Raw genomic sequence first — 288,358 nt, forward strand, 5'->3', positions numbered from 1 at the left:
TCAAGGGCATGTACCTTGGTTGCGGGCACATCCCCAGTAGGAGGTGTGCAGGAGGCAGCTGATTGATGTTTCTCTTTCATCAGTGTTTCTAACTCTCTATCCCTCTCCCTTCCTCTCTGTAAAAAAATCAATAAAATCTATTTAAAAAAAAAAAAAAAAAAAGAAATGCTAATCAAACCATAATGAATACCACTTCACACCCACTAGGACGGCCATAATAAAAGTAAATGGAGATAAGAAACATTGGCAAAGACATGGATAAATTCAAACTCTCTTACGTTGCTGATGGACAGTTTGGCAGCTGCGGTGGAACAGTTTGGCAGTTCCTCAAAATGATAAACACAGAGTTATCATATGCCCCAGAAATTCTACTTCTATGTATATATACAAAAAAATGTATATATACAAAAAAATGAAAACATATGTTCACACAAAAATCCATATACAAATATTCATAGCAGCATTATTTATAATGGCTCAAAAGCAGAAACAACTCAACTGTCCCTCCGTTGTGGTATATCCATACAATCGATTACTCTTTGGCTATGAAGAGAAATGAAGTACTGATACATGCTAAAACATAAATGAACCTTGAAAACATTACGCTAAGAAGCCAGTCACAAAGGCCATATGTTGTATTGTTTCATTTAGATGAAACACCCAGAATAGACACATTTGTAGAGATAGGACATAGCTCAATGGCTGCCAGGGAAGGGGACGAGGAGGGGAATGGAGAAGGACTAGCAATGGGTGTGGGCTTCTTTTTGGGGTGGTGAAAGGTTTCTGAAATTAGACAGTGCTGATGATTACATAACTTTTTGGAATCACTAAAAACCATTGAATTGTATACTTTAAAAGGGTGAATTTTATGTATACTATGTCAAATATATTTCAATAAATCTGTTACTTTTTTTAAAAAAAAAATGGCTGCTGGTTTTGGTCTATGGGTCATGATTTACCAACCTTCTGTTGTAGACCAATATTTATGGTCTCAGAAAAAAAAAGGCCCTAAATATTGTTAATTTTTAAAAGGCTACAAAAAGAAAGAAAAAATGGGGAAAATGACACCAAGCAATTTGCTTGTCCTCGCCATATCTATAGCCTCGTAGTTAAGGTGATGAATTATGGAACCACCTGACCAGGTTTGAGTCCCAGATCTGCCACTCGTTAGCTGTGTGCTCTTGGGCATAACAGGAGTACCCACCTTCCGGGGCTGCTGGAAGGAGGAACTGAGTTAATACCCATCAGGCCCTCAGAGCAGGGCCAGCACATAATTAGCCCTCGCTCTTTGATTATTCACTTCAATTCGAAGAGCAGCCTGAGTAGGTTTGTAAGGCGATTTTTATTTGGTGTTCAAAAGCTCTGGCCACAACCAATACTTTAATAAGGCTGACCTCTGTTTGCACTATCAGATCACGAGGCCGACAGTAAAGGATATGAGGGTGGATCACCAACATATATATTAGAAAATACGTTCTCATCTCTAGGAAATATTGTTAGCACCCTGAAACGTTTTTCCTTCTCAGTATCTGAAATATGTTGCAGGAAGTTAATGAGTTCTCTCCATCTGATTTCTAGTGTCAGTGGTGACCTCACAAAGCAAGCTTCCAGATGGTACCTTCTAGTCCTTTATCGGCTTTGATAGCACTGATGCCAAACACGAAGGGCCCAGCCGCCTAATCAAAATTGTCATGCTAATGGGCAGACCCTTGCAAAGGAAGCTAGGCAGAAAATCAATCTGTCATCAGGTAGCGTTCCTCTGACCACAGTTTTATAGATTTTAAGTAATAGTAAAATAGTAAGTGGTACACCTCGGGCCTGAAGAGAAATGTATAATAAAAACAGGACATGGATTTAGAAATAGAGAAAGCATTTCTGGAAAAAAAGAAATCCAAAAGGGAATTATAAACCCAAATTAGCTTTCTAAATTTTTTTTTTTTTGGTAAAAATTGAGATTTCAGGAAAAGTTACTATGTTAAAGCAAATTTCATTTTCACTTAAAGAGCAATACAGGATTTCAATGATTCTAGTCTTTTGTCCTCTGTGGAAGGCCCACTGGGGAGTATCCAATGTTCCACTAAGCTATTTGCTCCACACCCTTTTTGTTCATTCTGCGGCCCTTTGCCATCTGTCACCTGTAGGTTAAACCATATGGCCATAAAGCCTGCCACTGTATTAGAGTTAAGGTCTTGTTGTGTTGTGTGTGTGTATCTTTTTTTAAACGAAAACGTAACACTCTTACTTCTTTAAAAGGTTCACCCTAATCCTGTAACCAAACTTGAGGCTGCTAATAAATCAGCTCTGAGTGTGTGTCTACTTCAGGTACCTGAGTGATAGATGCTTTGAAGTGGCCAACTTTTCTCATCAATTTTGCTTAAATCTACCTTCAATGGCTTTGGAGCCATTAGTTGTCAGTTTTTTCCTTCTTTGCCTCCAAAGCTTTTTTTCTTCAATTATCCTCAAACACCCACTTCTTCTATCATTCTTTCTTTCCTAGGTGTCGGAGGTACCTTGGGCTCTTGCTGACCTCGAAGCTTGGAGTACGCACAGTTCAGTGCTCTGCTCTCCCTCCGTGTGTTCCCACTGAGTCATCTATAAGTGCATATGACCACAGCCCTAGCATCTTCCTCAAACTTCCTTTGGCTTTGTTGCCCTAAAAACGGTATCACTCTGAAATCATTACTTCCGCACCCCGTGTTTAGCTCACCAACGCTGGTGCTACCTACCACTCAGCAGTCTTCCACTTTATCGAGACCTTCAGTGCAGTGCCTGTACCACTTCCCACTATCCATCACCTCCCTCCTGTCTCCACGTCTCTCCTTAACCGGCTTAGAATCCAGGATCTAAAGAATGAAGTCTACTGAAAGCACCCCAGTCCCATGGCTCCCCGTGGACTCACCTGGCAAGGCTCTACTCCCTCTGCCTAGAACGTTTTCTCCTCTGATCTCTCTATTGCTGGCATCTTCTCGTCACTAAGATCTGAGCTTAAATGCCTGTGATTCTTAGGAAACCTAACTATAAGATACGTGAGTTCTTAAAGTTCTCAGACTTGCGGCGTGCCTCGTCCCCTGAATATAAACACGGATAAGTTTTGAGGGCTTGAAGGGCTGCTTCCATGGTTTTACTTTTGAAAATTATAAAACTCCCATAAAATGTAAATATGCTTCATTGAATAGACACTTAGAGGCAGAAAATGGTGCGCTAGAAACTGCCTACCTAGAGAATTATGTGATACAGTAGTGCTGTGTTTGCAGATCTTGTCTTGTGATGGTGGTCCCAGGGCCCCAGCTTTGTGAGTAGGGTTCCCCCACCCAGAGGTAGATGCAATAATCCATCGCTTAAAACATGTGTGTGCATTTGTGTGTTTAACAACACAAGAATTAAATATTTGCCTCAAATCGGTGCACTTTTCCCCTCACTCACCTTCATGCAATCTCTCCTGGAAAAATGCACAACCAGGGAGCACGTATTCAACATTGCAGAGTTCTTGTTCTTAAGTTCGTAAGAGCTCTTTTCAAGGGACGTGTACTGTAGTAGAGCCTGTTTATGTGACTCCTTGAGAGAATAATTTTAAAATATGACTGGCTTCACCAATAATACATGGATGAAGAAATGATTCAGAAACAATAGGAGGGGAAGTAGATGAGCACTAAGTTGGGGGAGCACTGGTATTGAGGGTGGCGTAGTTGTACCCTGGGCCAGATGGGGCCTTTGGGATCCCTGGCCTAGTAAATGCTAGTAGCAACCCTCCCTGGCCCATCACTGTGCCAGCCACAAATGCCCACACATTTCCAATCATCTCCTAGAAGTACCCAAAAATTAATGAATAGCAGAGCCATTATCTTTGCTGCTTTATATTTTACAGCAAATGTGCCTTCAGTGTGAAATTTGCTAAGAGACAATTCACACAGCGCTTTTGCCCACAGTATTTTTAGGTTATGTTAATAGCCCTTTAGCTTAATGCCTTTGTGCCTTGCAAGCTAATTCTGGAACACATTTCAGTGTTCAGTGAGAGAGAGATGTTCAGGGCACTATACCTACTGAGGGGAATCAGAGAGAGGGTTCCCTTGACAAACAGTTTGGAGACAAAGTGCCATGTCAAGGATCAGCACAGTCACTGCAGCAGAGGCCATTCCCCTCCTGCTTGCTTCTTGGGAGCACAGTGACATTAAGGAATCCCTACATTTTTCTTGAAAAAGGAAGTCAAGTAACTAATGTCCTTAACAATGACCGGAAGCAGTCACCCCAGCGATGGTATACTTTGGAAGGACACTGTGACAGACCCAGTGTGGTACACAGCTTCCGAAAGGCCCCCGGTGACTCCCGCCTGCTGGTCTCACACGTCGGTAATCTCCTTTCCTTGGGCATGGGTGGGCCTAGTGATTGCCTTCTAATGAACAGAACATGGGGAAAAGGGCAGAATGTCACTCTGAGATTCAGTTAAAAAGCTGTGACTGCCCTTGCTGGTTTGGACAGAGTGTCAGCCTGCAAACTGAAGGATCCCAGGTTTGATTCTGGTCAAGGGCACATGCCAGGGTTGTGGGCTTGATCCCCAGTAGGGGGCACGTAGGAGGCAGCTGATCCATGATTCTCTCTCATCATTGATGTTTCTACTTCTCTCTCCCTTCTTCCTTCCTTTCTGAAATCAATAAAAATATATGTTTTTTAAAAAAGCTGTGACTTCTGTCTTGCCTTTTCCCTCTCTGGCTCTTCTCTGCTTGCTGGCTCTCCTGAAGCCAGCTGCCATGCTGTGAGTTCCTTATGGAAAGGCCCATTCAGCAAGGAACCAGGGGCAGCCAACAGCCACTAGGACTGAAACCCTGGTCACAGTCAATGAAGAATCCTGCCAGCAACCACACGAGCGAGCTTCACAATGAATCTTTCCTTGGTCAACACCATAACCACAGCCTGTGAGAGACCCTATGCAGAAGACCCAACTCAACCAAGCCTGGACTCCTGACTCACTGAAATCGTGAGGTATTTGACATTAGTTGTTTTCAGTCACTAAGTTTTGGGGCAATTTGTTACACAGCTTTAGCTAACTAATATACCCCAGTCTGCTCTAGACTACAGAAAGTACTCACCTCTGGTAGGATTCATGCTTTATAATCTTCAAAAATGAAAAGCATGGAGGAGTCTCCTGGAGGCCATCAGGGCAGGCTGGGAATGAAAATCCCGAGGAGGATCCTGAGTGTAGCAGGAAGTGGGTTTGCTGTGTGCGTGGACGGTCCAGCAGAGTCTCTGAGCCGATGGAAAATATCCCTGAAGTCAGTGAGAAACTCTGATTTTGGTATCAGGGTTACATTGGCCTCATAGAATCAAAAGAGCATGGTATTGGCAAAGAAACAGAAACACAGATCAATGGCACAGAATAGTGAGCCCAGCTATAAAACCACTCGTAAATGGACAGATAATTTTCAACAAAGGAGCCACAAATGGACATTGGAATAAAGACAGCCTCTTCAATAAATGGTTCTGGGAAAACTAGAAAGCCACATGCAAATAAATGAAACTAGACTGCAGTTTGTCCCCATGTACAAAAATTAATTCAAAATGGACCAACGACTTAAACATAAGACCCGAAACTATAGGTCACATAGAAAAAAATATATAGGTACCAAAGTTATGGACCCGGGTGGTAGAGAACATTTTATGGACTTAACCTCAAAGGCAAGGGAGGTAAAGGCAAAAATAAAGGAATAGAACTATATCAAACTGAAGAGCTTCTGCAGAGCAAAAGAAACAGACAACAAAACAAGCAGGCAGCCAACCAGATGGGAGATGATATTTGCAAACAGTAGCTCTGATAAAGGTTTAATTTCCAAAATATATAAAGAACTCATCAAACTCAACACCAAACAAATTAACAATCCAATCAAAAAGTGCACAGAGGACCTGAAAATATACCTCTCCCAAGAAGACATACAAACAGCCAATAGATATATGAAAAGATGTTTAACCTTAATGGCAATCAGGGAAATGCAAATTAAAACTACAATGAGATACCACCTTATACTAGTTAGAGTGGCCAATCTCAACAAGCAAGCAACAAGAAGTGTTGGAGAGGTTGTGGAAATAAGAGAACCCTCATTCACTGCTGGTGGGAATGTAGACTGGTACAATCACTATGGAAAGCAGTCTGGTGAGTTCTCAAAAAATTAAAAATAGAGCTACCGTAAGACCCAATGACCCCACTCCTGGGTATATACCCGAAATCATTTATATGCAAAGATACATGCACCCCTATGTTAATTGCAGCAGCATTCACAGTGGCCAAGAGTTGGAAACAGCCAAAGTGCCCTATGATAGAGGACTGGATAAAGAAGATGTGGTATATATACACAAAGGAGTCTACACAGCCATAGAGAGGATGAAAAAGCATTATTTACAACAACATGGAGGGACCTTGAGAACATTATGCGAAGTGAAATAAGTCAAACAGAAAAAGTTAAGCTATGATTTCACTCATATCTATATATATAAAAAGCCAGCAACTGGAACGCCAGAACAACCGGAATGGCTGGTCGCTATGATGCCCACTGCGGCCAGCCAACCAGCCTAATCAGGGATGGGGCCGACTGGCCAACCTCCCGGGTCCCCTCCCCTGCACTGGCCTGGCCCCGATTGGCCCCTATCAGGGCGGGCTAGCCAGACTGCAATCGTGCATGAATTTGTGCACCGGGCCTCTAGTTTGGAATATAAAACTGAAACTTATGAACACAAACAGCAGTGTGGTGGTTGGCAGAGGGAGGGGGTGAGGGAAGAAAGGGGTCTTAATATAAGGTGACAGGAGAAGATTTGCCTTTGGGTGGTGGGCACATGGTTCTATATACAGATTTTGTAAATGAGTAATCCATACATGTAACCTATATGTTCGTGTAGACTAATGTCACCCCAATAAAAAAAAATTTTAAAAAATGGAAAGCATGTGGATTTGTATATCTGAATGAGGACAGGGCAGAGTGCAACCTTTCAGAACATTTCTAGGAAAAATAATAATAATAAAAAAACAACTAAAAAAATATTCAGTAGGATGACACAGAAGAGAGACCTATAGGCACACATGGTATCAAACCAGGTTACTGAATATTTGTATACACAAACTTGAACAAATTCTATAACCTCTCTGGGGCTCAGTATTTTCATGAAAAACAGTGGATGGGATTGGGCTAAACTATAAGAGCCGCTAACATTCTATGACACTGTGATTTGAGGAACTCAGGAAGGCCCCACCCCCACATCTTTTTCTCATCAGTTGGGAACTCTATCATCAGGAATTTGTTCGTTAGTGCTTCTAGCGACTGTTCCTGAAATTACATCAGGGGAGAAATTCTGATGAGATGAAGAGAAAATTCTCTATACTATACCTTTAAGAACAGTGAAGAGAGGCCGGGTCTCGTGTGCTATGAAGCAGTTGAAAGGTAGTGGTGGCAACAACAAAGACAAGAACGGTTGAAGTCACAGTTTTGAAGACCTCCTAAGCTTCCTCCTTTCTGATATATGCAACCAGACAATTAATCACATTTCCCCTCTTACCGTGAACACGAGGAAGCTTAGAGCAAACTCAAGTTCAGTCATGGCCACTGTGCTAAACTTTACAGTTCCCATATTTGTTTGCATTTTCCGTCTTAATTTTTCTATTTCTTTATCACATTCTTTTGTTACAAGCCAGCTGAAATCTTTTATGACAAGAATAAATATAATCAACACAAATATACATATTTGAATTTTTTCTCTAACTGTGGTGACACAAACAGAAGTATTAAATATGCATATACACTTCTCTCTGATTATTTATTTTTTAGGAATTTAATGTTAATTTGGCATGGGTAGGGGAGATAAAGATGTAAATGATCAGAATAGTTGGTAAAATTAAAGAAAACAGAAATTGCAACAATATTTGTACCGTCTTTATTTGTAAAAATAACCATCTGAATGCATGTCCATAGTATATTACAGTTAAGTACGTCATTACATTATTAGCATTCAGTAGTTGAAAAAGTATTAAACTGTGCTTGAGAAGATTCAGATTGGTTCAAAGTCATTCACTGAACTCAGTCATTTTCCTCATTTTTACAGTCATGGCATTTACCAGAGTCATTCAACCTCAATTTACATAAGAAAACATTACAGACAAAATCCCACTGATATCATCAAACAATATTTGATGCTGTTACAAATATATTAGGCAAAATAGAACACTGGCACCAGATTTGTATCATCGTGCTTCGCAAAGATATATTGCACATGCTAAAGCATAAGACACGTAGACACACTACCAACCCAAATACACTTGCATTGAGCTTTTAGAACACTGCATAAGGAACGCGGAGAATTACATTGTGTACACACACTCAGATTGTCACTATCCTGAAACGCTTTCCCCCTGTAACACTGACCTCTGGTTTACGGTTTGGGAAGAAGAAAGCATTTTAGCACTGCAAAATCAAACAGAACTCCTAGAGAACACTTCGGCTTATCCATTTCCATTTCAAAGCAGGGAAAAGGGGAACTAGGGAAAAAAAAAGACACTTTATACATTCAAGGAAAGGCTGAAATGAAAACTCACTTGTATTATATTGCTCTGATAACACTCAAGTGAAAAAAATACAAAACATTTCACAGAACATTTTCAGAATATACAGATATAAAAAGGCACTCTACCTTCATAGTACAAGACAAAAGGGGAAAAAAGGGGATGAGTTCTTCAACCAACACAACAGACAAGCAAACCGAGTTGCTCAACAGTACAAAGCATAACTAGTGCAGCGAGTCTGTGTGCTATTCTTGCTCTAATTTAATAACAAAATAATAAATCAAGCAGCTGTGTACTGCCTAAAGTACCAAAACATACTACGGTGCCCTTTTAGTAGTGATACATAGAAATCCCCTGAGCTATTTACTGTAGAATCGTAGCAGATTTTAGGCAATGTGGAGACAGTAATGTATTTACCACGGACAGGCAGACGCTGGCGAACAGGTGAAGTGCAATGAAATGTGATCCCTGTGGCTGTGGTTAAAATCGAGTCGAAAAAGAACACATGTAGGTAAAAAGCACTAACCGGCTAAGACTCAATGAAAAGCACAATGTTTTCTGTTTTTTTTCTTAGAAAGCTATGTTGCAAATCTAATGTTATCTCTAAGAGATGTACTTGAGAGATACAGAACTCAGAGTTTTTAAAGTCATTTCTCAAAGGAAAAGAATTGGCCAGGGGCAGGGGGCAGGGGGGAGGGAGCAAGAGGAGAGAGGGATTCAATGAACCGTTCAGAGTAAGCATGACTTCGTGTTGCTCCTTTGTCCGCCTTCCTTCTGTGAGGAAGGGGTGGAGGGAGTCAAAAGCAGCTCCGCGGAGATGAGGCCCAGGCCTGCATCCTGCTGCGGCGCTCCTGCCCTCTGTGAGGCTCCGCGGGGGCCCTGACACCGCTGCGCCACCACTGAAGCGGCCGTCTCTTTGCCTGCTTTCTACGCCAACGGAGCAAGATTTCCATTCACTTCTAGAAAAAGACACCGCAGTGTATCGTGCTTCTCAGCATTGGCTCTCTCTCATGCTCAGGGTTTTGGTAACGATGAGGTCATTATTACTCATGAGCAATTTACCTGCTGCAAAAGAATTCATCTTCTCTAAACAAACAAAAAGGACAGAGGGAAAAGGGGGATGCAAACACAATGCTGGAAGTCCTCTGGACAAGCTGTCCTCCGTGAAGAACCCAACGTGAGCTTCTCACTCAATCCGGGTATTAAAAGAGCGAGACTAAGTCTCTTGCAGTTAGATGAGAAACAGAATACAGAATCTGTATTTGATCCAGATACGGTAGAACTCTGTTGTAAAAATATCTCACAGACACGATGAAACTGCAATTTCCAGGGTGAAAGGGACCCAGTTATCAGATGGTTGGTACTCCCCTCACACAACACTTTCTTCCCCCAGTGGGAATAGTGCGAGCTGGTGATTGTTATTTCTTCTCTTGGCACAAGTGTCCACCCACTGATGCAGTTTCCCAGGAGTTTACTGGGACCACGTGGGATTTCAGTGCATTTGGGATCATTTCTGGACTTTTCTTTTGGCCACGTCTGCGCATATGATCCACAACGCACTTCAGGTTCATCTGGCAGAAGAGCAGAAGGACTCCAATGTCTTCTAAGCTCTAGGTTGGCCACAGACCGGGACTGAGCGATGGGTGCTGTGCCCTCTCCAATCCATGTGGGAGATGATGAGGATCCGCTGAGACCTTAGCAGTGGAAATGCTGGGCGTGGCCCAGGGCTGCTGGCTGGCCCAGGGCTGCTGGCCGGCCCAGGGAGGGCCCTGTGTGTTTTTCCGCTTTTTTGTTTTTCCAAGTAAGACACACAGCAATGAAAAGGGAGAACGAACAAAGGACGCTCCCTCGGCATTTGTTTCATTTCCAATAAATATAAACACATTTACATCAAAAGTATATGAACATTTTCTCTAGTCTGGCAAAAAAAAAAATAAGCCATGGTCAACACATCATCCGTTACAAATGGTAAGCCATCCACTGGAAATCTCTGTCATAAGAAATATAAAATACAACAAAGACTCTTACGCAAAAAGATTCCATTTTAACTCCATAGAAAAGCTACTTCAGTTCTCACTTTCACTGTGAAGAAAAACCAGTGAAGTCTTCCATTCTTGACGGAAGCATTTTGGTCCTCCTGGAGAGCTGGCTGATGAGATACAGACAGAACTATATACATGTGTGTGCACGTGTGTGTGTGAACGGTTCTGGAAGAGTCTCATTCTTCTTTTTGTGCAGCTATTCCCGGGGCGGGGCGGGGTCCGTTGGACCTAGAAGCTTTGGCAGAGGGAGCAGACACAGGGTTCACCAGGTTGATTTCATCAGCGAGCAACTACCACGGGCTTTCCTCTCCACATCCCCCACTCCTGCCACCTGCTCTGCCTCTCTCTGTCCCCTGCTGCAGCCACACTGGCCCTCACTTGGCACGACCTCAACTGAGAAGCCCCTGGAATATTTTACTATCGATGAACAAGGCTGATGGTCCTGATGTTCTTTGGAAGTTACTGTTTTGTCTAAGGATGAATCAGTAAGGGCAGTTCCATAGCAAACCTGCATAGGCCTCCGGGTGTGGGTGCCATCTGCCTTTCCCCGGCAGGGCAACAGACAGCCCTGGATGCCATCGCTCGGGTGGGCATAAGCCACAGGCTTATTATGGGGAGCAGTGGGCGCCATGTTTGTGTTAAAGGAAAAACAAGCAAGTCCTGCTTTCAATGAGTTTTTCTCCTTCATTTGGCAACTTCAACAAATAGCCTCGGGAGGAAGTCCTGGCTATTGAAGGGCTCACTCTAGGGAGGACACGGATCATCGGTCTCCCTTAGAAAGATGACTACAGGCATGATTTCCAGAGAGAAACACGTTTGCCTTTGGGTTCTAGTGAGGACGTAAACAGCAAAGGGAGAGGAGGTTGGAGGCTTTTCCTATCTGCCCCTGCCTCCCCTTCCCCCTGGGGACATGCATGATACACTTCTGACAACTCACTGCCAAGTGAGTATGTGAACAAAACAGATAAAATAAAAAAACACACACCATACTTTATAGGGGACAACAGTTCCCTCTCAGTGCATTATCCCCAAAGAAAAAGAATTAAATGCATTTTTTTTTATTCCTTCTTTAAAATGAGAGGTAGACTTTCACAGAAGTCTCTTAGAGCTAAGGAAAGCATGAGACAGATCAAAAGCAGGGCCCATCCGTGTGAGTGCTTGGTCCTCTGGCCTAGCTGCCCTCCCTCAGTCTGATGAATGAATCCCTTCTCTACCGGCTTCTGGTAGCTCGGGCCCATAATAACACTGGAACACGACCTAAACCTGGAATCCGAGCTTCTTCCCCTTCCTCCAACAGGTTCGAACAAGGGAAAACGTCTACAGTCCAAGGTCAAAAGGTTTCCGAATCAGAGTCGTTCTCATTGCACCCATCCTCCGAGCCTACGTCGTTACTGCACAGGCTAACCATGCTACCCAGGTTGGAGAGGGTCGTCCTGTTCAAATTGTCTTTTTTAAAACAAACCAAGTTGACAGCCGTCATTGTACTGGAAGGAGAAAAAGGCATCATGGTAGCCAAAATGAGGGCCAGGCAGTCAGCCACGTCTTTGTTAGGAGCACAAGCCAGGGCCGGGGTATGACCTGGGCGTAAATGCAGACAAGGCAGTGGTTAGTCCGAGCATCCACAGTACATCTCATCCGACCTCCCACGGAGATGTATGTTGAGTTAGCAATCATGCAGGCAAAGGGAGGAGTTACTTCTCACAGGGCATGCTAGGGGTGAGGTGAGAGGGGCCTGGAGGGGAGGCATTCTCGGGAGGGTTGGGGGATCCTTTTCAGCTTACGTGACAACGACAAGCACTACATTATCCAAAATTAGGCAGAATTCCAGTCTTTGTCTAGTGAATGGAAACACGAGGAGGGGTGGGGCGGGGGACACAATTCCACAAAAAAACAGCCACGGGACAGCCAGGAAGGGGCTCCCACTGGCGAGCACACACACTCACACCATGGGCCTCGGCCGGGGCCGGAGCACGCTCATTCTGAGAACAATGGCTTTCCATTGTAGGCGGTTGTGTGTCAGATCCTACCATTAACTGGCTCTAGAAAAACGGAATCATGCGAGGAGGTCAGAAACAGGCAGGCACCGGTCATGTGTCGTTGAACATGTACCATCATTTAAAAAAACAACAAAACTTAACAGAATTTTAAAAAATAGCAACATTGCCAACCGAAAGGCAGCCGAGGTGGGGAAATCGCGATGGTTGGCATAGTCGTGCCCTGCTCTACCATTTAGGCTGATGGCTGCCGTCGGAGGGGAGAGTGAGCTCAGAGCACGAAACAGGTGCGCAGGGAAATAGATACTCGTGGATGTCATTATGGCTGCCTTTGTCCGCTTTGGTTCCAGGCCATCCTGTCCTCTCTGCTGGCCGGAGTTGCCACTACTTCTCGCTCATTTACTCAAGAGGAACCGGCTCAATAAAACCGAACTTTCTGTTGTTTTGTTTATCAGCGCTTGACCTCATTTCTGCCTCCCCCTCCTCGCCCCTCTTAACAGATTATTCCTTCTCTGGTGTGAAAACAAACAAGAATGGACGGATATCTTAACGTCCTCTGCCACGAAGGTCTGTGATGAGTCAAGGAATAGGATTGTGGGGCTGTACTAACGCGCCCCAGATGTTCCGAGGTCTTTGGGATGCAGCTAAGCTCCGAGACAAGCCACAGTCCCACTGCCCAAGGTCAGTAAGGGCTGGATGAGCCTCGGGTGTAGCAGACTTATACACCAGAGAAGCGAACACTGTGTGTTCTGGTCTCTGGTCATTGTGGAGAAAAGCCATAGGCCTCTGCACGCCAGCCCCAAAGTCTACAACGGTGAGTAGAGGGTGAGGGAAGGGGAGGCAGGAAAACCAGACGGATGGAGTAACCGCGAACTTTCTGCATCTCCTAGATGAATCGGGCCAGGGGACATGCTAGGGGAAATGGGGCCGCAAAACCAAACTAACAGGAGTTATAGCTAACGGCGCCATAGGGCTGCTTGCTTCTGAGCAATGGGCATGAGCTGCTAATTCCAACACCTGTAATAAGCAGTTAATGAGTTACGTTAATGCATTTTATTATACGACGTTAATTAAATGCCACAATTCATGCCACATTTTGAAAAATTTACTTAATTAGTAAATATCCAGAAGTCCCGTGCCTGCTCCCCAAGGCTAATTAATAGGCATTGTGCTTCGAATGGCATCTAATACAATCCTGGGGTTCACAATTTCGTAGGAAGCAGAGGAGAAAGCTGCTGTTAAGAGTTAGTTCATTCAGAAAAGGGACGTTATCTAGATCAAGAGAAGTGTCAAGCCTAGACATGAATTTAAAATTCTTATTCACATTCCCCAAATAGCCATCCTGGGAATATGCGTTCTGGTCTGTTCTCAAAAAGAAAAGAAAAAGGTTTGATCTCAGAATGGACTGGAACACAGAGACCTGGTGTTGACGCGAGCCCTTGAGCATGCATGGATGATGGGGAATCCCTCACTCTTCAGTGTGTGCGGTCAGCACGGCGAATGCCAAGGTGCAAGCTCGTCCGTGTGTCTCGGGCATTTTAACCGCCACGCTGAGGAGCCAGCGACCCTCGCTGCTGACGTCACATGCAGAATGGGAGGCAGTGGTGGCTACAGGGAGACTGCACTTTAACGAAGACAGACAGGACACAGCATCCTTGCTGATTTCTCACACACGGGGGGCTCCGAAGGGAGAGGGTTCCTACTGCCTCTTCAACTAGCTCCTACATCCCTCCTGTCCTCTGGCTCCCCGGCACAGGGAAGGCACCTGCCGTGATCATGTCCTTTTCCCACTCACCGTTCTCATCGACAGCGAGGACGCAGGCCCCTTTGGCCAGCAGCTCCTCCACCACGGCCTTCAGGCCATTGCGCGCAGCGACGTGCAGGGGCCTGAGAAAGAACACAGGGCGTCAGGCGGGAGACGCGTTTGTGTGAGATGCGCCATTTGGGCAGCCTGCATTGCTAAGAGGCAGCAAGTGGGTAAGAATCCATAAATAGCCTCTGAACATTTTTACTCAGGGGGGGAGGGGGGGGAAGATTTGCTGACCAGGTCTTTTCCAGGTGCTAATGACCCAACAGTCCTTCCAAGCTGGCCCAGATTTCTCTGCAGATATCACAAATACTCTGCATCTCAAACAACCTCAATGACAGTAAATAGGAAGACAGAAGAACTTAAGCTCTGGTGCATTTTCTAGAAGGTTCTTTAACCCTTGAGCTGTACGCTTGCATTTGAATCACTGTTTCACCCAGTTCATCAATATGACTGTCTAATATCACTCATACATATAACCTCAAACCTCTTTGTTATTACTAAGCGATATTTTACTGAATTTAGAACATCTTAAAGAACAATGTCAAAGTTAGTATGTTCTGCTATCTATTCCTTAAGAATTTTAATGAAAAAATGCTAATATTCTTTGCCCTTTAAAACAAATACATAATTTCCTAAAATAGAAAATAAAACAGCACTTATGTATTTATTTATTTATTATTAATTTTAGTCCTCACCTGAGGATATGCTGATCTTTTAATTGATTTTACAAAGAAGAAGAGAGATAGAAAGAAACATCAACTGGTTGCCTTCTGTATGCACCCCAACCGGAGATCAACCCTGCAACCTAGGTATGTGCCCTGACTGGAAATCGAACCCACAATCTTTTGGTATATGGGATGATGCTCTAACCAACTGAGCCACATGGCTAAAGCTAAAGCAGCTTTTTAAGTTTTTCACACTGAGGATAACACTGAATTACATTAAAATGTAATTAAGACAAATTGCTTAGAAACTCTTCAAATATATTCTGGGAACCTAATTTATAAAACTGTCATTTTCTAGGAAGAACACATAATGCTAATACATTTACCAGTATACAAATATTTCCCAAATAGGTCAGCCCATACGTTTTCCTAATAGCCCAGTAAATTTATAATATTACCATAGAAATGTCAGCAAAGAAAAACACAGACCTCACAAATCTCTATGCCGGCATATCAAAATGCAGGTTCTAACGGAAACTGTCTAGCTGGGTCTGAGCTGCAGGTGTGTGACTAAACTTCACGAAGGAGGAGTGGTTCTGTGCTTCACTACTGTGTCCCAGCTCCAGCCTGGCACAGAGCAAGCTCTTCACATGTGTTGAATAAATGACTAGGAATCTGGGTCTGAGTCCAGCTCTAGCCATCACACTTACGTCTGCAGTGCATTGTTTTTGGCATTAATAAGGCTCTCGTCTTGTATCTTGTCAAGTATTAACAAGGCACATTTTTCATGACCCTAGGGAAGAAAAAGAAAATGATCAGAGACTCAGGATGGAGACTTAGAAAAGTTCCAGAACAATTGCTTCTTTGGGCTTTAAATGTGAAATGAATGTCCTCTGCCTGTATACATGTTATAAGGCCATCATCTGAGTAATTCCTTTTTCTTCTAAAAAGCAAATAGTCCCAGGGCCCTAGATTCTCCAAGATTCCAAATGAGGTCCCATTAGGACTTGGTTAATATAAATCTGATCTGAAATACTAACATTTCTAGGATAAGTTTTAGAACTAATGTCCAGGGAGCTGAAACCGATACGAATTCAGCTGGGTCAGCTGGTAAACAGGGAGGAGAATTAGAAGTATCCTTTAACATCACTTTTTAAATGTAAGTCAAGTCCCATCTCCTTCCTCAAGTCTTCATGATTGACCACTTCCTTGATCCATTTATCCTTGAAGTTCGCATGTCACCTATTATCTGTGTCACTCATCAGTTACTGCCTTATATTGTGAAAGGATTCTTTTTCAAGAAAGCCTATTCATTTCCTCCTCAGCAAGGGGAAATGATCTCTGCACCTTATGACAACAGTGGGTAATTTTAATGGATCCGTCAGAGGCGCTTCCACGGTTTCAGGCCTGCGCTCCGCGAAGGTGCTGGCTTCCTGTGCCCCTGTGACCCGAAGCATCAACATCAGCATCACCTGGCACTTAGCGACATGGAATCTCAGGCCCCACTCCCGCCCTCCTAAATCAGAAGCTGAATTTTAACAATATCCTCAGGTCACAATAACGTTTGAAAAGCATTGCATTTATAGTCATGAAAACTACACCTTGAAACACACTTGATGAAATGGAGCACTTTTTGTGGTTTCCCTGGGACACCCTGAACATGAAGTGAGAAAATGCAACTGATGAGAGGAACAGCTGAGACTGCCGGTGCCGCTGGATACAGATAACACCTTTAATGCTGGAACTATCCTATGTAATAAAACCCTAATAATGTAAATCGACTGAATGGCCAAACGACCGGTTGCTATGATGCGCACTGACCACCAAGGGGCAGACGCTCAACACAGGAGCTGCCCCCTGGTGGTCAGTGTGCTCCCACAGGGGGAGCACCGCTCAGCCAGAAGCTGGGCTCATGGCTGGCAAGCGCAGTAGTGGTGGCAGGAGCCTCTCCCGCCTCCGCTGCAGGCAGGCAGTAAGAAGTGATGGGAACTGCACTCTGAGAGCCCCAAACTGTGAGAGGGATGTCTGACTTCCGGCTTAGGCCTGATCCCCGGTGGTGGGGGTGGGGATGGGCCTAAGCCAGCAGGCGGACATCCTCCAAGGGTTCCTGAACTGCAGGAGGTCACAGGCCTGGCTGAGGGACACTCTCCACCCTCCAGTGCATGATTTTCGTGCACCAGACCTCTAGTACTGAAATAAACACCATCACTGGTGTCAGCTGCCATCATACCACAATGCCTTAGAAAGGAGACCCTTAAATATAACTTTAGAAATATCCACGGAGGTTTCATTCTGATATACTACTGGTGGAGTGTAAATAGTTAAGACTTCATTTTAGGGGAATTTGGACTTTAAAATGTTCATAGCCCAGGCTCAAAAATTTCACATTTAGACATTTAGTTTAAAGGAACAAGGCTTCCTAAAACATTGCACCACAGTTATTATTATGTAGAGTAGCTTGTATTTGAAAACAAGCAAATGTCTAATGGGAGGGAGTAGGCTGAATAAAGGGTGGCATATTCCTAAGGTAGAGAGTACCATGCATCTTCAAAAACATTATGAAATGTCTACACAAGAAAGCTATTCATAACATGTGACTCAGGAACAAAAGCAGGTTGTAAGCAGTATGATCCCGCTTCTGTGAAATCACATTCCTATGTGCCATTTATCTTTTGCTGAAGCAGTGAACACAATGCTATTTTTTTAAAAAAAAAAAACAACAAAACACCACACACACAAATGCGTTCTTTGCATTGGACTAGGCACCAGAAAAAAGGGAGAGGGTAGACCTGCACACGAACACACTGACTTGCCTCACAAGAGAGCATGTGGGCTGTGTTATTACAAGGCCTTCCAACGAAACAAAATGAGAACAAGTGGAGAGGCCCATATGCTAGACGCCATGTATCTGAGGCCCTAATGTGTGTTTATAACCAAAAGGTGGTACCACAGACACAGTGGCAGCATCAAGTCACACTGCAGTCAGCATGCAAGTGGCCAACGCCACGCAAAGCACATCCCGTCCACCTGTGTGGTACACCCTTGCTTTTCCTCCTCCAGCTCTGCTTAGCGGGGCCATCATCCTGGGGAAATGGACCTCTTAATTAGGGGCCATGATAAGCACTTTTGAGGTAGAATGAAGTGGTATTTATCATCATCATCATCATCATCATTATTACTATTATTATTATACTGAATAACAGTGTGTCATATTTCTTTACATACTTTACTACACGCCAAATGCAAGGGTGTGTTCAAATCCTTGTCCTTCACAGACAGGTCAGCCTGGGCGCTGTTCACCAGAATGTCTATAAAAAAAAACAAAAGAAAGCTACTCAGACTACATGCCAATTAATGCACTTTAAAGAAGTTACTACAGAAACAATAACAGATCTCAATGAGTGCAGCTCACATAATCCTATTTCATGTGTTTAAGAAAAAAAGGAAGCATTTATGGCCACGATTGTTCTAGCCAAATCCAAGGCCTGTCGGCATCCATTGTTTGACAGCTTTATCCCCAGGCACAACGGCTCTGTGTTACCTCTGGTTTCTCAACGTCAAGAGATTTCCCTGCTGAGAGGTTGGCTCACTTGGATCAGGCCCACCGAGCAGCCAGTAGCGGGACTGCGGACAATGAGCAAGTGGTGCCGGTGGCTTAGGTGAGATGTTGGCCTTTTTACGGGTAGATAGCAAGAGACTAACGGCTTTTTGCTTGCCCATGCCGTTGGTGTTGGACAGGCACGGATGGGCAGTCCCCCCTCGGGCACGTACCCACGGCGCCCGCCTGCCCGTTCTCCGCGGCCATCATCAGCGCCGTCTTGCCCGCGTCGTCGGCCGCGTTCACCTGGGCACTGTGTCTCAGCAGCAGCTGCAGGCACTCCACGTGGTCCGCAAAGGCTGCGGCGTGCAGCGGCGTCCTGGCGGCGGAACGAGCGGCGTTAGCTTCCTGGGAACCTCACCCGCGCTCCGTGCACGCCAGAGAAACATGGCAGGTCACGGAGATGATCACCAGGCCCCTCGGCAGGGTCACCAATGCAGGGAGGAGGGGGTGAGCTGGTGGCCCTGATCGTGAAATTAGCATCTTTGTTGACCGCTTTAATCTTGAGTCCCAGTGGTTTTTCTCTCCCCTTGGATAAAGATACTTTCAAAATTACACCTTAAATTTGTAGATCACTGGCTATTTTTCTAAAAAGCCCACGTCATCTAATGTGAATGATTTTTTGGGGAGGACAACCTGGCATTGCTTGTCAACTTTAAAAACTACTGGCCTTTTAACCACTTCTAGGATTTTATCTGCTAGATACACTTGGGTCATAGGACCAGGCACATGTGAACTGCACCACCCTTTGAAATAGCAAAGTACTGGAAACAACCTAAATATTCTTCCATAGCGGGCAGGCTGATTAAGTTATAATATATCCATTCAGATGAATAATATTCAGCCTTAAAAAGAATACGGTAAATCTAAGGGTTTTAGTATTTGGGAAGATCTCCAAGATGTACTACAAGCAGAGCATTGCTATGGAGTGCTCCATTTGCACAGAAGGGATATGAGCACATACATTTTACAGATGTTTGTAGCTGTGCACAGACAATATGTGAGGGACTATCCACCTTTGGAAAGGACAGTTTCTAGTGGCTTCCTCTGTGGCAGAGGCTGGGGCTGCTGGGCCGAGGAGGAAAACTTGTTTTAATTATATGTCCTTTACAATGCTTAATTTAAAAAACATGCGTACATATCACTTTTCCATTTAAAAACTAAATAAGAGATGTCTGGCCCTCTGCAACCACAGGGCAGAGGCTGGGATGCGTGGGGAGGAGAGGCATGCTGTCCTGGGTCACCCACCTGCCTTTGTCGTCCCTGCAATTGACAATGCTGGAATCGATGGCCCCCAGCAGCAGTGACGCACAATTCTCATGGTCATTTATTCTAAAACGAAAGCAGCATTAAAAATCTCACCACTTAAAAAGTTATATGTCCCCTCCTAGTCCATCTTCCCAGGCACTGTATACTTAACAATCTGACGGTGGTTGTTTTTTAAGTCTGATGCAAATATCTGTGGCCTATGTTCTGGTAAAACATTTAAAGAAGACAATTTAGGGCAGTGATGGTGAACCTTTTGAGCTCTGCGTGTCAGCATTTTGAAAAACCCTAACTTAACTCTGGTGCCGTGTCACCTATAGAAATTTTTTGATATTTGCAACCATAGTAAAACAAAGACTTATATTTTTGATATTTATTTTATATATTTAAATGCCATTTAACAAAGAAAAATCAACCCAAAAAATGAGTTCGCGTGTCACCTCTGACATGCGTGTCATAGGTTCGCCATCACTGATTTAGGTGATATAAACAAACTTTATTTAACACTTCCTGAAGCGGGCAGTCTCCACTCTGAAGATTTTGGAGAATCACCTGCTCCAAGAAGTGTTGAAGCCTGTTTATCTGACCTAAGTTGCCTCCTTTGCTTGTCTGAACAGCTGTGGCGAGGAGGGTAGGATCTGAAGCTGAAGGTCTTGGGAGGAGAAGCTCAGGAGGGCACCCTCTTGACTCCGAGTTCACTGGAGCCGTGGGTTAGTCACTCTGGGATTTGAGCTCCACTCTCTCACAGATCCAAACAAATTATATCCAAATTTTTAAAGGAAAGAGGTTTATTAAGGTTCTTGGAAAGGTCCCGGGACAGTTATACTAAGAGTCCACAGCCAGGGACAGCTGCTAACACACTAACAAGGACTCCGAGAAATCAATTAAGACAAGAAATTGTGAGCAACGGCACCTCAAAATCTAAGTGGGCACAACTTGAACCAAATAGGTCCAGAGACATAGAAGCTTAGATTGTGGAATCTCAGAAGGAAGGCGGGGAAGGGTGGGGGGTGGGAGGTGATCAACCAAAGACCTTGTCTGCATGTATGCACAACCCATGGTCACAGACAATAGGGTGGTGAAGGCCTGGGGTGGGGGGTGGGGAGTGGGCTAGCAGAGGTCAATGGTGGAAGGAGGGGGACATATGTAATACTTCAACAATAAAGACTTAAAATAATAATAGTAAAGCCTTTAGGGTGTCTGCCACTATAAACAAACAAACAAAAACAAAAAAAACCTTGTGAGAGAAATAATAGGCCTATTGTTCATGGAATCGTGGAAGCGAAAGCCGAAAAACTGGAGGGCAAGGGTGGAGCGCTTCAAAGCTGTTAGAGAGCGCTGGCCACTCACATCTCCTGTGCCAGGGCCAGCTGGTCAGGGAGCAGGCTGGATCGGCACTAGGTCACCCACCAACCTCAAGAAAGTGTCCACCTGGGTGCCCATGACCCAGCAGGCTGACATGGAAGTCTGACTTACAGTCCCTGTACTCTCTGGACAATGGTTCACACATTGAGATGGGAGCAAAAATTACACATAAAAAAACCTTACAGCACACGAAGAAAGGGAATTACAATACATGAAAAGTCTTCCTGGTAGAAAATGTCTTTCTAGTCATTCGCAGGCATATTTTTAGAATTTGGCTGCAGGTGTGAAGTATACCTGAGGAGTATGGGGTGTCAGGCGCCCCTCAGGCCACCTCTTCATGCAGTTTCTCTAAGGTGGGATGTGATTTCATAGAAATCTCCTGGAAATCATTAACATTAGGAACCACGCTTCGCTCTCAGACCTATTTGCCTTTAGCAGCAAAATGGAATACATTGGTCTAATCTGTAATGTGAAAGCTTTTTCCTTTCCAAAGGTCAATTTTCCTACGTGTCGTTGAAGGAATTAAAGCAGCGCCACTGACTTCTGGCATCGCTACTTACATTGCACAGTGCAGCGGAGTAAAGGGATTGCCGATAAATTCGCGAAAACATTTCTGCTCCAAAAGTACCTCTATACAGTTTTCATTGCCTGCAAGGAAGCAAAAGAATTTAGGAAGTTTCCAAGAGAGAAATTTTGTTCAACACAATCAATTTTTTTTTTGTTATTAAGAACTGAATTCTGGCTTATGCATTTTCCTGAATCGGCTGAATGCTCAACCTCCATGGAATGAAATTCACAAAATGCCAACATGTTACTGACTATGCTCACAGGAGTTCTGAGACATAATGAACAAATAAGACAATGAAAGCCATATGGTCTGATGGAGAGAATGAGATGGAGAAGGGACCTCATTTGCAAGCAGAATCGATTCTATGTTACGCTCAGCTCTTGCTAGGTAGACATCTAACACACCTCAGTTGGCCTATATTTACAACAGGCAATTTCCCCTTCACCCATCTGAGTAGATTCACTTATAATTATGGACCCTAGTGAAGGGGAGAAGATGTGATTGATAGAAAATAGCAGATGAAAGGGTAAAATGCTGAGTGTAAAATACTGTATAAGTGTTTAAAATGGCACCAAGACCAGCTCCTGGCAAACAATGTGTACCCAATAAGTATTTTTTAAAAAATAAGTAGAGGAATGAATGTGAGGAATTATTTTCAACAAAATGACAAGTAGTTTCCAAATCAACTGAATTTAAGTTAAGGCCTCAGCTCTGTTGGCTTCCTTGTCACGTGATCTAAAGCAACTCTCTTGGGAGCTGTGAGTCCCAATTTCTCATAGATAAGAAATCAGATGAGGAAACTTGCCCTACCGGTGTCACAGGGTGATGGGAGCTTATGGATAAAGGACCGGAATGTGGTCTGTGAAGGGATGGACAGCTATTAATGCCAAACTATTTGGCTTTGGAATACAGATTGTTGTCCTGGAACCTCCTGTTGGCTGAACTCAGCTCTCTCATGATCTACCTCAGAATGACGAAGATCAGACAATTTTTGGTATTAAAACACAACCTAAACCTTTCTTTTACCTATAAAGAGACAAGGGGACACTGCTGGAAGGAGGGTTAAAAACATATAAAGTAATGAACATAAAAATCCCCTAACTTTATGTAAGTTACACTGTTTAGCTTTCCGCCTATACCCAACCCTCACTTAAACACTTCACACCCTCTATTAGTATGAATCCCCCCCCCCCCCAAGGATCTACTTAGGGAAGCGTCTACACACACCACTCTTTGGGACTCTATGAACCCCAACCTAAGGGTCTGTGTAGATAGGACTGGGCATCCTTGAGTGACTTTCGGTGTTTCACAGTGCTCGGTGAAGGGGATTCTGGGAAGATGGGAGCTTGACCCTCAGACCCGGAGGGAGACTGCACTGGAACTGCTTAGGGCGGGACTACTCCCCTCCCCTGCTTGCACCTGGAGAGGCCTCTGAACAGAGCCCTGCCACACCCCTTCCCCTCATCTCAGGAGAGAGGATGTGGTCGGTGAGTTTGCCACCTGCCATAAGACCAACACTCTGACTGCGCCTTCCCCTTCCTGCCAGAGAGATCTCTGGGTTTGACCCAGATGGGGCTTAGGGGGCCCTCAGCCACTGGTAAGTAAAGAAACCCAATCCTCCAGTAGCAGGGAGGGACCAAGCCAACTTGAGAAAGTAGAAAATTTGGCTCTTCCTGGGCAGAGCCAATGACGAAAGAGGACTGTAATGAAAATGAAATGTTGTAAATTAGAGCACCCCATAGTTTCTGAGTGAAAATGTTTTTAAAATATATTTTTATTTATTTCAGACTGGAAGGGAGCGGGAGAGAGAGATAGAAACATCAATGATGAGAGAGAACTACTGATCAGCTGCCTCCTGCACGCCCCCTACTGGGGATCAAGCCCCCAACCTAGGCATGTGCCCTTGACCGTGGGACCCTTCAGTCTGCAGGCCAATGATCTATCCACCGAGCCAAACTGTCTAGGTGAAAATTTTAATATGAGAATTGCAAATGGAAAAATAAAATGATAGAAACAGAGTAGAAAATATATGGGAAAATATCCATATAAACTTACAGGTGGGAGACCTTACGCAGGACTGGAAACCTAGATCCCAGCAATAAAAACATGGCGGACTCAACTATACAAAAGTTCAAAATTTCTGCATGGAAAATGACATCATAAACAAAGACCAGAGACAAATGACAGACTGAGAGAAAACACTGGCAGCACATAGCACATGCAGGGAGGATTCCTATCTCTATGACAAGGCACTCCAGCAAACGCATGAGGAAAGATAAAACTCATTAAAAATAAGCAATAGATGGAAAAGGTCATTTCCAGAAGATGAAATACCAATAAATAAACACACTGTTGGTCAGGGAAACACAAACCAAAGTAATGAGATAACCTTTTCTGCCCTTCACACTCACAAAAAGGAAAAAGATGCTATCTTCCTGGGCTGGCAAAAGCTTGGAGGAAATATAGGTCTTATACATGTCTGGGGGAGTAATAAATTACACCCTTCTTGCAAAGTAACATGGTGTAATTTATTAAAGTTAAAAAACACGCATGTCCTCATCCATAGTTTCCCTTCTGGAAACTTATCGGACAGAATTAAGGTACATACTACGAATAGACACACACTGAAGCCTCATTTTAACAGGAAAAAACCTGAAAACAATCCGAATGTCCATCCCCAGGGACCCGGTTGAATAAATAATAGATTGTGATACACACACACCTACAGTGATTTATCTGCTCTGCAATATACTAAGGAGATCAATCATTATCGATACTCAATAACTTGCAGGATATCTGCAATAGAATGTGTATAGAAGTAGATGCGGACAAAACTGACTCCCCCCCTGGGTCCCGGATTTCTCTTCTGCGGTGACCTTCGATCAGCTTCACTGAGCAAGCCTATCAGAGCCTTGTAGTTGATGATTATCAGTGTTCCATAAAACCTACCATAAATGTTTTTGTTAGTAACCGCCAGAATGCCATGGCAACCAGAATAAATATTAACCTGGTGATAGGATCCATTATGAACCATCTTCCGTCGCAAGACCACCAGGAGGTATGGCCCCTGGTGCAACTGCATTCTTTTTTTAAAAAAATGTTTTTGTTGAATTTAGAGAGAGGAAGGGAGAGGGATAGAGAAAGAGAAACATCGGTGGGAGAAAAGCATTTATTGGCTGCCTCCTGCACGTCCTCCACAAGGGTGTGAGCCTGCAACCAGAGCATGTGCACTGACCAAGAATCGAACCAGTGACCTCCTGGTTCACTGAGCCACACCGGCTGGGCACTACTGCACTCATTGACTGCGTTCTTTGTCCCTTTGTCTTGTCAATCATTAGTACCTGAGTTACAGCATAAAAAGTACTGTAACAGGGGTCTCTTAGCGGAGAATCATCTGTGCAGAGTGCTGGGTTGTCTGTCCGCTCTGACCCTACCTCCCTGTAAGGAAATGATCCTGTAATCCTTTCTGTTACAGTGTATGGAGTTGTTGCCTACATCGTTTTTCGTCTGCAGACATCTTCTTGTTCAGGTGGCCATTATACCTGTGCCCCACCATGTTAAATAAACAATAACAAAAAAGAAAGTTATAGAATGATAGTTGTTCTATGATTCTAGTTTAAAAAAACAGATGCACATACATTTGTATTTATATCCTCAAGGGGAAAGTATTAAAGGTACACACCAAATTACATCAGAAAGTAAGTTTGGAAATGGAGACTTAATTCTACCTTAGACATGTCAATATTTTTGAAATTTACGATGAGCTTGCATTTCTTTTTTACTCAAATAAGTAAAATAAGAAATGTTAGATCTTCTGAATTATAAGTGTGACAAAATAAATGGGGGAAATGAGATATGAAAGAGGAAATGCCCAAAGACAAATCAATCACCTAGAAGTCTGACTGGTAGTCAACCGTAACAGGTCTTAGCTGTGTTATTTTAATTCATTGTAGGGTCCCTGGTTATATCATATAGCATCAGAAACCTTCATTAAAACTGGATATTCATTAGAAGTCCTGATTAGGAGTTTTATGTTATTAATTAGCAAAAAGGGAGAAAGTGAATTTTTATTCCATTGAGGCATCATAGTAGCCAGGAAGGGCAACATACTTAAAAAAACAACAACAGAAAAAAGGTGTCTCAGATGCAAAAAGATTGGAAATCAAGGTTGACAGCGTTGTGCTGCTTTCCCTCCCCTGAGATCCCAGTGGCGCCGGGTTCAGAGGGAACCCACTGGACTCAGTCGCACAGCAGTCCACTCACCATTGTAGCAAGCCCAGTGCAGCGGCGTGTAGCCCTGGTTGTCCTTGAAAGAGCAGTCTTCCTCCGACAGGGCCATCTGCAGCAGCTCGCTCAGCCACGTGGCGTGGCCGCGGGCCGCGGCGTAGTGCAAGGGGGTCCTCCCTCTGGCATCTTTGCAGAGAATTGATACTTCTTCCTCCAGCAGCATTTGCACACATTCCTCATGACCTGACATGATCTAATCGATTGCATTGAAAACACAAAACAAAAGTCAGAAGGGCAGCCGGCTCGGGATGTGAAACAGGCGGCTGAGTGAGGCTGGGCTCAGAGTCAGAGGACATGCGTGCCCGGGCCTCACGGGAGGACAGCCCAGCCAGATTCATAGCAGAAAAGTCCGTGTGGACATCAGCCTGTGAGAAACATCTTGACTCTCCAGACATAACCATGAAAGATACTACGATATAGTGGAACACATGACCGTTAGAAAGAGGAAGGTGTGAGCTAAATCCTGGCTTCCCCTGGTAAAGCTTGGACAAGTCAATTCACCTCTCGGGCTCATTTCATTTACCTGTACCTGGGGATAGTCATAAGGACCCCACAGGTTGTTGTGAGGACTGACGAGATAAGGTACGTAAAGACCCCAGCCTGTTGCGTGGCCCACAGGAAGTCCCCAAGAAATAAGGACGAGGATAATCACTTCAACCACTGAGAGTTTCTCTCCTGTTCACCGACCATGGCGGTTGGCACCAGCCCCAAAGAGCACTTTTATTTCTGCTTCTGTTTGATTTCGTTTCCTCGGCATGCTTTAAAAAACAACTCAGCAGATGTATACAAAGAAATGTCACAGGATACATACTTCAGGTGGGGAATGGGTCAACAGTCAGACATAGCATGGCTACTCAACACTAAGCAATCACTGGAATAAATTATGGCACCTGCATACAATGGACCATTAAAAATGATAGAGCAGGAAAATATTTACTGACATGGAAAAGGTCCTTGATATTCTAAAAGAAAAAAAGTAGGTTCCAAATAGTATCTTCAGCATTCTCTTTTTAAATTTTTTTAAAAAATAAATCTGCCCTGACCGGTTTGGCTCAGTGGATAGAGTGTCGGCCTGCAGACTCAAGGATCCCAGGTTCGATTCTAGTCAAGGGCATGTACCTTGGTTGTGGGCACATCCCCAGTAGGGAGTGTGCAGCAGGCAGCTGATCGATGTTTCTCTCTCATTGATGTTTCTAACTCCCTATCCCTCTCCCTTCCTCTCTGTAAAAAATCAATAAAATATATTTAAAAAAATAAATCTATATACAGTAAAGAAGATTTGGTATATAAACCAAAAAAAAAAAAAAATGGTTATCTCCAGGAGGTAGGATTACTAGTGATTGTAACTGTCTTCTCTGTGCTTTAAAAAAATACTTTGCAAATTTTCTATGCTGTGCAAGTATTTTGTCATCTGAAAGTAGAAGCAATTCTACCAACAGTAGGAGTTCGTGGTTCTGTTATCACAATCGACCATGAAATTGCAAGAGCAGGACCTCAGAGTACCCGCCACTATTTTACTTTTGCAAAAGAGTTTGTTATTTCTTTTAGGCCGATTGAGGTTCATTGGTTATCCTGGGAAAAAATCTTTTCACTAAAAACTCATATGGGAAGTAAAGAGGAAGCATGCTCATTACACGATGGCTTGACTGTGGCTGAGGAAGACGTACGTACCCCTCTGTGCAAAGCTGTGCACCCCATGATGTCAACAGCATCTACATTTGCTTCCTTTTCAAGTAACAATGAGACAGCATCAATGTGTCCATATGCGACTGCCAGCATCAGTGGGGTTCTAGGAGAGAGAAAGACTGGCTTTTTAGAAGAAAATTAAAACAAAATACTCATTACTTCCAGTGGGAGGAACTCCTTCTCTTTGTTACTCTGTCTGTCTCTATCTGTCTCCATCTCTCCCTCTCTGGCTATATAAACTAGTATATATGTCTCTCTCCGCCTCTGGCATCTAATGGCCACCTGGAATGGTGTCAGTGGGATGACTGATGTGGGTGGGCCGGGAAAGGCTCCTTCTCAGGATGGTCACTGTGATCCCATCATTTCCAGAAGCATTTCGAGATATCAACCGAGCAGGGAGACCCTCTCGCTCCTTTCGGAGTAGTTCGACCTTCACAGAGTTCTGCGTTGGCGTTTGCTCAATGTTTCACTTGACCAAAGCTTGCTGCCTTCCAGACAAGCCTGGCCAACACAGAGGAAAGAGCAGGGAGCTGGGGCCCAGGAGCGGCATCCTAGCTCCCACTTCGACACTGACTCACATGCCGGCGGTGAGGCACTCGTGCTGGCCCCGCCTTTCCTCTCTGTAAGAAGACTGGGGCAGGAACAGCCATCAGGTGGGAAGGACTTGGGAAAAACAAACCCAAGGAAGGAGGCAAATATGAAGGATTTTTATGACGGAGGTAACTTCTTGAGGCCATTGCCATTGTTCATGTGAACATGAAAATGTAGCAGCTTCAAAAGAGGGTAAAATGGGGAGGAAGAAGGAGCCAAGGAGGACTATTTGTCAAAGGCCAGGCTACGTGGCCCTAGGCGTACGAAGATGGCGCTTTTTCATCAACACACACTCACACACACACACACACACACACACACACACGCATACACACATACACACACACATACATACACACACATGCATACACGCATACATACACATACACACACATACACATACACACACATACACACACTCACACACAGAGAGACACACACAGACACACACAGACACACATACACACACATATATATACACACACATACACGCATACACACATACACATACACATACATACATACATACACACACACATATATACACATACACGCATACACACATACACATACACATACACACACATACACACACATATATACACACACGCATACACACATACACACATACACACACATATACACACACATACACATGCATGCACATATACACACATATACACACATACACACATACATACACACACACATACACACATATATATACACATACACATACATGCACATATATACACACATATACACACATATACACACATACACACGCACATACACACACACGCACATACACACACACACACACTGCACTTAGGTAGAATCTAAGTCCCGTGGTGACATTCTTTAGAGTTAAGAGAGCTATTGTAATCATCATAAGCTGCGTCTTTTTCCATATGAGCAACCGTAGCCCTACTTTTGCCCGTCCCTGCATATTCTCTGACACGAAGCTACCTCATTAGTCCAGGGTCCTCAGCCAGTGAATTTCACCCAAACATGTACCCCCCAACCTCACGCTCAGCAGTCAGCCCTCCCAGCGGCTAAACCAACCCACCATCACCCTCCGTGACTGACATGAGCCGCCGGCCCGGCCCGGCCCAGGGGGGACACTTACTGTCCTTTGGCATCTTTCACGTCAACCACTTCCGGGTTGTCTGCGATTTCTAGTAACAGCCGCAAACACAGGGTGTGACCATTAATCACTGGAAGAGAAAGAACGGCATTCTGTTCACAGACCACACGATCACACACAGCCCTCCAGAGCGAAGTCTGCTTGGTCTTCAGTCTGCTGTCCCCACATTCCAGGTCATACCAGCTGCCGGCTCAGTGGGCCCCGAGGCTGACTTCACTCGTCCTTCTTCTCCGCTCTCCCCAGCAGGCCTGGTCCTTACCGAACTGGTCCCTGCTTCATGCCCTGAGGGTTATTTCCCTTACACATGATGCCCTTTTTTTCAAATCTCTTTTTTTCATTTCTCCCCGCTTCCCAGTTGCTTTTGCTCTTCTGAGAGAGTCACACAATAGTACTATGTAATCCGGGGTCCTGCCTGCCGTCAGACCTTTTTAGAAAGCAGGAAGAAGGGACAGGAGAGGGGAGAGGAGGGAGAGAGGGGAGCAGGAATACGATGGAAGGAGGGGATAGGGAGGAGGTGAAGCAGAGGAGAGGCGAGAAGAGGAAGGGAGAGCGCGAACAGGTCCTGCTAATATTCCCTCCGTCACTGTACATTCTGCAGGCATCCAAGTAACCGTTCTGATTGATGCGCAGTGACTGAGAGCAAACCCTCAGGCCGGGGAGGTGTACAGAGGCTGCCCACTCACTGCTCGTTGATTGACAGCCTGGATGGGCGGCCTGCAGGGGCACCTCTGTCCCAGAGTTCCTCAAACCACAGCCTAACAGTGTCTCATGCATGCAGGGGTAAGGGCGGGGGGGTGGGGCTCTCCATCAGCCTCACACTCCTGGTCCCCTGGCCTCCTTTCCCCTCCCCTCCCTTCCCCTGCAGAGGTCTCCTCTCCACTTCCCAGGTGCTGCGGGTCCTCACCCCTAATCACCAGCGGTCACAGCGAGGGCTGGCAATGGGCAAGAGACACAGCCAGGACACTGCTGCTGGCCTGGACCAGCTCGGGCACATCACATGACACCCTATGACAGGGGCAGAAATAGAATATTGGGGGCCAGCTGTAATTGTAAGAAATATGAATCATGCCCTGTTCACCGGGATTGGTTTGTTCTGATGAAAGAGGGCACATTCTAACCTGGCTGGAGGTGCACGTGGGACCTGGGAGCTCACCTAGAAATGCAGCCCTCTCCCCATCGGGAGCGGCCTGTTGTCATGGGAAGAGGAACAGCCTTGTTGCAGAAACCAGAGCTGCCAGCCCTGTGAAGACCCCCAGCCTGTGCGTGCCATGCCGCAGGCCTTTGCAAATCTCCAGCCATTATTACCTGCAAACTGCCATTTGGCATACCCCTTTGCCTACTTCCCCATGTAAGCTTTGTCCTTTTACCCAATATAAGCAGCTGGTTTTAGGGGGGAAGGGGAAGGGCAGATTTTTGTGGGTGACCTGCTGCTCCCCATGCTGATGGCAGTATTGGAATAAATGCTCATATATGATGCAGCCCTGTCTCTGCTTCATTGGCTCAAGCAGGGACAGGCAGCCCGGAGCCCTTGCTGGTTATACTTATGCACACCAGGCGCAATGCTTCCTGTGGGTGGGTGCTTCGGGTGCTGGGAGGCAGCCTCCCAGGAGGACAGTGGGGCGGGAGCAGCTCCCCCCTGAAGCTTGTTGGATGCCACCCACAGCCTCACACAGACACGGCTTCCACTCGGGGAGTAGGCTGAGGACAAGCAATGTGTACATTTTCCACCGTGACCTTCTCTCCTCTCTGAACGGTGAGGACACCGCAGCATGCATTGCATTTGCCTCCATATGGATGCGGAGAGAGAAGGGAATAGATGTAGATGCAGCTACGTTAGGTTAATGAGGGCTCTTGGAAGAGCTGCACTTTACAGTCCTTTTATCGAATGCCAGTCGGGAGAGAATGTTAATTCAATGACACGTTTTTCAGGGACAATGCATATTAGAATGAGCTCGCTTTCATCGACACCACTCAGCTGAGACACAGGAATAACGCCCCCCACATTCTGTGGGCCGCTGCTCTCGGCTCATTCTCAGGTACATTTCTGTACCTCAGGAGGAAATCTGGGGACTGGAACACAGGCATCGTATTGTGGTTGCCGTTGGGTTGTTTTCTTTGTTTCAGTAGTGCATTCAACCTGTTACCACGGTACCGCCTGCAGGCGAGCAGTTTACTGTATGCTTAAAAGGAAAGGATGGGCAGAGGACTGGGAGCTAAATGCTAGGGCAATGGGTCCCCAACGCAGAGGGAGGGTCAGGGGAGTGTGACTGATGCCTCCTTCGTCATCAACTTGACCTCCTTTACAGGCTCCAAGGATATTTGGTTTTTGGCTAAACAGAGAAAGGGAAAAATCATCTAAGTTCCTATCACTGAGCCAGTGTGTTGCAAAGCAAACCAATACCCACAGTAGTGTGTGTTGTTGGGTTTTTTTTTTTTGGGGGGGGGGTACTGCTTTTTGGACTGAGCCAATAGCCCTCAGGTAAGTATAAGGCCCCCTTCGTGGAAAAGTGCAGCCAAAGTGGAATTCCTGTTGGCTCCCCACACTCTCCATTTCCCCAATGGCTAACATCTCCTTGGCTGTGCGGGGCCAAGTCCAGCTTTGTCTTAGGCTAGCCCCACCTCCGCTGCTCAAAGGCCGCAACTGCCATTGCAACTAGCTGTGCCCAAACCTCTGACATCCGTTCTGGCTCCTGCTCCTCACAGAATTCCCAGGATTTGAAACAACAACAACAAAAAGTTGGCCTTTCAAATGAGTTGGAAGAGATTCAGGGTAAGCAGATTCTGAAAGCACGGGCTAAAGCTTGCACGAGCAGACATGTTGTGGAGAACAGAGTCGAATGATAGCCTGTGTTGCCCAATGAATGACTTGAGGGACATCCAAAAGGAGTGAGTCGGCTTGACCACGAGGGGGCTCCATTGGACCATAACCTATGCAGTGGCAAATGAGTGACCATGGTTATTTTTCATGGTTCACTGTTTACAAGAGTGATTCTCCACAATGAAAAGAGGCCCTTTGTCGTTGTCAGGGAGTACCTGGTAACTAAGGCAGGGTGCTTGCTTTAAGAGTAGGCAACCAATATTTTAAAAGAACTAAATTTGAACTTTAGAATAATGCCAAGGATGCCTAGAATATCAAACTGTATAATGCTTTACAACAATACCAAAAAAACTGAATGTGGGTAAAAAATAAGAACTGCAATTTAACCAGCCACTGCTGACCTCATGACTGAAGTTTTTCCCCCCCAGGAATAATTGTTTCCAGGTAATTAGGCAACAGCCATGTTTTGTGTGTTTTTTCTACTCCATATTGTTTTTCTTCAGTGGTTTGGAAATTCAGGGTTGTAGGTGGAAATTCTTCTACAAAGTCTAACATTCTGATAAAATTTTCCCAACAAGATCATTAAATCTACTGGAAAACCATCTTCACTCTTTGCTTCTTCAAGACACTCATTTAATGGTATAAGACAGTTATTTCTCATCATAAGACAATATTTATGACCCTGATCAAAGGCAGATATCATTGAATCCCTGACTCCAAAGGAACATATGCCCTCACTGATCTAGAGGCTCTCCCCATCACTTTATATCTGTGTGTACCTCTAGCAGGGTCCTGATACAGTTTGATTGTATGTGTATTAGAGAAAAATCCCAGAAAAAGACAATTAGTTCCTTTTTGATATCTATATGCACATTTTAAGAGTCTCTTTTTACACCCGATGCACCAAGAATCAGAGCAAAAGCTCAGAGGCCTCATTTAGGCTGGCAGAACAGTGCGCTGATTAGTCCGCTGTCTGATGACTCCTTTTATGAAACAGCCCTGAAATGTCATGAATTTCCCACTTTAAAATGCTGTGTGATTTTGTTCTATGTGACTTATCTGAAGGTCACAGTAGGCCTTGCCCTTTTTCAGAACGTTTTGTGATGACTATTGGCCAAAGGCTCTGCACTCTCTTTTGAGTTAAGACCAGATGGAGCGCGGAGGATTATTAGAGCAGGATTTACAGTATTGTACTCTGTATGATACTGTAGTAATGCACACATATCATTCCACATTTGTCCAAATTCATGGGACGCACAACAGCAAGAGTGAGCCCTAATGGAAACTATGGACTTGGGACGGGGAGGAGGTGTCGATGTAGGCTCATCAATTGTAATATATGTACCACTCTCCTGGGACGTTGGTAATGGGAGAGACTATGCATAGGGGGGCAGGAGGTGGGTGGGAAGTCTCTGAACCTAAAACTGCTCTAAAAAAATACATCTTTAAAGGAGACGCCAGGGCCCATCTGGCCAGAGAACACCGATCACCTCCACGTGGATGGGAAGCCAAGGGTTTTGGAAGGGTGTAGGCATGCCTGATGCAGAAAGAAAATGTTTTAAAAATTGGGATGGAAGAAGATGCTGCCAACCTTTTACTCAGCTTATGAGTCGGCCGCAAAAACGCTAACCATTCTCTGGGTGAGACCCACCTGAGGCGTGAAGTGGGGTCCTTTTGGTGACATCGTCTTTCACGAAGATGGATGCGCCCTGGTTGATCAGCGCTTCCACGCATTCCGTGTGGCCCTTGAAGGCAGCCAGGTCCAGAGCGGTGCGGCCCTTCTCGTCCCGGATGTCCAGGTCCACCAGGGACTGCAGGAGCACTTCCAGGGCCTGGTGGTGCCCATTGTAGGCCTGCAAAGGGGAAGCCAGTGACACGAGTGCTCGCTTGCCTCGGACCCCACCGCTTCCCCAGTGAGGGGTGCGGCCTCCAAGGTCACAGACAGAGGCCACCCCAAGGAGCTCGTCAGACAGACACTCGGGATAAAGCAAGACACAGGAAACCAGCCTTAACCGGTTTGGCTCAGTGGACAGAGCGTCAGCCTGCGGACTGAAGGGTCCCAGGTTCGATTCTGGTCAATGGCATGTACCTTGGTTGCGGGCATATCCCCAGTAGGGGGTGTGCAGGAGGCAGCTGATGGATGTTTCTCTCTCATCAATGTTTCTAACTCTCTATCCCTCTCCTTCCTCTCTGTAAAAAAAATCAATAAAATATATTTTTTAAAAACCAAACAAACAAAAAAACAGGAAACCAAACAATTAGATTGAAAAATCAAAATGCATGAAACTCACAACTATGTATGAATTCCTTTGTGCCCTTTCTCTTTTGTCAAATAATCTGCCCCAGAGACACTGAATGTATTAATGGATTCATGTATTTGTATCTATTGATTTACTCTTCCAATGCAAACCAGCAGCTGAATGAATTAATATATTCTTATATCTGCCAGTTCAGGCTAACCATACTGACATGATCCGATTTTTTTTCTCCCCCGGGAGATTATTCTGTTAAACCTGGAGCAAAAGGTTACCAAAAACATGTGGTCTTCATAATTCAACAGAGGCGTTACAAACCTTGTTGCGGTTGAATATTTTCATTTCTAGCCACGTGACCCTGGGTGAGTTTCTTAATTTCACTTAGTTTGTTTCCCTGTCTATAAAAGGAGAGCAATAAAAAGTGCCTCACAGGGAGGATTAAAAAAAAAGAGAGAAAAAATCGCACAGGCTTTGCATCGTACTGTGTACACAGTTGATGCTTCCTCCTCTCCCCTTTACTCCCTCCACTGATTACAATGAAAACAGAGACAAAAGTGTGGAAAAACGTTCTGTGTAGCAGCGCCAAGTTCTGACCTATTATGAGGCCCTATGCTATGCTAAGAGGAAGAGCCTTCATACTAAAAAACAAAAGTCTGAAAGCTGATTTTTATTAAGTCTATGAGGTACAAAGCATCCATGTACACACAAGAGAAAGGACATTGAAATAAAGAAAAGAAAAGGTGTAGGAATCCAGAGATCAGGGACAGGGAGGAGCAGGGAGGTGAGAGAGACGGAGGGAAGGCCAGTCCTCGGAGTCCTCAGCCCAAGACCTCTCTTTTGTCTCCGGCACCTTCCATGTTTCTGCCTCGGTGATTACTTAGGTACCATTTATTTGAAAAAGGGCTCAGCACAGAAAAAGGTTAGTTTCCTTAATATAACAAGAGCTCTTACAAACCGTTTTTAAAAACTAGAAAATGTGCAAAGGACATAAAGAGGCAGCTCACAGAAAAAGAAAAGGTCAGTGAACATATGAAAAAAGATGTATATTTTATGGTACTATTTTTTAACTACCAGATTGGCAATGATTAAGTTTGGTCATGTCCTGTATTAGTTAAGAGCGGTGGAAAAAGCAATCTTATGCTCTGTTGGTGGGAATATAGATTGGTGTGACATTTGTGGAGAGCAATTTGACAAAACCTATCAAATAAAAAAAAAATACTAAGTTGCAAACACTGCATAGAGCATGACCTCATTTATACAAAAAAGCAAATATATCCAGATATATACATGTCTTTATATGTATACTTCTATAGTTATAGCAAATTTTAGAAGATTAGGAGAGAAACTGTGAACTAGAAACGAAAAGTAAAGTAATGAACATATGGACATTTTTCACCTTATCTTTTTAAAAATTATTTAAATTGTTTCCTCTGAGTATTTTTTTGAATATATTTTTATTGATTTCAGAGAGGAAGGGAGAGGGAGAGAGAAGGAAATAATCACTGATGTGAGAGAATCATCGATTGGCTGCCTCCTGCATGCCCCCCACTGGGGATCAAGCCTGCAACCCAGACATGTGACCCTGACTGGAATCTAACCCGGGACCCTTCAGTCCACAGGCGACGCTCTACCCAATGAACCAAACCGGCCAGGGTGGAATATGTTTTTTAAATAGCACTATTGAAGGCAGTGTGCTGAGCACTCCAGCTATAGCCTCTCATTTAATCACTGCAAGCATCCTTTTTATAGATGAATAAAACAAACAATGAAACCAGCAATGTTCACTGACTCAACAGCACTTAGCTAGTACATGACAGTCGGGATTTGAAACCCCAAATCTGAGCCCACGAAAACCTAGGCTTTCAGGCAACGTCTCATCATTTCCCCCCAGTAATTCCATTGAAGTGACTTTCAGACAAAATACTTTTGTCTCTGCGTGTTCCGGCGTGGAGAGCTGATTAACAGCATTGGATCAGAAACTACACTCCTTCCTGGAAGGCCTGCTGTCGGGGGAAGTGCCCCGAACGAGCGATGAAGCAAGGTTTGCGCTCGGGGACGTCCAGGCCGTCGCTCCTACACCGCACGCGGCCTTTCTCGAGACGGAGAACCGAATCCCTGTCCCACCTTGCGGATCTGGACTTGCTGTGCAAACCGTAACTGCAGAGGCTCCCGGGCCTTCAGTCTAAAATCAACTCTGAAGCGACACTTGGACTGAGCCTTTGCTCTGAGCCAGGCAGCGCCTCCTGTAACTGTCACGGCCACCCACGGTCTGAATGCTATCGTGATCCCCACTTGACCCACGAGGACACGGAAGGACAGGGACATGGGCCAAGCCGCCCGCGGTCACACGGCCTCGCATGGGGAGCTGGGACTCAGAGCACACGGACCCCGAGCCCCGGCTGGGGCCTTGGCATGAGCTGCCATGAAATGGGCGCCACAGGGCCAATGGCTTTGTTTCTTTAGCTTTTTATTACAGGACAATTCCAACTTATGCCAAGAAGATAGGCTGGTGTGATGGATTTCCATGTACCTATCACCTGGTCTCTGCCACCACTGACTCAGGCCAGAGGTGACTCTAAGCAGATGTAACAGAAGCATTGACATCAGGGTATAAATCCAACCGTCTCACCCAGGGCTGGAGTCTGTGGCTTATTTGAAAACTGAAACTTTGCATAACACTTCCTCTCACTTTCCACTGTAATGCGTGAGGGGGTAAGAGATCCACCGAAGGACTTGTATGCATGCATATGAGCAAAACCAATGGACACAGACAGGGGGCGGTAGGTGAGGGCACATGCTGGGGTGTGGGGGCGGCCAGGGAGAGGTCAATGGGGGGGGGGGAAAGGAGACTTACGTAATACTTTAAAACAATAAAGAATTTAAATTAAAATAAATAAATAGATTGTAATGGCAGGGCCCAGCCAACTGCGTGGCTCAGTGGTTGAGCGTCAACCTGTGAACTAGGAGGTTAGATTCCTGGTCAGGGCACATGCCTGGGTTGGGGCCTTGATCCCCAGTGTGGGGCATGCAGGAGGCAGCTGACCAGCGATTCTCTCTCATCATTGATGTTTCTCTCTCCCTCCCTCCCTCCCTCTTCCTCTCTGAAATCAATAAAAACATTTAAATTGTAATGGCAGCAACTGATTCTGCTCGTGTGGACATCCTGACGTCACACCCGGGGAAAGGACTCCAGTGGGTAACAGGAGGATCTAGTTGCCATTTGCAAATGGTGGACCTTCCGGGCCCATTCCTATTGCGACAAAAACAGCGAACATGTTCACGTCTGTCAGTACGACAGCCTCAGAAAATAGAACCGGCGACTTACAAAGCACATGCATATCTATGAAGCATGACAGCAAACACGTTAGATTTACTAGAGAAGACACAGAGACGGACTCAGGAAGGCAGCCGGCGTGGAAGCATCGCAGGGACACCACAGGCACACAAGCTGGGTGCTGACGTACGAACTCACCTCCTCCAAGAGGCCCTTTAAACCTCACAGCAACGACAAAAACCCATTAGCATGTGTCCAAGCTAAAGAGGCTTAATGTCAAAATAAAACGGAGGGAACCCTGCTGGCAGTTAGAGAAGCCTCAGAATCCCATCCCATACTTCCTTCGATACCAGGAGCTTGAAACGTCTCTTAAAGACAGGATGGTTGTAGTCCGGGTTTACCTATAGAATCCCGGTTTTTGCCTTTAGACTAGTTCAGCGATTTTTAACCGGTGTGCCACGGCAAGAGTGGTTAAAACATGCACTACCTGATGGCTTAGCCAGGGGCACTGACCTCTTTTCCCTTAGATTGTCAGATAAAAAATGACAACAGTAAACACAAGAGCCATCCGGTGTGAATCAATCAAACATATACCTATTTGTTGTTGTTGTTGTTAGGCCGTAACAAATACAGAGGCCAAAACTACATCTTTTGGTGTGCTGCAGAATTCTAGGAATTAGTTGTGCGTGCCATAGGTTGGAAATCGCTGGCCCTGTTTCCAGCTCCTGCATTTTAGCATACATCTGCATTACAATACAGAACTGAAGAGACACAGTGACGTACTAACGTCAAAGGCAACAGGAGGGGAATAATAAAGGTAACTCGGACTAGACCAGAACGTTCATTTATCTTCACACTTCAGAGCTTAGCCCTATGGGATTCTCTTTGATGGTTAATGCATGATTCAGTCTTGAGACAATTATATGGCTTCCGGGGTCTATTGAAAGAGCGGACAACAAAGCTTTAAGCTCTCTGAAAGGGACCTGGTAGTCAGCAGTACGCGATGAAAAGTGTCCTATTCTCCTTTCTATTCCCATCATCTTCCACCAGGCGGTCAGTAGGTAATTCCACAAATAATTTCTGAAATAACTAAAGGAGGAAGCAACTCACAAAAGAACAAACACGCTGGTTCAAAAAGCACGTAGTGTGCTGGCTTTCAACAGACAACCCAGCGTAAGCCTTTGCCGCAGGGAACAAACATTTTAAGTCTGTTTCACAAAATTCCTTAAATCTCGGTAGGTAACACATATTTTTAGAACGTGATTAATTTCTTTGAACTTTTTCGATGGGAACTGAGGACACCGAGGAGGAAGAAGTTGGGGGTCCTCACAGAATCCGCGCGGCCATGGGTCCATCTGGACCTCTGGGCAGCGGGAGCCCTCATTTGCATAGCCCTGCTTCCTGATTTAATTTTTTCAAGTGGCTGAAAATGCCCATGAACTCCCTGGCTCGTCACCCTGGAGGCTTGGATCATTCAGGCAGGAAATGGTAACCAGATGGGTCAGGTGTCCTGTGGCCAGCAGGTTGGAGGGCATCTGCTTCCACCTAAGAAGCGAATGCCTTGGGGTTTTATCCAGTGAATTGCCTCAGAGGCCCTGGACAGGCAGATGGCATCGTTGGGGAGTCCTTGAAGCAAATAATACATTTTTATTTGTTTTTATTATTTTTTAAATATTTTTCATTTTTATTGATTTCAGAGAGGAAGGGAGAGGGAGAGAGAGAGAAACATCAATGATGAGAGAGGATCATTGATCGGCTGCTTCCCGCAAGCTCCCCACCCAGGCACGCACCCTTGATCGGAATAGAACCTGGGACCCTCCAGTCCACAGGCTGACGATCTATCCATTGAGCCAAACCAGCTAGGGCAAAGCAAATAATATATTTTTAAACGGTTTGCATTTCAAGGGCACTACTAAAATGTTTTAGGATTAACCTACTGATATCACCACAGCCAAAGGCATCCTCATCCCTGCTTGCCTGGTTGTCTACCTTCTGCTTTGTCTACCTTACAGTTTCAACTCCACACACTTTTAAAACAAAAGTAATATCACTTCATCTGTCTCCTCAGACTCCTCCAAAGGGCTTCCTATTTTGCTCAAAGGAAAGGTCACAGTTCTTCCAAGAGCATGAGGCCCTCTGACCTGCGCGGCTCCCTGCCCCCCGGCAACATGTCAGGTCTTGTCCCCTCCCCACGCCACACTCTCCCTGCCACAGTGGTTTTCTGGCTCTTCCGGTAACTTGCCAAGTGTGCCCTCACCTTTGTGCTTCTGCCTAGAACACTCAGGTGTCAGCCAGCCACGTGGGCAGCCCTGGTGCCCATGCAGGAGGGAGGTTCTGCGCTATGTAACAGCGCCCCGGCCACCTCCACCCCCGTCTCGCCGATCTCTGTGGGGCACACGCAGCACCTATCACCCTCCGTCCTGCCACACAGTCACTTGCCTGGACTGGACTGGAAAGTACCAGGACAGAGCCCGGGCTTTGCTTACGGCAACAGCTCCAGCTCCTGGGACAGTGCTTACTACAGACACAGTCGGCACATGTCAATGAAAGACCGACATCATGTTAATCGTGGGGAGGATGACACTGCTGGTTGCACACAGGCGCCAGGCACTGTTCTCACTGCTTTACTTAGCTCATGTCATTCCCTCAATGGCCCTGGGATAGAGGTACTGCTGTTCTCCACATGTGGGGGGTGGAGAAACTGAGGCACAAGAGGTTAGATACTTAGCTAAGCTCATACAACAAATTAATTAACAAATTGGAAAGGGTTTGGGGATCCTTAACGAACTCATCCCTTTTCATTTACAGGAGGGAAACCAGGTCCAGGTGAGCTACTAGTGAGGAGACTGGCAGCTGGGACCCATCTCTGCATGCACTTCCTCACTCCCAAAGCCCACCCCATCTTTCCAGGACTGGAAACCCATAGAGCTTAGAAGAGCACCAGGCATGCAAAAAAACATTGAACAATCACTTTTTAAGAATGAATGAGAGATGACAGAATTTCTAGAAGCTGAGAAGTCTCTTCTCAGATCAGAAGGAGGCGTGGCGGTGTACTCAACCCCGCTTTCAAAGGGCATCAGGGTTCCATCTGAGGTACCCTTTCCAACAGGCCTCTCTGGGGGTGGCTAGTGCTGTCTGTGAACCCTCAGCGATGGGGTAGCTTCCCCAGGCACAGCCGATGGTTGGGCAGAGATTTCAGGGAGCAACCTTTAGAGCAACCGATACCAAAAGCCAACTGGTGTGAATTTTTTACATGTAAGCATCCCACTACCTACCCACATTTTCCATTCCAAATCCATCTCCAGGAACAAAGACTTATGCACATTTTAACCTGATTTCACTGGATTCAGAGTGTGTGTGCATATGTAAGTGGGTGTGTTGGTGGGTGTGACTGAGGGTGGTGAGGTGGGTGTCAATGGATGTGCCTGAGCCTTTGCCCAGGTACTGTTTTCATTGTCAGCTATTTCTGCATGCCTGCGCTCTCATTGTCAGAGCAGCCTCGTTTTAGGAACGCTTTGGTTCTTCCTGTAACAAGCGAAGTTGCCCACAGGATCTCACTTACAGCCAAGTGGAGTGGACTCTTGGTAGCACCCGGATCTGATTCTTCAAAACCACCGTTGGTTCTTTCCAAAAGCTGTGGAGAGGAAGGAAAACGACAGGACGTCAGTGCAGTCCACGAAAGGAGTCTGACTTCATGGGTACCAGGGGGAGCACAAGTGAGGAAGGAGGTGTCAGGAACTGAAGACATAGTGCAACTTATCAGCAATGTAAGGAACCTGATATAGTGCGTCCAACAAAGATGCTGAGGGTTTCAACCTCTACAACAGGGGTTCCCAACCTATTTTTGGCCACACCCCACCTAAGTGTCTCTAAAGTCCTGATGCCCCCCACCCCCCGTGCGTGACAAATAATTCTTATTTTTCAAAAAGTGAACTCCTAAGAGGCCATTAACTTGGTCTAAACAAGCTTCCAAAGAACATGGCATCCATGAAAGAGAAAAATAAAAGAATGAAAGGACAGTTGAAGTACTGAGGAAGAAATCATTAAGGAATTGTTAAAAAATAATAATAATATGAAGCGATATGAAAAAAGCAAATAAAATTTCAAAACATGTAATAGAGAACTGAAATGCATAAATATGTCACAATATATATTTATACTAGAGGCCCGGTGCACGAATTCATGCACGGGTGGGGTCTGGCCAGCCCGCCCTGATAGGGGCCGATTGGGCCAGGCTGGCCGGGGAGAGAGGCTGCAGGCAGTTGGCTGGCCGGCCCCGCCCCCTGGTCGAACTCCTGGTTAGGGGACAATTTGCATATTAGCCTTTTATTATATAGGAGGATATGCTATAAGAGGCCCCTAGGACAGTGATGGCGAACCTTTTGAGCTCGGTGTGTCAGCATTTTGAAAAACCCTAACTTAACTCTGGTGCCGTGTCACATATAGAAATTGTTTGGTATTTGCAACCATAGTAAAACAAAGACTAATATTTTTGATATTTATTTTATGTATTTAAATGCCATTTAACAAAGAAAAATCACCCAAAAAAATGAGTTTGCATGTCACCTCTGACATGTGTGTCATAGGTTCGCCATCACTGCCCTAGGACCATAAGAAATGCCAAAAATTCACTCAAATTGCCCCCCTTAAAAAAAAATTGCCACCCTGTGGGCGTGTGCCCCACATTGGGAACCACTGCTCTAGATCATCTCAGCGTTTGTATACAAGAAAGGCTTCCTGTTTTCAAAGATGCTCGGCCTCACCAACCCGGAGAAGTCATTCATGGAAAGCCCACGCTTCACCCGCCAGATGGTAATGATGAAAAAACTGCAATGCTTAGTTCATTCCGTCATCAAACACACATTCACTGGAGAAAGGGTTGCAAAAGACATGAAGCTCCTGTTCCCATGGAGCTCCCAGTACAGAGAAGGAAAGCAGACGGGCACATTCACAAATGAAAGGCATCTGGCGTTGATCAATGCTATGATGAAAATACATCAGTGTGACGACATCGAGTGACCGGGAAGCGACTTTACAGCTGATGGCCAGGCAAGGCCCCTCCAAGGAGGTCTCAGTTAAAGTGAGACCTGAATGAAAAGAATTACAGCAAGTGAAGGTGTGGCAGCAGCGTGTCTGGGAGGAGGGAGGAGTCGTGCAAATGCACCAAGTGGAGGTGCACATGGTGAGTTCACAGAGCAGGAAGGATGGTGCGGGCCAAGCAGATGCGTGTGGCTCTGGGGCCAATAGCAACGGCAGTGACTGTCAGCTGGGGTCCGGGGCCACGGGCAACCCTCCGCTGGCTGCTCTCTGCTACCCTGTCTCCTGGTCATAGGGAAGGGGCAGCTGCCCTGGCCACCGAGTGCTCCAGTTCAGACCTATTTCTGGAGGAACAGCCTAGAAAGGTCCCCTCTTCTGGACCTCCCAACAATCCCGTAAACAACACCCATCTTTAAAAAACAAATCTTTTTCTGCTTAAAATAGCTAGCATGGTTTCTGTGTCCTTCGACTGAATCCTGACTGATTCAAAGAGTAATGCAGATTGTTATACAAGCTGTGTTAATGGGGGTGCGAAGAAAGCAAAACTTCCTAAAGTTCACGCTCCCCGTTTTTCTCCCTGAAAATCTCAAAGTTGTCAAGGGGAAGAAACACATTTTAAAACCATATCTGTGGAATTATACCATCTTCAATTTTTAAAAAATTGCACTGGCATGACTATATATGCAGAGAAAAAGCCTAGACATACATACCCTACAATGAATAGCACAATAACCTGAACGCGGAATTATATAGGGTTTTTACTTTCTTTTTTATTTTTCCTGACCTCTTTTTGCAGTGACTGTGTAGTTTTCATAATCAGAAAAACACTAAAGCTCTTTCTATTTGGAAAAAAAAGTGATTAACCTTCCTTTTCATTTAACAAATGATGTCCACAGACCCCCAGATAGCCCAGAATTCTTTTCCAGTCAGTGCACGTGGGAAACAATGTTTGGATTCTTTGGTAGATCAAATAACAGTGTAAAACATTCCATCTAAAAGCACACAATTTCAATATCACAAATAATACAACACAAATAGAAATAGCGGAGGTAAGAGACATTTTATGTTTGCTTTTATTCGTGTGAGAATAGAATATGGAACTTAAACAATCTAAGGTATGTTAGAATAATGAGAATAATTCAATTTTAACTTCAAAGCAAATAACTTTAAAACCAATCTGCCTCACAGAGTGGAAATAAAAGTAGCTTTAACTGCTCACAAAGGCTAGAAAACAGCTGTTCTTTTGCTTTGTTTTGCAACATTATCACCTGCAAGACTTCCTGGAATTGACCGTGCCGCCCAACTCCAGATCCGGTCCTGGAATGAACTTGTAATCAAAGGAACACAGAATCATTTCCACCTTCTCACCCACACGAAGAGGCAAGAAGACAATACACTGTTTATAGCCTCAACTCAGGCATGTTCCCGGAAGACTGGTTATGGGGCATGACTTTCCACACACATACTTTGATCATACAAAAAGTGTGTGATGTTCTATGGCAACCAGTCGCCCAATATTTGCCGAGAATCCCTGTGCAGGACTCTGGGGTAGGCATCGGGATTCAGCTGTGCAGAGAACATACATGGCCGCTGAAGAGGCGAAGGAAGGGAAAGGTAGTGTGTGTATTCAAGAATTTCATTCGCCCTCACTCACTCACTCACTCATTCAGTAATTATTTATTGAGCACTCTGCTAGGCACTATTATCAGTTCTAAAATGGTCCCTGTCCACAAGGAATGTATAGTCCAGGGGGTGCAATGGACAACTCTAACGTACACCTCCAGCGTGGCATCACGGGCTGCTACTGGCACAATAAAAATGTGCACTCATTTCGAAGATCGACTTGGCCCTCTGCCTAAACAATCCGTTAAAATGGCTGCTTTCCTAAAGCCTTTATCTGGGCTACTTCATCTTACTCCTTGTCATCTCCCAAATCCCAGAATTGCTCCTTTTCTCAATTGAGCAATTATTTATGAAGCTTATGTGAAGAGTGTAGCACTGCCTGACCCCGCCTCTCCCTGCACACCCTCCTCCTATAACCTTGCCTTCTTGGGTGAAACACCAGAAGGGCTGGGATTAAAGCCAATTCCAGCCCCCCACTGGCAGATAATGATGGGCCCCTGACATGGCCATTGAGAGAAAGCAGCGAGGGTGTAGCAAGCAGACCTTGAAGGCCCTTATTTGTGAAACTCGAACTTTCTGGCTCAGTGGGGGAGGGGGAGGGCACTGTGGAGGGGGAGGCTAGGGTGCTCTGTAATTCTGGGGCCTGAGGAAATGATTGCATTTTAGACTTTAACAATTGATAGGACGTTTTCTGAATCTGGAGGGTGTTTCTTCAGGGCTCGTGGGCTCACACAGAGAACATCTCAAGGTCTTAGATCAGGGGTCCTCAAACTTTTTAAACAGGGGGCCAGTTCACTGTCCCTCAGACCATTGGAGGGCCGGACTATAGTTTTAAAAAAAACTATGAACAAATTCCTATGCACACTGCACATATCTTATTTTGACATAAAAAAACAAAACGGGAACAAATGCAATATTTGTATTTGCATGTGGCCCACGGGCCGTAGTTTGAGGACCCCTGTCTTAGATTTAAAAGCAGCAAAGGTACTCTAGCCGGTTTGTCTCAGTGGACAGAGCGCCAGCCTGCAGACTGAAGGGTCTCGGGTTCGGTTCCAGTCAAGGGCACGTACCTGGGGTGCAGGCTCCATCCCGGGCCTTGGTTGGGGCTCCTGTGGGAGGCAACCAATCCATGTGTCTCTCTCACATTGATGTTTCTCTCTCTCTGTCTCTCCCCTTCCCTTCTACTTTCTCTAAAAATCAATGAAAAAATATCCTTGGGTGAGGATTGACAAGTGAAAAAAAATTTTTAAAAATAAAAGGTAATAGAAGGCCAAGTTTAGGGCTTTCTCTACAAAATGAATCTGTGATAACAAAATCAAGGATAAATATAAACTCAATGGTAATCCAATGGCCGCTGGGTTAAAAAAACAACACAGTAATCTTGTCCAAAACTGTGAGGAAACATAAATATTGAACTAGGAACCCAAGCTTTCCAAATAGTAGAGATTATGACTGGCTATTTGAAAACACGGCAAGAAAAATGCAGGGATCCCAAGAGACTTAAAGCTGATTTAAACTAGTTTTTCTATGTGCTATTTAGGAAAGCAGAAAGCAAGCGTGGCTCTGACAGTAAAAACAAGCATGTAGCCAGCGCGTCTGTGAGGTAGCTTCTCTCTCGGTGGCTATGGTTAGACTCTGACACGTAAGTGAGGAGGGAGAGGAGCTAGAAAACCAACCCAACAGTACCCCCAGGACCGTGAGAAGAAGGTGCTCTGAGAAACGGTTTAAAAATGGATTTATTGCCCGGCCAGCGTGGCTCAGTGGTTGAGCATTGACCTAGGAACCAGGAGGCCACGGTTGGATTCCTGGTCAGGGCACATGCCCAGGTTGTGGGCTTGATCCCCAGTGTGGGGGTCGCAGGAGGCAGCCAATCAATGATCCTCTCTCATCATTGATGTCTCTATCTCTCTCTCTCCCTCTCCCTTCCTCTTTGAAATCAATAAAAAAAAAATTTTTTTAATGGATTTACTTCTCTTTCGGCGTGAGGACTAGGAGGATGTATGTAAGTCTTCAAGTCTGTTGAGGGTTGGGAGCAGGCCAAGGCCCCGGCAGAGCTGGCACCTCTGTAAGAAATTCTACCTCACATTCTGTGCCTGAGAAATTCAACCTTAAATGTCTGTGCTTGAGAATGAAAGGCTGTGTGGGCAACCTCAAGGCCACGCCTGAGTCACTGTGCTGAGACCTGGCTCAGCTCAGCCCAGAGGGGGTGCGGGGCGGGGCCTACAGACGGTTCAGACCACCCAGCCTGTGTCACTACGCTCCATGCAGGGCCTGGGACAGAGCTCAGGGGGTCCCACCGGCCTTTCAGCCTCAGGATTGCTAGGATGTCCCGGGCCACACTGGGCCTCAGGGGACCCCGGCCTTCTCTGGGGGCCTCGGCATTAACGGCGGTGGCTTTCTGCGGGTGCGCCTGACTCTGCTCACATCTGCTCACAGCTATTAGGAGAAGCTGTCTTGCTTGAAATTGTTATTAACAGCCATTGCCAGAAACTCCGTGGTTTCTAGAAATGTCTGAACCTAATCTAATTTCTGCCTCCCCCCACAATTCTAAAGGTAAGGAACCATGACCTCTCTACGCTTGTGCAAATCAGGGTCCATGCAACTCTAAAGGGAGATAACAGGAATTGAGGAGGGCGCTCCTGGGAGCCTGGCGAGACTGGGTTTCCGTTTCTTCCCGGGAGCTGGTTTTGATTGCTCTGCTTATCTCCGCCCTCCAGAGTGCACTCAGGTCCCAGTAATTTCCGTGCCAATTAAAAGGCAGAAGAGCCCGCGGTCTGTATGAGGACGGTGCATGAAACCTGCTTTGTAGATAAAGCCGAATGCACGCTATAAAATGCATAGTGTTTAAAAACTATCGTGCAAGAGCCTTGAGTGTTCATACACGTTAGCCCTGGCCGGTGTGGCTCAGTTGGCTGGGCCTCATCCTGTGCACCAAAAGGTTGCTGGTTCAATCCCCCATCAGGGCACATGCACAGGTTGCAGGCTCGATCCCCAGGAGGGGGTGTGCAGGAGGCAGCTGATGGATGTTTCTCCCTCTCCCTTCCTCTCTCTCTAAAATATCAATAAAAATATTTTTTAAATGTTCATATACTTTGACCTATAAACCTACTTCAGAGATTCTATCTTGAGAAACTTTCAAGCCTAAAGCATTTCATAGTAAAATAGTGTACAACAACCTAAGTAGTAGAAGAATGCCTAAATTATGGTCGATCCAATAATGGAACATTATTTAAATTAAAATATATTTACCAAGAGTTCTTAATTTCCATAATATTGTATGGGGGGGGGAAATCAATGTACAAAATTACATATTTAATATTATCTTCTATATGTGAAAAGTAAAATATGTGAAGAGATGAAGGAAATATATCAAAAGGTTAATAATGATTATTTTGGGGTGGGAGGCTTTGGTGTTTGATTTCTTGTTTCCACCTTTCTACATGTTCTAAACTTTCTACAACAAATATAGATTACTCTAGTAAAGGATCAGATACATTTATCTTTAAAGTGAAAGGGTTGAGCCAGATGATTTCCAAGGTCCATTTAGCTACCTTCTCCATGGTACCTAGCCAGAATGTAAGGGGTCAATGTTTTCACGACCAGGACTAACATACCTTTATTAAGGCAACAATACCATGCTGGCCAGTGTTGCTGTTGGCTGAGTGTGTTTCTTCATGGCCATTAAACTCCGAATTCCTTATAGGCAGGCTCTACCTATACCATGTAGTATGCACTCAATAAAAGTTTGCTGAATTTAACTTAAGTCTGATCAATGAATGAGAGCTACCGTGGGGTTAATTACAGAGTGGTAACACAATTGCTACCTGTTCTGAGAGTGCAGAACCACACAAAGCATTACCGGTAGGTTATATTTTTGGTTGGATTTTTCCCTTTACAACAATCAAAAAACCAACCAGTCAACCCACCATCAAAGCAAACACATAAACCTGACCTTCCACAGAACACAGTCCTGTAACTGAAAAATGCTCTTGGATACGTGTCTTTCTTAACCACGTCAGTTTACTGTTCTGAGTCCTGTAGCTCCCCGTGAGGGGACCCCCTGCTCCCCCGTCAGAGGTACTAAAGAAGACTAATAGCAAACTAAATTGTGATCTGGTTGATGGACCAATACTATGAAGAAGGAGAGATATTAGTAAGAGAATTCCAAACACGTTTTCTGGTTGTAATGACCTAACTCAGTCCAGAAAAAAAAGCCAGGCTATATGTTTCTGAAATAATAGAATGCTATGACCCTGTTCATCTCGCCACAGGCAGTCCAGATGAGGAGGAACAGTAAGATCAAGTCAGAAGAAATAAGTCACTCTCTTGGGGGTTAAGGCACCGTGGTTACTGGAAACACAAGGCTGGAGGAAGCCAAAACTGATCATGGAGGGGATGCAGAATTGGCTTCACTCCTGTGTGTGCGTGTTGAGCCAGAAGAGGCGTGTTCCTGTCTTGGAGACAGATAACAGAGAGAGATAGCTGACAAGGGTCCCTATGCAAACCTCGGAGGGAACACAAACAGGCTGTCGCCATCAGCACAGTCCAGATACACAGCGTACGCCTTGGTTGCTGATACCAGCAAAGTATGCCTTGGGGGCCCTGAATATATCCACCAAGGATGTGACTGGGAGTGCTGCAGGTCCTCTTGGGGCTGGCAACAGCTGCTGCAGAAGTTTCAGTACAACAGCAAAAATCTTCCACCGTTCCCTGGATATTCACAGTGAAGGAATTAGCCTTGACCACACCTATTTACTGCCTAAATTTTGCAGAGCAATTCAAGAGTTCAGTTCTCCCTCTGTATCAGCAGTGCCTTCAATATATGGGTGTATTCTATCAGGGGAACAGTCCCCTGATGCTCTCTTATTCTGTTTTTCTCTTTGGTTCCCTGCATTGTGTGTGTGTGTGTGTTGTGGTGGTAGTGATCATGGGGGGGCGGGGGGGGGGGGTTGTGGTGATCGGTGTGTGTGTGTGTGTGTGTGTGTGTGTGTGTGTGTGAGAGAGAGAGAGAGAGAGAGAGAGAGAGAGAGAGAGAGAGAGAAGGTGCAGAGGGGAAGAGTACAAAAGGAAAAGTTCTGTGCGAATGAACCATTACCATACATGGGTAAGGTAAGTTTAGGAAAAAGAGCAAAAAGGGTCAATATCTAGGGGGTAAGTATCAAACAAAAATCCACAAATACTTGATATTTATGGATTCCCTATTTTAAGGAAAATGATGTAAAACTTGTAAATGAGGCAACAAGGATGATTCTGTGTCCTTTTAAAAAATCATACTGAGGCATTGTTTTGATAACTGCACCCAAGGATTAATTTTTTAGTATAATGTTAATTCAGGACTCGGTCTCTCTGAATTCACATGCTAACTTGTAGATCTGTGCCCAGCAGAGATCTACATTATGTCTGTGGAGCAGAAAAGAGAAGTCCAGAAGTTATAGCTCCTTGCCCTTTCGGATATTAACCAGTTTTGCATCTAACCTAGCAATTTTATTTGCATATTGCTTCACTAAAGTGTTTATACATGCTCTGTTCCTCAAATGCTCCTTGAACAAGAAAGTTGAGCATATCATGAAGTCCATCATTATCTAAAACAATCTTTAACCCACGTGCCTCCTCTCTTTGCATGAGTCTTGTTTAAATTTTCTGAGAAGTATGTCCTTGGACATCACCCATCAGCTCCCATTACCGCAAAGCCCTCCAAAGTCTTACAGACCCTTTGGGAACTCCCCTCACTGCTGTTCCACAGCTGGCTCTTTGGGGGAACACTGAGAACTGGACAAGGGCCTCCTCTCCTTGCAAAGGGCCTTGTGCAGACATCGGGCCCGGAGCTGTGCTGTCCCCAGATTAGAAAACCAACCCCACTGGGTTTCCAGTGAACTCCTCTCAGGCTCTGAGACTGAGGAATCCCGGACGCCACTCCTTTCTCAAGCGCGCACTTCACGCAGGGAACCGTGGCAATGGCCAGAAACGTCGCACACGGGTCGAATATCGACTGCACTTGCTCACTCTTCTCCCAGGAACCCACAGGGGCTGCCAGATACCAGCATTGCTCCTCTGCTGGCGCCCATCCTAAGAGAGGGGGTTTGCCTGAACGTGCCGAGCTCATCCACTACCTTCGGGGTCTCCCAGTGCGTGGACCATCCTCTCTCCCTTCCTGACCTCCTCCCTGTGTGGACGCCATCAAAGAACTGAAGGGAACCTCGCTCCAGCCAGACACCTGCAGGACCCCAATCTCAGGTCCCCTACAGCCCCAGAGGCAGGCCCCTCCCCCCACCGCCATCTCACCGGCTTCAGAAATAAACCTCACTCAGAAGACAAGGACACACACCACAAAGCATAGACCATTTACCATCGAAAGCAAGAGCAGTCATTCCATTTGAGCCAAATAAGATAATTCAAAGACATGTTTCTTGCCAAGCTCATAACATTGCATTTCATTAAACCACGTTTTCATTCAGGTAAGACGACTGTCATGCCAGCTATTTTATTGACACTAGTTTAGTTATTTTTCCAGGAAATGGAAAAATTGTTTCAGATTCTGAAAAGATAAAGCAATACAAAATAATGTGATGCAACTATGATACTCCAGAGCCTGTTACGTGTGTGTGTGTGTGTGTGTGTGTGTGTGTGAATTTAAAAACTGGTTTCTCCTAAGAGTCCTCCCAGGCTTAGACCCCCCTTAGCCACGCTCTCCCCTGATGGGCATGTTGCTCCCTAACCCAAGGGCTGCTGGGAGCCCGTATGCAGGTGGCACTGTGGCAAGTCTGGCTCCCGGATTCACTGTCTATGAGGTGTTCGGCCACCCGCCCCCCCAGGCAGACTCCTGGGCCTGGTCCCTTTACTGTCACTGAACAGGAAACAGCAGCGTCCTTGAAGGGAGCACACTGTCCGCAGGACTACACCCCAGTTTCTTCCAAAGCCATCCTCCCACCACAGCCCCCACCAAAGCCCTCCCCACAGCCCTGCCCACTTTCAAAATAAACAACAATAAAACCAATAAAAACATAAACAACGGCAACACTTTCCAGCCTTCGGGGCCCGTATGTAAGTAATGTCCAGTCTCCTGGGGCAGGCAGGCACCCTGCCCCCCCTGCCCCCCCCCCCCCACACACACACAATATAATTCGCGTCCCAAGCCCAGAGAGCCCACGGGTAACTCATGGGCTTCTGTGAGTGTGAAAGGCAGGCCCTAAGCCAGTGATGGCGAACCTTTTGAGCTCGGCGTGTCAGCATTTTGAAAAACCCTAACTTAACTCTGGTGCCGTGTCACATAGAGAAATTTTTTGATCTTTGCAACCATAGTAAAACAAAGACTTAGATTTTTGATATTTATTTTCTATATTTAAATACCATTTAACAAAGAAAAATCAACCCAAAAAATGAGTTCACATGTCACCTCTGACACGCGTGTCATAGGTTCGCCATCACCGCTAAGCTACCTAACCTCCCTTTGTCTTCACAGACCCAGCACTTCTCTCCGTCAGTCGCACTCCAGGGCTGCAGGAGCAGGCAGCTTCCAGCAAAGTGTCCATCACGGAACGCATGGCGTTGGGACTCTCCCACCAGGACACACACGCAGCCTCCCCTCCCAGTGCTCACAGGCTCCTCCACCAGCTTGGGGAGGGGGGGTGTCCCTGCCTCCTTCCCCATCTGCTGTTCGCCTTTTCTTTCTGGCTGTTAATGAGCTCTTTGAACAGAAGGTGTGAGAGGCAGGCGGGGCATTTGATTTAATAAAACATTTCACGAAGGTTCTGGAGTTCTCCCGGTGACCGGCCTCCCGGCTTGCTGGTATCTCCATAAAGGGTTTAAGGAAACAGGTGAGCCTCAGCTGGTGTAGCTCAGTGGTTGAGCCTTGACCTAGGAACCAGGAGGTCACGGTTTCATTCCGTTCAGGGCACATGCCCGGGTTGTGGGCTCGATCCCCAGTGTGGGGCGTGCAGGAGGCAGCCCATCAATGATTCTCTCCCATCATTGATGCTTTTCTCTCTTACTCGCCCTCTCTGAAGTCCATAAAATTTTATTTTTAAAAAAGAAGAAGAAAAAGAAGAAGACAGGTGAAACTGCACTAAAAGTAAGTTTCGTATTACCCAGGCACTTAGCCTAGTGCCTCATTCCTGTTCAGGAAAGAAAACCTTGCACAACTCTCACTCAGAAGCACAATTAACAGAAATCTATGTTCTCGTTAAGTTTTCCTTGTGGTTCCCCATTATCTACCAGAATGACCTTGCTCTGGTTTTAACAAGGCTTTCTTCAAAAAGGGTCACGTGTAAAAATACTTTTCTTGCACTCTCTAAAAACTATGGGAAAATCTAATTTAAGTGCAGATCTGGCCCAGTCTGCATGACTTAATGGTTGAGCACTGACCTATGAACCAGGAGGTCAGGGTCGATTCCTGGTACACGCTGGGGTTGTGGGCTCAATCCCCAGTGTGGGGCATGCAGGAGGCAGCTGATCAGTGATTCCCTGTCATCACTGATGTTCCTATCTCTCTCTCCCTCTCCCTTCCTCTCTGAAATCAATAAAAAATATATTTTACATTCAGTTTTGTCTTAACTTTTTAAATGTAGGATTTCAGCTACGCAGTGTGTGAAGGCCGCTGAAAGCAGTGCAGCGCTCCATTTAGGAAACCGGTTCTGGGGCTGTCAGCGCGAAACCGATGGGGCCAGCCACCTTCACTTGCTGCACCAAAGGGCAGGGGCAGGGGCAGACTTTTTCCCTTAGAGGACGTGCGTGTATCGTTTATTCTCTAATTTATTGTATGAATTAGTTAGGGATAGATCAGAGGCTGAAAGCACTCCTTTCAAGCTGAGTGGGGCTGCTGAAAGTTAGGTAAGCACGAACTGTTCACAAACGCTAGTGCCAAAAATAAAGGTAATTGTAACAGAAGTACGATTTCTGATTTTTATTTTTTTTAAGTCAAGGGATCGGTGATCAAAAGATTAAAATCGAGAACCCATTCTGCAAAGAACAACCTCAAAACTTGCCAGATAGTTCCTTTTTTGTTGACTCGCTTTCGCCTTTGGAATTTTACTGTTAACTAAGAAAAGTGGCAATAAACACAATTGCATCAGAAAATTTGGGGGAGGCTTCTGTACATGTTATCACAGTGGAAAGGTATATTTTTGTCAGAATGTCTCCTGAATAGCAAATTAGTCTGAAATTGCCTGCGTGGCTGACCAGCTCAGTAAGTGCTGAATTCCACACCACGCCCCCAGCTTCCGGGCGCACAGCCCAGCTGTCAAGTCGGGTCCACAGTGAATGCTTTCATGGGGAGGGTGCTGGGCCCTCACTCACGAGGATCCGTTTTGAAGTAGATGCCTGAGGAGTGACATGACGCCGGTAAATGCCCAAGCATCTCAGCACACAGAGATCTCACCTGGCTTCACGGCAGTAAAGTAAGCCACCAACCTGTCACTCGTTTAGACGCCTTCCGAGCTAGGCCATAAAAAGGGCATGAAAAGAAGTTTTATGTCTAAGAAAAAATAAAGTGAAATATAGCTTCATTGCAGCATGTATTTGCTGAAACAGGTTTGAACAAAAAGTTTCCAAGTTAGTGCTCAGGGAAAGCGCTGGACTCAAAAGACTAACTCAACGTTATTAAAATTAAATATTAATGGTGGATTTAATTAAAATGCTAAAACATTTATCCAAGGTTTTGATCATTTCCCAAATAGTTGCACAGCTGAAGTTGCAACTTGGACTTTTTTCCTGCTTTCCTTTTCTCCTCTGCGTTTCCACTCGGGCACCAGGAAGTCGGTCGGGGAGCCACACCGCCGGCCCTGTCACTTTCATACCCACCTCTTTGCCCTACTGAGCGACAAGCCCTCTTCCTTTCACCCTTTCTTTAAAATAATAATAATAATAATAAATATATATGTATATATTTCAGAAAGGAAGGAAGAAGGAGAGAGAGAGAGAGAAACATCAATGATGAGAATCACTGATTGGCTGCCTCCTGCACGCCCCCGACTGGGGATCAAGCCCACAACCCGGGCATGTGCCCTGACCTGGAATTGAACCCTGACCTCCTGGTTCATACATCGACACTCCACCACTGAGCCCCCCGGCCGGGCCCTTGTACCCTTTCTACATGCTGGTGATTCTATCCTCATTACACCTTCCTTCCTGGGTTGCAGGAAAGCAGTGGGACAGCCGTGCTTTCTCTGCTACAACAATGAGGTCAGGTCCTGCCGTCTAAGTCCTCCTCTGTAATTCTGCGCTCATCGCCCCAGCATTGTGTTTCATTCCACCTCTGACCCTCGCCCTGGCCGGCAGCCTAAGAGCCCCGTCACGGAGAGGAAGGGAGAGGAGGTGGGAGTTCAGGTGCTTGTTATGTCTCCGCGGCCTAAAGACAGCTCGCTCTTCCCACACCACCGGTCACTCTGAGGGACTTAACTTTCCTTTCCAATGACCTTGACTTTTAAAATATAGCCTCTCAATAAGATGCATTCAGGAATGCATGCTTTATTTAACATACTGCCTGACTAAGACTGCATCTGGCCCAGAGAAGTTCAATAAATTTGCTTTCATCAGCAATTTTTTAAAAATATATTTTTATTGATTTCAGAGAGGAATGGAGAGGGAGAGAAACATCAATGATGAGAATCATTGATCAGCTACCTCCTGCACGCCCCCTACTGGGGACTGAGCCCACAACCCAGGCATGTGCCCTGGACCAGAATCGAACCCGGGACCCCTTAGTCCACAGGCCGACCCTCTCTATCCACTGAGCCAAACCAGCTAGGGCAAAGCAGCAATTTTTTAAAAAAGATGAAACAATTGTAAAGTACTCTTTAAAGACAAAAGGGAAGAAAATAACATGGACTCTAATCCATAATGGGGACAGCCAGAGACAACTAGTTAATATTTTAGTATGTGCCCTTCTAGGCAAATAGTGCATAGACACACATAAATCATGATGTATATGCTTTACATGTAGTGAATATTTTTGCATACACTGAATATTCTTTGCAATATCACTTTAATGACCACACAGCATTCCAATAAGTCGGTGCAATAATGTCTCAAGAATTTAACTTGCTCCCCCATCTTTGAACTTTCAGGTTATCCCCTTGTAGGTGTTATTATTATTGATATTAACAGCTATGAATGCTTGTGTGGCTGAATCTTTATGAATATTCATGTTGATATCCTGATGATAAATTGCAAAAAAAGTAGACACTATTAAGGCTTTTGATTTAAAATTGGCAACATCTTTTTGGTAATTTAAATAATGTGGGGGGGTCACTTGAGGTATGGTGCTTGAAGATACACTTTGCTGGGTCAGTTTATCATGTCAGTTTCTCACACACACACACACACACACACACACACACCCCGCTCTGATTTTATATTTGCAAGGTTCCTCAACGCAGTTACTCTCCCAGGAGCTGGTTACTGACCCTCACAGGGAGCAGAGGGCTTGTCCCTCCTTCACTAAAAGTGGCTCCCTGGCTACTTCCGGTGCGCGGGCCTCGCAAGTCTGTTCCTAGCAAGAAGCGTGTTTTCTAAAACAAACCGCGTACTGTTACAGCTTTTCGAAGCTTTATTCTGCTCATCCTTCATCCGTGAAATAAAATACAAATTGATTCAAGTTTCCACTAAAACAAACACACACCAAAAAACCTGGTCTTTTCCACTGGTTTAATAAAATCAAATTTCAACTTGCAAGAAAGAAATTAATGAAAAGTTAGCCTTTCTTTAAAAAAAAAATATTTATGGCTATCTATAAATAACTGTCTCTAGGAGACGACTAAAATGTTCTTTAAACATTTATCTCCAGTTGGTAACGACAGTGTCTAAGTGGCGATTTTAAGACGATAACCAAAATGCACTCCTCTGCAAAGGTGAGCGAACATCAAATACTATGGCATCTGTCTACTCAGATTTTAAAACTCAGCCTAACTGGTCTTGGAAAATACACACACTGGGCTCAGAGTAATCACGTGAGTCACTCCATGGCTTGTTCATTTAACACTAACCACTCCAAGTCAGAGGAGAAAGGGTTTCTCCTCTCAGAAGACCAGTGCCACATGCTTGCAGCTCAGCCTGCTGCATAGGCCTTAGCGGGGAAGGGCCTGTTCTGAAAGGGACCGTTACATTGGAGCGACGTCAGTGAATTAAAAAAATAATATTTTGTTTTTCAATTACGGTTGACATTTAAGAAGTGAATTTTGTGAATGAGTATAACATATGCCCTCTGGAACTGAAGATATCTGATTCATAGAGAGAGAAAAAAAACCCACAAAAGAACCCCACCGTCACAATTTCTTTGTTGAAATAGCTTTTGCCAGTCCTTTAAGAACGTAAATCTTAACCCTTACTTTTAGCTATTTGAATATTTTTTCTAGATTTCCTGAAAATCTTGAAATCATTTATTTATTATTTGTATGGTGCTTTTCTAAATAGGCCAATTTTCATGTATCTAATCATTAAAGATTTGTCATCTTCTAATAATTTACGTGCAAAGTATTTTTCCATACCCTTTACAAGTTCGTGGTACCTCGCTGTGGGGGGTGGCTGGGATTTCTCAATATGTGGGTGGTAGCAAGGCATTCTTGTTTTATCCCCCATAACATCCACACCACCAGACTCTCATATTCAAGTTCTATGCCGTTAAGGGAACATTAGGTCACTTATTTAACTTTCATATTCTTATATCAAATACGCCTTATCTTTTTCATGCCTTGTATATGTGTTAGGATAACCCCATGCCTTTCTGATTTCTTACCTTAAGAATTTGGCCTTAGCAGTGATTTTAATCAAAGAAAGAAAGAAGGTTCCTCTGGTACTTCTACTTTACCATGTACTGTTCTCCCTTCTGAACTAGTCCAGTGGCCTCTGAATCTTGGCCAGGGGACTCCTTGAGCACCAACGACCAAGCATTCTCCTCCTTCACTCCAAGTTTGCAATACCCTTTCTTGCAATTAAGCCTTTCTCTCAAAATAATGATAGTTACTTTGGGTCAATTAAATTTGAACCTCCTGTTGGCAGCCAGCAGGTTATTTTTGGAAGGTTCTTGCGTAGGGAAAGTTGTATAAATAAACCCTGGTGGTGCCTTGCTGTGCGTGGCTCTAAGAGAACACACCACTCTCAGTAGAATTGGGCGGGGTGGGGGGTGGGGGGTGGGGGGGGTGGGGGGTGGGGGGGGGGATGACTAACTCTGGGTGTGAAATGACTCAGGAGCCTCCTTTTCTTATCTTTAAAGTGCTGATGACTCACAAATAGTAAGACCCAACTTTTTCAGAAACTAGAAGATTCTACCAAATCCAGCTACTGGGGGGGACCAGCTTGGTTAAATCAGAACAAGCGTTCCCTCAACTGCTCTCCCTGTGCCTTCGGAATTACTTAATAGCAACTCTGTAGACGCGATGAATTAACAGCACTGGCTTGGAGTCCTAGTTCCATCCCACCAATAAATAAAGGTTCACTGTATGGATACTGTCACACTGAGATGGGAGGCCAAAACTTCTCAACAAAGGCGATTCTAATCTCCAGGGGACATCTGGCAACGTCTGGAGAGATACTTGATTGTCAACATTTGGGTGTGGGGGTGGGGGGGCGGGGGAGGTTGGTAGCTACTGGTGCCTGGTGGATAGAGACCAGCGATGCTACTAAGCATCGTACAATGCACCAACAGCCCCCACAATGAAGAATTATCTTGTTCAAAATGTCAGTAGTGCCAAGGTTGAAACGTCCTGCTTTAAGGAAACGAAATAGAAGTAGATAAAGAGGAGTGTTTCCTTTGAACCCAGGCAGTATAGAGCTCTGACTTAGCCTTTCATGAGAGTCAGACAAGCTACCAGGGAGAAGCCCTATGACAGCAATGTCCCAACATATTCTCATAAAGGAGTTTAGTCAACATGGTTCACTGGTATAGAGACCACATTCCAGAGAAGTGTGCAATCGCCAGCTCGATGGTACTCGCAGTGAGTGAGAAGCCCATCCTTCACCTTTAATTTGACTGCACAGAAAATGTGTGAGTTGAACAAAATAGAAAACAGATGTTAACGAACCCATCTAAATGACGGAAGGTATAGGCATTTTTGATCCATTTTAAATCTTTTCTGGTTTTGGGAAGGGTTGGGCTTGGGGGATGGGCCTGTGACACATGAGAAAACCTCCAGCCATTTTCAGATTTTAATCATCTTGCCCACCTCTCAGAGGCAGGCTGCTTGGCAGAGGCTCTGAGGAGACAGCCTTATCGGGCCTCAGCATCTAATTACTTATCTGAGAGGAAATTAGGCAGGATTCCAAACCTACAGAAGACGCATGTCCTGCCGGGAGTTATTAATTATACGCAGACTTAAGAAGCAGGCATTTGTTTTGGAAATCATGCCAGGGTGTGCACAGCCCTGCCAAATAGCACAGGAAGTGAAGACTGGGGAGAAGGTGAGCTGCTCGGCTCAGCTGGCGGAGGGGGGATTAAGACCAGATGGCCCCCATTTGTCTCCTTGGCCAAATTCTACATCAGATAGTCTTAGTGCTGGGGTTTCAATGAAACTGATGCCTGACTGCCCTACTCCTGAAGAAGAATCTAAATTAATTCCTTTTAAAAAATGATTTCCTATTTTGTTATTATTGCTCAGAAGACCTTGAGGTAGTTAAAAACCTACTCTGACAAAAACACACAGCCATGCATGTATCTGCAGACATTTGGGGGAAAAGACCATAAGGAAATAGATCAAAATTTAAACAGGCGTGATCTGTGGATGGTGAGGTTATCGGCAATTTCAATTTTCTTTGAGTATTTCCATGATTTTCCAAACTTTCTACAGCACATATTATTTTTACAATCAGAAAGGGCCTGAAATAGGGTCCTTATTCCCCTTCTGTCTATTTCATTCCCTAATTATAATCCAGTTCTACCTATACTGCTATCCTTTAAATATTGACATTGAGTACTTATGCTGGAAATGTGTAAATAATCACTCAGAGATACTAATCAGACCAAAATCTCACCCAGTATGACCTACTTATAGAGCTGGCTGTATAATATATCACTAATGGGTAACATGTCAGCATGTTACTCAATAACTAGTTTATCAAAAGACTCCTCAAATTCTGTTTTCCATAGTAAACGTATCCTTATATCCTGGCAATGTACAAGACGAAAAGAAATAATAACTAGCCCGGCTGGCATGGCTCAGTTATTGAGCATCGACCTATGAACCAGGAGGTCATGCTTCGATTCCTGGTCAAGGCACATGCCCTGGGTATGGGCTCGATCCCCAGTGTGGGGTGTGCAGGAGGCAGCTAATCAATTATCCTCTTTCATCACTGCTGTGTCTATCTCTCTCTCCCTCTACCTTCCTCTCAAATCAATAAAAATATATTTTAAAAAAGAAAAATTAAAAAAAGAAATAGTAAATAATTTTAATGAAATTTAAAGAAGTCTAGATTTTATGTCAATTGGCTTAATTTTTCACCTTCCAGGGCTTTATTAGTTCATTAATAAAATAGTATCTACAAAGGCTTTGATTGTAAGAGTCTTTCTATAACTCTGGGGCCTAATCACCACTATAAGCTGGCATCTAAGACAGAAAGGCAGCAGGTCTCTTAGGCTTCACATTCAAAATGTATTCCATCCCCTTCCCATTACCCACACGTCCATCAACAGAAGTCCTCCTCTGAGAGCTACTTCAGTAGAGGTTCTTGCACTACAAAACCCTCGATTGCATTAAGTGACAGGCACATTGAAATGGTGACAGGTAGTCAACCCTGTAAAATATTCAGGGTCATAGGTGTTACACTGGATCAATTCTACTTGCTGAGCATATCTTCTTTGTGTATTACCAGAAAAAAAAAAAAAAAAGACACAATACTGGTCTCATGTTTCCATGGTGACTTCTGAGAGCAATTCTTAAGTTTAACAGTTACCTCTTTTAATCAGCTATCATTTTCATCGAAATGATATTCCCAAATTACCCTGAGTTTTATTATCATCATGTTAATTTACTCTTTGCCTCAGAACAAGGAAAGTCTATCTGCCTAGGGCCAGAGATGTTTTATTTAGGTCTAGGCTGAGAGCAATTTAGAAGTCGAGGGACGTGGCAATATGATTTTTAAAATGCAGAAAAAGAGAACAAAGGAGATAATAGGTTTGAATACAAAAATAATGATGCAACAGAGGAGTATCCTGCTTCGGGAAGGCATTCTGCTTACCTGCTCTTCGTCCCCACAAAATGCATGCAAACCAACATAGGTCTCGCCAGACACCATTTTTAATGTTAAATTAGAGTATAAATTCCTGCTCTAAGTATCAATAACATGTTAGTGATTCTAGCCACACAAGAAAATATACAGCTTTAACATTTTTTTCTACCGGTTCGATTAAAGCGAGTCGTGTGGCGTTCTGAAACACGAGCTAAGTAAGCACCGTCCACTATTTCTGGCTGATGAACATTAAAAGAATCAGCACAGATTCAAGAAGTGGGTAAAGAAAGCTGTTACTAGTTTAAGCAAATTTAAAGCAGATGGGCAAGACTGACACACATGTGTTCCGACATGGGCCTGCCTCACGTTTCATCTTTGATGAATGGCTGATCCCAGATGGCGATGGGATTCGGGAGCACGGGCTGAGAGACGCATACACTTTCCTTTACCCCAATGTACTGTGTCAGTTACAGAGAAAGAGAGCGTCATGAAGACAGCTTCTCCGCTCTATCAAAAACAAGATGTTGGTCAATTTATCAAATCAAGTCCACACATCCACGTGCATGCTCCCTCATTCCATCCATCTCAGGTCCGGTCTACTGTTCCACGATGCTGGGTGATGAAAGCAGGGCTCTAAAGAGACAAACGGTAAACGCATCACGCTGACGAGTGCCAGGAAATCTCATTAACCACAGAGCCCAGAATGAGACGTTCTGTCCCCTTAGCTCTCTCAGCACACCACCTGCACCTCTCTTCTGGGGCATCCTATTTTATCTTGGATGATGAAGGGTACAAATAAGAGAAATCCAGAACCCTAACAGGGCAACTGTGGTCCTTTATTATAGTTATTTGTTTACACGCTGATTCCCATCACTGGACAGCAAGCTCCCTGATACGGGAACTTCTCCATCTTCTCAGATCTGGCATAGAGCACTGTGCCCAGGACATAAGGGATATTGGTTAAGATACATTAAATACAGTCACAACAATAGCTTCTACTTGTACCTATCCTAGGCCAGCCCCATGCTGCACACTTTCCTTACATCACCCCATTATCCCTCAGAACAAGCCAATCCCTACCTGACAGATTAGGGAAGACATGGAGGCTTACAGAAGTGAGGGACACGCTGTGAAAACCTTGCAGGTAGGTGGTGGCAGTGCTGGCATCTCAATCCAGCCTGACGATCTCGGTTCTTCAACTCCCAACCACATCACGTGGTATGGACACCAAGGATGGCCAGTGGCACTGTGGGAGGAGGTGAGCGCAGACTCCACACACTGGGCACAGCCTGGCAGCCTCTGCACTACCACTGGGGGGCAGCGATGAGGGCAGCATCTCCACTAGACACTTGTGACCTAACAGATTTGTGGTTGTTAATAACCGGAGATACCACCACAGCAAGCAAGAACAGGAGAGGAAAATAGTGAGTGCCCTCTGTAGCCAAGAGAACTGCATATAGTGCATGGGAAACACGACAGACCCCTTCAGAAGAAATTAAAGCCAAAGCTTTGGCAGAATAGGAGGGGACAGGGCCAGAGAAATAATTTGGGGATAGTTATTATACTCCTATTGTTATCCTACAGAGAACTAGAAAATATGAATGACATTTTGAGCCAATAGATGATATAGATATAGATATATAGATATATGATATAGATATGGATAGATAGCCAATATAGATAGATAGATATAGCCACACGTTGCCCTATAATTTACTCTGTGTCCAGCAAGTAGCCACCCTAGAGGTAGCTGATGTAAGAGAAGTCACATAGAAGTTGTCCCAGTAGACAACCAGCTTGGTGTCCATGGGGTCCAGGAGAAACAGTCTGTCTCAGGAAGAGAACGCCTGGGCAGGTCGCCAAGGGTATTCTGACTGCAAAGCACAAGGCCTTCGTAGGAGAGGAAACCTTAGGTCACTAGACCATGAGCTCATTGGCGTTTACTCAGTTCCTTTGATTTTAATTCTTCACTCAGGAAGCAAACTTCTGATCTTCATTCAGTTTATAAAATTGAGTCTCCTATTTGGAAGGGAATGTAGCTGTGGCAAATGACATGAATCCCTGGCCCTCCTAGTAGTTGGACTTTTCACTGTAACTTCACAAAGGATGTTCCTGCTCAGACAACTCATCTGCCTGATAAGGACTAATACAGTGTATGAGCCTGCAAGAGCTCACACGCTGACCCTGATCGCCAGCCTCACCAACTGCCAGGACCAGTGGAGCCTTTAAAACCAGTCAGTTCACAGGAAATATTAAGTATCATCTTTGTTGTAATATTCCTCTCACTTTTAAACATATATTTTGAGAGAACAACACCAAAAACATAGGCGTGTCTGAAATGATTGCTTTGGGTTATTTCTACTACAGTTTGTCTCTTCTCAGCATGAGGAATTTGAGACCCAAAGAAGGTTGCTACAAACTGAAAACTCTTTATGTAATTAAAAAAGTAAGTGTATGTGTGTGTGAAATAAAACACGTGTTTGGGAAACTATCAATTCTTCCTAGGGGAAAAATGCTATGAAGTTGTCACCCTACATTAAATTGCTTCCCAGTGACCAAGTATATTTTATTGTCTAATATTAACAAAATTTCCTTTCCAAGTGCTGAGTGGCCCACAGCATATAAAGGCAGTGATGTTACCACTCAGGTGATAGGGGCTGCTCATACAGGAAAAATCGATCTCAGTTATTGCGGAGGGATTTGGTTTTTCCAAACACCCCCGTCAGCGGTTACAGATGGCCGAGCCTCTTCCTGCTCCTTGGGGATCTTAGAAAGGCTCTTTGTTCTTTGAATGAGACAGAACCCCATGACCCGGAGGCACAGGTGTGTATGTGAGCTCTTATTCCGACGACAAAAGCTCAGGCCTCTACACTTTCCGTTACCGAATGCGGATCAAGAAGGGAAGTGGTCATGATGGGGACCCGGTCCTGACCTCACCAGCGATGTGTCCGTGGCAGCTGCCAAAGATAAAGTATCTTTGGGGGAACAATCCTGCTGGGAAGGCACTCCTCCACCCAACACCCGCCTCCCCACCCTCTCTGACTGGAAGTGGCCCTCCCTGGCAGCTGTTATCATCAGGAGAGTGAGGCCAAGCTGGCAGCAGCTGCTACAAAGATACTGAGCAGAGATTCCAGAGGGAAGGTGGGTTCAAGAGCGCTTTGATAGAGCATGTGCTGAAGCTCAGGCTCCGTGCCCAGAGTGCCAGCCAGGGGTGTACTCGAGAGCGGTACTGGGGTCCTTTTCCCCGTCGCTGGGTGGCTGATGCTATGAGGTGGGTCCACTCTCCCAACAGAAAAAGACAAGGCAGACTGCTAGTCGAGACGAGGCTCGCCGAAGAGATGGATGACACAGACATAACTGTCACTGGCATCGTCCAAGGCTTCCTGCTTCCCTTAACTGAAGCCTAAACACTGCCTGTCTTGCCTGGCCGGTGTGGCTCAGGGGTTGCGCATCGACCTATGAACCAGGAGGTCACGGTTCGATTCCTGGTCAGGGCACATGCCTGGATTGCGGGCTCCATTCCTCAATGGGGGGGGGGGGGGCGGGGGGGGGCAGGGGGGGGGGAGGCGTGCAGGAGGCAGCCGATCAATGATTCCCTCTCATCATTGATGTTTCTCTCTCTCCCTCTCCCTTCCTCTCTGAAATCAATGTTAAAAATATTTTAATAAAGTACTACTCGTCTCAGTGGTGCCTCAGTTGGCTGTCACAGTCTTGGCTGATGTGGAATTCAGAGGTTCTGGGATTGATTTGTCCCTCAAAGTCTGGAGTTTGCCTGTCCTCCCAAGCACATGGTTCAAAGCTTGGACTGTGGAGTGAGTCAGACAAACACGGGTTTGAGTCCTGGTTCTGCATCACACCAGCTGCATGACCCAGGGCAAGTTATTCCATCTCTTGGTATTTAGAATACTCACACATGAAGTCTGGGTAAAAGAGGAGTTACGTCCTAGTGTTGCTGGGAGAATTAAATGAGATGATGCCGGCATGGGGCCTAGCCCAACCTGCTTGCCATAAATGTTCATTGTTATGACTTTATTAAAAATAGGCATGGTTGTTAAACTTCTCCCCCGCGAGAAAAGGCCTGGAAAGAGAATTAGGGTTTTGTTTTGTTTAAGGGATTGATGCTTTTAAGAGATGAGGTCTGCCCTGCTCAGCCTGCCTAATGAGGCTGTAGCTGAGTGGGAGGGAGGGAGGGAGGAAGGAAGGGAGGGAGGAAGGGAGGGAGGGAGGGAGGGAGGGAGGGAGGAAGGGAGGGAGGGAGGGAGGCAGAGTCACTTTTTTAGGCTAACTTTTAAACTACGTTTGTTTAAGAAACATTCCTCCTTTATCGCCGAGTCCCTAGAAGCTCCGTATCAGGAGGAATAACGCCTCTTCTCTGACTGCCTCAGTGCCCACTATCCACTGAGAGACATGACAGAAAGGTGAGTGGACGTGAGTGTGTGGCTTTAATGTTGTGGATGCCTTCATACCAGTTTGACACATCAGTATGGGTCTTTATATCTCGAAAAAGAGAAAAATGGAGGGAAGATTGCAATAAAATGAGTTTGTGCTGGGAAGTAATCAAATCTAAATAAAAAGCCAAGCCACAGAGTTTAAATTCATTTCCTCTCTCACCTGCGTCTTCTCTGAAATGCCTTCCTGACAAGCAGGACCGTCACTGGAACAGGTGCATCTATAAAGCAGCGCTTAAGTTGTATCACTAAGTCCAACGTAATCGCTCCCAAGTGTATTTCACTTGTTCAACAATGTTTGACACCTGATATGGGCTTGGCATTACTAGAACCGTCTGCCTGATAAAGCTGATCCTTAAATTCATGTACATTTAGAGGATAATAGTTCATTTTCCTTTGGAACTGGGCATCAATCTTTCCTAAAACTGAGACTCTTAAGTGTGCGACTTGGTTTTGAACTAGCAAGTCATGGGGTGAACCAGAACTATTCTCCTTTTCCCTATAGCAGGTCCGATCGCCTTCACGAGGCTACTTCTTCTGTGCCTGTTGCCCATGAGATTTCGTGTTTCAACTGAACTAACTAGAAGCAAACGCAAGCCCAGCATTGTTGAGGTTCCCACTGCTCACTGGCGGTCTGCCTGCTGGGAGGTCACAGACACCCCAAGCCCTTCTCTCAGCCGTACCTGCGGGGACAGGAGAGAGCCAGCAAACACTTGTTTGGGGCTGGGATTCAGGTTTGCTGATGTCTCACCTTCTTGTCTGCAGATGACTACTTAGTAACTCTTCTTTTTTAAACTCTTCGATTCTCTGCGTTCTTCGCCTCGAAACGCTTAAGCAGACATCGCTAATATACGCACCTCTGCTACGGAGCCAGGCGGTGACGGTTTCTTAAAGGCCCCTGATAAACGCAGAGACCACCCGAAACACTCAGTAGTTTACTTGGGAGTAGCATAATTTCAGTGTTCAGTGGCCCAAAATAAAGTGGCCTTCAGTCTATCTTCAGAGAATCTCAGAAACTCCTAGAATACACATGCAGGGGCGTCTGTCACCCCCCCACACTCTCACAGTTGAAGTTCAAGTTGGCTCGGAACAGGGGAGAAGGCCGGGGGGGAAGCAGCCAAATTCCCAGAGACTTGGCATGGCAACGTCTTGGGCTGAATTGGTTCAGAAGCTTCGAGTTTTCAAACAATCCCTCTAAGTTTCTGTAGGCGATTTATGTCATTATATTGGCCCGTACATTTTTCCATCTCAGTATAACAAAACCACAAAAATCTTGCTGCCACAGACAACTCTTTAGTATTGTTAAGGAAATTCAGTGTGCCCATATAAACACACAGACTCCAAGTAGAGGCATGACTCTCCGGTTGTTCTCTTCCAGGTCAGGAAGAGTGAAGACCTGAGGGGAGGGGCTGGGAGGAGGGGAGGGGAGGAGGAGGGGAGGGGCTGAGAGGAGGGGAGGGGCTGGGAGGAGGGGAAAGAGGGAAAATGGGACTTATCTGTAATACTATCAATAATAAAAAATATATTTTTTAAAAAGAGAATGCATTCCAGACCAAGGAGAAGGGAGGCATCGAGCTCTTCTTTAACCCCCTTCTTCCCCTGAAACGTAAGTTTTATTCAGACAAGCTGCTGTGGTAGCCAGGCTCCTCCTTGCTGCCTTGATATTTTGAGCTCAATCGCATGTAACTGATCACAGCCCTTGGCATGCGTCTGTGGGCAGATTTTTGCTTGCACCTCTTTGGCCAAGTCCAGCTGAGAATGCTGGCCTGAGTAGGCCGACTTGGCAGAACTCTGAACCTGAGCTCCTCTGTAGAGGCCAAAGGGTTCGTACTACTTTCTAGAAGGTTTGTGCTTTTGGAACAAATTCGACATATGTTTATATTAGGAAAATAGAGTGAAAAGAACAAAAAGTCATTTCTGCTCCTTTTCGATGATAGCAAAATAGACTGAACACTAAGTAGGGTTTACAAATGCTCAGCCTCAGATCACAGACGGGACGAACACACCGAGTGAAATGTCAGAGTCAAATAACATGTGCATCAAAGTTAATGACCCGGATTTAATGATGCGCACGATCACAGGAGTTGCTCCGCGAAGTGGGAAGAGCGGCAGAAGACACACTGTACCAACCTCGCAAATCAGCTGCTCTGATGGCCAGCACCCTGTTCAGTCCTATCCACCGCCCGCAGCACAGAGGCCTGGCCTGGCCGGACATGCCCAGAGGCCACAACATTCATTCCTCCTCTGTGTCCCTTCTGGAGGCCAGAACCATGGGCGAGGGAACACGACATACAGAAGGTCTCCCGGCATAATTCCTGCTCAGAGGCTCAGCTGAGCTCCTTAGAGCACCACAAACATGTCTTTCACTGGCATTATTCTGGCCCCCAGCGCAGAGTCAGAACCAAATTGTTAGACGTATGAGCCCTGGGAGGGCTGGGGTATTTGTGTGCTGAGATGAGGGAGAAGGCCGGCATGGCAGCGATGAGTCTCAGAAATGCACCTTCTAGTGCACATGGGCCCATTGGTTTGCTTCCCTAATGTCTGGGACCCAAGGAAGTATCAGGGTATTGTGTTCTGAGAGAGAGAGAGAGAGAGAAACTAGAAAAGGTGCTCCTCAAAAAACCCACTGCTTGCTTCAAGAACAGCCTTCTTCTTCTCACAAGGGAAAAGAATCTATAGAAGGTAATGAATGCTAACTCAACTTACTGTTAATCATTTCACAATATATGTAAGTCAAGTCGTTAGGCTATCTCTTAAATGGATACAGGGCTGTATATCAAGTATTCCTCAAGAAAACGGAAAAACAATTAAATGGCATAATGTATGCAAAACTCCTGGCATGTGATGAACACACAACAAATGCCATTGGTGCTGGTCCCACCCTCCCCCAAATCCCCACCATGGATGGGCCAGGGGTGGGAGCAGACACCCACGGTGGTCGGGCTCTCTGAGGCCACTCCCAGTGGAGAGCCCAGGGTTGGTTTGTTTTGAACAGGAGGGTGCAGGGTGCAAGGATGCTTACAGCCTGCTCAGGATCCTTGCTTATTGGAACTGCCCAAGAGGAATTTTAGGGTGCATTTCACAGTGGAAATACACGGAACTTTCTGTATAACCATAATAATTCAGGACAATGGGAGAATTTCTCTCCCATCCCTGTTATAAATGACCCGTTGGGGTTCTTTTCCGAAAACAAACAACGGTGACATTTCTACCAATTTATGTTGCTAATCTGGTCCTTTTCAGCTGACAGTGCAAATTGAGATCAATTACTACCCCACCTCTCACCCCCACCCTCGTCCCCCTGACGCCTGATGTTTGAATGTCTTGTAATGGCCAGGAATCGTCATCTCTTTGTGAATCACACAGAGCAAGTGCCATCGAATCAGAGGGGTACTTTCATGAGCAAACAGAACTTTGAAGCCTCTGGTGGACAGAAACCCTGGTCACTGGCTAACAGACATAGGGCCCCGAGCTGGTTTCCTGACAGATAAAAATAACGTGCAATATATTATTTACATAGAGAGAAAGTGTTACAGGAGCATTCTTCAAACCAGCACAAGTGGCCCTGGCTGGCGTGGCTCAGTTTGGGCATCCTCCCGCACACCAAAAGGTCACTGGTTCAATTCCCGGTCAGGACACCTGCCCTGGCTGCACGCTCGATCCCTGACAGGGGGGTGGTAGGGGAGGTGGTGCAGAAATACTGCTCTCACATCTGTATTTCCCTTTCTCTCTCCCGCCTTCTCTCTCAAAAAATGAATAAACTACTCTTTAAAAAGAACAACAACAACAACACACCAGCACAAGTTATTAAGACTGCAACAACAAACTTTGTAATAAAAGTGTTTCGACGTCCGATTACGGCCTGGTTTTCATCGAGAAAACCAATGGAAAGCAGCCACTGTCTGACTTGATCTCACAGGACACCTTTACTAGAACCACTCAGCTAGGCCACTCCTGAGTTCCAGAGGGACAGAAACAGGGACCGCACATACATGATGACTGTTGTGTGAAGCCACTAACTTTGGGGTGATTTGTTATGCAGCCACCGGAACTGGAAGAACCAGAATGGAATCAAAACTAGAGGGGAAATGCCACCCCCAAGGTCAAACGGGGACATCGTTAGCATCCACAAGAACCACAGGAAAGAAGGCTCGGAAGTATTCCAGGATTAGGAAGGCAGGCACCATTCACCAGTAAATGCCACACCAAAAGCCCACTAGAATAATCACCCTCTCCTTTCCAAACTGGGGGACCTTTATAAACCTGTGTGCATAACTGTGTGTAATAGTAAGAACGACCCTATTGGAACCACCTGAAACCGGCAGCAAAGCCAAAGGGAACGGAACAAGCCGGGGCATCACTGAGTCACTTCCCCGCAGGCGCGGGCACGGCTGCTCTCTCGCTTTCTGCCTCCTGCCTCTCTCAACCGCTGTGCAACTGTGCAAGGTTCCCCCGGACACCGGACACCGGACACCTCTCAATGGCTCTGACAGTGGGACTTCTGCTTTTAAAGAAACATGGACAAGAGCCGGGAGTCCAGTCCCCAAAGGTGACACCTCTCATTAGACCAGAGATGGGGAGGTTGGATGGCCCATGTATCCGGGTGAAGCTGAATGAGGGGGATGCTCTGGAGATGGCCAGTGGTGGCTAGCAGAGAGAATCCAGCCACAAATCCACATTTCTTCTTCCTAGTCCACCCAGGGTTTTCTAAGCAGCCAATTTCACATACGAAGTCTAGAGTTCTACCTCCTCTTGAGACGCTGAAGTCTGGCAACCCCAGGTATGCATTCCCACCTGGTCTCCGTGGGCTGGGGCTGACTCGCTGTTTCTCCCTTTAAACCAGCGGTTCTCAACCTGTGGGTCTCGACCCCTTTGGCGGTCGAATGACCCTTTCACAGGGGTCGCCTAGGACCATCCTGCATATCCGATATTTACATGACGATTCATAACAGTAGCAACATTACAGTTATGAAGTAGCAACGAAAATAATTTTATGGTTGGGTCACAACATGAGGAACTGTATTTAAAGGGCCAGAAGGCTGAGAACCACTGCTTTAGACAGAGCATGTGCTCTCTAGCTGCCACAATCCCCACCACTCCCTATTGCACACCTGGGCTTACTTCACTCCTTTACATTTCTGGTTCCTGTGAGCATGTGAGTTTGTGTCTCTTTTGACCTATGCCAGCAGAGGCATTTCTGACCCAAACCCCAAAGTGTTCTCTGATCACGACAGGTTTGAAATTTCTCATGGTTTGGGAATTCCAGTACATTCTGATTTTTTTGTACCCTTGCCAATTTCTTTCCCTAGACTGCACATTGGACTGTAACAAGCCCACATGCCTCAAGATTATGTAAATTATCTTACAACAATTCTCCTGAATATGTGGGTGCTACGTGTGCCTCCAGAAACATATACTGAGCTTTTCTGATACGTCCAAATGATCTTTAAAATACAAACTGTGTCCGTATACAGGTCTTACATTCTCGGCCCAAGTTAATGTAGAAAAGAGTTCATTGTCAGCCATTTCTAAGATTAGGATGGACAGAAAAGGAACAAAGAGATCTCACATGATCCAGTTAAACAACTGAATCACTTACCACAGAACATCTTCAAGGTGGTTTCTAGGGGGACCTAACTAGGTAGTCAGGCCCTTTGCTGAGGCATTAAGACCAGCACTGTCTGGTCTGGGTGCATATGTGTGTGTGTGTGTGTGTGTGTGTGTGTGTGTGTGTGTGTCAGAGAAAACAAGACAAGGCAAAGCGACTCACCAATTCCAGACACTGCCTGTGGCCGTAGGCAGCCGCGTAGTGGATGCTATTGTAGCCTTCCTTGTCCCGGAGAGATGGGTTGGCGTCATTTTGAAGCAGAAACTCGAGGCATCTGTAAGTGTAGGAATGAGGTCATTTCAGAAAACATCTCTGGACCAAAAGAGATAATGAATGCAAACTTCCTCCTATTATGAATGCTCCACAGAGCACTTTGTGAGTTTAAGTATTTCTTTAAAAATCCTACAGCAAGGAGGGTTTGTGTCCTGGAAGAAATGTGTGCGCGTGTGTTTGTGTGTGTGTGTGCCTTTATTTCAGGTTAAAACTGCCACTCCAGAATTCAGGAAAGCCGTTAGCAACAAGGCGGTCATTCAGTTCTTTTCCCTTCTCATCCTAAGGTGGACACCCTCCCTGTCAGCACCACTGACTAGGCAGGGTTAGAGCTCCATGTTCAAAAGGCAAAGTCTCAACTGGAATAAAGAAGTGTCCCGGCCCTTGCAACGGGGCCAGCCTCAGAGAGGGGGTTCTTCCCACCTTGCTATGGGAGACTCCAAGATCAAAAGGTTGGAAAAGGAAAGTTAAGATGTATAAGAAGGTGCCAACAACAAAACAAAACAAACAAACAAAGAAAAAACCTGGAAGAAGAGCCTAAAATGGGTAAACATTTAAAAGAACATAAGTCAGTCATCACAAATGAAGAAAAAGACTCAAATTGCACCACTAGGAAGAGAGACTAAAGCAAATAATAACTAATACATTTTAAAAGCCTTTGATGACAAAGTTGTCATTTTTCTGAAAAAGCCACAACCATAGGAATAGTTTAGACGCAGGCGTGCGGCTCCCCTTTCCAGACGAGCCCCAAACTCCAGGACACGGGCCTCGAGGACCAAACCAGTTCTGTTCAGGGTTTATCGCAAATGGAACGATCCTGCTGGGGAAGATGGAGTAAGTCGGCCACACCACTTGCTCTGTGATTTCAATTTAATCTTCTTATTACTTTAATCCTCGCCTGAGGACTGAGGGTGTTTTTTCCATTGATTTCTAGAGAGAGTGGAAGGGAGTAGGGTGGGAGGGAGGGAGAGAGAAACATTGATGTGACAGAGACACACTGACTGGTTGCCTCTCACACCCAACCCGACTGGGGTGGGGGTTGGACCTGCAACTCAGGTACGTGCCCTTGACGGGAATCGAACCTGTGACCCTCTGGTGGGCAGGCTGACACTCAAACCACTGAGCAACGCTGGGCAGGGCTCAATTTTATTTTTGTGGCAGTGGGACCAACAACTCCTACACAAAACCAAGCTGATTCAATTTCATATCAAATTAAAATTGTAATATTCCGAAGCCTATACTTTAAATAAGAACTTTCAAAGGAAAATTTCCATAGTGCACAGAAGAGCTTTCAAGTGACATTTACCTATCTTTTGGCAAATGCCACAAAGAGAAAAATAGATCACATACAGAGACTGTTTAAAATGATATTTTAATTTCTAGAAAAAATAGATGAAAGACATATATTTTTAAACCAAATACCTCCATGTCACATGATTTATCCATAAAAATACTCCATAATAATAAGTCAAGCTATTCTTGGGGCCCTGACGTCATACTGCCTCTGGTGACAGGTACCTTATGAGGAAGTCCTCCCTTATTTGGCTGATAAAATGCCCATGGGCAGGACCGCAGGTGTGACTCACTGTAAGCCGAACTTGGCTCTCATATAAAACATTCAACAGGAATGGCATTCTATGGATGCACAACCCCCAGCTGCTGAAAATCTGTTGACCAATGGAATATAAAATTTGGAAAACACTTGGAATTGCTCCCAAAGAGTTATTCAATCCAGAATATACCTGACCTATACTACCAACAGTGCTACTGAAATAACAACAGTTGGACAGAATTTGAAAATTCTCCGTGTTGTTTTTTATGGGACAGTGATTAACTAGTTTTAACTGGAAACGTTTATCTTTTCTCCTCCCAGGGCAGTTCTGGCTCCTAAGCTGCAACATCAAGAGATGCACATTAGGCCAGGGGTGTATCTGGACAGGGGAGGGGGGGAAGGGGGGGAGTAGCCTCTTTGCATAAAAGGGCTCTCGGGCAGCAGTTGGGCAGCAGGTGGCCACCTTCCCCTTCCCTGCCCCTCCCACCCCTCCCTCTCCATCAGCTGTAAGCCGACTGCTCTGGCCTGGGCAAGCCTGCATTTCCTAGAGAAGGAGCATTTGCTGAGATGGCTTTAAAATTCCAGTCTTTAATATGATCATTTTTAAAATATATTTTTATTGATTTCAAAGAGAAAGGGAGAGAGAGATAGAAACACCAATGATGAGAGAGAATTATAGATTGGTTGCCTCCTGCATGTCCCCCACTGGGGATCGAGCTCGCAACCCGGCATGTGCCCTGACCAGGAATCGAACCGTGACCTCCTGGTTCATAGGTTAATGCTCAACCACTGAGCCACGCCGGCCGGGCTTTAATATGATTATTTAAATTGCGGAGAATTAGAGTAAAACCTGGCCAGTCTGCTTTACACTCAGCAGTGCTTCCCGTTGCCACCCAGTAACAAAGTATGTCCCTGAACCTGCACCTGAGCCACCCTCTAACTACATCCCTCAACTTCCTGTAGTCAACTTAACTCTAGGCCCGGGTCCTGACAGTGGGGGGTGGGGGGTGGGGGGTGGGGGGGAGCCACCGGGTGGGAGGAAGGCCCTAGAGTGGAGAAGAGAGCAAGCAAGTCAAGGGCTGTGTGTGTGTGCAGACTTGGGGCACTACATCCACTGGGTCCCGAGACCAGAGTGTGGGCACCGTTCATTCGTTTGCTCACCTATTCAACAACTACTTACTGATCACCAGCTGTGTGCTGGTCACCGCGCTGGGCAGCACAAGCTTGTCACTGTGACCTGTCGTGCAGGAAGGGCTCCCAGGGACAAAGCATTAGGGCTCCCCAGGAATCAACAGCCCTGGGGAGACAGGCACCCCACCCCATCACAGGAATAGCCGGGCAGGGGCGGGGGGGGGGGGGAGAGGGGGCAGGAGCAGCGGCTGAGGGCAGGGGGCTGTGTGTGTGCTGACGTGAGTGTTGGGGATGAAGACGAGAGTACAATGGGTGTATTTCCCACTGAAATCTCAACGCATTTATTTATAGAATCCGCTAAGCAGTTATCCGCAGGCCCTACAGGAGAGCCTATGGCCCTGGGAGGAATGTCAAGGTGTCGCCCGAGGCACCCGATACCTGGCAGAGTCAGAAATGATATTTCAGACACATCTGGTTCCAAAAGCCGCTGACCAATCACAGCCATGGCCGTGCCCACGCTCACCATTTTAGAAAGAGTGCCCTGGGTGAAGCAGCCCGGCTGAAGGATGTATTAAAAGAGCAGTTTCTTCTTCATTAACGACAAGCCCACATCACCTCCTCAAGATCCCAAGTGAAAACCCCCAACAGCCAGGCTGGCCCCATGGCGACTCAGGGAAGTAACTTACAGGGCAGCCTCTTTCTCCTTCGCCTCGCGGGCACTTTCGAGTTCCTCTGAGTTTTCGTGGGCATTTCCTAGGGTGGTCTTACTTCTCGGCGGCGTGAGGGAAAGAAAGAAAACTACAATTAGCGTTTTAATGGCCAAGTTGCTAATGATTTTGGTGCTATTTAAAGCTCAATGATTTTTCTCCCAACCCAAAGAAATAAGTACTACAGAGTTTTCACTGAGGATCTACAGGGTGTCCCCCCAAAAAAGGTATACACACTTTAACAGCTGAGAATTCACTTAATTTTCACTCCTTTTCGGGTTTAACTGGTTTGAAATAATGGGTGGAGCCAGACTAAGCTATGAACAAAGAAAATTTATCCTAAAGTGCCAGTAGACTTATTTTTTAATGGAGAAACATAAAAGTTAAAGTTTTCAGTACAAAACCAGCATCCGTGGATGAACTGAGGGCGCACAAATACGGAACAAAATGATCCTTGATGTCTGCGATCCCAGGGCCTCGCGTTATCAGCAGTGCCTGGGCCAGAACGGTCATCAGTTTGAACACAGGCGTTGACAGAAAAAAATTATTCATTTCCCTAGATTCTTTTAAATTTTGAAAAATGAACTGCATATTAATACACACTGATTTTATAGTCACTCAGAGTGCAAATGCATTCTGGGGGGACACCCTGTGTGTGATGCATGCTTCTCTCCAACGCTCTCCAGCACTGACCCAGTCAGTCCCACAGCCCGAGGCAGCAGACAAGGCCCTGGACGCTGTTCCCCCGGAGGAGGCCCTGGTCCTTAAGTCTGTGAGAACCAGCTCAGACATCACGGGCACCTCTCCGTCTTTACCCCTGAACCGGGTCACTGGATCCTGCTTCCCATTCCCAGCCACCCAGACTCCTACCACGGCCAGGGCAAGACTTCCTCCCCGCCAGCTCCTGGAAGGGCGTCCACACCCGCGTGGGACAGCAGTGCCTGCTTCACACATGACACTGCATCTGAGGCTACGGGGCTGACGCATGGATGGCTATTTTCCACACAGGACACACATATCAGCACATGTAAGTTTTACCGCAGATGAAGCATTTAAGGGGTGGTAATGAAAACAGCAGCAGATGACAAAATAAATGACAACAGATTTTTGAATGGGCTGACAACCTGGGCTTGACAGCTCCCCTTGGCATTCCACCCAAAACACAGAGACGTGATTGTGCAGTGACATGAAATCATCACACATCAAGAGAGCAGAATGGGGAGCGGCGGGGGGGGGTGGGAGGTAGGGGGTGGTGGGGTGGGTACGAAGCGTCTCTAACTCCTTCGATCTGGGTGAGCGAGATGCTGCATCCCAGCATCCTTGAGGCAAATGAAGGAAATTAGCCAGCCGCCCCTCCCCGTCCCCGGCCCCAGGAGACACAGGGACAAGGCTGCCTTTACTTTCTGTCCATGTCGGAAGCCGCGGCGTAGTGCAGAGCTGTCCGGCCCCAGTCATCGGTCTCGTTCACGTTGGCCCCCGTGGTCACTAAGACCTCGATGCAGTGGAAGTGGCAGTTCGCAGCTGCATAGTGCAAAGGGGTCCTGGAAGACAGGCGGCAAGGTGTGACCTCCCTCAGGCGGCACACAGGCCCATGAAGGCAGGGTTCCTACGGGTGTGGAGAGCTCTTCCTCCGTCCCCCAGAGCCCCGAGGCCAGGGGCGGTGCCTTCTGTGACTGTAATTGCAAGTGAGGCTACAGAAACAGTGGCTTCAGACAAGGCCGTCCACCCGCAGACCTGCCTTCCCACTCCTCGCGCCTCTCCTGGTGCAGGGCGATGTCGCTGCCCGGATGAAACACTGCAGGCCATCCCTCTTAGCCTCCTATCTCGAATCAAATGTCCATTGACTTTCTAGTTGTTCCGGATGAAGAACTCAGCTCTCTAAGGTCCAATGCCCACATCTGACAATCCCGTCCTAAAACTTCTGGTCCTCCCCCCTGACAAGGCCCCGCGTGAAGCTGAAGACCTCCCCAAGTTGGTCCCGACCTACCTTCATGGAGTGTCTCTCTCTCCCCTAGATGAGCCAAACGAAATGACCTGAGGTGTTCCCTGTCATGCTCACACTCCCCTCCACTGTGCCAAGTTCCTCTCGTCCCTGGAATGCAGCAGGGAGCAGCATTCCACCCATGAAAACCCCACTCCACCAGAAGTTCTCTCTCTTCTGTCTGAGATGGCTGAGCGCCTGTCTGGCCTCTCTGGAACTCTCATCCTGTGCTGCCTTGATGCTAACTGTTGGTGTCGTCTCACCTTCTCCACTGAACTATGCGGCTAATAGGAAGAGCGATACACGTGGAATCCGGAGCCCCGGGTTCTGGTCTGGACAGGTGTGCAGGCCAGCCCCAACCACATCCCCTCTCCAGGCCCGGGCGTCGTCCTTCTGGCAACAAGGACCTCAGGTCCACTCGAGCTCTGAAATCCTATGCACGTGCACAACTCGTTTAGTTTCTCTGGGCTCAGTTTTCTCATTAATTAAAAAGGATAATGAGCATCTCCATGTACCTCATGGATTTACTATGAGAAGCCAAGCGAGTAACATTTAGAAAATATGGCCACTTGTAAAGCATACCGCAGAGCAGGAATATAAGGTTTATATTACTTATTTTTAGTCCTCAATTATTTTACAGTCCATTGGTGTTGCTAGTATCAGGGGATACTAGCCAAACAAATTGCTAGAAATGGAGTAACTTTTTTGTCAAGTACCACTTATCAATTTTCAAATCCAACTATTTTATATTTTGTAGGCAATTTATGGGCTCTTTGACCACTTGATTTACTCCTTTTTAGTCCAAAAAAGGGAAATTATAAATATTTTACATGTTGGATTGCTTATGTTTTTGTTGCTTTGTTGGCGTTTCGCTACAAGAAGGACTTCCTTCCGAGGATGGACTCTTCCAACCAGCTCCCTGTTTACCATCCCATCATCACGTGACAGCGTCACGTGACAGCATCACATGGCTTCCAGATGGACTGCTCCCTGCTGCTGTTATTTAGGCACCGGAAGCGGAGGTCCCTGTTCACATACCTCCCACACTTGTCCTTTTTGTGGAAATCCGCTCCACTGCTCTGCAAGAGTCTTATACATTCCACGTTACTGGAAAGACAGAAAACGTCAATCAGGGGTGGCGGCGACCTGCGGGGCTCGCTGCAGGAAGACCTGTGTTCTGCAGAGTGCGGTGGCGGGAAACCACAGTTCCAGCTTTAGGTTCTAGCAACAACCTGAACACACGGCAAGGCCATATTAAGGACCTATGGTTCCTACAATTATTTTTTCAAAGCTAAACGATCAGTACGAGAAAGAGCTTGATGAAACATTTTCAATTCCATGATGATGGCATTTAATGGTTATTATGTGATTAAACCTGTCAGTAATGGTCTCGTCATGTACCCTAAAATTCTCTTTCAAAACCATCAAGAGTGTGGGAAACAGCCCTCTAAACCTAGGGTCATGTCACCTTTAAACAAGAGCCAGACTGGAGAGCATCACCTTTCATCATGGCAGAATGAACTCGCCATGGCCACCATTTCTGACCCAGACCTTCCCTAAAAGAAAATGAAATGGCTGCGTAGCCCTGCCTTTGTGGTCTCGGGAAGTGAATGTGCAGAACCACGGCCGAGAATGATGTCGGGGAGCGCAGTGATCTTCCAACGCTCCTTTGTCATTCGCAGCCGCAATAAATCATGTTTAGTGGAGAGCGAAGGAGCCACCGAAGTGAATTTTCCTATCGAAGGGCATGTAGTTAAATATTAATAATAACAGGAGTTACAGACATGGATTCAGAATGGTGTGCTGTCACTTTCTGTGCAGGTCTGATATATTTTTTTTTTAATGTGGGCATCAGAGGAGACAATCATCCATCATTGTCCTAAATTTAGAATACTAAGAAGTGGCCTGGGATTTACTGTTTTATTATCATTTAACTAAGAAAAATGATCTCGTTCATGATAAGCCTGAGGAGGGCTCTCCCCACCCCACAGCCACCCGTCATAGCCACCTTTCTCAGAGAACAGGCTGTTTTAGCCATAAAACATAAGAACTTTCGAGACCATTCTGAGCTGGGGTAGCCTGCCTGCTGATATAAGCACCTGTCCTTCCTGCATGAAGCCAGAGGCTCAGAGGCAGACAGATCCCAGGTGTGTGGCTCATGGAGCCCACGTGATCTGGGGGAATGAGGTGGGGAGAAGGAGGATCTTCACACAGACAATAGTGTGGTGAAAGCCTGGGGTGGGGGAAGGCGGGGGCTAGAAGGGGTCAACGGGGAAGAAAGGGGACATATGCAATACTTTCAATAATAAAGATTTTTAAATAAAAATAATAATACAAAATTATGAATATAAAACTAGATTTCAGATTTCAGAAGGAGACCACGCAAATAAGGGGCCCTATAGCTTTAGTCAACCCACTTCTAATATACAGGCAAGAGGAGAGGTGTTGCTGGTTCTCAAGGATTAGGAAATTGATTAAGAACCAACATCTTGCCCTAACTGGTTTGGCTCAGTGGATAGAGCGTCGGCCTGCGGACTGAAAGGTCCCAGGTTCGATTCCGGTCAAGGGCATGTACCTGGGTTGTGGGCACATCCCCAGTTTGGGGTGTGCAGGAGGCAGCTGATCGATGTTTCTCTCTCATCGATGTTTCTAACTCTCTATCCCTCTCCCTTCCTCTCTGTAAAAAATCAATAAAATATATTTTAAAAAAGAAAAAAGAACTAACATCTTACCCAAACAAAGCCATCTGAGAAAGGCCAGGTTTGGCTGATGTGTGGTCATACATCAAAATATATTGATGAGAGCCTTACTCTAACCACTGATATCAAAAAGAGTATATCTGATGAAAAATTATCTTTACAATAAAAAAAGGCAAGGGTTAAACTTTTTTCTTATCCTTTGGGTTTTCTTAAGCGTTGTTCACATTTAACTGCTACGAAGACTTAAAAATACAGACAAAAGTGTCTGTAAATGAACTCAATCTTGGATTCCCTCGATCAAATTATTTTCTTTCAGTGTAGGGAGTACCAAGGAGATGCATAGTCTATAGGGTGAACATCTATAATTTTAAAAAAAAAAAACAAAAACAGAAAGGAAAGAAAATGAGGAGAAAAAGAGAATAAAACCAAAGAAAAACTATTTCTAGATGAGATGGGCTAAAATTTTTCTCTGGAAGGACAATAACGCAAGTAAATCTGGAAATGCAACCCAGCGATACTTGGTGTTGGTAGAAACGGCTCTGACCCAATTCACTAAGGAAACGGCCTTTGAGTCACAGACCACTGGCGTCCAGTGAGAGGCATTCGTCATTAAGAAAAGGAAGTCACAGCTGAAACTGCTCACTACTCACCCTCCTGCAGCAGCGGCATGAAGGCACGTTCTTCCGAATTTATCTGGGGTGTCTATTTCAAAGCCTGCAGACAGCACGTGCTCATTACTAAACAAGGACACTATGCTATACTTTTGTCCTAGTTAAACCACAAGAAACATTGCAGAGACAGAAAAATCAGTTAGTAGAAAAACCAGAATGCAAAGCAACTGTAGTCAGAAAGAGGTTGGCATGGAAACAAACGAATGGGAACCGCTCAAGCGTGGCAATTTTATAGGAAGAACCGGGAAGTCGAGAAGAATTTATTTTCACATTCAGCTCTGGGTGAGCCACAGCCCCGTATTTCAACCCCAGGATAGATACTGATGGAAACCCATTGGAGGAAGGAGGGCGACAGCTGGGCGGACAGGACACACGGAGAAAACACGGAAGTACAGGAGGGATCCCAACATGCCGGCATAGAGTTTCTTAACGTATCCTCAGCTGCCACTTGGTCTGAGGTTTGGGAAACGTGCTCTCATGCAGGGATGCTTTTTAGACATGCCAAAAGCAGCGGGAGCAGGATCCCCCACAGGTAAAGTGCTTAAAGGGGTCAAATGCTTCTGGAATATCTATGAAATTAATTCATAAACAATCTTTGCCTTGCAGATCTCCATGGCCTTTGAATACATGGAGGCTGGCAGAAGCAGTGATAAGAAAGGTTAGCAAGGCTCCAAACCAGAAGGGATTTCTTGGTTCCTAATAGGCCCACATTAAAAATAACTAAATAAATAAAAATGAGACCTAATTAGAGGGGCTCAGCCACGGTGATTTTTCAGAGCCCACGGAGTGGAAAGGTCATATGACATTTTCTACTGTCAAAATGGGGGCAGGGTGGAGATTTGGCCACTTTCCTTTGCTGAAAAGTATTAAATGCTAAGCTACCACTTTAAGCTTGAAAGACGTTTTCTCCATTTATGACAAACGCGCTGCGAGCTGTGGCCACTGCTGCCTGTCTCTGACTCTGGATCCCCCGAGCTCTAACTTAATAAACAGACAAAACTCTCATTCAGGGACAGCAATGCTGACATTCCAGCAGCGACAATGCCCAGGTTTGCTGGGAGCTGCCCAGAGCAGGTGATGCATGAATGACATGAAGCACAGGCAGCTCTGAGCAGACACGGGAAGCCACGTGGCTCACTCAGGACACATCCAGCCTCCTTGCTGGCGATGGAGGTACTCACCAGATGACAAGAGCTTCCGGCAGCAGTCGGAGTGAGCGTTCAGGGCAGCTAAGTGTAAGGGGAACATACTATGGATCCCACACCTGAGGAGGAAAGAAACAGAGCAGCTCACGGGGACAGCTCTCAGGGTCCATGCAGACCGACGATGACCTTTCTGGGTGTTCTCTGCGCAAAGTCAAGCCCACACGCCCGGCTCGGGGACTCTTGGCTGAAATAGTTGTGCAATTCTTCCACTTGAGAAGTATGATGCACTCATTCTCTACCTTAAAGTAATAAAGTCCTGGACCTAAGTCAGAAGTAAAAGCCCCTAATAATGTGAAGAAAATGTTTCACATAAACATTATGTGACTCTTTACATTTAAAATTAACTTCCTTTTCTTTTTTCTTTCAGGTTAGCAATTTTATATCTCATTCATTCATTCATTCATTCATTCACCTGTTCAACACTTTCTAAGTATGAGATACTGTAGTAAGTGCTAGAGCAGTGGTTCTCAACCTTCCTAATGCCGCGACCCTTTCCTCACGTTGTGGTGACCCCCAACCATAAAATTATTTTCGTTGCTACTTCATAACTGTAATTTTGCTACTGTTATGAGTCATAATGTAAATATCTGATATACAGGATGTATTTTCATTGTTACAAATTGAACATAATTAAAGCATAGTGATTAATCACAAAAACAATATGTAATTATATATGTGTTTTCCGATGGTCTTAGACGACCCCTGTGAAAGGGTCGTTTGACCCCCAAAGGGGTCGTGACCCACAGGTTGAGAACCGCTGTGCTAGAGCCAAGACAAACTCTCAACTTCAAATGCAACCTGCTTTATTCCTTGAATTAATAAGCAAATATTTAGCTTTAGCCAGTTTGGCTCAGTGGATAGAGCATTAGCCTGTGGACTGAAGGGTCCCAGGATCAATTCCGGTCAAGGGCACATGCCAGGGTTGCAGGCTCCATCCCCAGTGAGGGGCGTGCAGGAGGCAGCAATCAATGATTCTCCCTCATCATTGATGTTTCTATCTCTCTCTCCCTTTACCTTCATCTCTGAAATCAATAAAAAGAAAAATAAACAAATAGTTATTATTGACCTACCATGTACCAAGCACTTCACTAAAAGTTAATAATGGCTGTATTATTGAAAATACCATTTTCGGTGAGAATAAAAACTGTTTGCCTTTTGCAGGTAAAACTCCATCTTCCTAACAGACCTTTATCCTGCTCACGAGCCCACATCAGGATCCAGCCACAGAAGCGCCGCTGGGCGTAACAAACCTGATCTGGCGTCTATTTCAAAAACCTAGCAGACGCTCCCTGACAGTGTTCCAGAAAGAATCTGTAAAGCACTCTCAGACAGATTCTTCCACCACAGCACAGTCCCCGGGATGCGCCCCTGGGGGACAGGCAGCTTCTGATGGCAGCGCCTTCTGCCTCCAGGTTAAATCCTCCTCTTCCCATCACCTCTCCTGGAACCAGGACCCCAGCCATGTGCTGAACTGTAGTTCACAGTGAACAGCATCATGGGGAAGATCCTGTGCACTTACAAGCACTTGTATTGTGAGTGATCGTTGCTCATTACATCTCATTTTACTCAAATAATAGATTTCAGACTTTATAAGCCCTCTGCATAGCACAAGCGAGGGCATCTATTTACACTGTGGGTACATTACCTAAGATTCCTCTCTGGCACTAGTGGCCTGTTTTCAGATTCTATGCAGCATAAAAAACGCGATTTGAATTTGGTTAAGTGTTGGATACATGAGCTTCATTTGCTATCTCAAAAGTTATTCTGATGTGTGTGGATGTGTGAACGTATATCCGTATTCACAGATCTCTCATGGTATTCAGAGTGTCTGCGAAATCGGAGTCTGCCAGCAATGAGCCCCCTCTTTCCATGAACGCTTCTCTCTATTGATGAGTGTTTTTGCTCGGCCTTCCCTCCGTCCCTTTCTTTTCCCTACATGGAGATTTGCAGCCCAGGGTCTATAAGAGCTGGCATCCATCAAGGCATGCAATTTGCCGTCTTCTGGGCAGTGTCACGCGCAGGAGCACTGCTTGTAATTGCCTCTCTCATCGTCTACAAAAAAAACTCTGCAAAGCAATTGCATCAGCGACAACCTGGATGCTCACAGAGAGGAAGAACGCGCTGGAGGAGGGGAGAGCTTCCTATCTGTGCTGCTGCTTCTATTGCTCCCTCGTGATGCCACTGAGACACGGCAATTTCTTCTCCTGGATGGCGTGTTTTAAAAGCTTTTAACTACATGGAACTGTCAGCTGTGAGGTTTTAGCTAACAGTTTTATTTATTTTGGGCAGTTGAGGCAAAAATATATGATTAAATATCTCTGGACATTTCCAAGAGGAAGATGGGTAGAATATTTTCTAGGGTGGTTTTAAGTTCCTGAAAAAACATGAAATCCGGGATTGGATTGCACAAGATTTCTTTGAGACTTCTTCATTTTATATACATATATAAAATATTAAAATATAAATATGTTAAGATTTTATATTATATACTATATGCATGATATATTTATATTTACAACACAATGTATATGTGTACAATATATAATGTGTTATGTATCTTCTATAATATTAGGATTTATTTTATAAAGAAACATAAAGATATATATTTATATAAAATAATACAAGCAAATGAATTGATGAAAATAGCATCAAACTCTATAAGAAAACATAAAAAGTGTAAGTGATAACATGGCAGCAACAGGATTGCTTAATAGGATTGTATTCTATAATCTTCATGATCAATATTTCCAATCAACCATACCACTTACCACCACTGTCTTTAGATAATTCATTACACTCTACATTAGCTAAATTACCTCTCTCTTTTTTTGCTGTTACTTATAAACCTGAGAAGATAAGGGAGGGAGAACTACTCCTAAAATGTCTAGCAAAAATACTGTTTGGTTTATATTTTTTATTCCATAGTTAATAAAAAGTCACTACCTCAGTGTAGGTTTTGAAAGCATTAATTTGGACTCAAGTTCTACTGGCATTTGAACTTGAATATGCTGCTATGGTTCAAATAGGAAAACTAAATATTAGGCCGACATTGGAAAGAACATAAAAGTAGAATTCAGAATCTCTGAATCACTTCAGAAATGATTCGTGCATTTCAAAATAAAATTCCTCCTTTATTGCTATTCCACAAGACTGCTCATAAAGGAAGGACTGTAAAATCTTTAGCAGAAAATGAGGAGTCGACTGTCTTAGAGGTCAAATAAGAAGGACCTCTCTTACATCATCAGGCCGACATCCAGGAAGGCCAATCACTGAGGGTGTCAGCTAGCACCAAACTTAACAATGTGCACGTGGCAGGAAAGAGGAGACCAATTCCAGCTAAGTGGCTCCATTTATTTGACCAGACATAAAATTAATGGAACGCATTTGTATTAGCTATTTCTAATTCAGCTGTAAGCTGGCGTCTCCTACCCAGTTACTTCAGGATAAATGAGGCCAGAACAATTTGCAGACGGCTCTCCGGAATGAGCAAAGGACTTCTGCACCATTGGAATATCAATTCTTTCAAGTGTTCGCCTTGGCATCAGAGAGACATGGCTATCCCTCCCACATCTAGTCTTTTCTAGAACCTTCCCTTAGTCGGGGGTGGGGAACGGGGCCCGCAAAATCATTTGGTCTGGCCCCGCCAAGGCAACTGCAGAAGGGACTCGAAATTCAATAAATCTAGGAGCTTTTTTCATAGCAACATGAATCTATATTAAGTGAATTATAGTGAGCGAATGATGTTAGAAATACCCAAATGCGGTTAAGGGAGAGGATGGGGTCAGAAACTTTGAGTTTGAGTTTAGTCTTGCTACTTGCTGGTTGTTTGGTCTTCAGCAAGGACAAAGCAGTTCTCTCGTCCAGAAAATAAAGATCATGGCGTCACTCTTTCTTACCTCTCTGAGCTCTAGAGCACGGTCTGAAGTTGGACTCAGGGCTCGTGTCCCTTTATGGGGTGTCAGAGCCCTTTGGTTTTCTTCTCTAACTTTTTTAGGTTTGGGGTGCTTATCTCTAGGGTTTTCATTTCTCTTCCTCCTGACCGACTGTGCTCACTTCTTGTTCTGTCTTAACTGCAGCAGCATTCGGGATATCATCAAGCAGGTAACTGTTCTGAAACCCACCCCACCTCCCCAGGCCATTTACATTTGGCTCATGCTCAAGCAAGGCTTTTTATCCTGTTGTACAAAATTGTCAAGTAAAATAAGATTCCTAACAATACGCTGCCCTCATATTGTTCTGCCCCTGAAAATTGTTATTGTTACCCACGGTCTCTGTGATCAAGGCTACACTCTTGATTCAAGTATCTCTGTAATCTGGTTCTACTACATATTACTAACAAATAATAGTCAACATTTAATGATAGCTTATTTTGTGATAAGCACGAATAACATGGATTATCTTGTTTCATAACCTTAGCAGATGTACGTATATAATCCATACAGCTCTTAACCTATTCCAGAGAGCTTTACTAGTAATTAAGTCCTTTCATCCTTATAAACAAACCAATGGGTAATTACTATTATTACTCCCACTTTTCAAATGAAGCAACCAAAGCACAGAGAGATTGAGCAATGGGCTCAAGGCCACACAGCTCACAAGCAAAGCAGCTTGGCCTGGAGCCTGGGCAGTGACAGCCTGGGCCCCACCTGGGACATGGCGCTGCCTCTGGGCAGAGCATGGCATCCCCACACACACTCTTTGAGCCCAAACTCTTGCCAGAACTGTACCCTTTTCATCTTTTGTTCCTGCGTTCCTCTCCGCTTGGGGTCTGCCACCTCTGCCTACCTAAACCTCATCGCCTGAACGCTGTTCTGAGCAGTGGGCCACACGGGCGCTCTCCACTTCCTGTCCGTACTCTAGGGACATACTGTCTACACCAAACATCTTGCCACCTACGTGCTGCTTCATTTGGAACTTCATTATATGCTAACTTGCATGGTTCTTTGTCTTGGGCAGGCCTTGGGCCTCCAACACAGTCATGACCTCCTTGAAGGTACCAACCAGGTAACTTCTGAAATTCCCCACAGCGCCTGGCCTTGTGCCAGCTGGTCCAGATGCCCTATACATCCCTGTTTGAAGTGAAGTGTGAAATGAGGTCAGCTCCCCCTCCCTATGTAGCACATTTACTCAATTGGACCCTATAATACATAATTAAGATTAAGCAAGCATCCTGAGTAAATTCTAAATTTGCCCACGTATGATTCATTTTCCCTGCTGAACTGACATGGAACATGGGAGAGAACAGCAGAGTATTACAATGCAAAGTTAGGAATGAAGCTCAAGTCTCCTTAATTAAAACCACTGGAATAGGCCTCTTATTGATGTGGCTGAAAAAATTAATTTGGTTCTTCCTTACATCTGTCATTAAAAGTCACTTAATTTCATTCAAATTTAATTTGTCCTTAGCATAACGGTACAGATCCACCTGAAGCTGGATAAACGGGCCTATCTACCGCACGGCAGAACCCCTTTGGCAGTATTTCCACGCGTGGCAATCATTCCACCGCATTTGGCAGTCACCTACTTGGCCGTGTCCGCTCCGCTGGTGATTAGGGTGTTAATCAAAAGCTCGTGGCCGTATCTCGCAGCCACGTGGAGAGGAGTGTTGCCATCCTTATCCACGCAGTCGATTTCTCCTCCTGGAAAAGATTTTTTAACACAGGAGATAACGTAAGGACCCAGGCTGATCTGATGCTGCCTTCTCTGCCAGTCACCCGTGGTGATCAGATGTTGATTTCTTCCCTACTCTGTGCATCTCTCCCCCGAAGGAGAGGAAGACTTTTCCATCTGAAGGAGGGGGATTAGCAAAGCTGCATGGAGGGAGGTCTGTTAGAAATGCTTCTGAAAAAGCTTTCCATATTGTCATATGAGGACCTAACATCTTACAATCAGATCCCTGCTCTGAAGGGACAATATAATCAATGTAATTCTGAAGACGTACTCATTTTCCACTGTACCTGCTGAAGCGAAGATCGACGCAGGCCTTACGCTAAAGCTAAAGAGCCAGGGCGAATAGAGCGTTCAGGAAAATATTTGTGTAGTTTGATTGTCTAATTTAAAATGCGATGAGTAAAATAAGTAAAAGCACGAACTGAACTGAAAATGTATTTTTAAACACTATCACATTCATCATCTGCAGTCCACAATAAGACAGTATTTCCTTTGTATTTTGTCTTTTCCCCCAACTTTTTCTTTTACTACATTTCTTTTTCCGCTTTTTATATACGTATATGTCAATATGATTAGCCTGTTTTTTCATGTATTTGAGGAACCACTTAAAAATCAGTGAGACATGTGACATTTCACCACTAAGAACAAAGACACGTTCCTACATATCCATAATTCCATCATATACCCAAGAAATTTAACACTGATATAATTTTATGTAATAAACAACGCATGTTCCAATTTCTCCAATTATACCGAAAATGTGCTTAAAAGCGATTTTAAAAATTCCAGGATCCAATCTAAAATTCTGACAGCATTTGGTTGTCCTGCCTCTTTATTTTCCTTTAATCTACAAAAATCTTCTTGCCTTTTATTTATTTTTTAGTCTCTTGTGTCACTGATACTTTGGGAGGCCAAACCAGGCGTCCTGTAGAGTGTTGCATTCTGGAATTGCCTGATGATTTCCTTATTACTAGATTCAGGCTACACATTGTGTCAAGAACACCCCCGAGTTGATGCGCATCCCCCACTCCATCTCCTCAGCAGACACGTAAGGTCAAGTTATTCCATTACTGGATGGCGCATCTGAGAAAGTTCTAAAAATGGATGAATGCACAACAGCGTACTTAGTGCATGTTTCAAAAGTCACAGTTCGATTTTTACAAAGCCCCACTCTCACTTCCATCCCTTCCACTTCATCCTCAACCACATCCTGTAGAAATCACCTGCGCTGGTTTGGGTTTATGTTTCCTGTGTTTCTCTGCAAAAATAAGCACCAGGCTCTTTCACACGCGGCTCTTTTCCTTTTCACTTAATACCTCCTGGAATTCACCTCTAGAGACCACTTCTTAGGGATCTTCCTCGTCTCTGTATAGCTTTAAGGTTTCCATTGCCCGGATGTACCAGTTCACTGCCCCAGTCTCATATGGATGAGCATTTAGGTTGTAAATATTATTCTTGCTAGTATCAAGAATGCTGTAGTGAATAACCTATGGCTTCGTATTTGTTGGGTATATCATCCGGGTAAATTCCTAGAAAGGGGATTTCTAGGTCACAGGGTAAAAGAAAGTGTGGTTTTGTTAGATTTGCTAAATTTGCCTCGTTAGGCCCTATGCAATTTTGCAATTTCTGCAGCAAGGTATGTGTGCCTTTATCCCACAGCCTTGTCAAGCTATGAGTACTGTCATGTGATGGGTGAGAACTGGCAGCTCAGTGTAGTTTTCACTTGAATTTCTCTTATCAGGAAAGTTGAGCATCTAGTCATATATTGAAGAACCATTTGTTTATCTTTTCCTATGAACTATTTGTCATTGCCTTTTGCCCATTTTTCTAAGTCTGTGTGTGTGTGTGTGTGTGTGTGTGTGTGTGTGTGTGTGTGTATAAGGGGGTTCTTTTATCCCTTGATTTTCAGGGCTCTTAAAATATTTAAGAGATTACCCATTTATCAGTAATACATGTTGCAAACATTTTCCCCCTGGAATTTCATTTGTCTTTGGTGTGTCACCTTAAAAAATATTTTTGTAATGTACCAATCTTTCATTGTACTTAGATTTTAAGTTGTAGTTAGAAAGGCTTTACCCACATCCTGGCAATAAAGAAATCAACGTGAAAATATCTGCACATCAAATCTTTCTAACTGTGGTACAGTACTTATTTTTAAAAACCAGTTATTCATATCAAGTATAATCATTTCTGTAAAAATAAAAGTAGTGATTATATATCTTTATACTGTGCATACATATACATTCTTAAATACAGAGAAAAATCTGGAAGTGTCACCAAAATGTCAATAGAAATTCTTGGGATGGCGGTGGGGAGACATATTGGTGAATATCATGGGCAATCTTGTGATTTAACTTTGACAATGAGCATGTCCTAATTTTATAATCAGTTAAAATAAGAAAATAAAATTAGATAGGATCTTCTAGGGACTTAACAGATTGTTTACTATGATCCAAATTTAGAAGCATCCAACTTAGACCAATCATTTTTATGACATGATGTAATCTTGGGGACAGGCAGCCAGCTGGTCTCCATGGATATCTCAGAGCAATCCTGGTACATGTACTTGTCTAAGAACGGCCTACAGAGATCGGCCTGGAAGGTCTACTCCTGGAGCTGGCCGGGGAGATGAGGGGGGCAGGCCCCCAGACTGCAGAGAAACCTCACCCTGAACACACACTGAGCCACTCAGGTCCTTCACAGCCAAGAGCCGGCAAACCTTTCTCACCAAATGTGAGAGCTGCACGTTTACCAGCCTCAACGATGCCAAAAACTGGGTAGAAGAAAGAAGAGTGAAACATATTGAAAAGGGGGGAAAGAGAGGCCGAGTCGATAAAGTTTCCTCCGGTTGTTGTGCTATCATTTAATAAGTCCATTTAAAACTGTAAAAACATAGATACTTCCACACACGCTTTTATTGTCATTTAAAATACAATTAAAAAATAAAATAAAGCACATTTCAAGAAAACATAATTTGGGTAGTTGTTATCCAGAAATGTTTATAATAAAATAGGTCCTCTAGATGAATGAATTTCCATTTTCCATTCACCCAGACCTTTCCATTTCTACCTGAAGACCTTTAAGATGTTCTTGGAATGCAAATTAAATGCCTTTGCTATTCACTTAAAGGTTGCAAGTTACACCCTGGTCATCTGTCCTGGGTCGTTAGTGAGGAAAAAAGCATCTGAGTTTAGAAGAATGCACTCGCGCACTCATCTGAAGCTAGTTCCATCGCACACGCAAGCACGCTCAGCTCACCAAGCTGCCTCAGAACTGTGAGCCAAACGGTCAAAAACCTCACGGTGACTCATCCTAGCCCAGCATTTGACTCTTGCTTTTCAAACTCCATGTATTTGTACAGCTTCCTGAAGAAAACAGCTGCTTTGAACTTTTGCAACCTCCTGAGAGGCGTCTGAGCAGCTGCCTGGGGCCAGCGGCTGGACTCAGCGCCTCCTGATTCCCTGGCGGGTTTCGTTCAGGTCCTTCCCCCTCTGCTTGTGACGACAGAGCTTCAGACAACAAACTGCGACTGAACATCAGAGGCTGTCTTGCTAACCAACTAAAAATATCAATGGCTGTCTTACCGAAGCTGGATAATTCTGGAAAAACAAAGTGATTATAAAGAAGAAATAACCCTGACTAGAGAGCAGAGAAATGCCATAGGAAGTCCAACCCCAGAGTGACTGAACAGAACCACAAACACACACAGCATGCTCCTCGCAGCCTGCTTGCAGGTCCAGGAGCCAGCACTGTCCCCACGTGGGCCGGCGCCCGGGCCCCCTGGCCCCCTGGCCCAGTGACCCCTCGGAGGCGCACACTGGCCCTGCGGGTGTGAGGGTGAGAGCCTCCGTACTTTCCCAGAAGGAAGCCAACCGACCGAAGGGAAGAACAGAGCTGCTTATTCTCCTCCCTGAGGACACTCTGTAAAATGTCAAATGGAAGCACTCGCAGTTCTCACGTGGGGGATGAACGCAAAGAATTCTCAGCTGGGAGGAGAATGAGATCATCCTATCTCAAGGACAGCTCACTCCAAATGTAAGCGACTCCTGGACTAAATATAATTCAAGTCAAAAACAACTTTAATGTCCTTGTTTATCCAGAAAACACGTAAGTACAGTGGTTAAAAATTCAGTCTCTGGCCCGGCCAGCGTGGCTCAGTAGTTGAGGGTCAACCTATGAAGCAGGAGGTCACAGTTCAATTCTCGGTCAGGGCACGTGCCCAGTGGGGGGCATGCAGGAGGCCGCCGATCAATGGCTCTCTCTCATTGATGTTTCCATCTCTTTCTCTCCCTCTCCCTTCTTCTCTGAAATCAATAAGAAAAAAATATATATTTTTTAAATTCAGTCTCTGATGTTAGACTGCCTCAGTTCCAATCTCTGTGCCTTCACGTACCTGCCAAATATCCCAGCAAAAGCCATGCCCTCTCTGCCTCAATTTCCCCATCTTTGAAATGGAGCTCTTCCTCATGGGGTGGTTGAAAGGATTTGTGTGCACATCTAAGCCAAGCGCCCAGCACAGTGTGAACACTAGACCAAAGGTAGCTTTGGAATTATATATAACTAGGCCTGGTGCACAAAATTCATGCACTCGCTGAGTTCCCTCAACCCGGCCTCTGCCCTCTCGCAGTCCAGGAGCCCTTGGGGGATGTCTGACTGCTGGCTTAGGCCTGCTCCTCAGAGGGAGCGGGCCAAAGCCGGCAGTCAGACATCCTTAGTGCTGCTGCGGAGGCGGGAGAGGCTCCCGCCACCACTGCTAAGCTTGTCAGCTGTGAGCTCAGCTCAGGGCTTCTGGCTGAGCAGAGCTCCCGCTATGGGAGCACACTGACCACCAGGGGGCAGCTCCTGCATTGAGTGTCTGCCCCCTGGTGGTCAGTGTGCATCATAGTGACTGGTTGTTTCACTGTTTGGTTGATTTGCATATTAGCCTTTTATTATATAGGATGGACTACATATTCTAACCCCTAAGTCCCCATCATTTGAGACCTCTGGACCCCATTCAATGCACAAGCAAGATGGCAGCCAGCCAAGAATGAGACAGGCTCTGAAACAAAGCTCCTTGGTCACAGAGGACAAGAAATGGGGTCCCTTTCAGGTCTCGTCCCAACTCAGACATCTAGCAAGGATGTGCAAAGAGTGCGTGGAAGTCTTCAGGTCCTCAGGGATGGCTTTTGGAGAAGTCAACGCAGTGCCCCCGTGCCCCACCCGCCAGGAGGGCTGTTGTAAGCAACTAGCATAGCAGAGGGCAGATGGGTCTGGCCAGGACTCAAAGGAGAAGGCCCGTACATCTGGCCCACAGGATGCACATGAGGAGGGCAGAGCTTACAAGGTGAGAAACTACTCTCTCTGGTCTGGTCTGGTCACTGGTGCTTGAAGTGGCTCTAACAGGGAACAAAACTTTTATGCCACAGAGCTAAGGCCCAGTTCATTTGAATTAATTTTTAAAAAATAAACTATACCAAATTTCTCCCTAGTTTTGTTTATTTTTTAAGGCAGGGGACACTGCTTCTGAGAAATGCAGTGGGGCAAGGAAACTGATCAAAAGAGAGACACGAGGGTCCTGCCACCTCCCCTGTCCACGCCCAGCAGAATAAAACCACCAGCGCGGTCCTCTCACTGGAGCGAATGTCCAAGGCCACGTTTGTCAATTACAAAGAGTGAGTGTGTGCCGTTAATCTTCATTTTCCCTCCCCGGGCTCAGGGGGGACTGGTTAGGACGGCCTTTCCCCGACCGTCTCCCTGAAATGCTAGACATGTCCTTTGCTTTGCTGCAGGTATTCTGCTTTCTAAGCATCATTTCCCTGGCTGGTCTTCCGTCCAAATGTCAAACGACGGTTTGGTTTTACGACCTGAGTGCCTACGCTCTAACTCAGTGCCACGAATAATTCAAGTGCATGTCATCAAAGTCCTGACAGGTGAGAGAAAACTAGGTCCAAGAAAACTGATGCCAGAGCTGCGAGAAGGAGAAATGTGGGTCAGCTAAAGATAGCCGAGGAGCTGCGGGGTTCACCCGGAACGTGAGCTAAAATCTGGACTAGCCCCGTTGGGGGGGTGGGGGGGGGTCGTGGTTTTGGTGTGTTTTTTTTTCAGTTGTCTCTAAGATTTGCTAAGATAACAGACTTGGGCTGTGAAGGTCAACCCACTCAGGTGCTGGCCTCCACCCACAATGTGAAGCGACCCTCCCAGGTACTCTGGCTGTGGAGCCAGCCCATTGGCTCACGTAGGCTGCTGCTGTAAGCCTGGGAGATTGCTTGATCATGTGACTTCCCAAGGCCTCTATCAAGCACGGGATTGGTAGGATTCTTCATATCACATACTCACCTGCTTTTTTCCCGGGTCACCTCATCGTTAGTTAGCTACCTTTGCCCAAGCAGCCCAATGCGGTTCACCCTAGGGGACGATGGTGAATTCTGAAACTTGAAAATAGCTCCGACTTCCTGCTAGGAAATGTATAGTACTTATTTGTATCAGTTTTTGAGTAAAAGTGCAGGATCTTGAGCCTATGGAGGTATGTATACTAGTATCATGTCTAGTTTCAGAACTCACATGCTCTTTGACTGGGAACGGACTGTGAAACTTAGTGGCTTTATGTCGTCCCTCCTGAGCTGGCTGGCGCTGTGACGTCTGAGGAAGAGCTTTTAGCAGAGCACATCAAAGGAAACTGCAAATCCGAGCGCAATGAACTCTAAAAGAGCATCACCTTTCACGTTCAGATGACTGACGGCCCATCTCATGGGACCAGAAAACTGTTCAAATAGGAGAGTGCGGAAGAGGCCTCTTACCGTTCTGAATGAGGGTCTGCGAGCGTGTGAACCTGCCGTGGACAGCTGTCATGTGCAGCGGGCTTTTGCCATCTTTACTCTGAAACAGAAGGGAGAGAGAAACAGTGGACCAGGGGCATGGGTCCGAGACATCCCTACGGACACTGCTGGTGATGTCCTGACAATGTCCATTTAAATTTTTTTTAAGTATAATAAAAAAATGACAAGTGGCAAAAGATAATTTTGAAAGCGAGTGATAAAGTGTATGTTATACCTCAAGTTGCTGCATAACATCACATCGTAAAGAAGCCGGGAGAAGTGACTATTTTAGAGAAGAAATGCAAAATGTCTAGTTATACTGACAGTTTTTAAACGACTCTGTTTCAAATGGAATAAATCCTCCAAAATGTTTTCATCTCTTATAACCTACTAGTTGAAGGAAGTTTTCTCCAAGGACTTTTTTTTTCTCCAACTTTTGTCTATAGTCCATGAAAAACAAAGAAAAAAGACAAACAGTGTGTTACCTCGCTTGGCCCTGAGTGACCTGGCATAGCCCAAACTGCTATAAATCACTGCAACTCTCAGGACGAACCTAGAATCCTCCACCATCCCTCCCTTCCAACTCCAGAGGAAAACTCTTCTGACTGCTGCAAAAGAGAAAGGCTGAATTCACAGCATCGAGGCATGCAACTGTCCAGCCAACTGCCCCTTTACCCTTCACCTGGAAACTGGTGTACTGAATTCATACACCTCTTCATTGTTCAGGATATAAGTGATGGGATTTCCTGACACAGGTTAAGCCAAAACATAAAAAATGCACAGAATCTATATACTGATCATCATTACACCAAATCCCCAAATCCCACACATTTAATTAAGAAATAGTCATTCATAGAATTTCTTAAAATAGTAACATCCTCCCCCAAATTATTAGTTATTTTAGACCAAAGGTATCCTCAACAGAATGCCTTCTTTCATTCAAGTATTGTAATAATAATAATGATGATAATAATAAACACACTATGTAATTTTATTTTTCTAAGTCTCAGGGCAAACACTCTTCTTAAGCCTGAGGTTAAAATATGTGGTTTCTAAAAGGCAAGTTCATTTTAGTGATGCATCCCGTATACTGTTCCTTTAAAATGGCTCTTGGTTTAAAAAATTCTACAGCAGAAGACAAATCATTACTTAAGGAAGTGTTTCTCATCAGAGTGAACCGAGGACTGCCTGCGCCTGATCATCGGGTTGCCTGTGATCAATGTGAATTCTGTGCCCAAACCCAGGCCTGCCGAGCCGGAATCGGGGCGACGGGAGCCCCACTTGTGACCTGCAGAGCACCCTGCTTCCCACGGTGGGCTGGAACCACTCGCAGAACCACAGGCTTGACCAGAGGAGTTGACGTCTGTTCCTCAGAAAGGAAGCAGGGAGCTACGCACAGGCTGGGCCACGGGAGGAGCGCATCAGAGTGGGAGCTGCCTGGCCTGGCGGTGACAGTTCGCAGGCAGCCGCAGAAAAAGAACTGATAGCCCTTTCCCCGCCTCGCAGCAGTGTCACCCGAGTCAGAAAGGGCTGAGGAAAAGAGAGGGAAGTCCACCGGAAGGCTTCCTGAGAGGGGATTTTTAGAGGACAAGCAGCAGCCATCAGGACAGTGAGGATATGTGGCCACCCCGACCACGCGTGCGCAGCCCAGGAGGCTCCCCAAAGCTCTCCGACTCCAGAGCCTGGGCCCTCTGTCGGAGGTGCAGCCAGTTTAAAGCACCGAACCCCTGGGAACCACTTGGGAATAAGGATTTAAAACACCCCCCTGCACCCCTCATAAAAACATGACGACAGTCCAAGATGCCTAGGGAGAGAACAGAAGTTGCAGACTGACATGAACTTGTCCCTAGGTGGCGCTATTTCTTTAAATTTTGCTCTAATATTGTCTCTTAAATTTAATATGAAAACATAACTAATTCATGATTCATTAAACACATAAAGCCATGGGTATTTCCGTGTTTAGATGGTATCTTTGTACATATTTAACTGAGCACTTTTCCACGCCTAGAGAACAGCTTAAAGTCTTCCCCGAGGCGTCCTCCCTCCCCCCCCCCCCCCCAAATCTGGTGGTCACCAAGCAAACTGCGGCCAGTGAGCCGGAGCAGAAGCAATGGGCCTGCAGAGTGTCGTCTACCAAGAGGGTCCATTTCAGGGACAGCAGCGCCACACCCGCCTCTCCCTTGGCGTGTGTGTGCCTTTGGTAAAGGGACAAATAAACAGGCTGACCGACCAAGGTCAGGAAAACCCGAAGGACAACGTGATGGTCAGCGGTGATGCCCATTCAGGTTTATCCTTGTCGATCTTTGCCTGGGTTCGTCTACCACTGAGTCCAGGCCGTTGCTGACTCCTTTTCTCACAGGGAGATGGGTGGCAGGGGGGCGGGGAGGTGACAGGAAGCATTACAAGTCACTTTAGGGCAGTTCTGTTCATATGGCATGAACTTCAAAAAGCCCTTGACCACCCATGAAGGTCAAAAGGACACTACTTTGTAGCTGGCCTTGCGAGCTGGAACTCGGAGTCCTCGGGCTGAGAGGAGGGGCCCTGCCTGAGACATGGTGCACATGGGGGCTGGCTGTGGCTGCTAATGTTCTGAGAACTTCCGAGATGAAAGACCCCTGCATGCTCGAAGGAGAGGTCATGAGCAGTTCCTGTTTATTCACAGCTTTGCTTTTCCAAATCTTATTCTTAATGTCTAGGCTCCCTCCGATTTCCAGATGCATTTTCCCATCAGATTGAGGGCTCGGAAAATTTTATTTGGGGGATTTATTTCATTAAGCAAACAGCTCTTCTACTGGCTCAGAGGGCAGTCATAAATCATGAAGAAAAACGAATTGAGGATTAAGGATATTTTATGACAAATATGAATACTCTCTCGGGGCAGAATTCAGCACCATCTGAGGAAGATTGATCCTTGGCCTAAGGGAGTGTTTCTCTCTTCTTGACCCTTTTCCTCAGAAATCTGTTCATTCTCTTCTTCCGCTCCTAATGCCGCCCTTCCTCATCCTCCAACTCCTCACAAAACCTTCCCTAAACACACAGACATTCTCCTCCCCGGGAACCTGCAGGCTTTGTGCTCTTTGTGGTATATATGCTGCCTCCCAGAATCACCAGCTCCGTGTCCTACTAAAGGCCAATAGCGCCTCTAGAGCACAACACTGGCACGGGGAGGGGGCCAGATAGAGCCAGAAACTCCCATGGGCTTCCTAAGTCAATGGAAGAACCTTCGATGGATTGCTGTATGAACCTTCGATGGATTGCTGTATGAACCTTCGATGGATTGCTGTATGAACCTTCGATGGATTGCTGTATGAACCTTCGATGGATTGCTGTATGAACCTTCGATGGATTGCTGTATGAACCTTCGATGGATTGCTGTATGAACCTTCGATGGATTGCTGTATGAACCTTCGATGGATTCTGTATGAACCTTCGATGGATTGCTGTATGAACCTTAGATGGATTGCTGTATGAACCTTCGATGGATTGCTGTATGAACCTTCGATGGATTGCTGTATGAACCTTCGATGGATTGCTGTATGAACCTTTGATGGATTGCTGTATGAACCTTTGATGGATTGCTGTATGAACCTTTGATGGATTGCCGTATGAAGTATTATGTCTTTATTATTTTATCACAAATAAACTAATATTACAAGGTCAAAGCCACGGTCAATCTAAGCAAAATGAGGGATTGTCAAATGCACACAGGGCACATATCCTTCCTCCTCTTTCAACATTCTTGCCATTGCCCATGAAGACATTGCTTTTAGTGTTTTGTGAGGATGGAGGAAAACAAAGTGAACATGTGGGTGGGTATTGGCCATATTTCAATATGTGATTTCCCTCAAGCTTTAGAAAATCTAAACAAATACAAACTGTCTTGCAATCTACAAACACTTTCAAAAGCCAGGGAGCAACGTGGTAGAGAGAGATAACCACTTCAATTAGAAGGCTACCTCCAGAGTCAGACAAAATGGCTCCACGGAACTGTCAGATGATCTATGATCCCAGAAGCCATCTGGAATAGCAAAGGGGGACCCGAGAGAATGAGGAAACCAAGAGGATGTAGACAGAGTGGATGTAGGAGATTGAGGGGAAAGGCTAGATTTAATTCAAAATCCCACTGGCATAGGTTTGAGAACACATAAACCCAAGTCTCAGGTTTTTAAAATGCTATTTCCTATATTCTACTGATGATTAGCAGTCCACAGGACAAGTTAATATTGAATCTAATAACTATGCCTCCAGGTCCGTTCTATGGGGAAGAGAAGGCTGCCATACACCGATACTCCATTCACAGCTGAAGCCAATGGGAACTGTCCAATGGGAATTGCCACTGTCAGGGACCTGGGAGCAGTAGGTAGGTGTGTCCTTCTAGCCCCGGGATAAGCACACTGAGTAAACATCAGTCACATGTTTACAGAGGTGATTGCAAACCTTTGGATTAATTGAATGGAGGTTGGTGAAAAGAGAAACTTCATTTAATTTCAATACTTTTTCTTTCTTTGGAGGCTTTAAGGATGTCCCTCAGACACCAGGATGGCAATGTCCACAAGCCTAGGGACATTGAAGGTCTGGCCACCTGTTAGCCTCCCACCAGCACACTCTCCGACTTCAACCCCACACTCCCACACGATGACTCTCCCCCACCTTGGGCTACAGTTCCTCGATCTCTTCAATGCCCCCAAAGACCTTCCTCTTACCTCCACTTAGGACCTTGGATGGTCTCTGTTTACAAGATCTAGAACTCTGAAATTCTCTTCATCTATTCTACTTTTCCGTTATTACCTGCTTTGCTTCACGAAGACTCTACACTCCCCTCCACTTCCTTCCTTTTCCCTAACTCTTTCTTTTTCCTTTTATAATTGATTTTAGAGGGAGGGAGGGAGGAAGAGAGAGGGAGAAGGAGAGAGAGGGAGAGAGAGACACTAAGAGTGCCATACCTGGATGTTAACATCCGCCCCGTTGTTGACTAATAGCTCAAGACACAAAGCACCGTGGGTGGAGGCAGCAGCAAAATGCAAAGGGGTGAAGCCACTGTTGTTGGGCTGGTTCACGTTAGCACCGTAGTCAGTCAGCTCGTTGACTACAGCGTCCTGCCCGTTGTAGCAGGCCAGGTGGAGCGCCGTGTTCCCATAGACGTTGATTTCATCGATCTGGAAATGAGTGCGGGACAGAGGGTTAAAATCCCCACAGCCAATTCACCCCATTTCCCACAAAAAAAGCTAACGGCTGTGCCAGAGAAAGAAAACGTCCATCTGTCAATGTAATTGTTCAGCGCTTACTCCTGCCCCATCGTGGTCATCCTGGACATGCTTGTCACTGGAGGTAAAGAGCATCAGAAAGACAGACAGTGAACTGGGGAGGAAGAGTGAGTGAGAGGTTTCAACTTGAGGACAGACAGTTGTGGGCTATGGAAGGGATTAACAAGTGAAGGGCAAAGCTGCCTGGAATGCCAGAGGAGAAGTGAATCAGGGGAGTGAGAAAGAAGCCTGGCTGGCTGGCGTGGCTCAGTGGTTGAGAGTCAACCTATGAACCAAGAAGGTCACGGTTCGATTCCCAGTCAGGGCACATGCCCGGGTTGTGGGTTCGATCACTAATGTGGGGTGTGTAGAAGGTAGCTAATCAATGATTCTCTCTCATCACTGATGTTTCTATCTCTCTCTCTCTCCCTCTCCTTCCTCTCTGAAATCAATAATAGTATTTTTAAAAAGAAGAAGAAAAAAGTCTGAAACTCACAGTGAACCTGAAGCAAAGGGTGGAAGGTGCACAGGAAGGTGCTGTGGAGCTGGAGCTCAGAAGTCGGGCTCAGAAGCCACCCTGGGTGTGGCTGCCGCCTAACACCTCACAAGGCCATATCCTATAGCAGGACCATGAAGCTGGCCTGGGTAAGTCCATGGCTCTGTCTTCCTGCCCCGATTGCTGGGTTTCACCCTCAGGGTCTCAGTTTTGCAACTTGGTTTTCCTTCCCTGCTCTGCTACCTGCAGGGGCTGGGCTGACCTCTTCAGCTCAGCACTGAACCCTTCTGCTGCTGTCCCTGCCACTCCCTCATTTCTGCTCGTAAGCCACCAGGTAGAAGGCCAGATTCCGAAGGTGGGATGGGGAGTCCTAGCCAGTCTTTAAAATTGAGTGGTTAATGTGTATTTTATACATATAAAACTATTTCACTATCTATTGTGACACAGAAAGTTAGTCTGTTTCTGGTTTTCTGGTAATTAGATGTCCCCATTGCCCTCCATCAGTTAGTTGCCCATTGAAACTCAAAGACAGGGTACTAGTAAGAAGGGTATTTTTCCTCTTGAATTAAAATGGAAACAGGATTTAGTCCTGGACGGGTAGCTCAGTTGATTAGAGCATTTTCCTGATACGCCAAAGTTGTGGGTTCCATCCCCCGTCAGGGCACATACAAGGATTAACCAATCCTAAATAATAAAAGCCTAATATGCTAAGTGTCCGGTCATCTGGTAGGCCATTCAACCAACCAAAGCGTAATATGCGAATGATATGCTAAAGTCACTCAACCGCTCACTATGACATGCACTGACCACCAGGGGGCAGACAGTCGACCGTTTGACCAGTTGCTATGATGTGTGCTGATGTGACCACCAGGAGGAAGATGCTCTGACCAGTAGATTAGCTTGCTGCTGGGGTCTGGCTGATCAGGACTGAGCGAGACGGGCCGGACACACTCTGGAGCCCTCCCACAGTCCCTCCCCAGCTGGCCAACCTCCCGCATCCAGGCCTGTGCCCTCTTGTAATCCAGGCTGAGGGGTTCTCCAGCATCCCCCCCCCCCCCGTGCACGAATTTCATGCACTGGGCCTCTAGTGCATAGATAAATGGGTAGAATAACCAATCAATGTTTCGATGTTTTTCTCTCTCTCCTTCTCCTTCCTTCTCCAGCCCCTCCTCCCACTTTCCTTTCTCTCTCTCATAAATGAATAAATAAAAATAAAATGCAAGCAGAGTTTAATTTCAGAACAAAAGAAAACCCACAAATCACTTCAGAACAACAGAAAGCCCCCAAATACACGCAGGGTGGTGCATGGTGGTGGCTCACCTCCACCCCCAGGTTGAGGAGATGTTTGACAACGTTGATCTGTCCGTTGGAGGCTGCGGCGTGCAGGGGGGTGTAGCCCTTCTTGTCCTTGCAGGTCGCTTCGGCGCCGTGGTCCATGAGCAGCGCCACCACGTCCAGGTGGCCTTCACAGAGCAAGCAGCAGAGACATGGTTAAGCTTTACGGGACGACTTGAGGACTCGTGCCACCTCAGTGACCCCTGTGAGCTCTCATCGCCATCAGCATTTGGCTGAGCTCTTTATAAAAAGCTGGTTCATGGAAATACTTAACACATTGTACGCGGGAAACGTGTTTACACGTTTTACGTATTTATACGTTCTACCAGTGTAGTAGAGCACGGGACACGTATTAATACGTTTTTTATAGACTAGTGGTAGAATGCGGGTAACGTATAAATACGTAAACTAAAGTTATCGTAATTTTACTGAACGCTGCCATTTGCGCAAAAAATTAGCAAAAATGGACCGCGCCACCTGTTATATGTGTCCGGCTTTATGTAGGTGGGGGGTAGGGAGAAACAGATGATTCCTACGGGAGGCTTTTCTGCAAGATCTAGTAGGAGAGATGCCTGTTCGTCAATAAATACTGAGTAAGAACAAGGTCCTATAACGTGTTAGTACCACAACCTTCAAGCATTATGTTAAAATGAAAGCAATGCTTTTGAAACCAATTGCCATGCCTCACTGAAAGGCCCAACAGTGGCAATTTGGTTTGAAAAAAAATTAATGAAAGAAAAAAATCAATTAATCAGGATGACTCCAGATTAACTTTTAAATTATATGAAATTGCTGCTGTTTGACCATTTGTGTGTGTGTGTGTGTGTGTGTGTGTGTGTGTGTGTGTGTGTTTGGGGGTGGCACAGAAATGGCAATTTCATATGGTTTCACTTAAAAGTATTCTCGTGAATTATTGGCTAAACAGAAAATCCTAGTTTTAACCCCTGTTGGCATATTATCTAGAATATTTCTCTCTGTTCCCTATGTCACTACATATAATATGTTAAATGCTTTTGACCTTTATTTTGTGGCTGAAGATGGTTCGATGTTTCGGGGTCATCGCTGTAAACATGGTTGATAACTGAAGGGTAGATGAGTACTGTCTTATCTAAAATGTGTGTGTGTGTGTGTGTGTGTGTGTGTGTGTGTGTGTGTGTGTGAAAAGAGAGGGGTGTATGAGAGAGAGAGGTGTGTGCCTGAGTGTGGCAGAGAAAGAGATGTGTGTGTGTGTGTGTGAGAGAGAGAGAGAGAGAGAGAGAGAGAGAGAGAGAGAGAGAGAGAGAGAGAGAGAGAGAGAGAGAGAGAGAGAGAGAGTGAGTGAGTTTGGTCATGGCTTGTTTTATTAATATTTGACTCTTTTTCCCCAGGAGTTGTATATAGAAAGACTAGTGGTGCTGTCTTTCGTCCTGGTTTGTCCTTTATTTCCTACAGATCATCAACTATGTATTTTCCTATTTGAATCCTGATGACACACATAATGACGACTTTACTTCTTCAAAGCAATTCTACACACATGCTCTAGCTGCACATCAGCAAGGAACAGACTGGAAGCCCCGGGTGTCTGAGTGCCATCCCACACCAGCCTACTGTGTGCTCTGCCTAAAGGTCGGCCTGGCAAATGCCCACCGGCTCCAGCCCCACAGGGCCATCCAATCCGCTCAGCCAACTCAGCTCACCTTATCTGCACATGATAGGCTCACAAAGTCAGGATTCTGGTGTCCAAGCCCAGAGATTCATTCAGACCCAAGAGCACATCCTTTATTTCATCCCTGCTCCAACCCACCTTCTTTTTGCTGGGAGCCTTTCCATGCTTGCTGTTTCAAGGGACCTGGCATATGGCATACGGTTCTTAATATGTTTGCTTACCTTCTTGGCACTATGTGTTTTAACCAAGGTCTCTGAGAAAGGTTGTTTCCCCAGGTAGGGATTTTCCCCTGAAGTTAGGGAGGGAATAAAACCTCTTAACTAGTGCCAGGTGGGTAATTAATCACTTTAACTACGAACAATCATGCTTAAGCTACATAATCTTTACTCCCTGGAATGAAGATAAGAAACGCCCTAACCTTTGTAATAGAGATTGATAGGATTGAATCAACTGGTATAAATACAGATGTAATAAGACAGCTAGAGACAGAACTTAGAATACGGAACCAAGAGAGACAGAACCTAGGCACAGAACGTTCTCTAGAGACAGAAGAACTTCGCTGGAGAGAACATGGCAAAAGATCCTGGACAGAAACTGGCCTCAGAACCTAGAGACAGAACCTAGCGAGAGAACATGGCAAAAGATCCTGAACTGAACCTGACTACAGAAATGGGCAAGAGAACCTGACTAGAACCTGGTGACTGAACCTGGCTGGAGAACCTGGACAGAACCTGGCTGGAGAACCTAGCGAGGGAACATGGCTACTGAACCTGCCTGGAGAACCTAGCGAGGGAACATGGCTACAGAACCTGGCTGGAGAACCTGGAGAACCTAGCAAGAGAACATGGACACAGAACCTGGATGGAGATCCTAAGCAGAACCTCTCTGGAGATCCAGACCAGAACTTGGCTGGAGATCCTGGCTAGGCTGCTGATCAACTGAACACTGTCTCTGTGTCCTTCTTCGCCGACTCCGTCTACGCCTTTGGGAACCCCTGGACCTGCTGGGGTTGGACCCCGGCATCTTTTCTCCCCACAATTAATGTTGCTGTTTTTTTTATGAGATAAAAGGCCTGTATGCTTAAGAAGATTCAGAAAAGCCAAGCAGTATTAAAAGGAAACCAAAATCACCTACAATCACTAATCCCTGGAGATGATCAACGAACATTTCAGTGCATCATACACCAGGTTGTTTTTGTTGTATAGATTTTTTTAATGGGGTCATAGTATTCACACTGTGTTGTGATCTGTTTTCAGTTGGCACATCAGAGGACCCTCCTATGTTAATAAATACAACAACATCATCACTGCCGTTACTGCGCAGTGTCCATTGTGTAGATCTCCCATAATTTACCAACATCATCTCCTGGGAGTGGGCCTTCAAGTGGGTTAGAACTTGGTGCCAGTAGAATCTTGTCTGCTTTCTAATTGCAGGATGTTCTCCAATCAGAAACACAAGGGAAGGACCTCCGTTTCCCACAGGACCACACCGAGAATAAACTCTATTCTTGGTCTATCTTTTGTCAGTGGTATTTGGGCCAACAGAAGTGAAAAAGAAAAACAGAGAAATGTACCTTCTCCCCCCCACCTCCCCGGCCGAGCTGGCAGAAGCGAGGACTACAAGCCCCAGCTTTGCGGGACATGGAGAAGCAGGACAATCCACGGTGACTCCGGCCACCTCAACCTACACAGCAGCCGGGGCGGGGGGGGGGGGGGGGGGGCGGGGGTGTCTATCCATCCTTCCTTTCTGGTTCTTTCAAAAATATTTATAAATAAAAAGACAAATGGCATTTACATCCTTGCTTTGCTAGCCAGGCCGCTTTCTCTGTAAACACCTTATCTTGCTTCCACAACAAGTTAAAAGAAGCACCATTTGTGCAGCTTTCCAATCCAGATTGAAGCGCACTCAGTGGGGTCCAGGCTATGATGCATGCCTCCTCCCTGTGGGAGAAATAAATCTCTGGCAAAGCAACTGCCCAACTAGAGTGTTCGACGCCTGCCAGGAAAACAGACCAAATCTCAATCCAGCTGAATCCCAAGCAGAAAAAGAGGTCAGACTTGCCCGAGAAAGAACCTGTGTGGTCAGTGAGAGACCCCTGGCTTCCCTCATGAAGGTCACATGCACTTGCCTTCCATCCATGGACCACTTACCCATGTACGCTGCCCAGTGCAGGGCCCGCCGGTCCTTCTTGTCAAAGGCGTTGATGTTTGCCCCTTTGGCCAGGAGTAGGTTGACCATCTGCAAGATAAGCCAAGAGTAAGGTCCTGTGTGCACTGTGGACGGGGGAGGGCCCCTCGCCGCCTGCAGGGGAGCTGCGCCAAGTGGAAGGCCAGGCCGGTCAGAGATCAGAGTTCAAGCAGAGTTCAAACCCGGCAGCATGTGTATCAGGAGAAAAAAACTCAGGTAATGGCTACTTTTTCAATTCGCTGTGGCTCCAAATTTAAAAATGGATATAGCCTGGCCAGCATGCCTCAGTGGTTGAGCGTCGACCTATGAACCAGGACGTCACAGTTCCATTCCCAGTCAAGACACATGCTCGATCCCCAGTGTGGGGCATGCAGGAGGCAGCCGATCAATGATTCTCTCTTATCATTGATGTTTCTATCTCTCTCCCTTCCTCTCTGAAATCAATAAAAATATACTTAAAAATAGGTAAATAAAAATGGATATAAATGCCTGTGGTTTTGTGTACAAATATTATGACCACATTCCGTAAAGGTCTCAGCAGTAATATTAGGTTCCACTGTGAAGAGAGAGAGAGGACACAGGTGGCAGATGGTTCCATCCGGGCTGAGAGAGCGGGAGGGAGGACCCTTGCTCCCAGGGGTGAGGACGCCCACCTCCACGTGGCCGTTGAGAGCGGCGTGGTGCAGGGCCGTGCGGCCGCCGCGGTCGGAGACGTTGACGCTGCTCAGCAGGGGAATGATCACTTCTGCACACCTCACGGCCTTGTTGGCGGCGGCGACGTGCAGCGGGGTCTGCCAGTTCTTGTCCCTCGCGTTGACATCAGCCGAGTGCTTAATCAATACTTGCACTGCCTCCTACAAGCAAAGCAGAGTGCGCAGGGGTCACGGACAGATGCCCGATCAATACTCCTTGGGTGTGAGCGGTTTCACCAGACCCCAAGCTACAGAGAGGGGTGGCTCCTGCCCTCGCGGCTGGCTTCACAGGGATGTTCTCCTGTGACAAGCAAAGCGAATGCGAGATAAAGATCCAGAGTGGAGCAGATCAAAACAGACTCCCTGTACGTCTGTTAGCCAAGGGCCCTGGCACAGCTCCAACACCAAATAAACCTTCTGAGTATAAGGTTTCCTTATAAGGTAGCAGGTGTTTTTGGCCAAATGAGGGCACGCATGTGCAAGTGTGCACATCGGGGCGAAATATCCTTCGGCCAAAAGGCCCTCCAAGATCATCTGAGGTTAGAGGTGTTTGTCGATCAGTCTCCCCCTTCCAAAGCCCAAGGCCTCCAAGCCCTTCAGACATTCTTGGATCGATTTGTAAATCTTCAGTGCTCTCGGCCAACATCGTAACCCCCACTCTGTGACTGATAAGCAGTGAAGCAAAGAGGATGTCTGTTACCATCTCAACCTGAAGCTACACAAGTGTTTTTCCAGCCTCTTCCATGTTACAAAGGGGTGGTTTCTCTTCTACTATTGAGTCCCTTCACCTTTCCTGCGCCTCCCACTTTTCACTTTCCTTCTATTGACCTCGTCAGCTTGTTTGCCCCTTGAACTACACCTCTACCTTGTTGTGCATGAAACCGCCTGGGGAGGCCTTAAAAATAGATGCCTGGTCCCACCCCGAGGGTCTAGCCGGCCTCGGGCTCTCTGTGACCTCCCTGGGGACCTGGTTACGCAGCCAGGACTGCGACGCCTCTGCTGAATCAAGTGAATGATGCAGCTTCTCTGGGAAGGCGATGGGCTGTGGTTGCTTCTCTTTATTTCCAGAGACATCTTTGGGGCAGTTAATGGAGCTCCTGTATGGACATCTTATCAATCTGTCACCCATGAGCCAGTGAAAGCCATCAGTCCCATACTCCTGCCACCTTCATGGGCCAAGGGCTCACCTCTGCCCACCCTGATCCCCACAGGCCTGGAGTGAGCGGGCTACGTTATCATGCAAGTATATAAAAGTGCCCCCGATAGAAGACAATTCGAACTCTCAAGATGAATACTTTCATCAGGGACATAAATGATAAAATAAAAAGAATGTTCCATAAATCAGTACATGTGGAAGGGAATGGCTAACTGAGTAGAATGAGAGCTGGTAAAAGAAACTAACTTTGCAGATTGGAGAATCTAGTTTAAAGAAGTGGTGTAACTCCACTTAGATGCTATAAATAAAGGGCAATAAGCTGACAGGCCCAAGCAAGCACTTTGTTAAGATTACCAAAAAGGGGAGGAAATATATCTGCCACCCATCCTCAGCAGGGCAGACAATAAAATAATGATTGCTAAATAGTCCTTGGGCCCATTTCAGCGCAAAACATGCGTACCCATTGTGCTCACACACCGTGCTGTGCGAAACATGGCTAGAACTATGGAGGGTTGAGAGAAATAGTGCCCCGGTAGGTTCTATCCTAAAAACTAGCCGAGTGCACAAAAAATAAGCAAAAGAGAAGCTCAATCACAATAAAGCATTAAAATTTAAATTTAAAAAATGGTATTTTTTTTTAATCAACTTTGTTCTCATAAATATGGAGGTTTAAGTAGACGCACAGGCAACTAATTCGTTGTGATGTGGGAAGAAAATATTGGAACCTTCACTTGTATTTTTCTTTAAAAAGGAAAGCATTTCAGCTGGCATTTAACTTCTGGGTTGGCGCTGTGCCCTCAGTCAGCTCTGCAGAAGATCTGGCCTCACAGTATTGGGGATGCCCTCAGGGAAGAGGGGGGCTTCCACAGTCCTGAGGGGGTGGGGTGGCCCCGGCTCCTTTCATTCGCTGGGAGTGCACCCAAAGGCACAGAGAAGGGCCTGCCACGTCCATTTACAGGTTGTGAGATGTGCCCTTAAACGAAGAGCATCCTAAACGAAGCCAGGTATATGCAAGGAACCCGCATGAACAATGTGGAAGCTACGGAGCTGACACTTCCACTCCGGGTAAAGCTTCCTATCGCCTACATTACAAGGTAAAGTAATGACAGATTTCATCAGATCTGACAGGAGCTTGGCCAAAACAGGAAAGCCTTCAGAAGCCTATTATCTCCCTGGGTCATGGGAGATCTGATAAATGAGGAGCCTCCCCCTGAGTCTATGGTGCCTGGAAATACGACAGCAGTTCAGTATATAATTTATAAATAAGTGAGATGCACATTTTGAAGATGCATGCTGGGAAAGTTTTGCAGATATATGGCCAAAAAGATTGAAGATAATCATCTCCAAGAACTGGTGTAAAAACTGCTGGTAAAGGATGCTTTTCACACATTCAGAGCAAAATAACAAGACCTACTGTCACTTGAATACCTTTGCCTTGTGCGTTATTTTATTGCACTGGTACTAATTCTTGCTCTGCGTTAAGTAGTATGTAAATTGAGGATAGACTGACAAAACAAAATAGACAAGAACATTTCACAAATTCATACTTTTTGGAGATAAGACCAGTGAAATCAATAGGAATTTGTTTTCTAAAAGTCACAAAATATGTTTGTTTTTTGAGTAAGACTAGGGGAATGAGATATTATCTTCAAGAGGTACGTCTTTTAAAGAAAAACTTAGAAATGCATTTCACATTGCACAGGGCTGGGGGTGACTGGGGTGGCCCGGGGCGGGCCCCATGGTCCTTGACTTCAGGGAGCTCTCAGTCTGGACGGGGAGGCACGCAGGTAAGTGGATCAGTATGGCATCAGAACCGAATGGAGGAGGAAGCAAAGAACTGCTTGAATAGAGAACGTCTTCCAAGAAGAGATGCCTGGCTGAGCCAGTCCTTCGAGGATGAGTAGGGACACTCCCAACTCAAGGGAATGAGGCTGTTTCAATAAAACTTTATTTACAAAAACAGACCAAAATGATCTGTGCTAAAATATTTTTAGAAGTATTGCCTATTTAAGAATATAGCCCCCCGCCCCCCCGACACAAACACACTCAAATACATATTTTCTTTGCGTAACCTGTTGCTTTGCAGAATGTCGGAGAAGTGGTAAAGACTGGGTTGGAAATATGGCACCTCATTGGGCAGGAGACACAGTAGTGAGAAGACAGGTTCTCCAGGGCTGTGGACATGTGTCTTCTTGGAAGACGTTCTCTATTCAAGCAGTTCTTTGCTTCCTCCTCCATTCGGTTCTGATGTCATACTGATCCACTTACCTGCGTGCCTCCCCGTCCAGACTGAGAGCTCCCTGAAGTCAAGGACCATGGGGCCCGCCCCGGACCACCCCAGTCACCTCCAGCCTTGTGCCTGCCATGCAGCTGGCACTCAAATCAACAGCTGTTCATTGCTGGTAAGTAACCCTCTTGCATGAGAAGCAAAAGCCTTTAGCTCATCAGTGAGAATCCCTACTTCAACAGAGAATGTTTCTCTCTCCAGGGACTGAAGGTGGTAGATGGCACCAGGCAGCCACTCACCTCACTCCTGGAGGCCACGGCTCGGTGCAGCGGGGTCAGCCACATGTTGTCCTTGGCATTCACACGAGCTCCTGGAACCAAACAGCACAGGTTAGAGGCATGATGCAGCAGGGGGTGGGAGTGGGGGCGAGGATGGGGGCCTGAGGTCATGTCAGAGGCTGTATCTTGCGCTCTCATTTGCCCGGCACAATCACCAAGCTGCGTTTTGTTTTCCCCTGTATCAGCCCCGTGCTTTCTGGCAACTGCACAGGAGGAGACCCCCAGGGCTGCTGAGGAGCGAGATCAAGAACTGAGAATGTCGGAGAAGTGGTAAAGACTCGGTGGGAAATACGGCACCTCATTGGGCAGGAGATACAGTGGTGAGAAGACAGGTTCTCCAGGGCTGTGGACATGTGTGTTCTGAGGAATGAAGGACTTTTCCAGTGTGTGTGTGTGTGTGTGTGTGTGTGTGTGTGTGTGTGTGTGTGTTCCTGAATAGAATGTATATTCCTGGATATAAAATACATAACCAGATAAAGTATTTTCTATTTAGTCATTAAGTATATTTATCTCACAGGGCACACAACACTCTCTTGGCAAACGGTCAACGACAAGGAGCCTTCCAACTAGTGTGCACGAGGGGCCAGTCAGCTTCCAAACACGTCGGGCAAAGTTGAGTTCTGAAGGGATTTCGTCTGGGCTGAGAGGATCAGCAGAAATCTCCTTTATCCAGGAGTCCCCATTCTGTCTCTGGGACTAGCCAGGCATTTCGGTGGGAATAAGGCAGCCTCCATGGAGCGCTGGGGCAGACCAACAGGAAGCCTGTGTGGGCTGCGCATGGCTCCCTCACATTGTGGGGGGACAGACAGGCTTCCTCCAGGTCTACAGCTGACCTGGTAAAACACCCCATCTGCCTGCTCTGCGTGGCTCAGTGGTTGAGTGTTGAGCTATGAACCAGGAGCCTCGGTTCGATTCCCGGTCAGAGCACGTGCCCAGGTTGTGGGCTCGATCTCCAGTCGGGGGCGTGCAGGAGGCAGCCGATCAATGATTCTGTCTCATCATTAATCTTTCTCTCCCTCTTTTCCTCTCTGAAATCAATAACAAAACAAAAAAATATTTTTAAAAGAAAATTATAAAATAAAACAACCCCATCTGAGCTCCCTTTTCAGGGGGCTTCAGGGTTTTGACCAGTCTTCTGGTCGGAGATGGAAAGTTTTGTTAAAAGGGTTACTAAAGAGGAGGAGCAAGAGAAAATGTCATCGTCTGCGATGCAGTAAGATGAGACTCTTTTGACTTTAGGACAACAAGGAAGGAAGTTGGTGAGGAAGAAGAGTGAGGAAGCGAGCAAGGCAGGCAGAGGAGGGGAGGTGGGGCGGTGCCTCTGGGACAGGAGGCAAGTGGAAGCAGGGCTGGCTCATCCCTGTGAGGCCAAGGCCAGCTGACAGCTTAAAAAATAGAACCTTGTTTTTTTTACGTGTGTGTGTTTTTTTTAAAAGGCACCAGGAGATGATGAGCTAGAAATTTAGTTTAAGATACCAGCTAAAAGGAAATAACAAATCATAGACCGTACACAATCTTTTTCTGTTTAACGGAAGTACAAATACCATTAACGATATTAATGATAGAAAACAAGAACATAATAATCCCTAAAACCAAGAGACAGACTCCTGTCCTCCCACTCCCCAGACTAATTTTATTGGTTTGAGATGGGGCCAGGTACATGTATACTTTAAAAACTTTTTAAATATATTTTTATTGATTTCAGAGAGGAAGGGAGAGAGAGAGAGAGAGACAGAAACATCAGTGATGAGAGAGGATCATTGATCGGCTGCCTCCTGCACGCCCCACACTGGGGATGAAGCCCACAACCCTGTCATGTGCCCTGACCAGGAATCAAACCGTGACCTCCTGGTTCATAGGTTGACACTCAGCTACTGAGCCACGCCAGCCAGGCCTGGAGAGCTTTGAAGGAATACTTGTGGCCCGGCCGGTGTGGCTCAGTGGTGTTTCTCCCTCTCTCTCCCACTTTAAATATCGGGGGGACCACTTTGTAAAGAATATGATTCTTGAACCACTACGCTGTACAGCCGAAGCTAATACAGAATAATATTGAATATAAATAGCAATTGAAGAAAAAACTGAGTTGACTGTTTTGAATGACAAAATTCACTAGTTGCAAAATAAAATAATTCAGGAAGTTGAAAAAAACTGTATTAGGGAGAGGCAAATGACAGCAACATTGGCGTACCACGTCACACCCATCGAATTGGTGAAAATGACACAGTCTGACAACGCTGAGTTAGCAAGAGTGGGGAGCAGCAGGAAGGCTACGTACAGAGGGTGCGAGTGCGGACGGGTGTAGCCCCTTTGGCAAGCAGTTTGGTTCCACCGGGTAACACTGAACAAATGAAGTTGCAGAATAATACCTATGGCATAATACCAGTCACATACAGTTTTTAAATTGACAAAAATAATGCTGTATGTTGTCTACAGATGCACAGACAGGAAGTAAAAGTAGCAACTACGGCTAAAGAAACCAGCATTCTCTAGAGTGGGTGCTCTGGGGAGGAGGGCGGGGAAAAGGACGAGCAAGCACAGCCAACGGGCTGCAACTGTGTCGTCAACGTTTTATTCCCTTTAAGAAAGGATACGATGCAAATATGGCAACTTTGACTTCCTAAATCTTGGTGTACATGGTATTAATTATATTTTTTCCACATTTTTCAGTATGTTAGAAATATACAATGTCTTTAAGAGAGCTAACACATTTGAAGTTTAATGTTTCTTAATAAAATGGAGGGTGGGGTGTTAACTTGCTTTTTTTACACTATTTTATTCTTGGTCAGTGGCCCTTGATTAAAAAATGACACGTCCGCCCTCGCTGGTTTGGCTCAGTGGATAGAGCATCGACCTGTGGACTGCAGGGTCCCGGGTTCGATTCTGGTCAAGGGCACATGCCAGGGTTGAGGGCTCGATCCCCAGTGGGGCCGTGCAGGACGCAGCCGATCAATGACTCTCTCATCATTGATGTTTTTTCTCTCTCTCTCTCCCTCTCTCTTCCTCTCTGAAATCAATAAAAATATATGTTTTAAGAAGAAGAAGAAGTATATGTCTAAAAAATGACAGGCCCACTCTTTCCATATAAAGTGGTCCTGCCACCCAGCATCCTTCAGGATTTTCCTACGGCTCAGGCCAGGGAATAAGGATAGTACACAGCAAGAGGCTGCTGGTGGAACAGTCTGACTGAAAAGGAACTTTCCAGGTGAGGATGTGTTCCATGCGGGCGTCTTAATGTTCCTCTCATGCTCTCCTCTCTCCACAGCCGCTGTGCTGGTCCCAAATGCAGCCCCCACCCCCGCCCCCTCCGCTGCGATGGGGAAGCCACGCCCACGCAGAGGGCGGCGCTCTGTCTCCGGGAACCTTCCGTGGACTCCAAATGCCATCCTGTCATCGCCACTTTGTGAACCTAAGCAGCTCATCCCCCGTAGCTCCATCACCAGCCAGCCAACCAGGACACTCCTGAGGGCAGGGTGCCTGCTGTAGCCCATGCCCAGACCTGAGTCCACCTGCTTGGCCACCGCATGTCAGAATTTTACCTTCAACCTCCCTCTCTTCCTTCTCCCTGCCCCCTTCTCCTCCTTCCCTCTCCTCCCTCCCTCCCTCCCTCCCCACCCCCCTGACATACAAGCTGCTCTGGCTGTGTGTGCGGCACTAGAAGGCTCTATATCATGTTCCTAAAGGAGATAACTTGGAGTTATAACCATTGAAAATATTGCAAATCCGATGAGAGGGAAACGGCGTCTCGTTGCGGTGCTTTCCTGTTTAATAGTGCGGCTGGGTATCTGCTAACGCTTGTCTCCTGCCCACTCATCATTCATTCTCCGAGAACTGCCTGTTCGGATGCTTTGCCTGTTTCCCTTATTCTTCTATTCTTGTTTGTCCTTATAATTTATAGACATTTGCATTGTGTTGTTATGATAATTTTTATTTATGTATTCTGAAAGCTTTCAGTTGTATGTAGATCCCAGTGTGGCTTTTAATATTAAAATTCTCTCAAGGAGAAAAATGAGCTGGCTGAGCTCATAAAGCAACCCCCCCTCACCCCGTCATGTGTAACACACCCCGGCATTGCTTCCCTGTGGCTCCAGGTACTGAAAGCTCATCACAGAGCTGGGAAGGGGCTTCTCATGGTCACCGCTGAGTCTCCTGTCCCTCCACTCGTCCTTCAGGAAAGCTCCCCTCCCCAGCAACGGAATTAGTAAGACAAAAGCAGAGTTATCTGAACGGGGACCAGGCTGTATTTCATCAGTGTCATCCCTGCCACTGGCTTCCTCTTTCCGGAGCACATCCAGCCTTGTTTACATGTCAGCGGGAGACTAGATGGTTGAGTATTTATAACTGGTTTTTCTAAAGGACGCTCCCTGTTATTTACCTGCCCGTCAGGCGCCATGGTGCACCGAAGGACACGGGCCTGCATGCCGTGTGATTTAAAGGCAGATGCGGTGTGCCCAAGGACATCTGAAGCTTGAGTGATTATTCTCTAAGTGGTAGGCTCTCCTGATTCTTCAGAAACAGAGACCCAGCTCACAGTTGTCAGGCACGAACCCTGATTGCGAGTTAAGTGTGCTTTTCGTCTCGCCCCTATTACCACCTGGTTGTATGTTCACAGAGAGCAGGAGTAACGGGAGCTCTGAGCGTCTTTTCCAGAGGCGACATGTCTGTTCTCTTAGCCCTGTCGTCTAGGAAAGAGTAGAACAAAGACCAAAGGTACACGAGGGACTGAAAACGTTTAGAGGTCAAAGAGGATAACTGATTCTTAAGGCTGATGTATGCCCAGTTTGGCTTTTAATTGCAGAAACAAACAAGTATAGACCAGAAATCACATGCAACATGATAGGACATAATGAAATGGGCTCGCTATTGATTTTTTTCACGCAGAGACCAAATCTTATTACAGCCCAGGAACAGTGTCCTTCAAAGCAATGACTTTGGAAGCGTGTATGATAATCCCTCGGACGTGGCAACCGCTCAGAGCACCTTCAGCACTCCCCTTGGACTTGCCGTTGCCATGCCCACCAGAAATGGCTCATCCCCTGATAATCACACCACCTCTGGGGGCAAAACCAGCACTGCCTGGTTTAATCACCTTCACCTCTTGGGGGTGGAAAATCACACACACAAAAACCAAGTCCAACCTTAAGGGATGAGTATTTGTTATGCATAAGAGCATCAGAACAATGGCCTGCGGGGCTCAGGAGACAATTTGCGTGGGGAGTAGAGATCACATTTTGAAAGATCACAGGAAATCCCTTTACCGGAACACCCCTTGTTGGGTGGCCTACATGCAAATGAACTCACTATTTTGAATTCGTACTTATACCTCACATATCCCATGCCAGAGGGTGAGGATTCAATGTTCTTCCTCCAGCCCCGGGCGCTAACCCGTGTGCATCCCAGCTTCTCTACAGCTGCTGTCACTGGGGTCGTGTTCCCGTGCGCTCCGCATCCTGCACCGCAACCTTGTCCCTTAACTCTCATCCACTCACTGGTTCACGTTGGTCTCATGCATGCAGCTCTGGGCCACAGCAAGCTCTTGGCCTTCTCTCTGACTTGAGCCTGACAAGGCCAGCTCCCAAACAGAAGCTGGTGTCAGGTGGGGAGGTAACGCCAGAATCCGCTCAGGCGGCTACAGGAAGCGGGATTTCCCAAGGCCTATTCCTCTCTGCTCAGGGGCCTCGGGGCTCCATCCGCCTGGCTAACAGGAGACAATGCCGGGAGGGATTAATGGGGTTGGGTTACACTACACTCTGCAGTTAATACAATAGAGAACACGGCTGTAATGGCTATTCTAGCAAAGCCAAATTATTTGTCCAACATGGGAATCATTAACACCTCATTCGTTATGAAGTTGGAGAAGAGTTTGGATGGATTCCCTAAAGCAGTGGTTCTCAACCTTCTGGCCCTTTAAATACAGTTCCTCATGCTGTGACCTAACCATAAAATTATTTTCGTTGCTACTTCATAACTGTGATGTTGCTACTGTGATGAATCGTCATGTAAATATCTGATATGCAGGATGGTCTTAGGCGACCCCTGTGAAAGGGTCGTTCGACCGCCAAAGGGGTCGCGACCCACAGGTTGAGAACCGCTGCCCTAAAGGGTCAGCTGCCAGATGAAAGCTCAGAGATGAAATCGTCCTGCTCTTACAGTGCCATTTCTTCAGGAACATAATATACAACTGGATACGGGACTCCTAAGGGAAAACTAAAGCCATGTGAATTCCAAGCGTTTACCTAAAGCTTCCACAGTTGAGTAAAATTTATCAAGAACCTTCCCAATGCTCTCTCGGACCCTAAATCTTTATAACTTAATGGGGGAGGAGAAATTCCATGTCATGTGCTCCAAAATTATACTGGAGAGGTTAACAGCTCAGAATCCCAAGACAAAGAGGTGTACAGAACAAGATATATTCTCCAGGCTGCACTGAGTGAGCCACATTTAAGAGTGGCTGGCCCTAACCTGAGCTGGTTTGGCTCAGTGGGTAGAGCGTCAGCCTGAGGACTGAAGAGTCCTGGGTTTGATTCCGGTCAAGGGCACATGCCTGGGTTTCGGGCTTGATCCCCAGCGTGGGGCATGCAGGAGGCAACTGATCAATGATTCTCTCTCATCACTGATGTTTCTATCTCTCCCTCTCCCTTCCTCTCTGAAATCAATAAAAACATATTTTAAAAAAAGAGCGGCTGGTGGACTCTATGCCATGTAGAGGCACCTAAGGAAAACAGAGGGTCAGCTTCATGCTGCAGAAATAAAACCTCTTTCAGGTGTGGAAAACAGACAAAAACCAAGCTTGGGGTCCAAGACAAAGTTCTGAATTCGCACATTCATGAACCTAGTATCTTTCTGAGACTCTGAGGTGTCTCTTCATACATTTGGGTGGTGAGGACAGCCAGTCTGGACCATTAGGTGTCATACCACAAAGTTCTTTACTTTACACCCCACCGGTTTCCGCCTACAATTTTCCATGGGCCAAGTCTCTATCGCCGGGGCAGCCGGCCAGGTGGGCGCTGGCTCTGAGCCTTGGTCCGCGCCAACACTGAACAATGCGTGTTTGTTTGGCCTCCGGCCCTGGAACATCTTAGAACCGTCAGAGGAGGCCTGCTCTCAGGAACACAAGGACGCCACACAGACTCCCACCAAGCGCCAGGCAATGGCCAGGAGCGCAGGCCGCAGGTCTAAGGCACAGAGCACTTGTGTCCTGGAAAGCCCACCTCGAAGGGGACACAGCACAAGGAGCCAATGTAACCTTCCTTGTGTGTCCCAGCACAATTGTTGTTTTTGTTGGGTTGTCTATTAATCCTCACCCAAGGGTATTTTTTCCAATGATTTTTAGAAAGAGTGGAAGGAAGGGTGAAGGAAAGTGAGAGAGAGAGAGAGAGAGAGAGAGGCACATTGATGTGACAGAGACACATCAATTGGTTGCCTCCCACATGTGCCTCTACCAGGGCTGGAGATGGAGCCTGCAACCAAGGTAAGTGCCCTTGGCTGGAATCTAACCTGCACCCTTCAGTCCACAGGCCGACGCTCTAACCACTGAGCAAAACCGGCCAGGGATCCCAGCACAATTCTGTTTCCTTCCCACAATGCCCTCCACATCTGCTTAAATACCTGCATCAGCTCCCACCGTGCGCAGCTCACTTTGGGTTCTACAGTTCCCTTTGCTACAACAAACAAAGGCTGAGCCTCAGTGCAGGCCTTTGCATAGTCCAAGTTTTAACCTCCCCAACAGAAGGGAGGAGGAAAGGCAGCGGATCTGCACGTGGTCCACCCCAGGACGCGTGCACATGCTCAGACTCATTCCCGGCCCTTGTCTGGCAAACGCTCAAGGCGGAGAGCACATACTGATTTCAGAAACCTGCAGTGGGAGGTACCAAGCAACAGGTTTCCAAAAATGAAAGCCTTGGCGTTTTTAACTCGGACAAAAGACTTAAAATCCATAGAAAAATAAAGAGAATATCGCAAAGACCAGTGCACATGCAAATCAGATTTAACACATTTGCCAAATTTGCTTCCAATTTTTAGAAAATAGAACACTTTCCAGAGTTGTAGCCTCTTTTACGCCCTTCCCTGAAAACACCCCTCACTCAGCCTACCTCCTCAGAAGTAAGTAACCGCTGTCCAGAAATTAATGTTTCCTTTCCTTGCGTGTTTTTATATTTTTATTACACGGCCATAGTCATAGGTCCATAAACAGAACAAAGCATTGTTTTGCAGTGCAATTCAGATCTATGTACATATACGCACATTTGTGTCTGTTCATATAGACTCTAAGGAACCAGTCTGCCTGTTTGTTCTTTTCTAAAGACATCCGAATACGCTGGCCTCACCTACCATGCTGGGCCCGATAGACAGTCAGGAATCAGATTTTCAAACCACACATAAGTTTTGCTGGAGACGTTATTTTTCAATAAGAACAACTTCTTGCGCCCAAGCCGGTTTGGCTCAGTGGGTAAAGTGTCAGCCTATGGACTGAAGGGTCCTGGGTTCAATTACAGTCAAGGGCACATGCCCAGGTTTCAGGCTCAATCCCCATTAAGGAGGTGTGCAGGAGGCAGCCAATCAATGATTCTCTCTCATCATTGATGTTTCTATCTCTCTCTCCTTCTCCCTACCTCTCTGAAATCAATAAAAATATATATATATTTTTAAAAAGAACAACTTCTTGCACTTTTTACACATTTAGTGACAAAATCGCTGATCAAATAAACTTCCATGAGCCCCATAAAGAAACTGTTTGCGGGCCTTCACGTGGTCACCGTAATTAGCGGGTCGCTGGCGTTATCTGCGGGTGGCTGTACGCACGGCTGGCATTTACCTGAAAGAATCAGGAGCTCGATGATCTCGGCATCTCCCAGGAACGCGGCCACGTGCAGCGGAGTGCGCTTCTCCGAGTCCTGCAACCAGGGCAACAGTAAGTAAGTCAGTGTGGCCGCAGGGGCCTCTGGGAGACACAGCAAGACAACACACCCTCTGAGGCTCACGCTTGGGAGATCGAAGGCCAGACACCTACTCAGGCGAGTTCCACTTATACGCTTCCCTCAGCATCTCCCCCAGGCCCATGCACGCGAGATCCCATTTTCTGAGTCTGTGTCCTGTTGGCCTCGCTCTCCTGCTAGGGAAGGTCAGCTCCGGTCAAGGATGGCCCTCATGCACTAGATGATGGAACTGAATTTATTTTCAAGCCTTCAGTAATGGCTGAAAAACACCAATCTGAATCATTCTACCTACCCGTACTGCATAGCTCAAAGCTTTCAATGATTTGTTTTCTTTCTGGAATTTTTCACAGGGACATTGAACATAAGTACGGTCATTTTCTTCTTTCTATCTCCATTCACTGTGGCCTACACACTTCCCATTCACGTAATACTTACTGAATGCCTACTATGTGCCAGGAACCAACGTGTGGGGATGGGAGGGTAACTGTGAAAGGCCCAGTCCCTGCCTTCAAGTAGGAGGCCAACAGTGGTCATGAACACAAATGACACAGTAAGATCATTTCAGATGGTGACAACAAAATTAAAACAGGGTGATGGGACCAAGTGACTGGGAAGATGGGAATAAAATTCCTTAGAGTGCTCAGGTAAGGCCTTTCTGAGGATGCTGACAGTGAGGTCTAAGTAGACACTATTAGTTCTGTTTTATAGATGAGAAGCTGTGGCTCAAATAAATTACAAAATTTCCTCAAGAACCCATCAGTGCATAGCAGAGCCAAACTGAATTCTTCCCCACTCTACATCCTTGGCAAGGCCTTTCACATGCTGTGCTCAGAGGCAGTACAGTAACACGCAGGGGGAAAATTGCTTCCCCATCTGTACATCGGAGATAGTAATACTCAGCTTAGAGAATTGATAAGAGAATTCAAGGTAATGCAAGTCCACACAGCTCGGGCAGGCACGAGGCTTGGCCATGCACAGCCAGTGCTCCATGCAGAGCCATCGTTGCCATCAGCAGACACTCCTGTGACACCTTCCCTCCCAGCCTGAGAACTCTCAGGACCAAGCCCGGGTCTTACTCCCGCTATCCCTAGAGCAGCAACAAACTAGGTGCTCAGCAGAAGCTGGCCCAACCGAACTGCGTGCATGGTCTCCCCCACAAACATCCAGCCTCTGCGCCATGACAGTGGCAGCCAAAGTCTGCATGCTGCCTTTGAGGTTTCTCCTAAAACTAGCCTGTGTTCTAGTTTCCAGAGATTCATGGATTCATGATGAATCTTACTCATCCTTCCTGTGATGACCTGATGATACAAGCCACCTCACAACCCTGGATTAGGCCAAGGAGATTATTCTATTTTCTGACAACTCAGCCCTCTGCTCGTCCAGACTCGTGCTTTCAGGCACTTCATGACACACTAACACCCAAAACAGGTGGCAGCCAGGGGACACAGCAAGAGCTGATCTCCAACCAGTCTATTTGTTAGGAGGTCTGGCAAATAGGCTTTATGACAGGATGGACTAACTTTTAAGTAGATAAAAAGAGGAGTCTGTCCAGGCCGGTGTGGGTCAGTGGGTTAGAGCAGCCGTGGGCAAACTACGGCCCGTTTGGCTGTTCTATCCGGCCCATTCGGCTGTTCTATCCGGCCCACGGAGCCGAAAGAGCGGAGGGTTCTCTTGCTCTCCCCTCCACTCCTTCACCAGCAGCAGTGTTAACATGGCAGCGTCGGGAAACACGGCCGCAGCTCCTTCTTCTGAGTCCAGTTTAAGAACCCATTGTGGCCCTCGAGTCAGAAAGTTTGCCCACCCCTGGGTTAGAGCGTCGTCCTGTGCCCCGGAAGGTCACAGGTTCGATTTCCAGTCAGGACATGTACGTGGGTTGCAGGTTCAATCCCCAGCACCAGCCAGGGCACATGCAGGAGGCAACCAATCAGTGTTTCTTTCTCTCTCTTCTCCCTCCCTTCCTCCCTAAAATCAATGGAAAAAATATCTTCAGTGAGGATAAAAAAATAAAAAAGGAGCCTGCATTCGCTGGGAATGTACGTTGTCGATGTATGCTGCAGTAATTACTACAGATAAGTGGAAATTGGGCAGGCATGCAACTGTTCTATATGAAACAATGGTACGCCTTGGAAAATTCACTCAGAAGATACGCAACTATGGTTCGCCCTCTGCTCACTAGATCACCCTTTTGGTAAAAATAAAGCTTCAATATTTGAAAACACGTTTGCTCATTTGAGAACCCAGCGTATTAACTGGTGTGATGGATTATGCAAGTAACAGAGACCAGACTTGCACAAATGTTTTCTATTTCTGTTTCTTCTGGTGAGATCGCTAGAAGCATTTTCCATGTCAGCCTCATATTCCCTTTCAAGCCCCACTAATGCTACCAAAACATTCCTGTTAGGTCCTGGGATAAAAGTCATATAATTACACGTTCTCCTGTGAATTGAACAAGTTGCAGGGTTTGGTTCAACAAATTAGACCTTACCTAAGTGATTTCAACAAGGGCTAACCCAACCCAAATATGACTTCATTTGACCTAAAGCAGAGTCAGGGCTCTGTTGAGAATGTGACCTCCAATAAAGCCAAGAACACCTTCATATCTAAACTTGCTGGCCTGTTATTATATGCCTGGCCTTTCTGACTTTGTGGCCCCTTTTATGACACTTTCATGACATGGCTTGTTGAAACCAAAGCTTTTATAGTATAAAATGGGTGTGTTATGTGAGATCATATTGTAAAAATTTTTGATCGTTAAATCCCAGTGTCCCTGTTGCTATGCATTTAAAAGTTTCCTGTAGTAGCCCTGACCGGTTTGGCTCAGTGGATAGAGCATTGGCCTGCGGACTGAAGGGTTCCGGGTTCAATTCCAGTAAAGGGCATGTACCTTGGTTGCGGGCACATCCCCAGTAGTGGGTGTGCAGGAGGCAGCTGATCAATGTTTCTAACTCTCTCTCCCTCTCCCTTCCTCTCTGTAAAAACCCAATAAAATATATTTAAAAAATAAAAATAAAAGTTTCCTGTAACTTTTAGTACATCTACGCATTTCTATTACTTTTTAAAAATATATTTATATTGATTTCAGAGAGGAAGGGAGAGGGAGAGAGAGATAGAAACATCAATGATGAGAGACAATCATTGATAGCTGCCTCCTGCACGTCCCTTACTGGGGATCGAGCCTGCAACCCAGGCATGTGTCCTGACCAAGAATCGAACCGTGACCTCCTGGTTCATAGGTTGGCACTCAACCACTGAGCCACACCAGTCAGGCTATGCATTTCTATTACTGACCAAGGGTTGCTGACACCTGCTCTCTCACCGGTGCCTGAGTGATGAATGGGATCATGGGTCAAGGGCAGATTCAGAGCCACAGTCATCACCATGCTCCATTGGGTGAGACTGTCCAGCAGTTTGCAGTTCATTCTGTTCCTCAGTTTAAGGTCACTCTGCTTTGTCCTAAGCCAGACAAATGGGGTAAGAGGTGCAATGACAGGAGAAGGGGGAAGGCTCTGGAGAAAAGAGGGTTCTAGTAATAACACTGGTAAAAACCGGTTCTAGGCCAGTGTACCCTAGGGCATCTAGAAGAAGAAACAAAACCTACCTTCTAATCATGGAGTGCTTTAAATTTTTTTTTTTCAAAATGCCTTATCTATTCTTCTACTTGACTCGCATAACATCCCTATCAGGGAAGACACACATTTCAGAACTTTGTTGTTAAGTCTTATTATCACCATTTAAAAGAGGGACTCTGAGCCCTCGCTGGTTTGGCTCAGTGGACAGAGTGTCGGCCTGCGGACTGAAGGGTCCCCAGTTTGGTTCCCATCAAGGGCACAGGCCCGGGTTGCGGGCTCGATCGGCGGTGGCCAATCAATGGTTCTCTCTCATCATTGATGTTTCTCTTTCTCTCCCTCTCTCTTCCTCTCTGAAATCAAAAAACATATATTTAAAAATAGTAATAAAAAAATAAAAGAGGGACTCTGAGCCCTTGAATTGGGTTGTACGACTTGCCCGCAGAGGAAACATGTTACGGAATGAGGTGTCCTGGCTTCCCATCTGTATCTGAAGGCTGACCTCACGGTAGTTTCTGGATCAAAGTCAGAATCCAGGACCAGCCAGGACGCTCGCAGCCTCAGCAGAGTGGCCGAGCCACGTGCTCCCTGCACTGGCCTTCACCTCCTCTGTTGCCAAGTGCACCCTCTGCAATGAACGGTCATGTGGCTCCTCACACCACCCACGAACCCAAGAGGAGAAAATACTTCAAAAGCAGGCACAGTAAGACCAGCACCCCCTGGAGATGGCTCATTGGAGGAGTTTTTAACGGATTGTTCAAGTACCACGAAAAGAGAGATCTTTTTCCGTTACCCTGGACCTCCGATTCCAAACAGCCCTTTGCAAAAAGACCCATGAAAAGACCCAGGTTTCTCCAGAAGGAAGGAAGGTAACCCTCCCTCTATGAATAGCCAGAGACACACAGCCCGTTGGCGTCTGAGCTAGATGTGCAGAGGGTCAGGGAGAGATCAGGCAGCGGAAGTGTCTGCCGTCTGTTTACCAAGGAAGCAGATGAAAGAAAACAGGGAACTCGAAGTATATACACGTGCGGTGAGCTTGACATGGGCAGGGAGTTTATTCTGGCAGCTACGAGCACTGGGCAGGCTGAGGGGGCGGCCCACGCCTTTGTTTTAAAGATGAAGAATTGTTTATTACATGCTTTGGAGACTCTCAGAGGTGCCCGATCTAATCTTCACTGCAAGTATCTGTCGTGCGCTAAAACAAACATCCCTCCCTCCATATAAATATCTTACGTCCCAAGACAGACAGATGCAGCAACGGTGAGAAAACAGCCCTGCAAGGCCTTCCTGTCATGAAATGCAGGAGTTCCCATCGTCAATGCAAGCGCCCCTGATACTGAAGGAGCAGGGAAGTGACTGACAGCTGGGGCCCAACGAGCTCCGTGTGCTAACCAGCAGGTCACCCGGAGCAAGGCAATGTCTACAGAACCTGAACCCAAAACAGGTTCCCTGGAGAGACTTCAAACCATGTGAGGAAAAGAGCCGAAGACACGCCATAGACTGAAGTCAAGCAAGAGGCTAATAAGAAAGACACTTGGTTTTCAGGTGGGGAATGCAAAGAAGTTTGTAAAGAAGAAAGCAAAGGAGAGAAGCATCCTGTTTCTTTTTAAAATCTTCATGTTTACTTTCACGTTTGAACATCTCACAGATCTAGACAAGCACAGAAAATGACAGACCTGTATGTTCCTACCACGAAAAGTCAAGCATGTTAACATTTTTCTATGTCTGCTTCAGACATTGTTTTAAAAGATAGCTTTAGGGGTACAGCACCATGAGAACTGTGACTGACTTGTTCTGATAATAACTTGAAGTGTGTGTGTGTGTGTGTGTGTGTGTGTGTGAGAGAGAGAGAGAGAGAGAGAGAGAGAGAGAGAGAGAGAGAGAGAGAGAGGTGTTAGGCTGTTTTCATTCTTCACCATTACAAATGGTGTTGCAATGTATATCTTTCTACGTGTCTCCCTGTGCATAGATATGAGATTTTCTCTAGAGCAGATACCAAGAAAAGGAAGTAGCTCAATCTTAGGGTATATTCATAGTCAACTGTACTAGGTATTGTCAAGTAGCTCTCAAAAATAATTTTAATAATTTACACTCCCACCAGCCACCTAGTAGGTCCTTTCCCCCACATTCTTGCTAATATTTGATGTTATCAACCTTATTACTCCGCCAATATGATGTGCCTGACATGGTATTTCACTAAGTACAAGTGAGATTAAGATCCTTTTCTTATGTTTATTAAAAGTTCAACTGTAGCCTGGCTGGCATGGCTCAATGGTTGAGTGCCAATCTATGAACCAGGAGGTCACGGTTCGATCCTGGTCAGAGCACATGCCTGGGTTGTGGGCTTGATCCCCAGTAGGGGGCTTGCAGGAGGCAGCCAATCAATGATTCTGTCTCATCATTGATGTTTCTCTCTCTCTCTCCCTTCCTCTCTGAAATCAATCAATAAATATATATAAAATCAGGAGAGGAAGCTGGAATTATAAAATATTTGAACTGGAAGGGTATTAGAGACATCCAGAGAGTTTAACTAATTGGCTCAAAGTCACATGGTGTTAATGGCAGTGGTGGAACTGCTCATTCATACAAATGACAGAACATTTACTGGACCTACTATGTGCCAGACACTGTGCTAGGTCCAAAGACACTGCGGCAACAAGAGACAAGTCCGGGCCTTCACGGAGCTTCAACGAATCCTGCCCACTTGCCCCCAGTGGGCTGTGCACTAGGGTAGACTGATACTAGATTAATCACACCAGTCAGCAAGAGCATACACACACAGTGTTAGAAAATGCCAAACAGACAAAGAAAGTGTGGCATGAAAGGAGACAGCTATTCTGAGCACAGCAATACCTCTTAGTTACCGCGTCTGTTTCTCGCTCTCTCTTTTTTGGGGACGGGGGGCGGGGGGGCTGAGGGGAATTAAAAGCAAAAGCTTAAAACAACAATTTCTGTGCTCCACCGAACATCATCTTAGCTGAAAGGATTAGTATCTCTTTACCAAGTTCTTTTTCAGCCTCTGGGTAGATATCTTAGAAACAGAGTGCATATGCAATACAGACAATAAAAATCGCCAGTGCAGTCATCGGGACCTAAGATATCAGATCAGCTCAATGCATCAACATGTTAACAATGATTATCCTCTGGGTGAGTAATTTTATGGGTGTTCTTCACACTCTTCTTTCTTGGCCTGTATTTCAAGTCTTGTAGATATAATGCAGTTTAGAAATAAGAAAACTAAATTCCTTTGTATATAAGAAACCAATTTCCTATTTTTAAAAAAACCCACAGATCTTTAATAAAAACTAGTTTTAAATATTACATATAAATAGTAAAGCACTAGACATTACTTCCTGTCCAAAGCCTTAATTATCTTGCAGTAGGTTTTAAATAATTGATATGTGAATAAAAATTAAAAATTGATACGTGAATGTGTTTCCTTGCAAAGGACAAAACATTTTGCTTGTGACCGCACGTGGGAAAACTGTACCTTGTGTAATGCTCCATGGCGCTGCCGAAGCACTGCCCTACACAATGCATCATCCAGCCTGTTATTATTATTACCAGTAATGTCAGAGGGAAAGGGAGGGCGAGAGAGAAACAGAAACATGAATGATGAGAGAAAATCATTGATCGGCTGCCTCCTACAAGGCCCCCACCGGGGATCGAGCCCGCAACCCAGGCATGTGCCCTCGACTGGAATTGAACCTGGGACCCTTTCGTCTGCAGGTTGACACTCTATCCACTGAGCCAAACCGGCGAGGGCGCATCATTCAGTCTTAAGAAAACCCAGGGAGAAGGACCACGGAGGCTCTGTTAACCCAGTTTTACGGGAAAGGAATCAAGGCTGACTCCGAGAGCTAATGACTTGCCCAGAGCCACGCGCCAACACTGGGTGCCTCTGGGCTTCCTGGCTCCACATGCTCTGCATCCGCTCACAGCAGTGCCCAGGCCTTCCTTATCAGTACAAATTCCTCTCCAAGCAAGAACCTGCGTCCACCCTCCTCACAGCACTCTGAAGGCCTTGGGTCCTACTCTGATCTTTCCTGTCAAGTAACCTGCAGGGCAGGGACACACACACACACACACACACACACACGCACGCACGCACGCACGCACGCATTAGAAGCATCCTCCAATGGTCAAGAGAACGCAGACTCTGGAGTCAGAATGGCCTGATTTTGAATCCCTCCTCTGTCACTGTGTGACTTTGGGCAAATAACTCAGTCTCCCTGACACTCATTTTCCTTTTCTGTAAAATAAAATAGGATCAAACTAGACATCCAACAAATATCAGTCACCCTAGTATTGTGATTATAACTATGGACATCTTTGTGGCTTATCCTGATTGTTTTTGGTTCCTCTTGGTGATCTGACAAAATAAGACTCAGAACAGTTTCTGGAGAAACTTTCCTGGTAAGAAATGGTATTCGCCAGGACAAGGACTGAAGTGCCTCCTCACAGCTGGCCAGTAGCAGCGCTTTGCCTGCCTCCTCTCCTGCAAGAAGCAGTCAACCCTGTGGGCAGGGCCATGCCTTCTGCTACCTCAACCCACAGGTAGCCGAAGCCTCTCCCAGACTCCGCGTTGGGCCTGGCATGCTTCGTCCTCCGCGGTGGGCCTCTGGTCGTGGCACCGTCACTGCTGACCATCTGCCCTTGCTCTCCCTGCCTCTCGCTAGCCAGGCTGTGGGCTCAGAGTAGAGATAATCCGACTGATCTCGCTATCAACCTAGCACCACGCCTGGCGCACAGTAGGTGCTCAATATATGTGTCTTGGAGGAATCAAAAGGAGTAATGTCTTGATTTAATCTTCGATTCTATCAAAACCTACAACCCAATGAAAAACGGCCTGTGTGAGGGTGGCCTGCAGGTTTCTGTGGTGAGAAGGAGAACTGGTTGTCTGAGAGGTTAAGAATGCCCAAGTGCCTCTCATCATTGATGCTTCTCTCTCTCTCTCCATCTCCCTTCCTCTCTCTAAAATCAATAAAAACATATATTTTTTTAACCATTTGTACTCCATACGTGTCTATAGATCCAAGCGGTGGACCTTTTTTAATTAATTCAAAATATCCTGGCAGTTAACTGATTAAAAAAGTACTGAAGGACCCACATCCCAATCAGCCATGTCACTTGACGAGGACCAAGAGTTCCTGGGGAAATTTTAATTCAGGGGGTAAGAAAGGACTTGATTTCCAATCTGGCTGAGTGAGGACTTTCTGCACACCTCAGGCCACTGGAGGGCTGGCCTCAGAAGCCACCCGCTGTGTCTGGGCAGCAGGACCCCTCTCTGCAGCACACGGTCAAGGGCATGAGGAGGAGAGGGTGGGAGAGGGTGGGAGAGGGAGGAGGGGAGTGCAGCTGCTGTGCTCCTGGAGTTCCCAGGAAACCTGGCCCAGGACGCGTTTCCCTTGCTCTCCAGGCCAGCTCTCCAGGCCACACGGTGGGGCCAGGCAGCTCAGGCACTCGCCCAGCTGAAGAGCAGGTCTCAGGAGAGCACCCCCACCCCCACCCCAGGGCAGTCTTTTTAGTGGAAGAAAGAAAGGCAGGCCCTGCCTCTATGCTGAGCATCTGTGGTGTTGAATCCCCTCCCCTGACTGGGAGATCGCAGTCCACTTTCTAAGGGGGGGTTGGGGGAGGAGGGATTGGGGATCTTCCTGCGATAGGTTCCTTGCACCTCACACTGCTCCCTTTCCTGCAGCTCCCCTCTAAGCTCCCATACCTGTCAACCCTGCTCCCTGCCAAGGGACCCCTCCCAGCCACAGGACACTGCTCTTCTGGGCACCAGGCACCAGGCCTGCCTGCTCATCAGAGCTGCCTGCTCCATTTTCTCCACCCTAAGATGTCTTACTTTAGAAGGCCCAGCCCTCGACCTCCCACAGGCCCTCCCGGCAACCACTCTCCAAAGTGGCCCCTTCCTCTGTGGTCCCTGGACTTTGCACGTAGCTGATTCTGCCTTGGATTTTAGCGCCTTGACCCTGGCAGCGCAACCCAGTGGGCCCTGGAGACAGAGGACCAGGTCCAAATCCCAGTCCTGCCACCTAAAGCCATATTGACCTCAGGCAAGGTCCTGACCCTCCTAGAAGCCTCCACGTCTTTGTCTGTAAAATGGGAACAATGATAGCACCTACCTCCAGGGGATTTGTGAGACGAAATGAAATGATGCTAATAAAGCCTAGAATATGATTAGCACTCAACAAATATTGCCCAGTATCATGTAATCCGAGTTTTCACTCTTCCCCTCACAGCTCATTCTTGATGGTTGGTAAAGACAGGGAGAGGAGCCTGGCCTGCATGGCTCAGTGGCTGAGCATTGAGCTTTGAACCAGGAGGACATGGTTTGATTCCAGTCAAGGCATATGCCTGGGTTGCAGGCTTGATCCCAGTGTGGTGTGTGCAGGAGGCAGCTGATCAATGATTCTCTCTCATCACTGATGTTTCTATCTCTCTCTCCCTCTTTCTTCCTCTCTAAAGTAAATGGGGAAAAAAATCATATATATATATATATGTATATATATATATATATATATATACACACACACACACACACACATATATACACACACACACATACATATATATACTAGTGTGTGTGAATATATATATATATATATATATATATATATATATATATATATATATATATATATATATATGAAACCTTGTTTCTAATATATATATGGAGAGAAATGGGTGGAGACGGAGATGGAAAAGGCTAAGGTGTCCCCACCCAGTCTCATCTAAATTCCAGGGCAATCAGATGGCACCATCCACACAGGAGGAGGGACAACATGTCCAAAGGCGAGAGAAACACGCTCTCTCACTGGGCCTGTGACTGAGACACACGGGGCCAGGGAAAGAAATCACACTCTGCTCAGCATGTGGGAGGTGCACCTGACAGAGGAGCCGGCCAGACAGGCCTTTCATCCATCTAATTGCTGCCTGGACCCCTGTGATTACTGGGGTGACCGGCAGGTGGCGTGAGTACGGGCCACAGTGAGGAGGTCACACCATGCTTCTCATTTCCTGTGGGTGGCAGAGACTGGGAACCAGGAGGCCAAGGGTAAGAACATGACAGGAGCTCAGAAAATGCAGTGCTGTGTCTAAACAGCAATGGGCAGATTAGCCACTTGCTGGCGTGTTCCCATGAGCGCCCCCCATAAAACACGATGTGAAGCGTTACCGATGAGAAGGCGCTGCCATGTACAGACAGCAGCAGGACCCGTTACCCTGGGGGAGAAATGTTTCACGGTGGCTATGGGCATCTACACGCGGCAGCATCGAAAGTTGAACTTATTTTACAAAACACACTTCAAACGGCACAGTGATCATGCAAATGATCTGACTCACTTTACGAAGTGCACAGAAGGGCTTTATAATGATTTTTACCATGGGCCTGGGAGAGGGATGCGAGGCAAACGGGGGTGGGGAGGGCAGTTAGAGTAAAGGGGGTCCAATACATGGTGACGGAAGACGACTTGCCTTTGGGTGGTGGGCACACAATGCAATAGGAAGATCACGAGTCATAGAAATGTACACTTGAAACCTACATAACCTTGTTAACCAATGTCACCCCGATAAGTTTAATAGACAAAAACAAAAAGAATATTTTCCACACTGAAAGGAAGTGCTGTGCATTGTGACTTCATGGTGAAGCCACCGGAACGGATCTAAGAACAGAGGCCTTGGGGAAACTGTGTCCAGGTAACGTTTTTTTTTTAATAATTCAAACCTGTCTTATCTGTTCTAGTCTGTGAACATCCCTATATCATCCAGTGAACTACGCCCAGTTGCTTCACTTCTCAGGGCTGGGCAAGCAGAAGAGACTAGAAAAATACTTGTTTACACAGGACTGGCTCACGGTCAAAAGGAGAACATCCTTGTCATCAGGTTTAATGCAAAACAGCCAGCCCTCTCCCTTTACAAGGCCCTTCCTCCCTGAAGTCAAATCACCCCGCGGCCACGTGCTGAGCTCGGCCATCTCTTATCTAGCACGCCTTGAGCAGAGCATGAGTCTAGCTACCTGCCCCCTGTAATTTAGGAGTCAAGATCTTTGCAATGATGACTCATCTTTGGAGCCCTGACCTGCCATGTCAGGAGTTCAGCTGCCAGGCAGGGCCTCTGTGGGGACCCCAGGCCACGGGCATATATATATATATATGCCCATATATATATATATGATTTTTTTCCCCATTTACTTTAGAGAGGAAGAAAGGGGGTCCTGTGCGGGTGCTCAGGCCAATGGCCAGCACTGACCACAGACACGTGAGCGAAGACATCTCCAGACGACTCCAGCCCCCATCTGTCAATCCCCCAGCTGACGAGTCCCCCCAGCTGAGCCCCAACATCATGGAACAGAGAAAAGCTATCCTGCTCTGCCCCGTCTGAATTCCTAACTGACAAAACCCACGAGCTGTGGGATGGGGTGTTACGCGGCAATAGGAACCGTCCTGTGAGGTCCCGACATGCTCTCTGAGTTATTAGAGAAAGACAACATTATGTTTGGTGGTAAATGGCCTTATTTGTTTTCCAATCCAGGGCAAGCAGGCAGTCACTAATATCCGATCTACAGGGCAACGCTCGAATAGAGGCATTTACTAAACCCCAACACCATCTCTTATGAACCAGCAACAGCCAGGGACTCTACACGCAGGATCCTGGGGACAATGGTGACTTCACTGTCCTCGGAAAAGTCACTCTTCACTTCTGTCCCCTCTCTCAGGAATGAACTGTCTCTCCGCCTCCTCTTCCCACATCTCTCCCCGATCTCTACTGCTCAAGCCAGGAGCCCAGGAGTCATGCGTGGCACCTATCTCTTCCTTGCCCCTCACGTTGAATCCCGCATCGAATCCTGTGTGAGCCCCTCCATGAAGTACCTGGGAGCAATCACGTCTCCCGCCTCCCGGGGCTACAGTGAGTGAAGCCCCTAGAGCCGTGGTCGGCAAACTGCGGCTCGCGAGCCACATGAGTCTCTTTGGCCCCTTGAGTGTGGCTCTTCCTAAGCCTTAGGAGTACCCTAATTAAGTTAATAACAATGTGCCTACCTATATAGTTTAAGTTTAAAAAATCTGGCTCTCAAAAGAAATTTCAATCGTGGTACTGTTGATATTTGGCTCTGTTGGCTAATGAGTTTGCCGACCACTGCCCTAGAGCTCCTGAGGGCACAGCAGCCGGACCACAGCTGCCACCCACTCCAGGCTCCTCCTGCCACCCCCTTCACCAGAACCATTTACATTTAGGTTGAACCTGAACTCCTCACTCAGCCCTGATGGCCCGGCCCCTCCTCCTCTCCCCTCCAGCCTCCTTTTCCTCCGCTTTCTCTCTGACTCACTGGCCTCCAGCCACACCAGCCTGCTTCCAATTCCTGCCGCTGTCACTCTCTCCCCAACCCCTCAGGGCCTTTGCGCATGTCTATCTGGACTGAAACATGAACCTCATCTTCTTATGGCCCCCGTTTCTCATGGCCAGTCTCAGCGTCACTGTGGCCACAGCCCAGAGGGCTCCTTCCCGGCACCTTTGGTTCCGGATCACAGCACACTGTCCTTCACAGCGTCTTCTCCGCGCACATGCGCCTACTGACCCATCCCCTTCACCCGCCTACTGGCCGTCTTTTCATGACACTGTGAGCTCCTGCAGGCAAAGCCCAGGCCTGTGCCCACCGCTGTTACACACCTGTCACACCACTCCTCCCCTCCCGTCCCCCCGGACTTCCATTTCCTTCCAGTTTGACCATGGCTAGTAGCTCTCCAAGTGTGGCCCCGGCCAGCAGCAGCGGCGCCTGGGACATGGAAGAAACGCATGTTCTCGGGCCCCACCTCCCAAAACAGAAACGGGGGGTGAGGCCCAGCAGCTTGTCCTGTGACCACCTCCAGGAGGGGATGCACATGCAGATTCAAGAACGACCGCCACCGACTATTCTAGAGACTCTCGTTCTACAACAGTGTCCCAACGTGTGAGCGCGTTCTGCTGGTGTTGCGGGACAGTATTAGGTATTAGGTTAACATAAATTTTAAAAAAGGTCGGCACTCAAAGCCAAATGGCTTTGGAAGACACTGTGTTCAAAGACGTTGAACCCATTTTCTTAAGGCAGGAGTTCTCAGAACCATGAATATGGCGATACGCATTGTAGATCATTAAAACGCAGGGAAATTGGCAGAACTACTTCCCAATTTTAGTTAGCCACAAAACCTCTTTGTTCCTCCTAAACTCCTGCCAGATTTGCTCTGGACTCTGAGAAACACACTTTGGAAAATGTCCTAGCGTAGGCCTTCCCAGAGAAAACCTTTCTAGCACCATCCCACTCCACTGCGTCTAAGTCCCCGGCGGTTGCTGCTGTGAGCTTTGTGCATCTTGCTCTCCTTTGCTCTTGCCTAGATTGGAAGATAAAAGCTTCATAGTCGGCACATCGTAATGTCTTAATGTCCGTAAAAGGAACTCTGGTCTTTGTCAAACCGGGAAGTGTTGATCAGGGCAGACCTGGAAGGAGAGAACACGGCAGCAAGTCCAGGTGGAACTGGGGAGAGAAGCGGGTGTAGTCTCCTGTCCTGTTCGGAAGCAGCAATGAGATCCCTGCCTCGGGTGCGAAAAAACCGTCCTCTAAGGAGCACCCAGACCCTGCTTCTTACCTGGGGCTGGGAGAGCCTGGTTTTCTCCCCCAGGCAAACGAGGGGAGGAGTCAACACTGCGCAGGTGACTGAACACCCTCTGGGCCTGGCTGACCCAGCAACCTGGAGAAGGCTGAGCCAGCTTGGAAACGGGACATTAAAATGCCCAGGCCACCCAGCCAGCGTTTACTTGATCGGGGCTAAGGATCAGCTTCCTAATGAAATTTTACAAGCTCAAGTGAACACAGAAAACATGTGCTTCTCTAAAAGCAGCCCAGCTTGTGTGGCTCAGTGGCTGAGCGTGTCGACCCATGAACCAGGAGGTCACAGTTCGATTCTCGGTCAGAGCACATGCCCAGGTTGTGGGCTCGCTCGATCCCCAGTAGGGGGCGTGCAGGAGGCAGCCCATCAATGATTTTCTCTCATCTTTGATATTTCTCTCTCTCCCTCTCCCTTCCTCTCTAAAGTATTTTTTTTTTTAATAAGAGCGAATAGGTCTGTTTGTACTGTAATCTGCCATCTGCAGCATAGACACCCCCAACCCTCGGGGTACAGAGCGGTTCTGTTCGGGGCCTCCAGCCCCTCTGTGACGATGAGGTGGTCAAGCGTGATGGGAGAGGGAGGGCGGTGATCTACAAGTTGGTCGTGAGCACATCCGCCACATTCATTGGTTTTGAAACTGAAGAATTTAATGCCCCAGACCCTGACGTACTCTTTGGGCGTTTGTGCTAAACACCGGAGCTCGCACACAGGACCGAAGGAGAGAGCGCAGTCAGCGCTGGCTCAGCGTGGGAGTGGGCCGGCTTTGGCGTGGCGGTCTAGCTGTTCTTACTTACTTACATGTCAAAGTCAATGACACGGGAGAGGGAGAGACGAACAGGCGAGCACAGAGGGTTTTCAGGGCAGTGAGACTATTCTGTTTGATGCTATAATGATGGATACATGTCATTGTACTTTTGTCAAAACCCAAAGAATGTACAACACCGAGAGTTAATCCTTATATAAACTATGAATTCTGGATCCAAATGATGGGTCAGGCCCTCGCAGGTTTGGCTCAGTGGATAGAACGTCGGCCTGTGGACTGCAGGGTCCCGGGTTCAGTTCCAGTCAAGGGCACATGCCCGGGTTGCGGGCTCGATCCCAGTGTGGTACGTTCAAGAGGCAGCAGTCAATGGTTCTCTCTCGTCATTGATGTTTCTATCTCTCCCTCCCCCTTCCTCTCTGAAATCAATAAAAATGTATTTTTTAAAAATGATGAGTCAGGGTAGGTTCGTGGACTGTAACAAATGTACCACTTTGAGGGGGTATGTGGACAATGGTGAGGCTATGCCTGTGGGCTGTAGGGAGTATATGGGAAGTCTCTTCCTTTCAGTTTTGCTGGGAACCTAAAACTGTTCTAAAAAGATAAAAGTTTATCAAATTAAAAGTTTCAATAAAATTAAAAGTTTCTAAAGATATTTTTGGTCATGCTTTATATAAGATTAAGAAAACATCAATTGCCCAATTATTAACTCTACCATTAGTAACAACAGAGGTGGTAGTAGAAGCTTGGAGAAGGAGGGGATAAGGACAGTGGTTTGGCTTAAACCCTCCCACCATCCCCACCCCACACCCACCCATGCACTTCCTGACACTGTTGCTTTAAGGGTCCTGACCACTCCAGGAGTGTGCAAGGGCTGACATTTCTGTTGTAGCACTGACCATTTCCTTTGATGATGTGATTAGATATCTGTCTCAGCCACCTGATCAATGATTCAGGAAGTCAGGGACCCTGTCCTATTCAGCGTATCGCCCCAGCCCGTGGCCCAGTGCCAGGAACTCGGTAGAAGCTCAATATGTGTCTGTTGATTGAATAGAAGAAGTGAAACAGCAGTGGTTCGATAGTTCATTTAACTGCCACATGTGTTTTAAATATGGTCTTTCAATATTCAAGTTTAATAGGGCTTGAGGAAATACACCAATTAAAGTTAGGACATGTGCAACACAACCTGTTTTGAAATTGCTGAACAGCTAACTAAAGTCTGACTGTGTCACTGGAAACAAGATGTTCATTGTACAGCCCCGATGGATTTACATGAGCAAAATGCAAAACAGGGTCAATCATGGGATTTTTCCAGAACAGTTTCACATTTAGCCAAGGACTATTGAGTCATTCTTCAAAATTATGGGTGGTAAGCCCAGCCGGTATGGCTCAATGGTTGAGCGCTGACCCATGAATCAAGAGGTCCAGTTCGATTCCTGGTCAGGGCATATGCCTCGGTTGCGGGCTCAATCCTCAGTGTGGGGCGTGCAGGAGGCAGCCAATCGATGTGTCTCTCTCATCGATGTTTCTATCTCTATCCCTCTCACTTCCCCTCTCTCTAAAATCAATAAAAACATATTTAAAAAAAATATTATGGGTGGTAAAACCTTCCTTAGCTTTTTAAATTATATCTACAAAATGCTGTACAAATAAATTTTTGTCCTCTAACAAGTATTCTTTTAATAGGAAGCTCAGAATGAAGGTATTTGCATGTGTCCCCATTCTGTACCTGCCTGAAGTCAAATTGTCATAATAAAATCAGACTTCTCTGACATTTAAAATCTTGCCAAAAGCCAAGAATTCTGAATATTACTTTAGGGCAACGCAACATATTTGTTGTCCAGTTTTCCTCTTTAAGAGAAATGGCATTAAAGGTTTTATGATATGAATGACCTGTATCCTGGAATATGATTTATCTCTGAGGGAATTTTATCCCCCCCCTCCCCCCAGTTTTATTAAGGTATAATTGACAAACAAAATGGTAAGACACTTAAAGTATACAACATGACTTGATATATGTATACACTGTGAAAAGATTCCCCCACTGAGCTAACACCTCACGTATTTACCTTTTAATTTGGATTCCACATATGTGATAGCGTGTGGAACTGTCTTTCTCTGACTTACGTTCCTTAGCATGATATACTCTAGGTCCATCCATGTTGTCACAAGCAGCAGGGTCTCCTTCTTTAAGGCTGGAGAACATCCCACTGTATGCACGGAGCACATCCCCTTCACCTGTCATACCCCCGGGACCCCTGGCTGTCACACTCGGCTGCTGTGACATGCTATCATGAGCCTGGGTGCCGCCATCTTTCGGAGTTAGTGTCTTTGCTTTCTTCAGATAAATACTCACAAGGGGAATTTCTGAATCATGGGGTAGTCCTATTTTATTTTTTGAGGAAGTTCCATACTGTTTTCCATAGTGACTGCACCGATTTACATTCCCATAAACAGTGCAAAGGGTTCCCTTTTCTGCACATCCGCACCCACACTTGTTCCCTCCTGTCTTTTTGATGAGAGTCGTCCCACCAGGAGTGTGGTGATCGCGAACAGTGGTTTGGATGCGTTTCCCTGGTGATCTGGGATGTTAGGCCCCTCTTCCTGTACCTGTTGGCCACCTCTATGTCTTCTTTGAGGGAATTCTATTTTCTAAGGTACCAAGAACAAAATCGCAATTCCTTGAGAAAACAAGAATTTTATAAATAAATGTATTCAATGGTGTTGAGTGAAATTCACTCTCTAAAACTATCATTTACCATGAGTTTATTTTTACAGACAATGCAATCCTTACTCAACGTTCTGATTTTGTTCCCAATCTAACTTACTTTTTTCAAAGTCTACAATTGGATAAGCTTTTTAATTTTTTAGTTCTGGAAAGCACAGCTAACATAAAATTTACCATCTTCACCACTTTCCTAACCCATTTCTAGGATTGGTACCATTGTTGCCATAGGTCAGACTCAGAGAGCCCATGAAAAGGAAGGTGTTGCAGCCGTTATTATAAGCCTCTGACGGAAAGCAGACCCACTGTGACAGGGCCTAGAGGAATACTGTAGGAATATGAACTATGTGAAGTCAATGTTCATGTATCCACACAGGTAAGTCTCAAACCCATAATGCTGAGTGAGTAAAAGCAAGTTAGCGAGGACACAAACAGTTTACTTATGTGATGTTTTGTTTTTTTAAATATATTTTATTGATTTTTTACAGAGAGGAAGGGAGAGGGATAGAGAGTTAGAAACATCGACGAGAGAGAAACATTGATCAGCTGCCTCCTGCACACCCCCTACTGGGGACGTGCCCCCAACCAAGGTACATGCCCTTGACCGGAATCGAACCCGGGACCCTTCAGTCCGCAGGCCGACGCTCTATCCACTGAGCCAAACTGGTTAGGGCTTATGTGATGTTTTTAAAGACACGCAACACCATCTATTATTCTGGTATATAAGTTCACATGCACACATATAAATTTTAGGGTATAAATAAAATTAGAGTGTTTAGCCTGGCCAGCATGGCTCAGCGGTCGAGTGTTGACCTATGAACCAGGAGGTCACAGTTTGATTCCCAGTCAGGGCATATGCCCAAGTTGTGGGCTCGATCCCCAGTGCAGAAGGCAGCCCATCATTGCTGTTTCTATCTTTCTCTCCCTCTCACTCCCTCTCTGAAATCAATAAAAATATATTTTTAAAAAATAAAATGAGAGTATTTAAAGACAAGGGTGAGGGGTGTTTAACACATCGCACAGTGGTTCCCTCTGGGGGGTTCCCTCCGGGGGAGGTGACGGGACAGAAAGCCTATGGCTTCAGCTTTGTCCCTTGTCCCCAGTTTGTCCGGCGCCACTGGGGACGGGGGTGATCCGGTGTGAACAAGCCACGTCCTGTCTCACCAGCTGACACGCTGGTGGAGGGAGGCAGACAGAGACACACACACACACTGCACGCTGGGTGCTGAGAGGTGCCAGCAGGAGAAGGTCAGAGGTCACTGTGGGTCTGTTTCACACGGGAACATCAGGGAAGGCGTCCCTGATGAGGTGGTATTCATGCAAAGACATGAGTGACACAAGGGCCATGTGTTTATACTGGGCAAAGCTCTACATCTATAACATTTTCTTTTGTGGTTTTTTTTAAAGTAAATATGGCAAAGTGTTAACACGTGTTCCATCTCCGCGGCAGGCTCGCAGTTATTCTGTTTAAAATTTTTCATGATAAAACCAGAGGGGTTTTTTTTGAAGTCCACTACCATCCATTCCTGACAGATCAGGAGGAAAGACATCAGATGGCTCGGGATTTCTCCCGATGGAATCTCTCGAGCCTGTGGCTGCAGATGGTCTTTCCTTGGGGGTCCTGCAGCCTGGGGGCCCTGAGAAACAGCCGGCAACGGGCAATGCTGCCTCGCCGTCCGGCTATGCCTGCTCGCTTGGTTATTTATCCACCTGTATTTATCTACCTATCCTGGCTTCCCAAATCCAATACATGTCTTGTCCGACACGATGTTCTGCTTTGGAAGGGAGGAGGCAGAAGAGGAGGAGCCGATCCAGCACGTGTGTATTAACTACGGGGAAAGGCATCTACACAAACCAGTGAGGACACGCGGTGTAAGTCAATGTGACGCACTGACCTCGAAAGACAAGACCTCTGGGAGCTGGAGGGAACACACATGTTATCAGGAACCACATCCCAACAAATACTAGGCATAGGTATAGATATAGATATAGATATAGATACAAATATATAGATATAAATAGATATAGATGTAGATATAGATATAGATATACTAGTAGATATAGATATAGATATACATGTAGATATACATGTAGACATAGATATATAGATATACTAGTAGATATAGCTATAGATTTAGATATACATGTATATATACATGTAGATATACATGTAGATATACATGTAGATATACATGTAGATATAGATACAGATGTCTGATGTTTCCCTTAGGGAAATTTCCGGAGTCACGTTGCTGTGTTAAAGGGTGGGCACAGCTGAATATTGATAGAGTCTGCCAAGCCGCCCTCCAGAGGGGAGTCCAAATTACACTTGCCCCAGAAAGGGACCAGAGTGCCCCTTCATCTACACCCTCCTGGAGGTTTCATTCTCATCTTTGCAGACCTGACAGGTAAAGAATGATACTGTGTGGCTGTCTAATATGAACCTTCCATTTCAGATGAGGTTGAGACTGAGCACCTTGTCTCATATGTTTTGAAACATTTATGTTTTTTCTTTGGTGAGTGGCCTCTGCACGTACGTCTAATGTAGAGGCGCCAGGTCCCTAAGCTCACAAAACACCCTGGTCTTTATTCCCCTACCAAATACTTTATTGAAAAAGAAAAAGGAGAAAAAAAAAAAAGTAAAATACACACAGGTGAGGGGAATACACAAAACAGCTGGAGGCTCCAAGGCTGTGCTATGGGGTTTGTATTTCTAAGGTTCAGGGAGTTGACGTGGCAGAATGAAGCTGCGAAAAATTCAGAGAAGATATTAAATGTATCACTTCAAGTTCTTTTGGTAAAGTCATACTGCACCCTTCTGGGTGGATCAAAAAAATATATTCCATTTTTACTCGGTAGGAGGGATTAAGCAAAAAAGAAAAAAAAAAGACAGAACTCAGGGGCATGGACAGCGTGTGGTGATGGGGGGGGTGGAAGAGGGCACAGAGGCGATACATGGTGATGGAAAAAATAAAAGATTCTATTTTTAAAAGAAATAGTGCACATTTCTAGTTATAAATAAGTCATGAGGATGTAATATACAGCATGGCAACTATAGTTAATAATACTGTATTACATATTTGCAAGTTCTCATCGCAAGAAAAAAACATGGATAACTCTGTGTGGAGATGGATCCTGACTAGACTTCCGGTCTGACCATTCTGAGACACAGACACACAGGAACAGGTTGTGAGCTCACTGGGGATCACCTGTCTTGTGTTTTTTAGAGTGCCCTCCTCATACAATGTTGCTATGGCTTCTTTTTTCTCACTTGGAACCTCAGAGGCCACTATCACCTAATCAATGCCTGGCATCCAAAATGCAGCTTTAATGTGTTTTTTTTTCCTCTATAAGTTCTTTGCCAACATAAGCTTAGCTTTCACCTCAAGATTTATTCTATTGTATTCACATAGCATCCCTTCCCATCCTGGAATTGGGGAGAGTGAGCGAAATGCCAAATCCTGTGGTCATATAATACACATTAACAGCTTGACAAAACAGATGGGGGTAACTTGGGGACAACCCAAGTGTAAAAAGACATTTTTGAGGCTATTCGAACAAAATAAAGTTGAATATACACTGGGTATTAGCTAACATTAAGGGATTATTGTTCATTTTACTTGGTATGATAATGGTGGTATGCATGTGTGTGTGTGTGCATTCATATTTGTTAGTGATACTTTAAAAAACAAATAACATCACGGGTTTGCTATCACACAAGATTTGCTACAAATCTTGGAATTGTAGTCTCTCACAGTGTAACAGACTTTAAACATCGCCTAGGCCAGGCATGGAAAAAACATTTCCATTTACAGGCCAACTCCATGCTCTTCCCCTCTGGCTTGTGATGGGCTAGGAGAAACCTTGGTCTTTACGAGTCAAAGAAAAAGTCATGACTCATCAGTGATGCTGGCTAAGGGCACGAGTTAGGACAGTAGGGCCACATGTACTGTTATCAGCACCGTGTGAACCCCGTCTAGTGGTCTCCCAGGGAGCTCATTACTTGTCAAGGCAACTCATTACTTCTTCAGACAGCTGTCTACTAAGTTATTTTTCACATTTTGAGCTGAAATCTTACTTTCTGTAGCTTACAATCACGTGACATAATGATTAAGTTTAGTTCCACTTGGACTTGACAGTGTTTGAACTACCTGGGAACACTCTCCTGTCCCTTCCAAGTTTAAAACATCACGCGGTCCTCCAAGCACTCCTCAATGGCACGGACACCACCTCCATCGTCACCACTCGCCCATGACAGGCGTCCCCATGTAGCACAGAAAACTGTCTGTTGATGTCTTGTTGTCAAAGCACAAACCCCAACATGCCATGACTGCATTAAAGTTTTGGTTTGCAGAATCTCTGCATTCGTTTTTAATTCAGATGTTCTCTCTTGAGCTCAATTTGGCTCGTCTGTTGAAGCCTTCTAAAATCTTTCCAGTCGTCCTGGCCAGGTGGCTCAGTTGGTTAGAGCATCGTCCCATACACCAAAAAAAGGCTGCGGGTTCTATTCCCAGTCGGGGCACATACCTGGGTTGCTGCTTTGATACCCGATCTCTCTCCCCTTCTCCTTTTCTCTCTCTTGAAATCAATAAAAACATATGTTGAAAATAAACAAAAAAAGAACACACTGTGCAGAAAAGTGGTGATCGCTCGAATTTCCTAGAATTCCGTAAGGCCCAAGATTGGCGTGGCCAAGATTGCTAACTATTCACCAGAGTCCATTTGCTCCAACTGGGGACATGGCTACGCTCATCACTCCCCCCCCCCCAACCCCCCGTGCAGTTAGGTGCGGCTGTGCCTGAGCTCTGGTGGAGGGGAGGGGAGTGGAAGTGACTGTACCACTTCCGAGCTGATCCATAAAGCCCTCCCAGGCTTTGCTTCCATGCTCTTTCCCTCTGGCTGGGCTGGAGCCGAATCCCTGGGGTGACATTGGAAGCCACAGGTTGACACCTGGAGCCCCATCTGGAAAAGAGCCACCTCTCTAACGTGTTCATAAGAGAAACCACCTTCTCTCCTATTTGAGAGTCTGTGTGTTACAGCAGCTAACCCTTCTGACTAATCCAGTAGAATTAAGTTACAGCTAAAATGAAGCTCTCCTAACCTTTACCAACTAGCGACCGTCACTCTCGTAAGGAGACAGAGGCCATTCAGAGGCCAGGACGATCCTTCTCCCGACCCATCGGCTCACGACCACGAGGAAGATAGGAACCTTGCCTCTGGCTCGCCCGGGCTTGGGCCGCAGCCACAAAGCACGCGGGCAGATTCCAGTGATGTCAGGACTCGGCTTGCCTTGACCCTCAGAAACACGAGTCCCGCCCCGCAGGTCTTGGGCAGATGCCCGACTGCCTTCCCGGGCGCTCTGGCTCCGGCCTCGTCTGTGCTGACTTTGCAGAAATGCCTCAAAGCACTGCCCGTTATTGTCAGGGGAGAAGCTGCCAGAAGCGCTTTCAAAAAGCCACAGCGACCTGCACGGCCAGAGCAAGGCCGCACCCATGGCCCACCTTCTGAATGAAGCATTCAGCCGATCGATCGATCAATCGATCGGGCAGGGATACACCCTCAGATAGTTCACGCCCTGGGCAGAGCTCCCCTCGCGGGGCAGATGGGCTCCCCTTTTTCTGTTGCTTCTACTCAGCACCAGAGACTTCAGAGAGAGTTCCCTCCCCGATGGACCGGGCACTTAGGTAACCAGGTTACCTTAAGAGAATTAGCAGCATGTACTGCATGTCATTGCTTGTTCCTCCCAGGTCTCAGCAACGATTCGAAGGGTAAATGATTGACTAACTCTTTCTTCATCACAGGTTCATTGGCTTTGAGATCTTCCCAATACAATGTTTTTCATCTTTTAGGAGCCAGAGACCCTTTTACTAATTTGGTGCAATGTCTTGACCCTTTCACAGAAAAATACAAATGCCCACAGGTGCATGCGTACATGACACATGATGTCAGGCACACACAGCATGCCTAGTTCATCCGTGATCCCGGGCCCATGCACACTGCAGGGCAGAGGTCAGCAACCACTCCCTCTAAAGGGCCAGACTGTACAGAGTTGGGCTACTGGGACCACACAGTCCCCATCACAATTACTCAGCTCTTCGCTGCGGGCATGGCTGTGTCCCACAAGACGTTATTTATAGACTCTGGGCTTCATATAACTTTCACGTCACTAAACATTACTCTTTTCATTTTTTCAGCCATTTCAAAAATAAAAGCTATTGTTTGTCGGTAGTCTGTACAAACACCGGTGACAGACCACAGCTGGTCAGCCCCTGCTGTAGGGCATGGGTTCCAGATATAAAAATATTACATCTTTGGATTCACCCGAGGATATTTTTCCATTGATTTTTAGAGACGGTAGAAGGGAAGGGGGTGGGGGGGAGGAGAGAGAGAGAAAGACATGGATTGGCTGCCTCTTGTACAAGCCACAACCAGGGTCTGGGATCAAACCTGCAACCCAGGTATGTGCCTTTGACCGGGAATCGAACCCGAGACCCTTTGGTGCAAGGGCCAACACTTTAATCACTGAGCAACACCAGCCAGAGCTTCACGAACTTCCATGATGAACGTAGGCGGCAAACCTCGGCATCAGCAGTAACGGTGATGGGCCCCCAGCAGAAATCCCAGGTTCGCTCACCCCACATCAGAGCACTTTCACACAACGCACAGTACGGTCAGAGTGCGATCTGTTTTTGAATTATGGTCACTACTGGACCTTCTGCTGCATCTTGCTACTTAAATGCATTGCTAGAGAAGCACATCTACTCTATCACAAATCCGATTTTTTATATTTTGATAACTGTACTTCAGTGTCATTGATTTCCTTTCTAACCCTAGACATTTCATTTTACGGATTTAAAAACAGATTTCTGAGAAGCAGTCCTGAGCTTTCGCCAGCTACCAAGGAGGCCACGGTACGGGGAAGGTGAGGGGCCCGGGCAGGAGCACAGCATCGCCTACCAGAGCATTCACGTCTTCCGTCTTGTGGATGAGCATGCGGATCTCCTCCGGGTCGCCGCTGAAGATGGCCTGGACCAGTGGCGGCTGCAAAGGCAGGAGAGTCTGAATCACAACTATGACTAAATACATTCGATTGCATGCAGAGGCGGGAGGCTAGAAAATGTGTTCCCCAAAGTGAATCCAACACGATCAGCTGGCAGACAAAGACGGATCGGGCCCAGGCCTCCCTCCCTGGAAGTCTAGTGGGGAGACAATTGCATAAAGAAATAACTATAACACGATGTGGAGGCCATGACACAGTCACATCTGACCTGGGGCTACTGGTGTGACATGAAAATCACCCACAGTTGAAATGGTCCTTGACAGGCCCTTAACTTCCCCATCACGGAAAGGACCAAATCTGTGATTTTGTGCAAACGGACCCCTGTAACCTCCCCGCCCCCACCTCTCATTAGACGATGTCCCCGGTACCCCATCCTCAAACAATCCATCCCCACAGGACGCTAGTGGCCATGCTGGCCTCCTGCGCGCTTCCATGTCAACGTTGGGAAACCTTGGGCATCATTCCCAAACACCTCCCATCGCGTGACCAACAAGCCTGAGTATTTTAGACTCGATCACACCCACTGCCTCCCCAAAGGGCGTGGTGTGAAGGCGGTTGAGGAGCAGGAAGAGGGGGCGATACTCAGCACTTCCTATTGGCCTCGCCTACATCAAGCAAGACCCCACGCATAGTGGGTCTATCAAGTGTGATGGAGACACAGCTGGAAGCGAAACCAGCTCTGCTGGGCGCAGGTAGGTGAGGAGAAGGGCCCAGAAAAGCTTCAGGAAGCGCCTTCATGAGCATGAGCTTGCAAACAGGGAAGAAAGGGAGGCCAGGCGAGCACTGGGGGCCTGCACGCGCAGAGGGGTGGAGACACACAGAGCTGATGCGTCAGACATGCTGCCAGCAGCCTGGCCACCAGAGTGTGGGGAGCAGGAGGACCAGGGGTAGGCTCTGGGCTGGCGCTGGGTTTGGCCACGGAGTGAGAATCCTGGGCAAAGCCAGCTCCACGCCTGCAGCTCATTCCCCAGCGCAACGGGGGTGCGCACGCTCTCTGCAGCCCAGCCCCTCACAGGACTGTTACCAGGAAGAAATGAGGTAACATATGGGAAAACCCTCTATAGCCATACAACCCTACACAAACAGCATGTTTTATTTTATTTTATTTTTTATTGATTTCAGAGAGGAAGGGAGAGGGAGAGAGAGATAGAAACATCAATGATGAGAGAGAATCATTGACCGGCTGCCTCCTGCACACCTCCTACTAGGGATCAAGCGCACAGCTCAGGCATGTGCCTGACCGGGAATCGAACCGTGACCTCTGAGCCACACCCACTGAGCTCAACAGAAATACTGAATCTCGTTTTTCTGTTTCATAACCCTCTGCCTGCTGTGCTCCTGGCCAAATGCTCACGTGCACTTCCCCGCCTCTGTGAGCCCCAAGAGAAAACGAATCTCCACGCCCAGTAACCACAGACGACAAGCAGAGGCAGAGCCCCAAGGATCTCGGCGTGGAGTCAACAGCTGAGAAGTTCAGGTGCTGAGGGACAAGCCCATCCGGCGTGAGGCACCTCGGGCTTCACCTGAGGAGGCAGTCGGTAAGAAAGCCGCTCACCCCTCACCAGCGGGGGGAACGCGCACGGCTCTGTGGCGCTCAGTCCTCGCGATGCTCAGGAAAGACCAGGGCTCCGGCCACGCTGGAAGGTTCCAGGAGAGCCACCCGACAGGGCGGGTGCGGGCAGCTTCCCCACGCCCTCGGCACCGCCCCGGGCCTGCCTTGCAGCGCACCCCCAATGCCCAGAATCCCAGCAGAGGGTGGGGTGCACACCTGTCCACACCCGGCCGGGCTCCGCTCACCGCTGCTGTGGAGGGGCTGTCAGTGCATAGAACTCCCGGCATCCGCTGGGAAGGGGAAGCCGAGCTACTGCTGGAACTCTCCCACACTGCAGGCACATGCACACATGCACAGATACACCCACACGGACACGCCTGCGTTTGCACGGGCATCTACACGCGTGTGTGTGTACACAAAGGTAGATGTCGATTCCCATACAAACCCCTCACCCTGCCCGCGGGATAGGAAAGTGCCTGTTCTCCATCGTCCTGCCAGATGGCACCTCTCGCCCCAGCCGGCCGCGTGGCCACTGCCACATCCTCGTCCTCACAGCCCTGAATCCAGGCGTCACCGGGCTCCAAACCAGAGCTTCACCGGCCTGGGCTCTGCTTGAGCGGAAGCTGCGTGTTTGCCTGGATGCAATTCTTGAACTAAATTACTGTGACTCTTGAGCAAGTTAGTATTTTTTTTTTAAGACATAATGGGCCCAGCCTGCATGGCTCAGTGGTTGAGCATCAACCTATGAACCAAGAGGTCACGGTTTGGTTCCCGGTCAGGGCACAGGCCCAGGTTGCGGGCTTGATCCCCAGTAGGGTGTGTGCAGGAGGCAGCCGATCCATGATTCTCTCTCATCACTGATGTTTCTATCTCTCTCTCCCTTCCTCTCTGAAATCAATAAAAATATATATATATTTTTAAAGAGACATAGGGGTGTTTCTTTCTTTCTCTCTCCACATCCCCACATACAACATGCCCAGCAAACACACTGGTATTCTCACTGGCTGGGATTTTAATCCGATCCTACTGTCTTCTTTTTCCCTAAATATAACACATTACTCTGGGGATAAATATTTGGGGAAAGATAGATCTAAATACTGTATCAATTACATAATTTTAAGGAAGGAGAACTATTCTAATTACAGCGTCCTTGCGCGTGAGTTTAAAGGACTTAGACTGTACTGATCACTGATTGGAAACCACTGTATCCTTGGAGCTTTCGCCTTGACCTGAATAAGGCTTAGAGGCAAAGTCTTCCCTGAAAAAGAGTAGGATCCTAAGCTGGGCACAGACGGGCTTTTCTTTTTGACGTTTCAACATGTGACACCAGCTTCCACAAAACAGGAGGGCGTTGGGTGCAGCCGGTCCAAAGCTGACGGACACCAATTCATAACAAGGGTCAAGGTTATGAAAAGCAAATAGTGGCAGGGGACAAAGGGAGATTCTGATGCCATGAAACCTCAGGTTGTCGTTCCCTAAAGAAATGTAACAGACAGGTGATGTACTGCAGAACTATATGCCTGAAAGCTGTGTAGCCTTATTAACCACTACCACCCCAATAAATTCAATTTTAAAAAAAGAAATGTAAACTCTTAAGAGAGGTCTGTGGGAATTTCAGCTTCTATTAGGAGAACTGCCTTGGACTGACAATGACAGCCAGGTGCTATGGATAGTGGCACAGCCCCTTGGGTAGACCCAGAGGCACAGGAACACCTCCTGTGCCTGCCTCACCAATGGCTCAGTTGGGCGCAGCACTCAGAGGGGCCTTGTCCTGTTTCAACCTCACCCACTAGCCGCACAACCCTCTCTGCCGGGAGTGCCGGCAGCGGCAGCCAGCTCCTGGAGGTCACTGTCTGCACTGACTGGTGACATCTGACCCCTCTCCGACGGAGAAGTGCTGGGCAGAGGTGTCCCTGGAAGTTGGCGCCACTATAAAGGACGTGGCTAGCTCTTGCTACCACTAGAAACTGAAAATGCATCCATAAAATATCAGTGTCTCTATGCACATCTCCCATCAGCCCATACAATGCAACGCTTCTCGATTTTAACCTCAGTCTTTGAGAACAAACTGAAACGATACCAGATTCCCACAAATAAGATGCTGAATCAAGCACGTACTGACAGTCTTCTCAAATTTTGCAGTAGAGTCACAATTCCACTAGGGGGAGCAAGACGGTAATCTGTCACCTGGGAGATGGGAGTACTGGTAAATGCTCAGGTTGTGTCCTTAAGAAAAGCAAGGTGGCTGGAGGATGCACTGTATTCAGACATAAAAGACCTCGAGCTCCCGATAGGGTTCCTAGTATAAGTAAACACACTTGCTCTGTACAGACCCAAAGGAAAAAACACATCCCTCTTGATCCCTGAGGCCCCAGGCATCATTCTCATCATTGCAAAACCCAATCCAATCATTCCCTCAATTTCACTTTTTAAAGTGCATCCGACAGGTGTGTGTGTGTGTATGTGTGTGTTTCCAGAGAGGAAGGGAGAGGGAGAGAGAGCTAGAAACATCAATGATGAGGGAGAGCCATTGATCAGCTGCCTCCTGCACACCCCACACTGGAGATCAAGCCTGTAACCCAAGCATGTGCCCTCCCCAGTAATCGAACTGTGACCTCCTGGCAGACGCTCAACCACTGAGCCATGCCGGCCAGGCGCATCCAAAGTTGAGGAGTACAGTCCATTGTGGGTTCTATGGGGAGAGGGCCCCTGTATAGAGAATCCACGCCAACCTGCAAACAGGCCCTGGGTCCCTCCTCCCAAATCCCCTAATGAAGCCACAAGTTTGATTTTTTGCTAAAACCTTGTGCGGGCACTTCACAATGCCTTTGCCAGAGCTGCGTGCTCTTTACTAATCCGCCGGCTCCGGACGGAGAGCGGAGTGACAGAGGCTGTCTCGGAGCATCCGTAACCACCGTCAGAGGCGAGAGGTCCAAGAAGACGCCCCAGCCACACGTGCCAAATTCCTGGCACGCTGCGCATCTTTTACTGAGTTGATTGGGTCGTTAAAGACTCCAAGTATCAAAGAAAACATCTTGCATTCGAATCAGGAGTGGGCGCTGGGACTCAACCAATAGCCAAGAGGGGGAAATGATATTCCGAAACATCTGTCCATACTTGAGTGTTCTGAGTGCCATGTGTCATGAGAGCAGGCCGGGCGCGCGCTGGTAGTAGCTGATAGCTGATGCGGCAATAATCCCGCCATATGAAACCGTCGGCTTCTCTGAACATGCCGAAACACCTCATAAGTCACAACTGGGTTTTGGCTGAGGCAGAGCTTGCGTTTTTACAAAAGGATAATAAAAATTTGTTCAAGTCACTAAATTTAATGGGCAAAACTTGTTCGCTCTATCATGTGGGTCCCTGTGCGATCTGCGAGAGTGCACCATGGATGCTTCCTGAATATAGATCGCTCGCTGCTTGGGAGAAGGTCCCTCCATCACAGGGGGATCATGATGATTATAGTGTCTAAATCTGTGTCCCTTAAGAGCTGTACAGAATACACTGCGTCCTCACAGCATTTTTAATGCAGGGCCACATGTCTGGAAATGCCTCCTATGAACTACACTGCAGAGCAAATGCCTGTAACATTTCCAGTTACTTCCAATTGTTATTAATAACAGAGAAACTAATAAAATCCCAAGTATCAGTAACATCCTCCCTATCTGTAGCTATCTGTAACTCTTTAAACATTATGAAAAAACTAGAGGCACGGTGCATGATATTTGTTCACTGGAGGGGGTGTCCCTCAGCACAGCCTGCGCCCTCACACAGTCCGGGACCCTTTGGGGGATGTTCGCTGGCAGCTGGACATCCCCTGAGGGGTCCTTAGTGCTGCTGCAGAGACGGGAGAGGCTCCTGCCACTGCTGCTTCACTTGCCAGCCATGAGCCCATCTTCTGGCTGAGCAGGTGCACTGACCACCAGGGGGCAGCTCCTGTGTTGAGTGTCTGGCCCCTGGTGGTCAGTGCATGTCATAGTGACCGGTTGTTCTGCCGTTCGGTTGATTTTTGCATATTAGCCTTTATTATACAGGATAACTATATTTGGTCGGAAAATGAAAAAAAATTAATTTGTTATCTAACCTTTTCCAAAATGAGAGTAACACAGAGGCATGGGCTATAGTTATTTAAGGACCAATTATCCAGTTTGAGGAAGATGCACACATCCTTTCACAATAAAACAACCTTACCAAAAGTTAGGAAGCAAACAGCGACAATCTAAGTAGGGAGCTCTGAGGGGATGAGTTATCAGCAAGATGAAGGCAGGTGTTAGAGTGGATTTGGGAGAATGAGACGAATAAACCTTCCCTGTTGGAGAAAAGCCAATGAAGAGTAAATACCGAGTGGGGAGAGCACTGGGCCAGCAGGAGGAATCTAACCTAACCCTCTGGGCACACAGGAACCGGGCTCTTGAGCAGGAGTTTATGCAAACATTGACGCCGTCGCGGTGTGCGCCGACCACTGAGGGGCTGAGAAGGAGCTGGAGAACCCTGCAGAAGACTACGGCCATGGCCCAGGGCGTCACAGGGAAGAACTCTCCCATCCCCCTTTATTTTTAAAAACATACTTTTATTGATTTCAGAGAAGAGGGGAAAGAGAGAGAGAGAGAGATAAGAAACATCAATGATGAGAGAGAATCATGGATCGGCTGCCTCCTGCACGCCCACCCCCCCCCCCCCGACTGGGGATCGAGCCCACAACCTGGGCATGTGCCCTGACCAGGAACCGAACCCTGACCTCCTGGTTCATAGGTCGACGGTATTTCGAGTTCCCCGATTGCTACGCACGGGGATATATGTAGTGGAAGCAGCAGACACTGTGTTCAGTCCTTTGATGTTGCTTTATTCCTGGATGCAAGTTTGGCTCAGCAGCTTGGCCGCTTTCCTCCCTCTTTATACAGAGCTCAGACCTCCTGCCCCCAGACACTAATGTTTCCAGGTGAAATGGAGGTTACTTCCTTTCGCTCCTGGCCCTCGTCCATCTCCCCCCGCCCCCCGCCCCCCCCCCCCCCCCCCCCGCCCCCAGCCTCTGTGGAAGGGAGCCCTGCTGTGTCAGCCTTGTCACTGGGTCGCTGAATTTAAGCCGCAGCATTTCAAAAAGAAGCCACGTCCGTCAAGAGGAAAGCAGAGCACAAGGCAGGCGTGCGCTGCCAAGTGCGCATTTTGACCGGGCTCCGCTGCCAACTCTCCGCGTCTCCGTTCGCCCGGGCTGCTTCCCAACGTCTGAGGTCAGAGCTGCACGGAGCCACGTTAATGAAGCAGCGCTCCGGAGCTGACTTTCAAGGAAAGTCCAGTTAAGCCAGAGCGCAACGGACCAAGAGGTGGATTCCCCAGAATATTTAAATCCGTGCGACTGCAGGAGAACAGAAAGAACAGCATACTTCTGCCACAGTCCCCTGCTTTGAAAAATGGTGGTAGAGGTTTTTCCTCAGTTTGGCTTATATTCTTTGTATAACTGCATCGTACAGCACTTGAATTCATGTGGTTTCAGGTAGCAAAGGTGATTGAATCATGTTAATCAATATGCGCTACTCCGGTGACCTTTATGGGGGGAGGATATTTGTCTAGAAGGTGATTTTCAGGGTCTCAGTGTCTTCAGAGTAGTTTGTTTTGTCTGTTCCGATACAGAAAGTGGTCCTTAGTTTCAGGATGGATTGTACAAACATGACTTTTTATCAATGCCCAGTGTGTGCATCCTTTATCTTACTAAGGGCACAAATAAAATAGTATTCCTAAAGAAAAAATATCATAGAAAATGATCTATAACTACAGTAATACTTTCTTATGGTCAATAGTAATTATAATTTTTGAGGATCTCAGAAATTGGAAGCTAAGTAGGGCAATTCCAGTGTCCTTTAAAAACAACCACAAGCCCTAGCTGGTTTGGCTCAGTGCATAAAGAATCGGCCTGCGGACTGAAGGGTCCCGGGTTCGATTCCGGTCAAGGGCACATGCCGGGTTGTGGGCTCGATCCCTAGTGTGGGATGTGCAGAAGGCAGCCAATCAGTGATTCTCTCTCATCATTGATGTTTCTATCTCTCCCTCCCTCTCCCTTCCTCTCTAAATTAATAAAAATATGTAAAAAAAATTTAAAAAAACAACCACAAAATCGGTGTGCAGATATAAAGGCCTCCATCAGGAGGGTGGAGGATGGCAGGGCCATATGAGATACAGGCACTAACCCAGTCAGAGGAAACCATTCATGATTTAGGCAAACTCCAAACTGGGTGTGTCTGACATTTGTTAGAACCCGATTCTTTCAAAACATCAGGAAGCCACTTTTTGCTCAACCAAGTCTTTCCAAAGACCATGATGGTTTCTTTTAACCCCCTCCTTCCTTTCTGTAGGTTTCTTTTTTTTAATTCCATACATATTCTTTGGAAAAGGAGATGGCGGTCACCTCCCACCACCTGTCTGCAGGGAGCCAGGGGGGGGATCAGGGAGATGTCACCTTCCGGATCAGGCTGTTCAAGCCGCTTTCCCATCGAAGGTGGGACCTCAAGTAGTCTCCGTGCCTGACATGTGTGGAGGGTCCCCCTGATACCCCCAAAACAAGAAATTCACGGGAATGAAAATAGATCAGGGACCCCCTTGGGGTGGTCTTCCGGGAAGAATCTTCTCTGTTCCCTCCCCCACCCCCAATGTCAAGGCCAGGGCGAGCGGTGGCAGAGGTCAGCAGGAAGTGATAAGGCGGCAGGGAAAGAGGAGTCCAAGAGGCTGAAAAACGGCAGATAACAGAAAACGGGGGAACTTGCCAAAAAGAACGGTCACGTCGCATTTCCTTACAGAGACGCCAACTCAGCTCAGATTTCCTTTTTCTCTGCCAGCACCCCGTCCCAACAAGAGATGAAAAATATGTTTTTAAAAAAGTAATCTGGTCCATTTCAGATAACCGTATTCAATCCAATCCAACAGACACTGGTTGCCTGTGAGGAGCGTTCTCAGCATAGGAAGCTGAGACACGGACGCCCTAGGCAGCCACTCCTGAGATGGAGTCCCTGAGGGGCAGGAGGAAGTACATGAGTTCACACAACCGAGTGTCAGGTAACACCCAGGGGAAGCACATGGAGAAAGAAGTGAAATCCTGTGTGGCCTCCTGACAGAAGCAGCGCTGGGTCTGAATATCGAAGAGTGGAGAGCAGTTAAATGGGCGGAGAGGGACGAAATGGGGAGCATGTGCACAGAAGCTGGGGGGACAGAACACGCCCAGGGAACCACGTCTTTGGGCTGGAGCGTGAGAGAAGGGAAGTGGGCTGAGGAGTAGCCAGGGATCAGAGGATAGAAGGCCTTGGAGGCCAAGTTAAGAAATGTGGACTCTCCTCTCTAGAACTTGGGAGCCAGGCAAGGCTTTTGAGCAGGGAAGTGACCCAAGAGTTGTGTTTTAGGATAATCATTCTGGTCCTGGCCAGTTCGGCTCACGGGACTGAAGGGTCCCGGGTTCAATTCTGGTCAAGGGCACACGCCCAGGTTGCGGGCTTTGTCCCCGAAGGGGGCATACAGGAGGCAGCCTATCAATGATTGCAGCCTATCAATGATTCTCTCTCATCATTGATGTTTCTAGCTCTCTCTCCCTCTCCTTTCCTCTCTCTGAAATCAATACAAATACATATTTTTTAAAGGTAAATGAACCATATGCACCTTTATGCACCTAGACCCAGCAGGCTCAGGCTTGCTGCCTGCATTCAGAAAGATGCTCACAACTTCCTCTGTGGGATGCAGGGGCCCTGGAGCTGAGCCGCTAGCCAGCCGCCCAGGCGGAGGAAAGGGGAGGGAGGAGGGGGGAGGGGGCGGGTGCGACCGGAAGGCCTGCAGCCCTTTTGCTCTTGACTTTCCCACTTAGGCAAGGCCCTGGGTTGCACTGTGTTCTGCTCAGCTCCGGGACAGGAAGTTCCTGGGCTCTGAAGTGAGCGAGCATCCTGCATCTGTACAACCTGCTCTCTCCCCGCCCCGCCACAAAACCAGAGGCCAGGCTTTCGGTTTGCTGCTACCTTCATGGTTCAGGTTTTGATAAAAAGAAAACGTATCTTTGGGTCATGAGAAAGAAGAATAAAAACATTACCTTTGTGGCTGAAACAAACAAAAAAAACCCTCTCCCAAGTATAATGTTCTCTTTAGTTCCTAATTCCAAAAGTTCATCAAAGGGCAAACTCATTTGTTTAATCACGCACAGTGTGAAAACTAGAAAGGACTTCCTGATGCATGAAGACCTCTGTGCGTTTTCTCTCTTCTCTGGCTGGTTTTTCATCTTTCCCTGTCGCAACAATGCAGAGAACAGGTTAAGAAGAAACTTCACCTTTCCCACCACCACTGCCAACAGGCTAACGAGTTTCCTGACACATCTTTCCCCAGGTTCTTGCTGATCTATAGAAATACAGACACAGATACAGGAAGCTACCCTCTTCTCACCGAAGTAGGCTTTTACTATCTTCCTTTCTTGTTATTTGCAAGAACAGTAATATACTGAGGACATCCCTCAGGTCGGTAGCTGTAGGACTAACTCACCTCTCTTAATAGCTACGTCATGCTGCATCATGTGAAATTCTCAGTCTATTCCAGTCTTCCCCTCTGGATGAGCCCTCAGGCTGCTTCTGGTCTGGGCTGAACCAGCCTGTTGCTCTCCATCCTGGGCCAGAGCATCTCTCAGCGCGCCCCCCCAGAGCTAAAGGCATGTTCTGAGTCCCTACCATGCGCTGTTTTGGTGACACATACAAAAGACACATGTGACACAGTCCCTTCCCCAGAGAGAGCCAAATAGAGCCGGGAAGCCAGCCTCCCCCATGCAGAGCAATCACACTGCGAGGCGGGACTGAGCGCGCTCCCCGACTTCACGCAAATGGTGCCGAGTTTCCCTTCGACACAAGGACGATGGGAGAGAGAGAGTCCAGAGGTCCCTTCGGCCCTAACATTTCAGGGGCCTTCGCAGCTTCAGAAAAGGGGGAGACGGGAAGGCCCAGGAAGTCCCTGATGTCTGAGGAGAAGACAGGACTGGAGCAGGGCCTGGGAAGAGATTAGATCAAGGGGGGGAAACTTGCATGTTGGATGACAAGTGAGCCAGGGCCCGGCAGTGACCTCAGACAGGTGACAGCAAGCAGCCCTTGTCCACATCCCTGCACTTCTAAGCAGCTCCTCACCCCCTCGCACCCCACCGCCTCTGCTAAAGACGTAGAGTCCTAAGCTGAGTGGCCACAGAGCATGCACAGGACTGCTGGAAGATGCACTCCTTCGGCCCTGGTTGGTGTGGCTCAGTGGGTAGAGCATTGGACTGCGGCCTGAAGGGTCCCAGGTTTGATTCCAGTAAAGGGCACATGCCCAGGCTGCGGGCTCAGGAGGCAGCCAGTCAATGATTCTCTCTCATCACCGATGTTTCTATCTCTCCCTCTCCCTTCCGCTCTGAATCAATAAAAAATATATTTAAAAAAAAAAAAAGAAAGAAAATGGGGAAGCAACGCACACAGGGAGCATTGTCAATAACACCCTAATGACCCTGTAGGAACAGAGGGTGACGAGGCTCATTGTGGGGGTCGCCTTGTACCGTATCTAAATGCCAGATCACTGTGCCGTGTGCCTGAGACTCATAATACTGTATCAACTATACGCTAATTAAAATAAGAATGCAATACAAGGCACTGCTTCCAGCCAGGTACACCTGAAGACACTGCCCAAGTCTCTTCCTTCACTGCCTTTCCTATGGCCCCCGACACCCTCCCCCCGCAAAACACACACACACACAGGTATTACCGTCCTCTGTACCCATTAAACAAAAGTCACGTAAACTGTTCCTACACATCTGGAAAATTACATAAACAACATGGAAGTAATAATGAAGTTTAAATGATTGCAATTTAAAGCAAAACAAAAAAACCTGAGTTCTTTTGAGGATCAAAAACCCTGTTTAAAAAGGTTGGTATTGAGCCCCAGCTGGTTCGGCTCAGTGGACAGAGTGCCAGCCACAGACTGAAGGGTCCCGGGTTCGATTCGGGTCAAGGGTTAAATTTCGGTCAAGGGCACGTACCTAGGATGTGCAGGAGGCAACCAATCCTATGTGTCTCTCTCACATTGATATTTCTCTCTCTCTGTCTCTCCCCCTCCCTTCCACTCTTTCTAAAATCAATGGAAAATTATCCTCAGGTGATGCTTGACAAAAAACAAAAAGGTTGGTATTGATAAACTAGCTGGTATATGATAAACTAGTGCTGATCTTTCACTCTATGTTGCAATGCTGTATATTCCACTTACCAAGTCCATTTAAGTTTAAAACACATGCAGTATCATGTCTTAAACTTTCTCATACTGGGAAAGAAGATCTGAGAGCTCGGTGTGTGTGCCAGACGTATTTATGCCTTGGTACTGACCATACGTAACTCTGTGAGAAAGCTCTGAAAATGGACCCAGCATACGCAAATTAATGTGCCTCTTATCTCAAAGACTTAAGATTTAAAAGTTGCATGTAATTTTTAACTGAAGTGGCGCCTCTGGGAAGTCTGTGATTCTCTCTCTTTTTTCTTTTTTTTTTTTTCCATTGCCCCTCCCAGCCTAAAATTAGCTTTCAACATATTTTTCAAACTTGAGCAAAACAAGATTTACTCAGAGGAAGTGAACTTGGATGCCAAGTTGAAAGACATAATCTTGACAGTCATATTGCAGAAAATAGGAACTTTTAATAAGGAGAGGGAATTACTGAGTTTAAATAAAACCTAATTTGGCATGACTCAGTGGTTGGGCATTGACCTGTGAACCAGGAGGTCACGGTTCGATTCCCAGTCAAGGGCACACGCCTGTGGTGCGGGCTCCATCCCCAGTGTGGGGTGTGCAGGAGGCAGCCGATCAATGATTCTCTCTCATCACTGATGTTTCTCTCTCTCCCTCTCCCTTCCTCTCTGAAATAAAATATCTATATATAAATTTTTTAAAACCTAATTTGCTGGGTGTTTCTATTTAGCAGTAAGAAATAAAAAGAAAAAGCCATGAACTCATTGCACCAGCCCAACCACAGAGGCAACGAAGGCCTGAGAGTGGGTGTCAGGGAGGCAGCTGGGCCGGAAGCCTCCTGTGGCCCAGTGACCATAACTGGGAGGGCTCACCCCCTTCTCCTCAGCAGCTCCCCATGAATCAGCTCTAAACAGAACGGAGACCCCATTCATATATTTGCAAGTTAGATCCAGATGTGAGAATCTACACTACACACCTAACATCAAAACCCTTAGCAACCGTCACCCACCAACACCCAGCATTCCAGTGTCTAAAACGCACCATGTGATCACGGCTCCTTTGAGATCACAGTCCCGTCGTCCCAGCTCAGGGGACCTTTGGCCGCCCTCCCCTCTCCCAGGGACAGAGCCGGCTTGTCAGGGCGTGTCAGAGCCTGTCCCTCCTTTCGGGCCCTCCAAGGACACTTGGCATGTACGACTGCATTTCCCCTTGAATCGGGACCAGTCAACAATGTCAAAGCAAGGCCATGAGGGAAGTGGAAGGGCTCATCTAGGAGCCAGGAGATCTGGGTTGGCTTGAGCCTGGGGAGTAGGTGTTATATAACCAGGGCACGTCACAGCGCCAGCAGAAGCCTGCGTCCTCACCAGAAAGAAGGGTTCAAAGCAACCAGCTCCCCAAGAACAAGAAGGGGAAGACCAATGCCCTAGCTGGTTTGGCTCAGTGGATAGAGCAATGGCCTATGGACTGAAGAAGGGCAAGACCGGAGTCTGAGAGGAAAACCCACTGAGGGGTCCAGGCCATCATGAGCTCAGGCTGAGAATGCAGGGCCTCCCACACAGCTAGGAAGCAGCAGGGCCCATCTGCTCAGAACCGGTCAGAGTATCAGTACAGTGAATATGGCTTTTTTTTTTTTTTAAAGATCTACATGGCTGCAGAGGAAACTTGGCTAACAACTCACAGCTGGGTTGTAAATCAGAATCACTGAGAAATCGGGTTCCCCTCCAATGAGCCTAGTACAGTAAGTCAGAGATGGGAATCCTAACAGAGGTGCCCGAGAAGGCTTTCCACGCAACTAGAATGCCCTCCTCAACCATGTAGTGTCCACCTGACCCTTCATATGGACACCTTAGAAAGAGTATACCTCTGACCCCCGTCATCCCACTTCAAGGAAGCTATCCCACAGAAATATCTAGACATTCAGACAAGTTTTGCATAGAGATGGTCATAAGAAAAATATTCATGATAGCAAACATCAGAGAGAAACTAATGCCAAAGTTAGGGAAACTATTAAATGTTATAATACATAAATCCCCCAAAAGACATACACATGGCCAACAGGCACATGAAAAGATGCTCAACATGATTAGACATTAGAAAAATACAAATCCAAGCCACAGTGAGATACCACTTCAGACACACGAGGACAGCTAAACCAAACCAAAGCAAACAACATGGAATGTGGAGAAATTGGAATGTTGCTCACGGGAGTATAAAACGATAGAGCCATTATAAAGAAACGGGTCATTTGGCGGTTCCACAGTAACTCAACCGCAGAATTACCACGTCACCCAGAAATCCCACTCCTAGGTATCAACTCGAACAACTGAAAATGGGTGTCCAACGAAAGCTTGGACACAAATGCTCCCAGCAGCACGATTCCAGTAGCCAAAAGGCAGAAGCAACCCAAACGTCCATCCGCTGATGAAGAGATCGATAATACGTGGCGTCGCCACACAACGGGATGTTATTCCGCCACGAGAAGGACCAGCACAGTGGCAGACACTGCCACACAGAGGAACCCCGCAAACGTGCGAAGTGAAGGAAGCCACAGCATTTACAAAGAAGCCACGTGTATGATTCCATTCCTATGAGAAGTCCAGACAGGAAGCAGATTAGCGGTGGCCAGGGGTTGGGAGGAAAAGGGGGTAGGAAGTGACTGCTTAATGGACATGGGGTTCCTTTCGGGGTGATGAAATGTTCCGGAACTAGACTGTGGTGCTGGCTGCACAACACTGTAAATACACTACCTGCCACTGAATGGTTAAAACGATAAATTTCATGTTAATGTATATTTTACCACAATAAAAAAGTTACAATGGAAAAAAACCCAGAATAATTTCTAAAATTGATCTTTCAAAGGAGTTTAATGAGATGTGAAAATGTAGAAAAAGCAGCCTATTGTTGAATCTCAGAGGGAAGGCAGGGGTGGGTGGGAAGAGATCAACCGAAGAACTTGTATGCATATGTGCATAACCCATGGACAGTTGTGTGGTGAAGGCCTGGAGTGAGGGGTGGGAGTAGACTAGAAGGGGTCAATGGTGGGATAAGGGGACATATGTAACACTTTCAATAATAAAGATTTTTCTTTAAATAAAGAAAAAGCAGTCTATGAAGCTACTTACAGTGTGACCCACGTCTCATCCTATATAATAAAAGCGTAATATGCAAATTGTCCCCTCGACTGGGAGTTTGACCTCATGCTATGACATGCGCTGACCACCAGGGGGTGGTGTGGAACATGGCGGGCATTGGCGACACGACGCTGGCAGCGGGCAGCAGAGGAGGCGCTGCTGGCCGATGGGCCCCGACGAAAGTAGGACCGTGGCGATGTGGTGGAGCAGGTTAGTGGCGGCGCCAGGCCCAGGCAGGGGTGAGTGGGCCCCAATCACACCAGCAGTGGCGGTGGCGAGGGGCCCGATGACTTAGGCGAAGGGGGCATACAGGAGCCCGGGTGCTGCCCAGGGCCCAGAGGTCAGCTGGGACCTGCCCTTCCACGCCAGATGTTCACACTTTGATCGCCAGTCAGGTCTAGGGACTGCACCCATGCACAAATTTTGTGCACCGGGCCTCTAGTAATACATATATATGCACAGAAAAACAAGAACTGGGAGGAAATTGATAAAAATGCTAAACAAGCACCCTGGTCGGTGTGACTCAGTGGTTGAGCACTGACCCATGAACCAGGAGGTCACAGTTCAACGCCCAGTCAGGGTACATGCCCAGGTTGCAGGCTCGACCCCCAGTGGGGGGTGTGCAGGAGGCAGCTGATCAATGATTCTCTCTCATCATTGATGTTTCTATCTCTCTCTCCCTCTTCCTCTCTGAAATCAATAAAAATACATATTTTTTTAAAAAAATGCTAAACAGACTTATTGACAGATACATTTTCTGTTTTGTTTCTCTGTAATGTCCGGATGTCTCTATAATATTTTTATTGTTCCATATTCTTTTCATAATCATAAAAAATAACTTTTTAAACAATGAGACCATTTGATACTTTGGAGCACAGATAGGAAAAGATAAAGAATAATGAAAGATCTGAAAAACACGTGACATAACGACTTCAGTGGTGGGGGCTGGGCACTGCAATGGAGCGGTGGAACCCACAACCTGCCAATGTGTGTAACAATCCGGAGAATGTACGTCTCGCCCAGAGCTGGAATTGCAAACCCAGATCATTTGAGTTTCCAGGAGACGCCGGAGCCTCAGACTTTTCAGCGAAATGCCATGATTTTTAAACGCCGGCAACTTATTCAATATTTTTCAAGCACCACAGGCCAAACAAAACACACTGCGGGCCGGATGCAGCCCACAGGCGCCGGTTAGCAAACTCTGGCTCGGAGGATCAGGAGTGTTGAGCCTGGAAAAGGAGACCTTTGCAGGGACGCAGGGTGACTGCGAGGTCCTCGGGCAAGTGGGAGACGGTGGAGACTTACCCCCGGCGTCTCGGGGGCAGAACCTGAACTGAAGGCTGGGCACGTCCAGAGGCCGGATCGGGCCAGCAGCTAAGGAGGGTTCTGACGATCAGAGCAGCTGTCCAACAGGAAACAGGGGACTTCAAATGCAGGGAGCTGCCCACCCCTGAGATGTTCCAGAAAAGCTACATTCGGAGGCGTCCGCCCGCCGGCCTGGCTCAGTGGTCAGGCGTCGACCTATGAACCAGGAGGTCAGGGCACGTGCTGGGGTTGCGGACACAGTCCCCAGTGTGGGGCGTGCAGGAAGTAGCCGATCAATGATTCTCTCTCATCATTGAGGTTTCTCTCTCTCTTTCCCTCTTCTTTCCTCTCTGAAATCAATAAAAATATTTAAAAAATAAAAAAATGTCCCGGCTGCCTGGCCGAGGCTTTGGAACGCTGCCCTGCGCCTCCGACTCCAATGCCGGGTTCTGTTTCAGTTCTAACCCGCGGTGTGAATGGCCCGAGCCACAAGTGTGTGTGTGGGGGGGGGGGGGGGGGGCGCATTGAGGAAAGGAAGGGCAAGGCACTGCGACTCACTGCGGAGCAGGCCCTGTGCCCAAGGCCTTCCTCACACCATCCCACTGAGTTCTCCCACAAGCTGCGAGCGGCAGAGGCACCGCCATCCCACTCCCAGAGAGAGACGGTCCGGTGTGGGGGGGTGAGTGTGGCCCAAGGTCACTGCCAGGCCCCTAGAAGCTCTTTCTGGCTCCAAGACACACGCTGGTCCAACTCCCCACATACCCTGTCCCCGCCCACTCAGCAGCATCTCTCCAGGGCCCTGATTAAGGCACAGTGAACACCGGGGGGTCCTGCAGGAGGGCCCCCAGCCCAGCATAGTTATCAGGGAGGGCTTCTGGGAGGAGAGGCCAGTGCTCCTCAGAACCACATTCCCAATATTCGTAGGTGAGACTGTAAGTCGGACCTGCTCTAGGCGCATTTCATTCATGGAAGCACGATGAATTTACCTACATTTTAATTCATCATTCCTCAAGCAGAGAGCATGGGTTTTTAAAATGGGGATGGGATCCTAGATTAATAAATAAAGGCAGAGTGGGTACCACAGCAACACGATCAGAGACAGCTCTTGGCTTGGCTTTGTGCTGCTCGAGTGATCTGTGAATGCAACTCATCGCTTCGCCCACGGTTCTCGAGCGCCAGGCCCTTCAGAGATGGAAAGGCAAAATGTTCGGGGCAGTTTCTCGAACTTCCTAACAACTCTCGATTTTTCCTGTTAATAGACATCCAGAACAGGATAAATATGAAATCTACAGGAAACCAAAGAAAAGTGTTAGTTGGCACCACGCTTCAGCCCTGCTAAGTCATTCCCCAGAGCAAGCCTCGCTGGAGAACACCTCTGACTCCCCAACTGCTCTCAAGTGGGAGACACCATGGAACGGCCAGTGGCTGGAGGAAGGCATGACAGGTACGTAGTCATGAGCTGCCCTTCCCTTCCTGCGCCTCCAGCAGACATCACTAATCAAGCACGATACTCCTGATCTCACACAGCCACAACCTCAGAATCTTCTCCAACACCCGGGTTCTTGGGGCAAGGATTTCCAGTCAACACGTGAGCCTGTCTGCCATCTACTTGAAGAGAAACCTGGATGACCCACCAGTTAGATACAAAGATTAAAAAGCTGACCTGTTTTTCAGTGTATTTTCCTCTAAGAACTGGGATCGTTTATGGAAATCGCCGTGAAAATCTAGAAAGGGTTAAGCGCGAAAGCAATTGCTTCTGACTCCCGTGGGGCGGGCAGATAAGCCCACAGCACACAGCACACGGCTGCCAATGGATCGGAGCAAAGCAGAGCTCAAGGGTTCAGTCAAAGGGAGTGAACACAGGACTGCAGAGAAGGCGAGGGCCGGGGAGACACCTCTCAGACACTGTGGGGCCCCTCCTACCATCTAAGAGACTTCTCCTAGAGACACAAATTCCCCTGAGTTCAAGTTTCCCCTTTAGGCCAACATCACCTGTGAGCAAGTTACATCTTATGGAGAATTCCTTCTGATAGGTGCTGTGTTTGCTTTCTCGGCTCCTAAAGAAAGATCAGGAGCAAGGGGGGAGGTAGGTGGTCTCAACAGAGATGAGGAACGAAATCATGTGATTTCGAACCTTCTCAGAAGGGCCACCCTGGACCCAACACTGGGCTTGGGTCACACAGTACAGCAGCCACGAGGAGCCTACACTGAGTGGCTACTACATGCCAACCACTTTCCATACGTCACCTTGCTCCCTCCTCACAACTAACAGAGTTATTATTAGCGCCATCCTTTTATAGATGAAGAAAATGAGACTCAGAAATGTCAATAACCCGACCTCAGCTATAACGCGAGCGAGGGACTAAGCGAGGTCCCGATGAAGATCTGAGGGCTCCCAAGCCTGTGGCCTCCCCGCCCCTGAGCCGCTCCTCGGGGAAGGCATCAAAGCACACCTGGCACCCGCAGACGTGTCCCTGAGGGCTGACACCTATCGTCATCCATCCCTCCTTCCGGAGATGGGGCAGGAGGCGCGTTCTCCTCTTGCAGGGGAGGCCTTTGGGGAGAAGGACCCCCACACCTGTTGGACAGCCTGTCTTGGAGAGATTAGGGGCCGGAGCCTGGGACTAGGAAGGCATCAGCTTCCCGCGGCTCCGATGTCCTTCCTCCCTCACGGAGAGCAGAGGAGGCCAGAGATGAGGTCAGGAACACACGCTGAGCACAGCCTGCCCCGTGCAGTGGACGGTGACAGGCTGGAGGGACAAACGCCTCCTGCAGCCTTTGGCGGAGCCTTTGGTGGAGCAGAAAGCGTCCAGGGCAGACCCGGCTCCGGTCAGTGTGGGAGCCAGCGAGCCCCGGCCTGCTCCTCTGCTGGGGTTCACCTGGGACCACAGACAGCTGCTCATGTTACGTGGACTCCGCTGTGCAGCTATGTGCCAGGAGAGAGCGGCAGGAACGTGTCATTTTGAAACTATCCTATATGTTTCCTTCCCTACGTTCAATGGGCATAGATTTATTGAGGGGCTACTATGTGCTAGGAGTTAGGGACACAGTGATGACCATAGTAGACCCCATTCCTGACTTTCTGCAACGGATGATCTGGTAGAGCCCTGAGGATTCGCCTTTGCCTAGGCAACAGTGGACTGCCTGGATGATCATTAAATCTATAGGAAAACAAATATTTGGCGCAGGAAATGCTTATTCCTACCCCCTCTCTAGGCACATGCCTCCCCCTCTGATGCCTCCTCCCTCCACGCACTCCTCAGTCTACTATTCACCCTCAATATTCTGAGGGGCCGCGGGGGCCACCCTTCAAGCAGGTCCGAGGAAACCCGGGAGCAATGCCGGCGGAAGGGGTGACACGCAGGGTGGAGCACCTTCAGTGTGAGAGACGGCACAGGGCATACCTGAGGGAGGGGAGCGGGGAGCAGGGAGGTCAGGCCACCAGCATGCATTGCGTTCTTCCCACATATCTCAAATAATTCAACCAAGGAGCCAGGATTCCTCGAGCCTTGTTTAATCTCTTCCTCCAAAGCCCTTGCTACAGGAGACAAGAGTGAATGCATTCCCCTTGGGTGTCTGCCTCAAAATTAATTTTTTAACTTAAAATTCATGTAAATCTGAGTTGCTATTATGTGCCAAATCTTACATCCATGCCTTGAGATACCCATGCTTGTTTCAATGTAAAAGCAATGTTTTTCATTGACTGACAAAAAATATTAACTGGGAAGATACATCATGTTAATCCTGTGAATTATGCCGGCCCTGGCATACCTGAGCTGTGCCATCTTATAGAGCATGAGAATCTAGGACCACATCAGGGTCAGACAGTCCCACCGCCCCACCCCCCCGTGAGGTTCTCTTTCTTTTACCAAGTTTGGAGGCCCCAGGTGTTCATTAAGAAAGACAGCAAGTTATCAAGCATTCCTCAGATAAGAGGTCAGGGCAGAGGACACAACACAAGGAAGCCCCGTGAAAGGTCAACAGGTCAAGACCAAAAGAGCCTAAGGAACATATGCAACTGGGGACCAATCACTGTGCCCTCTTCACCAGGTGTGTGACCAACATTGGAGACGAAGGGCTAGTCATCAAAAGTAAACTCTCATGTGCAGGAATTTACTTCCTTGGCTCTCTCTCTGTCACATGTGCACACACCCTACCACTACTCTATGCAGATCCTGAGAACGAGGAACTGGAGTGAGCAGGGGCTGGTGCCGTGGATTCAGATGAAGCCAGAGATCAGCAGCACAAGAGCCAAGATCCGAGACCAGGACGATAGTGATCTGGTGAGAGCGTGCTGACATCAGCTAGGAAGTCGACTGGCCTCTGAGGCTGGTCTGCATCAGCCAGCGGCTGTGTGAGCTGGAGAGTTCTCATCAAACTGTCCCAAATCAAGAACCAAAAAAATAGCATTTCCTGCACCAAATATTTGGTTTCCTATAGATTTAATGACCATCTAGTCTGTCCATCGTTGCCCAACCAAAGGCAAATTCTTAGGGACCTACCAGACCATTCATTATAGAAAGACAGAAATTGGGTCTACTGTGGTCAACACTATGTCCTTAACTCCTAGCACATAGTAGGCCCTTAATAAATCAATGCCTGCCCTGGCCAGTTTTGCTCAGTGGATAGAGTGTCAGCCTTCGGACTGAAGGGTCCCCAGTTCGATTCCAGTCAAGGGCACATGCCCGGGTTTCCAGCTCGATCCTCAGTTGGGGGAGGGGGGTGGGCATGCAGGAAGCAGCCAATCAATGATTCTCTCTCATCATTGATGTTTCTATCTCTCTCACTCTCTCTCTCCCTTCCTCTCTGAAATCAATAAAAATATATTTTTAAAATAAAATAAGTCAATGCCCACTGAGTGTCGGGGGAAAAGAACATTATAGTATTATTAAAGGATAGTTTCAAAAGGACACATTCATTTGTCCTGCCTCTCTTCTCTGCTTTTATGGTGTGTGTTAACCAATGAGGTCACTGCCAGGTCTCGCAGGACGTCCACACAGTAAAAATCCCGCATCACAGCACTGCTGTGGTGTCACGTCACATGCTTTCACTCAAAAGATTTCAGTAACACCCTGGAGGGGAGGGGAGGGAGGCCGGGACACCCACGTGCTCATGCATGCACCCAGCTGTCCCTTTCAATGACCTCAGCCCCAGGGTGAGAGAGAGAGGACACGTGATTCCATGCTCCCTCAGCCAGTCTCATTCCAGCAAGCTTCCCTCAGTGGGAGCATGTCCCAGGGCAGAGAGGGATGCTGGTGTTTGAAGAAACAGATTTTACATACAAGTTGGACCTTAAATGCAAGCCAACTGCTTATCTGATGCTCAGAGAAACAGCAATCCGATCCAACTCTGCGAGCAAGACAGGCTGAGTAGGCCTCCGGGTGGAGCCTTCCGAGGGGATTCTCGGGGCGATTTTGAGTCTCTATGACTTCGGCCTCCCACACAGGTTTAAAAAGAGCCAATCAGTAGGCCGCACCCCTGGAACCCAGGCTGGTACGTCACCCCAAACAAGACCAGGTTGAATGAGGAGTGCCTGCCGAAGGAGAGCTTGCACATCTGCTTACACAGGTAGCGTGTAGCAGAATGTCTGTAACACAGACAGGAAGATCTGGGGCATGCAGGAGGGTTCGGTCTATCCTTCCAACCAGCTTCCTGGGTTTTCTAAGATACCCCAAAATGAGGTCTCCATGGTGACTGCCCACAGAAAGCCTGCTGGAATTCTTCTGCATGTCTTCTCATTGACTTCAGCACGCGTTATTTCAAGACCTCTATCAAATATATCAACACATTTAACTTTAGCTCAAGTAACTCCAGCTCATTAAACGGTATAAATAACAGCTCATTGGCAGAACACTGGTAAATATTTCCCTATCCCAACTAAGCCAGGCTTACTATGCACTCGAGCACTGTAGCCTGATCCTGCCACAATCACCAGGCTTCTATGCTAAGCCTACGTAAGAGACTGCTACTGAGCAAAAAATGGAATTGGGCCTGTACGTTGCTAAGCTCTTGGCAACGGGTTCATACAATCTTTAAATAGCCAATTTAAACCAACTGCAAGTTTTCATAAACAAGACCATTCTAACACTTTTAATGATCTGGTTTATTAGGCTTTTTGCATAAACAAGCTTAGAACTCTTCGTTCCTTGTTAGAAAGATTCATATCTTAACCACAGTCACTTTAAGAGATTAAATATGAGTATCTCTGGGAGTATAGAATCCTTTCTAAAGTATATTTTAAAGTATGGATATTAGGGTCACTTTAAGGCAATCAAGCCACTTTAGGGGCAAAGAATCAAGGGATTAGATGGAGTTTGCAGTTGAAAGATGCAGTCAAATAAGTTACACCTATCTCCACATTCTTTATCCCCATAATTCCTGTGGGAAATTACCCTAAGGAAGCAATGAGGGATGAGCACAAAGATTTATGTCCAGATGTTTATTGGGGTGTTGTTTATTAGAGAAAATCGTGGCAAGCTTCTTAACTATCCAATCTTAGGAATATAATGAAATAAAACATAGACTACCCAAATGGTTGAATATTATGCAGCTACTAAAATGACATTTCAAAGTATTTTTAAAGACTTAGAGAAATATTTGCTATATAATATTGAGTGGGGAAAAAAGTAACACATGTAACACACACACACACACACACACACACACACACACACACAACAGCCCAGCCAGTAGTTAAGTGTTGACCTATGAACCAGGAGGTCATGGTTTGTTTCCCAGTCAGGGCACATGCCTGGGTAGTGGGCTTGAGCCCTTGTAGGGGACATGCAGGAGGCAGCTGATGGATGATTCTCTCTCATCATTGATGTTGCTACCGCTCTTCCCTGCTCTCTTCCTCTCTGAAATCAATAAACGTGCTGCATTAAATAACATATAGAACAGATAGCAAGTCTATATTTAAGTATACATACACATGCATAAATAAGTAAGCATAAAGAGAAGAGGAAGAGGAAAAATATCAACACATCAACAGCATTTATCTCTTGTGATTATAATACATATGAGTTATTTTCTCCTTTTTTTTTTCTTCTGCTCATGTTTATATTCCAAACTTTGTAGTTAATATTCATCGCTGTAGTTGGGAGAGAAAAGAAACATGATAAAAACTAAATTAAAAAGCAGGTGTGTAAATGAAATTGCGCTTAAAGCAGAATTTGTAAGAGTAAGTAGAACACAGCTGAGGACAGCAATAGCTGCAGCGGGAGCAAGGCCGGGCAGCAGCTCACAGATGCTTCCTCCGGACAGATGCTCGAAGTGAGGCCAAACCAAAACGCAGGGACTGGACGGACCAGCCGCTGTATTTACAAAGCAAGTTTGTAGCCCATCTGCAATTGTGCTGGGATGATCTATTAAATAAATGTGCTCGTTTATTCTACTCTGTTTACTGAAAACCATTAGGAAGCAAATAGCCCCAATTTTTCACTGAAGCTTTTTCTTGCTTGGGGTAGAGAAAGGGCTATTTTGTGTGGCATTGGCTGGCTACAGAAACCCCAGGTTTGGCAGCATGAGGCTCTCTCTGTGCAGGGTTAAAACGGGAGTAACACCTCAGTTCAACACTGAGATGGGGAAGGGTGAGGCGGGAAACCCATAGGCTCCCTAAAACTGTGGGCAGGGAAAATTTCCCCAATTTTTGATGCCCTCAAATGGCTTCAGTTAACTGAAGTAAACATTTCTATATATGAGAAAGGAATGCATTCTTGGTTGAGCAAGTACCTAAAAGCAATGTCTAGTACTTTAAGCCATTTAATTAAGTTAATTAGAAATCAGCCTGCAGGTAAGACTTTGGGCCTAAATATGTCACATTAAACTGAGATCCTAAGATCCGTGACACACTGAAGGTCTCTCAAAGCCTTAGTGTCACAGAGAGGGGTCACACGACCCGGGCTAACCAGCTAGGGTCTTGCTCAGGATTGACTAGGACCTTGACCTCTGTGACCTTGAGCAAAAGTGCCCCTCGCCATCTCCCTCTCCCCCATGACGGGCAGAGAGCGGACTTTCCATTCTGCACTGACACCATCCCACACATCACCACCTTCTGTGGCCTTTTTCCAGCAGAAACACGTTTCTGCCCTCCCGAGCATCCACTTCTGGGAGGCACCGCCTTCCCACCCTGCAATCGCAGGAGCCCTGAGGCAGCCAGCAGCCTCGTGTCAGCGAGCACAGCCACGGAATCCAACCCAACCACTCCTCCGCCCGAAAACAAAGACTCCGCCACCATCATGAAGAAAAAAGCCGGCTGGCTGATCTGTAAAAGCGCCCGAACCAGCCACCAGCCCTTCAGAGGAGCGTGAAGATGGAGGAGGAGTTCTATTTCCTCATCACTGTTGGCAAGCCAGCCTGGTGGTTTTTCTGAGGAACGGAGACCATTTCATCTACTTCCCACTTGTCTCATGGCCCAGTTCCCTTCCACGTTACTAGGTTATCTCAATATCCCCAGTTACCTCCGTCTCCTCACTGACACGTGTGTTTCTTAGTCAGCCAAACCCCATAAAGAAAGATCCCGGTGTCAGATATGTCACCACCACCAGGATTTCATTCAAAGGACCCAAAACCAACCCTGAGAGTCAGATTTTCGCAATGGTTGTCTAGCTCCCGAAATGGGTCTGAAAAGGGAATCTGTTAGTGCTCTTTTCCTTCTTAATATTTTTTTTATTGATTTCAGAGAGGAAGGGAGAGGGAGAGGGAGAGATAGAAACATCAATGATGGGAGAGAATCACTGATGGGCTGCCTCTTGCACGCCCCACACCCGAAACCCAGGCATGTGCCCTGACCAGGAATCGAACCGTGATCTCCTAGTTCCTAGGTCGATGCTCAACCACTGAGCCACGCCAGCCAGACGTAGTGCTCTTTAATATAGAAAATATTGGCTTCACCACAGCCCACCCAAATTCAAGTGCTTCTGCTAGAGAAAGGCTGTTATTTGCTTGGATGACATCACGGACTCTCCTGGAGCGAGGCAGCAAAAACAGTGCCCTCGCCTCTGCATCCGAAAGCCACTTGAAGCTGTTGTGTCAAACCACCGAGAAATTAGGCAACGGGAACGTGGCTGGGGAACACGCCCAGGAGAGGCTGTTCTCCACGTTGGGGGGGAGCAGCACCGGTTCTGAATCACTCATCCAGGCTTCCTCCGAGGGCATCCATGAGGTCTGTAGCCCTTCAGGTAATAGAAGTGCGAGAGCTATTCAACCACTGCGGGGCCCGGGTTTCTCATCTGCTCATCAGCGGCTGGGTGGCGTGTGTTTTGTTGTGGGGCATCGGGGCGGGGGGTTGTTTTGTTTTGGGTCCTTCCCAGATCTAAAAAGTCTCCAGTTCAGCTCAGAATACATGATTCCCACAGAGTTTCCAGGAAAACATTTGCGTAATTGTCCCCAGAGGAAAGATATTCGGCAACAAAGCCCTTCAGTTCTTGGACTAAACTGTTCCCCCCGCTTCCTACTGATAGAGGAAGACTGTCAGTAGCACGACGGCTTAGGCTACACATAAGAAAACGTATAAGTGCAGGTAAAACACTGGAATGAGCTAGACGAAAAGGCTAATTCTTGAGGCCAGGACACAGACAGGAGGAACGATTTGCTTGAGATGCGTTAGGGTGGGTCCCGCCATGTGGCAGAAGGGTGGAAGGACCATTCTGTACATGATAGGATAAAGAGACACTGGCGTTTAAAAATAGAAAAAGACAGGCATTCGGACAGAAGGGAAGGAAAATGTTTACTGAGTGACTGTTCTCCAGCACCCTGTCCCCTCCCAGGTCCCCAGAGCAGGCGTCTCTGCCCCATGGTAGAGGAGCCACGAGCCCATCCTCCCTCCCTTCTCCAGGAATGTCCCCGTGCAAACGGACACACTGTCCATCCGTCACCTGCTCTGAGCTTAGCTCTGCTATTTGCCTTGACCTTGCACACACTGGCCAGGGCATTCTAGAGCAGTGTTCACCAACCTTTCGGACCTCAAGGACCACCAGTGGTCCACGGACCACCGGTTGGCGACCGCTGTTCTAGAGCCAACGTGGACTGTTTACCTAGGCTTTCCCTCTCCACCCCATGGTCAAGCCGACCACTTTCCATTGCTCCCAACCAATAACCAAGTTCAATGGCCACTTCTCTGTGAAGCCATCTGCGATCCACCCCACAGGCCACTCCGGCCCCCCACAGTTGTCTCATGCTGAAGGAAACCTGCCCTTCTGGGGCTTTAGAAAGGAATGGCGATAAGCTAAATATTAGATATCAAGAGAGAGAGAGAAATAAAGGGTTTCCTGAAGCCCCTTTTGACTGCCCACAATATGACATCACTGGTGCTTCCACTAGTTTGAGGGGGATTTCTGCCACTGCACCTAACAAAACCCTGACTAATACGTCAATGCACAGTACACATTGATGAATATAAAATACTCATCCTATATAATAAAGAGCTAATATGCTAATGGTCATGATGCCCTCACACCATAACAACCAATCAGCAGGAGGCTGCAGGCACGAGCTCAGCGGGGCAGAAGTGGGGAGGCACCCAGAGGAGGCGGAGCCAGCCCGAGGCAACTCTCGGGACTGAGGGCAGGGCTTGAAGTGGCCAGAGAAAGCCGGAGGGGCCAGGGGCAGGGCCATGCACTCTCGAGCTCTGGGTGGAGAGGTTAGGGTGTGCACGGGAGGGCGGGGCCACACGATTTCATGCATCCGGTCACTAGTTTAAAAAATGAGAGCTGCCCTCACCGGTTTGGCTCAGTGGATAGAGCATCAGCCTGTGGACTGAAGGGTCCCAGGTTCGATTCCAGTCAAGGGCATGTATGTTGGTTGTGGACACATCCCCAGTAAGGAGTGTGCAGGATGCAGCTGATCAATGTTTCTCTCTCATCGATGTTTCTCTCTATCCCTCTCCCTTCCTCTCTGTAAAAAATCAATAAAATATATATATATTTTTTTAAAATGAGAGCTGTTTGAAAAACCGTGAATAAAGCCACATGTTCTGGCACCGTGAAAGCAAATGGGATCCTGACTAAGATTCTTGAGAATAATCAGGGTCCGGAGAGACCAGGAGATAATTAGCCAAATGGATCATGTAGAGCAAATCACTGAAACGGACTCTCTGCTGTCGTGTTGGTCGCAGGAGAAAACACTGAGCCGCACCGGGAGCTGCATCTCATCCCCCGAGGGAGGAAGAAATCAGAGCCGCCAGGCAGACGGGAGGGAAGGGCCTGAGAGAATACGGAGGAAGCGGAGAGGCAGGAGTGCCCTGGCGAAGAGGCCCTTCATTGTCACTAGCTCTTCCTGTCGTCCTTACATAGAGACATCACTTAATGAAGCGTAACGAAGGAATATCCCAGCATCACTTCTTCCATGTCGCTAGGAAAGTCTGCACAGCATAAAAGTACTTTGAAATTGATCCAGAAAACTTACATAAGAATGAAAGTATACAATATTTGTAAATGGAGAAAGAAAAGAAAAAAAGTAGTCGCCGTATAATCCTTTTTTATAGCAGGTCCAATTCCCTCGAGGCTTTTATTTCTTCTCATTTACCACATTATTTAAATCTGAATAACGCTATATGTCCATTTTTTTCCCCAGGATTAAATTTCTGTCATTTATAGGATTAGATATTTGGTTCTATAACCTATGGTGTTATGCTCCGACAGGGAGTTAGATTAGCTACGGTTATGTTCCTGGTACCATGTTTGTTAGCCTAGAAAATGGGTTCTCTATTATAATGGGTCTCTCTTATTTCTCAGCCTTTTTCTCCACCCTCCAAAGTATTGTCAACGGCTTTCTGAGATGAGGAATATGCCCTCAAGAGAGAAATGTGACAGAGAATTGCTCTAGGTCAGTGGTCAGCAAACTCATCAGTCAACAGAGAGAAATATCAACAGTACTTCTTCAAAATAGATGCGCCCAGGCCGAAAACTGACTTCTGCGCATGGGCCACGAAGTTTCAATCGCACTGTACGTGCGCCTGCACGTGGTATTTTGTAGAAGAGCCACACTCAAGGGGCCAAAGAGCCGCATGTGGCTCGCGAGCCACAGTTTGCCAACCGCGGCTCTAGGTGGACACTGGCACTTTGTTTGGTGGCCGGACTCAATCACAAATGCCCTGCACTTTGGCTGCGAGGCCCCACAACCCAAAGGTGGAGGCCTCTATTCATTGCTGCGCGGGCTGGTTCTCCATCTGGGGAAAAAGAAAGGAAGGGTTGCAAGCACAGCTCCCAGCTAAAGCGCTTCGTTTGCCCAGAGCAGTCAGTCTCAGAAACATCTTGCCTTAGAAATGGACTTACTGTGAATCGCATTAAACCCTCTTCGACGTTCAAGAGCCTTTGTTAAACGGGCACGCAGATCCCACTTCATTTAGAAACGATCATTTACATTTGAGCCATGTTATGTGACATGAACGTTATTTTTTTTTTTAATTCTCCTAAATTCACATAATTTGAATTATTGTAAAATATTACTGCTAGATAAGGAAACCTTTCTTAACATAATCATTTCGTTATGCTTTGGCTAGCAGGCCTGACAGACTCCTGCGTCAGCCTCTACTCCGGAGGACAGTCACAGCTAACGAGGAAAGCCTAACTCTGCCTCCACCTCGCGCCCCTCCAGGGAGAAATTCCCCAGGGCAGACGCTGCCCTCAGCGCCATCTTCTCCCGGTGCTGTTTTCAGGTTTTCATTCTTGTAAACCTGCATTTACATCGACTTGTTTGTGCTTTCACTTATTACTTATACAGTAAGTAAGTTGCAAATGCCAACAATATTTTTTAAAGCTTGATAAATGAATAAATACATGAGCCCACAAATGGGTGAGCAATCCCCCCAAAAACGGTAGATGCACTTCCATTTGTGTTGTAAATGCATTTAGGAAAAGAATATTCTATTCGTGCTGATGAAATGTGGGCTTCTCAGGTGTTCATTTCAACTAAAAAAAAAAAAAAAAGGGTCTTGGTCGCTAAGACTGTTCCCCGAGCGTATCTATTCTAGAGGCGAATCAAGCCCCAGGTTCCCTCAGAAAGGGAACAAGAACACCATCCCACATTACCGTTCCTCTGATGGAAGTGGCTCCCGGGGCTTATGTTGACCATAGGTTGAAGATACTAAGAACGAAAAAAATTAAATGAAAAAGGAAGAAGGACAAAACTGTACCCACAACTGGCATTTTTCTCCTTGTAAACATAATAGTTTAACCGGACAGTGGAGAAAAGTCATGATTTCTCAGGTGTCATTGGTAAACCTGAATTCCACTTTCCGGAGACGATCCCAAAGGGGCCTGAACAGAGAGCAGAAGGAGATGTTCTCCACTTGTGGTCTTCAGAGGCCTGAGACACTTCCCTGTGTTCATAGCAGTCTCCTCACAGAGCAAGAGTATTCTGCAGCCCCAACCAATACGCTCAATTAATATTTGACAAAGGAGGCAAGAACATACAATGGAGTCAAGATAGTCTCTTCAATAAATGGTGTTGGGAAAATTGGACAGATACATGCAAGAAAATGAAACTAGACCACCAACTTACACCATACACAAAAATAAACTCAAAATGGATAAAGGACTTAAATATACGACGGTAAACCATACAAATACTAGAAGAATCCAAAGGCAACAAAATCTCAGACATATGCCGAAGCAATTTCTTCACCGATACAGCTCCTAGGGCAATGGAAACTAAAGAGAAAATGAACAAATGGGACTACATCAAAATAAAAAGCTTCTGCACAGCAAAAGAAACCATCAACAAAACAACAAGAAAGCCCACTGCGGGGGAAAACATATTTGCCAATGTCATATCTGATAAGGGCCTAATCTCCAAAATTTATAGGCAACTCATACAACTTAACAAAAGGAAGATAAACAATCCAATCAAAAAATGGGCAAAGGACCTAAATAGACACCTTTCAAAAGAGGGCATTCAGAAAGCCAAGAGACATATGAAAACATGCTCAAAGTCACTAATCATCCGAGAGATGCAAATCAAAACAACAATGAGGTACCATCTCACACCTGTCAGACTGGCTATCATCAACAAATCAACAAACGACAAGTGCTGGAGAGGATGTGGAGAAAAAGGAACACTTGTGCACTGCTGGTGGGAATGCAGACTGGTGCAGCCACTATGGAAGACAGTATGGAGTTTCCTCAAAAAACTGAAAATGGAACTCCCATTTGACCCTGTGATCCCACTTCTAGGAATATATCCCAAGAAACCAGAAACACCAGTCAGAAAGGATATATGCACCCCTATGTTCATAGCAGCACAATTCACCATAGCTAAGATCTGGAAGCAGCCTAAGTGCCCATCTGTAGATGAATGGATTAGAAAACTGTGGTACATCTACACGATGGAATACTATGCGGCTGTAAAAAAGAAGGAACTCTTACCATTTGCAACAGCATGGATGGAACTGGAGAGCATTATGCTAAGTGAAATAAGCCAGTCAATGAAGGAAAAATACCACATGATCTCACTCATTTCTGGATAATAAAGACCATTATAAACTTATGAACAAAAATAGATACAGAGGCAGAGCTGCCTCGAACAGACTGTCAAACTACAGTAGGAAGGCCGGGGAGGGTGGGAGGGCAGGAGGGGGGTGGGTAAGAGATCAACCAAAGGACTTGTATGCATGCATATAAGCATAACCAATGGACATAAGACACTGGGGGGTAGGGGAGGCCAGGGGATTGTCAAGGGCGGGGGAAAAAAAGGAGACATATGTAATACTCTTTGTAATACTTTAAGCAATAAAAAAATAAAAAATAAATAAATAAATAAATAAATAAAATTTAAAAAAAGAGTATTCTGACCTCCACACTTTAAGGCCCAAACGTTCAGAGGTCAGCAGCATGAAGAAATGGCTTACGGGGTGGGCCCCTGGCTGCAAGTGACAGCTCTCCTGCATGTTAACCAGGACCCTGGGCAAATTACTTCGCGTCTTGTCTAACCTGTAACGTGAGGATAACAATGTCCACCTTATAATAGTTGTGGGAGGGTTAGAAGTTAGACCAGGAACTGATACATAGCAAGTGGTCAAAATATTAGTTATTATATTCTAGGCTCAAATTTGAAATAAAAAAATTAAGTTCTCTATTGAAAGTCGATATCCAGGGAGTGGTCTTTGTGCCCTTTCCAGACCTTTGAGTTTCTAATGCTTACAAGACTACCCAGGAGATGAATTTGGGCTCAGTTTGTATTGCCTTTTTTTTTTTTTTTTACATGTTTTTATTTATTTCAGAGAGAGGAAGAGAGAGATAGAAATATCATCCATCGGCTGCCTCCTACACACCCCCTACTGGGGATTGAGACTGAAACCCAGGCATGTGCCCTGACCGGGAATCGAACCCTAACCTCCTGGTTCATGGGTTGATGTTCAACCACTGAGCCACACCGGCTGGCCCCTTGTTTTCTTCATTATGCTTTTCTTTGCTTAGAATCTAACACCATACACTTTTTTAAAGCCTCAAAGGACTTTTAAATACAAATCCAACTTTCTTTCCCTTTTCAGAGAAGAGTCTAGGGCTAGCCATGAGCGGCCACACTGATGGTTTCCAAAGTGCCTCCTACCTAAGTCCATCTGCTCCGACCTGGTGCAGCATGACGTCACCGACTACCCCCTCTCCTCACAGTTACCTACCGATCACAGCCCCAAATTCAAAACAAATGTGAAGTTTATCATGGATATAGTTGGTGATTTCCTGTTCGGAAGAAACACCAGTTTGGAATCTCCTAGATTCTTCTGACACAGAGAGGATCCTACAGCCGAAGCCTGTGTGTGTGGTGGGGAGGGAGAGAGGGAAGGTGACCTTGGGCTTGGATTTACTGCGACCTCAAAATGTTGGATGACAGCTGCCTCTGGGGACCTGAGGGACCAGATTTGAACAAAGTACGCATGAGGAGACTTGGACATGAAATTTTATGCACACCTATTAAGTTTTCTTTTTACATCCGATGAAAACTATAAAGTAATCCTTGTAGGGTTCATCCTTTGAAATTGAGTGAATAAAATAATATTCAATAAATTGTATGTTTTTCACTGCATTACATTTAAAAGTAAAACTGGTTTGGGGGAATTTGATTCCCAAGGAAGAGGTCGTTTCCTTTCACAAGGACTGAAATTTTGACCCCCCCCCCAAAACAGACCTAATCATTTGGCATTTATAAAAATGTGATTTTCTAAGGTAAAGATACAAATTATGAACAACAAATAGACATCTATCAACAAGTGAATCTGAAAATCAAGTGAATAATCTGATGAACAGAATGAACTGGTGATTATAATAGAATCAGGGGCATAGAAAGGGAGTGGGCTGACTATTCTTGGGGGGGAAAGGAGTGAGGGAGATGCGGGACGAGACTGGACAAAAATCGTGCACCTATGGATGAGTACAGTGGGTGGGGAGTGAGGGAGGAGGGTGGGGTGGGAACTGGGTGGAGGGGAGTTATGGGGGGGAAAAAGAGGAACAAATGTAATAATCTGAACAATAAAGATTTAATTAATCAAAAAAAAGAAAAAAAAACAAAAACAGTGGAAAAAAATAAAAATGTGATTTTTCTGTGCTTGGACTTAAAAGGTGGTATGGGTTAGAAATGACTGTACTTAACCTTAAAAATACTTTGCAAACATTCTCTTTCCAGGACTACGAACAAATTCTCTCAGCATAAATTTCTAAGGAAAAACACTCCCTCTTGCCCAAAAAGTAACAATTCCTGCTCTCTGGCTTCACTGAACTCTCTAACTCTCTCCCATCTGCAGTATCTCACAGAAGGCAACTTGCACGGCTGCCCCTGGAGAACTGTCTTGCAGGTCAATGGCATGGCTTCAGTAATTCTTCCATAACGTTTCTCTGTTTTTCCAGGACAAAATGATCAGTGTTCTTCATTACAGTGAACCCATTTACAAGCTGCTGTGCAGTTTATAAATCCCTTGGTAAGAAACCAACTGTGTATATTTTTAAATAGACTGCCGGAGCGAGAGGGAACTTTAGAGTCGCTCTAACCAGGCTACACATTGGCATCCCCTGGAGAGCCTTTAAAAATACTGATGTCGGGTCCTACCCCACTCCCGTTAAATCAGAATTTCTACCTATGGGGCCCAGGCATCTGCATTTTCAGAAGGTCGCCCGCTGGTTCAATGCATAGTAAGGGTCAGATACCCTAGATTTGGTCCAGCCACCTCATTCTACAGGGAAGGGCGCTGCAGCCCAGAGCTGTTCTTTATTCATATACTAGAGGCCCGTTGCACAAAGAGATTCATGCAATAGGCCTTCCTTCCCTGGCTGCCGGCACCGATTTTCCTCTGGTACCCAGGACCCAGGCCTTTGCTCCAACCGCAGCAGAGAAGCCAAGCCTCTTCAGTCTTCAGTTGTCTTCAGTCTTTGCTCCGCGCCTGCATTTGCAAATTAACCGCCATCTTTGTTGGGTTAATTTGCATGCTCATCCTGATTGGCTGGTGGGCGTAGCAGAGTGACAGCAATATGCATGTTTCTCTTATTAGTGTAGACTTTTATTGATTTCAGAGAGGGGGGGGAGAGAAAGAAATATCAATGATGAGAGAGAATCATTGATTAGCTGCCTCCTGCACACCCCACACTGGGGTTCGGGCATGTGCCCTGACCGGGAACCGAACCCTGACCTCCTGGTTCATAGGTCGACGCTCAACCACTGAGCCACGCCATCCAGGCTGCATGACAGTTCTGAAGTCACTTAGCTAATGAGTCACAGAGCTGGGGTTAGAGCCCACATCTGCAGATTCTTTCTTCTGTATTACGCTACCTCCTTTCATAGCTGCATGTCTCCTTATGGAATTAGATGTCAGAATTGGATTCCAAAAAGGGACCGCAGTTTGGACCCGCTTCCCTGGGAGCTACAGAAAGCTCGGCCCCACGCTGCCTCCCTGGCCAGCGGTTCACTGCTGTTATGACAACTACATCCCCTGTGAGGTGAAAACCACCCCTCCTGACACCTTCGCCAGAGAACAGCAGCCTCGTTCTCCATCTATATGAATGCGTTGCTTTATTGCTTCCACCAAACCCTGTCCTCTGATGCTTCTCTTTAAAAGAGATAATAACAACCCCCCTTTAAGAACTTCATTCCGTGGTAAATTGAATTTCTGGCGTAGGGATGAGCTAAGAGCTTTCATATAAAGAATTGGCCGCAGGGCAACTTCTAAAAGAAATCATTTGCTGATGGGAGGTCTGGGGTTCTGCTTTTGGGGAGAGCTGCACGGGGGGCCTCAGACACAGGAGGAGCTGGAAATGAGCCCAGCCCCTCGAGTGTGGGCGACGCTGGCCCCTTCTGAAGGTTCTGGAAAGGGATAAGCACAGTAAACCCCCCCGGGTGTTAGCCAACACCTCCCCATGCACAACTTAAGGTGTGAGAACTGCTGGTGGGCCTGGTCCCCGTGACCCCATGTACACACATCCCAATCCTGCTAACCTATGAAAAGCAACCACGACAGTGTTTTTGTTGTAATAAAAGGTAATCCCCTGAGGCTGAAAGAAAAAGATGGAGGGCCTGTGAAAGGAGGTGCCAAAATCACAGCAGAGTTGAAGCAGAACTGGCCCAAGAGCCAAAGACCTCAATCCAGCCCCACTCCCGACATCAACATGCACTTGTCACATATGCTGGGGCAGGTCCATTGCTCTTGGGGCAGGTCCATTGCTCTTGGGGCAGGTCCATTGCTCAGGGCTTCATTTTCCTCACGGGGAAAGTTGGGATAACATCTGTCCTGACTGCCTCATGGGTTGGTTTTTGAAAACCAAACAGATAGATAATTATAAAACTGCACATAAATGCAGGCACCACTAGAAAGAACAAAAGATTAAAAGAGACTTATATCACAAGATAAAGAGTTAAGACATTCAGGTACTAAATTCCTAAAACAAAGATTTGACTGAAGAATGAGTTACCCTTATAATGTCATGATGAACCACCATGACTGTGGAGTCAGACAGACTTGGAGTCAAATCTTAGGTCTGTCTGCCCAGCCGGTGTGGCTCAGCAGCTAAGTGTCGACCCAGGAACCAAAAGGCCACCCGTTTGATTCCCAGTCACCGGGGCTCTGTCCCCAGTAGGAGGCGTGCAGGAGGCAACTGATCGATGATGTTTCTTTCTCATCGATGTTTCTATCTCTCCCTCTCTTCCTCTCTCTCTAAAAATCAATAAAAAACATATTTAAAAAAATAAATCTTGCCGAGACCGGTTTGGCTCAGTGGATAAAGAGTCGGCCTGCAGACTGAAAGGTCCCAGGTTCGATTCCGGTCAAGGGCATGTACCTTGGTTGTGGGCACATCCCCAGTAGGAGATGTGCAGGAGGCAGCTGATTGATGTTTCTCTCTCATCGATGTTTCTGGCTCTCTATCTCTCTCCCTTCCTCTCTGTAAAAAAATCAATAAAATATATTTTTAAAAAAATCTTAGCTCTGTTAAGTTACCGTTCATAGCGTCGATGTCCTCACCCATTCAGTGAGGACTATGTCGCAGGTCCTCTTGGAGGTTTGGCATGGTTAACATGAGATAATCATGGGAAGAGCTTAGCTCAGTGGCTGGCACATGGTAAGTGCTCAAAACAAATGCTAGTTCTTGGTCACTAGTGCAACCCTAGTTATTGTTACCGTCATGCTTCCCCCACAGCACAGAGCGCAGGTGGGTAGGGACCAGGTATGTAAAGAGATGGCACCTTGGAAGCTTTCAATACCAGATGGTCAACATTTACTCTACAAGTAACCAGCTTTCCCTTTTGACAACTAGAAACACTGCCGAAGGCCACATGTGCAACTCTACACTTTCCTGTTGACCTGATCCGATTCTTTGCAGGCTTTGAGTAATGCCTGGTAAACTGGGAAGGGTCTAGGTCAGCAGTCACCAACCAGTGGTCCACAGACCACTAGTGGTCCGTGAGATCTGGAAGGTTGGCGACCACTGGTCTAGATAACCACCCTCACATTCCAGTCACAGCTGTATCGCCATCTTCTCAGGCTCCAGATGTTAAGTGTGCTTTTCAAGCTTAAAGGTTGAGGTGGTTTTCAAGGTTTTCAAGATTGAAGCATCCCCAAGATATCAGGTTCTACAGCAAGTCGATCCTAGAGCTAAATCAGGGTGTCAGGCAGGTATCCAGCCAATTACTAGAATTATCAGACATGATAAGCAAAGAAAACAAACAAAAAGGCAAGTGCTACTTGAAGAGAAGTTACATGAAGTGTGCAGCTGCGTTCTAGAAATCTCTGTAATTGGCAATTTGTGCCACTGATCCTACCAATGCTTTCATTCGAATGAAGAAAAACGGGGGAAATCACAAAAAGTTAAGGCAAAAAACATTCACTTAGCCCGGCCTAAGTGTGATTCTCTCTCATCGTTGATGTTTCTGTCTCTCTCTCCCTCTCCCTTCCTTTCTGAAATCAATAAAAAATATATTTTTTAAAAGTAAATAAAATTTAGAGACCTGGCTCCCTCTGATTCCTGACACTGTCACTTACCGGCTCTATGACTTGATCTATGTTACTAACTTTCTCTGGGGCCAATACCACCTGTGTTCAGCAGAACCGATGCTGCCTGACCTCCTCCACCCTTTGCTCTTAGAAGGCTCGAATGGGATAAAAATGCAAAAAACATTGTGTGAGGAGGGGTCATAGCTCTTCCCAGAAATAATCAAAATGCCGCTCCAGACACTGAATGCCACTAACCACAGTAAAACTGCTAGAAAACACAAATTTTATTCCATAAATGATATCATTAAATAACTGAGGTGCTGCACTATTTTCTTCAACCAATATCTGATGGCTTCTAAACTGACTTAACAAAGGGAATAAGCCGAAACATCTTATATTCTATTTCTTATATTCTATTTCATATCACAGTAACAATAACTCAAGTTTAACTGCACTCACCTTTGATCAAGAAAAATTATGCAGTTAAACAATTCAAACTACACACTGCTCAACTGTTCTTTCCATTTTCTCTCATGAGACACTACAAAGCTGGAAGGACAAGGGAATGTCTATGGGCTGTTGACTATTTGTTTTTTTTATAACAAAAGAATGTATGTGTCCTCAATTTTAAAAATATAATATACTGAGTAAACCAGAAAGCCCCATCTGTCTTCACTTCCAAGAGGTAAGCAACCATCATCTGTCTGGTGTGTATCCTGCCAGACCTCTTTCTACGAAGTGACTATCCGTGCATAGACACAGAAATCTACCTCCTGTTTTGTTTTGATATATGATTGGGATCAGATTTCAAGAATTGCTCCACAACCTGCTTTTTTGACTTTTTGTAGATTATCTCATGCCATGCATGCCTACCCACCTCATTCTTTTGAATAGCATAGGCTTTCCTGTTAGGAAAACACCCCAAGTTTCATTTAACCCTACTGATAGGAATGTGGTGGTTGCCAATTTTCAAAACTACAAAGCTTTTCTAAACTTTTAAAGTTGAGTTGCTAGTGGACTCCATTTGATTGCCTCTCTCCAACTTTTATCCAAAACCCACTTCTCGTAAAGTTCTTTCTCATATCACTTTCTTCCCAGGGGTAAGAAGTAGAGGCTACTTTCTGAACACAGTGTGAATGCAATAGGGCTTTTAAAAAAAGAGTCAAAGGGCCCGGCTGGCATGGCTCAGTGGTTGAGTGTTGACCTACGATCCAGGAGGTCACAGTTCCATTCCCGGTCAGAGCACATGGCCCCGTTGCAGGCTCGATCCCCAGTGTGGGGCGTATAGGAGGCAGTCGATCAATGATTCTCTCTCATCATTGATGTTTCTATTTCTCTCTCCTTCTCCCTTCCTCTCTGAAATCTATAAAAATATTTTTTTTAAAAAAAAGAGAGGGTTAGCAGTCTAGATTCAATGCTAACTCTTTCAAGCTGATTCCTTATCCATTAACAGCGTTTGTTCAATCAGTGCTCTGTTTTACTTGCAGAATGGGCCTCTACCTATGGGCTTCCTGCACTGAGTTAAGCATACGAACTTCAGCCTACACACACACACACACACACACACACACACACACACACACTCACACAGCTAAGACCAAAGAAAGATAGCATACATGTGAAAAATCTCAGCACACCAATACCCATGGTCTTGGATTCTTTCTTTTTTTTAAGCACTAAATAAAATTACATTGTTAGAATCTTCTACAAGACCAAAACTATCTTCACTTGGGATTCCCAAATTCAAATGCTTGCTGATTGCCTACTATGTGCTAAGGGAGGCTCAAGAGCAGTATAAGATCCAATCTCTGCCTTCCAGAAGCTATAACACAGGGAGCGGAGGTTGACGTGAATAAAATAATTCACAGTGCAGAGCAGTCCACAACTAGGTGAGCAAGTAAAGGGTGGAGGCAATTAGTGTTCTAGGCGGAGTGCTCAGTGGCAGTAAATCGAGGGAAGTAACATCAAACAAGTCATTCTGAACAGGCCCCTCGGCACTGCAGTGAGGGCTTAACACAGGAGCCAAATGATGAGGGCTGTTTATGACAGGACCATAAAACAGTCATTGGACCATAAGACACACCTGGGCAAATGAATCTAAGTGTGATTGTACATTTGGTAGAAATAGGACCAGAGGACATGGTGCTACAGTAACAACCAATGAGGTGCCTCTCAACACAGACCCCACCCCTGTGTGGGCCACACCGGCTCACAGGACTTCTCGGCAATGTCTCCTTGGAGGAATCAGAAGTTACATTTCAGCACTTCTGTCCTCCTGAAGGCTGACTGTGTGTAAATACGTTCAAAACCCATCGCTAAGCACCTACTGTGCCCGTGTAAAGACCAGATTAAGAAGACACACAGTCCCTACCTTGAAAGTGTTCACAAGTGTGTGTACAACCCACTGCAACTCAAGGGTGTCCTGAAGCCACCGCCCCACCTGGCCAACCGTGAGCCTGCACTCATAAAAAGTAATATCAGTGACTGGAGAGTGTATATCTCTGTAGACCAATAAGAAAAGAGGATATTATAAAATATTTCTTGTTTTAACTTGTTTCTGTAATGCTCAGGTTGGTTTGGTCTACAGGGCCTTTCAATTCTATAGCTACACGTGTTGCCTGTACATCCTCATTATGGAGCCTTTAAATAAGCTTCCATTCTCTTTCCCCATTTATTAGAAAGTCTCAATCCAACCCCAAACTTCTCATCTCCCCACAATAACTAAGAAAAAAGTACAAAGGGAAAGAAAGAGAAAGAGAGAGAGAGAGAGCGAGAGCGAGAGAGAGAGAGAGAGAGAGAGAGAAGAGGAGAGAGAGAAAGAAGGAAAGACTGATTTTAAAGTAGCCATTGAGGAGGGGATCAGGGTAGCATGTCAGTTTCAGTTCGAGTCTGTTCAGAGTCTACAGTGAAGGCGGTGGACTGCATACTACTATCTCTGGTATAGAAAGAGCAAAGGGAAACCCGCTCTCAGAAACTCTGCAGGGGCGATGGGAGAAACGAGGCGCTGCTGTGTGTCCCTCACTAGAATCCAGGGAAACAGAAGACAGTGCCCTTTGATGCCCAGGCAGTGGGGGTGACGACGATGGCAATGGCATAGAACGGAGCTGGCGGGAGGGAGGCAGGTGGCACAGGCTGGCTTTGGAGGAAACATAACTCCTTCAAGTCGCGTGCCATCCATCGTGGGTCTCCCGTAACAGCTGGCTGTATTATTTTCCCCTGAGAATAGACCTCTGTCCTCACAGAGCACTGCCCCCTTGAAGGTTTCAGGACTAGTCACTTGCTTAACAGAAAGGCACAGCCCTGGCCGGTGTGGCCCATGGGGTGGAGTAGCGTCCTCTGCACCAAAAGGTCATGGGTTGGTGCCCTTTGGCTCTCACTGGATTCTCAAAGCCTAACACAATGCCTCGCACGCAGTAGGCGCTCAGTGCTTTGCTGAATGAATTAACAAGCGCACCCTGTCATGTTCGGACACCCTGCCCAGCACACGGTCAGACCAAATAAGGAGACGGTGAAGGGGATGGGGAGTCTGTTCTGAAAACTGCCTACTCACCCGGCTCTAGTGCTTTTAAGTTGGTCCATCTCGGTGAATTTGGTTTACCCAGGTCTATGCTAGGATCGCCACCCTGACCAAGAACTGGCCCTCACGTTAGCATAATATGATAGAAGGATTCGGTCCACATTGTACAGAAAACCCCAAATAGGCTTAAACAGGACAGATGCCTACTTCTCTCTCATTGTAAACAAGGTCTAAACAGGAAGTTACCCAGGACTGGGGTGGTGTTCAAGGGATAAGAACCCAGGTTCTATCTATCTCGCTGCAAAATTCACCTCAGTATCTGCTTCCTGCTCTACTTCATGACCCAAAATGGCTGCTCAAGCCCAGCCATCCCATCCAACTCCAGGCATCAGGAGGCAAAGGGGGGCAGGGTAATGAAGGGTGATGTTCCCCTTTTCTGAAAATGTCACCCTTAAGTCCCTTAGTTAGAATGTAGTCACACAGCCCTACCCAGTGGCAAGGGGAGCTGGGAAATGCAGTCTCTATTCCCTATAAAGAAAGGAAGGCTGAATACTGGGGGACGATCGGCAGTTTCTGCATAGATTTGCCAAAATATTGGAGGGGACCTCGTTTGCTGTTCCTGGTATCAGCAGGTCTCTCCTCAAACGGATATTATCCAAGCAAGAAAGACCAACCAAGGGGGGCGGGTGGACCTGTATATCCAACAATGAAAAGCAATTTGAGCATTGACATGAACACGTTACTATCCATGCGAGATAACCAAGCGCCATCATCATGAGTCGGGAAACGTGTGTTCAGTGTTGCTTTGGTTTTCTTTTGTATCTTCACGACATTTTTGTGCCATGGACACTGTCCCACCCTTTCCGCCTTTCCCCACTGTGGCCACCTCTCCCTCGTCTTGCTGCCAGTTTTGTTTCTAGACACACATTTTCTAAGCTCACACACCCACAGCAGTTCCCCAGGCTTGGGACTGTTCTCCCATTTCATCCTCACTACAGCACTGTGGAATAGATACAACAGTGCCCTTCTTTCCATTTTGTAGGTGAAGAAACTGAGGCACAGAACAGTTCGGTCATTTACTCAAGATGACACAGCCAGGAATTGGCTATCTCGCTGCAAATAGCCAATTGGAGCCCAGGGGGTCCAACCCCAAGCCCAGTGTTCACAACACCCATGTTTTCACATCAACAGAATAAAATCCAAACCCTCCACCGAGCAGTCAAATCTCTGTGCGCCTTTCCAGTCTCTTTCCCTCTGCTCTCCTTTGCTCCTTCCTCTTGGTGCAGCCCGTTCAATGCAGTACTCACCATAAATAAGTATTGATTGAATGGCTGGCTATGCGAATGAATGAACAGTCAGTTCTGATTTCATTCAATCATAGTCCTTATGTTCAATGTCATGGAGGGGCCGCGGGGGGAGAATTTCAGCTTCTGCCCAAGAAGTCTAATCTCTGAACATGACACCAGGCAACAAGGAAATCAGGCGAGAATTTGTTAGGTTAATTACTCATCCCCTCACTGTCAGCAAGGGCATCCAAGCAAGCCAGCACTAATAGGTCTGCATCCTACACGGGCTGTAAGCCACAGTGAGCATGAGGGGAGGGGGGAAGGGGGAGGAGCTGGGGATAGGCTGCTGAAATATGGCTCCCCAATGCAGGAAACAAATGCCTTACAATTATACCCTCTTGTTGCCTGGAAAAAATTTGCCAAATCTATCACAGGGCAATCCTATTGGCAGAAGTCCTGGTACCATGAGCAAAATCAATTGCTTTATATAAATAGTGGCTGCAGGTGGAATAGAATAAAAACCCAACCTTCATTCATAGCATGCTTTACAGGAGACAAATCACTTACACATAACCTCCGACACAATCCCCACAGCAACACAGGTTCTGAGGCTTTATTATTGTCCCCATTTGGCTGATGAGAAAACTGACATGCAAAGATGATGAGTACCATACCCAAAACCACACAACAGAGCGATGACAGCAACCCAAGCCTCCTCTCTCCAAGTCCAGCCCAACTCAGACCAAGAGTCCAAGCTGAGGAGTGGAGACACCGAAGAAGAACTGGGAAATGCTGGCACCAGGGCCCTGTGTCAAGGTCTCTGCAGGCTAAGGCATTCACTCCGTCAACAACAAGTAATGGTTCTGGATGGGGCCTCTCCTTCCTCATCATCCCCCTCCCCCTTAACATTTAAATGGATGAACTTTAGGCACAGCAGATTGCCCTCCAATCAGGTGAAGGCCTGAGTAGAACACAGAGGCTCCCTGAGCAAGGGGGAATTCTCCAGCAGACTGCCGTGGGACTGTGCGGTACCCACTCCAGTGAGAGTTGTGTCAGCTCTCCTGGGTCTCTAGCCTGCCACCCACACCACAGATTCTGGACTTTGAGGTTTCCCCAATCATATGAACCAATTCCCTATTATATATACACTAGAAGCCCAGCGTGAAATCATGCGGCCCCACCCACCCACGCAGCCTCACTGTGCTCGCAGCCCCGCCCACCACGTGCACCTTGCCATGCTCGCAGCCCCGCCCACCCATGCTGGTCTTTGATCGTTATGGCATTAGGGCCACTGGGTTTTTATAATATGGACTAGAGGCCCGATGCATGAAATTCGTGCAAGAGTAGGCCTTCGCAGCCCCGGCTTCATCTGGAAGGTCATTCAGAAGGTCGTCCAGAAGGTCGTCCAAACGGTCGTTCCGCTGTTCAGTTGTTCGGTCGATTTGCATATTATGCTTTTATTATAGATATACATAATTTGCATACACATACACTTATACATGCTATTGGCTCTGTCCTGGAGAGCCCTGACTAATCCAGGGCCCAGCTTGCAGGATGGAGAGCTGTGGGAACAGATCTCTGCAGATGAAGAAGGCTCTCCAGGGAGCTGAGCAGGCACTGGGAGCAGGAGTCGCATGCGGTGTGCTTGTGGAGGGCAGTACTGAAGTGCATGTGCTTCGAGGGATGATGGCGGGCTGCTTGACTTGAGTGAAAATGTTTGCTTAGGGAGAACTCACATTCCTAGCTCTACAGGGAGAAAGAGTGTCTTATTCCTGGAAATTCTCTAATAGGTAAGGAAAGGGTAGTATAAAGCTCACTTTGGTTAAGAACATCCCACCAGGTAACACATTGGACAAGTAATTTTTATCACTTTAACCCCTTAAAATAGGTCAGGACTCACGTTCCGACAGAGAAAGAACTTCCCAGTTGCCGTTCGTGTGGAAGAGGCCGGTGGCACCAGTGTGCTTTTATTCTAGCAGAACCAGGGCAGTAAAGGTCTTTGTGACAGAGCAAAGGAAAAGTAGAACTTCCTATTTGTGTGTTTTTTTAATATATTTTTTATTGTTGATAGTATTACAGATATCTGCCATTTCCCCCCTTTTTCCCCCTCCTCCCAGCTCCTACCCACGCACCCACGTCTTCACCACCCTATTGCCATAACCTATGTCCATGGGCTATGCATATCTATAATAATAAGAGTGTAATATGCTAATTAGACCAGACATCCTTCCAACGACCTTCCGGACGAAGCTGGGGCTGCAAGGGAAGCTCAGGTCCCAGGTGCCGGAGGGAAGCCAGTGCCGGCAGCCGGGGGAAGGAAGGCCTACTCTTGCACGAATATCGTGCACTGGGCCTCCTTGTAAGTATATAATTTCTTTGGTTAATCTCTTCTTGTTCTCCCAGCCTCACGTTGAAGTATGTCAGTCTGTTCCATGCCTCCCTGCTCTGGGTATTATTTTGTTGGTCAATTCATTTTGTTCATTAGATTCCACAAATAGGTGAGATCCAGTGATATTTGCCTTTCTCAATTTGGCTTATTTCACTGAGCATAACTTATTTGTTTTAGATATGTAATTTCAGCAAACATATCCTTTAAAACACACAATCTCTTCATCAGCTGCACGAAAGTTTATTTTTAAACAGATAGTCAAAATATTTAAGCCATAACCCTATCAGGGCTGAAGCTGGGTCGTCCATTACAGAGCTACAGGTTTACATTCACTCTCACCAAAATGTCTACAGCATTGCAGTCTTTATTTGGAGAATATTTTTTATGCCGATAATGGAAAGCATACAAGTCCATCTACATTTCACTTTTATCATCAAAGTAGCTTTCAAAGAAGTTTCTAGGCTCAAAATATACCAGTCAGGTATTAGCCAAGGTTAAATTTTATTTATTTTTACTTATATTTTTAATATATTTTTATGGATTTCAGAGAGAAAGGGAAAGGGGGGGAGAGAGAGAGAGAGAGAGAGAGAGAGAGAGAGAGAGAAACATCGATGAGAGAGAATCATTGATCGGCTGCCTCCTGCACACCCCCCACTAGAGGGTCAAGCCCACGATCTGGGCATGTGCCCTGACCAGGAATTGAACCATGACCTCCTGGTTCATAGGTCAACATTCAACCACTGAGTGACACCAACCAGGCTAAGGTAAAATTTTAAAAGTATGATTTCTATAATGAAAATCTTACATCTAAAATGAAAGACTAATAAAAGAGTGCTGACTTATTCCATAAATTTTAATCTACTCAAGAAAAACCATTTATTTTAGTGGCATAATCTATATATATATCTATATCTATATCTATATCTATATCTATATATATATATATATATATAGATAGATATAGATAGATAGATAGATAGATAGATAGATAGATAGATATAAAGCCTAAACAAGAAACTGACTGAACAACCGGTCGCTGTGATGCACACTCACCACCAGGGGGCAGACGCTCAATGTAGGAGCTGCCTCCTGGTGGTCAGTGCGCTCCCACAGCCAACCTCCCACAGCCGGCCCCGATTGTGCACAAATTCGTGCACCAGGCCTCTAGTTTTTAAATAACCACATGAGACCATAACAATTAAACTTACCTTACCTATCACTTAGGATGTTTTCAGCTGCAAATATGAGAAAAGACAACTAGAATGTGCTTAAGCAATTCGGGTATGTCTTTCGCTTAACAAAACCTCTTGAGGTAGGTGGCTCTGAGCAGAGCTCAGTGGCTCAGTGATGTTATCCCAGAGCCAGGCTCTTTCCTTCTTTTTGCTCGGCCACCCATGGTCGTTGGCAACCATCCCCTAGTGACTGCAAAATGGCTGCGACAGCTGCAAACAACACATCATCATACAAGGATAGCCAAAGCAGGAATGCTGGGGCAGGAGAGGTGACAAGTACATACCCTCCTATGCCTCTCTCTTTGTTCAGAGAGGATGACTATCTCTCCCAGAAGCCTCCAACTGGCTTCCCATTACCTCTCATGGACCAGAACAAAGTCACTTGCTCACCTCTCACCCAATTTGTACCAAATGGGAGAAGGACTGCCTTGATTAGCTGGCATTTCAGTCAGGTGCCTGAACAAAAGTGGGCTTCTGTCACCAAGGAAGAAAGTAGAGTAGGCAATCAAGAGTGCCTCCCAAATATGGGCATAGAATAATAGCTCTAATTGCTGAGTATTTTTAGTACTAGGTACCTTGTTGCGTACTGTATATGCATCAGGTCATTTCATTCTCACCAGTGAGAGGCCATTGTTAGCTCCATTTTCCAGATGAGGAAAGTGAGGCACAGAGAGGTCAGATAGTTTCTCCCAGGACTACACCTGGTAAGTGGCAAGTACCCATTTCCCTGCAGTTTAAACAGGGTTTCATCCAGATATCCAACCCCACAGCCTACAAAGTCTTGGCTTGAGTGGCTACAACATTTTTACGCAGAAAAGACAACTGAGGTACCTAGAAAATTCATGTTGGGAGGTAATACAGTACAAGGAGAAAAGTGGTCAAGTCCTTCAGATTTCCAAGGAAAAGCGTTTTATTTCACCTATCTTTGTTGCATTATGCTGGGAAGGAAGGAAAAGTATTCCAGGTATTGCAAACTTTAAAATGATCCTTTTTTAAATGTCTTTCATTTATTGCTAAAATAAAAAGTTTAATGTTGTAAAAGCCACTTATGTTGCCAACACCAGGATAAAAGTGTTTATTAATCATTTTACATATTTCATTATAATATACGTATATACATTTTACTATGTTTTACTCCAAGCTTTTTCTTTATTTTCCATAGTCTTCCTGAACGTCTTTTGGGACAGTTAGAAAATATTCTAATTTTATTTATCCATTTCTTTCTAATTTTTTGTATCAGAAATAACAACACAATAAATGTCCTTTTCTTATAGCTTCCTTCTTCTTCAGGAGTTTTCCTCTAGAATAAATTCTAAGTGGGATAAGGTGGTTGAAGGACCTGACCATTTGTATAACTTTTTCTATCCATTGCCAATGTGATTTCCAAAAGAACAGAGCTGTTAACACTGCTGCCAGAAAAATAATTTACTCATTTTCTGAGGTCACATAAGCTTAGGTTTATTTATATCCATGTTAACTTAATAGCCATTAAATGGCTTCTCATTAGTGTTTTGACTGCCATTCCTTTGATGCGGAGTGGAACACTTCTCTATAGGCCAGTACTTCCTCCTATGAAAAATCTGTTGTTATTCTTTGCCCATTAATCTTTTGGGGACTTAGTGCTGTTGTGAATTTAGATATTTCAAAACAAAGTTGGTTTAATTTCATTTCTGAAGACTGTATGCAGACTAAACGATCAGTTTGTCTAGACTTACCCTTGGGCGGACCCAAATTCCAACTCATTTCCCAACCTCCTAAATTTCAATAACTGAGGCATAAATGTCAATCTTAGCTATAAAAATATGAACAAGAATGTTTCCACTGCTCAATTTTCCCCCAAAATAAATATTAAGATTACTATGCTCAAAAATTCTGAGAGTAATAACATTTACATATCGGTCTTCATTTTCACGGTCAACTACACAAGGATTATTCTTTCACTGTGCGATATTAAGAGTTTTTTTGTGTTTTTATCCTGAAATTGTTAGGTAGGTGCAAAATCAGAGGTGAAAAAGACAGTATTTTCAGATTTTATTTTTGCTTATACCGTTGATTCCTCAAAAACAACATATAGCCCGGCAGGTATGGCTCAGTGGTTGAGCATAGACATATGAACCAGGAGATCACAGTTCGATTCCGGTCAGGGCACATGCCCGGGTTGTGGGCTCGATCCCAACTAGGGGGCGTGCAGGAGACAGCCAATCCATGATTCTCTCTCATCGTTGATGTTTCTCTCTCTCTCCCTCTTCCTTCCTCTCTGAAATCAATAAAACAATATATTTAGACCTAACCGGTTTGGCTCAGTGGATAGAGCGTCGGCCTGCAGACTGAAGGGTCCCGGGTTCGGTTCTGGTCAGGGGCATGTACCTTGGTTGTGGGCACATTCCCGGTGGGGGGTGTGCAGGAGGCAGCTGATCGATGTTTCTCTCTCATCGATGTTTCTAACTCTCTATCCCTTTCCCTTCCTCTCTGTAAAAAATCAATAAAATATATTTTAAAAATATATATATATTTAAAAGAAAAATATGTAAATTTTTTAAAACCCAAATATATATAAAAACAAACTCTTTAATCTGTCAACAAAAAAGAAAAGGCGTAATTCATTGTTTTCATACTTTTTTAGACTTCACAACTTGCTCTCCTGTTACCTAAATATTTATTCCCAAACCAAAATCCCTAAGAGAGGCTTTTAAAAATAGAGATTCCTGCCCCAGGTCTCACAAACCAAAACCTCGTGGCTACAGCCTGATCATCTATTGCTTTTCAAATACTTCCCAAGTTTTCACATAGTTTGGCTTCAAAATTCTCATTTTAAACTAAATCTTAAGAACCATAAGGCTAATATTTATATTCGTTTTTTAAACCCTGCTGAGCAAAAGCTCTGTGTTTACGTCTGTCGTGCTTCGAACAGAGCTCTTAAAAGACAACTGATACCTTTAATTTTTACCTAAAAAAGAGCAAAGGCAACGCTTATCGCCCTCATTTATCCGCAGATGCTCCCCAAAGACAAGTAATCACGCTTCCTTAGTCCTGTTACAAAGTGGTTTTGGTCGTGGTTGTTTGCTTGCTTAGAAATGACCAATCCCTCTTGGATGAAGATGGTGCAACTATGAGTAATTTTATTTTTCCAAATAACTGCTCTGAGGAAGTTATTTTTATCCTTCAGGTAAAACTGAAAGGGGATTAAAAAAAAAAAAAAACACCAAGAAAACAGGTAGCATTCCCCATTTATCTACCGAGATAAGTTCTCGTCACTGCCTTGCATTATTAGAATCTTATTCTAAGATGTCAATGAGCACAGTGGAAAGTCTATTAACGTATCCAATCATGTCCATATCCACATTATTCTATTACTATATATTACCTACACGCATTTATACGCTCATGCACACAGTAAGTCCTCACTCAACACCGATACGGAATTGGAACTGAGGTGAAGCAACGTGTAAGGAACTGAACTTTACCAGCGGCTCATTGAGATAAACAAGAGTTACGTTCCATCTCATCGACGTTATAAAGAAACAGCGTTGAACAAAACGATGTTATTCAGGTACCTACTGTATTCCATATAAGTGATAAACATAGTGAGTAGTTTAATAATGTCTCAATAATGTTGATTCCTGCATTATTCTATTAATGTGAGCTATTCCATATATATTCCATACACACAATGCACACACATACACACGCGAAATAAAAATATTAAAAAGAAACTTGGATGAAACTGGAAAGCCAGGGGATGTTCATTTATGGAGGTAGAGGCCTCATAAGTCGAGTCTTTACTAACTCTCCGGAGAATTTCCACGCAGGCACTGAAATCACAGAAAAGCAGTGCGGCAGCGGCCTGACTGGGTGGGGAAAAGGCACTGTGGTCAGAGCTGTACCTTCTCTTTGTCGCCCAGGAAAGGGAATGCACTGGGGGAAAGGGAACGCGCCCTGGAAAGGGAAGGCGCCCCGTGCAAAGCCGCTGCGAGGAGACCGAGCATCGCTGTGCGGTCAACAAGTGGGGTAACTATGCAGAACACTGTGGCCCCCAGAACTGGCTAAATCTCATTCTGGAAACAACATTAATAGCCAGTCCAGGGCTCTTGGGAGGGCTACGTGAATGTTTCTTGGCTGTACTCCACCCCCAGGGGGAGTATTCCACACCCAGCGCTGACACAGGCGGCAAATCTTCTGGCCTCAGTAACTTACACCAGCTTCATGGTCAACTTCCACCTCCCCTCTGCAATGGGCCAGACACTCGGTGCTTCTGGAACTCCCCCACCCCCACCCCCACCCCCAGCCGCAGAGGAGCTATTCCACATGCAAAGTTAAACTGATTTCCCTCGCGGCTACATTAGCAATTCTTGCCCATGTCCCATCGAGCCCCTACTGGACGGATGCATTTGCTTTCACATCAACATCAACATCAACATTTCTTCTAAAACTACAAGGAAATGGGTACTCCAGGAGGCACTACCAGGGGGCTCACAGCACTTCCCAGACCTAGGGGGGTGCACCAGCAATGCACAGGGCTCCAACAGCTCCATCTCCGAACCAACACTTACTGCTTTCTGTTTCTCAGGGAACAGCCATGCTAACGGGTGTGAAGTGGTATCCACTGTGGTTTTGTCTTGCGTTTTCCTGATGATTAGTGATTGTTCCACTTTCTTTTACATGGTGTTTCAAAATCTGTCTTCTTATTTTGTTTCAGTATCCCTTTCTGTAGGGAAGACATGTCATCACTGCTCTACGGAGACACCCATGAAAGGCCCTGGGAACTGAAGAACTTCCCACACACTAAAACCACGAAGCCAGCGTTTCCGTGCTCTGGATCGAACCAGGCACCAAAACCGTGGGACCCGGACATAAAAGATATTTCTAAAGATGTCCTCCCGGTTCTTGAAGACTAGGGAAGGCAGCCTTCCACACAGTCCTGCGGAAGAGTCAATACTGTGAGTGTTTACTGCCCAAGGAGTTTCACCAGATTAGCAAGGGAGTGAAAAGCAGGATGGCCCCAGGGCTCTGGGATGTGAGGGTGTCCATTGTCAGGTACCCTTCCTGCCTGAGGCCTTCGGTGATGAGCTCCTGCTCACACAGACACACAGGTGTGCTCCCATGGGCACACCTGCATTCCCGGCCCCTCCCGGCTGCACAACGAGAATGCACACACAGCAACGGATTCAACCTCCCCACCATAAAAGTAGTTTCATAAACCGAAGAAGCAAGGACAAACAGGCACTGAAGAGACTTGGGAGTTAGAAGTTCAGCTTTGAGCCCTGGCCAGTGTGCTCAGTAGTTAGAGCATCAGCCCGTGCACCAAGGGGTCTTGGGCTCAATTCCCAGTCAAGGGCACATACCCCTGGTCAGGCACATGAGAGAGGCAACTGGTCGATGTGTCTCTCTCACATCGATGTTTCTCTCGCTCTCCCATCCTCCCTCCCTTCTACTCTCTGAAGAGTAATGGGAGAAGTATTCTCTGGTGAGGATTAACAACCACCAAGTCCAGCTTTGAACTAGCCCTGGGTTGCTCTTTTCTAGTCCACCAAGATTTCCCAAACTCCTGCAAATAACCTCTCTTTACCTTCTCCATCTACCCTGATCTAACCCTCCTTAGGCTACTAATACCTGAAAACATTGCTCTTCCAAATCTTTGTTCTTCCTTTTTCACTGTGAACTCTCCTTTAGTTCACAGTCATTAATTCAACAGGGGTAAGCCTATGTCCCGGGGCTGAGCCAGCAGGACGAACTCACCATGGCGGTGTAGTCTGCCTTCTCTAGTCCTTACTTCATCTAAAATCCCCCCAAGTACCTCCTGGGGCTTAGAGCTGCCCTTTGCTCATCTATTAACAGAATCCCTCGCTCTAACTCATTAAAAATAATGTGGCACCATGAAAAGAGAGGCCGCACTGCCTTATATGACCTTGAACAAAATCACTCGCCTCGGAGGCCTCCCTGAAAAATGGCAATAATACCTTTCCTGGAAGCAGAGCCCTGAACCAAACAATCTTTTAAAGGGAAATTCATCACAGGCTTTCTTGCTAACCAAAAAAAAGACAACTTTTTCTAAAACGTTTGCCCTAAGTCTTTATGCCAAAGATGACGCTTTGATGCCGGTGGGTGGTCGATACCCTGTCTGTTCAGTAGTCAATCATTCCTGATGCGTCTCCTAAGGTCCAGGGACAACGAGGGACCTACAGACTCTGAGACTTTTCACTGCCAAGCAAAAGACCCAAACAATGCTGGAGACACAAGATAGACAAGCTCCATATTAGACAAGAAACCCGGCCTGCTAACTCTTCCCACACGGCCAGAAGACAGAGCCTGGAAGTCTAGCTCACACTGAGGACGAAAACAGGATCTGAAAGGTTCAGATGTCAAAATCCCCTTCGCTGTGTGTGATGGAACAGGAGAAAAACCAAGGGCAAAACACACACACACCCAAATCTAGAAACCTCAACTAAGAATCTATAACGTACGGTGCAAGCTAGACTTTGCAACAAGATCTGGCCTGGCTGGTGTGGCTCAGCAGCTGATCTTCGATCTATGAACCAGGAGGTCAGGGTTTGATTCCCAGACAGGATACATGCCCCAGTTGCAGGCTTGATCCCCAGTAGGCGGTGTACAGGAGGCAGCCGATCAATGATTCTCTCTCATCATTGATGTTTCTATCTCTCCCTCTCCCTTCCTATCTGAAATCAATAAAAATATGTATTTTATTTAAATAATAATAATAATAAAAAGTCCTGGCTGGTTTGGCTCAGTGGATAGAGTGTTGGCCTGCAGACCAAAGGGTCCCGGGTTCGATTCCAGTCAAGGGCATATGCCCAGGGTTGCGGGCTCAGTCCCCAGTAGGAGGCATGCAAGAGGCAGCCAATCAATGATTCTCTCTCATCATTGATGTTTCTATCTCCCTCTCCCTTCCTCTCTGAAATCAATAAAAATATATTTAAAAAAAAGAAGAAGAACCTGAGTGTCAGTGACAGCTCACTTCCTACCAAGCAGAACAAAACATTCACATACTTTTACACAAACAAACCTTCCTGGCCATACAGTAATCCCCCTGATGGAGCGCTCTGGGCAGAGAACAATAAACAAAATCCAGACGGGAAGTAGCCAGAAAGGAATAAATGGCCGAGCTTTCTGGCACTATCTCTTGGTGGAGAAATAAGAGACATCACTCTGTTTTAATAAGATTAGTTTAGAACCCAGGCCCTTAAAATTACTTATTAATATGGTTACTCACAGGGGGCGGGGAAGTTATAAACGAGTTTGTAATGTTTTGGCTCCATTCCTAGAATCAACATCAGAGTTAACCCTAATGGCCGACCACTGACAACTCCAGAATCCAGTCCCCACCCAGCACCAAATACGTCCACCTGCTCCCTGGGGCTGGCCCTTTCTGAAGCCCTTTCTCATTCTGATGCATATGGGTTTGCAGGCGTGGGAATTCTATGTGAAAATTCCAATACGCCAAAACGAGTCCCTTCTTCCCACCAGAAAAGCATGTTTAAAGAAAGTACAATCCCTTCTCACTTAATGACAACACAGTCAAAACCTACCTGCCCAGCCTGGGCATCTGAGCAACACACTGGGCAAGACGTCAACACCGCCTGTGTTCTGGCGCGGAGCCTGAATAATAAGCATCCTCTTCGGAAGGAGCAGTGTCAACTCTGACCCGCCTAGGAGCCACAGGGGCTGCTAGTCCTGCGGGGCACAGGCTCCTAGCTGTCTCCCCAGTACCCACTCTCCCTTTCCTCTATCGAAATGAAGGCTTAGTGGGGCACATGGCTGCCAACCTACAACGTATGTTTCCCTTACCCGGCCAGTGTGGCTCTGTGGTTGAGCGTCGACCCATGAACCAGGAGGTCACAGTTTGATTCCCAGTCATACCTGGATTGTGGGCTCAATCCTCAATGGGGGGCGTGCAGGGACAGCCGATCAGTGATGTCTCTCTCTCTCTCATCACTGATGCTTCTCTCTCTCTCTCCCTCTCCCTTTAGAAATCAATGAAAGAATCAAACAATAAATAAAAGAGTACATTTCCCAGCTCCCCTTGCGGGGAAGTGGTCACGTGACTGGGTGTGGACAATGGGATCTGAGCCACAGGTTTTAAGGAGCTGTCCTCTCCTTTCTTACTCCCTTTGCTCTAGTGATGGAAACTGGGGCAGCCATCTGAGCTGGGAGGCTCAGTAAGAGAGAGAGTGCCTGTATCACCAACAGCAAGACTTGGTCCGCTCTTGCTCAGACCTGTCTAGATGAGAATGAAAACGTTTCTGTGTTATTATTTTGACCAAACCAGTCCCCTTCAGTGGTCAGCAAACTGCAGCTCATGAACCACATGCGGCTCTTTGGCCCCTTGAGTGTGGCTCTTCCACAAAATACCGATTTCTGTGCATAGGCCACGAAGTTTCAATCACACTGTACGTGCGTGCCCGCACGTGGTATTTTGTGGAAGGGCCACACTTAAGGGGCCAAAGAGCAGCATGTGGCTCGCGAGCCGCAGTTTGCCGACCACTGCCCTAACTGATGCATCTTGAAGCATTTTGAATTTGACAACTGTCTTTTGTTTTGATATCTGTTCCTTAAAATAGATATCACCCTACATTTCCTGAAAGAAAATTTCCACCCTGTCTTTCGTATCCATGGTCAGTGTTTGATGTTGGCTGATAGCATCGGTCTTTTGTGTTGTTAGTATCGATTTTCACTAAAATCCAGATCTAGGATAAGTAATCCCCACAAACAACAGCTCCCTCCCCTCGCTCTGGGCATCCTTGCAGAAGGAGAACGTCTTGACTGCCCTGGCATCCATCTCACCCACCGAGCGAGCCAAGCGCGCAGCTGGTCCTCGCCTTCCTCCGAGGAGGGCGGGCACACCTGGGCACTGGAGTCCTTCCTGACACTTATAAAATGGGAACGATCTCCTCCCGGACCCGGGGGACGAAGAGAAAAATCCCATTTGCATAGCTCAGGAAATCAAACCCACGACTCTAGAGAACAGAACAAAATACTTAGGATAAAACGACCAGATCGGATTTAATAGGTGTGTTTTGTTTTTGTTTTTCATACAAAAAAAAACCCTACATCGCAATTTATCAATATAGATTTCATTATAACAAACATACCACTTGGTGGGAGGAGTTGTTAGTGGGGGAGGCGTGGGGAGGAGGCAGGGGGATATGGGACATGTCTACACCTTCCTCTCAATTTTGATGTAAAGCTAAAACTCTGAAAAAATCGAGTTTTTTCAAAAAAAAAAACAACACACAGAATCTTTTAAAAAGACACTGAACTTTCTCACTTTTGTAACAGTTGTCACCACTATGTTGGCCGGATGACAAGAATGGTGGGAGTCGGCAGCCAAATCCCGGAGTCGGCAGCCAAATCCCGGAGCCTCCGCAGAACTGAGTCCTCCGAGGGCCACTCGGTCCAGATCAACCTCATCCCCGCGCAGCCCCGCTCCAGAGGAACTCGCCATCACCCCGTTCCGCAGGCCCGCGGCTGTTTCTTATTTCAGTCACAGAAACGCTCGTGTGCCTCCTGAAGTAAAAGCTTTTGAAAATGAAAGCCTGGGCTGTGTGTGCGTCGGTTTTTTCACTGCCTCCGCCTTGTCTAATAAAAATGACTGAGTGTTTTGTTTTGTGATTCCTTAGCTCCCGAGTGCAGGATCTCTCAGACGCAGGGAGGACGATCGCTGAACGGAGCGTATTCAGTGTTGCCGAGAGACGACCGCAAACCCACAGGTACCACTTTCCTCGAACATTTGAAAGAGCACATCGTTCCATGATATTAAAAAGAAAGACAAAAGACAGATTTTTTTGGTCCTATTTCAACCCATTGGCTGTATTAGCAGTACAACCCACCATCTATATGTTCACAAATTGAACATTAGAAGTGAAAGCATTTTATCACATCCTCCAAGGGCTAAAGCTTGAAACCTACGTAGTTGGTCTGTGGTCATCAAAACTCAGTCTAGAATGCAAAGCATATGACATATTCCACAAAAATGACCTTCAGTAAAAATAATAAGTCAGACGCTCCCTCTCAGAGCCACCCACTGGGTGCAGGGGTGCAGGCAAAGGGACAGCTGGGTGTGGGGCTTTGTTTTCTTTCTTTTTTTTCATATATATATATATATATATATATATATATATATATATATATATATTTCAGAGAGGAAGGGAGAGAGAGAGAAACATCAATGATGAGAGAGAATCATTGATCGGCTGCCTCCTGCACTGGGGATCAAGCCCGCAACCCGGGCATGTGCCCTGACTGGGAATCGAACCGGGACCTCCCAATTCATAGGTTGAAGCTCAACCACTGAGCCACGCCAGCTGGGTGTGAGGATTCGTGTTCACAGCAAAGCCACGGCACAGGCAGGCAAGAGGGACCTCTCTGAGGGTGCTCGCAGCTGGCCAGCTGAACCCACAGTCTTCCAGGGACCAATCAGAGGCGGCCGGCTAAAGAATTCTTCCCCCAGCACCCCCAATTTCAGCCCTGTCTGATTAAGGGCAGAAATAAAAGCTCCAGTAGCTGCTCATTTTGATCATTTAGAAAGCCTCAAATAACAGCAGAGAGCTTTCTAGAAGCAAGCCAGAGGGAAGGGAGCGGGGAGGGACAACCGCAGGGGAAATTCTATCCTGCAGAGTCAGTTAAGCCACTAACATCCAAGCAGGTCTTGGTCTGACCCAGAAAGCCAGGGGGTGAGGGGTTCTTTTTAGAACTGATTACAAAAACATGAAGTCACCCGACTTTTTTCACCTTTTATATTGAAAATTCGGCTTTTTCACACACACATACACAGAGAAAACTTGGACTTGTTCTTCAAAATGAATGGCAGTACCAGCCCAGGACTTGAACTTGGAAGTGGGAAAGCTCCCGGCGCGGGGATAGAAGAGCGTCACTGACCCCTGTGAACCCTCAGACATGTTGGCACCTCTCTATGGTGCCGTTTCCCCGCCTGCAAGAAGCAAAACACACTTCCCACCTCCCGTTGTGATGGAAAATGAAATGATGGGGTACGCTGCAGAGACTTTCAGCGTGGCATAGGACATTCATGGGGCCAGCTTTGGAAGTCTTAAAAATACGTTTTCCATTTAATCTATGTGCCACGTGAAAAAAGGTTCTGTATAATCTATTAAAAATAATTTTTTAAAAAAACGTTGGAGCCTCTCGGTTAATGGAGAGTTTCTTGCTCCAGACCCAGCCTTCTAGATTAACTGCCAGGAAGGCAGGGGTTTTGTCTGTTTTGCTTCCTACTGTATCTTCAGCCCTTGGAAAAGCACCTGGCAAGTAACAGATGCCCATTACATAGTAAATAAGTGAAAGAATAAAAGTTTAGCCCTTAGAAATGTGGAAATGACTTCCACATTAGCCATTTCAGGCGACAGTTCCTTACACTGTGCAGTAGCACCCTCATCTACCTTCCTGAGAAGGGTGTAAGGACTGCTTACTACACGCACTGTCCTCTGCACGCACAGTGACGGGTGTGTTGGTGGAATATACACTTACTACACACATGTCCTCTGCACGCACAGTGACGGGTGTGTTGGTGGAATATACACTTACTACACACATGTCCTCTGCACGCACAGGATGGGTGTGTTGGTGGGATATACACTTACTACACACACTGTCCTCTGCACGCACAGTGACGGTGGAATATACACTTACTACACGCGCTGTCCTCTGCGCGCACAGTGACGGGTGTGTTGGTGGAATGTACACTTACTACACACATGTCCTCTGCACGCACAGTGATGGGTGTGTTGGTGGGATATACACTTACTACACACACTGTCCTCTGCACGCACAGTGACGGTGGAATATACACTTACTACACACGCTGTCCTCTGCACGCACAGTGACGGGTGTGTTGGTGGAATGTACACTTACTACACGCGCTGTCCTCTGCACGCACAGTGACGGGTGTGTTGGTGCAATATACACTTACTACACGCGCTGTCCTCTGCGCGCACAGTGACGGGTGTGTTGGTGGAATTTACACTTACTACACACATGTCCTCTGTACACACAGCGACGGGTGTGTTGGTGGAATGTACACTTACTACACGCGCTGTCCTCTGCGCGCACAGTGACGGGTGTGTTGGTGGAATGTACACTTACTACACGCGCTGTCCTCTGCACGCACAGTGACGGGTGTGTTGGTGCGATGTACACTTACTACACGCGCTGTCCTCTGCTCGCACAGTGACGGGTGTGTTGGTGGGATATACACTTACTACACGCGCTGTCCTCTGCGCGCACAGTGACGGGTGTGTTGGTGGAATGTACACTTACTACACACATGTCCTCTGTACACACAGCGACGGGTGTGTTGGTGGAATGTACACTTACTACACACATGTCCTCTGTACACACAGTGACGGGTGTGTTGGTGGAATATACACTTACTACACGCGCTGTCCTCTGCAAGCACAGTGACGGGTGTGTTGGTGGAATGTACACTTACTACACGCGCTGACCTCTGCACGCACAGTGACGGGTGTGTTGGTGGAATGTACACTTACTACACACGCTGACCTCTGCGCGCACAGTGACGGGTGTGTTGGTGGAATGTACACTTACTACACACGCTGTCCTCTGCATGCACCGTGTGCTTCAATCAAACATTTTTTTTTAAATATATTTTATTGATTTTTTACAGAGAGGAAGGGAGGGAGATAGAGAGTTAGAAACATCAATGAGAGAGAAACATCGATCAGCTGCCTCCTGCACATCTCCTACTGGGGATGTGCCCGCAACCCAGGTACATGCCCTTGACCGGAATCGAACCTGGGACCTTTCAGTCCGCAGGCCGACGCTCTATCCACTGAGTCAAACCGGTTCTGGCTTCAATCAAACATTTTTAAGTTGCGAGAGCAGAGTACTATTCCACCCTGTCCTGTTCTAATGTCTCCTGCCTTTTAGAAGCAGTAAAGCAGGGGAGTGTGAATATGGAGAGAGGAGACCTACGGCTCCTCTCCTCTAATGGAGGGCACTAAGTCAGAGATGCACTCAGGCCAGAAGGCTGTTGCCTTGGAAACGGGAGCTGTAACTACTGCCATCACACCTCGGAGCAAAGAGGGCCAAGATCTAAGCGCCTCGAGGAAGTGCAGATGACTGTAGCTATGGAAGGCAGCCAGTCTGCAGGAATGAAGAAGCGCATGCCACAGAGAGAGAGAGAGAGAGAGAGAGAGAGAGAGAGAGAGAGAGAGAGAAGATCCAAATCAAGTGCGACAAGCAAAGCCCAATCCCGAACGGCACAGATGAAAGGCCATGGCTTCCCTCCTTGCAGCCACTCCACCCCCTTTACCTTCCTGCTCACCCACCAGCTGCCGGCACCAGGCCAGGCGCGAGGAGACCAGCCCTTCTGCAGGGAAAGACACAGGCAAAGGCGCTCCCCAGGAGGTGCCGGCAGCCTGGGCCCACTCGCTTTGGTGTGAACGGAGCACAGGCTTCAGAGAGAACGAACGTGGCGTTTTAACTGGGATCAGACACAGGGAGGGGTCCCAGGCGGAGACCGAGGAGGGGCATCTCCGCTGGGGAAGGGCTGCCACCAAGGAGGAGGCCTGAAGCAGCACCATTGTGTTTCTCAACAGGGCGGCCACCTGCCATCTGGGCGGGACAATTCCCCTTTGAGAGACAGTCCCACACACTGCGGGGTATTTACCATCTCAGACCCCACCTAGTGATTGCTGGTGGCAACTCCCCTTCATTATAATAACTAGAGTGATACCTCCTATTTCCAAATGTCCCCAGTCAGGGGTGGGGGGCAGGAGGAGGTACTATGGCTCACAGGCGAGAAGTTTGAGGACTTAGAGGGACAGACGTGGGGCTGGGGGGGGGAGGGGAGCTGAGGGTGAGAGGGCAGGTAGGGACCAGTGCGAAGGCCTTGCACGCCCTGCCAAGGCGTCAGGCTGTCGCTGGACTTGGAGGAGGGAGAGCACACTCCAAGCACTGGCGTGGGAGGCCGCGCCAACAAGCCCTGGCAGCCACGGGCTGTGGGGAGGCGGAGAGGAAAGGATGGAGAGTGAAGAACAACCCCACAGGTTTAAGCCTGGACAACTGAGTACACAGCAGGGGCACTAACCACTGTGATGAATACGGGAGGAGCAGCGGGCTTGGACGGATGGAACCACGAGGAGGAAAAGGAGTCTGGAGCACACGTGGGACGCCCAGGTGGAAGTTCTCAGAAGCAATAGACAGATGCGTGCTGAGGAGAGACAGCTGGGTTGGAAATAAGAAAAACTTCAGTGCCCGGCCGGCGTGGCTCCGTGGTTGGGTGTTGACCTATGAACCAAATATTTGTGAACCAAGAGGTCACGGTTCGATTCCCGGTCAGGGCCCATGCCGGGGGTTGCTGGCCCAATCCCCAGTAGGGGCAGCAGGAGGCTCCTGATCAGTGAGTCTCTGTCATCACTGATGATTCTATCTCTTTCCCCATTTCCCTTCCTCTCTGAAGTCTATAAAAATATTTTTTAAAAGCTCATGGGCCCGAGGCCCCAGGTCCACTCTCCCTAAGGGCTGCTTCTCTCTGGGGCTGAAGGAACAACGAGGAGAGACAAGAAGGTAAAGTAAGCCAAGGTGTCGGAGAGGCCACAGACTCCCACAGACAGCGAGCTCCTCCGAAATGGTCAGAAGAGGCCCGACGACCCAATTTTTTCATGACAAAGTCAATATTCAAGGAAGAGAAATGTGAAAACACCATGAACATACGAAAAGCTCTCTCACCTCATCAGCACTCAGGGAAACATCCGTTCGTCACATAGGAGATGGGCAAAATGTTGAAAGACAGTAACACCTACAGCTGAGGGGGGCGGGGGAAGCAGGGCTTCCGAGCAGGGGCAGTGACTCAGGACAACTTCTGCACGCGGGCAGCTGGCAGACCCCACTCACAAATGACCCCCAAGCAAGAGCCTGCCCTGCAGGCTTCATTCCTCTCAGAGCCCTTATCTCGCTGCTACTTCCTACTCTGTGTATGGCGTCCCCGTTCACACAGCTTCCCCTCTACAATGTGACCTTCTGGAAAGCCGTGAGCGTCCGCCTCGCTCACCTCCGGTGCTGTAGCAGGACTGCTGGGGCTAAGGACGTCCCGTGCGGTGATGTTTTAATAACAAAAACCGGAAACGAGCTGAATGTCTACCAACGGGAAAAATGGTTGAATAAATCATGAGACAACCGCACCATGGAATATTATAAAGATCTATATTGACCTGGGGGGCAAATGTCCATAACACATTGTTTTGTGGATAAAGCACTTTGTAAAATATTTACAATCAACCTGGCCGGAGTGGCTTAGTTGGTTGAGCATCATCCTTCGCGCCGAAGGGTTACTGGTTCCATTCCCAGTCAGGGCACATGCCCTGGTTGGGGGGGGTGATGTTTCTCTAGTCTCTCTCTCTCTCTCTCTCTCTCTCTCTCTCTCTCTCTCTCTCTCTCTCTCTCTCGTTCTTTCTCCCTTCCTCTCTCTAAGCATGTCTTCTGGTGAGGATTAAAATACAGATACATTTAGAATCATATTTTTATGGAAAAAAAAAAGGAAAAAAGTGGGTGAATATATGTGTACATGTTCAAATAAACACACAACTATTCATATTAATGACCTGAAGGGAGAGGAGATTTCATTGCAACAGTGAACACATATTTTGTAACTTTTAAAAATTAAACTATTTAAAAAGAATTCTGGCCTCAACAACATTCAACTATCATCCTAAGCATGTGCTCCTGTTGCGTTGACTTCATCTGTCGGAGTGGACAGGCTCGCGATTCTAAGAGCTCACTGAACTTGCCTGAGGCCAACCTTGTAGCCTAGCGGTCATGTCTCATCTGATTTGTTCAAAAGGCAAAATTAGCCAACACACAGCAGCCAAAACACCTCACCTCTGATTCAAGGCGGCCTTTCCCCGGGGCCTGGAGAGGACTCAGAGCCTTTTCAATGGGCCACTGAGACCCGGGGAAGAGGGCCCGGGGCCCCAGAGCCAGGCCAGCTCCTGGCAGTACTGCCTCCCGTGGGCATGTGGGACTCCTGAGGCCGCTGCCAGCGCCACAAACCCCAGTGGGCCGAGCCTGGGGTGACATCTCGGAGGCCCACGGTGCTCTTTAAGAGGCCCTCCATCAGATGCCCTCGTGCATGCCAGAAACAACCCACGAGGAAAATCTTATCTCAAGACAAGCAGCAAGCAGGCATGTCAAGGATTTGAAAAATTAATTCCTTAAGCTGACCAAGCGATAAACGCTGGGAATTTAAAAGGACTCAGGTGTCTCCACCTCCCTGCTAATCTACCTGTGAGCTACTCCACCAACCACAAAAGAAACAGCACGAACGAGACAGGTGTTAGCAGCTCGGCTGTCCGCTTACAGCATGGGGCACAGCACTTCACACAGCCCCAGTGAGTGGGGATGAATGAATGATGAGTGAGAATTGTCAAGACCACGTGGACAGCACGGAGGGGACGTGACATGTGGAAGGCCTGGGACCCAGTCCGCACTGAGATAGTCGTGAGGTGCTGAAACCCGGGAAGTTAGTGAAAATGCTCTAAGCCTCAGTTTCGTCGTCTATACAATGGGAATGACAGCAGTGCCCCGGTTACTGTGACGCGCAGGTGGGGATGTACACAGAGGCTGGGGGAGAGCGTGGAGAGCTGGCCAGAGCTCCGTTGGGTTGAGCAGGGTTGGCTTTGCCTCAGCTGCAGAGAGCAGCCTCCTGAGCTCACCCCCTTCCTGCAGGTCCCACTACAGCAAGCACCTGCTGGCTGAGCCCAGCAATCTCAGTGCAAAGCAAGACACCTGGCCTGTAAGTTCTCCTCCCAGGGCTCCCCCAGGTCCGCGGAGGCCTCCGCCTCTTCCTCTGCCCAATCCTGCTTCCTCCCCTTCCCAGATGTTGGCCCCAATGAGCATCTTGGCACCTGCCTCCAGGGAGCCCCACGTGCAACAAAGCCCTTGGTCGTTTTAAGTACCCCAGGGCTTTCGCAATGCACTAAGGCAGAGGCCAAGTCCGGTTTAGAAAATAAAAATCACACTCGTAAACTTGGTTTGCCTACGTGCCATTCACTTCCAGTATCCAAAGTCTGATCGTTCATATTCACCAGGAGTGTGTACAGAACACCACGTCCCGGGGGCAGGTGGTGGGGCCACAGGGCTGTGTGCTGTTTAGGGCTGATGTCTTTCTTTCTTTTTTTAAATATTTTTATTGATTTCAAAGAGGAAGGGAAGGAGAGCTAGAAACGTCAATAAGGAGAGAGAATCACTGATTGGCTGCCTCCTGTACGCCCCCCTCCCCCCCACTGGGGATCAAGCCCACAGCCCCGGCATGTGCCCTGACCAGGAATTAAACCGTGACCTCCTGGTTCATAGGTCAGCGCTCCACCACTGAGCCACGGTGGGCCAGGCAGACTGATGTCCTGCTACCTCCGGTTCTCAGGGAGTGGCATGCCCCCAGGGGTTGCTAACAATGGCTGCCAACAGCGTTTGGGGAGTGGGATCGGGATGCTAGCGCCCTGGAATACCCCGGAAAGTCCCTCTTGATGATGGACTGTCCCATGTCCCACACAACTTTCATAAAAGAGAAAAAACAGGCAGTGCCCTCTGCGTCGGACCTGTCTCCTCTTCCAGTGTTTGGAGGGAACAGCCCCAAGGACGCCCCTTCTTCCAGCCTCAGTCAGGCTCTGGGTCTTATCCAGTCCCCACCTTCAGAGCCACCTCGGGGACCAGCCAACACCCCGCTGTCGCTTCCTGCCTTCACTCCTCATGGCCCAACAACCACGGGCTCCAGATTCCTCAGCATTACCCCCCCCCATCCCCCCTCCCCCCCAGGAGGAGGCTGAGGTCACCGCCGGCCACCTGCCCTGCAGGCCGCCCTGCCTACCTGTCTCTGGGCGTCTCTTTCCACCTGACAGTGAGGCCCTGGAGGGCGGGGAGGGAGGGGGTGCGTCTTCCTCCAGTTGGAGAAGCCAAGGGCGCTGAGCCTCTTAAGGCGCAAACCCAGCACGGGGGCCGCTTCTCTCCAGGACAAGCGGGAGCCTCCCCAGGGGAGGGGGTGACACTGGGACCCCAAGGAGGCCATGGCCTGGGGAGGAGGTGGCCCAGGCCCTTTCGGAGCCGCAGGCCCTGATGCTGCCCGCAGACGCTCTGCCGTGACCCCTGCAGAACCACTTCCGGTGAGGAGGGCGGCTCCTGGGAAGATGGGCCACACCTGGCCCCTCCGCAGGTGGCGGCCCCCGGGCAGGGCTGGCGAGTGTCTCTCCCAAAGGCTCCCCCTCCAGCACCGCCAGGAGCCTGGGGCCCGGAGGCCTTTGGGGGCCCCTCTGCGTCCCCCTGGGGTCCGGCTTCTGTCTGAGCCTCTGCCCCAAACCACTGGGCGTCCTTTTACCACCTGGAGCCTCTCCCAGGCACTGGGCCACATGCAATAATAAAGCTTTTGGAAGGAAGAGAGAGAGAGAGAGAAGAGAGAGAGAGAGGACACAAAGGTTATAAATTACGTCAGTCTAGAGCTTAACTCTGCATTTTATGGGAACGTTTTGCTCAGTTTTAAATTTACCTATAAATTGAAGGGAAAGTGTTCTGTATTCTATTCGGAGTTTCTCACCATCTCTAACACATCATGCCAGTGTCGGGAATGTCACTCGATTAACGAGCCCTCTCTACAGCACACCTCTACTGACCTACAATCACAGCTGTCTTCTTCTCAGTAACACATGGGAAAAGACTGAGCCCGTAGTTGTAAGGTTTTCTGCACGATTAGTGATCACAGTCTGCTGAATGCCGCTTAAATCCAACCTGACCTATTACAAGAGCAAAAGCCCCTTTCCTTATACCTTCTAATGCAGCTGAGCACACACTGAAATACAAGCTATTTTATTATAAACCATCTAATGTTGCTTCTCCTTTATGTGACAGAGTTGCGTGTCTGTTGTTTAAAATACTGTGTGTGAGGTCTCTTACCCAGGCGTTTCATCTCGGGAAGTACAGAGGATGCGACAACACATATAGAAGGAATGTTGGGTTTGACAGAATTGATCCTAAAACTGGGGTCTGAGGCCCACCAGCCGCAGAGACACCTGTGACCTTCAGGAAACATCGAGGCTCCTGGGTGCCGGACTCCCCACAGGCTCTCTCCCCAAGACCCCGGTGAGTCGGTGAGTTGGGGTGCAGCGATGGGGGAGAGAGGCCGCCCAGCCACGCCCCAGCCTGCAGGGGCTCCCCGCCTAAAGGGGAGTGGGAAAGTGCAACTATCGGGTCAGACACATGGCTGTCACTGCCCGAAAGCCAGACCACAAACGGCTCTGGGAGTGGGGTGCCCTGGAGTGGGAACCTAAGGCCTTGAGTGCAGAGCCTCACCCGGGAGCGTTCCTGCAGAAGCATCATAACCTCAGAACTAGCACCCCACTGAGGTGACCCCCATTCCTGCTGAGCCTCTCCGAAGAAGGTAGCTGTCATGGCCCTAGAACAGCTGTGGGCAAACTACGGCCCGCGGGCCATTTGAAATGAATAAAACTAAAAAAAAAGACCGTACCCTTTTATGTAATGATGTTTACTTTGAATTTATATTAGTTCACACAAACACTCCATCCATGCTTTTGTTCCGGCCCTCCGGTCCAGTTTAAGAACCATTGTGGCCCTCGAGTCAAAAAGTTTGCCCACCCCTGATCCTAGAGTCAGGGCTTACCCATCAGCTAACACCCAGGACCTGGCCTTGGGGGGCGGGCAGGAGGAAAGAGCGCCATCCCTCATACATAAGAGGTGTGGTTCCTCTCCCAAAGCTGCATTTCGCTCATGCTATTCGGCTGGTCGCCGGCGTTCAGGACAACGGGAGCCATCTTTGTGAGGGAGGGATCCTGGGCACATACCCCTCAATGGGCTGGAAGGGCTGTAGGCCGGGACCGGCATTCAGGAGTCACCAATGCTAACAGCCAGAATCCCGGGAAAGTGACTAAACGGAGGCCACAGCACCACGGAAGGGGCCTGGAATGAGGGCTCTCTCGCTGCCTCCACGGACCCAGCAATAGCATAACCAGCTTCTGCTTAATCAGTTCCCACGCAACCCGGAGGCACCCGCACTCTCCCAGAGCAGCAAATTAGCCTAATGGTGAGTGACGCAGCCATCCAGAGGGACTGGCGGGAAGGTGGGGGTGGGAGCAGCCGTGCACGGAGGAAAGGCAATTGGCTAGAACGAAGGGGTTAAGTGGTGTTCAACTAGTTGTTAAATTGCAAAGTGCGAGGCTGCCCCATTCTGTCACAGAAAGTGTCAACGATGAATGGAGAGGCAGATGAAATGCGTCAGATTCTGTTTTTATTCTGCATCCAGGTAGATAACAAGATGTATATACATCACTATAAAGGGAAAAATCAAGACGCTTCACACCCCATCTGTTGTGCGACAAATGTCTGTCAGACACCCAGAAGTTAGCACACAGCAGAATCACGGGGGGGGGGGGGGGGGGGTATTAAAGCAGAAGGCTGCGCCCACCCTCAGAATCCCCAACTCGGGAGATCCAGGGAGGGGCCCTCAAATTCACACGTCTAGCAGTTCTCAGGGGTGCGAATTCTCCTGGCCTGGGAACCCCACTCTGAGAACAGCTGCTCAGAATGTCTGCAGAGCCATTGGAAGGGGGCGGGGGGGGGCGGGGGGAGGAGAAGGAGCTGCTGAGGGTGGGGAGGGAGGGAGGCAACGTGATGACACAGGGACGCCCCGTGCCTCTGTAAGCCAGCGGATGGTCTGCTCATCTAAGAATAAAGGGTGTGTAACCATCAGCAATCATGTAATGGCTGCCACACGCAGGTGGACGATGGGGACCAAAGGCCAAGGCAAAGCGGGGTCTGCACTTCTCAGGGATGTGCCCCGAGCTGCTGATCCCAGGGGAAGCGGGAATACCGCGTGGCACTGGGCAGAGGCCGGGGCAGAGGCCGGGGCTGAGGCGGCCTCGCAGGTGCAGAGCCCTAAGGAAGGCGCCTGGTTCCGTGGGGCTCCTTCCTGCCCTCTGCCGACCCCGACCCCGGGGCCACAGGGAAGAGGAACAGGCTCCTGCAGTGAATGAAACCTGCTGTGCCCACTCCGCTGCGGTGCCCGTGCCGCCGTAACCAGGCAGAATCAGCCGCGGTTCCCCTGAGCCAGCCTCACGCGGACCGGGCTGAGGACACGCAGGACCAGTCCTTTCGTCGCCAAGATTTCCAGGGACGGCACTGCTCTCTGGCCCAGCTTCTCTTTTACTTACTCATTTTTTAATTCTCTCCCGGGGATATTTTTGCCATTGATTTTTAGAGAGTGGAAGGGAGAGGAGGAGACAGAGAGGAAACCAAGGGGAGAGAGACACACCGGTTGGCTGCCTCCTGCATGCCCGTGACCAGGGCCAGAAGCCTGCAATCAAGCCAGAAGCCTTGACTGGAATGGAACCGGGGCCCTTCAGGTCACAGGCCGACGCTCGATCCACTCAGCCAAACTGGCTAGGGCTACTGATTGATTTTCATTCTTTATTGTTGCAAGTATCACAGATGTCCCTCTTTTTTCCCTCCATTGCCCCCTCCACCTGGTTCCCACCCCACCCCAGACCTTCACCACCTACTGACTGTGTCCACAGGTAAGATCTGTGGTTAATCTTGTCCCACATCCGTCTGAGATTCGTCAGTCTGTTCCATTGTCCCATGCCTCTGATTCTGTTTTATTCACTAGTTTATTTTGTTCCTTAGATGTCTTGTTCGTTTATTTTGATTTTTAGATTCGATTGTTGTTAGATATGTATCTGTTGCCATTTTATTGTTCATATGTTTTTATCGCTTCTTCTTCCTCTTAAAGCAGCTGTGGGCAAACTACGGCCCACGGGCCGGACCCATCTGAAATGAATAAAACTATAGAAAAAAAAGACCGTACCCTTTTATGTAATGATGTTTACTTTGAACTTATATTAGTTCACACAAACACTCCATCCATGCTTTTGTTCCAGCCCTCCCGTCCAGTTTAAGAACCCATTGTGGCCCTCGAGTCAAAAAGTTTGCCCACCCCTGTCTTAAAGAATACCCTTCAGCATTTCATGTAACCCTGGTTTGGTGATGAACTCCTCGAGCTTCTCCTTGTCTGTGAAGCTCTTTATCTGACCCTCGATTCCACCTGAGAGCTTCGCGGGGCGGGCCCCGCTGTTGTTAACCAAAAGCCCAGACGGTCCCTCTGCCCATCCCTCTCCTTCCATCCTTTCCCCTTCCCTGCAGGACCACAAGTGGGTCAACAGCAAGCAAGTGCCTCGAATCTCCGAGGCAGAGACCTTCGGCCTTTGAAACATTTCAGGGGGAAAAAAAAACAGGTGGTGTGGTCTGGAGCAAGCATTCAAGAGGAAAAAGAAGAAAAATAAAAATTAAAAAAACACCAAAAACTCTTAGAGGAGAACCCACCACATGGAATTCTCATTTGCATTTGGCCCTCAGGTCTTTCCACGCCCCCTCGAAGGGTCGGCTCTCTGTGAGTAGGTTAGACGCAAAGGCTGCGTTTTCCCTTCTGGCTTCAGGCTGGGTAATATTTCATAACCACATGATTGCAGGGCTGAGCTTGCTGGGCTGCAGTTAGGAGTCGCTCGCATATCCATCACGCGGCCCACATTTCAAAGGCTGATAAAATACCACCGCGGCGACGGAAGAGGAGCTGGTGGTAAAACACGGCCCTCTCCTAAGCAACGAGACGGTGAGGGTCGGTGCCTAAGACGGTGCGGGGGGCAGGGGGGCTGCCTGTGCCCGTGCACCCGGCACTGCACCCCTCAGGGGAGGGCGGCTGCCGCACAGCGCCATCCAGACCAGGCGGTGAATGAGACGTGGTTCTCCGCATCGTGGTTAGCTTCCTGGGCCTGAAACTTTCCTTCGCGCACATCACAAGCCCTGATCGAAAGTCCCCCGTGGCTCCCACGGACCCCAACTCCTCAGGGGACCTGCAGGGGCCCCCACAAACCTGTGCTGCCTTCTCCGCAGGCGTCTCCCACAGAGGCCTGGGCCTGCACAGAGCTTCCTTCCTCCTGCTCCGCTGACCCAGGTGCCCCCTCCTCCGCCTTCCCAGCTTGTGGAACTCCTGCCACGAGGCATTTCAAACCCAGCTCGCAGGGCATGGCCTGGACAAAGCCGCTTTTCAGGAAACTTCCTGCTGGACGCCTCTCCCTGGGGCTGCCACGATAGAGATCGCTGGCAGCTGGCAGCCCGGGGCACTGCCCAGCACGGGCGCTCATCCCCGCCCCTCCCCCACCCGCCAGCTGGCCGGGGAGCTCCTGGGGGGTACCTCGCACTGGCTTCTCCCTATCTCACCTGCCCCCACATCTCACCTGCTCCCCATCTCACCTGTCCCCCACCCCCCCCCCCCCCGCCCCCAGCACAGAGGACACTCTGAAAGGTGTGCGGGCATCACCCTGCAGCAATCGCCCCTGTGAGCAGGGCTGCCAGGAGCCGAATGCCTGTTTAACAGGAGACTCAGAGAGGCGAGTGCGAGGTCGGAAAATCAGCCTGGGTCCCCCAGGGCCCTGCCGGCTACAGACAGGAAACAGGCCCCGGGAGAAAGAGATCAGCGTCAGGAAAGGGGGCCGGCTCCCCTCCACTAGGCCAGCATCCCCCTGAGGAGCAGAGGAGCCGGCATCTGGACAGAGTGCGGGCAAATACTGCTGAGGCCGGGAACTGCCTGGAACCAAAGCACAAAGGGCTTGTCAAGGCAGCGCCCGCTCCCCGCCCCCAAATCGCCGGCCGCTCAGCGAGAAAACCAGCAGCTTCCACTCGGCACATCTGTTTTCAGTTACCTGCGCCCCAACCACAAGCTCCGGGAAGCAGGAGGCTGGGAGCTGGCTCCACGGTGTCAGAGCCTTGAGCCAGGCTGCAGACTGTGCGCCCCGGGGCTCGCTGGGGGGAGTGGGGTGGGCTAGGAGCTGTGCTGTTAACTTGGTCCCCAAAACGTAAAAGCTGCCAAGGGATCCTCACCCGGCCAACACAGCTACCCGGGTTCCTCAGTCACTAACTAAGAGACTAATTTACCAACTAACAGCCACACGTTACCAATCAGCCCCCAACGTACGTTGTCCTTTCTTCCCATTTCTCTATTTGCTACTATGTCCCTAAGTCTCTCCCGCTAAGATTTTGGTTTTCTTCATTGATTAAAAAGTCTTTGATGCCCTAGCTGGTTTGGCTCAGTAGATAGAGCGTTGGCCTGTGGACCGAGGGGTCCCGGGTTCGATTCCAGTCAAGGGCATATGCCCAGGGCTGTGGGCTCGATCCCCAATAGGGGGTGTGCAGGAGGCAGTCAATCAATGATTCTCTCTCATCATTGATGTTTCTATCTCTCTCTCTCCCTCTCTCTTCCTCTCTGAAATCAATAAAAAATATATTTTAAAAAAAAAGTCTTTGACTACTAGCATGTTCTTTACATTAAATTCTTTGTTTATATGCATATATTTTTACTGATTTCAGAGAGGAAGGGAGAGAGAGAAAGAGACAGAAACATCAATGATGAGAGAGAATCATGGACCGGTTGCCTCCTGCACGCCCCACACTGGGGATCAAGCCTGCAACCTGGGCATGTGCCCTGACTGGGAATCGAACCCATGGCCTCCTGGTTCATAGGTCTATGCTCAACCACTGAGCCACACTGGCCGGGCTGCATTCAATCCTTAAGCCCTGTTTCTGTTTACAACATGGCCTCGCTAGGCCCACAAAAATATTTCCAAGCATAACATTCCCTTCCTTTCAGCGAACTGGGGATACAGTGCACTGTCCATAGGTCGGTCCTGCAAAAGGGGGAGCGAGGGCAATTGACGGGGGTTTTCCTTCCCTTCTACCCCCCTATCTGGAGCTGAGCTGAGTATAGAGAATGCACCGATACCCCGAGCCACTCTTGGAAGCAGTGTAATATTGCAAATCCCTCCACTCCAAAATCCAACAGCATCAGACAGGACTCTGACCTGCGGAAGCCGGAGCTGAGCTCCCGCCTCACTGCTCCATTACTGCTATAGAAACGGCTGCAAGAGGGAGACGTCATTTTACACACCCACTGTGGTAACAACGGAGATCCCCATGACTTCACCGCCACATTCATCTTTTCACAGAAACCATCCCCATGAATTATTAAGTTATATATTTATTGGATCATGATTGTCATCGAGTACTTAATTTGTTGCACTTTCAACAGCTGGGTTTCTAATTAAGAATACAATTATTTTGCAGGGAGACATTAAATATTTACTATTGTTATGAAGGCCCCTCATGCTTGCAATGGCTTCACTATTAATTTTTCTACTGGAATGGCTTTATATGGAAACATGAGGATTACTCTGAAATGTCAGTAGGACAGGCATGGAGAGATGTGTCCGAGGGTCCGGCACAGAGACTGGCAGGACACTTTTCAGGACTCGATAAATATCTACTGGTAGAAAAAGGAGTTGTTTTCCACTGTGCTTGTTCCTAGGGGATGCATCGTAATGGGCTTTTTTTAATGTAATAGGCCTCACTGTAAGAAAATTTACCTAGTACAGCCCTGGCTGGGTTGGCTCAGTGGGTAGAGCGTCTTCCTGCGGACTGAAGAGTCCGGGTTTGATTCCGGTCAAGGGCCCATACCTCAGTTTGCAGGCCCTGGTCAGGGACATGAGGGAAGCAACCAATCAATGTGTCTCTCTCACATTAATGCGTCTCTCTCTCTGTGTCTCTCCCCCTCCCTTCCACTCTCTCTAAAAATCAATGGAAAAATATCTTTGGGAGGGGAGAGAAGGTGGGAGGGGCAATGGGGAAAAAGGGAAACATATGTAATACTTTCAACAATAAAGATTTATTTAAAAAGAAAAAGAAAAACATCCTCGAGTGAGGATTTTAAAAAATACCATTATTTAGAAAATTTAACTAGTACAGCTGATGTCACTTGAGCTTATGGGAGAAGGGCCATAGCGTCTGTCACCAGTCCCCAGGCGCTTTTGCAAGAGACTTCAATCTCTCCTGTAGGCAGAGGATGATTTAAGTGAAGCTTAGAAACATACACAAACATACATCTCTACCAACGTATTCCTATGACATGTCCTCCTCTAAAAAAGTCTACACGGGAATCATCTGAAAGGATTATAACATAAAAGTTCCCAAACATATATAGAATGCCACCAGCTAACTTGCAAAGTAATAATCTGGAAGTGGCTATACGTTTAATTCCTAAACTCGGAGTTCTATAGCGTATCCTCTGTCTACAAAAGTAGGAGATCTTTTCACGAATCGCCCATCTGGCTTCTCCTCTCACTCGAAGAACTGTTTTCTGTGGTTTTAACCCCCCCCCCCTCCCCCGCCCCAGATCAATTACTGCTCATTCCCTTTCACATACTTCATTTTCTCCCTCCTTACATGTCAAAGAGGTGAAAAGCTGGGCCTAATCCCTTTCCTCCCAACCTTCAAAAAATCCAGAAATCACACCTCCTCTCTGTTTTACCTCTCAGCATCCCAGGGTGGCAAGGTCTGCCATGCGCCCCCAGGGCCGGCCTCACAGGCCCTCAAACCACGCCAACTCCAGCTATGACTCTTTAGACTGAACTGCCTCCATCCAAATGCAGACTCCGCCTCAAACCCTTATCCGCTGCCCACGCCACACCAGCCTATCACTACAAACTAAGTTTAGCATTTAAGACACACACCATCAGCAACTGCCCTGCCTTCTTTCTCTAATCCCTCTGAATAACAAATTTCCTTGGAAAACACGGTAGATATTGTAGTTCCCATGTTTGCATCAGAATCATTTTACATGGTCTTAGAACACTGGTTTAGGATACCAACAAGGGTCACGTCGCATAAAGTTTACTGTGGATTGAAGCAAGATTTAAACTTCCCTTCCATGGCTGGGAAGAAAACCAGGAACAGTTATAAGCAAGTAGCAGTTTCAAAGTCCCAGAAGGCTTCTAGAGAAATACATACATCTTCATTTCCAAGGAAAAAAAATTGCCTGCATCCCTTTAATAGAGGAAATACCAGCCAACTACACCCCGTTACACCATCCTTCACAACACCGTGAGCAACATCATTTCCTCGTTTTCCAAACCCACCTGCTACTAGATGCATCGGCGTTGGTACTCTACATCCTAGTGCTGGTTTTGGAAATTACCAGCCTCAGAAGAAATTTGCTGTGACTTACCTGGGCGTCGGTGCCTTCTACAAGGGCTGACAGTGGTTCTCAGGTATTAATTAAGCAAAGTCACTCCCATTTCACCAAGAGGAAGAAATAAGTAGGAACTTGGCCCTAGCTGGTTTGGCTCAGTGGATAGAGCGTCAGCCTGCGGACTGAAGGGTCCTGAGTTTGCTTCCGGTCAAGGGTACGTACCTGGATTGCAGGCTCCTCCCCGACCTGGGCCCTGGTTGGGGCTCGTGCAGGAGGCAACCAATCGACATGTTTCTCTCACATTGATATTTTTCTCTGTCTTTCCCTCTCTCTCTTTCACTCTCTCTAAAAATCAATGAAAAAAATATCCTTGGGTGAGGATTTTTTTTAAAAGTAAAATAATAAAATAAAATAAAAATAGGAACTTGGACAACTATCCCCCCAAAGGTCCAGGATGTTGTCTCTTTGCTGGATTGAGGGGTACAGGGAACTAAAACTAAAACGCTTTAACAGAATTCACAATGTTGAAAAGCTACATTTTTTCCTGGGGGGAAAATAAACCATCGGGCTTCATCCGAACAAGAATACAACATGTTCATTCGGTACAAGATCACCTTCCGAAGTCCCTCCGAAGGTGGCAGACATCTGTATCTAGTGACGCTGAGCTGGACTCAGTGAAACTCATTACCGACGTCACCAACCCGCTGCGCCAGGGGGGTGCTGAGGTCCTCAGGCCTGTGGCGGGCCCCCTGGGCTCCCTGCGTCTCCCCTGCATTCGGTGCTGAGGTTTCCAACTACCATCCCTCAGGACAGCCACGGTCTACGACCAGGTCCAAGCTGCCCCCTCATGAAATCCAAACAATGGGGAGTCCTTTTCCCAATTCTCAGGAGGAAAAGTATAATAAACACACATATACAGGGTGTCCCCAAAACCATGTGTACACACACTGTGCATGATTCTAAAGGCAGTGCTTATTAAAGTGCAGTTCACTTTCAAAATGGAGCGGTCAGATGTTAACGGGTGTCTGCATTGGTGGGGAACACCCTGTATATATATTTACTCTTCTGCAAACTTCCCATTCATTTCTCTAAAACCTTAGCACCTGCCACCACAGGATCTAACAAGACATGAAGGCCACATGTGGCCAAAAACTACGTGCGTGTGTTTAAATACAGTTCTAGAAAGAGGATTCCTTGAGACAATGTTAGATTAAGTTGTAAGATACAAAGATGTGCATGACAGACAACAGGACTGTTTTCTGCTCGCTAAGCAGGGCCTTTTTCAGATGACAGGAGGGAGACTCCAGGCTTGTGGCACCCGAGGTCACACGCACCTCCACGCTTTCCCCTGAGCAAGCCTGAGTATCACCCACTATCTCTAGTTGGATCCCTCAGCCCCAGTGCTGCAGGAAGTGGTGGGAAGCTAAGGAGTCTGAGTTACAAGGCCTGTGGCCCCTGGCGAGTCACACTGCAAAATGTGACTCCATCAGCGAGTTCCACAGGGCCTCCCGCTGCAGGAATGTGGCGGGGACGTGGCGGCCAGGAGACAGTCAGGGGGCGTGTAGGAAGCCACAACACGCTCCCTGGGCACTGAGCTCCCACCTGCTCCTCTTCTGGGTGGCGACCCACACACAGCAGCCTGTGATGGAGCAGCGGGAAGCCATGGGCTAAAGCCACTGGCCACGCCGTAGGGAATGTTCTAGGCCCGTGGTCGGCAAACTGCGGCTCGCGAACCACATGCGGCTCTTTGGCCCCTTTGAGTGTGGCTCTTCCTAAGCCTTAGGAGTACCCTAATAAAGTTAATAACAATGTACCTACCTATATAGTTTAAGTTTAAAAAATTTGGCTCTCAAAAGAAATTTCAATCATTGTTCTGTTGATATTTGGCTCTGTTGACTAATGAGTTTGCTGACCACTGTCTAGGCCAGCCGTGGGTAAACTATGGCCCGTGGGCCGGATCCGGCCCATTTGAAATGAATAAAACTAAAAAAAAAAAAAGACCGTACCCTTTTATGTAATGATGTTTACTTTGAATTTATATTAGTTCACACAAACACTCCATCCATGCTTTTGTTCCGGCCCTCTGGTCCAGTTTAAGAACCCATTGTGGCCCTCGAGTCAAAAAGTTTGCCCACCCCTGGTCTAGGCCAGTGATGGCGAACCTATGACACGCGTGTCAGAGGTGACACGTGAACTCATTTTTTTTTGTTGATTTTTCTTTGTTAAATGGCATTTAAATATATAAAATAAATATCAAAAATATAAGTCTTTGTTTTACTATGGTTGCAAAGACCAAAAAATTTCTATATGTGACACGGCACCAGAGTTAAGTTAGGGTTTTTCAAAATGCTGACACGCCGAGCTCAGAAGGTTCGCCATCACTGGTCTAGGCGAATGTGAGTTTTACTGCTGGGCTCTAACGGGGTAATGACTCTCCTTTCTCATAAACATGCTAAGTACATTTTTACTTTCTTAAGAAGCTACATCCTTCTGTGGCTTTAGGACTTATTTCCATAACCAAGAGCTTCTTAAGCTGTTCACAGCTGAGCAGCACAGCCCTAAAGATTTGGCCTGCCCCGGCCAATGTGGCTCAGTGGTTGAGTGTCAGCCCATGAACCAGAAGGTCAAGGTTCGATTCCTAGTCAAGGCACATGCCTGGTTGTGGACTCAATATCCAGCAGGGGGCGTGCAGGAGGCAGCCAGTCAATGATTCCCTCTCATCATTGATGTTTCTCTCTCTCTTCCTTTCCCTTCCCCTCTGAAATCAATAAAAATATATATTTTTTAAATAAATAAATAGATAAATAAAATAATAATTAAGAGACTTGGCCTGTCTGTCCATCTCAGGCATGCCCCCATCACACGTTCCTGAAAAATAAACCCTGGTGGAACAGATTACAGAAAAGGGAAACAGACCCCCACGTGTGACTGAGAGAGAACCCATACATTAGAGAAATCAATAAAATTATAATAGTATCAGATTCTGCAAGAGTGGAGATTTCGGTGTGGTCACCGCTGACAAAATCAAGGCCTCTGGTTTTATCACTGAGTGCTGGTGGAAGGAATTCAGCCCTTTCATCTCCCACACCAATGCCTGGGTCTCGGTTCTGACCCTGGGTAAGTCTGACAGCGCTGCACCCCAACGTTACAGCAAAGGAGCAGGCTGGCCAGTTGGGCACAAGGAGGAGAGCACTGCCATTGGCCACTGGAGCTGGTCCGCAGCCAGTCACTGGCTGCTCCACAGGAGTCTCCGTGATACTAATAGCCCTACCCGGTTTGGCTCAGTGGATAGAGCATCGGCCTGTGGACTGAAGGGCCCCAGGTTCGAGTCTGGTCAACCAATGTACCTTGGTTACAGGCACATCCTCAGTAGGAGGTGTGCAGGAGGCAGCTGATGGATGTTTCTCTCTCATTGATGTTTCTAACTCTCTATCTCTCTCCCTTCCTCTCCGTAAAAAAATCAATAAAATATATTTTTAAAAAATAAATAAAGTCAGTATCCTTTCCAAACCACTTTTCCTCAACGGAGTCCGGTTCCACCTTGCCATGCAATTAAGCATATTTCTGTTTAATACAATTTCTCTCCATTTGAGAGTAATCTCTTTGTATGCAATCCAAAGAGCTCCCTAAATGCTATCAAAATGGCAACCAAAGTTGGCTTCAGAATCCTTCAAGCGGTTCCTAAAGGATGAAAAGAATTTCTTTCTACTTCCTCCAACTTAACCTTTTTCATACTACTCTGTATTTCTCCCAGAAATATTTAACTTGATTTTAAACACTGCAAAGCTCTCTGTTCCTATGAAGCTGAACACGTGTGGGAAGCATGAAAAGGCCACAGACTGGGAAATCGCTAAGATCCCCTAAAGTTCCAAAGCCCTTCATTCTATTACATCCTTTTTCAGAAGAACCTATCCAACCATATAACATTCCGGCAAAGGCAAAGCTGTGGAGACAATAATGAGGTCAGGGGCCCGGCTAGCGTGGCTCAGTGGTTGAGCCTCGACCTATGAACCAGGAGGCCACGGTTCCATTCCAGGTCAGGGCACATGCCTGTGTTGCAGGCTCCATTCCCAGCAGGGGGCATGCAGGACACAGCTGATCAATGATTCTCTCTCATCATTGATGTTTGTCTCTCTCCCTCTCCTTCTTCTTTGAAATCAATAAAAATATATTAAATGATAATTTTTAAAAGATCAGAGGTTGGGGGAGGGAGGAGTGAATAGGCAGAGCTCAGAGGGTTTTCCGGGCAGTGAAACTACTCTGTATGATGGTATCATGGTGGATACATGCCATTAACTATTTGTCAAGCCCCATAGAAGGTACAACATCAAGAGTGAACGCTATTGTGAACTATGGACTCTGAAGGACAATGATGAGTCGATGGAGGTTCATGGATTCTGGCACACATGCCGCTCAGGTTCCAGGTGAAGGCAGTGGGGAGCATGGAGAGGGGCGGGCAGTGTAAGGAAACTCTGTACTGTCTGCTCAGCTTTGCTGTGAACCTAAAACTTCTCTACACAATAAGATCTATTTTTTAAAATAATTAAAGTACTAGATGTCCTAAATAACGTAGAAGTATATATCCTCCAACAGAAAAAAAATGGATACAGCAGTTGAGGAAAAGGTTAAATCTCCCGCAGCCAGAAAAGGAAAAGTGCAAGAAGCAGCCGCTATCTGTGGGGCCTGCCTGTGACGTCACAGAAGGCTTGGCAGAGAGGACGTGTCTCTGTTTGGTCTAGACATGAGCGAGAGGAACCAGCCGCAGCAGGCATCGGATTCCAGCATCCTCTTCGAAGAACCACTGTTGATGCTGGTGGAACACTCCCAGAAAAGCCAGGCAAATCCGTTCACCGTGCACATTCAAAAGGAACCTCGTTGTGGATTTTACATCTGGGGTCTCACCCCTGGTTTTGTAACGTATGCAGATACGGTATCTATTTTCAGTTTAAGTGGCAGTCAGATGGGCTTCCGCAAGCCACTGGTTTGCCAAGCATCCATTATAAAAGCAGAATCAGCATCTTTCAAGATAGAAATCAGCTTTCAAATACACAGAATTCTAATTTAAATTTAAAATCTAATGAGAAACAGCAATTCTCACCGCCCGCTCCTATCCGACCAGTTGCACAGAGTGGAATAGAAGGAGGGCCACAAAGGGGTCTGATTCGACATATCTGAGAGGACATCGCCTGGGCACCAAATACGGTTTCAAATGTTGGCGCAATACGTTGTCTGAACATTCACACACACACAACCAACTTTCCATCAAGTATCGACTCACTAGAACAGTCCGGCAGAGACACAGACACCATGAAAGAAATGTTATTTGGCTTCATTAATTGAAGATATTTTAAGTGAGACTATATGTAAAGACATTATAGATCCCTCTACTTTCCTTCAAATGTTCAAGTCTTACAAAATAGAAACAGACCCATAGACACAGAGAAGAGACTGACAGCTGTCAGCGGGGAGGGGTTGGGGGCTGAGTGAAAGGGGTGGAGGGAGGTTGGGGTAAACGTTGCCAAGCGGCTCTTGAGCATCCTGAGGGGGCCAGCGTGGCCCTCCCTTAGGCCACCCCGGATCAGTGATAGGATCATCTTCTGTGCCCGTTGGGACTGAGCCAGATACTCTAACCAAGAAGCCACAGTAACAGTGATTTCCTATGCAAGTCTTTCCAGAGCTGCCCCAGTGAAAGCCAGTCTAAAATCCTGCAAATATGGGGGGGAAATGATAACCAAACATCCTCCTGTACTATTTCCTTCACTGGGGTGGAGGGTGGTAGGGCTGTTAAAGGGCTATTCATGTCCTGACACACTGAGCTCTCAGCCACACACTTCTTGATTACACATATTTAACAAAGTCCAAGAAAAAAAATCCACCAAAACACTTGTCACTATGTTCTCCCACCAATCTTTTTAACCAGGGCTATTTATGTAACAAAAATTAATCTCGTTTTCCTGCCTGTCTTCAAAGATTCCAGGAGGAAGAAAGAAAGTAAACAGTACGAGACGGGGAAGGATGGTGAGAGAGGAGAAAACACAGCAGCAGAAACTGGCACCGGATCATTCATTCATCTATTCACCGGTTACTACTAACCTACCAGGAGGTTAACCAGGGCCCTGCATTGGGGCGCCGGGTAGCTCAGTTGGTTAGAGAGTCCTCTCGATAAACCAAGGTTTGGGGTCCAATCTCCGGTCAGGGCACACACAAGAATCAACCAATGATGCCCAGCTGGCATGGCTCGGTGGTTGAGGGTTGACCTATGAACCAGGAAGTCAGAGTTCAATTCCCGGTCAGGGCACATGCCCAGGGTGCGGGATCGATCCCAAGTAGGGAGCATACAGGAGGCAGCCCATCATTGATGTTTCTATCTCTCCCTCTCCCTTCCTCTCTGAAATCAATAAAAATACATATTTTAAAAAGAATCAACCAGTGAACGCATGAATAAGTGGAACAACAAATCAATGTTTCTTTCTCTTTCTCTCTCAAATCAATATTTTTTTTAATTTTTAAATTAAAAAGCAGGGTGCTGCCCTAACCAGTTTGGTTCAGCGGACAGAGTGTCTGCCCGCGTCCTGAAGGGTCCCAGGTTTGATTCCACCCAAGGGCACGTACCTCAGTTGCAGGCTCGATCCGGGGCCCTGGTTGGGAGCATGTGCTGAGGCAATCAATGGATGTCTCTCTCTCACATCGATGTTTCTCTCTCTCCGTCTCTCCCTCTCCCTTCCACTCTCTCTAAAAATTAATGGAAAAATATCCTCCAATGAGGATTAAAAAAAGAGGGGAAAAAAAGTAGCGGTGGAAACATTTTCCCCTTGAAGGGAAGAGCAAATAAATGGCTTAGCTCCAACCTTTTTAAGTCACACACTAATCAGGGGGCTAAAAATGGATTAAAACCAGAAGTGAGAGACTCAGGGAAGACGCTCACCCCTTCCATGAAGAAGAAAAATGAAAGTGCTCGCTAAATCCATCTGCAATAGACACCTATAGTGACTGGGCAGTTCTGTGACAACGTTCCCTTCGGACAGTAATTCCAGAGACTTCTCCCGAAGTTCTAAAAAAGAAAACAGGCCGTAACCGGTTTGGCTCAGTGGATAGAGCGTCGGCCTGCGAACTGAAAGGTCCCAGGTTCGATTCCGGTCAAGGGCATGTACCTTGGTTGCGGGCACATCCCAGTAGGGGGTGTGCAGGAGGCAGCTGATCGATGTTTCTCTCTCATCAATGTTTCTAGCTCTCTATCTCTCTCCCTTCCTCTCTGTAAAAAAAATAAAAATTAAATTAAAATAAATAAAAAAGAAAACAGCTCACACTGAGGAGGCATTTGGGGGTGAGGGCGTGGGAAAGCCTTAGTATTTCAGCGCTATTATCAGCTGCAAGTGTCTTCAAACAAGAAGGCAGGGCCACAGCCTTCTGTACGTGCATCCCAAATGCTTCACCCGAAGGGGAGCCGTGAGGCAACACCTTTGGGACCTGAACACAATGGGCCAACTCAGAAGTGGGCGATAACGAAGATGACATACGTGAACCACGTAATTACCCAGGCGGCAGACCAGTATTCCATCATCGGGTGTTTACATGGTGCTTCAGCTGTACCCTAAATATAACCGGAGAAATGACACGTGATTCTACAAGTGCTCAGTAGGTTAGAGCGTCGTCGTCATCCCAATACGCCAAGGCTGCAGGTTCGATCCCTGGTCAGGGCACGTACAAGAATCAACCAGCAAATGCATAAATAAGTGGAACAACAAATTTCTCTCTCTCTCTCTAAAAACCAGTCAATAAATAAATAAGTGCAGGCAAATGAAAAACCAAGAGTTCTGCCCCCACTAAGAGCCAACAAGCTAGTTAACCACTGGCCTCGGTTTTCCCCTCTGACAAGTGGGGATTCCAGCGTCCGCCTCCTGTCTCCCCAGGTCATTGGTGATATTGTCAGGAAATGGGGAAGGTTTTCAAAAGCGGAGGTCCTGAGTCGTCGTTTTCCAAAGTCACGTCCTACATGAGTTCCTTTACAAGTCTTCTTTATCCACAAGTGTCTCAGTCCTGATTCTCTCTCTCTGGGAGGTCAGAAGAGAAAAAGGGAGCTACCCTTTTAGATGAAGGATGACATGTGTTGCCTGACCTCCCTTCTGCCCCTCACTAACCAGTTCAAGGTGCCCATCTTCTCCCAAGATCAAAAGGAACTCCAGGCCGAGAAGGAGTTTAGAATAACTCAGAGGGCTCTGGGCGAGCAAGAGGGGGCGGCCGATGCTCTTCATAGTTACAGGGACGTGAACACCGGAAACCACACACACAAGCTCCCTCTCGTTCTCTCCCTTTTCCTCCCTCCCCGCCCCCCCAAATGTATAACTCACACAGAAATTACCACACTTAGCTTCAGAACTTTCTAGAATAATGAGAAACATTAGATGACTAGATACTATTGATATTCATTTTTAACTTTATCATTTCCATCTGTATAATTAAGTGTATCTTTAAAGATGTATTTGTTTAAATTGACTCCCCATAAACTTAAAGCCACTTCCATCCCCATGACAATCTAGAGCAGTGATGGCAAACCTTTTGAGCTCGGCGTGTCAGCATTTTGAAAAACCCTAACTTAACTCTGGTGCCGTGTCACACATAGAAATTTTTTATATTTGCAACCATAGTAAAACAAAGACTTATATTTTTGATATTTATTTTATATATTTAAATGCCACTTAACAAAGAAAAATCAACCAAAAAAATGAGTTCGCGTGTCACCTCTGACATGCGTGTCATAGGTTCGCCATCACTGACCTAGAGTCTCGACTCAAAAAAACGAAAAGTAGTATTTTTAGCACACACTGGGAAATACGGAGGCTTCCGTTCCGCTCTCAAATGGAAGAGGAAAAGCCGTCCTCCCCACCCGGCTCGCTGAGAGCGGCGAAGGTGCGTTTTCATTGTTCCTGAGTCCACATCTGGAGCTCACGAATCCCGTTTAAAAGGCAAATGATTTAAAACATAAACACGTGGCTTCCTTCTCTACAGTGATTCCTAGGGGGATCGAAAAAAACCTGAATACAAACAAACTATTGTTTTAAAGAGGATTTAAAAAAAAAAAAAAAAAGTAAAAGCAGACCGTGAAAGCTAACTAAGCTTCTACTTTCTCCTGGAGAAAATAATAGAAGCAAGAATTCCCCCTCAGTCCAATTTACCTAGGTCAAGTGCAGCTTAGGTAACACTCAGGCTATCAGAGTGTGCACCTCAGTCTCTGAGGCCGTGGTCCCCCGTCTGGGCTGGGTTAGAGCAGCAGTTGACAATCTTTTTCTGGAAACGGCCAGCGAGTAAGTATTTTCAGCTTTGAGGGACATACAGGAGAGCAGCCACCCGCGTTACGTAAGGAAATGAAGGACGCTGTGCACTGATACACTTTTATGTATCCACACTGAAATTGGAATTTCATACCATTTTCATCAGTCTCAAAAGATTATTCTTTTGATTTCTTCCAACCACTTAAAAATGTAAAAACTGCTTTTAGGCCACATAAACCCCCTACACTGGTTGTGAGGCTTCTGTCTCGGGGGGTGGGGGGAAGGAGTCCCCCCGAAGGCTGGCCTGGCCACCCGGAGGCCTGAGTCCTTCCAGCCTCCTGGGTACACAGCTCTGGTCATTTCTCTTCCACTTAAGTACAACCTCCACTCTGGCTCTTCCCATCCCGGAACTCCAAGAAACAGAATCAGTGTGGCTCAAGAGCAGTGATCAACATTATTCAAAATTATTTTAGCCCAGCCAGTGTGCCTCAGTGGTCGAGCATCAACCTATGAACCAGGAGGTCCCAGGTTCAACTCCTGGTCAAAGGCACATGCCCAGCTGCAGGCTCGATCCCCAGTGTGGGGTGTGCAGGAGGCAGCCGATCAATGATTCTCTCTCATCATTGATGTTTCTCTCTCTCCCTCTCCCTTCCTCTCTCTGAAATCAGTAAAAACCTATTTTTAAAAGTAAATCATTTTGGAGAAACTAAGATGGCGGCATAGATAAACACCGGGAAATTTCTGCTTCCCACAACAATCGATAAATGCATCAAAAACACAAGGTGGACACCATCCAGAACTACAGGAGGGCTGGCTGAGTGTAAATTCTACAACTAGAAGGAAAGAAAAGCACACTGCGAGCGGGAGGAGCTGCGGAGGTGGAGTGCAGAGGTACGGGGGCTCGCCCGCGAAAAGGGTCTGGCACCTGAGGACGCGGCTGTCTTTTTGAATCCGGAGGGAGACACAAGCTCCCCACGGCTCTGAAATCTGGTTCCGGGAAGTCTCTGGGGACCCAGGACTCATACGGGGAGATACTGGACTGTCTGGCAGCGGGCGAGCTTGAGAGCGGCTTTCCCTCAGAGGTGCTTGCAGCCATTGCCGGGACACTGGGACTCGCGACTCCTTAGGGCGGGGCTGAGGCTCCCATAGCTGCTTTCTCCGCCCTTTGATTTCTTGAGACCCCGCCCCGCCCAGGCTGTGGCAGAGGCTTTTGCATATGAATGCCCCGGCCATTTGCAACCTGTAATTACCTAACTGCAGCCGGGCCAGATAGACCTAGAGCTTCCAAGAGAAGGCCCAAGGCCCCACAGCGGCTTGCATTGCTACACAGCTGAGCATCATCAGGGCACTTCCAAACTCCAAAAAAAAAGGAAGGGGAATCTGCAGTTCTCTTCGTAGTTCCTGCTGTGTAACCTCAGGCAGAGGCTAAATTAGCACCTCCTTAGATCCAAGAGCCACTGTACCCAGTGGTCAGAGGGGGACCACCCAGATCACAATTCCTCAGATCCATAAGGGACACACTCAGGATGCAGTCTCAGTGAGCACCAAAGCCCCACTGAAGCAAGTCTTGCCCCAGAAGGGTGTCTCCAGCACAGAAGTTCTCCCACTGCAGACACAGCTGATTCTCGCTGCCAATTGCCCTGGAGGTCAATTCCTCCCAGTGATCCTACAACAACCAAGGCATAGCTACAACAAGACTGTGCACAAAGCCCACAAGGGGGTGCACCAAGAGTGTCCACCTCAGGTAACTAGGGAGGCTGAGCCACTGGGACCTACAGGACACCTAGCACACAAAGCCACTCTATCAACACAGGGAAGCAGCCGAAATGCGGAGACAAAGAAACAGGTCACAAATGGCAGAAATGGAGGAAAGCAAACGACTGGATATAGAGTTCAAGGCCACGTTTATAAGGTTTTTCAAGAATTTTATGGAAACCGCCGATAAATTTAATGAGTCCCTCAATAAGTATAGTGAGACCATGGAGGACATGAAAAAGGACCAACTAGAAATTAAGCATACACTGACTGAAATAAAGAATAATCTACGGAGATCCAACAGCAGACAAGAGGATCCCAAAAATCAAGTCAAAGATTTGAAATACAAAGAAACAAAAAATACCCAACTGAAAAAGAAAAAAGAAAAGAGATTCCAAAAATATGAAGATAGTGTAAGGAGCCTCTGGGACAGCTTCAAGCGTACCAACATCAGACTGTCAGGGGTACCAGAAGAAGAGAGAGGGCAAGATATTGAAAACCTATTTGAAGAAATAATGACAGAAAACTTCCCCCACCTGGTGAAAGAAATAGACTTCCAAGTCCAGGAAGCGCAGAGAACCCCAAACAAAAGGAATCCAAAGAGGACCACACCAAGACACATCATAATTAAAATGCCAAGAGCAAAAGACAAAGAGAGAATCTTAAAAGCAGCAAGAGAAAGATAGTCAGTTACCTACAAGGGAGTACACATACGACTGTCAGCTGATTTCTCAACAGAAACCATGCAGGCCAGAAGGGAGTGGCAAGAAATATTCAAAGTGATGAATAGCATGAACCTGCAACCAAGGTTACTTTATCCAGCAAAGCTATCATTCAGAATAGAAGGTCAGAGGAAGAGCTTCACAGATAAGAAAAAGCTAAAGGAGTTCATCACCACCAAACCAGCATTATATGAAATGCTGAAAGGTATTCTTTAAGAAGAGGAAGAAGAAAAAGGAACTCTTACCATTTGCCACAGCATGGATGGAACTGGAGAGCGGATAAATACCACACGATCTCACTCATTTGTGGAATATAATGAACAACATAAACTGATGAACAAGGACTGATCCAGAGACGGAGAGGCATTGATTGGACTGTCAGGCTTTGGAGGGAGGGTAGGGAAGGGTGGGGGTAAGGGGGAAAGATCAACCAAAGGACTTACATGCATGCATATAGGCCTAACCAATGGACACGGACAACGGGGGGGGGGGGGGTGAGGGCATGAGCGGGGGGTGGGGGGGGTAGAGGGTAACGTGGGGACAAGGACACATATGTAATATCTTAATCAATAAAAATATATTTTTAAAAAAAAAGTAAATCATTTTAAAGAACAGTCTAGTGGGGAATGCCAATTCAGCTTAAGGTTCAAGAGCATCTGTACATGCACCTCAAACGTAATGCGGTCAACCTCCCTCCCACTCCTAGCTCCTTCTCCCTTTTTAAAAAATATGTATGTTTCTCTCCTCCTATTTTTCTTTCTTTATTCTACTCAGATTTTTCATGTTTATTTTCCTGTGACCCTTTTTCTTTTGCCCTACACCTCACCCTGAAATACATTTTAGAATTAAAGTACACATACGTATCCAGGCATGTTTAACTGACCTCCTCTTTCAATAGCACGCTATAATTTTAAGAGAAAAAAGACTCCAAATTAAAATGGCTTTTTACAAAGGATCCTTCCTCTGACTTTTTTAATCACTTTTTTTTTCCCAGAGAAATTTATGACTTTCTATATTCATTCACAGACTCACTCAAGGCTTGAAATTTTACACCAGTGTTTTTCAGAAATTCTGCCCTGATGATTTTGTTGTGAAAATTGCTCTAGCAACTATCTTGCTCTTAGACACTTCCTCAAAAAGACGTGGTTTTATACTTCTGTGAAGAGGAAGTGGCCTTCTTACAACTCGTTTTCAGTTCTTTCTGACAACTTAGGTCAAGAATGACTGCAAACTCCTCAGAATTTTTTCCACACACATTTATTCTTCAGTCAAATTAACTGAGTCAACTGGTTTGTTAAAATCGAAATGAACGAGAAATGCCCCTCTTCAAATTGTAGGAAGCAAAATGCTGTAATTGTGTTTTCTTAATGCTACAATTCAAACCAAAGTACAGAGATTTCACACAAAAATAAAACAAGCAGGGACACCTCCTACCAATGTTGTCTAAGCTAGAGAGAAAGAAGGCCTGACAAATGGACATAAATTGAAAACAAAAAAAATAATAAAAACCATATCCTCATAAAGCTGAAATTGACCCTAGATAACTAGCCTCTTTTTATAAATATTTTTTATTGATTTTTTTACAGAGAAGAAGGGAGAGGGATAGAGAGTTAGAAACATCGATGAGAGGAATACACTGATCACCTGCCTCCTGCATGCCCCCTACTGGGGATGGAGCCTGCAACCAAGGTACATGCCCTCGACCGGAATTGAACCCGGGACCTTTCAGTCCATGGCGCTCTATCCACTGAGCCAAACCCGTCAGGGCAGTAACTAGCCTCTTTAATTTGACAAGTGAGGAACCAACTAGAGATTCAAAGTCTATTTATTGCGTGCCTACCACGGGCCACTTGCTGTACAAAGACTTTTCTTTTTCCCACATGATTGTCACAACTTCCCCACAAAGCAATTACTATGATACCCATTTTACAGTCGAGGCAAGTCGTGTCTCAGGAAGACTGGCACAGCCCGTGAGAGCACAGATGTGACTATAGTCCAGACCTCCAAGCATCACTTCAGTCTTCTCGTAACCATGCCACTCCCATGTAGTACTTTGGGAAATGGTTCAGTAAGATGCCACGATATTTTAAAATATTAAATATATAGTGATAGAGTAACCGGGGGCCTTGATATAAGACTGCTTGCTAGCCCTAGCCAGTTTGGCTCAGTGGATGGAGCATTGGCCTGCAAACTGAAGGGTCCCCAGGTCGATTCTGGTCAAGGGCACATGCCTGGGTTGTGTCCTGATCCCCAGTGGGGGGCGTGCAGGAGGCAGCCGATCAATGATTCTCTCTCATCATTGATGTTTCTATCTCTCTCCCTCTCCCTTCCTCTCTGAAATCAATAAAAATACATATATAAAAAAAGATTAAAAAAAGAAAAGAAAAAAGAAAAGACTGCTTGCTAAAAAGCAGAGCTCCTCAAAACAAGACTACTTCTCCTTGGCTGCTAAGAAGAGGAGCATCAGCAACTGAATGTCACACTTGCCTCAAGGACCGCAAGGAATATTTATACAGTGTCGTCAGAGTACCTAAAATCCCAGGCACAGGCTTCTACATTAGTCGTGACAATATCACGGACTCAAGTAGCGGCTGGCCACTTCTCCAGCTTACAGTCTACTCTTACTGGTAATCCGGATTCCATTCAAAAGGACAGGGAAGAGTGTCACACTCGTAGGAATCAAGGGCGGCGTTTCAGCTGCCTGACACAGCACTGAAATCCGAGGGTGCAGCCACCAACACCCACTTCCTGTCAGGTAAAAAGAGAGGCGTGGCAGCCGGGCCTTAACATTGAGACCTTATACCTGCTCACTGTCTCTATTTAGAAACGACCCAGTTTAAATAGAAACATGGTTAGAAAGTTAATGTAACAGTGATTTTTGGCAACTCTAATATGCAAACTCCCCCGGAGACAGCTTACAATGAAATGGGTTACAAAAAGAGCCAAATCTAGGTTTTCCTAATGGCAGACAAGACACCATTTTCAGGCAGATGCTCAAATACCGGACTTGAGTTATGAGAGCTACTTAAAATACATCAACAGATGGGTGAACCTCACAACTAACTCAGAACATACTCTGTAGGCAACAAAACTAGCAGAATTGTGTGCTTTTCTGACCAAAAGGAATCTAATGTTTTCGGAAAGAGGGCCTGGCCCTGTGCGGGCCATCTAGGCCAGCTGGTAGTGTGTGGGTTCTTGACTTTGTGTAAGAAAGATTTCACAGCGGGAGTCCAGGTGGACGTTTAAAGCTGGGGACAGTGAAACCGGCGGGCGGTGGGGGGGGGGGGGGGGGGCTGAGACAGTGGGGCGTTAGAAGGGCCACAGAGAGAGCAGGAAGAGGTAAAGAGGAAGAGAAGTCCCTTCCAGAAACAGTGAGTCACTGGTGTTTAGGTGCCCTGGGCAAATGCTAAGGTTTTGTGGTTTTGTTTTTTTGTTTATAAGATAAGAACTCTTTTCAAACATAACTACCCTTCCATATTCATCAAATATCCAATCAGCATTCAAATTTCTCCAATTCTCTCAGAGAAGTATCTTTCAAGTTTGTTTGGATCAGAATCCAAATCTACTCACTGCAATTAGTTTATGTCTTCTCATTTAATCTATATTTTCTCCTCCATCTTTTTTTTTTCTTGTAATTGACTTTTTTTAAAAATGAGATCATTTTTTCTGTAGATTCCCGATAGTCTGGATTTTTTTAAGTAATTTTTTATTTAAAAAGATTTAGCACTAGCCAGTTTGGCTCAGTGGCTAGAGCGTCGGCCTGTGGACTGAAAAGTCTCGTGTTTGATTCCGGTCGAGGGCATGTACCTCGGTTGCAGGCTCAATCCCTGGCCTTGGTCTGGGCGTGTGTAGAGGCAACCAATCAATGTGTCTCTCTCACATAGATGTTTCTTTTCTTTTTTAAAAAAAATATATTTTTATTGATTTCAGAGAAGAAGGGAAAGGGAGAAAAATAGTACATCAATGATGAGAGAGAATCACTGATTGGCTGCCTCCTACTAGGGATCGAGCCAAAACCTGGGCATGTGCCCTGACCGGGAATTGAACCATGACCTCCTGGTTCATAGGTCAATGCTCAACCACTGAGCCACCCGGGCTGGGCTCTGAAGACTGTCTTAATAACTACCCATCTCTGTATCCCTGTAGTCCCTATCGGTACGCAAATGCTGTCTAACCTGCACTCTGCCTGTTTGAAAGCTGTTTCGTATGTCACGTGTATCAATAAAGATGTGATGGGTCCTTCCATGCACAGGACACGCAATAGTCTCTCTAACAAGACCATGAGCTCCAGGAGGGAAGGGCCTCCTGTAATACTAGCTCAGGGGGCCAGAAGCGCCACAGCTCAGAATGTGCACCTTGGAGTTGACCTTGCCCACAGGTGAATCCCACAGACCTGTGACCCTGAGTGGATTACTTCATCTCTCAATTCTCATTTTCCTGTAAATGGAATGACAGCCACTCTCTCACAGAGATGTTAGGGTTAAAGCACATCAAGTGTGAGTATTGTCTTATCTCCTTATTCGCAGTCCTCCATGTGGCTTGTGACTATTTTAGTTGTCCCCGTTCTTACCTGTCCTTATCCATTTTGGAAAGAGGGGGAGCAGAGGGCTCCAGCAGGGTCGTTGCCATGGAGATGGAGTTCATTCAACACTCCTTGAATGCCTAAGTACCTAGGAGATCCACCTTGCCATGGGTGTGATGTCCCTTCCCATAATGTTTAGGATGAACACCTCCCTTTCCCTAGCGTCACCCCAAAACTTCCCCTGGGAAGAAATGGAACTTGCTCAGAGCTAACTACAGTGCTAACCCATCCCCACCACCAAAAGCTCAACTTCAAAAGCGAGGAATATAACCAGAAACGAAGACAGGATGTGATCTTTGATCTTTCGATGGGGCAGAAATTTTTCTCTGAATTTTCCCTAATTGGAAATGCTGTATTCCAGTATACAGATGAAAGCTCTGTTTACAGAAGTGTTTCCCTTTTTTTTTTTTTTTTGGAATGAGCACCTCCTGAGTAAAAGGCATTTGAACCTGTACATACACACATACATATTTACTTGTCACTTAACAAATATTAATTGAGCATTTCCTATGTGCCCCTTACTATTCTGAGTGCTGAAGATACAGAGGGATTGAACCTAGGCTAACACAACAATAATAAAGACCTCTGCCTGGTTATTTGTATCTCTCCTACACATAAGTTGTTTTGGGTTTGTTTTTTTTTTAAAAAAAAAGGGATGAAAAATATGGTGTAAGGGACATGTACTGTGGAGAAAAAATAAAGGGAACAGAGAATGTAGAGTGGGCATTTTAAATAGAGAGGCCAGAGAAGCACTCACTGAAAAGGGAACACTCGAGTAAAGATCTGAGAGGTGAGAGTGGACCACGTGTGCATCTGGGGAAGTTTCACAGGCAGCGGGAACAGCAGGATGTACACCTGGCATGTTCAGTGAGGAGGCCCATGTGCTGTGCCAAGGAGCCAGGGAGGCAGTGGAGGAGGCACGGCGGGGCAGGTGAGTGGAGGAGCTCCATGACTGGGTTTTACTCTGGGTGAGATGGGAGGGTTTTGGATCAAGAAGCAGCACGAGCCCTGGTCGGTGTGGCTCAGTTGGTTGGGCATCCATCCCGTGCACTAAAAGGCTGTAGGTTCGATTCCCAGTCAGGGCACATGCCAGGCTTATGGGCTCGATCCCCAGTAGGGGTGTGCAGGATGGATGTCTTGCTTTCACATCAATGTTTCTCTCTGCCTCTCCCTTCCTCTCTCTCTAAAAATAAAAATCTTTTTTTTAAGTGGCATGTCCTGAGATCCATCACTCTAAGTAGAGCGGAAGGGCCAAGACTGGATGGGGAGGACTCGTCAAAAGGCCGCTGCAATATCCCAAGTAGCAGTTCGGCCAGGTGGTAAAAAATGGGAAGTAGAGCTAAGAGAAGTTCACAGTACTGGTGTATTGTATAAAAAAGTTAACGGGGTTTTTTAAAGAAATCTGAATCCTACATTTTCTTTCCCAAACTCAATAAGCCATCTTGCTCACCCCTGGGATAGAAGCGACACTCTCTTTTAGAGACTGCTGTTTCACCATGATTGGTTGGTTGACTGGTCCCAGCTGACCTGAATTTCTGCCTGGCTTTTTGTCTTGATACTTCTGCGCTCACTTCCTCTTTCTCTTCATCTTGTCGGTCTCGGATACCAGAACAGGTTTCCTCCACAGGCCGAGCCTGACTACCCACGAAGAGGCTGTTGACTGCATGTAGGAATTCCCTCCTTGAGAACGTTTGTGGTCTCTGTGTCGACTGCACCCAACCTCTGGGGCCCACCGTTGGGAAATAGACTTGCTAGACCCAAATGTGATTGTGGAGTTCCATAAAACATGAGCCTGGGGAGGACCCAGGCCATTTGCTAGAGCGGCACCTCTAAGGGAGGCCAAGGGGGGCTCCAGCGCACCACGGAGCAGAACAGACAAACACGGGGTCTGCACGGTGTGCTCCCCTTGCTCTGAAATAGGCTCAGGGGGTTGTAAAAGGGCCACACAGAAAAGCCAGAGGGGCTCTGTGTGCCTAAAATGCAGTTCGTGGAGATCCCAGACGATGACACCCTTGGGGAAAGTACCCTTGACCCCTAGGCAGAACTCCAGATGTGTTTCTCAGACCTGGTCAACGCTGAAGCTACCACCACCACACTGGGTGGGAACTCAGGAGTTGGTGGAAGGCAGGTACTATTTGAAACCAGATCCCATGGGTTGAGAAGGATTGACACAAGATATCTGGGGTGCTCTCTTAGAATGTCAGAGCTTGAAAGAATTTAGAGATATTTTACAGACAAAGAAACAAAGGCCAGGACTTTCCCAAAGCCAAACATATGACTATTAGAGAAAGAACCATGAGTAGAATCCAAGTCTTCTGATTCCCAATCCAGTGTGTGTGTGTGTGTGTGTGTGTGTGTGTGTGTGTATAACAGTAATATGCAAATTGACCGAACGACTGCTCAACCAGTCTCTATGAGGCACACTGACCACCTCTTGGTCCCTCCCCCCAGCCGGCAGGCTCCGATAGCGCAATGGCAAACAGGGAATCGGGAGTGGGTGGCAGTGGGGGGCGGGGCCAGCTACTGGCAGCCAGGGAAGATGGCCCTGATCACAGGCCAGGCCTAGGGACCATACCTGTGCACAAATTTCATGCACCAGGCCTCTAGTTTTAAAATAAATAACAGCAATGTAACACTGAAACCTTTAGCGGCCTCAGCTGCTCCCACCAACCTCTCTAATTATACTAGGAGCTCTGAAGGTTCCCTTGGGGCAAAATGACCTCCTGGTATTAAGATCTTAGAAAGTTACACTGGGATTCTTATGACTCACAAGAGAGAGAAGTACAAAACCCAAGACACATGAAAACCAAGAAATTCAAGAAAACACTGGCTTCGTAAAGCCTGAAACAGCCCAAAGGTGGACTATGTACTTCTTATTCACTTGGTCCAATTAAGAGAGTACTAAATGTCCTGTTTTCAAAGGATCCTTAAAAATCATGAATAGGATCATTTAAAAACTAGTCATGAATTATTCATTTCAACCTCTGGGGCTACCAACTTCTTCACACGTAAAAATATTGATAAGAGAATGGACCTGTTCTCCCAACCTCTGCTGACAGACAGAAGGCAAATATGATGCTGGTTAACAAGTAGTAAGGGAATAATCAACCAAACTCGACTTTGGGTGGTGGGCACACAATGCAATAGACGGATCATGTATCATAGAAATGTGCACCTGAAACCTACATAACCTTATTAACCAGTGTCACCCCAATAAACTCAATTTAAAAATAATAATAAAATAAAAACATCAGATTATTTATATTATATATTATATTATTATATAATTTTTGTTATATAAAACTAATCTGTAAAATAAAAATCTTGGATTACCTATAAAATAAAGGGATATTATTATTCAGGGCAGGAATCGTTTCCCAAATCATGGACACTGGTTCATACCCTCTTCTGGAACAGGAAGTTAACTGGCTGTTACCTGGACAGCAAATTCGAGCGCATCTGCAAACGCGCCCTCCGTGGCCACATGCGGGCGGCGGAGTCCCGCACACACCGCGGGGAGAGCAGGCCCCTCTGCAGCTCGGGCTGGGTCAGGGGGAGAGGGCGGGGCCCAGGCACCCGCGGCATCCCGTCCAACCTCTTTACTGCACATCCAGCCACCTGAGGCCGGAGATCATGTGATGTGTGAAGGGTTGGCTAATGCACGACATCTGCCCACCTGCCTTGTGCCCAGGGCAAGCACTGGCTACCGGCATCACACTCCCCCTCCTCAGCGGCAAGGCCCCTGACGTGATGCTCCTGCAGCCCCTCCGCCAGCGGCTCAGAACCCCTGTGCCAGACGGGAGCCGTCCTCCAGCTCTGGGCTTGCCCGTGGTCCTACCACCACCTCTGGATCCCCGCTCCGGTAAACCCGGCCGGAGGGAGGAGGGTGGCCAGTCTCCCGTCACACTGGCTCGCTGCTACTGCCAGGCCTGCGGCGGGCAGGCAGAGCCCGCTGGTGCGGCCACGTGTCCCGGGTTGCCTGGGCCGGCCCGGCTCGCACCTGCTCCCCAGCTCACACCCTCATCATTCTCAAAAGTTGCCCCAGTTTGGATAAACATGATGTGGCCAACCAAACTCTGCGTAACGCCTAATCACCTACAAAACACTTAGATGTTTACTTGTTTGTTTTCTGAGCATCTGACGTGTCAGGAAAAAGAAACACTGAACCAGTCACCAGCAGTTTTCTCATCCAAAGGGACTCACTCTCAAGTAATACTGACACCACGTGGGCTTTGAAAGGGCCTGGGGGGGGGGGGCGGGTTGGGGGGCACTGCTCCTGCCAAGCTCTCCTATAGGCTGGGCTTCGATGGGCGGAGCTTAGGGAGAGACAAATGGAAGCCATCGCTGACACAAGTCTGAAACCAGAGGAAGATCAGATCTGTCATTCCTGACTGGATGTCAATTGTTTCACATTATCCTTCAGCCCATACAACCTCACATGACATTGTTCAGTCCTGTTTCTGGCAGGAACAACTGGGCCTTTTTTGGGTTTATATTTACTCTCTGTTTAGAGGAAAAGAGGAAGTTAAAAACATTTTTTTTTTTAAGTTTCAATCAGTTCAGGGCTAGACCTTGTGTGCTGCTGCAGCCAACTGTTTATTTCAGAGAAGCATAAATTCCGTTTATTTGGAAAAGTCACTGGTCTAGACAGCACAGATACCGGCTCTGTGCTCAAGAGAAAAATACTGATACTGTCATGCAGAAAGGGAGAGTTGTACCTGGCACCCTACACTGGAGACTAGAAGGAAATATATCAGGATGTCAAGAGGGGTTCTGCCTGAGTATAGAGACTTCAGAGGGTTTGAACTGTTTGTCTAGCTTTCTGATTTTGTATAATGATTTAGTTTATATGCTAATCACCAAGGGAAAAAAAATCACCAAGTTACCCACCAATACCTCACTCCCCAGGGGCGGTGGTGGGGGGAGGAGGCTACCAGGTAAGCCAGGCCCAGGTCAGGTAGGAGGAGAAGCTCAGAGCAGCTCCTGACCTTCCAAGCCTGGGGCCGGCCCAGGTCTCCGAGGAGGGCAGGGTGCAGCTCACCCTGTGGCTCCCGGGAGTGAGACAGACACCCGTGGGTCCAGTGGCTGCACTGCCCTGTCAACTGTTAAAACTACAGCCTTGTGGTTAGAGCCCCACCTCTGCCATCAAGGCTGCCAGGATAGGTGGACACCTCGCTGGCTCTCCCCTGGGTGTGTGCCCTTGGACACGTCAATTAGCCTCTCTGGTCCTGTTTTCTCGTCTGTAAAACAGGAATCACACTACAGTGGCTGTGGGTATTAAGAGGGATGATTCACAGCAAGGGCCCGACGTACAGTAAGATCAAGATCAATGTAAGCCATTATTAGGTCTCGGCCACGAAACACCAGTCCTCAAGTGCACTCCCCAAACCATGTGACTGGGTCCCCAAACAACTAGTGAAAGTCAGAGAATAAAGCCTTTCTCTCCCCTCTTCTCCGCTGAAGGCAGGCCTGGAGCACAGTGTCTGCTGTGAGCCCGGTGCTCCAGGGAACGAGGGGGGATGGGGCAGCCCAAGGAGGTGGCCAACAGGCCCAGGGCCCCACACTAGGGGCCAGAAACCCTGCCTTCCAAGTTGCAGGGATTCTCAATTCCTGCCACCGCCAGGGCTGCCAGCCACTGCCTTTGACAAGGAGATGAGTAACTCAAGTGTGAGCCCGGATTTGGCCAGGAGACAGCAAGCCAGAAGCCTCCAGGCAGGAGCGCCAAGCAGGGCCACCTGCTGAAACGGCTTGTCTGCAGGCAGCCCTCACGTGGAGGTGGCACTCCGCTGCCGCTAGCAAGTTCAGGTAGGAACAGTCATAAACATTTCCCAGGTGCACATTTCAGAGGCCCGACGAACTTCCCATCTGACTTCAAAACTTTGAAAGTTTTAGGGGCCCAAGCTGAAGAGATGGCCTCACGCTTAAAGTCACTGCAGTGCTGCCCGGGCAGCGTGGCTCCATGGTTGAGCCTCGACCTAGGAACCAGGAGGTCATGATTCGATTCCCTTTCAGGGCACAGGCCCGGGCTGTGGCTCGATCCCCAGTGTGGGATGTGCAGGAGGCAGCCCATCCATGATTCTCTCTCATCACTGATGTTTCTCTCTCTCTCTCTCTCTCTCTCTCTCTCTCTCCCTCTCCCTTCCTCTATATGTGTGTGTGTTTAAATCACTGCAGTGCCTTAACTATGTGACATAAAGGGCAGCCCCCAAAAGTTCAACAGCAAATCAAATTGCAGAGTTTCACGGCTCTCTTGAGCCAAAATGCATTACATTCATAAGTTAACAGAATTTTCTTCCCCAAACTTAAAATTACCTCGTTTTTTAAATCAAAGATATAAATAAACCGCCTGATGTCCATTTGGAGAAAATAATGACATGGCTGTATTCATTACAGGGGTGTGTGTGCTCCATGCTCCTTACGGGACCACCCCCCTTCCCCCCGGCTTGCTTTAGCCCCAGGAGTCCCACGTCCTACAAAAACCCACAGTCCCTGCAGACAGGATAGGGGTCCCGCTGTCGCTGGAACATGATGTGTGTTATGTGCAGAGGAAAGCAGAGCAGACACAGTGACAAATGCAGAACTGCCAAATGCCAAGTTTGTTTGTAGCAACAGCTTCCAGTTCCTTCTCGTAGTAAAAAAAAGAAAACACCAAAAACTGAAAACCACACTTGCCACCCCCTCCCCCCTTTCTTCTCACTCTTCCAAAACAGAGCTAGGAAGGGAGTCCTCCTCCCGGGGTACCCCTGGATGGGGTGCAGGACTGACTGCTGAAGTGTGACCGCACAGCCCAGAGAGCTCCGGACCTGCTTGGGCCGGACAGGAAATGTCAACCTCTATCCCTCCCACCTCAGGCCCGTTCAAAACAAACCCAGACCACTTGTGATCTGGGTCATCCAGTGCAAGAATGTGTCCTCAAGCTCAAAATCCAAGAGGCTTGGCAAAAGTCAAGATTCACCACACACACACACACACACACACACACACACACACACACACGGCATTAAACAGATGAGGGAGGAGTCAAGAAAAGTCTGTGTTACACATCGCTGGATGGAGAGCGAGGGACTCACTCTTCTACAAACTGTCGAGCAGGGACTCCAAGCTGGCTCCCCACCCACAATGGTGGAGCCCAGCTCACGCGGGAGGCGTTTAAACCAAGGGTATTTCTGCCTCTGGTGAGGTTAGCAACCCGCTTCTAAGAACCTCGAGTTTCAAACTGAAAGGTAAGACTATATAAGGCAAGGAAGGTCACACACTTCCTGGACCCAAAGCCATGCGGAAACCACGGCTGCCCACCACCCACCCCACCCCACCCCACTCCACCCACCCCAAACCCCTCTCGGCCAGCCTTCCTCTGGCTTTGCTCAGAAATCGGCTGGCAAGTTATAGGTGCCCTCAAGTCGTAGAACCCCTGGTCCTTTTCCACATCAGACATCAATGGAACCACATGAAGGCTGGTCAGCTCTTTCTCTCCATAGTAATCCCACTTTGTTGGGGGAAGGGAGGTATGTATTCAGAAACACTTTAAAAGAGAAACATTTTGGAATGTCCTAGTCTGATAAGTCCTGAAGAACAAGTCACTTTCTTTCTTGTAAGACCAAGTCACATGCTTTTCACTAGTGTTGATACCGATTTAGAAGATGCGGCCTTCTGGTAACCCTTTCGACACATCCAATGGCAAGACAGGGGTGTCTTAACCTGCGCAGAAAGCCAAGAGCCTGGAAGGCGAGAGACAGATGTACTTCCCTTCTCCAGATCTGTTTCTTCATTTTAAAAATGAAGGCTTAAAAAAAAAAAGGATCAAAAAAATAAAAATAAAAATGAAGGATTTGGGCTAAGATGCTCTCTCTTTTTTTAAAACATATTTTTACTGATTTCAGAGAGAGAGAGAGAAAGAGAGAGAAACATCATTAATGAGAGAATCATTGATCGGCTGCCTCCTGCACACCCCCTACTGGGAATGGAGCCAGCAACCCTGGCATGTGCCCTGACCAGAAATCGAACCAGCCACCTCTTGGTTCCTAGGTCCACCCTCAACCGCTCAGCCACGCCGGCCAGACAAAGACGGTCCTTGGGGTCCCTTACAACTACTCTAAAATTCTATGTGAAATTTTGTGAATGTGATAATAACAATGAGTCTTAGAAGTATTTTTTGTACTTTAAAGACTTAGGAATAACAGACAAGTACAGTGAGCAGCAGCATGTAGTGGCAAAGATGACAAGGCCATGTCAGACTACAACTGGAAGATTTAAAACAAGCAAATGTCGAACAGTTGTCCAAGTCTGTGACCAAAAGGTGGGGGAAATCCTACTATCAGCTTACACACACTTTTAAATGCTCAGGACCCGCGGGGACAAGTCGGTTCATCACAATTACCAGCTGCTCCTCCTGCTAAATTTAACGTGCATTTTAATTCAGTGGTCTCTTCCCTGCAAAGGGGGGGGGGGGGGCGGTGAATACTTAGGGGAAGCAAACCGAAGCTTTGACTCTAAAAGGGGGGCAGGAGAGCACATCATTGCAGTGACATTGCATTTAAGTCCAGGACGTTCTTCGGGCGGGACACCGGCTGGGGAGGAGGCACCAGGTGCAGCCCACTGGGGAGGTAGGAGCTGTTTAAAGCCGAGCGCGGGGAATGCTCCGCCGGGCGTCAGGGCTGCCAGGCCCCAAAACCCATGTCCCTGCACCACCCACGAATAGACAGCAAGGGCGGGGGAAGCGAGCTGTTTCTTTTTTCCGTGGAAGGAGCTGCAAGGAGTTGGGTCCTGCAACTCTGGTTGGGCGCCCGTGAGTGTCCACGCGCTGAGAGCAACAGGGCCCGCGGAGGCGAGGCGCTTCCACCCCACGGGCGGACCCACAGCGAGGGCTGCCCACGAGTCAGCACACAGCCCCCCTCCGCACGCCAGGCTCCGCGCTGCCTGCGGCTCAGCCAGGCCAGCAACGAGGCTGATGGGCACAGGCCGGGGCAGCACCCCCCCCCCCCCGCTGTGCGCGGGGCCCACCTGGACTCCACTGCCCCTCGGAGGGATGGGTCCGAGCCCAGAGGGCCGCGTCCAGGGTCCCCATCGCGCGCCGCGCACACAGCCCCGGGCAGCTAAAGAGGAAGTCAGGCTGTCATGTCAAACGGCTGGCGACAGCTGACACCGAGCGCGCGGCGTGGGCCGGCCGGGGCTGCGCTCGGGGCAGGGTCCCGGGCTGCGACGCTTCTCCCGCTCCATCCAGCGCCCCCCTCCCAGCGGCGCGGACCGGCCAGCCCTCGGCGCACCGGCCGGCGGGGCCCTGGCTGCGCAGCAGGCGACGAGCCTCCCATCCCCCTGCGCAGCGGGTCCGGGGACCGCACAGCCGCGCGCCCAGCCCTCCGGCCCCCGGTGCGCCGGCGCCCAGCCCTCCCCGAGCCCAGGCGCAGTTCCGACGGCCCGGGCAGCGCCGCGCGGGGGACCGAGCCGGAGCCCGAGCCGGAGCCGGAGCCGCACGCCCGCCCCTCGCGGAGTAAACAGCCTCCGCCCCGCGCCCCTCCCGCCCGCCCGCCCGGCGCCGGCCCTACCTGGTCGCTGAGTTTGAGCACTGCCATCTTCCCTCCGCGCGCAGGTCCCGGCCCGCGGATGGCGCGCCGGGGCCGGGGAAGCGGAAGGGATCGCCGGGGGCCGGGCACAACCCGGTCCCGAATTTGACAGCCTCCCCGGCTCCTCCTCCGCCGCCGCCCCGCCGCCGAGAGGCCGACACTGGCGATGGGGCCGCGGCCGAGTCCGCCCGCCCGCCTTCGCACAGGAAGTACCGGCCGCCGCCGGCCCGGCCGCCACTGACATCACCGCGGCCTCCCGCCGCCGCCGGGCCGACGCTGCCTCCTGCCGCCCGCGCCGCGCCTCGCACCCGCGCCCCGGCCCGCACCGCGCCCGCTGCGCCCCGCACCTGCTCTCCGCGCCCGCCCGGCCCCGGAGCCGGGAGAGGCGCCCCGGGGCTGCTCCTCATCTGCCCGGGATCCCGTCCCGAGGGGGCGAGGGAGGCTGCCGTTCGCGCGCCGCCTGCTTTACCTGGAGATGCGGCCCTAGCCTCCCTCTCCCCCAGCCTCTCCCCCAGCGTCTCCCCCCAGCCGCCCTCTCCCCCAGCCTCTCCCCCAGCGTCTCCCCCAGCCTCTCCCCCTAGCCTCTCCCCCAGCCTCTCCCCCAGCCTCTCCCCCAGCCTCTCCCTCTAGCCTCTCCCCCAGCCTCTCCCCCTAGCCTCTCCCCCAGCCTCTCCCCCTAGCCTCTCCCCCCAGCCTTTCCCCCAGCCTCCCCCCAGCATCTCCCCCTGATCTGAAGCCGAGCGGCCCCGCGCTCTGCGGGGGCACCCCCCCACCCCACCCCCCACACCCCCCACCCCCCACCCCCGGGTCAGAGCCGTGGTTCCGATGCTCTTTGATGCTCTTTGTTGCCCGCGGGGAGGCCCTGGGCACTGTCATTCCTTAGCAGGTGCCTGCCAGGCCCCGTGAGGAACAGGGGACCAGGCTCGGCCCGTCCACCTCGTCCTCCCTCTGCCTCCCCGCAGGACGCACGCCCTCCAGCGCCAGTTCCCTCTGGGTTTGTTTGAGGGAAGGTGGGGGTGGCCCCGGGTCACTGCGGAAGAAAGGGGGCCTGAATGGCCGCATGGATGAGCTTTTGCGGGTTTCTACCTGTCCCAACTCGCCCATTTGTGCAAAATCCAGTCCCCACGCTCTTCAACCGGCAGAAGAAGGCTCAGCTGTCAAACGCACGGGCTACAAATGCAGTGGTACATTCACAGTCATGGAAGGTGTCGGTGCTGCTGGGATTTGGAGCAAACATTTATTTTCACCAACTGTCTCCTCCATGCCTACCTCGCACCAGGTACTGGGGTGACGGGGGGAGCATAAGCAGACAGGAGAGCCAGTCACAGGAGGTGGCCCACATAACCCACATAGTCCCCGCTCATGACAGCCATCCCACACTGACATCCAGAAACCACAGTGAGAAACGCTCTGAAGGAATCTGTGGCCAAGGAACCAGGCCAGGCAGGTGGGGAGGGCAGGCTTCCCTGAGAGAGCTGAGATCTGGGAGGAGTTGAGTAACCAGGGGGTGGGGTGCTGCTCCCAGGTAGCCCTGTATGCCCCCCGGAAGGCCCTAGAGCAGTGGTTCTCAACCTTCCTAATGCCGCGACCCTTTAATACAGTTCCTCACGTTGTGGTGACCCCCAACCATAAAATTATTTTCGTTGCTATTTCATAACTGTAATGTTGCTACTGTTATGAATCGTCATGTAAATATCTGATATGCAGGATGTATTTTCATTGTTACACATTGAACATAATTAAAGCATAGTGATTAATCACAAAAACAATATGTAATTATATATGTGTTTCCCGATGGTCTTAGGCGACCCCTGCGAAAGGGGTGTTCGACCCCCAAAGGGGTCACGACCCACAGGTTGAGAATCGCTGTCCTAGAGCCATGCAGGCCAGTGGCATTGAGCAGCAACCCAAAGCTAGAGTTCCTGCGCCAAGACCAAGCATCTACCTTCATTCACAAACCTAATGTGGACTCTTTCTCCCTGCTTCGTCCCCAGGGAGTCCACGTCGAAAGGCATTGGGATTCGGATCCTGCCGACCAGGGAGCGAAGAAGCACACTCCTGCCTTCCCCTCCCCTCGCCTCGCCTCGCCTCGCCTCGGGGATGCACAAAAGATTGCCTCCCCAAGGCCTTCCAAGCACAAAGCAGCCTGCTCTTGCGGCATCTCTTAGTTCTCCGTTGCCCGAGTGATAGGTTTACTTACCTGCTGTTAATATCATCCTGCGTGGCTCTGTAAGTAAACTGAATAGGACACTGAATTCTCTACTTAACCATAGCCACCTTTCAGAAGATTGATAACAAGTGATTTCATTTGGTGGACGTGTTCCAGACCCACTTTGGTTCATCGTGAACGTGCCTATATAGACATGATTGCGGCCTGAAAGGCGGGGGAGTCATTCTCAACCCTGTCAGGCCCATCATCCCCTTTTGTAGCTAGTGTTTTAAATACTCCCCTGACTATCGTGAAATGCAATTCATAAATAATGTTACCTACCTATGCAAATTTCAAAAAAATCAATATAATGTCCTAATTGTATAATAAAGGAAAAATAAAGGAAAGTGGTTTATAATTAATGTGTATTTCTGTAAGTAACTGCTATCGCACAACTCTATTAGAAGACCAAACAAAAGTAAGATGCTTGCACCTGCATGTAGACCCACTGTGAATGAGAGAACTACAAATGCAGACCAAGATCGAGGTGCTGTATTAGCTCCTCAAATATCACCATCGGTGTCCAAGGTGACATGACCTGCGAAAGGCGGAAAGGTAACCTGCGAAAGGCGGAAAGGCTCTTGGTCAAGTTCCAGATAAAACCAAGGGCACAGGATTAGGCTAAATGCATTGATGTGGGTGCATTTACCAGGAAGTCTGGGTTTAACATGTTAGCTCAAACACTGAAAGTGACTCCAGAGGCTTTCTTACTTGGTTAAATGAAACTCTGACTCGGTGGTTGTCTATATTCAATGAGATGACAGAATGTCCCTGGTATGATGTAGAGAAAGAAACCCGAAATGCTCTGGAGAGGGGACTGTGGGGTTATGTTAGCATGCAGACCCATGCAATCCATATACCCAGCCCCAATCTCCATACCCCTAAAGGCCCAGATGATGGTCTCTACACTCGGGCACTGGAAAATACATGCATTAGTAAGGGGGGCAACAGTAAAGCTCGGTAGTGGCCAGATATGGTGGGGGAGATGCTTTCATAGAGATGGCTCCCTGATTTCCATGATAATTGGGTCCTGGGATGGCAATGACCAAGGGGCAGCATTTAACTGGCAGGGGCAAGGGGAACACTTTTACGATGGGCAGCACAAAGTAGTACTCAAAGGTCTTGACCTGCAGGGATATTCGGTACTGTCCTAAGTGGCCCTGGGCAGACTTCTGAAATATCCCTTCATCTTTAAAACTGTAGTTCTGCTGCCTGAAACCTGACTGGGGCCATCAAAGTGAAAAGTCATTCTTCTCACTCAGTTTCCATACCACGCCAGTTCACTGACACAGCCCCTTTATTAAAAGACAGGTTGGGCCCAGCCAGTGTGGCTCAGTGGTTGAGCGCCGACCATGAATCAGGAGGTCACGGCTCAATTCCTGGCCAGGGTACATGGCCGGGTTGCGGGCTCAATCCCCAGTGGGGAGCGTGCAGGAGGCAACCGATCAATGATTCTCTCTCATCATTGATGTTTGTCTCTCTTTCCCCCTCCCTTCCTTTCTGAAATCAATAAAAGTATATTTATTCAAAAAAATAAGACAGGTGGTCCCCCTGAGGAAAAACCTTGCAGCGTCACCATAAACATATACTACCAATCTACATCCAAGCCTTTCCCAAAGGAAGCAAATGATGTCATTTACGAGGGTGACCATGCTCTGGGAAAAAGGAAATACTTACCCAGATGTTTCAGGGATGACTAGACACTGCTTCAGAAGTAATGGGCCCAAGCTCTTAGTCCCTCAACTGCTGGGGATGTTGCCTGCCAACAGCTTGACATTGAATCATCCCCCAGGAATTGCCCTCAAAGTCATCGTCTCCTCTAAGGTTACAGCCCCTCCCTGGGCACTATTCATATCCTATGAGTGCCAGGGTGCAATGGCAAGCACCCCTGGTCTCAGTACAGGACACCTCTAAAGGGCATCTTAGCTCCAGAGCGCCCCCTGGGATCAGCCGAGTCCCTGCTGCAACTGCATTGCAGACCACCTCTGCCCAGCCTGCCCCCTGGATCCCCACAGGTGGTGGTCCTAGAGCCACCTCCAATAATCTGTCCCCAGTCTCCATCTCAGAGCCTGTTTCCAAGAAGCCCAACCCAACATAGTCATGTATTTCGACTTTACGCTGGTAGTTGAGAGCGTTCGTAAATAAATCAGGAGCACCTTCCTGGCCAAGGTGAAAACCACTGCAGGGCTGTGAAAACTGATGCTGGATGAGGGTAAACGTTGAATGGGTCACCTCACGCCCTCAGCATGGAAACTTTGCTATTTTGAAGGCGCTGTGGCCTCTGAACGGTCAAGCGACAGGAGGCCCAAGGGTGCCGGGGCTACGGGTGATCCTCACAAACCAGGATGCCAAGGGCCAGCAGTCGAGGCTGAGGAGATAGGGAACGTGGGCAATGTCATTTTTATGAAGTCTCGTCTCTGAGCACTATTTCCTTCTGCACACACCATGCTTCCTGAATCCTAAACAGCCATCGGGTTCCCGTCGGTACCAATGGTTCCATAGCACCTTCCCAGAGGGGAGATGGTGAGATATTTCCACCCATTGAACAATCCACACTAAACAAATCCACACGTACAAAGCACTTACAGCAGCGCCTGGTACAAGTCAGTGCAAGATGACTATGGCATCCATTGTTTTAAAATGGGAAAAGATGACATCCTAACATTGAAGAAACAGGGTAGGTTTTTTTTTCAAATAAATATCATAAAGTTCATTTTTGTGTGGGTTTGTTGAAGGTTAAGTTCTTTAGAACAGGGACTGTCTTTCTCGGCTCCTGACCTTTACTGTCCTTCACCTTCTATCATGTATAATCAGTAGCATTCGGTTAAGTACTTCATTGTTTGTTTGCTTTTACTTGTCCATTGTATTTAATTGTTTTATGAGTATCAGTCTCCTATAATTTCTTATATTTTGTTTGTATATGTGGCGTTTTCCTCTCTATTAGAAACTTCCAGTGGGCATGAGCCATGCCTTATACTTCTTTCGTATCCTTATAATGCTGGCTATTAAGTACAAATCCAATAAATAAAGGATTTTAAAAGCATGCAAGTGGAGGGACTATCGGCTGGGAACATAGTAATTCTACTCAATGTAACTAGGACCTTTTTCTTTAAGTACTTACTCAAAATCCCACTTGCCTACCTAAAGTGTAAAATTTAGCAACACACAAAAAAAACTCAAAAGTAGAAAGAGCTAAGTTATTACAACGATTTAGATATAAAGTATTTAAAGTTTTCCTGTGAGGGATTGCTAAAATGAATATTGCATTTCCTCCATTGTTTATTGTGGTTTTTAAGCTTCTATCCCATTCATGTTCAACTTCTTTAGACAGCTGTCTTCGAAAAGCAAATCAAAAACATTAGAAGGTGAGAAGGTAAGATTCATCTTGGAAGACAAAGGGGTGGAGGACGAAGGAGAGAAGAGAAGCCGCTGTGGGAGTTCAGAACAAGTGCACCCCAAGATTCACCTCTGTGTGTGGGTTATTTTGAGCTACAGGCAACCAAGACCCTGGGGCTAAAGAGAAACTTCTGCCCACCCCCCTAACTACCTAGAAGAATTGAAAATAGGGGTCTTGCCTGTAATAAGAGTTATCAGCAGAAATCATTCATTCGGCCTATCTATAGGGCGGGGCCAGCTGCTGATTACTGCACACGTGCTCTTCTCATCACCCTGCCATGACCTTCCTCCCCGCGAGGCCCTGGGTGCCTCTCAGCTCTTAGCTCATTCTAACTTTCTGTCCCTGAACCTCCCTGCGTGTGGGGTTTTCAGTGGCACATACATAATTAAATTTGGTTATTTTGTTTTGTTAATTTGTCTCACGTAATTTTTTTAAATATATCTTTTTTATTGATTTTTTTTGTGTGTGTACATAATTTTGTTTTAATTTCTTGATTGATTTTAGAGAGAGGAGAAGGGAGAGAGAGAGAAACATCAGTTTGTTGTTCTGCTGGTTTATGCACTCATTGGTTGGGTCTTGTATGTGCCCTGACCAGGGATCGAACCCACAGCCTCAGGATGGCTCTCTGAACAACTGAGCCGCCCCGCCAGGGCTTGGCCCGCGTAGATTTCATTATTAGACCCGCTGAAAGAGCCCGAAGGGAGAGGAAAGAAATGCCAGCGAGGTGAAGCTGGTGAAAGCAGCAAGCTCTATTAAAAGAGAAAAAAACCTGATGGGCCACTGAAATGTACAATGGTGGTCTTTCAACTGAGCTGGAGCCCCGAATAATCTGAGGCACCCTTCTCGACCTTCCTCCAGAAAAATAATCACACAAATTCATATTTGTAACCATTCCTCCTTCACAGCAAACTTCTCAAAAGAGATGCCTCTTTATTTTTCTTCTCTCCGCTTCCCCGTCTCCTCAACCCTCTCCCCCTCCCCTGAGCCACTCCCCTGAAAACACGGCAGCTTTGACCAGCTCCACACGGGCACGTCCTGACAATCCTTTTTGCCTTTGGTCTAAAATGCATCTCTGGCCCGGCCAGTGTGGCTCAGTGGTTGAGCGTCGACCCATGAACCAAGAGGTCACTGGTCCTATTCCTGGACAGAGCACATGCCCAGATTGCAGGCTCAATCCCCAGAAGGGGGCCTGCAGGAGGCAGCAGATTGATGTTTCTCTCTCATTGATGTTTCTATCTCTCCCTCTCCCTTTCTCTCTCTCTCTAAAATCAATAAACACATATTTTTAAAATAAAAATAAATAAAATAAAATGCATATCTGTGTCTTGGGCCAACCATATTTCTCCTGATCGCCAGACTGCCTACTTCTCCCATGGATGTCTCAAAATCATCTGTGAAAATTGACCAACAAAAACCACATTTAAAATGGAGTCAGGAGAGAACCAAGATGGCGGCATAGGTTAACGCTGGAGTTTGCTGCTTTGAACAACTACTTCAAAAGTGAAACCAAAAAACGGAAGGGACATCACCCAGAACCACAGGAACGCCGGCTGAGTGGAAGTCCTACAACTAGGAGGAAAGAGAAACGCATACGGACACTCAGAGGAGGCACAGTGCTGAAGTCAAATTCTGAGGTGCGGAGTGCGAGGAGCGGGCTGGCGGCAGAGGGCGCGGTTGGCGTTTTCAATCGGGAGGGAGTCGCAGACTCTGAGCTCCAGATCCGGGCGAGTCTTTAGGGACCCAGACTCAAACGGGAGAAGCGGGACTGTCTGGCTTCGGTCAGAGCGAGTGCAGCTTTCTCTCTGAGCTTTGCAGCGGGTGCTGGGACTCAGAGAGGCAGAGCCCCTGGGGACAGGACTGAGAGCCGCCATAACTGCTCTCTCCGGCCCACCCTGTTGATCCTGTGCGACCTGCCCCGCCCAAGCCCTGCACAGAGGCATTTGCCGGATAGCCTCAGGCAAAGGCTAGATTAGCACCTCCCTAGAGGACAGAAGTTCTCTCACTGCTGACACAGCTGATTCTCATAGCCACTTGGCCTGGAGGTCAAACCCTCCCTGGAATTAGCTACAACAATCAAGATTTAACTATAAGACTGCGAACAAAGACCACTAGGGGGTGCACCAAGGAAGCATAACAAAATGCGGAGACAAAGAAACAGGACAAAATTGTCAATGGAAGATATAGAGTTCAGAACCACACTTTTAAGGTCTCTCAAGAACTGTTTAGAAGCCGCCGATAAACTTAATGAGATCTACAAGAAAACTAATGAGACCCTCAATCTTATATTGGGGAACCAACTAGAAATTAAGCATACACGGACTGAAATAACGAATATTATACAGACTCCCGACAGCAGACCAGAGGACCGCAAGAATCAAGTCAATGATTTGAAATGCAAGGAAGCAAAAAACACCCAACCGGAAAAGCAAAATGAAGAAAGAATCCAAAAATGCGAGGATAGTGTAAGGAGCCTCTGGGACAGCTTCAAGCGTACCAACATCAGAATTATAGGGGTGCCAGAAGATGAGAGAGAGCAAGATATTGAAAACCTATTTGAAGAAATAATGACAGAAAACTTCCTCCACCTGGTGAAAGAAATGGACTTACAGGTCCAAGAAGCGCGGAGAACCCCAAACAAAAGGAATCCAAAGAGGACCACACCAAGACACATCATCATTAAAATGCCAAGAGCAAAAGATAAAGAGAGAATCTTAAAAACAGCAAGAGAAAGAAACTCAGTTACCTACAAGGGAATACCCATACGACTGTCAGCTGATTTCTCAACAGAAACTTTGCAGGCCAGAAGGGAGTGGCAAGAAATATTCAAAGTGATGAATACCAAGAACCTACAACCAAGATTACTTTATCCAGCAAAGCTATCATTCAGAATTGAAGGTCAGATAAAGAGCTTCACAGATAAGGAAAAGCTAAAGGAGTTCATCACCACCAAACCAGGATTATATGAAATGCTGAAAGGTATCCTTTAAGAAGAGGAAGAGGAAGAGGAAGAAAAAGGTAAAGATACAAATTATGAACAACAAATATGCATCTATCAACAAGTGAATCTAAGAATCAAGTGAATAAATAATCTGATGAGCAGAATGAACTGTTGATTATAATAGAATCAGGGACATAGAAAGGGAATGGACTGACTATTCTTGGGGGGGAAAGGGGTGTGGGAGATGCGGGAAGAGACTGGACAAAAATCGTGCACCTATGGATGAGGACAGTGGGTGGGGAGTGAGGGCGGAGGGTGGGGCGGGAACTGGGAGGAGGGGAGTTATGGGGGGGGAAAAAAGAGGAACAAATGTAATAATCTGAACAATAAAGATTTAATTAAAAAAAAATAAAATAAAATAAAATGGAGTCAGGAGGCTGGAAGAGAAAACTCTCAAACACGATACACACTACTGACTCCAACAGGAAGAGACACACCTTGCACCTCCTGCAGGACCGACAGGACACCCCTACCTCAGCAGGAGGAAGGAAAGATCCCTCGTAACAGCTCAGCCAATGGGGGCCTGCCATAACGCAGCCCGTGAAAAGCCACCATACTTCAGATTTTCCGTTTCCTCCAGCGACTGCTTCCTTTACAACAGCCCCTCCCAAGTCCATAAAAGAATGTTCTTCTTTGTTTCTCTGGACTGGCAAGTGGTGTGCGATTAGACCACATGCACCAAATTGCAATTTTTTTATTGCTTCCAAATAAACTCATTTTGCTAGAGAAATAGCTGGCTGTCTGTGTGTTACAGGTGAACACCTCCCACTTAGCATGTGGAAAGGGCATCCGTGGTCTTCCCCTGACACTTCCTGTGCTCCCCATATCAGCAGGGGACCCAATCCGGTAGAAGAACAGAACCTGAGGCTCGTCCAAGCCTGATCAACTCTGTTTCCATCGGATCTCCTAAATCTATTGATGCCACTCCTGCTCTCCGGACCTCACTTCAGACCAGGCTGCCGGCCTTGTGGCACAGCCTCCCGCCTGGATCCGGGCCCACCCCCACCCCAGCAGTACAAGCTTTCTGAACTTCAAGCCTGTTCTAGCCACTCTCCTTCGGCAGCTGTCCATCGCCTTCAGTCTACTTACAAACATCTGAGTTTGCTGGGTTTGCACGGTTCTCCTCCACTTTCCCCGCCCACCGTTCTTGCAGGGAAGCCACGCTGCTCACCTCTGGCTTCACATCCTAGTCTGTGTGCGTGATGGCTGCTGGTGTGGGGCCTACACAACCCGGGAGACCAAACAGGGCGGCCTCGCCTCGTTATCGCGTTTCCACACCGCGCCCGAAGCCGCTTCCCCGGGCCCCACCTGCCTCTCTCTGAGCCTGTGACGACTGCTCTTTTCTCTCTATTATTCATCTTCTAGTTAATCCTGTGTGTCCTTCGGATCTCAGTGCAGATGGAACTCACCCCACGAAGCTCTCTCGTCCTCACACCACCTCCCAAGTGTGGGTTAGGAGTTTCCTCTGAGGCTTCTGTTTAGCACCCTCTGCTTAACCCCTCTTAGTGCACGGCGCCCTTGATCCTATAATTGCTGTTTACTTTCCTGACTCCTCTTTTAGGACAGGAACTGTGATTTATTCACCTTTCTGTCTCTAGCTCATTGTATAGTGTCTGACGCAAGGTAGATGCAAAATAAATACTTCCGAATGAATGCAACTTTGAGTTTAACGTGGATAAACCTTCGTTGATTCCTGGCCAAATAAGGCTGAGGATGTCTGTCCTCAATGCCATACAGTGATATGGCAGGGGTAGGGTGGGGTGGATGTAGAAGAGGGTATGGGGGAATATATGGTGATGGACATTTTTAAGTCACATTAAAATGTAAAAGAAGATATAAAAAATGTGTGTGAAACATGCTTTGGAAAGTGGAAAGAAGGAAAGAATGAGAGAGAGAACAGTTGGCATGGCACTATCGGAAAGAGAAAGTGGGGAGGGAAGGCGTGAGAGACTTCCCAGGCTGTCATGTGCAAGCCCCATGCCTGCACCCTAAAGTGAGCAGGCTCTGTGTCTGGTCTTGAACTAAAACGAGCAGCCAGAATGCTTCAGATGAAGGGCAAGAGGGAAAGGAAGAGTGTAGTAATGAAGCCATGATGTAAGTCCATTGACTGGCTGGACAGTCTGTGAGGTACACATAGTTATTCCTTCTTTTAAGACAAAGTTGTTCAAAATGGTGTAGCAAGGGCTCATGTGGTCACAGGTTAAACACACTTCTTCCTGGACTGTCAGTTTTACTTGGCGACTCAGGGAGGTAAGTGGTTGAACTTGGTAAGTAACTGGAAGCCGTATTTGCATGTTCACGTACACAAATGGATATCTTATCGTCTTATCTGGGACCATAGCATGCGCACACATCTTTTAAGTAAGCCTGAGACTTCAAACATCTTGTGTTTGCGATAGAAAATCCACAGTCTGCCTGTATTCCCCTACCGACCCCTCGCACGCCCAAGCCCTAGGAGTAAGTCATCACCCACTTTGCTCTTGGGACGCCCAAGAAAAGTTTAATAAGCACCGCTTTTAGAAGTTCAATAGGCTTCCTGCTGCTGAAATGGAAGAAGGATAGAAGAACCTTCAGTAATGTGACTGGTGCACTTACATCAGTGGCCAAGTTTACAGCTGAGCATGGATTTGTAGATCTGTTGTCTGCTCCCAGCTTGCCCATGGCACGGGTAAGCAATTTCATAAATATGGGTCACTAGTCCCAGAAGGAAAATGAAAAAAAATGCAATGCAGAGGAATCAGTACTAACTTACTCCCCAAAGAAAGAATTCTAACTCCATACCCCCTTGATGCTTGGCAAGTGGCATCACAGTCTTGGCACATAAAGGCCAGCCCACTGTGTCTAGGAAAGGGAGAGAGGAGCTAGCTTCCTGAGCCTCTGTGTGTGCCAGGCGCCGTGCCAAATGCTGTGCACTCCACCATCCTCTCGCCACTCCAGCCACAGTAATCCTGCCCCCCTTGGTACGGAATCTACATTTTACACAAGCTTTTACTACTGGACATAGCACTTTAAATATGGATGATTTGTTTGCCTGTCACCCTACTGTGAGCTCCCTGAGGGCAGGGCCCATTTCAAATTCATCTTTAGATCCCAAGGACATTCAGTACCTGGTCACATAAGATGCCCTCAGTTAAACTTTTATTAACTGAACTAAAAAGTGCCTCTTCTCATGTACAGGACATTGTTAAGAATTCATTGCCTTCCTGCTCCAAAAAATTTCTTCCTCTACACCAGCGGTTCTCAACCTGTGGGTCGCGACCCCTTTGGCGGTCAAGCAACCCTTTCACAGGGGTCGCCTAAGACCATCCTGCATATCAGATATTTACATTATGATTCATAACAGTGGCAACATTACAGTTATGAAGTAGCAACGAAAATAATTTTATGGTTGGGGGTCACAACATGAGGAACTGTATTTAAAGGGCCAGAAGATTGAGAACCACTGCAGTAAACCATCTTGCATCCTCCGCCAAAGAACTATGGAACACACCAATTATCTCAGGTTTTTTTCTATGTTTTTAGGCCCTGGAAGAGTTTCAAGTCTCCCTCCTGACACCCAATCAAAAAAAAAAGATAAGATTAGTCTATAACATAGACCATACACAATTTTTAATTGTCTTTGCAAAGCACTCTTTTCAATAAAATGTTGTCATCTATGAAATATATCTTTAAAATGAATCACTAAGTGTAAATGTCCCCCATTTCAGTGACCTTAACAAGAAGCAAAGAACAGAACCAAAAAAAAAAAAAAAAACAGAACAAGACCAGAGTCACTGGATTCAATGTGCATTCTCAATTTCCAAGTCGGCAACCTCAAGATTGCTTTTCTTTCCTCCCCAAATCCAATGTAATCAAGACACAGAAATGTCTTCTTCTCATCACTGCACTTTAGAGTGCATATGAAGTAGGTACTATACACACACACACACACACACACACACGCACGCGCGCGCGCACAGAAGAGGAAGGACAATCAGTATCCTGATTTAGATCCTGCTCAGATTTACGAATTCAGACGTTTTGAGCCTAATCCAACTCCTCTCAAGTTCACATTCCCTTAACTTCTGGTATATTGGGACGTCCTGTTTTTGTAGAAAGCAATTTCAGAAATGGTCCAGTAAGCTTTTTTGGACAGTGTCTAGCTCCTGCAATGCAAGATTTGGAGCATTTAATGGCAAATGAATGAGGAGCATATGCAGTACATTTCTTAAGATCTGCAATGTTTTCAAAAACTCAGGGGGAAAATGCTTGACCAAGTCTATCTGTGGTTTCATGGAATACTTGAAAATTAGTTCATGACATTCAGAGATACAAAGACACAGCTGGGTTTCCCGTCCAGTCTGCAGAACACAGAGCTATCAAGCCCTGATGGGCCATAGGAAAGGACCCTCAACTGTTGTAGAAACAGGAAAGAATTAAGATTTTGTGTCTGGTCCTTGGGTAGTTGGATGCATCATTAATCAGGAAATCAAGAACAAAGCCAAGGACCTAAAGATTTGTGTGCATGTTTTACATTGACTGTTTCTCTGCTGTGTAATTGCCAGCACATGTCCATGGTGAAAAATATGCTGGCAAATAGCAAATCCACCGAAGAACTCTCTGGCTAGTCTTTGGTGAAAACCTACAATAGCTCCTATTGTCAGTATATACCCCATATTGAAAATAAAATGGTTGTTTCCATTAGATCTATATGTGTGTGTGTGTGTGTGTGTGTGTGTGTGAACACAATATAAAATAAAGTTCTTACAATGGGTAACACCTTTAAACACAGTAGAAAATAAACAAATTACTTAGGATGTACAACAGTGCGAATATGCTTAATGCCACTGAACTGTACACTTAACAATGGTTTAAATGGTAAAATTTTTTTTACTATAGATATATAGTCATAATTAACAAAAGAAGAAACCGTGAATAGCCAATAAACACATAAAAAAGATGCTTGATATCAGTAGTCATCAGAAAAATACAATTTAAAATCCTAGTGAGTTACTCTTCGCACTCAGCAGATGCACACATGCTCTAGGAGTCTAACAATGCCAAATGTTGCTAAGAATGTGAGGCAACGGGACTGGCCTGCTTACACCTGGGCTTATGCACACCAGGTAATGCCTAGGAAAGTCACCTAGCAATTCTACTCGCACACGTGAATAAAAAGTGCTCTTTGCAGCACTGTTTATACTAGTAAAGAAAAAAAGGATACAACCTAGATCTTCATTAACAAGAGAATAGATAAACACAATTCAATGCTGAACAACAGTGATAATGAATAAACTAGTCTCAGGCAGCAACATGGATAAATTCCCAAAACATAACATTAGGCCAACAGAGCTATAAAAATATATAACAGTCTAATATGTTTTATATGAACTTTGAGACATTCAAAAGACTACTCCATAATATTAAAAATCTAAATATACTTTGGAACTATAACTCTAAAATTGAAGGCAATGACTGTGCTTGGGGAAGGAGGAGTAGAGATGGGAGCATGGAGGGTCCTCTGAAGCTTAAATTTTATCTCTAAATTTTACTTCTTAAGCTGGGCGGCTGGTATACAGACCATTATTTATATTTCTGAAGACTTTTTCTTGCATGCTTGAAATGTTTCACTAATGGAAAAGAAGAACCCGTTAACAGGAGATCTTTGATAGTTAATTCCATGCCAAGCACTGGGCTAAGCAATGAGACGTGTAACTCCAGGTTAGTAGAGTGCCCGATGACAGGTACTCAATAAACAGTTAGTTCATCAATGAAATGAATAACTGTAAGATAAGACACGGTCCATCCCTAATTGTGGAAACTAGAGTGATAGACATGAAACAAACCGGGAATCGCCGGCGGCTCTCAGCAGTCTCTTGGAGAGCAATTCGGGACGAGGGGTAGGTCTGGGGATGCAGGCGTTGAGCTCAGCTGAGTCAGAGGTGCCCTGGGACATCCACGTTGAGAAATATGTAATGGAGCTGGACAACAGGAGGATATACACCTTGGAGGTGTGTCAGCAGATGGTGGGTGATGAAAGCCATGGGAGCAAGTGCGGTAATAAGGGGAACAGGAAAAGAATGAAAAGCAAGGGGGCCCTGAGGAGACTGGCAGTGAGGCATGGAGAACAAGCTGGAAAAGAGACTCACTCCCATAGTCAACTCCTTGGAAAATAATTCTAAGGTGAAACTCATCCTAAATGCTGCCAAAGCACAGAAACAATCTTTTTAGCTTTTTTTATAGTCAATTTTAAACAAGTACTAAAATCGAACAGTAAAAGGGCCTCTCATTTACCCATCACCTGGGTTCAACAGCGCTCCACTCAGGGATAATTGTCCTTGTGTATAGCCCCATCCACTACATCACCCTTATTATTCTGCAGCAATCCCAGATACCCCATTATTCCATCCACAGGCACTTCAGCATGGCTCCCTAAAAGGTAATGACTCTCTTTTCTAAGCACAACCACAATACTATTGCCTTTTTAAAAAATCAACAGTAATTCTTTAGTATCATCAAACATTCAGTAGTTGTTAAAATTTCCAGTCATTTCACAAGGATCATAAATGTATTTTACAATTTGTTTGTTTGATTAAGGTCTACACATTGCTATTGGGTGATAATGTCATTCAAAACTTCAAGTCCCTCCTCCCCCCTCCCCATCATCTCTTCTTTAAATAAATAAATAAATATGTATGTGTATATATATATATATATATATATATATATATATATATATAAATGATTTCAGAGAGGGAGAGGGCACGAGAGATAGAAACATCAATGATGAGAGAGAATCACTGATCAGCTGCCTCTAGCACACCCCATGTTGGGGTTCGAGCCCAAAACCTGAGCATGTGCTCTGACTGGAATTGAACCGTGACCTCCTTGTTCATAGGTTGATGCTCAACCACTGAACCACACTGGATGGGGTCTTCTTGTCCTTTTTTCTTTGTCAATTACAGTTGACATTCAATATTATTCTACATTAGCTTCAGGTGTACAGCATAGTAGTTAGACGTTCATGTAATATACGAACTGGTCCTCCCCATAAGTCTAGTACCATACCTAGTTATTACAGTATTATTAACTATATTCCCTAGGCTGTGCTTTCCATCCCTGTCATCTCTTCTTTTTTCCTTGAAATATTAAACTACAGTTTTAAAGTCCAATGGCACTAGATCAGGACACCAAGAGGCCATCCAAGGATTTCCTGGGGAGCCATTCCGGTGGAAGATGCTTGGTGGGCAGGCCAAGCTCACCTTTGAGCTGAAATTGGAGCTCAGGTTGGCGCACCCTCTCGCAGTAAGTCAAAGGCTTGCATGCTGTTGTATGATCTTGGGAAATCTGTAAGTGCTGTGGGCTCACTTCCATCACTGCAGTTACTTCTGACAAGTAAAGGGCCAAGCATCAAAGAACAGGAGCAACTGGCCTGTGGGGGTGCCTTTCACATGGACAGATTTCCTGAGGGGTCACGTCCGTAGATGAAGCAGCCAAGCGTCCATCGACTGGAATGTAGACAGTTGTCCTCAGTCAGAACCATGAACCTAACATGAAATTCAAAGTCATTGCGAACTATTTACTAAAACTGTGGACAGAAACCCAGCCCCACATAGTCGTTCTTAACACACATGTGATATTCTCGGCTTTTTAGGCAATAATGAAAGTTTACTTTTAGCATTTTATGCAGGGGTTTTTTTCTTAAAGATGCTGAAACATATGTTTATTTTAGCAAGTTTCCAGGAGTCCTTAGAAATGTCATACAACTACGTAGATTTCTTCACGGATGCTGGATTTTCTTTCATGGAGTCAGTACCTTAAAATTCTTATTCTTTGAAGTCAGAGTTCTATGTAACGCACCTTTTTGGTGATACATTATGAACGTTTTTTCCCTGGGGCTCTGAGGGGTTTCAGTGTTGGGACTCAGCGAGCCCGTTTTGCTGTGTTTGCATGACGGATGGCAGGGTTCCCTGGATTGGTTCTTTTCTCTGTTGCACTTCTTTGAACTGCCTCATTGTTTACTAATAACGCCATGTGTGCTCTCCAGGAAGCAGATGTCCAAATGAAGCTAAGGGTGACCGGCCTGTGAAAAATAAAGGGGAGAAGAGCCTCGACGTCAGTCTGGTGGCTATGAAAAAAGAGGGGACGGAGGAAGATGGGAAGACGGACGCAGCACAGTCCTGAGGCCATGGCACATGTCCTGGGGCCACCGCACATGTTGCTCACGGAGGAGTCCTGTGTTGGCAGGAATGGAGGGGCCTTGTCCCCTGCTGTGCTCAGGGACAGGCTGCAAGCTGCTGGGAAGACAGTGGTCTGGGTCTGATGCTGGGGTGGCAGCTCGAGAGCCAGCTGGGCTCACAACTGGGCTCACAGCTGGGCCATGAGCTCCTACTTGAAGGGAGGGCAGTGAGGGCCTCCATGGCTGCCATGCCACCTCTGTGGGATTCCTACTTTTAAAAGTAAAAGCCTTTCAACAATAAAGATTTAAAATAAAATTAAAAAGCCATTTCCTGGACCTGGCAGAAGTGGCTCAGTTGGTTGAGCATCGTCCTGGGCATGGGAAGTTTGCTGGTTCGATTCCTGGTCAGGACACATGCCTGGGTTGAGGGCTGGATCCCCAGGGGGAGGCATGCAAGAGGTCGCTGATGGATGTTTCACTCTCACATCGATGTTTCTCTCTCCCTTCCCTTCATTTCTCTCTAAAAGTAAATGAAAAAGTCATTTCTTATGTGTGGGATTGAATTTTCATTAGAATCAAATTATCCCTAGTAGAATGAAAAATAAATCTGTATGTAGAGTTTTTTTAAGGTGTTTTTTTTTTTAACGTTTTGTAGCTGAAAATAGGTCTGCTTTATTTTCTACCAAATTTAAGAGCTAGGAAAGAAAACACAAATTGAATTATATAATATTTTATAATTTCTATATCTCTAAAAGAACAGTAAACAGAATTAAGAGCAAGCAACCAAGCTGGGGAAATAAATATGACAGGCAAGTTAACAGTCTTTTATCTGGAAAGAATTCATACAACTTGATTAAAAAAAAAAAATGGACCCCAACAAATAGGTAAAAGATATAATTAGACAAGTCTCAAAAAAGAAAGTCTAAAACAAATAGATTAGGATATTTTCAACTTCATCAGTAATTAAAAATAAGTAATGTTAAATAAGATTAGTTTTAACCTAAGAAATTTACAGAGGTTTAAACATTTCTATTACTCAATACTTGTAAGAGTATGATGAAGTAAGTTATTCTTAGACATTTCTGGAGATGTGTAAATTGGTGATAATTATGGACTCTTATTTTCCCTTAAGAATACATGCTAAGGAAATAATTTAAAATAGAAAAAGGCCTTAAGGCACAAAAATGTTATTTTAGTCAGGACTCTTGATTAGGACAAACTCTGCTCAAGCGGCTTAAGCCAAAAAGGATAAATTACATGTTCATATAAACAAACCATCAAACCCTGGAAGGCAGGGTTTAGAGCAGGGCTGGGCAGATTGGATGCAAGAACTCACAGCCTCTCTCTCTCTCTCTCTCTCTCTCTCTCTCTCTCTCTCTCACACACACACACACACACACATACACACACACCATACCCCTCAGCATATGATGTGTGTTGGCCTCATTCTTGTAGCTCTGGGAGAAAACAAAACAAAAACAATGATGTACAAATAAATTCTTTTTTTTAAAAAAAAAGTATGTATTTTTATTGATTTCAGAGAGAGAAAGGGAGAGGGAGAGAGATAGAAACACCAATGATGAGAGAGAATCATGGATCGGCTGCTTCCTGCACGTCCCACACTGGGGATCAAGCCCACAACCCAGGCATGTGCCCTGACCGGGAATTGAACCATGATCTCCTGGTTCATAGGTTGACACTCAACCACTGAGCCACGCCGGCCGGGCTACAATTGAATTCTTAAGTATTGAAAGACTATGTACCCCAACAATAACCAAAGTGTTTAGAAGGAGCTCAGGGACCATCTCTCCTCACCATGGTGACATGGTAGAGAGCAAGGCAGCAAGTGTCTTTGGGGTCACATCCTTACAGCTGTGCTCCCAAGGGAATGGACTCTGCTCTCGTCCACCTGGGTCCCAAGCCCGTCACAGAACAATCCATGGCCAGCCTCTCCCTGTCCCATCTCTCAGCAAACCGCTACCTGCGGTCTTATTCCAGGTCCTCATAGTCTCTCACCTGGACAGCCTGTATTGACTCCTAACAGGTCTCACAAAGGCCAGGATAACCCCACCCCACCCCCCACAGGCCACCACTCCCATTAATCCACCCTGCACACCTCACCAGTGTTGCCAGCATTCTCTTCTAAAACACACATCTGAGGGGGTCCCTCTCGCCTCAGCTTTTCGCGTTGCTTGCTTTCGAGATGACGTCCACATCCTTTGGCTCGGCCCTCGAGGTTGAGGCTGGCTCACCATCCCCTCTCCCTCTGCTCTGACGCGCAGTCAGCAGGCACTGCCTGTCCGAGGCTCTGTTCTTGCACCTGCTGCTCTCCACGCCTCTGCTGGGCAACCCGTCCCGGGCAAGTCCCACCCAGGCTCCTTGTCTGGGCTCCACCAGGACCTTGGCTCCTGCGTGGGGGCGTCTCTAATCTCCTAAAGTAGATGCCCAGGGAGCCTGCTCTTAGGGAATCACACAGGGTGCCTCCCACAGGCGGCTCTAAGGGCACGGGGCCTACTAAGCAAACCAAGTCTAAGCCTGTACACGCTCAAGGTTACAAAATCAACACCGAGACAGTCCATCACCGCCAACGAGGCTCTAAATGATCGCCAATCAAATAATGTCCTTGCTTTGCTTCTGCAGCTTCTCTATAAATCTCTCCCCCAGCTCCTGCTGGCAAAGGCTCCTAACCACTGCTGGTTTGGCACTGCCGCATGAGAATCAATCTCTGAGCAAATAAACTCGCCATGTTTAATGTGCCTCGGTTTACCTCTTCACATGCCTCAGCTCTCACGCAGGCACCAGCCAACAGCCCAGGACAACAGAAGGCTCTGAGGCTGCCCGGACCAGGAGATCAGAGGGAACGAGCTTCAGGAACATTCCCTAAGGCTCCTAGACGGTCCCCCAGGATCAGCAGCCACCACCCACACCAGGGCTACGGCCGGGCTGTGGTTGCCTCTCCCTGTTCCGCTTCCCCTGGCAGGGCAGCCACACAGAACCTGCCTGAACTCCAACCTCTGCCTCGGGATCTGCTCGGGGAAAACCCAGGCTAAGACCCCGAGCTGCGCTCAGGCCGACAATTTCCTGGAAGGTCATGATCTGACCAAAGCGGGTCCGAAGACCCAAAGCCTGAGGAAGGATGAGCTAATAGCCTGTTCCAATATCCCCCTCCCCACCCCCAGGTCTTCACTACCCTATTGTCCAACATCTAATTCTGTTAGGGGCAAGAATAGGATACTGGGGACTAGCTATGGTTACGGGAAATATTCATCATGCTCTGTTAACTGTGATTGCCTTGTTCTGGTTAAAAAAAGGACATTCTAACCTGGCTGAGATTTGTAACACCCCCCCCCCCACACACACACACACACACACACACACACACACACACCCCACACCCCAGTCCCACCTTGGGACCTGGGAGCCAACCTTAGCCCTGGGAGTCAACCTTGGAATGCGGTCCATTCTCATACAAGAACTGCCCATTATCATGGAAAGATTAACAAACAATGGAGTCCCGCCCCAGCCTGCATAGCCTACTCCCCATGGAATCTGTGTCCTATCCTATATAAGCAACTGGCTTATGGGGGTTGCAGAGCAGATTTCTATGGATGGCCTGCTGCCCTCCCATGCTCCCAGCAGGATTGGAATAAACTCCCATATAATTCAACCCTGTCTCTGCTGAATTGGCTCAAGTAGTGACAGGCAGCCCGGACTCCTTGGTTGTCTGGTTACATATTCTAACTCAACTAGAACTGGCTTCCGGGGAAGCTGGACCTCAGCGCAGTGTGGCGGTCAAAGCAACACTCAGTCCAGTGTGGACAGAGGAGGGGCCCCCTGCTAACCTGGCAAGCTCAGGGGAGACCTGGGAGGCAGCCTTACTAACTCAGAGACCCAGGCAACCACAGAGGAGGGTCTGAAATTCAAACTTCCTAACTTAAACAGGTCATGGCGGGTGGTCATGTCCTAGGCCAGTATCTTTCCTGACAAGGGTCAATCTTGATGTTAACTGTCTATTGTCTTTTTGCATCTAAGATAACATATTTGGAATGCCAAGGTAATTTCTTCCTTTTTTTTTTACTGTTAACTACCCTATACCCACCTAAGTAAAAGAAGTACCTTTCCCTTTTCCTTTTTATCCAGTCCCAGTTTCCCCATTTTGCTTTCTCCCACTTCCCTAATCTCTCACCAGTGGATTTCATGTAACGCCCTCCCCTTCCTCCTTTGACTGTAATGTATAAACTAAGGTGCAAGCCCAGCCAGTGTGGCTCACTGGTTGAGGGTCAACCCATAAACAGGAGGTCGAGGTTCAATTCCTGGTCAGGGCACGTGCAAAAGGCAGCCTATTGATGATTCTCTCTCAACACTGATGTTTCTCTCTCTCTCTCTCTCTCCCTTCCTCTCTGAAACCAATAAAAACATATTTTAAAAAATAAAATAAAATAAAAATAAGGTGCAAAACTGCCATTCCTGGGAGCATCTTCCCAAGCCTTTGAGATTTTGCTTCCTGGTAATTGTCAAAAGTTTGGCTCAAATTCATAAAAATTCTCTCAGGTTTGCACATTTCTTACGTTTACACCGGTAACCAAACTAATGCAGATGAAATCATCACTATCATTTCTCTCCATTAGTGTGGGAATATTTTAACATTCAGGAAATCATTGCAGCCACACTGGTGTTGATGAGTTGAATATTGGCCCTGGGACAACTCTTGTTCTGTCTCCTGTTCTCTGTACAAAGCAGAGACCGTACAACGTGGACAGTGAGAGCCAGGCTCTGGGGTCGGCCATTGGCCTGCATCCCTGCTGGGTGACCTTGAGTAAGCCCACAGTCTCAACTTTTTCACGTATAGCATGGAGAGCACTCGATTCTATAAGTTTCTTTTTTGTTTTAAATATATTTTTATTGATTTCAGAGAGGAAGGGAGAGGGGGAGAGAGAGAGAAACATCGATGATGAGAGAGAGCCATTGATCAGCTGCCTCCAGCACTGCCCGCCCCCCCCCCCCCCCCAAGAGGATTGAGCCCGCAACCTGGGCATGTGCCCTGACGGGGAATCCAACCATGACCTCCTCCTGGGTTCATAGGTGGATGCTCAACCACTGAGCCACGCCGGCTGGCCAGACGGTTTCTTAGGATTAAGTGGGAGAAGGTGGAGGGAGTGCATAAGCATGGGGCCCGAAGCATAGCACATTCTCTCCAGACCGAAGCTCCTAGTATAGGACAGTGGTCTCTTTCTCCTGCACAAAGGCACCAGGTACAGTCCGTTCTCCAGTCAGGAGCGGATGCTTCGCCGTAGCCGGGCCCTGTTGAAGACGTGGGCTTCAGGATTTGACTGCCCATCACCATTAAAATACAACCAACCGCAATGAGGACATCTGGTTTCGACTGAAATGCTAGTCCCTGTGTTCTTGAATCAGTGTAGGGTTTGGTTTGTTTTTTTTCTGCTCTCCAAAACAAGCGAAAGCTTTGTGCTAAATTTACCATTGCTAAGTGGGTTGAAAACATTCTTTATTAAAAAGCAAATCAGCCCAGGACGGCCTGGAGGAGAGCGGTCTACCTTGGCAAGCTGCCTTCACGTTAAGTGCATATTTCACAGTCAACTCACCGTGGTAGAGACATTTCTCCTGACCCTTCTGGCCCCAGTGATCTGATGCCGAGCCAAGCTTCTAGGGAAAATATCGCCACTTACCATCAGTGAGTGAGCACTGTCTTCAAAATGAGCCTCCTCTCCCTATCAGCGCTCACTGATACCATTTGTCGCTATCAGACATGCTATTACAGTAAACACTATAGCTACATCTTTGCACCTTGTCTAATTATTGCCTTAATAATTCTTAGAAACAGGATGCCCAGGATATATGGTATACATGTTTTTTTATTGAACATAGATTGCCCTCCACAAAGTTCTTCCCAGCCTATACTTTCTGCAATAGGGTACAGAAGTATCTTTCCTCCTACTCTCATCAACATGTAAATCTTGACCAGTTTGGTAGATGCAAATTCATCTTATTGTTTTACTAGGGGCCCAGTGCATGGTTTCACGCACCAGTGGGGTCCCTCGGCCTGGCCTGTGCCCTCTCACAATCTGGGACCCCACCAGTGTACAATTGGGGCCGGGGAAGGACCAAGGGAGGTTGGCCAGCTAGGGAGGGACCTCGGGAGGGCTCCAGGGCATGTCCAGCCCATCTAACCCAGTCCCAATCGGCTGGACCCCAGCAGCAAGTAACCTGCCAGTTGGAGCATCTGCCCCCTGGTGGTCAGTGTGTGTCATAGCTACCGGTCAATGATTGAATGTTTGCTTAGGCTTTTATATATAGAGATTTACATTTCTTTAGTTACTCATTAGTTAAGCATCTTTATGTTTGCTTATTAACCGTATGGATCCATTAGCTATTTGAATCTTTTGCTCATTTTTCTATAGACTGCTGGCATTTTTATTGACTTATATGCATTCTTTTGTTGTTGTTAATCCTACCCCACTAACGGGATTTATGCTCATTCTAAATCAATGAAGGCCCAAATAATGGGATTCTACTTTATTTCAGAATCGGAGAGTCCTACAATAGGAAGGGATCTTTAGCCCAGCTGGCCTGGCTCAGTGGTTGAGCATTGACTTATGAACCAGGAGATCATGGTTCAATTCCTGGTCAGGGACATACCCAGGTTGTGGGTTCAATCCCTAGTGTGGGGTATACAGGAGGCAGCCTATCAATGATTCTCTCTCATCACTGATGTTTCTATCTCTCTTTCCCTCTCCCTTCCTCTCTGAAATCAATACAAAAATATTTTTTTAAAAAGAACTATTTAATTCACCACACCAACTCAACAGCCAGATCCCCTCCAGCAGCTCCACCATAGAGTTTGGAACTTCACAGTAAACATACAGTGACAAGAAAGGAAGGAAGGAAGGAAGGAAGGAAGGCAGGCAGGCAGGCAGGCAGGCAGGAAGGAAGGAAGGAAGGAGAGAGAGAGAGAGAGAGAGAGAGAGAGAGAGAGAGAGAAAGAAAGAAAAGAAAGAAAGAAAGAAAGAAAGAAAGAAAGAAAGAAAGAAAGAAAGAAAGAAGGAAAGAAAGAAAGAAAGAAAGAAAGAACCAGACAGTGACAGGGGAGCCGCTCCTGAAGGCAGCTCTGTCGGAAAGGCTTCCTTGTGCTGATATAAAACCCACTGCCCCGCAGCTGCCTCCCAGGCATCCCAGCACTACCGCTGGGGACCAAGCAGAACAAGGCAGCGCCCTGGTGTTTGGAGACAGCTATGAGGGCCTCTCCCATCCGCCCCTGCCCCACCTTCTCCAGACTAAACCTCCAAATTCCTCATCTGGTGGCCATTGTTCCGTTCCCTTGCCATTTGGGTTGGGTGTTTTTTTCATGTCCAAGAACGTTCATTCATTGTCTGCAATAGAAAAAAGTGGTAGCAACACACACTTCTCCCACCAGAGAGCTAGTTAAATAAATTACAGAATAGTCATAAACAAAACTCAACTGCTGTGTTGTTTTTTCCTAATATGATCCCGTTTTCACACACCCCTCAAAGGGTGAGCCCACAGGTTCAGATACTTCCCCAGACCAGGCCCTAACTGAAGGTAAGCGTGTGGCTATGGCCCAGGCAAGTGCTTAAGAAGCGGGGGAGGCTGGACGTAAGCCCTGACTTAGGCTTTTATATTAAAAACTTTCAACCTAAAAGTGATGGCAAAATAACATTGGGTGCGTGAGTCAGATTTGCCCTCTGAGCCACCAGTTATCTGACTGAGGGAAAGCTAGCCCTGATACTAAAGGGGTATTATATTATACTAGTTATTATATGTTTGTGTCTATAAAATATGCATAATATTTATGTCATATATTATATATGTTCTATATAATACATATTTATAAACAATATATTTATATTCTAATGCATTTATAATTTATACATATGCATTATATAATTTAATTATTATATAAATATTGAATTTTACCTATGATCCTAGAAAAACAATGAAGGTTAAGAAACCTACCTCCTGCCGAAACCGGTTTGGCTCAGTGGATGGAGCGTCGGCCTGCAGACCAGGGGTCCCGGGTTCGATTCCGGTCGGGGGCATGTGCCTGGGTTGCGGGCACATCCCCAGTGGGAGATGTGCAGGAGGCAGCTGATCGATGTTTCTCTCTCATCGATGTTTCTGGCTCTCTGTCTCTCTCCCTTCCTCTCTGTGAAAAGTCAATGAAATATATAAAAAAGAAAAAGAAAAAAAAAAAGAAACCTACCTCCTGACAGACAGATGGCCAATAGACATATGAAAAGATGCTCAAGGTTACTAATCACCAGATAAATTCAAATTACAATTACAATGAGATATCACCTCATACCTGTCAGAATGGCTATCATCAATAATCAACAAACAATAAGTGTTTGAGAGGAGCAGAAAAAAGGGAACCCTCGTGCACTGCTGGTGGGAATGCAGACTGGTGCAGCCACTGTGGAGAACAGTATGGAGTTTCCTCAAAAAATTAAATGTGGAACTGCCTTTTGACCCAGCAATTCCACTTCTGGGAGTATAACCGAAGAAACGCAAAACACTAATTCTAAAGAATATATGCACCCCTATGTTCATCGCAGCATTATTTACAATAGCCAAGATCTGGCAACGGCCCAAATGCCCATCAGTAGATGAGTAGATAAAAAAGCTGTGGTACATCTACACAATGGAATACCACTTTGCCGTAAAGAAGAAAGAAATCTTACCTTTTTACGACAGCATGGATGAACCTGGAGAATAGTATGCTAAGTGAAATAAGCCAGTCAGAGAAAGACAAATATCATATGACCTCACTTATATGTGGAATTTAATGAACAATGTAAGTTAACAAACAAAATAGAAACAGAAGCATAGATACAGAGAACAGACTGACAGTTGTTAGGGCGGAAAGGGGACGGGGTGAAAAAGGTAAAGGAATTAAGGGAAAAAAAATACACACACACACACATATACACACATACACACAGACAAGTGTAGTGATAGCCAGAGAGAAAGGGGGGTGAGAGGAGGTGGAGGTGGGCAAAGGGGGACATGGCGATGGAAAGAGACCTTGCTTGGGCCCATGGGCGCACAATGCAGTGTGTGGACGATGTTTTATTGAGTTGTGCACTTGAACCCCGTACGGTTTGGTTAACCAATGTCACCCAATGAATTCAATTTTTTTTTAAAAAGACAGAAACCTTCCCTCTCGGTGTTCTGGAGAACAGTTCACTGCAAAGAACCATCTTTCCCCTATGACTTGGATGACTCACAGAGGCCCCCGTTGTTTACAAGGCCAAGCCAAATGGGGGCCACAAGCCGGGCTGGAAAGCCGTGGTAAGGATGTTGGGTTCTGTCACAGTGCGAGGAGTGGGGCTGGGAACAGAGCACAACACAATCTGCATTTTGTTTGGAAGGATCGCTTTGGCTGTGGCGTAGAGAATCGACTGACTGTAGGAGAGGGGCCAGAGGAGGCATGGTTTCTTGTGTGTGCCTTTCTTGTCTCTCGTTTACAACTCGGGCAAGAACCTTTTAAGAGTTTTTAAAAATTTCAGCACCAGAGAAATGGATGGGATTAGTCAAGTGTCCAATCAAAGATGCATGAGCTTTAGAAGAGTTGCTTCAAAAGTTATGGTAAAGTTCACTCACCCATGAAATGTGAAACTCGTAGGTTGAAAATTACTTCCAGCTGTTCGTGAAGATATATATACACCAGGAGATGGAGTTCTGCGCATGTCAGAGCCCGGGGGGCTAGCAGCTGGGTTAGTCCTCACCATGCTTCCTTTAAGAAAGTAGGAGTCAACGACCTTTTCAAAGAAAACTATGTGGAAACTACCAGGTTATCGAGACAGAGGTAAAGGAGCCAGGGTAAACGCCGAGGTGAAAATGTCTGATTTTAGGTATACTTTGTGTGCTCTTAGCAGTAAAAATTACACTTGCAAATGTGTTCAGTTGAAACTCCATCGTATGATACATACTGCTGGTGATTACACGAAATCCACCGCTTCCTGCCTCATTGGTTCAGAGAAGCAAGGTACCCAGTCTCAGGTGGATCAAAATTGGTCTAAACTAATCATAATCATCCTTCTCACTTTTCCGCCTTCCTAGCCAAATGGAGGTGGCCATGTGACCCACTTCCGGCCAGTGAGGCCTCAGTAGGCGTCTGCTTGAGAGAGGGTTAGCTTTCCTGATTGAAAGGGTTACACACAGCTGGGCTGCCCTTCCCACTGCTTTCTGCTTTGTCTTTGGGGGTGCTGGCTACTAGTCCATGCACTACAACAATGTACTCCATGTGCTCCATGTACTATATGCACTCCAGGTACTCCATGTACTCCATGTTCTACAACACTGGAAAGGCTGGGCTTACCAGGAGGCTGGCCATCCTCGTTAGCCACCAAACCAACATCATCAGACTCCCACCTCCAGATTTTTTAAGTAAGAAATTGAAACTCGTATGTTTAAGTCTCTGCAAACTGAGTTTTCTATTACTTGCAGTCAAACACATTTTAAAATATATATATTTTTATTGATTTCAGAGAGGAAAGGAGAGGGAGAGAGAGATAGAAACATCAATTACGAGAGAATCATTGCTCCTGCGTGTCTCCTACTGGGGATCAAGCCAGCAACCTAGGCATGTGCTCTGACCAGGAATCGAACAGGTGACCTCCTGGTTCATAGGTCGATGCTCAACCACTGAGCAATACCGGCCAGGTGTCAAAGACATTTTTAATTGAGACCCTTTAAGTGACCAATATTCTAGGGAAATAAAATATCCATCATTATAACTTAGAAAATGGACCTGCCCATGTTCAGCAGTAACTGGAAGAGCTCACTCCTACTAACTAAATCCCTTCAGATCATCATCGAGGAGCGTCCCTCCTGACCCTCCAGGCTTCTCTTGGATTGGTCCTGGCTTTTTGCTTTTGTGTTTGTTTAACGTCTATTGGGAAAGACAGCTAACGACAGTGGGAGTTCATGGCCAGGCTGAATAGGGAGCGAGAACCTGGAGCAACGAGGTGGACAAACCCAAGGGTGAATCTCGTCTGCTTTGACCAGGTTGGCAAGTTCAAGGGCTAGTACTCTGCCGGCAGCCAGTCCGTGCCAGCCCCTCCCTGTGCGTGGATTCCAAGTCTGATTCTGGGTTTGTGAAGAGAGAGCCTGCAGGACGAACGGCCGCCTTGATGAGCTCAGAACTAGGGTGAGGAAGCGCAGAAAACTTCAGCATTCAAAGCACGTGTTCCGTGTGCTCCCAGCCTCCGTGCCGGTGACTGGCGCTGACGAGGGACTCGGGGGCAGGTTACCTATTAGCCTCCGGTTTCTCTTCCCTGGTCAGTGTGGAAGGTGAAGAGGTGCACCTGGCTCAAGGCTGTCTTTTCCTCTGTGTTTTCCTCCCTCCCTCCCTTCCTTCCTCCCTTCCTTCCTCCCCCTCTCCCTTCCTTCTTGTTGGCATCTGTAAAGCATTTCGTTTCTAATTGTGGATCACACAGGGCTCTCATGGCTCATGTTACTGTCTTTCAACTTCCAGCCCCTCTTCCCACCCCCACTCTTAAGTGAAAAATAAAGTGAAAAAAGGAGGCCAGTTGGAATTTATTTTCCTCTCTCTGTAGCAGATGTTAAACTTAAACTTTTTAAATGAGGGAATATTAAAAGAGCTTCTCTTTATCACAGAGAAACAACTCCTGCATCTGAAGTCCCAGCCTCAGGAGGGGACCTCCCAATTTTTTCACTCCGGGTGTGAACGGAGGACTGTGGACGTGGGACTGTGGGACAAGGGACTGTGGGTCAGGGAGCTGTGGGATGGGGGGCTGTGGGATGGGGGGCTGTGGGATGGAGGGCTGTGGGACGGGGGCTGTGGGATGGGGGGCTGTGGGCCAAGGGACTGTGGGATGGAGGGCTGTGGGATGGAGGGCTGTAGGATGGAGGGCTGTGGGACGGGGGGCTGTGGGACGGGGGACTGTGGGACAGGGGGCTGTGGGATGGAGGGCTGTGGGATGGAGGGCTGTGGGACGGGGGGCTATGGGACGGGGGGCTGTGGGACGGGGGAGGTGGCTGTGGGATGGGGGGCTGTGGGATGGAGGGCTGTGGGACGGAGGGCTGTGGGACGGGGGGCTGTGGGACGGGGGAGGGGGCTGTGGGACGGAAGGCTGTGGGGGCGGGGGGGAGGACTGTGGGACGGGGGGCTGTGGGACGCGGCTGGCTCAGCCTTTTCCCCATCTCGGGCCTCAGGCAACAATAGGGGTCTCGGCTTACTCACCTGAGGGGGTTCAGGGAAAGAATCCTTGAAGTTGTTCCATCGCCTAGCCCAGTGGTCGGCAAACTGAGGCTCACGAGCCACATGCGGCTCTTTGGCCCCTTGAGTGTGACTCTTCCACAAAATACCACGTGCGGGCGCCCGTACAGTGCGATGGAAACTTCGTGGCCCGTGCGCAGAAGCCGGTTTCCGGCCTGGGCGAGTCTGTTTAGAAGAAGTGCTGTTGGTATTTGGCTCTGTTGACTGATGAGTTTGCCGACCACTGGCTAAAGAGTCAGTGAACTGCCTCAAAAATTCAAATGTGAAACCACTGACCATCTTTATGGGAAAAGTCACTTTCCCTCTTTTTTTCAGTTCCTTTTCTCCATCATCGGGGATTAGCTCATTCATCTGGTTTACGAGGGGTTTACTGCCAACGTCAGTCAGTTGGGTGAAAGCTCCGTTAAAGCAGATGATTGAGAAGCTGCCCCTTTAACTCGGATGCGGTTTTAATCTGTTTAGAGAGCTGCACCTGACAAATATTATCTGCTCTCTGCGTTCGCCCCCCACCCACCTCTCTCCCTCCTCCCTCCCCCTCCCATGCACACCCACACATGTATGATCCTTTTAACTCACGCAGTTTTCCACACTGAGGTCCAGAGTCCTCAGCCCCGCCTCCTGCCCAGCAGCTCCTGCGACTCACCAATGTCCCCGGCTCTCCAGTCACACCCTGACCCATGGCCTTAGCCCACCCCCTGGGCTTCTAGACCGCCCTCCTGCAGCCCGCCATCACGGCTCTGGGAGAGCAGGTGAGGGGCTGAAAGAATTTCTCCGCGCCTTCTCCTTAGAGGCTAGCAAGAGCCCCTGGCACCTTGGCCCCCAGCAGAGGCAGAGAGAAGCCAGGTCCAAGTTCACACACGCCTCTCGCTAAGTCCAGGCAGTGCCTCATGGAGGACTTCTTTACGTGGACAGCGTCCTGAGCCTCTGTCCTCCCAGTTCTGTCCTCTCAACAAGTGACAGGCGCGCTGCTGTGGAGCTGCCAGGGAGCAGCACATCTGCCAGGAGCAGCCCAAGCAGCCCAGGCACCTAAGCTCGGTTCCGAGTTCCCACCGCCGCTCCCCGACATCAGCACACTTTCCTCCTTCCTGTGGGGAAGCTGGAGCTTCAAGGAGCCACCGGTCTTCATTTCCGGGCCTCCCTCGCCCCCCGGACACCCCCCCAACACACACACACACACACACACACACACACACGGCTCTCCGCTGTGTGCACTCACACGCCCGCCCCCCCCCACACACACACACGGCTCTCCGCTGTGTGCACTCACACGCCCGCCCCCCCCCCCCACACACACACACACACACACGCGGCTCTCCGCTGTGTGCACTCACACGCCCGCCCCCCCCCCCCACACACACACACACACGGCTCTCCGCTGTGTGCACTCACACGCCCGCCCCACACACACACACACACGGCTCTCCGCTGTGTGCACTCACACGCCCGCCCCACACACACACACACACACACACACGGCTCTCCGCTGTGTGCACTCACACGCCCACCCCCCCACACACACACACATACACACGGCTCTCCGCTGTGTGCACTCACACGCCCGCCCCCCCACACACACACACATACACACGGCTCTCCGCTGTGTGCACTCACACGCCCGCCCCACACACACACACACACACACACGGCTCTCCGCTGTGTGCACTCACACGCCCGCCCCCCCCCCACACACACACACACGGCTCTCCGCTGTGTGCACTCACACGCCCGCCCCCCCCCCCCCACACACACACACACGGCTCTCCGCTGTGTGCACTCACACGCCCGCCCCCCACACACACACACACACACACACGGCTCTCCGCTGTGTGCACTCACACGCCCGCCCCCACACACACACACACACGGCTCTCCGCTGTGTGCACTCACACGCCCGCCCCACACACACACACACACACACACACACGGCTCTCCGCTGTGTGCACTCACACGCCCACCCCCCCACACACACACACATACACACGGCTCTCCGCTGTGTGCACTCACACGCCCGCCCCCCCACACACACACACATACACACGGCTCTCCGCTGTGTGCACTCACACGCCCGCCCCACACACACACACACACACACACACGGCTCTCCGCTGTGTGCACTCACACGCCCGCCCCCCCCCCACACACACACACACGGCTCTCCGCTGTGTGCACTCACACGCCCGCCCCCCCCACACACACACACACACACACGGCTCTCCGCTGTGTGCACTCACACGCCCGCCCCCCCCACACACACACACACACGGCTCTCCGCTGTGTGCACTCACACGCCCGCCCCCCCACACACACATACACACACGGCTCTCCGCTGTGTGCACTCACACGCCTGCCCCCCACACACACATACACACACGGCTCTCCGCTGTGTGCACTCACACGCCCGCCCCCCCCCCACACACACACACACACACACACAGCTCTCCACTGTGTGCACTCACACGCCCGCCCCCCACACACACATACACACGCGGCTCTCCGCTGTGTGCACTCACACGCCCGCCCCCCCCACACACACACACACACACACACGCGGCTCTCCGCTGTGTGCACTCACACGCCCGCCCCCCACACACACATACACACACGGCTCTCCGCTGTGTGCACTCACACGCCCGCCCCCCCCCACACACACACACACACACACGGCTCTCCGCTGTGTGCACTCACACGCCCGCCCGCCCCCCCCACACACACACACACGGCTCTCCGCTGTGTGCACTCACACGCCCGCCCCCCACACACACACACACGCGGCTCTCCGCTGTGTGCACTCACACGCCCGCCCCCGCCACACACACACACGCGGCTCTCCGCTGTGTGCACTCACACGCCCCGCCCCCCCCCACACACACACACACACACGCGGCTCTCCGCTGTGTGCACTCACACGCCCGCCCCACACACACACACACACACGGCTCTCCGCTGTGTGCACTCACACGCCCGCCCCCCCCACACACACACACACACACGCGCGGCTCTCCGCTGTGTGCACTCACACGCCCGCCCGCTCCCCCCCCCCACACACACACACACACGCGGCTCTCCGCTGTGTGCACACACGCCCGCCCCCCCCACACACATACACACGGCTCTCCGCTGTGTGCAGACTCACACGCCCGCCCCCCACACACACATACACACACGGCTCTCTCCTGTGTGCAGACTCACACGCCCGCCCCCCCCACACACACACACACGGCTATCTGCTGTGTGCAGACTCACACCCCCGCCCCACACACACACACACACGGCTCTCTGCTGTGTGCAGACTCACACGCCCGCCCCCCCCCACACACACACACACGGCTCTCTGCTGTGTGCAGACTCACACCCCCGCCCCCCCCCCAACACACACACACACGGCTCTCCGCTGTGTGCACTCACACGCCCGCCCCCCCCCCACACACACACACACGCGGCTCTCCGCTGTGTGCACTCACACGCCCGCCCGCCCCCCCCACACACACACACACACACACGCGGCTCTCCGCTGTGTGCACACACGCCCGCCCCCCCCACACACATACACACGGCTCTCCGCTGTGTGCAGACTCACACGCCCGCCCCCCCCACACACATACACACGGCTCTCCGCTGTGTGCAGACTCACACACCCGCCCCACACACACACACACACACGTGCACGTGCCTCTCCGCTGTGTGCAGACTCACACGCCCGCCCCCACACACACACACACACGGCTATCTGCTGTGTGCAGACTCACACCCCCGCCCCCCACACACACACACATGGCTCTCCGCTGTGTGCACTCACATGCCTGCCCCACACACACACATACACACGGCTCTCCGCTGTGTGCAGACTCACACGCGGTCACCGGCACATTCTCTCGGAAGCCAAGGAGGCATGAAGCGCCAATGCTCTGCACTGCGTATCCGCTCACATGATACACGCTGCCTGCTGGCCCCTCACATGATACACGCTGCCTGCTGGCCCCTCACATGCTACACGCTGCCTGCTGGCCCAGCTCCCGGGTTGCACTCACCTCTCCATTTGCTCGCTCTGCACAGCTTACAGGGCTCTTTCACCGGGAACTTTGGAGGCCTCACCCTGGGCCAGGAGGACACCCCTTCTCTTCACCTTACACACAGCCAGTGGCTGCATGGCGGCCCCAGGTCTCCAACTCAGGTCTCCAACTCCAAGTGCAGTTTATTTTCTCTCCACAGCTAGAACCAGTGCCAGGCTCTCTCTCTCTCTCTCTCTCTCTCTCTCTCTCTCTTCCTCTCTCTCTCTTTCTCTTAATATGTCTTTATTGATTTAAGAGAGAGGGGGGGGGGAGGGATAGAAACATCAATGAGAGAGGAACATTAGCATGGATTGGCTGCCTCCTGCACACCCCCCACCAGGGATCAAGCCCACAGCCTGGGCCTGTGCCCTGTCCGGGAATCGAACTGGTGCCCTCTTGGTGCATGGTCCACACTCAACCACTGAGCCACACCGGCTGCGCAAGGCTCCCTTGCTAGATTGCAGACAGGCATGAATCAGGGCCTGGCTAGGCGATGCGGGTTCCAGAGAAGGCTATCTTGGAAGATGCACTGTGAAGGGTGCTGAGACCCAGGCTGTGGAGCCAGGCAGCCATGTCAGAGTCTGGGCCCCGCCTCCTAACAGCTGTGTGCTATTGCCTTATTCCTGGGGGGTTCTCTCACATGGTGCTTCACGTGAATCACGCCCCTGTGTCAATGTCCTTCAAGGTCTTTAGTGCAGCTGTCCAGGGAATTACTTGACCTCATTATGACTCAGTAGTTCCATCTGAGAAATGGGCATAATGGCATCTACTTTCAAGGCTGTTGTGGCACCTGAATAAAATCAAGTCTAAGAAAAGCCTTAATATGTCCAAACTGCTGTCCCTTTTGAAGCATAACCCCTCATCCCCACTGAAAGGGCGAGGGCTACGCCCTCCATCTTACCCTGGATCCTCCATGTTGGGGCAGAGGCCATGTGCTCAGAAAAGTGCCTTCTTCCCGAGCCCAGGCCCCTGCTGGCCACGCCCAGGAGTTCTTTGAACTAACCAATGACAAGCAAGGGATGTGCGCGCCATAGAGATGACCACATCCTGTGTAACAAGACCCGACTTGCGCCTGGCCAATCGGCAGGGCCACAGCCAGCTCCCCTCCCCTCACTATGAAAGCCCGGATTTTCACATGGGACTCACTCGGTTTCCGGTCGCTGCGTCGACTGGAGGTCCGGGTCGGGTTAGCTAACTCAATAAAGGACCTTCTGCTTTTGCATCGGACTGACTCCCTGGCATGGTTTCTTGGGGATCTTGAATTCTGGGCATAACATTTTGGGGGCTCGTCCGGGATCCCCAACACCATTGAGGGGACTCCCAGTCCGGAGGGCCTGACTGACCGCGGTAGGTCTTGTTTTGTTTGTGTCGCGTGTTTTTTGTTTTGTTTGTGTCGCGTGTTTTTTGTTTTGTATCTATCCGGTGTGAGCTCACTTCTGAAATCTGTAAATGCCTGTAAATGCCTGTAATAATGATCTGAGTGGATGCACGGGATCAATAGGCGGGAGGAGCCGGGAGACTTCCCGATCCTCCATCTGAAGGGGTATAGCTTTGCTTCCGCGGAGTCGGAAAGTCTGTAGGAAACCCCTTAATCTGAGACAGTCGGGTCGCTCCAGCTGGTTGGCACACAGCCGTCGTTTTCGGTTTTTGCTTCCATGGAGTTGGAAGCTTGTTTTGGTTTCGCTTCCATGGAGTTGGAATACTATATTTTCGGGCCCCTTAGTTGTCTGTGTTTGTGTTTTTTCGGTTTTATTTTGTGGATTTACTGGATGGACGTTATGGGACAGGCTCAAACTACTCCTTTAAGCATTATGGTCGATCATTTTAAAGAGGTAAAGGGAAGGGCCAGCAACCTCAGTGCGGAGGTCCAGAAGGACCGGTGGCGGACTTTTTGTTCTAGGGAGTGGCCAACTTTTAATGTTGGGTGGCCGCCGGAGGGGACTTTCGATCTCCCCACCATTCGCCGGGTTAGGGACGTCGTCTCCCAGCCCAAAGAGGGACATCCTGGTCAACTCTCTTACATTGTTACTTGGCAGGACCTCGTGGAAAATCCACCACCTTGGCTTAGGCCCTTCCTACCTCCACACCCTCCGGAGCCAGAACCCATTCTTGCCTTACAGGAAGCGGAGAAGAAGAAGGAGAAGAAAGCCACCCTGCCGTCAGCTCCAGCTCCCCCCTACCCGGTTTTGCAGGGGGGAACTGGAGAAGAGTTAATTTTTCCTCCCCCGTATCATTTCCACAGGATGCCGGAGAGATTCGATCCTACCCCGTCGCGGGAAGCTGACGCAGTTCCGGGAATGGCTGGGGGCGGGGTTCCGGGAATGGCCGCGGTTCCGGTTCCGGTAGGAGGCCCACCTCTCACCCGGCAAAGAGCTCAGCGGGAGCTGTCTGTCGCAGCACCCTACTCCACTATCAAGACCCTGCCCTTACGAGCCGCTGGACCTCCAGATGCGGATGGCAACCAGCCCCATGTTTATTGGCCTTTCGCAACTAGCGACCTCTATAACTGGAAGGCACAGAACCCTAAGTTCTCCGAGAAACTGGGGAGACTTATTGACTTGCTAGATTCTGTTCTTTTCACCCATCAGCCCACATGGGATGACTGTCAGCAGCTTTTACAGGTTCTGTTCACGACGGAAGAGAGAGAAAGGATCCTCAGTGAGGCCCGAAAGATGGTTCCCGGTGTAGACGGAAATCCAACCACAAACCAGGCCCAGATAGATGTCTCTTTTCCCTTAACTAGGCCTGAATGGGATTTCAACACGGCAGAAGGTAAGGAGAGGCTCTTGGTCTACCGTCAGACTCTAATGGGAGGTCTCCGCAGGGCTGCTAGAAAGCCCACCAATTTGACCAAGGTAGGGAACGTACAGCAGGAAAGAGATGAGTCTCCAGCTGCCTTTCTAGAACGGATCATGGAGGCATATCGCACCTATACCCCCATGGATCCAGAAGCCCCTGAGAATAAGGCAGCTGTAATCATGAGTTTTATAAACCAGTCAGCCATGGACATTAGAAAGAAACTACAGAGAATAGATAGATTAGGAGAAAAGAGTTTACAGGATTTACTGGTAGTAGCAGAGAAGGTGTTCAATAACCGAGAGCCCCCTGAGGAGAGGCAAGCCCGCGCCATGGCGGCTGCCAGTGACAAGCAGACTCGAAACCTGGCCAAGATTCTGCTAGCCACCACCATGGAGTCCCCTGGGGAGCGGACCCGCCACCTCCGCCAGCTCGCTGATGGCCAAGAAAGAGGTAAGAGAACTGCCCGGGACGGGAAAAGGAAGCTGCAACAGAACCAGTGTGCTTACTGCAAAGAGATAGGGCACTGGGTCCGAGAATGCCCAAAGAAGGCCGGTAAAAAGGGGAACAAGACAGACCGGGTGGAGGTCTTGGAGCTGGAAGGACTGAGTGATTAGGGAAGTCGGGGTTCGGATCCCCTCCCCGAGCCCAGGGTAACTCTTAAAGTGGAGGGGACACCTGTTGACTTCCTTGTCGACACTGGAGCACAACATTCGGTTCTCCGCACACCTCAGGGGAAGCTAGCCAGCAAAAAGTCCTGGGTGCAAGGGGCAACTGGCATGAGCCAGTATTCATGGACTACCCGAAGAACAGTAGATCTAGGAACGGGCCAGGTATCCCATTCCTTCATGGTAATACCAGAATGCCCCTACCCCCTATTAGGACGAGACTTGCTAACCAAGATTGGGGCCCAAATAACCTTCAGACAAGGGGGGCCTCAGGTCACCGATGGCGAAGGCCACCCCATCCAGGTTCTGACTCTGAGACTGGAGGATGAATATCGCCTCCACCAGGGGGCTCCCCCAGTAGAGAACAATATGGACAGGTGGCTGCAAGAATTCCCCACAGCCTGGGCAGAGACGGGGGGAGTGGGGCTGGCCGCCCACAGGGCCCCAACACTGGTAGAACTAAAACCAGGAGAAGGCCCGATGAGAGTCAAACAGTACCCTATGTCCCAGGAGGCTCGGAAGGGAATCCAGCCTCACATCCGGAGACTGCGAAGCCTAGGGGTACTGGTTCCATGCCAATCTGCCTGGAACACCCCCCTCCTGCCAGTCAGAAAGCCCCATACGAATGACTATCGGCCAGTTCAGGACCTCCGGGAAGTAAATAAAAGAGTCCTGGATATACACCCAACCGTTCCTAACCCATACACTCTCCTAAGCTCTCTGGCACCCTCTAGAATCTGGTATACTGTATTAGACTTGAAGGATGCCTTTTTCAGCCTGCCGCTAGCGCCTCAAAGCCAACCCCTGTTTGCCTTCGAATGGCACGACCCTGAGGAAGGTTACAGTGGACAATTAACCTGGACGCGATTGCCCCAAGGATTCAAGAATTCACCCACCATCTTTGACGAGGCGCTGCATGAAGACCTCGGTGAGTACAGGAGGGAACACCCCAATCTCACCCTTCTTCAATACGTAGATGACATCCTGATTGCTGCCGATACAGCCAAAGATTGTGAGCAAGGGACCAAAGATCTGCTGGCCACCTTAGGAACCTTAGGGTACCGGGCCTCGGCGAAGAAGGCTCAGATATGCCAAAAGAGGGTGAGTTACCTGGGATACATACTGGAGGGCGGACAGCGGCGGTTGTCAGATGCTAGAAAAGAGACAGTCTTGAAAATCCCTGCTCCCACCTCCCGGAGGGAGGTGAGGGAATTCCTAGGATCGGCTGGCTATTGCCGCCTCTGGATACCGAGTTTTGCTGAGATCGCCAGGCCCCTATACGAAGCCAGCAAGGAGGGGAAGGCCTTTAAATGGACTGAGACAGAAGAAATTGCCTTTAATCAGATAAAGAAAGCTCTTTTGGCTGCTCCAGCCCTGGGCCTACCAGACATTACAAAACCCTTTCGCCTCTTTGTAGACGAGCGCAAAGGAGTAGCAAAAGGAGTTTTAACCCAGGCTTTAGGCCCCTGGAGTCGCCCAGTAGCATATTTGTCTAAAAAACTGGATCCCGTAGCTGCCGGCTGGCCACCGTGCCTAAGAATCATTGCGGCAACCACACTCTTAGTCAAGGATGCTGACAAACTGACCCTGGGACAGGAGATCTGGATCACAACCCCGCATGCCATTGAAGGGGTCCTAAAACAACCTCCCGATAGGTGGATGAGCAATGCTCGCATGACCCACTATCAAAGCTTGCTGCTCAACCCCCCTAGAGTACGGTTCCATCCCAGTGCGGCCCTCAACCCTGCTACCCTGCTACCTGACCCTGACCTAGATGCCCCACTACATGACTGTGCGGGAATCCTGGAGCAGGTACATGGACTTCGGAAGGACTTGACCGATCGGCCCCTCCTGGATGCAGAGGCCACCTGGTTCACGGATGGAAGCAGCTTCGTGCGGAACGGGTGCAGGTATGCGGGTGCAGCGGTGGTCACAGACACGAACACCGTGTGGGCGGAGGCTCTGCCCCCTGGGACATCAGCTCAGAGAGCAGAACTCATTGCACTCACCAAGGCACTGACACTGGGGGCTGGAAAACGGCTTAATGTTTACACAGACAGCCGTTATGCATTTGCTACAGCTCATGTTCACGGGGCAATCTACCAGGAAAGAGGGCTATTGACAGCAGAGGGACGGACAATAAAAAATAAGCAGGAAATTCTCGACCTGCTCGCGGCCTTATGGCTTCCTGCCAAGTTAGCCATAATCCACTGCCAGGGACACCAAAGAGCTGATGACCCGGTAGCGAAAGGCAACCAAAAGGCTGACCAGGCTGCAAAGGCAGTAGCCCTTACCTCGGTCCCTACCATGGCCTTACAACTCCCAGACCCAGGGGACCCAGTCTTACCAGACCAGCCCAAGTACTCCCAGGAAGAGTTGCAACATATCAGAAAGCTCCCCAGAGCCCAGGAAATAAAGGGATGGTGGCATACACCAGAAGGAGAACTTATACTGCCAGACTGGCTCGGGGACACGATATTAAAACATATGCACCAATCCACTCATCTGGGAACCCGGAAAATGAAGGACTTAATCCAACATGCCAGGATCAAAATTCACCAGCAGAATACCAAGATAGATCAGGTTGTGTCTGCCTGCAAGACCTGCCAACTTACAAATGCAAGGGTCGGATCAAATGAAAGAGGGACCAGGCTCAGAGGCACCAAACCAGGAGCACAATGGGAGGTCGATTTCACTGAAATTAAACCAGGGAAGTATGGTTATAAATATCTTTTAGTGTTCATAGACACCTTCTCTGGCTGGGTAGAGGCATACCCAACCAAGCACGAAACAGCTCAGACGGTGGCCAAGAAGCTGCTGGAAGACATCTTACCCAGGTATGGTTTTCCTGCTATGATAGGATCCGACAACGGGCCAGCCTTTATTTCACAGGTAACGCAGGTAGTAACTAGGGCTATTGGGGCAAATTGGAAATTACATTGTGCTTATAGACCCCAGAGTTCAGGTCAGGTAGAGAGAATGAATAGAACTCTAAAAGAGACCCTTACCAAATTAACCATGGAGACTGGCGGGGACTGGGTGGCTCTCCTTCCATATGCCCTTTACAGGGTGAGGAACTCCCCTTACACCCTGGGTTTTACTCCCTATGAGATCATGTTTGGCAGGCCACCCCCTATCATTCCTAACCTTAAAGCTGACTTACTCGCTGAATTTGAAAATCAAGAACTATCTCTTTCCTTAAGAGGGCTCCAAAGGGCGCACGAGGACATCTGGCCGCGCCTCCGCGCCATCTATGAGACCAGCCCAACCCCAACTCCTCATCAACACAGACCAGGAGATTGGGTCTACGTCAGAAGGCATCATCGAGAGACCCTTGAGCCACGTTGGAAGGGTCCCTTCACCGTGGTGCTGACAACCCCCACTGCTCTCAAGGTAGACGGCGTCGCGACCTGGGTTCATCACACTCACGTCCGGTCAGCGGACCCCTCCACGATCCGGAAAGACTTCATCACCAAATGGAGCATCGATCGAGATCCACGCAACCCGCTCAAGCTCAAGCTACGGCGTGCTCGACCTGCGTGATGCTGGTAACATTAAATAGATTTAGATAATGCCTGCGCCTTCATGGACATGGCTCCAAAATGACAAGGACAATTCATAGGATCACATGTCTAGTATCATGTTTTATTGTATTGATATGTTATATTGACCTTTAATTCTCTTGCAGGCTTGAGTGTGTGTTGGCTGTCCTGGAAGGGAACTGTGGGGGGTGACCCCCAAAAGTAAAGGATGCTCATCAGGTTTTGGGTCTCTGTTAAAAGACAGTTGACAGTTGGCAGCCTGTGTACTGCTTGCAGGCCTGAGTCATCATGCCCATGTCAGGGTTAGTAAAGCTGGGAAAGGCCTGTTTAGATAAACGGTCTAGAGCATGATTATACATAGAAAGAAAGTTTAATGCCAATAGTTGCTGTTTTGTTTAAAATCCATGAAAAGAAATTAGCAAGGAAAGTCAGAAAATCTTAGAGTAGATCAATATGGTTTTCTCCTTATGTAATTCCTCCAAAATTTGGCAATGCTCAGGTTTTAATAGCCATGGAGGAATTTTAAGAAGAAAAATCCTATTTCACTAGAAGTTGTTAAAGCTTAAATGGTTTCTTTCCCTTCCACCGGACCATTTGTTAAGTGTATAAAATAGTTCAGTTGATAGTTCTGTGAACTCACTACGGGCCCCTAGCGACAGTGAAATAGAAGTGCAGTCCGTCTCATGATTGAGCTGGAAGTTCCAAGACAAGGGGGGAATGAAAGGGCGAGGGCTACGGCCCTCCATCTTACCCTGGATCCTCCATGTTGGGGCAGAGGCCATGTGCTCAGAAAAGTGCCTTCTTCCCGAGCCCAGGCCCCTGCTGGCCACGCCCAGGATTTCTTTGAACTAACCAATGACAAGCAAGGGATGTGCGCGCCATAGAGAAGACCACATCCTGTGTAACAAGACCCGACTTGCGCCTGGCCAATCGGCAGGGCCACAGCCAGCTCCCCTCCCCTCACTATGAAAGCCCGGATTTTCACATGGGACTCACTCGGTTTCCGGTCGCTGCGTCGACTGGAGGTCCGGGTCGGGTTAGCTAACTCAATAAAGGACCTTCTGCTTTTGCATCGGACTGACTCCCTGGCATGGTTTCTTGGGGATCTTGAATTCTGGGCATAACACCCACCTCCTTGGCTCTGTCTCCGCCCACTTCCCTTTCTGTGGAAGTGTTTGCCTCTAATGAAAATCTTCCCCTCATCTCCTCCCCGTTATCTGTCACTCACATGGCCAAGCCCCCCCCCCCCGTACCCCCCCTACCCACCCCCCACCCCTGTAATCCGCACTATGGCAATCTGCCATTAACAATGCAGATGACCAGCAGGCCCGGGACACCCCTTCTCTGAGCCTCATGTAACTCTCTGCTAAGAGAGGTTTCCTATCTGCCTGTCCCTTAGGAGAATGGCTGTCTCTGCCCACAGCTGAATCATATGAAGTGGCCATTACGCAAATGAGTAAAAAAAGGTGAAGTGGACATAAAAGGCCACAAGTTATTATTAAACGAAATGGCTAGGCTCTGATTAATGGCCAAGAACCCATGGGGTTTTTTGTTGTTTTTTAATCCTCACCTAAGGATATTTTTCCATTGATTTTTAGAGAGAGTGGGAGGACGGAGGAGGGGGAAGAGAGAGACATGGATGTGAGAGACATACATCAATTGGTTGCCTCCCACATGTACCCTGATTGGAGCCGGGGATCAAGCCTGCAACCGAGGTACATGCCCTTGACTGGAATCCAACCCACAACCCTTCGGTCCGAGGGCTGACACTCTAACCACTGAGAGAAACCGGCCAGGGCAAGAACCCAGTTTTAAATCTGCCTCTGAGAAGTGCAAACCAAACCTAGCGGACAGGGATGGGGAAGAGATCTGCACACCCACACACAAATACGGAAAGCCGTGTGTACTGAAGGCGTTGCAGCCGCGCTGGCGCTGACCCACCCAGGGACTTCAAGGTGAAGAGGGAGAAGGACATCAGAGAGCCTTGGGAGACCTTGAGCTGAACCGGGACTCAGCCCACGGGCTGTCTCTAACTTCTGCAAACGCAGGAGACAACCACTTGGAATCTTATCTCTTTTCTTGCCCCTGCTCTTCTTCCTACAATTTCAAATGAAGAACAGGAACAGAGTCCTGGAGTTAGCCGTGGTGTAGCATATGCCTGGGTGATCCTGTTTCTGCCCAAATGTCTCACCCCTGTGTGTTTACAAGTAGACGCGACATACACCCCAGAAATTCCCCTGGAGAGCCTCCATGTGATCTGGCCAGAGACGTCCGTTCAATTCCTAACGCATAGGCGGGGCACCTGCCTGCCACACGCCAGGCCCTGCACTGGGCACTGGCCCGAGAAGGATACCTGGGGCATGAGGCTGGCCCCCAAGACTCACGCCATGATGGGTGGGGGAGGGGCGGTGTAGGCTCTGGCTATTTGCTCCATCTCAGTTGCTTTCATTGCTGTTGTTATTTACTTTGTCTTTCCCCCCCCAAGGTGGGTGAGTGGAAGATGCATAGATCCAGCACCTGGTAGTAATTTGTAACTCTTGACACTCTCCCTACACCAGCTGGGATATCTAAGGATCTAGCATTATTTTACAAATTGCTGGCAACAAAAAAGTACCCACCTCTTTTAAGACTCAGTAATTGCAAAATAACAGAAATAGCCTCTGACCTCAGGTCCTGGCTCAGAGCTCTGAATCCCTGGGATGTTCTGGCTGATAGGAGCGTCTTCTGTTCCAATGAGGCAAGGCTGGGTGGCTCCCGGGTGGGGACGGGTTCAGAAAGAAGCTTGGGACTTTCAGCCCCATCCGCTTTCTTCCAGGAAGAGAAAGCAACGGAAATGGAGTTAATGATCGATCACACCATGTGATGAAGCCTCCACAAAAGTCCCAGAAGGCTCCCGAGATGGTGACAAGGTGGGGGTAGGGGGTGCTGAGTGGTGGGCCACGCCCCTGCCTGCATACCTTCCTCTACTCCTCTTCCATGTGGCTGCTCCTGTGTCCTTCATCGTGTCCTTCTATAATAAGCTGGTAAGAGTGCTTCCCTGAGTTCTGTGAGCTAGTCTAGCAAACTGTCAACCCCAACGAGGGGGCTGCGGGAATCTCAATGTATAGCCAGTTGGTCAACAACACGAGACTTGAATTCTATGCAGCTGGTGTGGCAGAGAATTGCTGGGCGGGGGGACAGCCCACACATTTGTTGACTAGAAGTGTCACAAGTGAAGGGTAGTAAAGGAGAAACACAGCAGATGAAAAGGGAGTTTTTCCTCCTCAGGAATGAAGTGAGGGAGAGGACTGTTTGCATTTAAAAATATTGTTGTGGTGCCTTCTGTTAACATAAAAAAACCATTGAAACCTGTAAAGAATTTTTGTGAGTTTATTTGAGCCCAACTGTTGACATATGCCGGGAAGCAGAACCTCAACGAATTGAGATAGTGCTCCGGAGAATGGCAGGGTTACATCCATATTTATACATGAAATTCATTGGTGACAGATTTAAGGAGGTGGGATTAAGCGAAGTGGGGGAAACCTCTGTGATAGGATAAAAAGTAAAATGATGGACATATACTTAGGTGGGTGCAGGAACAATTAACATGAAAAATGAAAGAATCTGCTGCATCTGTCCTGGACCCAGCACACCTGGTTGTGCCCCAGGGGCTCCAGATACAGGGAAATCACAAGTTACCCAGACATTTCAAGGGTATGTTATCATAGATGCAAAAAGACAGATAGGCTCAGTTACAGTAAAGGTTGACCTTATCAGTGAAGATATCGGCTTAGGACGGAACTGCCCACCATAACTGCTTTTAGTTAAGGTTTAATTTCAGACCATCCTTTGTGGCTACTTTAGATCTCCGAGTCTGCAAAACTGCCATGCAGGCCTCTCCTGAGCTTGTCAGGTCAGCATGTGGCCCCTTTCGTCCACACTTCAAAGAATATTAAATTAATAAAAGCCGGCCTTTACGTTACAGCCGTTAGTCCACGGGTGAGTTGGCCAGACATCAAGGCCTGGTCTGGATCCAAAGGCTTGCAAGCTGCCAGCTATGGGCCCAGCCATTGTTTTCATGGGCTTTGCTGCCCCCTGTCAGAAGCTAAGCCTGTTACAGAAATATAATTTTTTTTTTTAACAAAGCAGCAGTTTGTATGATTTCCTCAATCACAGGATGAAATAGGATAGTCTTACACCTTGTGAAAAAGATCAAAGAATTACTTGCTTTAAAATGTGCCTGCTTGCTTTGCTGCCTAGAAGTTCCTGCACAACAGTCGTCAGAGAACAGCAGTAATAATCTGTTTGAAATAATTCAGGGTGGCTACCACTCACCGAGTCCCTCCAGCTGAGCAGCAGGCAGGTGCTGGGCCCTGGAATGATGCCGTCCACAGCCCACGGGGCCAATGGCGACTTCACATGGAGCCAGGCTGGACATGTGGGTCAGGTGCTGGGCAGCACACCAATGCAGCACCTTAGCCAGGAGGTTCCAAATGACGTAAAAGGAGCTCATTCCTTTTTAAAAAATATATATTTTTATTGATTTCAGAGAGGAGGGGAGAGGGAGAGAGAAACATCAATGATGAGAATCACTGATCGGCTGCCTCCTGCACACCCCCAACTGGGGATGGAGCCTACAACCCAGGCATGTGCCCTTGACCAGAATCAAACCTGGGACCCTTCAGTCCGCAGGCCAACACTCTATTCACTGAGCCAAACCAGCTGGGGCAGGAGCTCATTCTTGAAGAAAGAGCAGGAGCCAGCCAAGAGAAGATGGAAGCAAAAGGCTTTTTTTTTTTTTTTTACACCAATCTTCATTTCCTCTAATTTCAGCAATGACTACAGAGCACTTCTCCCTCATAATAATAAAAACAACAAACTATATCAATAGCAACAGTTATTACATTTACTAGGCACTATGCCTGGATCTTTTACGTTATAAACACTATCTCAGTTACTCTTTGCAAGGACCACCACTTATTAAAGGAGATACTATTATTATCCAAATTCTGTAAGTGAGGAAACAAGCATAGAGAGATCAGGTAACTTGCTCAAGGTCACAAAGCCTCTAAGTGGCACATCCAGGTTATAATGCAGAACTTGAACTTACAACCAACCTGGTTTTGACAAACTCCAGAGCCAACTGGAAAGCTCATACTATATTGACCCATTCTCTTCCCTCGGCACAGTAAAAGCAGGGAGAGGATTCTCAGCAGGCGTCTGCTCCAGCTCCTATCCATATCACCCTGGCCTCAGAAGTGTGAGCCTCCCTTAGTCCAAGGTCCTACAACCAATGTCAGATAAGGAGGAGAAGCATAAACCCATGAGGTTTATGAACCGCATTGACCTAAACAGCCTGCTCAGTTCAGGCTGCTAGAACAGAATACCAGACTGGGTGGCTTCAACAACTAAATTATTCCTCAGTTCTGGAGGCTGGGAAGTCCAAGATCAAGATGGCAGCAAGATCCATTATCTGGTGAGGGCCTGCTGCTTCCTGGTTTACAGATGACCATCTTCTCATTGTATCCTGACAAGGCAGAGAGCAGAGAGAGACGACCAGCGCTCACATCTCTTCTTCATAAGGGCACTAATCCCATTCATAAGGGCTCCACCCTCATGACCTCCCAGAGGCCTCATCTCCTAATAGCCATCACATAAGGAATTGGTTTCAACATATGACTGCTGGAGGACACAAACATTCAGTCTAGTCCATAGCCTTATTGGAAAAATAAATTCATTTTCTGCAATAAAATTTATCCTTCTCTTGTTCCCTCCCTTTTGATCTCACCTAGGTTTCAGCAAAGTACCATCCTAGCGGTACTGACCACCTCTTGGCTATCTGTATCTATGCTTAAGTAGGTACCTCCATGTGAAGATATTATTAAAAGAGGGAGGGGAGAAGGGAGGAGAGAGAGAGAGAGAGAGAGAGAGAGAGAGAAAGGAGCATCGATTGGTTGCCTCCTGTACATGCCTCGATTGGGGATCAAACCCATAACCTTTTTGGTGTAGAGCACGACACTCCAACCGAGCCACCCAGCTGGAGTGGCACTTCTGTACCTTTTATTATTATTTTCGGTGTTCTTATTGATTTTAGAAAGAAAGGGAAGGAACATCAATATGAGAAACATTAGTCAGTTGCCATCCACATGTGCCTCAACTGGGGATTGAACCTGCAGCCTAGGTGTGCGCCCTGACTGGGAATCCAACTGGCGACCTTCCTGTGCATGGGACAACACGCAACCAGGCGCACCAGCCAGGGCTCTGAACCTTTTATTACTGTGTCACTGCCACACTGCAGTGGATAGAGCTGCGCCTAGCCAGGGGTCCTCAAACTTTTTAAACAGGAGGCCAGTTCACTGTCCCTCAGACCGTTGGAGGTCCAGACTATAGTTTTAAAAAAAACTATAGCCGAAACCGGTTTGGCTCAGTGGATAGAGCGTCGGCCTGCGGACTGAAGGGTCCCAGGTTCGATTCCCGTCAAGGGCATGTGCCTGGGTTGCGGGCACATCCCCAGTAGGAGATGTACAGGAGGCAGCTGATCGATGTTCCTCTCTCATCGATGTTTCTAACTCTCTATCTCTCTCCCTTCCTCTCTGTAAAAAATCAATAAAATATATTTTTAAAAAATAAATAAAATAAATAAAAAAATAAAAAAAAAACTATGAACAAATTCCTATGCACACTGCACATATCTTATTTTGAAGTAAAAAAACAAAACGGAAACAAATACAATATTTGTATTTGCATGTGGCCCGCGGGCCATAGTTTGAGGACCCTGGCTAGACTATCACTTCTCAAACTTCCATGTACTTGTAAATCTGAGCATTTACTGAAACGCAGATCCTTCTTCAGTAGGCCTGGAACGCTACCTAAGAGTCTATTTTAAAAGCTCCAAGAACTTTGCTGCTGCCGATGGCCAGACCACCTTTTGAGTGGCAATGACCTAGACACTGGCACATGAACAGTTCTTCCTTGATCACGCTGTGCTAAGAGACTTCCTTCCCAAATGTGCAAAGTAGATTCTGTGCTTTGTGACAAAACTGTACAAAGCATCCAGCCGCACATTACACGTTACACACATTACATACTATAGACACCAGCTGTCTACTCTACCAATTTTCACTGTGCTTGGTTTGAATTTTCTGTACATGTCTGATTCATTTGGGTCTACTTGCTCCTAATGTAGCACTAACTTTTATATTTTTATATTCTCTGACATATTCTTAGGCAAAATTTTCATGCCTACATCTGTTATCTTCTTTACGGACTCAGGGACAGATATTTGTAAAAAAAAAAAAAAAAAAATCCCTCCATATGCATCCTGACTCCCACCTCTACCGCATCAAAAACTCACTCAAGCAGCTATCTACTTTTGCCCATCAGCCTCCTTCTGTCTAATCCCAAATTCCTAGTCTACAGTAATAGTGATAAATTATTTCATGAAATTACACTATTTAAAAAACAAATTTAGCCAAATTGGGGGGGGGGGGAGTTAGATATAAAAATAATTAAACCTATTTATATATTCCTAGCACAAATTTTAGGATAATATTTCAGACCAAATCCCCTCCAAAGCTTCACTAACATGTTAAAGATCTCCTAAAAAATTGTAATACTAGGCCATTAAAAAGTCTATTTGTCCATATGACATGAAAGCATGTCCTTTATAATCTTTTTAGATCATAAAATAACTATTAAGAATAAATTTTTAGCCCTAGCTGGTTTGGCTTAGTGGATAGAGCGTTGGCCTGCAGACTCAAGGGTCCCAGGTTCAATTCCCGTCAAGGGTTGTGGGCTCGATCCCAGTAGGGAGCATGTAGGAGGCAGGCGATCAATGATTCTCTCACTG

At 47.3% G+C, this 288,358-nt stretch overlaps 2 protein-coding genes across 7 annotated transcripts; one reads left to right on the plus strand and one right to left on the minus strand.

Moving 5' to 3' along the window:
• Window positions 1-7,888: 7,888 nt before the first annotated feature.
• ANKRD44 (ankyrin repeat domain 44) lies at window positions 7,889-240,652 on the minus strand. 6 transcript variants are annotated; one of them, XM_036319341.1, is made up of 29 exons: window positions 240,416-240,652; window positions 192,038-192,192; window positions 142,357-142,440; window positions 117,585-117,663; window positions 108,734-108,804; window positions 105,013-105,213; window positions 104,323-104,410; window positions 100,513-100,655; window positions 98,397-98,609; window positions 93,436-93,514; window positions 86,511-86,625; window positions 80,963-81,045; window positions 79,761-79,824; window positions 77,450-77,518; window positions 75,831-75,971; window positions 74,410-74,490; window positions 70,933-71,044; window positions 41,465-41,536; window positions 34,025-34,226; window positions 29,538-29,625; window positions 27,803-27,920; window positions 26,108-26,324; window positions 21,837-21,924; window positions 19,894-19,977; window positions 18,819-18,964; window positions 18,273-18,355; window positions 15,758-15,840; window positions 14,368-14,459; window positions 7,889-12,156 (listed from the first exon to the last, which is right to left on the minus strand). In XM_036319341.1, the coding sequence occupies exons 3-29, from the start codon at window positions 142,390-142,392 to the stop codon at window positions 11,909-11,911; spliced, it is 3,096 nt and encodes a 1,031-aa protein (XP_036175234.1). In that variant the 5' UTR covers window positions 142,393-142,440; window positions 192,038-192,192; window positions 240,416-240,652; the 3' UTR covers window positions 7,889-11,908. The 6 variants fall into 6 exon arrangements, 5 of the variants coding, with proteins under 5 accessions (XP_036175234.1, XP_036175233.1, XP_036175235.1 ...); XM_036319340.1 differs by lacking the exon at window positions 192,038-192,192; XR_004969308.1 differs by lacking the exons at window positions 192,038-192,192; window positions 240,416-240,652 and adding an exon at window positions 12,522-12,617 and having other exon boundaries at window positions 12,014-12,156; window positions 142,357-142,500.
• A 35,193-nt stretch (window positions 240,653-275,845) lies between these two features.
• LOC118661457 lies at window positions 275,846-277,472 on the plus strand. Its single transcript, XM_036319555.1, is given in 2 exon segments — window positions 275,846-277,408; window positions 277,458-277,472. Coding segments are annotated over 2 exon segments (1,578 nt in total).
• The last annotated feature ends 10,886 nt before the right edge of the window (window positions 277,473-288,358 follow it).

The sequence above is a fragment of the Myotis myotis genome, unplaced genomic scaffold (genome assembly GCF_014108235.1).
Source record: "Myotis myotis isolate mMyoMyo1 unplaced genomic scaffold, mMyoMyo1.p scaffold_m19_p_8, whole genome shotgun sequence".
NCBI lineage: Eukaryota > Metazoa > Chordata > Mammalia > Chiroptera > Vespertilionidae > Myotis > Myotis myotis.

Coding starts and splice junctions, on each gene's coding strand:
- ANKRD44 (XM_036319339.1), bottom strand. CDS start 142,485: ATGTATTTAGTCATAGTTGTGATTCAGACTCTCCTGCCTTTGCAGCCG. Junction 26,325..27,802: donor GCACAGCTTTGCACAGAGGG/GTACGTACGTCT, acceptor GCAATCGATTAG/ATCATGTCAGGTCATGAGGA. Junction 18,965..19,893: donor TGCAGGGACGACAAAGGCAG/GTGGGTGACCCA, acceptor TTCCGCCGCCAG/GACGCCGCTGCACGCCGCAG.